The 251,660-nt window shown below is 32.7% G+C and overlaps 4 protein-coding genes and 3 long non-coding RNA genes across 14 annotated transcripts; 3 read left to right on the top strand and 4 right to left on the bottom strand.

Moving 5' to 3' along the window:
* Positions 1-34,089: 34,089 nt before the first annotated feature.
* LOC126737436 (proton-coupled folate transporter) lies at positions 34,090-66,527 on the top strand. Of its 4 annotated transcripts, none has more exons than XM_050442341.1 (9): positions 34,090-34,108; positions 57,926-58,192; positions 58,244-58,475; positions 58,532-58,679; positions 58,734-58,928; positions 65,300-65,610; positions 65,688-65,771; positions 65,840-65,996; positions 66,056-66,527. In XM_050442341.1, the coding sequence occupies exons 2-9, from the start codon at positions 57,926-57,928 to the stop codon at positions 66,147-66,149; spliced, it is 1,488 nt and encodes a 495-aa protein (XP_050298298.1). In that variant the 5' UTR covers positions 34,090-34,108; the 3' UTR covers positions 66,150-66,527. The 4 variants fall into 4 exon arrangements, with proteins under 4 accessions (XP_050298298.1, XP_050298297.1, XP_050298295.1 ...); XM_050442340.1 differs by lacking the exon at positions 34,090-34,108 and adding an exon at positions 38,817-38,949; XM_050442338.1 differs by lacking the exon at positions 34,090-34,108 and adding an exon at positions 38,954-39,088.
* LOC126737437 (uncharacterized) lies at positions 61,050-61,568 on the bottom strand. The gene is made up of 2 exons (XR_007661022.1): positions 61,405-61,568; positions 61,050-61,344 (listed from the first exon to the last, which is right to left on the bottom strand). It is a non-coding gene; the product is annotated as an uncharacterized LOC126737437 (long non-coding RNA).
* Positions 66,528-74,714: 8,187 nt separating the features above from the next.
* Positions 74,715-101,451, top strand: LOC126737379 (uncharacterized). 2 transcript variants are annotated; one of them, XM_050442260.1, is made up of 9 exons: positions 74,715-75,096; positions 82,050-82,112; positions 86,874-86,960; positions 87,018-87,178; positions 91,118-91,226; positions 91,288-91,431; positions 91,530-91,688; positions 100,953-101,089; positions 101,155-101,451. In XM_050442260.1, exons 1-9 carry the CDS (start codon positions 74,937-74,939, stop codon positions 101,359-101,361), a joined length of 1,227 nt encoding a protein of 408 aa, XP_050298217.1. In that variant the 5' UTR covers positions 74,715-74,936; the 3' UTR covers positions 101,362-101,451. The 2 variants fall into 2 exon arrangements, with proteins under 2 accessions (XP_050298217.1, XP_050298218.1); XM_050442261.1 differs by lacking the exon at positions 82,050-82,112.
* Positions 77,408-83,386, bottom strand: LOC126737380 (uncharacterized). The gene is made up of 4 exons (XR_007661010.1): positions 83,001-83,386; positions 82,722-82,945; positions 81,700-81,767; positions 77,408-77,733 (listed from the first exon to the last, which is right to left on the bottom strand). It is a non-coding gene; the product is annotated as an uncharacterized LOC126737380 (long non-coding RNA).
* Positions 101,452-108,681: 7,230 nt separating the features above from the next.
* LOC126737463 (uncharacterized) lies at positions 108,682-122,017 on the top strand. Its single transcript, XR_007661028.1, has 3 exons — positions 108,682-108,769; positions 108,841-108,929; positions 121,913-122,017. It is a non-coding gene; the product is annotated as an uncharacterized LOC126737463 (long non-coding RNA).
* On the bottom strand, positions 116,490-117,790 carry LOC126737462 (uncharacterized). Its single transcript, XM_050442373.1, has 3 exons — positions 117,732-117,790; positions 117,430-117,679; positions 116,490-117,370 (listed from the first exon to the last, which is right to left on the bottom strand). Exons 1-3 carry the CDS (start codon positions 117,747-117,749, stop codon positions 116,781-116,783), a joined length of 858 nt encoding a protein of 285 aa, XP_050298330.1. The 5' UTR covers positions 117,750-117,790; the 3' UTR covers positions 116,490-116,780.
* A 16,148-nt stretch (positions 122,018-138,165) lies between the features above and the next one.
* Positions 138,166-237,170, bottom strand: LOC126737745 (klaroid protein). Of its 4 annotated transcripts, none has more exons than XM_050442762.1 (6): positions 236,914-237,170; positions 218,160-218,356; positions 214,978-215,265; positions 186,648-186,920; positions 181,105-181,349; positions 138,166-141,007 (listed from the first exon to the last, which is right to left on the bottom strand). In XM_050442762.1, the coding sequence occupies exons 2-6, from the start codon at positions 218,303-218,305 to the stop codon at positions 139,569-139,571; spliced, it is 2,391 nt and encodes a 796-aa protein (XP_050298719.1). In that variant the 5' UTR covers positions 218,306-218,356; positions 236,914-237,170; the 3' UTR covers positions 138,166-139,568. The 4 variants fall into 4 exon arrangements, with proteins under 4 accessions (XP_050298719.1, XP_050298722.1, XP_050298720.1 ...); XM_050442765.1 differs by lacking the exon at positions 236,914-237,170 and adding an exon at positions 236,740-236,893; XM_050442763.1 differs by lacking the exon at positions 236,914-237,170 and adding an exon at positions 236,654-236,798.
* Between the last annotated feature and the right edge of the window lie 14,490 nt (positions 237,171-251,660).

Below are 251,660 nucleotides of genomic sequence, written 5' to 3' on the forward strand. Positions count from 1 at the left end.
GAGTTTATCATTAAGCTTAAGTATACACCTCTGGTGGGCTCATTTGTTGCGGAGACCTTTCTAACTTACCTTGTATTAAGCCTGGAAGGTTAACCGAAAGTAACCTTGACATTAATAAATGAAGAGTAAAATAATTTTCACATACATCGAATTTCAAATAGAATTGTTTATTACTGACATTTTTATGGTTTCAAGGCTTAATTGGGCCTGTTAAAAAATCAGGAAATCTATGTCTTTTGCTATCCACAGATTTAACACGACAACTTCTTCTCAGAATCCATTTCTCACTTTTGTTGTTTACATTTGCACTTTCTATTTTCAAGTTTATTGCAGTAACTATGCAAATGTAATATCGCCAATCTCTATATTCAATTGAATATTTTTACTGTATATTTCTCAGTTGTTTTACAACATTTGTACGAAATATGAGCACAGATAAATTTTATTAAGATTTTTCGCAAAATTTGATTAATGGACGTTAGTTTTTCAGTAGAAGTAAACTATGAAAAATGGTCGCATTTTATATGGCATATCAAATATTTGACAGACCATGTAGTCTCGAGGAGGTAGTTTCGCTCTCTTACCGCCATCTATATGTCGACGACTATTTATTTTTTCAGTGTTCGGTAAATCGCCCAAGCTTTCAAGGCCTTTCACGCCCTGTTGCTATCAAGGGTGAGGTGTGATTTGGATGATAATTGGATAATAAGCTGAAAATTAAGTAATACTGATCTAAAATAAATGGGACCAAAGTGTGTAAAAATCCCAAAGCTGGTGCATTTAAAAGTTGCTGACCTGAAAAGGGAGCTGAAGGAAAGGGACTGCAATATGACGGACAATAAAGCGGACTTGCAGAAGCAACCTCGGAACGCATTACTTAAGAAAAACGATGATCCGGACAACATTGTTTTTGATGGTATAATTGATATCGCTCAAATGTTGCAAGGTTTGACAAATGGTTTATCATCCAGGAAGGAGGCTATTAAACCTGCAAACAATGCAGGAGAGGAGGCTGATAAGATTATTGAGAGTTTGGCCAAGGATGGCGTCATCATCTAGCAATCTAATTGGTGGTACTGGCAAGAAAGAAAGACTGTTTGACCAGATTCTGCGTAGATTACCAGCAGCTTAATAACCTGACTAAAAAGGAGTGCTATCCTATTCCTTGCATCAATGACACTCTAGATCGAAGAACTATTTTATGCTAGACGTAAAAAATGAATACTTGCAAATTCAGTTAGCCCTTGAAGATTGGGAAAAGACGTTTGGGGACGATTGGGGAAAGAAGTTTTTACCGTGGATACTGGATTATGGCATTTAACCGCGATGCCATTTGGACTGTGCGATGCCCCTGCCACTTTTAGAAATGGCTGATGGAAATGATTTTAAGACTTGTCTCGTTTATCTTGATGACATTATTGTAGTAGGAAAGTAGTTTATAAACATGAAAAATCTAGAAGAAATATTCCTAATGCTACGAGGTTCTGGATTAAAGTTCAGCACAAAAAATGTCATCTGTTTCTGACATTATTTGGACCATGCCGTTACCAGTCAAGGAATTGCTGTTGATAAAGCAAAGGTTCAGACTGTCAAAGATTAGCTGGTTCCTAAAGAGAAGCATAACCTACGCAGCTTCTTGGGATTGCACTTCTTACCGACGCTATATGAAGGGATTTTTTAACATTAATTTTTTTACACAAAACATTGAACAGGCTGACAGAATGAGAACGAACATACCAATGGCTCCACGAAAATACCATTACTGTCAGGAAGCTTTCGATTACCTAAAAGAGGCTCTGACAGTTGTGTAGAACTACTATCGTCGATATTACTTGGCACAGTGGGGATCTTATAAGAGGGCAAGAGGAAAATACCGATATTCAGATAGTCCTAACCTGGATAAAAGAAAGGAAGAAGCCAACTTGGGAAGAACTTGTCAACATTGTCGGATTTCGGAGTTGCTAAAAGAAATCCATGCTGGTCAAGAGGATACATTGGAATAACAAATACCCCGGTCAAAGTAAGGGAGAGTCAGTAGCAAGGCAGAGGTAAGAGACTGGTACAGAAAGTAATGGCAAGTGATGGGCCGCAGAGAAACCAGATGAATTTGATACGTCAGTACAACGTGGATAGTCCTTTTGAAATAATTGCTATTGAGGTTTCTGGTACGTTTCGCGAATCAGAAGCAGGCAATAAGAACATCATGGTCGTGATAAACTGCTTTGGCAAATGGGTTGAGGCATACCCTCTACCAAATCTCTTTTATTGCTGACTTCTTAATAAAAAAAATGGATCTGCTTAAGTTAATTTTTTTAATATCCATGACTGGATATGCCAGCGATCGGATAAAGAGACGCATATTATGTCAATGCCAAAGACCAAAGGTACAACCACGGTGACTAAGTTCTAGCTAGTTCGGTTCCAGTTCCAATATTACTGGCAACTATATCTAAAATATATTGGAGGAGTCTGCATTCTAATGGATTTAAAAGGTGCTGCATAATCTAAGCCATTAGCCACAGCTTTTGAAACATTTTTATGGAGTGCACTTCTTAAAAATTTTCTCAGGGTTAGTATCGTATATCAAACTCAATAAAACAGTTTATAGAGAGTTGTTCTCTGTTGGGGTGGAAGGGGAGCCAGATTTACTAATCGAGCAACATCGACCTTAAACTGTTGTAGACCTTCATCAGGTTGTGGTCTCGTAGATAACAATTGGACCTGGTACACTTGTTGTAGATGAGCTTTACCGTATCTTATCTCTAAAGTACGTACCAGTATGTCAAAATTAAACTAATCCTGAGATGGCAGTATTCTTAGTACTTATGTTTCTTTAGCTTCTTTTCTGCCTTTTCTTTGTAATCTTAAGGGTTTGTTTCTCCTGGTAGCGACGTCGAACTGATGGTACTGATGTACCTTTTCAAATTATTTTTCAATTGGTACTTCAAAGTGGTAATTAACTCTTTTTCGTTTCGTCTCAAAACCTTTTTAGTGTAGGAATCTGGTTCTTCTCTGTATCGCTGATTACGTTCTTCTAGCTTCACGTTTTTAATATCTGTAAGTCTTCTTTCATGGCTTCTATCAGGTTTTCTTGTTCTCTATTTTGCTTTTCATTTTCATTCTAACGGTCATCTCTTATGATCTTGATTAGATCTTTGTATTTTTTATCTCGGTCCTCTTGTTCTTCTCTGTTTTCGATCCCGTTCCTCTTATTTTTCTCTTTGCTTACGGTCTTAGTCATCATGTTTCCTATACTGCTCCTTAAATCTCTTTATTATCAGCTCTAAAATTTTCTGTATCTTAGCCTGACTAGTTAAAGTCATGCACTAAATTTACTTCTTACGTCAATTGTAATGAAAATTCGGAACACACTTATGTGTGCCAAGAATAAAGTTTTAAATCAGAAACATGTCTCTTTTTATATATTTTTAATTGACACGCGTTAAATGTCTAATTTATAACTTTAATTATTTCCAAGATAAAGAATAAGATTGAATTAATAGTCACGAAACTTAATTCCTCGTGAAGCCTCATGGAATAATTTATAAATGCTTGGAACTATGGACACCAGAATTTACAATAAAATTACCTAAATGGGGTCCAAATAAGACACTTAAACAAGATGAAGTATTAAAAACTAAATACTGTAGGTGAAATTATTAAACTAATTTTAAGTAGAACCTTCAGTATACTACTACGAGTAGAAACTTAAATAACTAACGAATCTAAAGTACAACTTAAGAACAAATCTGCACAAAAACTCTCACTCTTAAGAAATGCGAAGACGCTTGATCTTATCCAAATTACCTGTATTCAGCAAAATTTCCTTTCGCTTAAAGTAGGAAAATCGAGCCGAAAAGCATGTCGAGAATATTATCTTATGAAAAAAAGGAATGACGGTTCGAATGTCAAATTTTATAAAAAATCTCGTTTAAAACTCATGTCGAACGATGTAATTTGGGATTCGTAGCAAACTCTACACTCGCCTTATTTGATTCCTCGGTACGTAATTTAAGCCTGCAATAAAGTTAAGCAATAAGCAAGGCAGATTTACTGCCAGCTAAATAGAGAATAGAACCCTCGGAGTGGAAGTCACCTTTTACTAGTTCGCTAAGTAATTAAAAATTCCAAGCTACTATCGGATTTAAAAAAGAAACTAGTGTAACCTACTATGAGCTCGAGGGTGAACTAAAGTAATAAGGGATATTTTTGAATTTTTAAATATTAACAGAACTAGAAATACACCACTTTAGGAAAATATAATTTTATTAATGTTTAATTAATTTTGTCCTTTTTTTCCTATTATTCAGATAGCTGTTATTGAAAACGTTTTAAAAACATTTTGGAAACTCTGCTTTAACTGCTACCTAGATCTGTTACACAACGAAAATAACATAAACTAATTAAACGCCATAATTTGCCCTAAAGGCAAGATAAACTAGAAGTTATAATAGACGATTTGTTAGAATCGTGGGTTTATCTAACTTAGTTATTTTCTGCTCGAAAATTCTTAGAAAAATATAGTCGTGTCAAACGACCAGTTTTATTGCTTTTTTTAGAAATTCGTATTTTTAACTTTTGACAATAATAGGAATACAAAGGGTTATCTTAAGCTGATAATCTAGTGGATATCCATGTTTGACACTTGGATTATTATTACATACATACTGGATAATAAATAAACATCCGGGGCTATTTTTGTATATCAAGTGTTTTAATTCACACCTAAATGAACAGTAAAAGACGCAACACTAAGTACAAGCACCAGTGTTGATACATTTTTAATAAATTAAGGAAAATAAAAAAAGATTATGTTTATCTGTATTGTAAAGTACTGCTTCTGACCACCACAAGTGTCTTTACTCTTTCAACCTTAATTACTCTTTTCTCCCAGTTTTGGATAAATGTATTTGAATCATTTTGATTAAGGCTATATTATATCTTAGCTGTTAATAAAGATAAAGACTGTCATGCATGACTGACTGTTTTACGCCATTCTTCTGGGCAACTTTCTACCGTGGATTTTTTTTTTGTCAATGGCAAAAATAATTAATCTAGTTTCGTTTGCTTCTAAATTAAATAATAATGTTTATTTCGCCTTTTTTAAATAATAACACTAATTAATTTTGAGCAGTGAGAACCACGCGAACCAGGACTTTGGAATTTATGCTGTGTCTGATGCCCCGAGGCATGTATATCAAGAAGGTCATCCTACTTTTAATGATACACTTCCGATCTATTGGAATGAATGTGAGAAAGCAAGCTGCAGAGTTCGTTTCCTGCAAGATGCAACAAATTCGCTTCCTATAGTGGAAGATCGAGTTGCCCTTGCTTCGCCAATCTTTGCTCAAAAAATCTTACAGGATCAAGATAAAGGGCATTGGTACCAATTGGATGGCGGTTATTACTAATATCTTTTCGAACAGTTCCAAAACTAAAACAGGTTGGGACTGTGGAGTATACTTAAAAATCCTCTAATTAAACACAACGCTAGCATTAAGTACAGAAAAACTGATCAGTAGAAACATTACTGATAGAACGGTAATTAGCCACACAGAAGCAGGCAGGCAGCTCTTGCGCTGTCAAGTCCACGCGTCACGTCGGAACTAGTGCAACAAACACCGACCTGGTAGTCTGACCTTAAGGAATATCAAAGAGGTAATAAAGTCATGCTTTTCAAAAAGTGGTGGGATGATACTCAAGGTTCAATTAAAATTAAACAATATCTTATAACAGGCATCGTAACTGGTCACTCTTAATTAAATGGCCACCTTTTCAAAATATAAAAAAGCTGAAGTTCATTATGTAGGGCATGCAACCACAATGGAGCACATACGTTCCCTACTCTTGTCAATAGCCGACATATACCACGTCTGCCAATCCACTTTTCTCGAAAATTTTCAGCAAGCCACTCTCGAACTACCAAAGTGTAGTGCGCGGGAGCTCCATCCTGCTGAAAATGTATATTATTTTCATTCAATAATATAGCACCATGTTGATCTACTTGATTTTCCATAGATTGGATGATGAAAGGGTATATTGCATTTTCTAAAAGGTTTAAATAAATGTCGCCAGTCAAATTTTCTTCCAAAAAAAATGGCCCGATTATTTCATTCTCATAAATTCCTGCCCAAACATTCATTTTTTGGGGATATTGGGTATGGCCTTCCCGAAAAACATGCGGATTTTCATTATCCCAGTATCTACAGTTATGTCTGTTCACCAGGATATTTAAAAAAAAGGTCGATTCGTCACTGAAGCAAATGTTCTTCAATAAATGGGGATCGTCGTCAATTCGCTGGCACATCACTTCACAAAATTTAATTCTCCTATCAAAATCATCTTCTCCGAGTTCATGAAGAATATGAATTTTATAAGGAGAGAACTTTTTTTTTTAAACTTGTACATGTACTATGTACATGACTAATGGAAATATTTGTTAGTTTTGCGGCCTTTGGTATAGACAAAGTTGGATCCATAGCAAATTGTCCTAGTACTTCAACTTGGCATGCTTCATCGACAACTCGATTTTCATATTTTTTCTTATTGCAAATCGATCCCGTCTCTTCAAATTTTCGTATCAATTCTAATACGTATTTATGGCTCACGTTTTTATCTTGATACCTTTCATTAAATGCTCTCGCGGTTCTGCGAGCACACCGATCTTGAGCTCCATAAAGGAAAATTATTTCTATTCTTTCGGCTAGCGTATACACCATCTTATTAACTCACTGTTTTAACTAAAATTGAAAAATTGCACGCGTCAAACTGACAGTTTTAACAATAATAAATCGCCTGCTTTTTAAGTGCCTTAAAAATGTAAGGTATTGCAGTGTTTATTTGTACCTATTAGGTAGGTTTCGCAAAAAATATAAGTGAAATAAATACACATACAAAGTTATAAGACTGCAAAGATTTTTGCAAAAAATTTGAAGACACTCTTTTTTCTCGCAAATAACGGTACACATTCTTTACTTAAAAAAATTAATAATTTGCTTGAACTAAATGTACTGTTTGTTACCACACATTTTAACTTCTAAATTGCTTGTATTTTTTTTTTATCTGGAGGTGAGGAGGTGATTGACAGGACTTCAGTAAATGCATAATTAAACGTCCCCCTGTATATCTAATTTGACGTGTTTTTTTTTTTTTTTTTTAAGAAAGTTATTAAGTGTTGATCGTTTTGAAATGAAAGCACTGTATATACTTATAGTATATTCCATGTATTACATAGCGTGTAACAAATGTATAAAGTATATATATCTGCTTATTTCATATCCATAGAATAAACAGAGCATTAAAAATAGATATTGTACGTATATATACATCTCAGTATATTATGAATATACATAACATTTGCATATAATATATGTTTGCTATATATGTCGGGTATTGACAGGAGTAGGGAACGTATGTGCTAATAGTATAGTATAGTGTATATCCAAGGGTTATATTCTATGGATTTCATAGGCATCTCACAAACGCCTTATATTCTATGCATGTATTTTATATATATTTATAAAATATACAAAAATATTTTTAATATTCCAGGTTGTGAAATATATATCCTTTAGGTAAATACGTACATTATATAAGATATACTATATACTATGTTCAATTTCTGATACATGCATTGAAATCTAAGTTAAGATAACCAGTAACCAGTAAAAAAAGAAAAGTGTTGAAATGGATTTTCATGTGTGATTTACGAAAAACTCTAGTGACGGAGAAAGTACAGTTTATGTGTCAAAATTACCCAGTGTATACATATACAGTGGTTTCATTTCAAAACGAAACACCCTTAATAACATCTTTAAGAAAAATCTAGTGGTGTTAAGTCTGGTAACCGTGCGAGCCATTCAATTACACTACGCCTGCTAATCCACATCCCTGAAAACTGTTCATTAAGCCAGTCTCGAACTATCAAACCATAGTGCGGAGAAGTTCCATCTTGTTGGAAATAAAAAAAATATTTAAATTTCTTTCGTTAGATAGGAGATTGTATGCCCTTTAAAATAATATATCACACTTAGGGTAGCGATTTGAAATGCAAAACTTTGAGGTTGATAAAATATCCATCATTCTCAGATATTTTTAGTCACTGTTTGTTGGTACGTCAACCGATTTAATTTTTTTGGCAATCTTAAATAGAGATTTTATTAATACTTACAATGATGTATCACAGGATGGGGGTTCCCATTCGACATATCAAAGTGAGGTTAGCTGGAGGTGAGAAGGTGATTGACAGAACTTTGTCAAATATAAACGTCCCCCTGTATATTTAAATTCACGTATTTTTTTTAAGAAGGTATTAAGGATAGTTCTTTTTGGAATAAAAGCACTGTATACATAAAACATACACAATATCTTTTATACCATGTTGGGAAAGGCGGGAAGACTTTTCTCCACAAATTTCTTTTCTGGAGATTCCCAACCTGCTATATTATAGCCAATCCACTTCAAGAATGGACTCCTATACTTACAAACACAATATCTTTTGTATTTTCTACACTCAATAGGTATAAGGTAAATTAAAAATCCTGCAGTCTCCATCCACTTATTTATTAAACATTTAGTTATTTAAAATTCCCTACATATTTCGGACACAGTGGTGTCCATCATCAGGGGGTAATAAAAGGAAATAGTTCCGAACAAAAGACAAACAGACAGAGAAATAGAAAAAACTTAAAAAATGAATATAAGGTACACTTACAAAGGTTTAAAATTAGTATTAGATGTACGCCCCAGGGTTTGATTCTATATCAAAAAAATTTCCTCTATTTATTATTATTGTTTTTTTTTTATTAAATTTGAATTATTTACCTTCTGTTGGTGGCAAGCACCGTAGGTGGCATCTATGAGAGAAGTGCTAAAAGTACCATGGTACCTGATGGTGTGTTACTACAATTTTTTTGGTAAAAGCAAGAGGAAAGCAGAAGGTTCATAGAGAACATATTAGATGGTGCGGTTAACACAATGATTCGTACGCTGTGAAGAAGGAAAGCAACGGATAAAAAAAATAGTAAAGGGTAAGACCGATTTATTAAGAGACTAGGAAGAGTTAAGACACAGTGAATTAAAAAAGTGAGTACAAGAATGATGTACTTGATCATTAACACAGTAATGGTGGTTGTTTTGTGTAGCTTTATTTATTTCGAGTATTTCCAACAGATCAAGTTTATTGCTTTTCCGGCAGAAATGTAAAAGCTTTAAGTCAGTAGCTGGATCAAAACTGTGGTTGTTAGTGTAAACAAGTCTTGCAAAGTTAGATTTGATGCTTGTAGGGCAAATATTTCGGTTCTTGCTCTTCTGAATCTCTTTACAATGTTCATTGACACGTGCAGAAAACCTTCAACCGGTCTTTCCAATGTAAAATGCATTGTAATTCTTACTCGAGCACCCCATCTGATAGACTCCTAATTTTTGTTCTGGCGGGTTTTTGTCCTTACAGTTGATAACAAAAGTTAGTTTGAAAGCTAGTATTGATGTTTTGGTTAACTTCACTATTATAATTAAAACCTTTACTTACCTTTTATCAACAACACAATGAATATTTTTCACTGTTATACGATTTATAACCTAAAATCGATAACGTGAATCGATATGTAAACACGAACTGTTGCACTGGCAAATTGAAAAGTCAACTTAGGTTGTAATTATTTAGTGGGAGATGTCGCTAGGAACTCAATGCATTTCCTATAAGTCCACCTCAATGGACTAATCGGTTTAACAACAAAAATAAATTGTGGGGTGTAATTAGGCTATAGGAAAAATCATGTCCACTGGAGTGGACGCTGCGTCTGAAAGGATTAAAGATCTCAAAGAAAACTTATTTTATTCGAGAAGAAATGCTGACATTTCGGTCTTTTTTTACCATCTTGGGAGCTGATAATGACACGAAAGAGTTTACAATTTTACAATGAAACAAAACAAATAAATAAAAAAAATATATAAACAAAATAAATGATTAAATAAAAAATAAAATAACAGGCAATCAATTTTTTATGACGTTCTCCTGAATATACAGGTTATTAATTAATTAAGTGCCAATAATACAGGATGTGAATATTCGGGTGATTTTAAGGAGGAAAAGTTTATGTCAAGATATGTCCTACATCTCTTAGTTTTTGGGCTGCGTGGGGTTAAAATTTTAAGAAAAAAGTTAATTTTTATCATAATTTTTTTTCACTTTTAGATGTTTTTATGAGGTGCATTTTTTGACGTAAATAATTTTTTTAAATCTTCACAGTGACTTCTGTCACGTACGGGCGGGGTTTGAACTGAAAAGGAGGAGAGACTTTTTTTTGAGGGAAAAACGTTGGCAACTGAGTTTTCTAAGAACGAAAACCTATTTTGAAATCTTAATTTATTTTGAAGCAAATTTAGTTCCTAAATTTATTTTCATATAATACACCATTTTCGTTAAGTGGTAAAATTTAATAAAAAATGGTAAATTTCACAACGGTGAATTAGCTGACATGCATTTTATTTATGCCCTTGCAGACGGAAATTTATAAAAAGCCAGGGCGCTATACCACGAACAGTAATCAAATGACGCAATACTCGATCCGAGATTTTCTAGGATTTAAAGACGTCCTTGTGAGACCGGCACTTCTACACACTAGGAAGTAGACCACAAAATACAGTGTTAAAGAAGTCCTTCAAATATTAAGAATCCCGAAACTAGAACGAGGATAACCGCAACATTATTTAATGATTTACATGTACTTGTTTGGAAAATTCTGATTAAACATTCATTATATACAATGTGGCATTAACTTTACAGTGCTACTATTTTGCCAAGAGTTTGCAGACGGTAGCTCAGAATTATTGGAGGCTTGGGATTCTTCGAAAGTTGACTTATGACTGGCTATTAAAGAATCTAAACTTGATTATAACTATTAAATAAGAGGGCGCCACTTAGTTTTTTGTTTCTTATAAATGAAAGAAAACTAAGAAAAAGACTTGGTATATAGGTTTCAATTAACAATTAAATGACCCTAGATAAAGTAGATTTAAAGAGGCAAAAAAAATATCTTAACAATACAACCAAATTATATTTACATCAAAGATATGTATACACCTTATGTTCTAATCTGTTAAATGTTAATAATTTATTATGAATTAAAATATGAATAATGTTGATATGATTAAAATAAGTTTGACAAAAGTAACATTTAAATTATGATTTCGCTACTAGGTAGATTTCAGGACTTGAAAAATAATTTGCAATTATTAAATTTTTTTTGTATTTATTTGTAGTACGCAGGGGAAAGTTCATGAACCTTTTTACCTAAGGCATATCAGCCTTAACCGTGTTATATCTACTTAACTACCAAAAAGGGTACTGAAAAATACTGAACAAAAAATAACTAATATTATAGATAAGAAATTGACGTATTAAATTATGGCATTGATTAAATATTTGTAACGTTAAATTGAAATAAAAGGTATATTAATAAAAATTTAAATGTGAGACAAATCTATGTTTAGTAATATTTAAATAAATGGAATAAACTGATCTGTATATTCCTCCAAGAAATGAAGGGCTAGCCTTCAAAACCGAGGCTGTGAATGTATGCCATTTGTAGCTCAGCTATCCGGACTGGGAATTTCTAATACTAGCTCTAACTCTGGCTCCAGCTCCACCGCTTTCAGCAATTTCCCGGGGAAATCAAAAGCCTGCAGCCATCAACAATTGAAGAAGAATAAAGAGGAAAACGGAAAAGTAAAACCCTAAAACAACGGTTGCCATTGTATTCACTGTCGATAAAAAATTAATGGCGTTAAAAATGTGACACACTCACCTTGCTAAATTTCATTATTCATCCATCAAAATCTTGGGTATCCTGCACCAGAATTATGAAATAAACGGTTTCCTAAAGGAACAAGATTAAGGACCATAAATTATAAACCATATTGGCCACTTCCTGCTTCACAAACTTCGGAAATAAAAAAAACTGGCCTTTTACGTGCGCTCCTACCTGCAATACGGGAACAAGTCGTTGAAAAATGGACGCAGTACCAACTAAATCGATAACGACCCCACTGTGACCTGAGCTATCCATATCAGCCAATCAGAGAAAATATTAATTATGACCAATCAGAGAAGTGACGGACCGTCAACAGAAAGCATGGATAATTAAACCAAGAGAGTGATGCGATACAGTAGTAATGTGTCATTGACAGTGTGAATTTAAAGAAATATGAATAAAAGAAGTTGACTGAAATTATTAATGTAATTATTGAAATTAATGAAATGCCAATGGAGCGTTAGTGAACATAAGGAATAGAAAAATAAAATGCTACAACATATTATATTCAAAGTCCAGGCATTATCCCGAGATTTCCCGTTGCGCATTAATTTATGTGAGTGTTTTCTTCAAAAGCAGCTGGAAAATGCTGTATTTCATAGGCATATTCGTTTTACTGATAAAGCCTATTTATGTCTAAACTCAATAAGACATTTCTATAATAACCATTTATGGGCGGATGAAAACCTTTACGCAATTGTTAAATTAAATCGCCAAGAACAGTTCTTCCTAAATGTTTGAGCTGGCATGATTACTTCATAGGCCCATTTTCCTCCCAAGATGGACAATCATATTTACAATTCCTTGGAGAAGATCTGCCATCAATATTTAAAGACCTTCCTATTTTATTTAGAAACCAGATGTGGATAATGCACGATGATGCGCCTCCACATTTTAGCTTACGAGTGCGTGCATTTTTAAATTGCTACTATCGAAATCCGTGGATAGGTCGCGGAGGAATGCAATGCCGGGCTGCCTGGATCTCCCAACTTAAGTAGTTTTAGACTACTTTTTCTAGAGGCATCTTAAAAGCTAAGTATACAGTGCACCCCAAAGGTTATGTCTAAATTCATTTAAAATTCAAGGGTGTGTTCGTAAAAAAAACGCTCGGACCCGTCGATTTTTATTTCAAGTTGCGCATTTTTTTACGTGAAGTTTCTATATACAGGCTTGCTTAAAAATAAATTACGACCATCAACTTAATTTTTTTAAATGAAAGCACCTTTTTTTATTTCATTTTTGAATTTCGCGTGAAATTCTACTTATGTTTCATGCATCATGTCCTATATCTAAAGTCAACAGTTATCGAAAAAAAGACGACCAAACATTATTATTGAAGTTCACCTTACGAGTCACCTTATCTCTGAGAATTTTTATACAGAGCAAAATTCCATTCATTCGTGGTTTTTTATTGTTGGCTGGGTCCCTTTTTCTTTGAACAGACTTTAACGGGACAAGTGTATCTCGATTTTCTCCAATTTGAATTACTTCCAGCATTACTAGCTTTATTTCCAAATCCATTGGACCCAGACTATCCTGACGAAGAACTAACTTTCCAGCAAGATGGCGCTCCTCCGCACTATGCTGCCACTGTGCGTACATTTTTGGATGAAACCTTTCCCAATCGGTGGATAGGAAGGAGAAGACATCGAATGGCCTGCTAGGTCGCCTGACCTAACACCAATGGCCTTTTTTTTGTGGGGATACCTCAAGTCGGAGGTATTTGTTAATAGGCCAAATAACCTAGACGACTTGAAAGAGAGAATTCATAGAGAAGTGCGCGCCATAACTCCGGAAATGATTGAAAATGTGCAACGAGACTTTATTGATCACCTTGGATATTGTCAAGCCGTGAATGGCAATCATTATGAACATTTAACTTAATTTTTCTTCTTTTTTTATTTGTTACATGAATCTTTTTTTTTTTCGATAACTGTTAACTTAAGACATAACTTTGGGGATGCACTGTATACGTAGTGCCAATTCAAACCGAATAAGAGAAGTACAGTTTTTTATTAAATCAAAACAGTCAATATCAAACCTACGTGATAATCATTGTTAAAAACCATTATTAATTATTGTCTCAAAAAAATAAGTTTTTACAAAGGGGGTGCCTACTAAATTTTAACAAAAAATAATCTCATTGAACTGAACAAAAAAAATGTTGGTTTTTATTTTTTTACGCAAAAATGGTACGTCGAACCGTGACCAAATTTACTCCCAAATAAATGAGGGTTTCAAAAATTATTTTGAGTTTTAGAAAAATCAGTGGCGTACCACTCCATGCGAATGTCACTGGTGAAACCTTTAAAAACTTTAAAAATTGCTCCTTATTGTTGAAAAGTTGTGTACAGAATTTCATAAGGAGATCTAAGAGTGGTAAAAAATTATGATAAGAAACTCTTTTTTCTTCTACTTGTAGCTCAAAAACTAAAAGGTTTAAAACATATGTTGATATAAGCTTTTCTCTTTAAAATCACTGGAGAATTCATAATCTGTATTATTGGCATTCATTTAATGCCCTGTATACAGAGAAAGTATAGTATAATGTAGATACATTTTTCTGTTTAAAAAACTAATTTATGTCCAATGGCAACAAACTCAAAACAAATGTTTGTTTTTAAAAATCAATTATCATAAAAATAATTCAATTAAAAACTTTGATTAAACCATTTTTATGGCTACAAGAAGTGTTTTTTGTTGGTCGGATGTTCTGGGCTTTATATAGACATGTATTTAATAAATATTTACAATCATTGTGAAAATTTTTAATTTTAATTTTTTCAGGATTTGTTTAATTAGTAGCCTAGGTAAATGGAAGAATTATTTAATTTAAACTGCAGCTGTTCATATGAAAATATATGATATTTAAGCTACTTATAATTAAATAACAAATTCCTTATTTGACATTTCTTGTTATATGTATAAGGATATACCATTTACCCTTGGAGATTTGTTAAAGCTAAATTGATAAATAATTTTTCTAATGTCTTACTCGTTATCTTGCTTAGAAAAACCGAAATACTTTTAGTTGACTCTTTAGTTTGTTCAGAGTTATTTTACGGGAATACGATTCGATACAGAGGACCTTTACTGTTGTTGAATTCATTATTTTTAAAGATACGAGAACAGTTATCAGAATTGATGCATATTTTCTGCTGGTTAATTTAAATCAGAAACTAAATAGAACATGGCACTTTTAGGTTTTTAATAAAATATAGTTTTTAAAAAAGAGGCGTGGTATATATTATTACAACGTTCAATAGTAAGTCTGTTGTCACAAAAAATGCTTCTCATCCCGAATTCAATTAACATTTATGCGAGTGATATCCATTAACCATAAGAATAACGCCGAATAATCATATAAATAGTATAAATAGACATATGAACTAATTACAGGTAAAAATATACTAATCATTCATTAATTAAAAGATTTTAATATAAGAATATCATGTGTATATTTTAGTAAATAATAAAAGTTTTTTAAAAGGAAGTTGTGTACATAATTTGCGCAGCCAGTGTCTTCTTTTAGAAAAATCGTATGATTGCCTTTGAGCAGGCACAGAGCGTTTTCGGGAAACATTTTTCAATATTTTAAAATGCTATCAACACCCTATTAAACCAAGTTTATTTTCTTACAAAGAACTATGATACACGTGACCAAAGATAACGCATCACATTTCCTAAGCCGTATCCAGTATCCATTTAAATATAAAAATTATGATAATGAAAAGGATTATATGGTGGACCGGGTAGGTCGTGTTTAGTACTTGTTATTAAAGGGTCTAGAGAGCTTTCAATATTTTAAAAATTTGTAGCCTCTACTGGCCAAGGGTTTCGGTTTAAAATTCTACTAAACTGCATTCATATTTAAATTATAATAATGAAAATAATTAAATGATACGTACCTCAGCGACATAAGTTGTATTTTTAATTGGTTTAAGATCTTAAACAAAATAGTAGAATAATAATAATATAATATAGTAGAAATCTTGGAGCATACTAATTTTGGGAATATAATATCGTGGTTTGTATAAAAAAGACATAATTTTTTACAAGACCAAAAACATACTACAAAATTATAAAAATAGATGTAAAAAAAATCTAAGCTCAACACAGCTGACATAGGAGCTTTTGAACTAGAAATATGTCCAAATATCAAATACCAATATTTAAGTAAAGGTAATAGAAACCATAAAGAGGCCCTAAGTTTAAAGAACACTCATATTGATAATAAGTTTTTTTCATCGCATGAGGCTATTTATCAGCATGTTTTATCAAGATGTGAAGGCAAAAGGTGTGTTACCTTTTGGACATTGTATGCTAAAGCTATCTAAAAATGAACCTCTAATACAAAATTTTTAATATTCATCAAAATCTTACAAAAATGGTTTTCTAAATTTTAGGAGTCAAACTAGTGGGAATTCTGATTTTTGTATAAAGCTTGCGGGACCACTTTATTTTCAATACCCAAAAACTAATAGCCTCACCGCCCATAAATTGTATACTATAAGTATTTTGACAGAAAATTATTAAACGCATAAATGAAACACACCACCGTTTCGTGGTTTCCATAATAAAGACCAAGTGGGTTATACCAAATGATTCGAGCTTTAGCCTTCGGCGACTTGGGTATTCTGTCAAAAACCTCGTTTATAACTTTCAGCACTTTGTATGGTTCATCCCAGGATGTTTGAAATTTTGGTGAGAGACCCTTCCATTTCTCAGGGCCATAGAGACATCATATGTCAATATTGACATCATATGTCATTATATAAAATACGCATGTTACGTTACGCTACGTTATACTGACGCATCAAAAGCTTCTGCCTTTTCTGCGGTCATTACTTGCCGCACATACAACGCATTTTCTGCACCAGCCCCTTACGTCTCCTTTGCTATTGACCCAGCTAAATCTTTCCCTAACTTTTCCCATGGTCTTTGTCACTCGAAGGTGTCCTCCTAACACACCGGCATAGATTTCCTCTAGCAACTCCAAAATACGATATTTAGCTATAACGATTTGCTTTTTTTCCTCTTTTCTATCGTGGTCAACCATTTTCCACCTCAAGAGTCCATCTTCCAAGATGATCACATATTGGGAGAATTCTTGCTGACTTCTGTCCTTTCTTCCCCTTCCTTTACCTAGGTTGGGACTACCTGTATATCAAGATCCTCCTCTTGGTCTTTTATATAATCCCCATTTTTCCAAGTCAATTACGATGGTGGTTCTTAATAACTTAATAATAGCATCTCTCTGCTCTGCCCTCTGATAAAGCTTAAACTCCCCTGGGTAGAATTTTATTGTTACGCCTCAATAAGGACAGTTCGGGGATTGCTTCTTTACATCGACCTTCCTTAGTTTGACGGGAGTGGAAGTAGCGCCTTCTAGAGTGTGTCTTTTTACGTGACCTGCTTTGTCACGTTTTCAACACTAACTTCTGGTCCTGGCGGCTACGTCCTCCAATTACCTCCCTAATCATGCGCTTAACGAATTTCTTAAAGTCGTCTCCTTCTGGAATCACTTACCAAACACAAGCCTGACTCTTGTTCGTGTTCTTGACAGCTACGAATTTCAGGCCCTCTGTTAATGCCTCTACTAGCAATAGGTGGATATGCTAGTAGTAAGTACTGGCTCATTTTATCATCGAGTCAGAGACCATCCAGGAGTGCTTGGACTGCCGAAAGTTTTATGATTCGTTCTAGGAAATCTGGATATGCCAGTCGAACCAAACGTGCAATGTCAGCCTCAAATTCTTGCAAGGATTTCCTTGGCTTTTGGCACTGATTTTTTAGATGCATATAGTAGACATGTTTCAGATGTAACTGGTCATAACGCATCTCGAAATGCCTCACTAGGTTGTCGTACACTTCTTGCTTTCCTAGGAACATTCTTTGCAGGATCTCCTCTCAAAGCCAATATAAGGGCAGTGGCCTTCTCCCTGGATGACCAACCGTTTGCTTTTGCAGTCTCCTCAAACTGATGCTGATAAATATTATTAATTATGTAGTCCCATCAAAGCCATCAAGCTATTTGAGGCGTTTGTTCTTATTGTTTTCCGCTGAATGTCTACAGGGCTGTTTATCGCAAAAAAAAAACGATGAAAAATATGTAGAATTCTATTGAAATTAACGACCTAATATTCTTACTACTTTTTGGGAGGATGTTTTTTCATAAATCTGTCCCTTTTTGTTGACCATTGCAACTATGCTTATTAATTAATAATAATAATTATAATTATTCCTACTACAAAAACTAACGCTAATATAAAAATAAATAATAACCTAAAAGCGTTGATTGAATATCAAATATTCAATCAATCTAAAGGTGTTAAAAACAATAATAAGTTCTGATTTTTAAGCTTTGCAAATTCAACGTCATTCCTATTTCATTTTTAAGATAATATAAAAAAAATTCGAAAATTGCTACTCCGAATTTTCTTGGCCTCTTTCCGGACTGTGTTCCTCTATTCCTCCAATAAGCAAAAGCCAAAGTGCGAGCCAAAAAAATGTTAGATGTCAAAGATTTATTGAGATTAGGAAAAAATAACAAGTAGTTGTAGTTTTCTTTATCAATGCTAGTTCCTGGTATTTCCCAACAGATAATTTTTTACATATGTCTCACTGTTTCGTCGCTGATATCGCTGCATCAGGTAACTGAATTGGCACCCAAAGCGAGCTACGATAGACCATAATGCCTACAAAAGCATTACCGAAGGCGCCATCTCTTAGCTGATTATTAAGGTAGGAAATAAAGAATATAAAGGTGTCTTTATAAAATGCATTCACCAAAGTTTGTATATTGCCAACACCACCGAAATAAAGATTAAGTGTTGATATTGCACGTATAAGGAATAATTTGTTTTCATAATACAGAATCTTGATAATTAAGTCGGTTTAAGCAATAAATAAAGCAAAATAAAATATAATAAATAAAGTTGGTGCCATTGACTTAAAGGAGCGGAGCTATATAAAAAAACTAACTTTTATTCTGTCGAGGAGTATTAGTTGCGCAAACTTAAAATTAAATTGGTCAATATTTACAATCCTGGCTGTTAATATATACTAACGATATTAATGAAGCTGATGTAATTGTTTCATAATAGAATCAAATAATCTTAGCATGCATGAAGATTTTATTTTAAGATAATTAAATATATTTTAAGCTAAAGTAAATCAATGGGTATAATTCAAGTGAAAAAAGTAAGAATTAGGAACTAAGTAAGAAATAAACGGTAGTTCTACTTAAAGGTTATTTATTTTTTATTGATACTCATACAAAGCCAATACATTATTGTAATTAAAAATAAGAAAATAACACAAAACAAAAAACATTTAATTGTCACTAAAGCTAAAACGCTATTTTTCTGCAACACTGTTCTGTTCATTTTTATATTGTATACGTAACTTAATCGTAGGAACTAAAAAAAGGTTGTTTATTAACTGATGATATTTTTAACAAGATACTCAAAAAAAAAACACTAAATTAATCTTCATTCTTGTAGTAAAATCATTTGAAAATCCTTGAACTTGACTCAAATATGATTTTTTTATAAACATAAACCTGAAAAACCTTGCGTCTTGCCTATCAGATTTATGTTGACTTCTGCTTGTTGTGACCACACAACCGAAGCATGCTCTAGATGGGGTCTCACAAGATGAATGTTTAATACAATTAGGTAGTTCATTGATGAATATTAAAAAAAAAGTCGATCCAAGTCATAATCCAACCTTAATCTGCTGATATCTATCATAAGATAGAAAACTATATACATAAGGTAAAATGTCATAAACTGCAGTCTCTGCCCCGAAAACTCAAGTATCTGCGGTAACAGATTACTATTAATCTTATCAAATATTTTTACAGGTAGAGAGTCATAACTTTAGGTGTTGTTTATTATTAACTGCAGTGGCAACTTACTCTAAAGATAAGAGAAGATAAGTATCTATTGATTAGGCAGAAAGCCACGTTGTTTTTCTGCAAAAAATCCTTTAATTAGGTATAAATATTACCTGAAATAATATTCCCGGCTACAGGATTTAAAATACCTCTTAGTTAATTATAGTTGTATAGTAAATCAAAATAAAATTGTTCTAATTGTTAAAGAAATCACAATTATATGAATTATAAGGATTACAGGACTTAAAAATTGAATTCGGCTAACCGTATTCAAGACAGTATTATAAAATTTTGTCGACATTGTTGCAATATGCAGGCAAAATATCTTGATGTGATTGTACCCAAGTAACAATTTGCAGTCACCTAAGTTGAGATTGCTCATATTTTCACTAGTTGCAACGTTGTTTTCAGTGCAAAATTTAGTTGGTTTGCAACGACGTTTATTTTCGACCAAACTTCGACGTACTGCACCTGTATCGCTACAGTTGTAAAACTCTGCTGTTTTTACAATGTATTTTTTTACTATAGATAAATTAAAAATCAAAAACCCTGGGAATCAAAAACCCAGTAAGAACAACGTTACCTCATCATTAGCGAATGGGTATTACATTGCCTGATCGTCTGTGTTAAGCATCTTTCGCTGTAGAGCGAGCTTTTTGATATGTTAAGAGTTTTAAGAAGAAGATGAAAAACAAAGGTAGAGGGAATAAGAGGAAGAAAAAATATTCAATTCAACAACGTAATCTATATTTTTATTTTTATAATTCATTTTTTGCTTGGAATTATTGGGATTTATTATTTTCGTTTTGCTTTAAAAAATGAAGAGATATAAAGACTTTAAATATTCTGCAACTTACTACAGACGCAAAAAAAAACCTTCCAATGGAAGCAAAAATGCCTACAACTAGCTTACCTAAAGTTGATATGGATTATGTAGAATCAATGTAAGTGGCGGAAGGTAGCAGTGAAAAGGTTTTTATTAAATTTTACATATTTAAAATTTAAAATACTGGGTTTACTTTTTGGAAATGGTTTCCTTCCTGGTTCCTATATCCTAGTTTATAGCCTTTTTTTACACAAGAGTCTAACCAGTTTGAAAATAATGGTAAATTTTATAAAGTTTAATTTTTTAGGATTTATATAGCAGCAGCAGCAATTCTGAGTTTATATTTTTCGAAGAGCTTATGAATTTTTTTTTAAGTTAAAGTTTTTGTTTATTAAAGTTTGTAAAAAAACGTGCTGCATAAAAAATTACTTATTATTGTTTTTTCGAAATCCGTTATAAATTCAAGGCGCGCATGTTATTTAGGGCGCGTGTTATGTTATTTATTAAAATAACATCTTTTTACAGTAAACTATGTTCCGTGTATAAATTAAGTGCTTGTCTTTCTTTTAAAACAAGTATTTTACCCGTATAATTCACTATATTAAACTACATACAAAACAAATGTTAATAAGGACTGTTCAAAAGATGGATTAAAAAGGTTGTATTTTTGGAGTAGCTGCCTACTAGAGTTATCTATTAGTTTATTATTAAAAAAGTAATTAATTTTTCTGTTGTTATGGCGTCCATCCGTCCAAAAATCAGTAACTCTAAAAATGTTGCAAAAGCGTTTAGAAAGTTAACGGGTAGTCACTGCGTAACGTTGAGACAACCAAAAAAATCTCTTTCAAATTGGTGTAAAACGGGGTTGTCTCTACGGTTAAGACAATGTAACAATGCAACGTTGCGTTGCCATTTGCAACGTTGTCGCGTCGAAAAATTGCTAATTGGGTAGTAACAGACACTTGGATGTATCATAATGGATGGTATCATAATTCATGGATACTTTTTATCGCCGTTATCGTTTTAAAATAAAAATCGTAGTATGGCAGTTTTTTTTATTATTATCAATATCAGGCTCTATTATCGGACATTGCAATCTGCAGCTACGGGGCATCAGTGACGAAAACGCCCTTGTAAATAAAACATGGCTGATTTCATCCATAAAATGCTCAGCGTCGTTTGCAATTTTATATAATCGGACCGAAACGGAAACCTCCGCCACTAAATACTTTTATATTAGCCAACTTTAAATTATATCCAGTATCGTAAAAAGTTGTTATTAAATACGAGAACAACTTTAAAAATCATTTCACAATCCCCAAATTTTTTCCCAAGTTGTTAATAATTGGTATACATTCAATTTTTGAAAGTTTTGTATCATACATTTACCCACAGAGGCATCGGACTTCCCCGACACTCAAGAACCATACTGTTTCGTGATGGATGTAATTTTATAGGCTAAGCCCGCTCACCCCGTCATCCCCTGATCCGAACCCTTTCGTCTATAGAAATATTACGTAAAATTCTAATAGTAAATTATTTTAAATCGTAAATATAGAAAGAATATCAAATTAATAAATTGTAAATGTACATATACTCGACTTACCCAGTAAGGCACAAAAAAAAGGTAAGAGAGGTTTTGCAGCTTTATGATATACAAGTGCGTTTAGTTGCACTGCTCCCTTCTCATCCGTAGTCGTACTGTGCGCACACATTTTGGCGGCGTTTTTTTCTTAATCTACCTTTGCATCTCTCTCGCACAAGTAAAGTATATTCTTTGCATATTTTCGAATAAGAATTAATACGGGAGAGGATTGATAAAAGGGAAGTAAAATAGGTATTGGAATACAAAGGCAGGTCGAGAAGAAAATGCAGGTAGTTCAATTTAAGTATCAAGTAAAAGTATCAGAAAATGTAGCAATAAAGAAACCTTAAGTGCAAGAAATACTTAAGTTAAATTAATATATATATATATATAAATTATGTAACAAATGAAATATGAACCTAACATTCTAACTTACTATAAGCTCAATATTAAATTTATTTATAATAGTAAGGACAAAAGATATACATTATATTTTGTAACTGATTGCTTAGAAAATATTTGGATGAACATTATTACCAATTTTAAGTTATCCTTTTTTATTAGCGTTACTCACCACCCAAAGAGCAAAATATGTTAAATTGTAATTCCAAATACAAGTACAAAAAGATTTTGTCAGTTTTATGATCAAATTTATTATTCTAATATTTTAAAAAGATTATTCCAGAAGTATGCGAGGCAATCAGCGATGGGTTAAAAAACACAATTATGGTAACGAAATAAAAAAATTATTCTGTTTATACTTTAGATAAATGTAAGTAACTAAATAAAAATTTATAATTTTTAACTATTAAAAAATTTTTAACTATTAAAAAATTTACTTAATATAAAATTACGAGACAGTTTTACCACTAACCAAAACTCTTTATTTTTAATCTTGACAAGTGTTTCGCTAACGATCCGATCGTTAGCATCTTCAGGAGAAGATTAACACTTTTTTGTCTAAAAGTAAGTTTTTTAAAAAGTGTGTATGCTTCTAATTCTAAAATACTACGTTTACTATATAAATGTTTGATTTCTAAATCTAGCCATTTTTGCTTAGTAAAAACTTCAGCCTTTTTGGCAAATTGAGATTTACTTTTCAAAGATACATCAATAACTTTGGAAAAACTGAAAGGCATTTGCACGATTTTAAAAACCAAACATCTGCATTAATTAATCTGATTTTAGTACTGATCTTAAAATACAAGTTCTGTTTCGTTGACCGTGAAGCCATCCTGATAGTCCTATGGTTGGAACCTTTGGTGTGATGCTCATATTACGAGACAGTTTTACCACTAACCAAAACTCTTTATTTTTAATCTCGACATGTGTTTCGCTTCTTCAGCATCTTCGGGAGAAGATGCTAACATCGTAAGCAGAAGATTAAAACTAAAAGAAGATAAAAAAAACTAAAAATAAAAGTGAAGAGGATTGATGGGTGTACTCTGGAATGTATTGTAAGCTTCAACGCAGAGAGGGAGATACGTAAGCATGTAAACTTAAGCTGTCAAGAGGAGAGGATATTGTTACAGTTTGGGAGGATGCAGTGGCACTCCGTTGGCCACTATTATAGCTTTGAATTAAATGTGATATTATGATAGAAAAATGGGTTTAGCTATATGGCCGATTTCGGCAAAATACCATATTGTTGTACAGAACCATAATACCCCTGTTCGAACAAACAATTATTTGTAATAGGTCTTGCTGTATCAAGTTTATTGCGTCTTTTTAGGCTTTTCAAAAATGAAATCACAAAACGCTTTTAATTCACATTATTCAATTCAATTTCTTATCGGGTTAGTGCTGTATTTACAGCAGAATATTTTGATATGTCAAAAAACCGGCATAGTGCCTAGAGTTACACAGTAGTAAGCGCCACATTTTTGAAAAATGACATTTTGAGATTGCTAAGTATAGTATGTGCCCATTTCCAGCTATCCTTGAAATAATAAAGTTGTATGTGGTTGTTTTAGGGGTATACAACCAACAATACATAAGTATATGTATTTAAATATTTAAAATAATAATGCCAAGTTGCATGTGCTCACATACAATTTTGTTATTTTTTGAAACCTTACGATGTAAGTTGCAAAGTTGTATGTGTATTTACATTTTTTGTACTCCAGACAGCTGTGTTGTTTACTATCTTATTTGAGCCCAGTAATCAGTTTTATTGGAGAATAGGTGTTTAAGTGATAAAAACGTTGTTGCGTTCGTTAGAAGTATATTAATAGTGCTTCAAATATGTATAGTTCTTCTGATAGTGAGGATGATCTAAAGACTATTATGATGCTAAGTTTGATTTTCAGTTAGGGAAAAATTTAGGTCGCTCAGTGGCGGCTCATGGGTCAATCTTCAGGGGGGTCATTTTGGTTTGAAAACTTATAGTTTACTCTAATAAAAAAAAACAAATCAAGCTATTGATTTTTTAAAGTATTTGAAAGATTGTTTTCTCGATGCTCAACATAGACAAGGCACTAAGTCTAGATTGTCTTATCGTATTACGCAGGAATGTTTTTACTCTTTTTAAAGTAGAAAAACATCTCTCACTTTCCACGGTTGTCATAGGGAATGTGCACAATATATTTAATAATTTCACTGCTTCAGAAAATGTTTCAGATAAATTCATGTTAATAAAAAGCTGAAGTATGGCTACTGCACCGGCACTATTGCGAAAATCCTCACGACAATATATGACTTCAAGTTCCGATTTTAATTTGGAAATATTTACTGTGGGATAATGATCCTTGACTGTATTTAAAATATTTTGCGGAAAGTTGGTAGTGTATGCTTCAAATTTCTCTATGTAGAATAACTGTAAAATCATGAGATGATTATTGAAATCAAACCTGTGATTTATTTCAGATATAATAATATCACAAATTTCCAGTGTAGTTCGTTGCTTTAGATCCTCTGTAGCTGTAGTACTTTTTCTTTTTTTTTGCTGTTCATGTGCTTGGTTCTTCTGATTCCAGTATTTCTAATTATTTGGATATTGTTGTTAAAAGACAGTATATAATTTTTAATAGATCTGACATCAATATCTCGAATTTGTAATTGTTTAAACAATATATCAACATGGGGCATTATTTTATGGAAAAAATTTAACCAAAATAAAAAAAGCTCATCTTCCAAATGTCTTTTTAAACCAGTTGCTTGATTTATATTGTTACCATCTTGCTCCTCATCAATAATTTCCTCTAAGCAAGATTTTAAATCATCTTTATAAGTGTATACAATTTCAACACATTTTGTATTGAAAGCCCATCGAGTGGGTGCAGCTTTAGGTAGCCTTACTTTAACCACTCTATCCAGAACCATCGTACGTTTTGGAGATCGGTCGAAAAAGGACGAAAATGCGTGTAAATTTGCAAAAAATATTTTTATACGTTTATGTTGACTCGCCGCTTTTTGCAGGATAAGATTAAGTTGATGGGCATAGCAGTGAATAAAGTGTGCATTTGGGTATATTTCTTTAATTTTTGTTTGTACTCCTCCCAGTTTACCGCTCATGACTGATGCACCATCGTAACTTTGGGCAATCAATTTTTCAGGTGCTTCATTAATTTTTAATAATTGAAGTTCTTCCAATATTACATTAGTTAAATGTTATACTGTGGTACCTGGTGGGTTAACAAATTTCCAAAATCTTTCATGTACAATACCAGTTAATACATATCGTAATATGACAATCATCTGCGTTTTATTGGAGCTGTCTGTGGTCTCATCTACTTGAATTGCCACAAAATTTGTCTGGCCAATCTCCTTAATTATATGAGTATGTACAATGGCTAACATTGATTCTAAAATATCGTTCTGTTCTCTGCTCTATAATTGTTTTTGATGTTGCTTTAAATACTGTACATTTTTCAATATATTCCTTAAACATTAAATCCAGTTCAGAAATAAAATCGATAAGGCCCAGAAAAATTCCAGGATTATTGGAGCTGTTACTTTCGTCATGACCGCGCAATGCAATTTCGAAAACTTCGCAAAATTTTACACAGGCGATTACTTTGTTTAAAGTACAGTAACTAACTAAAACAAAACATTCATCCAGTCGGGCCGTCGACTACGTTAGCGATATAGGACTGAAAGGTGACTCTCACTCCCGCTCACGAAATGCGAATCTGTCCTCTTTGTTCTATTTTACATGCATTTCTCCATAAGCCATAAGAACTGTATAGGGACAATTTAAAATACGGCCCAGCCACGGGCTTATGTGATGAGCGCGAGGCGCGACGTTAGTAATATATTTATTTGTTTTGCTATTATATTTGTTTTGCCAATGCAGACTTAGAGAATTTTATAATTTACAGTGAAGTTTTAGATAAAAGATATTTTTAATAAAATTGGTATATTTATGAGATTATTTTAGGGGGGTCATTGACCAATTGACCCTAAGAAGGAGCCGCCATTGAGGTCGCTATGCAATTTTTAGAATGAAAGAGGGCACACAAAATGCTAGATTGGACTGGTTATGATTCTGATGTTGACCGAGAATATTTTCCCGTTTCATTTGCAAAAACTAGCAGGTTTTTTATAAATATAAAAAAAATTGTTTTATATTTTTTGACTCGATTATGTATTTTTAGCTCAGAAGAGAAGACATTTTGGAAGTTGCGGATCATGTTACCGCAGAAAATGTTTAAATCGAAGTGAAAAAGATTTAAATCGAAACGAAAAAAATTAGTACGTGCAAAAAGCGTGAGAAACGAAAAAAATTATTTAAATAATTGTGTTCGTGGATGTCAAAAATTTATTACTGAGGAGGAAAAAAATTAAATATTTCAAGACAACTCTTAAACAAATAAAGAAACAAACATTTTTTTTTGATTTCCACTACCAAAAAATGTACTGTACAAAGACATAGAAAAGGAAAGAATGCACAAAACAGTCGCAGAAAATACAGTTTTAGTTACTTTTTTAATGTCCCTCAGCAGAGGATTGAAGTGTGCAAGCTATTTTACTTGGGGACATTATGTATAAGTCAAACGCCAATCTACAATGCACATTTAGGAAAACAAGTCGAATCGAATACACCTAAACAGAGTAAACAAGAAAGACATGTAAAACATAAAATTCACGACGATGATAAAAATCTGGTTAAAATACATATCGAAAGTTTTCCCAAAGTGGAATCCCACTACTGCCGGGAGACTAGTACTAGAGAGTACCTGGACTCAAACCTTAACATTTCAAAAATGTATTTGCTCTACGTAAATTTCTTCAAAAAACAAAAACCCGATTTAAGAGTTGTTCTACAGATAAATTTTTTGTAACGAATATAATCTTTTTTTTCATATGCCGAAAAGGACAGATGTGACTTGTGTAAGGAAGTGAAGTTATTAGCAAATGAGAGTAGATTAACAACTGAAAAAAATGAAGAGTGTTCAAGGCATACCACAGAAAAAACTGCCTGCAGAAATAAAAAAAAGAATGACAGGAAAAATGAAAACACTGTTTTTTTATGTTTTAACCTGCAAACTGTTTTTTCATGCCATCGAGCCAAAATCAGTAGTTTTTACTACAGAAGTAACTGTAAGCTTAATGTATACAATCTCACAACTATCCTTTCAACTACTAAGCAAGTATGTATATTGCGCTCTTTGGCATGAAATGTTTATGGGACGAACTGGCAATGATATTGCCAGTGTTGTGGTAACAATTTTGGAAAAGGTATTCATTGGCAATCCACATATCACAAACCTAGTCTTGTGAAATGAGTTGCGTTCCGCAAAGCAGGTACTCATTGATGTCCTATGCTATAGCATTTTTTTTTTAAAGAACACCCTAATTTGAGCACTGCTACAATGAAATTTTCAACACCTGGACATTCTTGTGTCCAAGAAATTGACAACGTGCATAATTGCATTGAACGAGTGCTTAAAAAAAGTAACTTTTTCTCTCCAGTATCTTTGCTACGACTTTTATTGAAAGTTAATCTCAAAAAACCTTAGTGTTTAATTCAGATGAAAGCTAAAAAAAGACTTCAAGGACTTTAAGACATGTGCAGGATTACTTAATTATAAGAATGTACCGTATTCCAAAGTAAAATGTTTAAAATTTTCGCAAGTATTTTTTGATTTGGAATATAAGACTTCTTTTACTGAAGAGACCTGGAAAAAAAGTTAATTTGAAATCTTCTATTATTAAAACAAGGACCACCTCTGCATCAATACCGCCAACCCCAAAGCTTGCAGATATAAAAACCTCTACTAAATATATCTGCAGAAAAAATATCTGCCCATATGCCCGAAGTTGATGGACAATATTACACCACTATTTTGAAGTAGTAAATTTTACTTTGCATAATAAGTGTATAACTAGTGTTGTATAATAATTTTTTATATTGATTTTTGCTTTCTCGCTTTGCTTATAATTATTTCTTAGACATTTGAATGTTAGTTAGCTTAAATAAGTTGTATGTGTCAAGAATAAAGCTTTTAAATCTTGTTTTGAGAAACAAAATTGTATGTTTTTTTGAAGGGTCATATTTTTATAATTAATGAATTTTTATTAATTATTTTCTATCAAATCCTTATTTAATTATGCTGGCTTAAGTACAAATTTCTCTAATTAATATTTTCAAACCATGTGAGTACGCACAACCAAAACTTCAAACCTCTCCTGAAAAACTTGCCTCGTTGTACTTACAACTTTGTAACTCTAGGCAAGCGATGTGTAATCTCTGGTCTGGTATTATTTTCTGGCGCCTTGATTGCAATATTGTATTTTTATTTATTGTGTTAGCGTCTTTTTTGTCTGTATTGTTCCCAAAAAATAATATAAGATTATTTTTCAGATGATACCATCTATTTCCGAGGAATGGGTGAAGATAATTTTAACTGTGGAATTTTTCTTATGCAATTGGAGGACGGAAAACATATTTTTTGCAGTGCCCTTTAAAAGGGGAACGGAATATTATAACTACAGGTCACCCTTCACCATTGCATTACCTCCTTTAGTAGACGCCAACAATAATGTTTTTAATGTTGATATTAACATTGGCACACAACGACAAATATCAGTCGATGGCGAAATGAGCAAAAATTGGAATTATCACTTTCTAACGAAGGGATATCGAGTATGCAAGATTATTTTTCTTTTCTTTTGCTTTTTTTCTTCTCTAGGACACCAATATAGTGATCATTTTTTTCTTGCAGATATTTCCAGTTGTGCCCATTACACAACCGGAATTTCAGCCTAAACAGGTTTTTTTGTAATATTATTTAAGGCCAAATCTTTTCTTCATTGTCTATTCCCAAAACGTTGTGCATGAACCAAGTCTTTGAGAATATCTCCCTACAGAATGTCTTTGTGATCGTCTTGACAGACAACTTTCAGTTCGCTGCAAATGAATCTACGTCTGCTCGCGAATTTTGTTTGAAACACGTCCACATTACTGAGTTTCGTTGCTGTAATAGTTCTAGTTCGTTAATGAGAAACCAACTTAGGCTGATTCGCATAATCGATTGGGGCAATTTTAAAATTGGGACAGTTTTGGATTTTTTAAAAATAGTTTTTTTAAACTTCATTTCTAACTAGTCGATTTTCTCAATGGCCGTTACGACGAATATTAGACACATATCCAGTTTCTTTCATTTATGTTATTAGCACAGCCACATACTTATCGTTTATATTTTTGTCTTGATAGTAGCTCTTGCAATGCTCCCATTTTGGTAATTCAGTTTTGTAATTTCTACCCCTTTTTCAATTTAATAAATTTTTAAGTAGGCAACTTAACAATTTTTAATAAAAAACGAAGTTTTTCAAATACACTGACTGATGCTAAATGTTTTTGCTGGAATCCATGGTTATCATTTTTGCAATTTATTAATATCAGTATTAAGTTAGTCAAATTTTACTAATCCAAATATCTGCACAATGATTAAAGATAGTCATACACACAGGTATTAAATAAAAGTTACTAAAAACTTCATGGAGAATCTAAAAATGTTAAAAATGGTGGTTTCCATTCAAAAATCTAAAGTGTAATGCAATATACGTCCTCCTAGAAATCAAAATTGACTTGTCCGAGCGTTTTTTGAAAACCTACCAGGAGAGGCAGAGGTGCGTCCTTTTCATTGGGCCTTCCAGTATATATTAAAATCCAAATCGCATCTCCTTTAAAAAGTTAAGTAATCTTGTAAGAAGCCCAAAAGATAAAATGAAGACCAGTGAAAAGTCTGGAGTTTATAAGACTAATTGTAACGATTGTTATAAGAAATAGGGCAAAAAAGAAGATCCATAAATGTTAATGTCAGATTTAAAGAGCACGTGAAATATGGAGGAGTTAAAAAGTAAAGTTTAACTGGCCATATTGTGGGAATAGATAATTAAAAATTACTGAAGCCAGTTAATAACAATCGAAAATTAGATGCATACGAAAGCAATATACAAAAATCAAAAAAAACATTCTTAATAGGGATAGAGGTTTAGCCCCTTCTAGTCAATTGTATAGTTTAGTTAGTGTCTAAACTTTGTTCAGTCAAGATTCATTTGACTTTTCGCTCTATTAGTTATATCTTTAGTATATACATATAAGGCCCCTTGTAAATAGTTTTAATTTAATTTTAATCTTCTCCTAAAGATGCTTTAGCGAACTTCTTTGGCGAAATACGTGTCAAGAACAAAATAAAGAAATTTGGTTAGTAGTAAAACTGATTTGTTATTTGAGTCTCACACCAAAGGTTCCAGCCATAGGACTACTTCCATTGATCATCATTGCAATTATATCATCAAATTATCAGTATCCGCTATTACTAATATACGAATTAATATTTTAATATTTATTATCAATTCTTATCATTGTTAGCATTTCTATATTATAATTTGAATTTGATACACATGCATCAGTAAGAAAACCACAGTGGCCTTTTGGTATGTGACGTTATTTGTTATTTCACCTTCATGCCGAGTTTTGGGGCGTAACAGATTGTTAAAACTTGCCATTGGGCCATATGAATAAAACTAAAGTAAATGCCAATAAGCATAAGGTAGAAGTTAAAGCAAATGCTTAGAGCAAACGATAAGAGTAAAAGCAATTGCTTCATTTGTGAGCCTGTTATTTATTGCGAGTTTTCCTACTGTCGTGACTAAAGTTGTAATTTGATTAGTAGGAGGAGTCATAAACAAAAAAGTTGAAACACCCGATTTTTTGAACCAAATTATTATTTTTGCAAAAATATACCTAATTTTAATAACTTTAATTTTAATGAACTTTTTCAAAAATTATTACAATTTTCTTAATTTTGGGTTTTCGGCTACGGATGGTTACTTTATTTAATTTTTGTGTCTTTTGTCGCTGTTAACAAATTGTAATAAGGCTATTGTTTGCTTTTATTATACAAGGTGTCAGAGAAATTAAGGAGTAATTTCAAAAACTTTGATATGAAAACTGGGCCATAAATTTACATGTTACGGACAATTCTAAGCAATAAATATGTGTAAATAATATTAAAGATATATATACAGGGTGGCTAAACGAAATCGAAGCCGCAGCCATGTCTGGCTAGTGAAGAATTTAAAAAGAAAACGCTGGGGCACGTCAATTTAGATTACCAGGGGGAAACGTTTTCAGAGTATAATACCACCCCCATATGTCATCCCTTAGCTAGGGTGGAACTAACCTCAAAATTTTAAATGAAATAGTGGGTCGAGTTATATCTTGTTTGAAACGTCTTTCAATTCGCTTTACGGTTTTCACAGTTTAAAGGATTTTAGTTCATTGGTTCTCAAACTATTGACTATTTTAACATTATAATACATTACATAATATTATATATAATAATTATTTATAACAATCGTACACAAACACTAGTCCAACTGGCAATAGAATGGACATCGTTAACTTCCATGCAATAATACAGATTTTGTTCAAACCGACGTCGCATATTTCGTAGCTTATCAGGATTTTCGCGCAATTCTTCTTTTGAAGCGGGTTGGGTAGCATACATTTTACTCTTTAGGTGACCCCACAGAAAAAAATCCAGAGGTGAAAGATCAGGCTACCGCGCGGCCCATTCAACAGAGCCTCTCCATCCAATCCAGCGACCAGGATAGTTCTCATTTAAAGAATTGTGGACAGCTATTGCGTAATGATGTGGCGCACCATCCTGCTGAAACATCACCTCGCCTTCAACGAATTGATTGTTATTGTAATTTTTAATAATGTTCGTTATTGTCGGATCGATAGCTTCTTGTGATAACCTAAGGTGCATATCCTCATCAAGATTACAGGGTATAAAAAAAGGTCCAATAATATGCCATAAATGCCACACCAAACGTTTAATTTTTGGGGATGTTGAGTTTGTGCTTCGTAATAAAAGTGTGGATTGTGGTCTGGCTAATAACAGAATTATGACGGTTTACAGTGCTGTTTAAGAAAAACGAAGATTCATCTGAGAAACAAATCTTAAAAACATAATTGGGATTATTTAATTCTCTTTTACTATTTACTTCAAAGAACTCCAAGCGCCGATTCTCATCGTCTTTATTTATTTCATGTACCAGCTTTTATTAATAGGGATGAAAAAGCTAACTGTCGAGTGCTTAGTGTAGGATCCATAATAACATGTCCCAAACCCGCAACCTCTACAACTTTGTTTCTTACCGGTTTCTTAACATTCCTTTTTTATTAGGCCACTGTTACCCTAAATGTTGTAATTAGTTCTATGAGATACTTTCTTTTCACGTTTCTGTTTTCTTCATGTTCATTGAAAAGTGCCGCTGTTTGAAATGGATTTTGATTGTTAGCAAAAAATAACTCCACTATCTCTACTCTCTCTTGTAGGATATTTACCATTTTGACTATTACTTTGTTTAACACGATAAACTAAAAATCAATAATCCGATTTCACTCTGACCAAGTTGAACTGACCTCTAAGTGACATTATTATTTATTGTTTATTTGTATTTTAACATTCTTATTTGGTTCCTTCCTATATTAACGATTTGAACAAAATCTGTATTATTGCATCATGCATTGGACTATGATTGTTATAAATTAATAGTTTAACAAAGAATTGCGATTAATACAGTTTTTCCAAAAACTCAACTTTCAATACAGGTTTTTCAAAAATATGTATTAAATGTTAAAATAGTCAATAGTTTGAGAACCGCTCAAGTAAAATCCTTTAACACTAGGTATAGCCGTAAAGAGAATCGAAAGACCTTTTAAACAAGGTATAACTCGACCCACTTGTTCCATTTAAAATTTTTGAGCTAAGTTCCACCCTGACTAAGGGATGACAGATGGGGGACGTATTATACTTTGAAAATGTTTCGCCCTGGTAATCTAAATTAACGTGTCCGAGCGTTTTCTTTTTAAAATCTTTACGAGCCGGACATGGCCGCCGTTTTGTTTTCGTTTAGTCACCCTGTATTATAATATACCTGTATTATAAGTTTTTTTTGCAAAAACACATCAACAGACACTATGCGTTATAATTTAGAATTATATTAGATTAAGCTTCAGGTATTCCTGAGCACGGATACGTCGTACATGATTTTCTTCTTTATCCCCATCAATAAATACGGCCTCTTCATCGTCCTTATTGCCTTCAAAACCTGAATCCTGAAAGACCATCTACCATCTTTACCTCTGTGTCAACAGGTTCTCGAAAAGGTGTCGTAAGCCAAGGCTCAATTCCATAATCCGGATCAGCGATAATAACGACATTCTCTGTATTTCGCATTAGCCCCCCACACACGAGGACTCCAGCGCGCGTGATTGGAGTGTGCCGTTCAAAAACCCCGCGAAAAAGTGTTAATTAGTGGTACCAACCATCACGCAGGTTTGGAGTGGCATTCCAGCCGACACGAAACGAGGCGTCTTAAATCATTTAAAGCCTCCACAAACGAAGACTTCATCGTGTGCGTTATCACGACGTTCCGGTGCAGTGTTGATCCGTTTTTATTTCTTTTTAAAAGGAACCGTTCCGTTGTAGTAAATCTTTGTTATTAAAAGTGAGTGATACTAGGTAAGTAATTACAAAATAATGCAATTTATAAAAAGAATATCGTAACCCAAAAATTGTTTTTTTCTAGCCTCAACATTTTGTTACTAATTTTCTGTTTGTATTAATGTTTCTTATTTTTTTTATTTTGTACGGACGATATATGCATATATTATTCCACAAGTTACTGCTCTGCGCCTACTTTTATTTTTTAACGTTAACATGATTTTAACTAGTATACTCTGTCGAACAAGCAAACACTACCAACGCCAATCCTTTTCAGATTTCTAAAATGCCACACGCCCCGCCAAGTCTACAGGACTCGACACACTTTTCTGCCACAAACGCGAGTCTTTGAATGTGAAACTCATAAGTGTCGGATTTACCCGCGCGATTATTTTGTACGTTTGTGGCTGGACACATTCTTGGCCCGCAACGTGCCAATCCAGCGGGTTGGAACGGCACACTCCAATCACGCGCGCTGGAGTCCTCGTGTGTGGGGGGCTATTACCTCCCTAGAACATATCCACGCTGGTGAATATGTAGCATTGCAAGTAGCTTGCACGTTCAAAGTTGCTTTTCTTTTGCGGTTTATGTATTCGTGTCCATATACTTTAGGTTTCTCTATTTTAACGTGTGAACAGTCTAGTGCTCCAATAGCAGTCGGAAATTGAAACCTTCTTACCCACAATTCTTTAGCTTTCATTACGGCATGGTGACATTTAGGAAACTAAATCCACCGTTTGGCTTGTTGTATTATTTGTTTTACCACTGTATTTGCACTGTGCCAGATACCGTGGACTGCTCTTTGCCAATTCCGCTTTGGAAACCTATAGATTTGCCAAATATCTTAAACAGATTTTTATTCTGTGGACAGCAGATAATGCGCCACCAGTTCTACAGTCTCACCTAGAAAGTTCTGAGCTAACCACTTCACATTTTCCTGTTCAAATTAAAATATGCTTTTAAAATCACTCGATCGGGGTGTACGCCGTTGTTTGTAGTATTTTACACTTCGAATATTTGTTATTTCAGCCATATTTACTTGCAGTCACCCAGTCGTGTAAAAAATGAAAATCGTTCCACATGGAATTCGCGGATCTACTAATGGGTTATAGGTCTGATACTACTAAACAGCAACATCACTTTTACGCAAGTAAATGCTCACACTTGTGAGCAAATGATTGGCTTTATTCATACCCTCAAAGCAAATCCTTTTATTTCGTGAGCATTTGCTTCATATTTTTAACCAAACCTTACAATTCTGTTCATACTCATTGGCCCGAATGAATAAAAAGAAGCATAACCTTATACTTGCAAAATATAGAACAAATCCTTCCCTCCATATGAATAATAATCAAAGTAAAACCTTTTTCTAACAAGTACGGAGCAAATGCTTATCAAAAGGAGGATTTGCTTACATCGAAAGTAAATGGTATGAATAAAAGTGAGTTTTTACTTTCAGTCGTGAGCATATCCTTCAAAATAGTTGCATCTAGTCAGACTTAGACTCACCTGCTGAGAATAGATAACGGATCGGTTAAATAAATTGTTCGTAGTGCCTAAAATATTCAGAATGGCCGAAGTAGTGAATTTGCGAAAGGTGAAATATTATAAACCTCGGTCGTCTTCACAAAATAGCGATTTCAAAAGTCTATTTCGATTTGAAAATCGTAATGTGGAATGGTTAGCTAATAATTTTCTGGGCCCTTCTACAGAAACGCGAGGTGGTGCTCTTTCTTCTTTACAGAAGATGAAAATATGTTTAAGGTATCTGGCTGATCCTGGATTCCAAAAAGGTATAGGTGAGCAGCTTGGTGTAGAGCAGTCAACAGTATCACGAACAGTGAATACCGTCGTTAATAGAATTGTTGTGCAAGCTAATCAGTGGATAAAATGTCCTACTTCTCATAATGCTATAATGGAAGCAAAGGACTTATGGCAAAATAAATATCGTTTCCCAACTGCAATTGGTGCCATAGACTGTACGCATATCGGTATAGAAAAACCCAGTTTTCATGGTGATGAGTATATCAACCGGAAAGAAAAAGCAACGCTTAACGTGCAAGCAACTTGTGACGCCAAATGTATGTTCACTAGTGTTGATGTAAGTTGGCCAGGATCGATCCACGACGGCAGAATTTGGAAAAATTCGGAAGTTCGGCAAATTATGGCAAGAACAAGGAACAGCGTACTTCTTGGAGACGAAGGTTATGGAATCGAGCCATGGCTCATGATTCCATTTCGCAATCCCGATAATCCAACTAAAAGGAGTTACAATAATCTTTTGAAACAAGAAGGAGTAATTATCGAGCGCTGCTTTGGGCAAATTAAACGTCGATTTCCAATCTTGAAGTATGTTTGTCGTGTTAAAAGTGAAAATATTCCAAATATTATTATATCATGTTTTATTTTACACAACATTGCAAAAACATTGAGAGATGAAGATTTTCAAGAAGATGAACTCTTTATTGATAATAATGAAAACAATTTTGTTGACTTAGAAGACGACCATGTTCGTATTCGAGGACAGGAAGTGAGACAAAATTTAGCTGATATAATCTACGATATGAATATCTAATAAATTGATCCATGTGTCACCTAGGTTAGTATTAATTATGTAATAGCTTATATTATTTCCGTTTAGAAAGAAACACTCATCTTTGTGTCACACAGTTTAGTAAAAAACATGTTACAAATTACCTAAATGATTCCGTTTGAAAAGAAGCGCTTATTTTTTTTTTATTGTTAGTAAATATGATAAAGGGTTCGATGAAATTACTATTTTCTTTTAATTCTGTCACATCAGTTAGTAAGGAATTTGTATGTAATAAATTATTTGTTTGAAAAAAAACTCAGATATGTTTTTTATTTTAAATTTATTGTTTACAAAATACTGGACAAAAAAATACCATTATATTATGGTTTCTAATATTTTAATTAATTCTAATGTAGTAATAACAAAAACGAATATAGTACAAAACAAAATGAAAAAATACTTCAACTATGCCCAAAAAAAAAGTATTTACAAGTCCAGATATGTCAAGGAACCTACAGTTGTAATTTTTTCAGTATTTCCACTTTTTCCATTATTTCTTGAAGTTTCACATTGTAGTATTCCCTCTGCACCCTGGTGGTTTTCAGTTGGTCTAATAATACCAAGCGTTGCAGCTCTGAAGTGGTCAAACTTCTTGTTTCGTCTGTTTCGTATGTCGCTAATGCATTTCTTTTTGAGGATTGTGTGGCAGAAACGCTGGAATATGCATAGTTTTGCTTGCCAGGATTGTTACTTTCTGTTACTGATGATGACGAACTCTCATTTTCAGCAGTTTTACTTTTTTCTTGTAACACGCCACAAGATTTGGCTCCTATAAAAATATTTTTATTTGCAGGGTGATAAAAGTTTTATTGTTGAAAAATTAGGTTAGAATTACAAACACACGAGTGATCCGACCGAGTTAGGGTAAATGACAAAAACGTCTATAAATTGGATGTACATAATACTTATAAAATTTCGTAATTACGAGGTCCCTGATATCGATTAATAAATTGTCCTTGCAAAAATTGTATTTGACCGTTATCATGTTATCAACTACTTTTTACCTAACTAAATTATCTCTGTTCATTTATCGAAAATCGGAGGTCGGAGTTTTAGGTGAAAACCCCTGTAAAGACGTCGAAATGGCACAAAAGAAAAAAAGTTAAGCACAGAAGATTAAATTGAGAAGTATTGTTGCCTTGAAAACTAGTGGCTAGAAATCAAATTACAATTGACTTTTGACATGGCATGACACTCAGTTTTAATAATCCGTCCTTCGTTTTCATAAAGAAGATCAATATACTGACTTTAGCTCAAAAATCGATTACGCAAACACAGTAGTTTTTCACATTTAAGAAAAAAAAATCAACAAAATTAAAACTCTTACCTGCAATTCTACTAACTGTCGGATTTGTATCACCTTCCATTGCTTTGAACAACAATTTTTCCCAGTTCAATAACTTTATTTTTCGATTTCCGGTCTTATTAATATCTGTTTTTTTCTTTAGTCTTGTTTTCATGTTATTAACTTTCTTCATTAACTTGGTGATTTCGATTTTCTTTTCAAAAAAAGCTTCATATTTAGCTGTAATTCTTTCGACAGCTAGGTCTTTCTTTTTCTTTGCGCTTGGAATTTGTGATTTTATCAAAATTTCAGGGCATGAGGATCTCCTTTGCAATAAAATTCAATTCACTAATATTACTCTGTGGTTCAACTTCCTCTTCACTAGAAGTCATTTTGCTTTTTTTTACTACTTGAGTAACAAGAAATATAGATGAAACCACAGACACAAAGGAACCAGCTTATTAGTCTGAGCCAAACGTAATCACATGAAATTAAACAAGTCTCGACCTGAGGTTTTCGCCACCTTTTGCTCAGAGCATTACCTTTTGCTTCTACCTTTTGCTTATAAGCAAAAGCTTCACTTTTATTCATACGGGCCATTGAAGCATTTACTTTAAATTTTGCAAGTATAAGCAAATGCTCCTTTTTATTCATAGGGCTCAATATCTACTATAAAGATGATATAATATGCCTTTGTGACATCATATAAAATATTGATAACGCGTCATCGAATAATTTACTTATCGCTTATAAAAATATTGATAAAATTATCTTAATGTTATAGCCTAGCACTTTAACAATGCAAAGACAATTTTCAATGCAATCAGCAAAACTCATTACGAGGCTTTTTTAAATTATTGTATAGACTGACAATAAACAGTTAATTAAATTGTTAAACGTAATAAAACTGAACAACTTAATTAAATCTTCCACTCGTGTGCTTTATACAGTCAGGATTAGCCAGATAAATCTTAAGTGGAGGTATAAAAACAATTTCATTTTAATTTTAATCCAGTATCATGATTTTTGCGAGTAATAATTAGCGAGAATAGCGGGGATATTTGAATTAAAATCGATGGCAAACAGTGACGTAACATATGACCGGAATACCCTGAAACATGTGCGTATAGTACGAATTCCAACCTCACATTCAGAATTGTGTAACAACAAAGATATTAGAATGTTTTTGTTGTACCCGGCCGGGGCTATTCTATATTAATTTTAATGTATATTTGAAGTAATGTGATTTGTTTATTCGTGTGTGTATGTGTGCGTGTTTCTGTTTGTGTATGTGTTTTATTATATTAAGTTAAGATAAGGTAATTTTTCTGGTCTGCTTGCTTATTTTAGCTAATGCCTACCAATTAAAAACTTACATCATAAACATTATATTATAGAAAAATAAATATTGTTTATTATTGCAGTATTATGGAAAAAATATGGCAACTTTTAATTTTTCTATTACAAATTATTCAATATGATTCATAATAGTAATACCGTTTATTTTTTGCAAAATAATCTATACAATATTTGAAATAAATGTATGAATTGCAAAAAAAAGTTGATGGGAGTAAAAAATAAAGTGTTCAGCACCTAAACAATTAAACATAAAATTATACTAATATTATTAAATCACATGAGTAATACATTTTAATAATAAAGAAAACAAATTAATCTTATGCCAATACATGTACATACGATAATTTTAAGTATGATGGCACAGAAAGATCTAAATAAAAAAATACGTAACAAAATGTAAATGAGTGGCACTGCATTTTAGCATTTGTTAGGAACATCAGCTGCCTTAATATTTTTTTAAAGATTGAAGGTTTTGTGAAAATATAAGACCCCTAAATCTTAGGATTAAGCTGTGAACATCTTTTCTACATTTAATTTTATTTGTCAAATATAGTAAATTGTTATTAAAAATAATATTGTGCAAATGTACCAATGAGTGTATTTTACATTTAGCCTGCATATTCAACATTTTGGCATCCTGTAACTTATGTGACACAGGATCATATTTTCTTATGCCGTAAATAAATGGCAAACAACTTTTTTGCACTTTATGAATTCTAGTTGTATCTACCTGATGTGTTGACACGGGAGATTTTATATATAATTTAACGATTTTATATACAGGGTGTTCCTTGAAGACGTGCTAATATTTAAGGGGGTGATTCCTGGACCCATTTTAAGAAAAAAAGTTCCTATGAACATATGTACTAAGCATCTTAACTTTTGAGATACAGGGTGTTAAAGGTTTCAAAAAAGATCAGTTTTTTATTAATAACTGAAACAATAATGTAGACATTTTTATGAAATTTGGTACATATATTCTTTGCATCAAGACGCATTTTTTGATGTACAAAAACAATATTTACGTATTTCCTTATACACTGGTGGCCAAAAGTCGATTGACAACTACTTATTTTTTTAAATTTGTTTATATCACGGTTTAGGAAATGATAAATTAGGTGGGACAGTACCTGATTAAAAAACAACGGAGCCTATTTGTAATATTTAATTATATTTAAACTATTTATTCGTAATACTCAATTTTATAAAAAAAAATTAAAAAACTAAACAATTTTTAAGTGGCCAAAATTAAATTGACAAATTCAAAGCTTACTAAAATAAAAATAAGTATAGAAAATTTAAAAGGTTTTATTCAATAATGCGTTGCGTAGCCTCTATTTCTTCTCACTTCCACCAACCTTTTGGGCATTGACCTAATTAAATTATCAATATAGGACGTGTCAATGGATATCCAGCATGCCTTCAAAGTTTCAAAAAGTTCTTGTTTATTTTTGGAATTTTTACATCGGATGTGACGATCAATGTAATCCCAAATGTTCTCGATCAGATTTAGGTCTGGTGACTGTGACGGCCATTTGATAACATTAATTTTTTCGTGGGTCAACCATTGCTTAACGACCTTGGATGCGTGTTTCGGATCGTTATCATGTCGAAAGTAGTGGTTGAGTGGCATAACTTCATCAGCGTAAGGTACCATAACATCCTGCAGTATGTCTTTATACATGAAACGATCCATCGTGCCTTCTATCAAGTGTAGTGGACCCATCCCATAGCCCGAAAAACACTTCCACACCATCACGGAACCACCTCCATGCTTGACTGTGGACACCGTATATTTGGGATCATACCTTTGGTTCACAGGACGCCTAACATATCTTTTGCCATCCGAATTAATTAAATTGAACTTTGATTCATCACTAAAAATAACCTTTTTCCATTCGGATACTGTCCAGTGACTATGCTCTCGAGCAAAGCTAAATCGCGCCCGTGCGTTGTTTAAACTTAGCAGTGGTTTCTTTGCAGGGCGTCTTTTTTTAAATCTCTATATTGGTCACTATATGGTACGACAACTAACTGAACCCAACCTTCTTCTTCCAAAAGCAGCTTGATTTCTTTTGAAATTGCGAATGGGTCAAGTTTTGCTTTTTTCAAAATTAATTTGTCAACACGACTAGTGGTCTTCTTTGGTCGGCCAGTTTTTTTCAGAGGAACAACACTTTCACGGAGATTAAAATTTTTTATTATGTGACTTACTGTTGCCCTCAAAATAGAAAATTTTCGAGCAATATCCGCCTGTTTAACCCCTTTCCGGTAATCGTCGATTATTCGCATCTTAATATCGATCGATAAAGTTATACCACGTGGCATTGTGAATATTTTTCAAAACTAATAGTAAGGAAAGTCAAATCAACAGAAACCAACCCATAAAACTCAGAGACTGAATAAATAATTACGTTGTTTGTCAATCCAATTTTGGCCACCTAGCAGTCAAACAAAATTATTGGAATTTGATAAAAAAAATATTGAGAAAAAGTGCAAGCAATAAAAATCTATGGAATTTGTTTCTTTAAACTATGTTGTTTACATTCCTGAACACTAATAAGCTCAACCGGTTTTTCCTTTGCTTCAGATAAAATATATCCATAAAAATGGAATTTGTCAATTTAATTTTTGACCACTAGTGTAGGTCTTCTATTGAATATTTTTAGTGAAAAAAATATTACGCCACTGCTTTTTCTTAAAATAAAAACTTTTTTTTTAAATCCTCAATCACTTTTTAGCAACTTTGATTTCTTGATTTTTTTGTCCGGCGCATAGTTTTCGCTTAAAAAAATAAAAACAATTTTACTTCCCTAAAAAGCCAGCTCATAGCAACGAGCAATAAGAAAAATGCATAGGAGATTTGCGTTAAATAAAGACGCGTTACGGCACTTTTTTACTTCCATTTACTTTTTAAACGCCTTAAAAACACGAAAATTTCTTAAATTATTTAAATTTTTTAACTTTTCATACTTCTTGTAGTCTGATGCCTTAATTTGCTTGCAATCGACGAACAAACATTTTTACACCGCATCAGATTTTTAGGAAAGTAAAATTGTTTTTATTTTTTTAAGCGAAAACTATTCGTTTTCTAAAAGCGAAAACTAAGCGTCCGACGTAAAAAACCAAGAGATCAAATTTGCTAAAAAGTGATTGAGGTTTTAAAAAAAAAATTATTTTAAAAAAAGCGGTGGCTTAGTATTTTTCCACTAAAAATATTCAATAGAAGACCTGTAGAGACGCCACTGGCAGAGAAAATATTTTTTGTTGCACATCAAAAAATGCGTCTTAATACATAGAATACATGTACCAAATATCATAAAAATATCTTAAATATTGTTTATGTTATTATTAAAAAACTTATTTTTTTCAAACTTTAACACCCTGTATCTCATATGTTCATAGGAACTTTTTTACTTAAATTGGGTCCAGAAATCACTCCCTTAAATATTAGCACGTCTTTAAGGAACACCCTGTATAATTTAAACTTATACTTTATCTCTGATTGTACCGGGTGACCATTTGAAAACGAACAGCAAATTAATATTGCTTCTGCCAATGAAAGTATAAAAATTAGGCAAAACACGTTAATTTATATATCAAGGGGGACAATTTTTAAAGCATTTGTTGTCGTATTACTTTCAGCCCCCTGACCGCCAGTGCACCTACCCCTAAAATTTTAAATGACAATCCCTATTTCTTAACCTCATAAATGAGTGAAAAGTATTTTATGTGCATTTAAATAATGCAACTCCTTAAAAAATTATGATAATAATAATGAAATACTGATTACCTTTACGACTTTATGAATTGTTTAAAATGGGTTCAATTCTTCTCCAAGCACAAGTACCGCCGGAATTCAAACTGGCCTGGGACGGTTTAAAGAGTTTCAGGAGACATACTTCTACACTCCTGTACAATTCTTTGTTGTAATGGTTGAATTGAATATGGTTGAGTTTTAAATACAGCGGATATCAAGTGACCCCTTAAGAAAGCTTAATAATCTCAAAATGTTTATGATGCTTTGCACATAATGAAAATTTTAAGAAAAATATAAATATGAACTCTGATAAAAGTAAATAAATGAAACACTATACAAAATAAAATGAAAACTCTTAAATAAACAACTTAACAAAAATTATTTAAATAAAAGACTCAGGCACACCTCCTTCTTTGGATAAACAATAAGTTAACCTATGATAAAAGCCATTACGTATTTCCATAAGGGTTATTAGTAAAATAAAATTGGCATTTTCAATCATTTTCTATCGCAATTCCTTTAAATTTGTTGGTTTCCTAAACTTATTTTTCTAAATGGTCTCCTTAAAGTAACCCCAACAATAAGAGTCCATTGGGGACAAATCTGGAGATCTAGATAAATGGCCTATATAGCCCCACTAATAAAATGATTAGAAAAAGTGTTTCTTAAAAATTCTTTTATCATAACCGCATTATGAGCCTTAACCATTACAACCCTCTTATTGAAAATAGTCCGCTCGCAGGTCTAAATCAGGGAGGATTTCAATAATACAGAACTTTGAGAACTTTGTTTTGCAGCAACTCAAGGTACCATCAATAAAAAATGATTAAATTTTACGACGTATAAGTAATAAATAATAATATAATCTTCTTTATTTAGCAAAATCTGCTACATAAAAATAAAATACATACCGTAAAGTAGGGCTACTTTGTGACACTACCGCCTACTTTATGACATTGCCACTTTTAACTAAAATTATTTTTTTTACCAGGTCGCTAAAAACGATAGAACGATTTAAATTTCATATAACAATAGTGTACCGGGAACGCCATCTAGGTCAATATGACAAAAGCCGGTAGCAAAACATTGCTCCTCATACCAGAGCAGAGTTGAAAATTAGGCAAACAGGTGTTTTTCGATTTGTGTGTAAACTTTCTATTGAGCGCAAAAAACCGTGAAAGATTTTTTAACTAAGGTAAGTTTATATTAAAGTATATGCTTGCTTGCTTTACTGTAAAAATTGTATACTTTCGAGTTTTTTTTTAATTTGTTTTTTCTATTTTTACGAATAAAGTACAAAACGAGGAGCGACTTTGTGACAAAAAAAATGTCACAAAGTAGCCCCTTGCCTGTTAAACAAAGACCAAAAAAATTCTTTTCTTTTAGATACAATGCCAAGAGCGTACAAAAAAAAAAATTGGCTGCCGCAGCTACAAAAACTATACAGAAGAAACGTTAGCTGAAGCTCTTAATGATATAAAAAATAAACGAATATCATTACGCGGTGCTGCGGAAAAATATGGTATACATCGAAATACTTTATGGCTGAAAATTAAAGAACGGCACAAAAACAGGCCTGGACAACCAAAAGTATTTACCGACCAAGAAGAAGATGTCTTTGCCGCCCATATTATCACTGTGTCAACTTTTGGTTTTCCCGTAAGCACATTTGATCTAAGATGTATAGTTAAATCGTATATAGAACGTCAAGGCAAAAAAGTTAAGCCTTTTAAAAACAATATGCCAGGACCTGATTGGGTCAAGTCCTTTTTGAAGCGACAACCGCAGCTTTCACAGAGAATCGCGCAGAATATTACACATGCTAGGACTGCTACTGATGAAGAAACTGTAAAAAATTTCTTTGATAATTTGAAGGCTGAGTTAGAAGAAATTCCTGCAGAAAATATATGGAATTATGACGAAACAAACTTTGTTGACGACCCAGGCCAGACAAAAATAATAACCAAAAGGGGAACAAAGTACCCTGAGCGAATCAGAAACACATCCAAAGCCTGTACTTCTCTAATGGTATGCGGAAATGCCGAGGGTCAATTAGCTCCACTTTATATAAATTATAAATCTCAAAAATTATGAAATACATGAATTGAAAATGGACCCGCAAACGCGTGATATAATAGAACGGCTTCGGGATGGTTTGACTACCAAGTTTTTGAGGATTGGTTTTTAAATCTTATGCTGCCAATATTAAAATGGCAAGAAGGACGAAAGGCCCTTATAGGAGATAATCTTAGCTCGCATTTAAATCAGCAGGTCATTCAAGCATGTGAAGCTAATAATATTCGCTTTATACATACCTTTACCTCCTAATACAACGCATCTACTCCAACCACTTGACGTGGCCTTTTTCCGCCCAATAAAGGAAAAATGGCGCAAAATTTTAAACGAGTGGAAGGCAAGCAACTACGGCAGCAGAGTCTCTTCCATACCAAAGGATGAATTTCCAAGCCTTTTAAAAAAGCTGATGAGTTAGTTAGAAGAAAGAGGACCTGATAGCCTAAGATCTGGTTTTAGAAAAACAGGCATTTATCCTTTAGATCGAAACGAGGTCATGGACCTTTTATGCACTCGTATTGTAACAACAGATACCGAAATAGCTGAGGTTGTGGGTAATAGTTTTATTCAACACCTTACCAACGTAAGGACTGATGCAACCAAAGGGAGGCAGATCAAAAGAAGAAAGCGCCTAAACGTTCCACCAGGTAAAAGCATAAGTAGTAGTGATTTTAACATCCCATCTGCTCCCATTTTTGCTGAGAATACGCAAAACAACGATGACCCTCAACCTGGACCCTCCAGCATCCAACAAAAGAAACGCCTAAAAAGCGGTCGAGATAATGAATCAACATCAGATAGTTCCAGTCAAAATCAGGACCTTTTAGGTCTTTCAGGCCTTTCAGGAAGTATTTTCCAGGTCAAGGTATACAGCATAGGAGCGACATGTGATGGAACGTGTTGGAAAGCAGTGGAAGTGGCCTCAAAAGAAAGACGAGATATTTTATAGAAATGAGGAAATTATTAAGTATGGGCATAAATGCCCCAATTCAATGTGGAAGATGAGCGGTATTTGACATTCCAGAGTTAAGTGATTTTGTTGTGTAATCACAGGTGTATCATATATTGTTTACCACCAGTTTTATTACTTAGTTTTCTTTTGTTTAAAGTTACCTACACATTAATAAACATTTTGTTAATATTTTGTATAAGAGCATTTAGACATGTAAAATAAAAGTTATTTTGTAATTATTTATGTGTTTTTATCTATCAAATATCCTTATTTAAAATTTTAATATTATATATTTTTTGTATATAAATAGAGCATGGGTGTTACTTTGTGCCAAAATTGTATTTCACGTTAAATATCAAACAAAATGATCCCTGTCCCAAAGTAACCCCGACCCATGGGGTGACTTTGTGACACTTTATTTTGTTTTTTTCTCAAATTCTACTTCACATGTTGAGTTATCGATTTGAATCAAGAAAGAACAAATATGAAACGATAAGTTGGTGTATCTAAAATAATATTATTTGCAAGTTTACATGATTTATTATCAAAAAAGCTAAAAAATTGTCACAAAGTAGCTCCACTTTACGGTAGTATGGCATTTAATATAATATTAGAAACTAATAAACTAAAATTAAAAACCAAAACAAAACCAAAAAATAAGGATAATATTACAATAATAGTGCTGGTATAAGGTACGAGTATTGTTGGCAAATAAATATGTTTAAGATTATGCATTTACATATGAGTGGGAATATAAAAAAAGGTAAGAAAAACAAACATATACAATGTAAAAATAAAATCATCATCATCTTAAGCTAAAGGTAAATAAATAATAAAACATGAGTTGTACACAATAAAATTAAAGTAAAATAATTAATAAATAAAAGTTAAAATGACATAAAATAATTTAAACCTATAAAATAAAAGGTATAATGATATAACACAAAATATAAAAGCCGACTAAGCTAACCGGTAACCTATTGAATTCTATTAAGCCCCTATATAATATTGACTTGAGCAACTGAGTTGTATTACGCTGGTCCTACACGGGTCACATTAACATCAAGGACCTGTATTGACCACATTTTCCTTAAAAAAAAATTTTTGGAAAACAAAAATAAACATCTTTCTTTTATTTTGGAAACTGACGTTACCGATCACTATCCTGTGTTGCTTAATTTTGCTAGAGACGAGGTTCGGGCAGGTAATGTTTCCAATAATATAAAAATTAAAACTATAAAAATATTAAACAATGAGAAGGCAAAAGATTTACTTATAAAACAAAATTGGGAAAACACTATCTTAAATATTAATGATGTCGAAATTGCAACCAACATTTTTTATAATGTTGTCGAACATATTATACAAAGCTGTGAAGAGACAAAAATATTAAAACAAAAAATAATTAAAAAAATAAAACCTTGGATAACTGCTGCTATTATATGTTCAATAAAAAATAGGGACAAAATGAAAAGAAAATTGAATAAAAAATTATAGTTTGGAAAAAGAACAACAATATAAAACATACAGAAACTCATTGGGTAAAATAATAAATAAATGTAAAAATGACTATTACAAAACAAAAATTGAGGAATCTAAGAATAATATGAGCAAAATGTATAAGGTTATAAATGAGGTTACAAATCAAATTACTACTAAAGGAAATGACATAATAAAAATAAAAAATAATAACAAAGAATTTTCAAATAACAAAGACATGGCAAACTTTTGTAATCAGTATTTTATAAAAGTAGGAGTAAATATGCAAAACCAAATAAAAAAACCAAAAAAACAATTCAAAATTAATCATAACAGTGTATCTTCAATGTTTCTAAAACCAACTAATAGGAATGAAATAATTAAACATATTTTTTCGTTAAAAAACAATTCAGCGCCTGGGATAGATACTATTAGCTCAAAATTTATAAAAAAATTTCATATTTACCTTATTGAACCATTGGTTCACATTATCAACCTAATATTTAAAACAGGAACAGTACCTACTCAATTTAAAGTATCAATAATCACTCCAATATATAAATCAGGTGATAAATGTGAAATAGGTAACTATCGTCCTATAAGTGTGATCAATAATTTTTCCAAGCTCTTCGAGAAATGTTTGAAAGATAGACTTATTGACTATTTACAAAAAAATAACATATTAACACAAAATCAGTTTGGTTTCATTGGGGGGCTCAGCGCATCCGATGCTGTCTGCGAATTAACAAAGCGAGTGAATCAGGCTTTTGATGGTGATAGAAAGTGTTTGGCAGTGTTTCTGGACCTAGCAAGGGCCTTTGACACTGTACCGCATGAGCTTTTGCTAGATACTTTAAGATCTTATGGTATTAGAGGTCCAGTGTCAAGGGTCTTTGAAAGTTACTTGGGGGACAGAAAACAGTCTTTAAAAATAAATAATGAGATTAGTGAACCATCTTATATAAAAATTGGAATTCCACAAGGAACAGTTATTGGACCTATACTCTTTATAACTTATATTAACGCTCTTACCAATCTTAAAATTCATGACGGGTCACTGATATCATATGCAGATGACACGGTTGCGGTGTTTCACGGAATTTCTTGGGGAGACACAAAAAAAACTGCAGAACTTGGTCTAGCAACAGTCAAGAACTGGCTGGATTCTTTTAAATTAAGTCTCAATAGTCAAAAAACAAACTATATTGCATTTTCTATAACAGCTGCTAATCGCCCCAGCTTTCAACAAATTAAACTTGAATTAATTGATATCAAGGAAGTTTCATTTACTAAATATCTGGGTATCATTGTGGATAAACATTTAAAATGGGACCAACACATTCTAAAATTAACACAAAACATCCGTAAACTTATTTATCGATTTCATATTTTGAGAAATATCTTAAATGAAAAACTACTAATTTTAATTTATAAATCCTTGGTTGAGTCCTTGTTAAGGTATGGGGTGATTGTCTGGGGAGGTCTATACAAGAATTGTTTAAAACAACTTAATGTAGTACAAAACTTTATTTTAAAAGTTATATACAAAAAACAAAAAAGATTTCCTACACAACAATTATATTCTGAAGAAATTTTTAATATACGCTCAATTTACATATTGTCAACATGCATTTATACACATAAATCAGAAAAAATCAAGAATTATGTTAGTCATTCCTACACAACCCGAAATAATATAAACAGACACCTAAAAATACCAAACATAAAAAAATCTATAGGGCAACGATTTTTAGGATACTTGTCCCCGAAATTTTATAACATCTTACCAAACAGCTTAAAAAATATAAATAATATTAAAAACTTTAGTAAGGTCTGTAGAAAATTTATTTATTCAAATATAGATAAATTTAATTTTTTTAAATAGTTTTGGGAAGGGAAATTTTATTGGAGAATTTTTGTTTAGTTGTAGATTATGGTTAGTTATATTTTATATTATTACTAAAATTTTGTGATTTCTCAGCATACACAAACAGATGTTACAACATCTAGGTGTATGTTAAAAACAATGACTGTTAACTATTATTATTGAATATAATTAAGTTAAAAATTGTTATAATATAACCAAAATGATTAATAAATTTGAATTTGAATTTGAATTTGAATTTGAATTACATCTGTCAACTAGAAAATCTGTTCGGTGGCGAGTATGATAATTGTGAACAATTGTGAATCACTAAAAATTGTCAATTTATCACAGATATAGTCTGGTAGCAGACAAGGTTTTAAATTAAAAATAAACAGATAAACATTAAACATAATCCTTTGGTTCACAGGCAACATACCTAGAACGTATAACATAGACACAACTGGGGTATAACAATTACATTTAAGAATAAGTCTCATAGCTCTATTTTGTATTATGTGAAACTGGTTTATTATATATTGGGGTAAATTAAATAATAATGTGGAACAAAATTGCAAATGGGGAAGGGCAATGGCATTATAAAGCATTACTTTTGTGTGCAATGATAGATTTTTCCTATGCGTGCTATAAATGCAACTTTCTTTGAAAACTTTTTCATGATGTAATTAGCATGCTCATGAAAGTTTAGGCTTGCGTCCAAAATAGTCCCTTAAAGTATTTTATTTCCTTTTCAAAAATAATTTTTTCTCCATCTACAATAATGTTCATAGCGTCAATGTCTACCCGGCTTAATCTTGATTTTCTGTTAAACACACAGAATTTTTATTTATTGGCATTTAAACCTAGTTTATTGTCGCAGAGCCAGCTAAGTAAGTTAGTAAGATCAGTGTATATTAGATTATTAAGATTTTTACCAACTGTGTAAATCATGGTATCATCTGCAAATAAAACGATTTTACATTTTTTGACTACTTTTATCATAACATTAATATATAGTGTAAACAATAATGGACCTAATACTGTGCCTTGCGGTACACCAAACATAACATCAAGAATACCAGACAGACAACTAACATACCCAACACGTTGGACTATGTTACATATATACATATAGACAATCATAGATTCACAAGAGTGATTCTCACGGAAACCTGATTGATTGGAATCGATTATTGAATTTTGGTTGCAAAAATTAAGAACTTGTTCTTTTACACAAACCTCAAGGAGCTTTTCATAGATAGGTACGGTGTTAATGGGTCTGAATACATTGTGATTAACGGTATTTTGTACTTTTGGAACAGGAATAACAGTAGACAGTTTCCAGGATTCTGGAAACATGCCGTTGCTTAAAGAACTGTTTATAATATTTAACAGACGGTCACCTACAGCATAAGATACATCAGACAGCACAGCCTTGAATATACCACTCTCCCCTCCTCCTACGTTTTTCAGGTTTTTTAAAATTTCTTTCATTCTTTTCATTGATTTTTTTTAAACTCGGAAAAGATTTTATTAGATTCAGGGGCCTGGTAAAATGAGTTAGCATATTTGGAGATTGTGGAATATTTTGAATGATACTGTCGACTGATACTATCTACAAAATATTTATTAAACTTTTGTACAATAACCATTTCTTGATTTACCAGTTCTCCTTGAAAGTTTATTTGATTGGGCACTGTTTGCCTTTTACCAGGTAGGTCTTAAGATTTTTCCATAATTCCTTAGGGTTGTTTTTATTTTTATCTATGCATTCTGCATAAAATTTTTCCTTCTCAACTCTAATTTTATTAACAATAATATTTCTTTTTGCCTTATACTTATCCCAGACACCCTCACTCCTATAAAGAACAGCCCTTTTGTATAAAATATTCCTTTCATGCATAAGGTTTTTAATGTCAGACGTTATCCATTTTTTATCCACATATTTTTGCTTTTGGATTATCTTGACTTTAGGGCACATTTGGTGTAAGATCGTCTCAATATCCCCATCATAATTGACTCTATCAGTGAATTTACACCAGAGCTATTCTTATTCCAGTCCAATAGCAAGCAGCTTTTTCGGTAGATAATTAGAATTATAATTTTTAAAAGATCTTTGGTAAATCACGGTATCAACAGATGGTTTTTCTTGCTGATTAAATAAAATAGATATAATTGAGTGGTCACTGATTTTAGGGGTCAGATGTACCTGATGTACCTGAATTGCTTATCATTTGTAACAATAAAATAAATTAGAGTTTGGCTTGTATGAACTATTCTGGTGGGCTCTTTCATTATTTGTGTAAATCCTTTTGAATATATAAGATTTTTCATTGTATTGCCATAAAATGTGTGTTTAAGCAGATCAAAATTAAAATCGCCAACAATAATGTTAGAACCACTGAAACTGCTTACTTAATCTAAATATTCTTCGAGGAAGTCTAAAAAATTGGCGTCATATTTGTTTGGTGAATGATACAACACTGAACACAAATACTTAACACTACACACAGACAATTCTAAGGACAATAACCAGATACAACATTTAACAAAAAGGACACTTTTTATTTTATATCTAATATCACATCTTATCAAAGCCATAACTCCCCCTGTTCTACTGTTATTACTGGTACGCTGTTCCAATGTGTACCCATCTATGTCCAGCTCGCATGGTTCGACATCAGGAGTTATGTGAGTTTCACTCAAAAGAACAACTTAAGGCCTCCAATCGTTAACCAGTAAAATAATATTATCCTTATTATTCAAATAATCCTGACAATTAAAATAAATAATGTTGGAGTTTAATACAATATTAGAGTCTAGTTGCTATTTTATGTACTTACTACGTTGATTTTTTTCTATTCTCTTGTAGGATTCACATTTATTCAATAAATAAATCATAAATGCCAATAATATTACGTAAGCAAAAAAATAGGCGTGCTATTTTCTTGATTTTCAGACCGAACAATAGAAAATAAAAGTAATAAAATTTAAGTGGCAAAGCTAAACTAACAAAAAAGTTGCTTTGGCAGCCTCTAAAAATCCATCATGATTTCACAAAATGGTATTCTTCGCTACTGATCTTCGAGAAATATCTCCGGAGTTAGAATATTTGAAACATTTGTTTTTATCTTTTTTTCAAATACTGGTAACAGTTTTATGTCCCATAAAACCATTTATTCATTTCAACTCCTTCCGAAGGATTATAAACAATCATAATAATAATAATAATAATAATAATAAATGTTTTTTTATTTACTCAGCTCAAGAATACATACAAAGTTTCATTTGTATAAAAATTACACGAGTAAATAAAAAGGCCGGCAGATTCAGATTTCTGCATATAGCAAATTCTGCTTTTTAACACTGCGGCCAAACATCAATTTGTATAAACCAACTCTTGAGTGTAACAATACTAAAATCTAAATTTATAAACATGCCTATGTAACATTAATTTGTAATCCTTTTTAATACAAATAAAACACATTTTTAAACTAAACCAAAAAGCTGAATCCATGCCGGACACAAGGTTCAGAAGGCTATTTACTGACCATCAAACAGCACTGTAAATATATGTTTAAACACATTGACTAAAATATGTACAGAGTGTAAGTCGATATTAAAAAAATATATTTGTCTACCATTATTGTAGAAAAGGTCGTTTAAAGAATCGTTTCGGAATTTAAAGCGTTTTTCTTCGAAGATTCAAATGATGAACATCAGTACTAAAAGAAATCTTCCGATAAAGGTATGGTGGGCTACGGTTTTTTAAAATGTTATAATAAAAACACAATGAATGCATCAATCTGTGATTAGATATATTTAGCCACTTTAGTTCATTCAACTTATGTGATACATGATTTCGTCTGCAAATACCAAAAATAAGTCGAATACATAAATTTTGTAGCTTTTGTATTTTCCTCTTATTCTCATAGTCCAAGCACCAACCATAGACAACATCAAAATAATTACATTGAGATAAAATTAGCGAGTCACAAAAGAGTTTTTTGATGTTATTGATATATCTAGATATTGCCTATGAATATAAATAATACTTAAGGGCCATGTAAGATGTAAGCCTTTCTAAGGATTCCAGATACATGGTTTTTAAATCAAAGGGTAGAATCTACCATTAATCCCAAACTTTTACATTTATCACCGATCTGTATTTGGTCATCATTTGTTTTAATTTTAATCTGATTCTGAAGGTCATTGACAATCGCTAAGTTGCCAATAAGAAGCATATTAGATTACAGGGGGTTGGTTAATCTTGAGCATATGTCTTAATGATATAAGAGACACTGCTTTTAGATCTTCGTTAATTTTATTTTCGGCATCTTTACTTTTGGCGGGCTAAAAATATAAAATAGAGTTGTTTATCATATGCGTATAGATGGTACTTACGATGTCGCAGTACTAAGTAAAATCGGCACGTGTATATTGTTAATAAAAGAGGGCCCAGAATACTGCCTTGTGGAACGCCGATTTTAAAAGATTCACTGCTACCTCACTGAACCCTACATAATGCAAAATTAATGTCAATGATAAACGACACAATCAAAGGCCTTACTATAGTCTAGTAATATCAAGGCCGTGACTTTGCCCTTCTCACGTTCAGCAATAATGTCATCAACTACGTCAGTCATAGCTTAAGCACAACTGTAACCCGCCGTAAAACCAGATTCCTTAGAAGGTAAAATTAAATTACTCTCTAAAAAGAGACGCATTTAATGTTCCAGAATTCGTTCTAGTACTTCGGAAAGGGTGGGTAAAATACTTATTGATCTAAAGTTGCCGAATTCAGAAGGGTGCCTTTACCTAAAATCTAGATTTTAGGTAAAGGCACTTATTACGCCTTTACCTAAAATGACTTTCCAAATGTTTCCACTCTCAATAACTATATGGGTTAGGTATTTTACAATAATGGAACAACAAAGCTGAATAAGAGAAATATTTAAATTGTCTACTCCAAAGGCCCTGGATTTAATTTTTAGTAAAATTGAACTTACTAGAGACTCTTCGACATTTTCAAAATTAAATATGTTCTCCGTAATACTGTTATTTGTGTAAAATGGAAAAGTTCATGATAGTTTGCATTTATTGGATTATTACCGCCACTAGCAAAATAGCGACTAAATTCATTAACCTTTTTCATATTATCAGGAATTTGTTGATTATTAATTGGTTTTAGTTTATTTGATTTTATTTACTTCTCCTTTATACTAGAACTTTGAAATTTTATTTTATAGTATGCTCGCTTTTCAGCTTTTATTGCAGAGTTTGTATAGTTACGTAGCTGTTTATAATAATCCCATTTATACGCTAATTTCGAAGTTTTAAATTCTTTTAAAGCTTTATTTCTTAATTTTTGTAAAAACTTTATATTATCGGTCATCCATGGTGAGTATTTCCTTTTTTGTAGACGACAGACAATTACTTAATAATAAATATACGCAGTGTATAATAAATAATTACTACAATTTATTGTAGACATTTTTAAAGGTGCATGTTTATCAAAAAGCGTAATTATACAATTATTTAAAAACAAAATTTTTTCATCAATATCCTAAATTTCCTGTATGTTGCCAAACGGAATTTTTTCAAGAGAGTAGATTCATTAAATTGACAGAAAATTCCAAAATGATCCGAAAGTTGACAAACAAAAACTCCCTTATTAATAATATTATTATAGTTTGTAAAAAACAAATCTATTAATGGGGATGAATTACCAGTTATTCGGGTAGGATCATTTATTAATTGAGTAAAATTAAAAGTATCATAATAATATTAACTTAGTATACATACCTTGATCATATAGTTTATATACGTTGGAATCATACCTTGAGTATACTTCAATAAGCTATTCCTCAAAAAATGCCAAAAAGTTTTCTTTACTTTCATTTGGTGGCCTATAGATGATACCCACAATATAACACTGATTTCCAATATACAGTGCATCCCAAAAGTTATGTCTAAATTCATTTAAAATTCAGAGGTGTGTTCGAAAAAAAAACGCTCGGACCTGTCGATTTTTATTTCAAGTTGCACATTTTTTTACGCGAAGTTTGTATATACAGGGTTGCTCAAAAATAAATTACGACCATCAACTTAATTTTTTCAAATGAAAGCACCTTTTTTTATTTCATCTTTGATTTTCGCGTGGAATTCTACATATGTTTCATGCATCATGTCCTATGCCTAAAGTCAACAACAACAACAACAGTTATCAAAAAAAAGGACGATTCATGTAACAAATAATAAAAGAACAAAAATTAAGTTAAATGTTCAAAATGGTTGCCATTCACGGCTTGACAATATCCAAGGCGATCAATAAAGTCTCGTTGCACATTTTCAATCATTTCCGGAGTTATGGCGCGCACTCTCTGCAAATTCTCTCTTTCAAGTTGTCTAGATTATTTGGCCTATTAACAAATACCTTCGACTTGAGGTATCCCCACAAAAAAAAGTCCATTGGTGTTAGGTCAGGCGACTAGCAGGCCATTCGATGGGTCCTCTCCTTCCTATCCACCGACTGGGAAAGGTTTCATGCAAAAATGTACGCACAGTGGCAGCATAGTGCGGAGGAGCGCCATCTTGCTGGAAAATTAGTTCTTCGTCAAGATAGTCGGGGTCCAATGGATTTGGAAATAAAGCTAGTAATGCTGGAACTAATTCAAATTGGAGAAAATCGAGATACACTTGTCCCGTTAAAGTCTGTTCAAAGAAAAAGGGACCTATTACTCTTCCGCGCACTATTCCACACCACACATTTAGTTTTTGAGGGTACTGGGTGTTTACCTCCATCATCCAATGCGGATTTTCTGTTGCCCAATATCGACAATTTTGTCTGTTTACACTACCATTCAAACAGAACGTGGCTTCATCTGAAAAAATAATATTTGTTACTAAATTAGTATTTAGATTGCACATGTTTTGTAAGCGTTCACAAAACTCATTTCGCCTATCGAAATCGTCATCAAATAACTCTTGCACAGGAATAACTTTGTACGGGTGATATTCGTGCTTTTTAACTATTCGGTGAACTATAGATTTCGCCATGTGTAAATTTGCCCCAATCTGCGACAGAGGAGTGCATGGATTTTCTTCCAAAGAAAGCAAAACGTCAAGTTGTTCATTTTTATCTCGAGCAAGACGACCAGATTTCGGCAGATCTCTAACATGACCGAATTCTCTAAATTTAGCCTCTATTCTACTCACCACCTTTTGACATATCGGAGGACGATCAGGATGGATTTCATTGAATAATTGAGCAGCTTCTCTTTGAGTACGTATTCCATCACCAAACCCAACCATGCACAGAATTTCTATTTTTTCTCGTTCCGTTAACTTTACCATTGTGAAAACCGCAACTTTGCTCGTACACTTCACACTTGACAATATCTGTTTGGCGTACAACTGTCATACAGTTTCTATGAAAATCACGGTCACCAGTCAACAATAAAAAAACACGAATGAATGGAATTTTGCTCTGTATAAAAATTCTCAGAGATAAGGTGACTCGTAAGATGAACTTCAATAATAAAGTTTGGTCGTCTTTTTTTCGATAACTATTGACTTTAGGTATAGGACATGATGCATGAAACATACGTAGAATTCCACGCAAAATTCAAAAATGAAATAAAAAAGGAGCTTTCATTTGAAAAAATTAAGTTGATGGTCGTAATTTATTTTTGAGCAACCCTGTATATACAAACTTCACGTACAAAAATGCGCAACTTGAAATAAAATCGACGAGTCCGAGCGTTTTTTTTCGAACACACTCCTAAATTTTAAATGAATTTAGACATAATTTTTGGGATGCACTGTATAACTTTAACCACATACTCTCCAAAAAATCCCAATTTCCAGTTAAAATATCATCAAATTTTAAATCTTCTCAAACATACGCTACGATTCCCCCGCCTCTACCCTGCTATCGATCATTTCGAGCAATATTATAGTAAGGGACATTGCGGACACGATCATCAATATTTTGATTTAACCAACACTTTGTAACACCAATAAGGTGGTGATTTTTATTTTGAATAGTCAACAAAGCCATTCAAATGTGCCAGCAAAGATCTTGTGTTAATATGAGATATTGTTATAGACATGTAGTTGAGAAATTGTTAGTAGAGTTGAGAAATAAGTTGAGAAAAAAATAATAGCGTTTTAAACTTCAACGGTGCAGCGTGCAGTCCCACAGCAAAATGAGGCATGCCGATTTTTGTTATTCTGTAAAAAATTAAAACAGCAAATCGTATCAGGCGACCGCTCACCGACAAGAGGAAACGGGATTGCCAATATTTTATGAGCGTAATCTTCAATTCCCTAACCTGTATATATTTTTATTTTATATTAAATATTTTTATATTTTATTTTTGGTTAGGTGAAGAATTATTTTAAAATATACGTATTTGCCTGTAAGATGGTTGATCCGTTTTTTTAAATAAATAAATATACATTTCAGATGGACGAGCCTCTCAGACAGTCCCTTCATCTATCTTCACCATATGATTCTAGCCCCAAGACCTTTTGTCACTATTTAATAAAATGGTTAAGTTATATAACGGTAGAGCCAACCATGGTGCTCTATATGATGGCCTTCATGATTACCTCAGTTGTAGAACAGTCATTTTTCGTTTATAAAGCTTGCACCGTGAATCATGGATATAATGATACTATCTGTAAGAATATTAACAACAAAACGTATGAGAATATTACAAAGGAAGTACAAGTAAGTAAATTTACATTTACTTAATTTTATGTTTAAATATAAATTATTTAGATTACAGTCTCAACATTTCACCAATGGAATGACATAGCGGGTCATGTCGGCCAAATTCTATTAGCTTTTTTTATGGGCGCATGGTCTGACCGTCGTGGGCGTAAATTGCCACTTCTTATGGGATTATTGGGAAAACTTTATTACTCTGTAATGATTGTAGTCAACTCTCTACAGCCCACTTGGCCAGTCGAATATATTGTTTACACTGCAACGTTGCCGATGGCTTTTACGGGTATAAACGAGTAAATTTTATTCGTTTCAAAGGTAACATTATATTCCTTTTATTAGGTGCTGATGTTGCCATTTTTGCTGCTGCCTTTACCTATTTAGTTGATATAACTGACAAAAAAAGAAGAACAATGAGAGTTACCATCCTAGAGGTATGTTATTTAGCAACGATGCCAATAGGTATTGCTTTGGGATCAATTATTTACAGGTAAATGTTTTTATCTTAAGGTTGTCTCACGGTTGCTGATTTTGAATTTTTCAGCAATATAAATCAGTCTTACACAAAAATGTTTATTATTAATGCCAGTTTGCTTGCAGCGTCTATTATTTATTCGCTTGTAAGACTAAAATGGAGAACGTCAGCCAATCAGAAGCCACTATCTGAGGCTAGGAATTTGCTCCTAGATTTCTTTGATTATAACCATGTTGTTAACACTGCTAAAACTTTGTGCAAATGGTAAGTATTATTTGGAGATTTTACCTAAGATAATCCTTAAAAATTATAGAGGAATACTCAAGAAGAAAAAGGTTTTTTCTTTTTAATAGGATTGACAAATATATAACGGCTTTGAATATGAGACTTTACATTTTTGTTTTTAGAAAGGCACATTTCATCATTCGTTGATTTCATCAATAATTTTTACAACAACCATTTTTGGGCAGAAGAAAATCGGCATTCGGTAGGCGAAAATAATTTCCATGAACAGTTTTCATTAAATATGTAGGCCGACATATTGGAAATCTTTTGATGGGACCGTTTTTTGCACAAATAAGGCGTAACACAGTTGGCATAGCTCCCGTAATGTTAATTTATACATTACGGGAGCATTACACGTTTGCTTCTTTAGTTTGATTTGTATTTGACCCCAAGTAGCTTGTGGTCAAACCCCGGTTTAGCTTTGATGTGTTTGATTGAACTTTGCCATCGATTTTTTAACAAAATATAATTGATTTGGTTCTTAGTTTCACCATCTGGGCTGTTCCAGGTCGAGAGGTACCCGTAATATTATTTTAAACAGCCAAGTTTAATGGTCTCTCTTCTCTCTCATTTCGATTTCTGAGTCCGTCTCTTCCTACATTAGGTATATTTCCAGATACAGTACTCCCAATTGTTGCATTGAAATCGCCCATAACAACCAGTTGGTCTTTATTTGATTTCGCGTTCCAAAATACTGTAAATCTCTTCAACTTCTTGATCTGGTGTTTCGGTTGTGGGCATATATACTTAAATTATTTGAAGTACAGTTAGAATTGCGTTCAGTGTAATTCTGATTATTCGATACAGATTATAACAGGATTGTACTCTATTACAGATTTAAAGATGCTTCTATATACAATCAGTTAGTCGAGAAGTGGCACATGCCCTTCCAGTGACTCTCAGAGATTCCACATATTTGTATGTTGTTCTGTTTAATTCCTCTTGTCAAGACAAACGTCCTTCTAATCTCCAGTAACCATTTGACATCTAGTCTGAAATTACTGATTAAAAAATCTTCTAAAAATTATTTTTACTGCCAAAGTGTTTAAACTAATTTTATCAAAAATAATATATAATAAAGTGAAAAATAGCATTTCCGTTTTTTAGCATGGCTTTGTTAGTCCATTTTAAGTAATTTAACTAATGCTACCTAAAAGATCTCTGATGCTTCAGCCATTTATTCCAACATCTGGTGTACCTCAGTTATCACTGCCTTTTTATTTTTATTATTTATAATTAGTATTACAAGAGCTTTTAAATAATCAACAGGTTTATTGTTTGCGGATGACTTAAAAATGTACAAAATAATAAAAAGCCTTACTCACTGTTCGGAATTACAAAAAGATTTGGATAGTGTCAGTCAGTAGTCAATCGAGAATAAAATATACTTTAATATAGATAAATGTGTGGTCCTTTCATATCATAGGAAAGAAAATGGTATCGTGTACCTGTACAAATTAAATAATGTGTTGCTTAAAGGCGTCAATAAGCTTACTGGGTTAGGAGTAGTCTTTGATCAAAAACTAAAATATATACCTCATTATAAATCCATTACAAATAAAGCATCTGAAATGTACGGGTTCATAGTAAGACATACTAAAGACCTCTGTAATCCAGCATGTTTGAGGCATCTTTACTAAGCCTACATAAGACGTTTAGTAGAATATGCCTGCATAATTTGGTACTCATATTACAAACAAAATGGCGTGGTACATGTTTTTTAGAGAAAACAAACTTTACAATAATGCCTCTTCAATTGAGTTAAGTAGTATTTACAATATGGAGTTACTTGAGGGACCTACGTCTCTTAGTGTAACTTTACTGTAGTGTATCAGTTCTTTTTAAATTGCTTAATGACCTTGTTGATGATCCTCTATTTTTAAGTAAACCTTCTCTTAATTTGCTAGCATACCATACCAGAAATGCTCGTTTTTACCTACTATATGTATCCAATAACAATAGACATTTAATATTACTTTACCCCAACTAAAAAGAATTTTAAGAGGAATGTAATTAGTTTACAGTTCGGTGAAATAATGTAATAATAAGGATTAGTTACCCAATGTAATTTAATCTGTAAAGTGCAAATAAATAAACATGGTCTGTGTATGATGTATTCTCTTTGTGATATGAAAGTTCTAATTTAGTTTTGCTGTGTAGTAACATAATAAAGTACTTGATTTCCAAAGCAAAACTTGTGTGTGTGAGTTCCTGAAAGTTGACGTGCCGGTAGAGATATATTTTTTTTATTTTCTAGTACATATCGACATCTCAGTCTTTTTGGGGCTACTGCATTAGGAGTATTCCGCACACTATTTCTGCATTATTTGAAGAGCTTCTTGCATGGTTGGCAAAGCGAGTGCTCGAATTTGCCCGTTTTCAGATATCAATATCGCTGATATAAAATGGATAGGTTTGTCGGGATATTCCGAAGGCAGTAAAATAAAGTACATACCTATCGATACGGGTTTTTTCTTCTTCTCGTCTTTTGAACTATCCAATAAACCTATCCTTTTTCTTTCTATATACAGTACCTACTTTTATTTGAAAACAAACCACCTTTAGTAATTCTTTAAAAAAAAACAAAAAAGAACACGTCGATTTAGATATGTAGGGGGACGTTTAATTTTATATTTGACAAACACTTCCTTACCTCCAACTAACCTCACTTTGATATGTCAAATGGGTACCCCGATCGTGTGACACATCATTGTAAGCAGCACTAAAATGTATAGTCAACAGTGCCAAAAAAATTAAATCGGTTGATGTACCAGTGAATAGTGACCAAAAATGACGGGCTATAATTGATATTTCATCTACCTTAAACTTTTGTATATTAAATGACTACCGTTTGTGTGATTCATCATTTTAAAGGGCATACAATCTACCACCCAACGGCGTATAAAAAAATGTAAGTTAAAATGTAATAGCAATCATTATTTAGTTGGAAAATAAGACTATTAAAAAACATATTCCTGGCAAATGATGGAATAGAAGTGATAGCATCCTTCCTGCGGACAGCCTCTGGTCATCATGTCCTTAGTTTTGACGTCCTGCTTACTACTATGTATAATTCTTTTAAAAATCATATTAAAAATCTACATAATCTATGTTTCTGAGTTATTTCTTCTGACGGTGCCTTGGAGATGTACCTTAAGTTCCGAGGTTAGGCTACGGTCCCAAGATAAAAGATCTCATAAAGATCTTTTCTCACCTGATGGGATCTTTAGATTTTAGGCATTAACTAACTATTCCAGGCTCCATTATTGCAGTACTAGATAGATGCCTTCAGTTCCCGGGGATTTAAATGGGAGAATATTATCTGATCGGCGAGTAGCCAATCCGCGTTTAAGGGAATGGTTTCTGCATCCGCTCTTCCGTAGTATCGAATGAGGGAAGTGTATGGCAAATAGTAGTATAGTTTCTTTAGTTAACTGTCATGATTATTAGCAGTAAATGTTCCATCCTCCTTGCATACTTTCCTATTTCTCTATATGAGTCTTTATTGAGAGCTTTTTGGAGTTTCGAATGGGAGTCTCTATTTCACTATATTACATTCTCCATGCTTATCTCTGCTTTTGTCTTACAACAGTTTTGTATTGATTGAGGTTGTAGGCTTAGGGTAGACATTGTTTTAGTACTCTTTGTTCTAATAAAGACTTTCGGTGGATATGGGGATACCTTCGAAACTAAGCAAATTATTTTCCCTGTAAAGATTTAGCTGAATCTTTTCTTTGATGTGCTTTAGTATTACATCAGGTAGTAAGAATTTTTTAATAATCGTTCTTCATTGGTTCGCAAATACGTTGTTCTATTATGTGTTGCAAATCGGGGCATTAGAATAATAATAGCAATAGAAACACATTATAAAATTATTTATTTCGTAAATCCATTTCGTAGTTTTTCAGTTTTGTTGGTCCGAGGCTGATTAACTTCCGTCACCTCAGAAGCATCACTGGTTATAAAAACTGGTTGTTAGGTTCGTCAATAGAAGTTATTGCATTAGCTACACTCGATGTTAGGCTGCTTTCTTGGCTAGCCGAGGGAGACTGTAAATCACTTAACACACAAAGCCCTTGACCTAAATCCAGAGCGCGACAATCCAGTAATTTGGAAATCTCGGACTGCTTTACAAATTTTAATATCTGCTCTAAACCCGCTTTTAACCCCTTACTGGATGATTTTTTATTTTAAGTTGAAAAAAATATATGTGATAGTTTATGTCGCAAGATTAAGTAGAAAAATATTTAAAAAAATTAATAATATTTTGTTTTTGAAAAAAAAAATGAAATTTTTGACATGTGCCAGATTTGGCACAAATTTTCCCATAGGAAAGAAAATAAAAAAAATTCCAGAAAACGTATTTATTCAAAAACATTATAAATACATCAAAAAATATTTGAACTAAATATAAACCTTAAGAATATTTAATTATTCCATGTGAAAAGGGCGAAAACAATTTCGATCTTTATTTAAACGCAACCTGACATTACACTTTTTACATATAATTTGAGTTTTACCCTTACACTCAGGAAATTTCTCTGGCGATCTCTGGCGATTTTCATACCACTCAGGAAAATGGCCCACATTATCGCGACGAATTTCTTGGGCTGGTATTTGCGCAAAAGGATATTTCCTTTTTTTTAAATTCTAGTTGTGGCTGTAGTGCGCAACTAGGTCTGCCCCGCTTTCTTGATATTACATTAGATCTTGTTAGAATTTCCGCCAATCTAAGTTTGAACTCAGCCAGTGGCAAATAACATTCGTCAGAATTCGTACTTATGACCTATCTTCTCCATAATATCCAACTGTTACAACATAACATGTCGAGGAAATGAAAAAAAAATTCTTAGGTAAATTTTTTTTGATCTTATTAGTACCCTATAATAGCCTAGCATGAAATCCGAAAAATCCACACCGCCCATATAATTATTATAATATACTTCTATATACTTTGGACGAGGGATCATAATGTGCTTTTTTTTCTTTCTACAAAATCTCTGCACTTCAGAAATAGGTTGACTGCCTACTGCCTACTGTTGATACTGTAGTAACATATACTGCGATAACTATTTTATTATCAAACCAGGAAACTACAGATACATTTGTATCCTCCACTCGAGTCACTTTTTCAACAACCGTGCCCCTTCCTTTTTTTTTCATTCCAAATTCCTTAGGAAAATCAAAATCTGGAATTTGATTTTTGCGAACAGTACCAAGAGGTAAAATGCCCTCTTTGCTGAGATAAACAAGTAGTGGAAGGCTCGTAAACCCATTATCAAAAAAAACTTTGTAATTTTGATTCCTTGGAACTGACTCTGTCAGTTTTACTACCACATTATTACATGCTCCAAGATCTGGTTGATGAGCCTGTAACTTAGTTGGTCCAGAAAAGAAATCAAAATCATAGTTGAAACCTGATACTCCACTTAGTACAAATACTTAGTAATACATACAGTAACTGGGTTATATTGCTTTAGGGTTGATCGAGCTTTTGTAGGAATAATTTGTTCGTCAGCTGCAAGATGTTCTTCTTTTGGAACAAGTAAGTATCTTTCTCGCATTTTTTCTACAAAGGGACGGATTTTGAAAAGCGGCATAAAACAACAATGCCTGTTTAAAAATTAGGTTTAAAAAACATGTTCCAAATTTGGCACAGTATGCGGTAAGGGCTTAAAAATTGGTTTTTGAAAGCTGAACTTCCACCAATCTGGGCAAGAAAAAATAATTGAAAGTAACTGGCTGAAGAAGGTTTTCAGTGGTACAATCGTTTTTTTTTAAAGAAAAACAAAATTTTGTCTGATTCATAGGTTAACTTATTCGGGGATCTTTAAACTTGCGCTACAATTTTAAGAGAAAAAAACAGAATAGCTGCACACATGGACCGATCTAACATATGAGAAATTCTCGAACATAATTATAGAAATGGTTTGAGTAATACCAGAAAAGAAGTTTGTTAAAATGTGTACAAAATGGTCTAGGTTTTTGTATTTTATGTATTTTGATATTAGTTACTTAGATTCTATAACAAATGATTTTGATGTTATTCTATGTTTATAGGTTGTAAACATTATAATTATTATACAGGAGATATACATAATAAATATAAAATTTTCGATGCTTTTCGTAGAAAATTTTCAAAAGAGAGAGATATTCAATATAAACAAACACGTTATTTATGAGGCCAGTATTTAAAGCTAATCACGTGCCTTTCTTTTGTTTACTTACATCTACATATCTAGTATTAACTACATCACCATAAGATCCCGAAGAGCGGCCCTAACATCATTTTACTATTCATATTCTATTAATATGATGATGACCTGATATATTTTTTTGTTTGTTTCTAGGCGTCCAAACAAAAAACGTACAATACTTATTACCTTAATCATTATGATGGCTCTCTACACTTTCCAAAGGGACGAACGCAATATGACTTACCTGTATTGTCAATTGGTATTTAACTGGTCTGTAACACAATATAGTACCTTCCGAACAGTTCAAAGTGCACTTCAGGATTTAGGATTATTAATTGCTATTCCGCTAATGAGCAGAATTCTAGGATGGAAGGATACGGTCATTATAATGGTGGGAGCTATGGCGCATACCATCGCTAGGATATTTTATAGTGGGGCAATCGCTACTTGGGTGTTCTATATGGGTATGTTTTTTATTTACTTTTTTTTTTACTTTCTACTTACGCAATAACATAAGTTTAAGATATTAATTTGTTTTAAGGTGGTATATTTGCGGCTTTTGGCCCAATAGTCGCACCAGTTATACGATCGATGGTTTCTAAAATTGTTGCGACTTCCGAAAAAGGTAAGTTTAAATGTTCTTTTTTTTTAAATAAGATAAGTTATATCTGCTTCAATAATCATTTTTTGCAGGTAAAGCATTTTCAGTCTTAGGTGTAGCAGACAACGCCATACCACTTATATCAGGTGTATTGTACAGTAAGTTATATAATGCCACAATAGACATTCATCCAGCAGCTATTTTTTATCTAACGATGGCTTCTCAATTAGGAGTGTTCTTACTAGTACTGTAAGTAATTCATAAATTTTAACTTGATATCTTAAAGACTTAATATCATATTTTTGTAGGTTAATTCATTTTATCTACAAAGAGGATAAAACTGAAGTAGATTCTGATGAAGTAACTGAAAGTTCTTTTCGACAGGATGATGACAGGTCGTAGTACTACTAATTTGCATATGTCCACTGTAGTGTTTAAGTTTAAAATTCACGATAAGAAAAGTTTGGGTATATTTAGTTAACTATTAGATGAGTAATATTCTTTTTAGATTAGGGTTGATTTTTAAAACCATTATAAGTATTTTAAGTTAAGTTTAGTTACTTAAGTTTATCAAAGGGTGTTTAACCTTAGGCAATAAGAGCATTCCTTTATTTTTTAAGAATTTTTAAATATTATGCCTCGAAACTAAAACGAAAAGACTTTAAATTAGACTTAGGTTTTTTAAATTAGACTCATACTTTTATTAAAGGCCAAAATTTATACGTATGAAATTTTAAATATACATATCATACTCAATAATTATATTTTAGTATATAAATATTATTGTTTTTTTGTCTTTTCCACCTTCGCAATCAAGTCAAGCCAATAGCTAATGGCAATAAAAATATCAGAAAACAGTCTCTATAGACTATGTTAGGAGTTTTTTTATTAGGAATTTTAGTCACAATAATTTTTCTTTTAAACGGATCCGTTTTCATTGACACAATTAGCATTAAAAGTGATTTATATATTTCTCCTTTTAAATAATTAAATTTTTAAGTTATGTAAGTTTTGCTATGAGAAAAGGGGTATTAAGAATTTCTTTTTAAAGTTATTAATAAAATTTAAATGACCTATTAACTATTTTTTTATCTATTTAAATATAAAATTAACTTTTAAGTAAGAATTATCTTATAACATTATAACAACTAAACTTTTTAATAGTAATTAATTTTAAAAATAATTTCTTAGAAAATGTTTGTCTCTTTAGTCTTCTTTTGTATTCTCTCTAAAATCTTAAATGAGGATATTAGACCTACTGATAAGTTAGTAAATGTAATGTGAAGAGTTATACAAATATGCCCAGCGGAAAATTCTTTAATATTATCAGGGAAAAGACTTGGATAGGACGCAACACTTGGAAAAGGCACTGGACTTATAGATCTTTTGATAGTTTGTTTTCGTAAAACCCAAGGTGTGGCTTTGATATTGAAATTGAAATTGTCAACACAGTGTGCTGCCAAGGCAGTTGTGCATATAGGTCTACTGATGGACCCGTCATGCCCCACCGGGGGTTACCAGAGCCCAACGGCCTTAGAAAAACCGATGAGGCTCTCTGGTCTGAAGGACCTAAAGTCACTCGGTGCACTGAAAGTGTTACCCAAGTATTTAAACCTGGCGCGCATGAGTGCTGGGCACTCCCCGGCCACATGGTCAACGGTTTCATCCTCCTCACAGCACCACCGGCATTCCGGGTTGTCTGCAATACCGATGGTATGGAGATGGCTTCTTAAGTGCCAGTGTCCTAGCTTAAATAATTAATATTTAATTAAAAGACGAGTAAATTAATGTCTCACTTTAATTAATATTTAATTAAAGTGAGGCAGAGGGCCCACCTATGTGCGCTTTGGTCTGTTTTGTCTAGCAGACCCTTCACTGACGCGACCGCTACGCATTTGACGATACCAATTATGGGTTCCGGTCCCATCGGCACATTCGCGGATCCCAGTCTGGCAAGAGAGTCCGCTTCCTCATTACCTGCATGGCCTGCGTGGCCAGGTACACAGACGAGCTGGATCCTGCAGCCAACCTGCACCAGTTTTTTCAGGACTCTTATACCCTCTGGTACAAGCTTCGAGCTTACCTTTACGGCCGTGATAGCCTTAATGGCAGCTCTGCTGTCCGAGCATATTAATACGGCTGTATTGCGGTTTCCGCAGCTTAGGATTTTCTGTCCGCATTTTAATACAGCGAATACTTCGGCCGGGAAGACAGTGGCGTGCTCCCCCAGCGAGAATGCCCTACTGGTATGTGGGATCCCACTACAAAGCCCTGATCCAGCTCTGTTATTCATTCTGGAGCCATCTATGTACCAGATGGTTCCCCTATTTAGCAATGCAGCTCTGTTAGAATGCTGCCATTCCTCTCTGCCTGCAATGTGCGTCACGAATCCCTCGCAGTCCACAGTCGCTGCAGCCATGCAGTCACTGCCCATCAGAAGGAGAGGACATTCCTGTATAGCCCGTGACCAATTTTTGCGTGACCTGTCTCGCCAGCACTGAGTTCGCCGAGGACGTATAGCCTGTACTTGCCTGGCTTTGATATATCGACAACACATTTGGGACAAAGGGATGGTCAGCACTGACAATGGACGCCTAAGGACATGAGTCTATCGCAAACCAACTCACACAGGATAAAACCTATACTAAAACTCCAATCACCCTGGTTCACAAAATCTGGGACACGATCATTAAAAAAAACCCTATATAGGAGCGCCACCATAATATGCAACAACAACTTTGACCTCAGCAGGAAAATAGAAAACATCGGTAAAGACACCGAGCGACTTTAAGTCCTTCAGACCAGAGAGCCTTATAGGTTTCTCTAAGGCCGTTGGGCTCTGGTAACCCCCGGTGGGGCATGACGGGTCGATCAGGAGACCTATATGCACAACTGCCTTGGCAGCCCACTGTTTCGTCAATTCGTCAATTCACATCGGTAAAGACTTACAGCAGAACGAGTATGCAAGCAAACTAATAACGACAGCCATTAGGAAAGCAGATGAGCTAACAAGGAAAGAGCCACAGCAACTGCAGGATCCTACATGATTTCTAACAATTCTGTACATCAAGGGAATTTTGAAGAAAATCAGGAAAATTAACAGCAAGACTATTTGCCGTTCTAGTGAATGCAGTTAAACTAGAAAGAATAGTCTTGGCAAAAAAAACAAAAACAATAGAGTGCTTAAAAACCAAAAGCTATAAGCCACTAGGGTCTACTTAGATGCATTAAACACTTTCAGCTCTCCAACATTTCCATGTATGTCATTGTAATTGAGTCTCGGCTTTCTGATGAGTTCTATGACTCGGATCTTCATTTTGTTAAGAGACCCTTCAGTCAAGACCACTATTCATACTCAGAATAAATGTTTACTCTATTTCCCAGATATTGAACAACTTTTTGTATATTTGGAATATGTTCATTGTCAGGTGCTGACTGGCCTCTGATATATGAAGTTAAAACTGCTGAAATTAAGGATAGTAACCTGATTGACAGTTGATGTCAGGCGTTCGAATATAGTAGCACCTTGCCGACTCTATCTTTCCCGAGGTATAGTATTGAAATCAAGCCAGAATGTCTACTAGACACCAAGAACTACTTATATTAAATGCCGCGTGAATATAGAGAGTCATACATAGGCAAGATAAAACCACCACTGGAAGTGCGAACAAAACAACAAAAAACGAAAACTGACCGAACAGGAGATTTATAAATGAGTTGTTTGATCTGAATCTTGTATTCAAACTTCTTTTATTTCAATGGCGCACAAATCTAAAATAAGAAATTATTAAGCCAATCCGACCATGACATGGACTTATCATCATTGTGACATGGGGTTTTTGCCCCATAAAGTTATACCAATGTATCAAATTAAAAAAAAAAATTGTGTGCAAAAATGAGCAGCTTTTGAGTTAATCAAGAAAAACGATTTTAAAATAATTGTCATTCCAGTGCCGTCTAGCGTTTAATATAAGCGACTTTCTATTAACGTAAGCTTATCTAAATCGGCTGATTTAATCGATGAAATTTTCGTCTGTGTGTGGTAGGTTTTTGAAAAAACTTTTTACAGACACCTTGCATTTAACTAAAGACTGACATAGGGTAATTCTTTTAATCGACACTTAAAGGTAGGTATTATCTACAAAATAATGGACAAAATTTTGAATATAATGAATTAATGTTTTTTCTAAATTTTTTTTTTAAAGTAAAATTATAAAAATATTTAAATTATTTTTAAAACAAGGTGTTACTCAATCCCTTTTCATATTTAAGATTTAACAAGTTGCTTCCCTAGATTTAATGTCAGTTGACTGAAAATAAGCACATACAATGTCCATCTGTCAAGCAAAGTTTACTCGTTTTTGTGTTTGTAATCTTTTTTGGTGTCCATATTTTGGATACTTATACCATTTTGGATACCACATATTTTGGATACTTTAATAATAGTACCGTTTATTTAATGATTCACTCACACTATACCAGGAGCAATGCCTCCTTGGTACCGCGGTATTAGAGGCTTTACAGATCCCGTATGCCACATCTTACTATGGACTATGATTTTCAATGTAATACTGATAAAAAAAAGATAATTTAGACACATATTTTTAAGTCATATGTTTTATTGTATTTTTAGATGCATATCTAAAAATGCATATCTAAATGTGCATTCACGGTGAAAGGGACAAAATCATTTAAAATGCAGGTTTTTTTTGTTCTTTTATTTTTCGGACACGTCGATTAGCATTGTGTCTTGCGCGTTTTTTTTTGGATAAAAAATTTTGTATAGCATACCATATGCCTAAAGTCAGCAGTTTGTCAAATTTGACGTAATAGACTAATGAAACATACGACATAATAAAAAAATAAAAAATGTATGCAATATTTATTGCAAGTGATGTTCAATGCATTTTGGAAGTCGGTAACTAACTTCCAATTGCAAATTTTCAATCACTTGCGGATCTATTAGTACAATTTCTTGTCAAATACGTTGTCTTATATCATCAATTTTTTTCATTAGTTGGTCTATGTTTAGAAATCTTTATTTTTTTAAATTTTTTCTTGGTAAGTGATTAGAGGCTATTGAATGGATAGAACATTGAAAATAAATGCATTTCAACCTTATAATAAATATAAATTTATAATATATTCAAAATAATAATGCAAATAATCTTACTTTTTTATCGCAACTAATATACAGTAACGCTCTGTATATTTTCTTTTAAATATACGCACAGATCGTCTTTTTTCGCATCGAGCATGCCCATAAGTGGCATAAAAATATCACGGTAGCGGATTGTTTCAACTAATTTGTTAAATTTGCATACAATCGAGATAGGTGGGTAGTTTTTAATAAAACTGAAATCACTCATCTTAAATACAGAGCATAACCTTACGGTATTCCACATTTCAGGAAATGTGCCAGTATGGATTATTATATTGAATACATCACTTAGTGGTCATGATAGTACCTGCACACAATTCTTCAACGACAAAGCTAGAGATCCCGCCGGGACCTGCAGTAATTTTATTTTTCGGGAATCTACCAGCACTAATAATGTGATGTAGTCAGAGTCACATGTTACATAAGTGTTCTGTTGATATAATGGTTTAGTGCCCCTGTACACGCTCTTAAAGGAACGGGCAAAGGCTGACACGATTTTCTTTTAGGTCATATGAACCAAATGAGTCCTTCATAGATGCTGGAATCTGTGACGTACGCTTTTTACTATGAATAAATTACGAAAAGATTGATGGATCAGAATGTATATTTTCCTCTGCTTGCCTAACATGATCTCGATAAGCTAAATCTACCTGGTACTTTATACCCTGATAGAAGGAGGTGTGGAGTCTGGAGTAACAAAAATAAGGGCGATGGGATTTAAAGTCTCTAAAGTCTTTTTCCTTTTTAATAATATTATGTATAAGTGTTATAACCTTGGTATACTAAGGAGGAAAACCTCATGGTCTTTGTTGCTTAACGGGTGTAGTTGAAACAAAAATGTCTTGAAACGTATCATAAAGGATACAGCAAGCATCTGAGACATTAGAAAAATCCAATATCGAAGACCAGTCACACTCCTGCAGTAAGCTATACATCCTTAGAAAGTCTGCTTTTCTAAAATTAAACTCAGGTCTGTCATCTTAAGGGATATGAAGATTAGAGGCACGACGAGTCCTAGCAGTAATATTGACCAATAATGCAGGGTGGTATAAGTCTTTATTAACGAACGGCAATTGTAAAAAGCCTATGCATATAATAGTGGACCGGTGGAGCCTCTCGAGGCTATGAGACTATATACAAGCTGGCCGTCTAGGAATATCCTTTATATTTAATGAAAAGTGATAGTGTACTACCTGCGATAGTATACTATAAGAGTTTTGATTACTGAATATCGGGACCATCTGGTAGAATGAACGACAGAGCTGGTGCAAGATTCAGCGGTGAAGCTGCACATACGGCAGGGTCTACTTGCTAGGGAAACACACCATTGGGTTCTAGGATGAAGTAATTGCTGTGTTAAAATGCAAATAACACAACAAAGACGTATCAATTTGCTCTAACAGCAGAGCCGCCATTTAAGGGTATTGCGGCTGAAAATGTGAGGTTCAAGCTGAAATGTATAAAGGTTGCTACAGAGTACAGGAACCGCTAAAGGAGGGCTTCAGTGTTTAGCTTGTCTGGGTATCCGGTTACTCGAGCAAAGCTGGTAATGAGGAAGCGGACTCTTTTTCTAGAATGGAGCTGCCGGTAGGTCCTAGATCTATAATCGGCATAGCGAAATGGGTAATTGCTGCATCAATGAAGAGCCTGCTTGATATAAAGATGGATGGCAGTACCTGGCATGAGACAGACTAAGAAACACATATATGGACCCTATGCATATCTCACTAAAAAACTACTGTTCTTAGAGAAACAAGAAGTTGGCAAGTGAGGCTCTTTTAACCGGACAAAGTCACTTAAGAGGTTTAGCACTAGGTTTAAATATATGAGGTATTTAAATAAATAAATAAATAATGTCTTTATTATACCAAAATGTACAAAGGCGAAGTCTAGCCTAGGGCTAATCGACTTAACCTCTAATTACATGAACAAAAATATATACCAAATTACATAGATAGCAGTTATAGAAAGAAGATAATAGAAAATCCGTAAAATCCATGAAATCTAACTTGAGTTAGAAAATAAGCAATGACATAAAACTAAAAAAGAAGAAAAAAAATTTATACATTTTCCCTTTAGATTATAAGGAGATCATCTGTAACGTGAGAAAATGCGATTTTGATATTACTTTAAAACCAGCAATGGACATGCACTTAAGTGAATTCGGAAGTTCTTTGTACACCGAAACCGCATTAAAAAGAAAACATCTGTAAAGTAAGGCAGATAAAAACGAGAAGCCGATAATTTACTTTAGATTGACGTCGTCCATATCTCTTGGAAAACTGAATTTTTCACGCAGGTAAGCAGGGAGGATGTACCAAGCAATCGATGCACAAAAACAACCAACTGATAAAGATAAAGGTTCTCTACACGCAACCCTCCAAGAGTACACATTTTTTCTGAAACTCACTCACTGTCATATTTTCTTAAGTTAAAAATGAATCTCCAGCACTGATATTGAAGCTTCTGCAAACGATACAAGGTGACTTTATCTAAAAAAGGAACATAAACAACGTTACAGTAGTTCGTAATAGGAAGTAGTAAGGACTCGCATAATTTCTTGCGTACTTTGTAGTTAATGATACTTCTATTAGCGTACAATGGTTTGAGCGCAAATTAGGATTTTTTAATTACGTCAGAAACGTGCATTTTGAATCTTAAGTCCTCCTCGAAAATTACACCAAGATTCTTAATGTTAATAACTATTTTTAATTGCGTTCCCCCCACAAATAGTTGTAAATTATTCAAGACAATTTTTTTCTTATTTTTTGAAGAGAAACATGTTACAGAACACTTGCTAGTATTTCATTTTAAACTTTTCCAAAACTTTCGAAATTACTGGAATAATGGATATAGGTCTAAGGTCGCAGTAGTCCTTTGTACTACTGATTTTAGCTAAAGGCATTGTAAGAGAAGTTTTCCAAACATCAGGAAAATAACCTCTTTCCAAACAGGAGTTTATAACATCAAGGAAGTCAAGTGAGGAGCAAGATGGTGAATACAATGTTAGAGCATATTCGCTGAGATGCAGTCAATACCAGGCAGTAGATCTGAGGTCTAAAACTATTTTTGAAATTTTTGCTACAGTGGCTAAGCGGAATGAGAACTGGAGATCAGGACTAAATGTATAATTAAGAAAATATTCGAGTGTCTTTGGGCAGTTATCTGAAGGACTATAAACTAATGAAAAATAATCATTTATTTTGTCAGGATTTTGAAGGTTTACAGGTATAGAACGGTTAGAAGAATTTCTGAGACTAACGTTTTTTATTGTTTTCCATAGTTTTTTACTATTGCTGCTTTTTTGATGAAGTTCCAAATGTGCTTTGTTTTAACGCTTTTATAGTTTATTTAGGGTCATAAAATGCATAAGAGCGGAGCGTCACGGTGTTGATTGAAGAGGCGAGAGAATTCCCTTTTCAATCAACGGTCACGGTTTTTCTGAAATATTTTGTGATTGCGAGATAATAGGATTAGTAAAATTTTCTCAAGAAACTACAAAGGCAATAATAACTTCACTTTTCAGGCTTAACTTAGGTAGGCTAATCAACATTTTATTAATTCTCAAGTATTGCTTTTGCTAAATCAACTATATTTAAATTCACTCCCCTAGCTGAAAACACATAATAAAAAAAGAATCATCTAACAATTTTTAATAATATTACCACAAACCATGCTTCCACAATATTCTAAGTTAAGAAAGGTCATTATTTAAATTAATAAATGGTACTTTCCTTATACATACTAAACAAATAACGGGTTTGGTACGTATCATCGACATTATCGACAAACAAGTTCCTGGGTTACATGGGTACACATACCCACCTTGCCGCAGGTGACTCTTAATCAAGATCAAGAATATCATCATTTAATGACCCAAAACCCGCTAACCCAGATTAAACTTGGTCTCAAAACAACTTCAGCAAAAAAATGCTTTTTCATTTCAATAAACGCAGAATCGGCGTACCTGACGGTAGTGAATTTAATTTCAGTGAACATGCCAAAATTTAGGTGAAAAAAATTGAGCGATGAAAGTGAGTGTGCTGCTGGTCTGCCTGATTTGGTTTAAAGTGAATTTTTCGGTTCCCGTGGAAGATTTGGATATCTTTGCCGAAGAGGTTGTACAAAATGAGGTTGAGAAGGGTAATTTTAGCAACATGCCTGATAATATTAGAAGAATACCGAGAGGTGAGTCTGAAATGTAGATGAAAAAACGTTTCCTTTTTAAATTTTCTGATATGAACGCCAATGACGAATATAAAAATGTTAATTGTATGGCGAAAAATGGGTCTAAATGTATAGAAAGTGCGTACTAATTTCCAGAAAAATATCGGCAGAGGTATTAACTTTATGGAAATAAATTAGTTTTATTCTAACTTCATCTTCCTGTAGGTCGAATAGATTTAGGACAGACGAACTTTTTCGCGTTTTTTGAGATTTTATCCAAAGAACAATTAAAAAACACTTTAAATTTTTTTGAAATGAGCTTACGTTTCCGTACCAAGAGAAAATTTTAAAATTATTATTCACTTTTTTAAATGGGAAAACTCAGTAAAAAAGAGCGCAATTGTATGCAAAAGGCATACAGGGTGACCCTTCAATAATGTAGTCACCTTGCATAGTTTGCGTTGCAAAATTAATTCTTTTTATAGAGTGCAAGTAGTGCTACCCGGGTTTGCCTGCGACTTTGTGGTTTATGAGCCTTTTCTATTGTTATCCATCGGATAAACACTGAAAATGGTACGACAAATGCGTGCAGGTAGGGCACTATTATATAAAATAAGTATTATGAAGGGTCAACCGACTAACCGATCAGGTTGTCCAGATCCCACATTTTCTCCTCCACTTTAATGACATGCTCGACTGCTTTTCGCCAGTTTTCTGAAGTCACTTTATTAAGGGCTTGGTCAAATAGTATTTTAAGGCCTTTTATTTCAAAAGTGGTATCTCGTCTTGCCTATTAAGTCTTTTCAGTTGCGCCCAAATTAATTAAATAGAATTTTATTCGCAATGATATGACGGTAAACACAGCACCGTAATTTTATGTTTTTTTCCCTATATCTTTCGCAACATATTTTTGATAGCGAGATTTGTGAATATTTGCTATGGCTACTAAGTAATTCTTTTTTTATTATATTGAGTTCAAACTCAATATTTTTGTCAGCTAACCAATCTACAATTTCTTATTTTCTCCAAGATGTAATAGGGATCTCCTCTATGCGTGTGAATGGTAGCTGGCCAATATGTGTGGCAGCTTTTCTCGGTGGCACTTCGTTAAACTAGGCTTCATCAAGATAAAAATTTTGTTTGCTCCCTACGCTACTACTTGATGGTTCTTAGGAATTTACTTCTCCAGCAAACAATTTCATCATTTTTTAGTACGACTGATTTACGATTATGCTTTTCCCATGCAAAATTCATATCTTTTAAACATTGTGTGATTCATAAGAATTTTTTACTCAGCAATACTATCGTCTTGGCCATGCTTCGTTAAAATTTTGTCCAAAATTGATATATCTTTTTTTAAATAAAAAGAATGAATTTTTATGCTAATTGCACGTTTAGTGTCTTCATCAAGGACACTGGCTGGTCTCCCCGTACTATGCTTTGGAGGTTTTATTTGTCCTGCCTTTCTTTCCCGCAATAGTCTATTTTCCTATTCCAGTCATTCGAGAATATTTCTGTATAACTTTAAGTACAACAAAACTAGGGAACTATTGTGTTTTAAACAATTATGCACATTTAAAACAACGGTACGAGTAGCAGATCTATTATTAGAACTTCTTTTCGTTGAAGTAAACGTCTCATTCATTTTTTATATACTGTGTTATATACAGGGTGATACGTTAATCATATTACAAACCTCTAGGGTAGACAGAAAACGTAAAAAAAAGAAAAGTTCATATGAACACAGGTCCGGAAATGCTTCCTCACGAAGCTAGGTCTTTGAATAGATAACGTTTAAAAACTAGTTTTCGTTTTATGGCTTCGGTATAAGTACTATAGCTACAACAACCAATTTTAAGACATAAATTATTGTTAATATATTTATTCTTTTGAACCTACTAAACAAAAATAATTTTAACAAGGATCGTGGGAACCAGGGGGACATTTGCTAAATTTAACTTTATTTCTCTAAGACTTCAATTTCTGCCCATTTGAGTATCACATTATAATTCTACTAAGCCTTTTGCATAGTAAAGGTGCTCTTAGTAAAAATTGCTAAATATCACAGTTTTTGTAAAAATTGAGTAAAAGTAAATTAAGGTACAGCACCAGAATTAATAATTTTATTAATAATGCGAAAGTTCATTACAATCAAACTACTTCCGACAAATTAATCCCCTAAAAACCTTTTTTTTTCAAATGGCACCACCATTATTTCTTTTAACGTTTGGAATGCTCGTAAAATTATTAATTCAATTTCATAAATAAAAATCATGTACTAATATCAACGTAATTTTTAAATGAAAATGTTTATTTTTATTAAATTAGCAAGTTTCTCTTTAAATTCAATTTATTTTTTATAAGATATTTTAACATCATATTAATGTATTTTACAAAATTTAAATCTATTATTTAATTAAATGTTTAAATTGAGCTTTATTAGCTTCCACACAAGCTTCATATCGCCGAAAGATTTCCCTTGTGCAAGCTGCAGTAATTGTTCGACGGGCTTCACAAATTCGATTCTTAACCTCTTCAGGATTATTGGATGGTCGTTGATAAACAATATCCTTATAATAATCCCAGACAAAAACATCCATTGGCTTCATAGATGGAAAGCGGGATGGCCACTTAATAGGACCCCTATTGCCAATTCACCTTTAAAAAAATCCATTGTCGAAATAATCTGTAATAATCTGGGCATTATGGGGTGGAGCACCATGTTGTTACCAAATCATTAAATTGAATCTCTAAAATAGGCACGTCTTCTAATAGTTCATACAATGAATTTTTAAGAAAATTTAAACTAAGCTATATTAGGAGAATATAATATACAGGGTGTCCGGAAAAAGGAGACCAACCCGCCGGCCACATATAAAGTGGACCAAAATAATGCGACTTTCGTTATGCCATTTTTTTATTGGGCGCTCAGTATTCAATATACAGGGCGTCAAAATGAGAAATATAAAATTGTTTTTCTGAAGTAAGTTGAGTGTTTCATAAGATATTAAATTAAAATTTGGTGTGAGCGGGTTTTATGGAACAAGAAATTGAAATCCGTTTACGGATTTGCTATATCTTGCAGAGGGCGGCACCTGTGGTATATTGCATGTGTTAAAAATACCAAAACTTTTTTGTACTATTGTGTAATAAAGTTCTAATAAAAAATTCAAATTATCCAATCTGTTCTTGTAAAAAAAGTATTCTTAGTAAATGTCGGCCTGAGAGTCCGTTTATTAGATATCTTAATTTTAAAATCTAGATACATTTTAACAAGTTAACAAAATAAACGTAAATTATTTTTCTAAATTAATGCTAAATTACTTATTATAATAAAAATCATAGAATAATGACCCTAAGTTATTTGTTCTACGTGATCTCCATTCATTTGTATACACATACGAGCCTTTTTTATTAAAAAAATCTAAGGCTTTAAAAAATATTTGCTTTTAAACTGAAATGATCCCCAGCTGCAATGATTCTTTCCCTTAAATGATCCTCATTTAAAATCGGAACCATATACACAAAGTCTTTCATACATCCCCAGACTAAAAAAAAATCCAAAGGTGTAAGGTCGGGCGAATGAGGTGACCACGGAACAGGAGCATCTCGACCCCGACCAATCCAGTGATCAAATAACCTGTTAAAATGACAGGTCCTAAAAGAAAGGTATCCACAACACCTGCACCCACACATTGACTTTAAAATTTATTAAAATGATGTGTCTTAACTATGGCCCTAGATTCTCTTTAACTCATATGTGTGCGTTATGGATAATTGTCATGCCGTTTTTTGTGAACGTGGCTTCATCAGTAAACAGAATCGCCCTTATAAAATCCACATTTTTATTATTCATTTCAAATAACCATCTACAAAAAGCAAGTCTTGCCTCGGGATCGTCTGGTAAAAGATCATGTACCTTTTGAAGATGCAATTGGTGAAGTTGTTGACTCCGTAAAATATTATGTGTCTCGGTTTACACAATATTTCTCATCAATGTTAATCAAATTAAAAAAATATTTTCTTTTGGAATGAAATCGGTTTGGGAATGTCTGGGCACAGCGTCATGCGGCTATATAGCTTATAAACTAGCATTGAAATCGCATTTTTCTAGTTGAGAGTTGAAAGGGAATTACTGTTTACAATAATATTTAAAACTTACCAAACATCAAAACCATATCCGCCATTTCGGAAAAGGGTTCATTTCTTGGTCATTATGGTTTACGTCGTAGAATAGAGGGCTGTATTGCAGTTAGGGGTTCACATTTTAAACAACTGTTATAACTTATGTTCTACCAAGTGGCTTTTTTAAAAGTAGATATTGGTCGTAAAAACTTTTGGTAATTTTTTTTTCACTAAATAAAAAATATTTTGTAACAAAAAAATATAAAATAAAACTTAATAAAATAATGACATTTATTTTAAAGTTTCAAAAGAGCATTGAATAGTGAATAAAAACTCCAGATTCCATATTTAAAACTGATGATATCTCGAGTCTAAAACGTCAATGTAATGCATTTATTATTTTAATTACAAAAATCTCGAAAACGCTGGCTCGTAGCGACTTTGACCAAGATATCTTTTTTTCGTGAAAATGAGAGATAAATTAATTTTTTTGTAAAAAAAATATTTAAGCAACCATAAGAAAATTATCACCCTTTAAAGTATAAAAAACCGTGTATGTAGCGAAAGAAAAAAAAAATGCAAAAATTTGACGTTAAAATATACAGGGTGTTCCATTTAAAAAATACCAAGTTTGTGCCCAATCTTAAAAACAGTGCATTAGAAAAAAAAATTAAATACGCCACTGACTTTTATGTAAAAATATCTATTATAAGCAGTTTTCATTTTTATTCTATCTTATACAGGGCCTGAGAAATAATAACATCTCCAAAAGTGAACATTTTCGTTTTCGCCCTGTATTTCAGGAACAAAAGTAGTTAGAATATTTCTGTTTGTGGCTTTAAAAGTTTTACAAAAAAGTGATACAGGGTCGCGAAAACCGCAAAGCTCTATCTTAAAAAATGACAGAGATACCCTGCAGTCTCATCCAAAATGGGACACAGTGTACAGTTATATTGTGTTGTTTTGCCATTTCGTCAATAACGTGTATTTTATATTTTCATTTATTTTCTGTTGTCTATTGTCAGAAGCTCTGCTTTTACCGCGTCATCTCCAAAAGGTATTTCTTTTTCGGTAAGCCAGTTTTTTATTTCCCCTTTTCGCCAGCAGGATGATGGTAATTTTTCTATTAATCTTGAATGGTAGCTGGCATTGTCCATAACAATAATTAAATTTTCGGGAATTGACTTAATCATTTCGGAAAAATAATCTTCAAAAACTTCAGCGTTCATTTCTTCGTGGTAATCCTTAGTTGACTTCGATTCGGATTCAAACAGACCGCCATTTAAAAATCCTTTATAGCTCCCAATATGTGTAATTATTAATCTGTGGCCCTTACCAGAAGGAGACTTCAAGCCAGTCGATAAACCTTCTAAAAAAGCCTGACGGGAGCTTTCAACATTTTTATCCTGCCAGCACTTGCTCACGGTGTGTCCTTCGTTAAGCCAGGTTTCATCCAAATAATAAATGTTTCTTCCTTCCTTTCGATACTCCTTAATTTGCCTTAAATACTTTCTTCTTCAACAGACTATTTCTTCTTTATCTATTAAAATAGATTTTTTATTTTGCTTTTGCCAAGAAAAATGTAATTCGTGTAAAATTTTCCATAATTTTTTTCTTCCCATTTCTGGTACATTTTCGTCTTCTTTTATAAGTGTCAAAATTTTGTCGATAGTTGGGATTTCATTCTTAAAATAAAATGAATGTACTATCCTCCTGATGATATGCTTTGCTGTCTCATCAACTGCTATCGGCTTCCTACCGGCAGTTTTCTTTACTCTCTTCTTAGGCAAGTTCTCACAGTTTTCACTTTTTCTGTCACTAAGAAGTCTGTAAATTGTTGCTTTACTTATGCCTGTCATATTGGCACATGTAGAAACTAGATTTCAAACAGTACTAAGAGGCATTTGATGCACAAGTGCATCATGTACGTTTAGTACTATAGTCCTTGCTTTAAAATCTAAAACACCTTTACGGGGCTAAACCTTGACATTCTTACAATAAATGCGCAACAATACTGAAAAATAAATTAAGTTTTTAGGATATATCTACATTATATACCATAAAATATAACTACCTGTGTGCATTTAAGATTGCACAATTTAGGTACCTATAATACTTATACCTCCATATTTACCTACCTAGACAATATCTACTTATAAGGGTTAAAAAGAACTTATTCATTAGGTACTTAAGTAATTCAAAGAATTTATGGCTAAAATTAGACTATTAATAACTAATGGACTATTTCTTGCACTATTAAATAAACTCAATAAATGAAAACATTCAGGTCTTAATGTACTTGAAAAGTGGGACGCCAATGGTTTACGACCGTTTTATGGCTATCGACCCTTTCGTGTGCTCCTACGGATTAAGAAATGGACTTTTTTTTTATAGCAATTTTTTATTAGTTTGCATAGTGTTGCTTGGTCGAAATTTATCGTGACTAATGATATTTTGACTTTAGACATATCGTGCATTTTTATGTAATGTATCCCTTACCTGCATTCATCTAGAAGCGGTGTCAAATCTGGTGATCTCGCAGGCTACTCTATTGTCTGATCCTCTGCCTAATAAAAAATAAAATATAAAACACATAGGTTCAGTTGGACCAAATCAACGAAAGATATTCAATGCCTTACTTTGAGATTAAAACATGATTTTTTTATGAAATTGAATTAATAATTTAACAAGCATTCCAACATTAGAAGAAATAATGGTAGTGCCGTTTGAAAAAAAAAGCTGGGTTGGTTTTTAGGGGATGAATTTGTTTGGGATACCCTATATATATATATATATATATATATATATATAAACATATATTATATATTTAATTTTGTATTTTGTTTTAGTTTTGAATTTTTTCCCAATACCATTTGTAGCAGAATGTAAAGCAAACGATGGCAGAAGAAGAGGTAAATTTAGTTTATTTATGACATTTTACGTTATTTTTTTATTATATACAGTGTATATATATATATATATATATATATATATATATATATATATATATATATATATATATATATATATATATTTATGAAATTGAATTAATAATTTAACAAGCATTCCAACATTAGAAGAAATAATGGTAGTGCCGTTTGAAAAAAAAAGCTGGGTTGGTTTTTAGGGGATGAATTTGTTTGGGATACCTATATATATATATATGCATCCATGCAAGTGATGTATAAATTAAAAAATAATTAAATATGTCTTAATTAAAAATACCAATGCCAGTCGGTTTTAGCATTGGCATTTTTAGTTAAACATTTTTACAAGAAAAATATTTAAGCAGGATATTCCAAAAACAATACTATTTTTTTAAAAGAAACGCCCTGTACATTTGGATTTTAAGGAAAATTTGAGGTATAATTTACATTCTGTATTCCATAATTATAATGCTATTATATTTTACCCTATCTTTAAAACGGTCACTATTAAAAACAAAAAGATACATTTGAAAAATTATAGTTACTCCTTTTGAGTTCATATAAAGATCAAATAGCTGGTATGTATTTTCCTACCTTAGCTTCGGTATAAGTTCTTATTTGATCCTATTTGCAATTCTATTCAACCATATCAAAGTAGGTATTTATTGTTATGTAGTTAACATTTCATTAACAACAAATATCTTGCTTGCTTGATGTATATTCAAGTCGGTGTTGTTTACAATAATAAGCTTGAAGTATATTCTCTCTGAATACGTCTGACCAATTCTTGTATATTATGTTACATACTGATTCCAGTCCTGAAATTAAAAACGTCACAAACGACACACAAATAACAGATTCGATTAAACATACCGCATATAAAACCGATCACAATATATTGAAGCGAGGCCTTGGTAAAAAGGAGATTTAAGGATATCTTGTATTGTATCCAAAAAAGATATACTGGCGATATTCTTGTTCATCAAGCCATTAAGTAGCCCATATAAACATTTTACCAAAAAAATATTTCATCTGAGATGTAACGTGGGGATATAGTTTGAAAAGGCACAGTAGTTGTCGATTATCAAATCCCTCAACGTAATACCCGGTAATTACCGTCTGTAAGCCACATACTTTGTAAACTTGCTGGGGGCAATAGATACCTCCTTTATTTTCTCTTATTGTGATGCTTAATAAAATAAGCCAGTACTTTGTGGACTGTATTTCTATATTTTTAAAGAGAGGACATTATTTATTTGTTGTTGACTGGCTGGCGGGCGTTGTGAGAGAGAGAGCTCGCTCTTGATTCTCGAGCGGCCTCTCATAAAATGCGGGGTTGCCAATATTCAAGAAAAATCTAACATTGTGAATTAGTACACTGCTACCCGACACTTGCGCTAAGCAGATTCAACCAGATATGTGACAAGTTTAAAATTGTTTCCAAACCATTCTCAATGCGCATGCGTACAACATTGCAACTTCTGATCAATTTGAAACTGTATGTGCGAACATCAAACACGGATTGAGTCCAATTTAAAAGAAGAAGAGCAAGAAAATAAACTAATTTTTTTTATACTACTGAGAATTGGAAAAATAAATAAAAAACAAACAAAAACAAATTTATAATACAACTAAATCAGGGCTTACTCTAAAATGATCGATTTCTATTAAATTGGGATACAATTTTAGATAAAAGATAAAAGCGATTTTAAATCAGGGATTATACAAAACGACAAATAACAATTTAGAGTTAATGTTCATATTCAGATCAGAAGATCGGCATTTATTGGCTACATGAATTTTCTGACACTTTTCTTGACATAAATCCGAACATAATCCAAACTATCAGATGACGATCAGAAATTTGTGTAAGAACATCATGCTTTTCATTTGAAACCGATCAGAGGTTTCTGTGCGAACTCATTTTACTCTATTGCGCATGCTTATTTATCGAACAGTTGTTTCTTACTGCTGTGAGAACAAAGCTAATGCGGATTCCACTTTCCATACTCCAATTTCTGAGATAATAACACCGTATGATAATAATTTAAGATAAGCTCTTTTGATACTTTAAGCAGGAAAAATGTTATCAAATAAATAAGTTATAAAAAACATGAAAAAATGTAATTTTCAATTCTTTACACATCAAAAAAAATGCGAATATTATACTTTTTCTTTTTCAATTCGTTAATTAAGTTTTCTAACCTACAATCTCAAAGGCTTTCTCATCAAAGTCTAAAAACACGGCTAAAAACATGATCACAATCAAAGGCCAAAACAAAATATTACATAAACGAACATCAACAGACTCATAATAAATATTATGGAAATTCGATTTAGTTGAGTTCTGTTTTATTTTATTACTAATGCAATATTTCAAAGTTGTTTCTATATACGTGATTCTAGCAACTTTTTATTAGTTTGCCTAGTGTTGCTTGGTCGAAATCCATCGTGACTTATGATATTTTGACTTTAAATATATCGTGCATCTTTATGTAATGTGTCTCTTAGCTGCATTCATCTACCAGCGGTGTCAAATCTGGAGATCTTGCAGGCTACTCTTTGATTTTCTGATCCTCTGCCTAATAAAGAATAAATACAAAACACATAGGTTCAGATGGACCAAATCAAAAGTAAATGGACCAGAAAAATGTAACTGCAAACACTTTTTAACTATAAAGGAAAAACAACAGAATTACTAATAGTTCACTGCAGACTCAATATAGAATATCTAGAAAATGACCAATTGACTGAATATGTCCTTTGTGACTTCACTTGAGAAACAAATGGCTAAATATGGCAAATATCAAGGAAACCAAAGCCAGTAAGATTCTTGGTTTCATCATGAAAATAGAGCTGCTGGATTGATAAGAACTTGATTTTGAGATACAATGGCATGCATAAGTGGCCTAAATACGTAGAACCACGCTTGTTATTATCCATATCTACATGGAATGAAAGGCCAACAGTCCTGCTAATTACTTCTAGAAAAAAATTATTTCAAGTATTGTTGGGTTATTTTGTACCTAATAAAGTTACAAAAATATAAATTACTTAAGGATTAGTTGATCAGGAGTCGGATTTTAAAATAAGTTTCTAATAATAAACCAGAAGATAAATTCAGAGTCAAAGGTTATGTTATTATCAAGCCTAATCAATATTTTATTGTAATGAAATAATTGTAGGCAATGAGAATATTCAATCTGGAATAATATACTACTCTTAGTAACACTTAGCAGCGTTTGGTCCCAGTCTGTTTTCAGCACACCAAAACCTCAGATAAAGTTCTGACAAGTCTGAAGAAATAAGCAATCCTCCAAAGACTATTTATATTATAATATAGATTTAAGTCATTCGCAAATGACAGTCTATGACATTTAAGTGAGGCTTTTAAGTTGTTAATAAATAGAAGAAATAATATTGGGCTCTGGCTGGAACCCTGTTATACACCTAATGCAGCAATAAAATATTTCGATTAAAAGCCTTTATGCTCGACAAACTGGAATTTATTAAGCAAATATCATCAACGAAACAAACCCATTAATCCAACTGAGAAATCATATTGACTCAATTTCAAATTCATCGGATCAAAATCTTTTTGAAAATCATTATAAAGGACATCAACCTGAGCATCAATTGAGTATAAGCATCAATTGATTCACAAATATAACCAGACAGACAATACAAATTTGTAACACATGATCGCTCACTAAAGAATTCATGTTGATCAGCGGAGATGAGAACTTAGATATGGTTAAACAGAAACTAACATTTTTGGAAAACTGCAAATCATTGAGATTAAGCTGTAATTGGTTAACCGATCAGAATCCCCGAAACTCAATATAAGTAATACTCTAGAAATCTTCAAATCGTCCGGAGCTTGCTCTGTAAACAGTATTAAGTTAAATATATAGGTTAGAGGATCAGCAAGCTCACTAATGTACTCTATGTTAGGTAGTCGGTGTACTTCTCTTCTGATACTTGGTTTCAAATCTTCAAAATTGGTAGGTCGGTTCGGGTTATATTGGATTTTTTTTGGAAAAAAGTCTTATAAATAAATTAGATGACGTAGGAGACTATTGTTATTCTATGACACTCTACCCTCCCATCAATGATAATTCAGCAATTGACAAGCTAGTGCTGAATAAGGGTAATATCGCAGGAATTATCTGAAACTAAGAAAACTCAAGATACACCTAGGCGGTTAATTTTCTTACGTTTTTAAGAGGAAGGATTCATTATTCCTGTTTTTTCACCACACATTTAATTTTATGGATACTGTGTTTATGGTCTAATGCGGGTTTGATTTGGCGCAGTACTTATAATACTTACAAGAGATCCAAAAGCTGATCCTTTTTCCTACAGGTTCTACAGGTTGATCATCTTCAGCAGATCCCTAAAATGCCCAAATGTAACTTTGTTTGACATGAGGACAGATAGGCCTATGATATGGTATAAGAAATATACCCAGGATTTCCCTTAAAACCCAAATATGACATGCTATGAGAAATTCTATTTTTATTGTATAAGTTATAACTTAGAAAAGATATTGATAAAATATGATTTATGTCCAATGTTTTCCAAGCTTCCTCTACTTCAATTTTCAGAAGTTTGTTTCCTTATTATACATAAATATATTTAATTAATTTTTTCCTTCGACGTTGGACTTTACCAATTAGAAGATAATATCTAGTTAGTTGGAAGTTAACAAATTAATTTCCAGTTGCTAATTAAAATAATTTTTAGGTATTTGTATGAATACTTATGAATGCAGAATAGAAGGAGGAAAATCCTATGGATTTTGTGCTTTAGGCTTTGGCGTTTGCTGTGTTTGTAAGTTCTTATACAATTTAATAACTTTAATAGCTGTCTTATAAGAAAATATTTCAGTCAGAGCCACGTGCAAACAAGAAGTGATAAACAATCTTACCTACTTTGTTAATCCGGATTTTCCAGATTTAACCAGGGGAATGTCCTCTTGCAGTTTAAAAGTTAAGAAAATCGAATCGGAAGTATCACAGATACGATTTGACTTTATTCATTTTAATTTGGTTCGTAACATGGCATATTTTTTGTAAATTAATAAGTTCTTATGTTAAGTACGAGTATATGAACAGGGTGGTCCAATGAAAAGGTCGCATCCCTATTTGTGACCCTTCTGGTATATTTTCAAAAAAACTCCCGGACATGTCAATTTTGTTTTCTAGTAACTTTTGTTTAATAAAATGTTCAACTTATTTAATTTTATAAAATATCTTCAACCGTTGAAGATATTTGGGTTAATAAAATACGACTTATTTTGCCAGAGCTAAAATTGCCAGAGTTACTTCCCGGTTGTTCAATACGTTAGATCGAGACAAATATTAAGGATAAGAAGTTAATAAGAAAATTAAAACAAACTGTATCTAACATAGCTACTCAATAAAAAGAAATGGGAGTACAAATCAATAGAGAATATATAAATACAATAAGATATGCCGACACTATCATTTTAAGTGACAAACTAGAAAAGCTGCAGCATCTACTAAACTATTCAAACGCAGAAGGACAAGAAATGGGGCTCAACATAAATATCAACGAGACAAAATGTATAGTCTAAAAAAGGAAAATATAAAGAGAGTAACCCAGTTTAAAAAAACTATATCACCCATCATTGGCGTTGAATAGAGACAGCTCAAACAACATTCCAAAAAATTATATCACTACAATGATAATCTGAACCTAAAATTATGGCAGAAAATGATAAAACTCTACATATCATCAGTGTTGCTGTACGGGGCAGAGATTTGGACAATTTAATAACGAAATGGTACTAATCAGGGCCGACGCAACACGTATGCTACTAAATACAATTAAGGGCAGAAACATGTTATATCATAGACAGATCTTCAGAGAAAAGTGATACAGAATCCTATAACTGATCATGATCAGACGAGGACCCATTGAGTGGCCGCCGAGATCTCCAGACTTAAATCCTTTAGCTAATTTTTTTGTGAGCCTTTGAAAAGTAAAGTTTTTAGTGCGAATCCAGCTTTAATTCAAGATCTTTGAGAGCGCATTACGGCTGAATATAGAAAAATAACTCAAGATATAAGAATGCAAGGAATAAATTGGAACAAAATATTTATTATTGCATGAAGGTAAATGTACCGGGTGTACAACTAAGAGAGGTCGCCGGCGATATCTCAGTAACTAGTCATCCCACAGCAGAGGGAAAAAAATATTTCTTATAAAAGCGGTAAAGAGAAATCGTTAGAAATTATTTATAAGTTCGTATGGTGACCGCTAGGGGGCGTAATACAACATTGAAATAGAAAAAATTGGTTTTATTGAAAATATTCAAAGTAAATCCTAGAAAAGAATGCTGCCATTTAAAAGTATTATAAATTCTCAACATTTTTTATTTTAAACTTTTTTTTCTAATCTGTCAAATAATAGGTGGGGGAAGGGTTGAATATTTATATCTAAAATTGTTGATAACTTTCGATTGGCCTAACCAATTTTAACGAGCTTACTTTTGTTTTCACGAATAATTATCAGGCGGTATAATTATATGCGGTATAATTACTTAGTTGACTTAGTTGTTTTGTTGAGCGCTAGAGGGCGGTTTGTGTTATTTTGGACTTCTTCAGCGATTTTCTGGCAAATATTAAATAAAACGATATAATTTTTTTACTTAAGCTGAAAGAGCCTGAAAAAAACATAAAAACTGGCGCAAACCGCAACTCGATGTCTTATTTTATTCCGAAATTATTAATTAAATTAAACTGTTTTTGAACAATAAAAATAAAACTCCAGAACTCAAATTTTTGTAATAAATGAATTGTTTTATATTTTTAATGGTGTCTTAGATGGTCAAACCGTTTTCCTTCATTTTCAATACACAGTCGAAGTCGTTGCGTCGTTGACAGAACCGCTGTCTGGATTTATGCTGTGGGTAAGGAATTTATTGCATTGCGTATTTGGTCCTGCATGTCGTTGTGTGTTTTGGGTGGGGTGACAAAAACTAAATCTTTAATCCTTCCCCATAGATAAAAATCTAGAACAGTCAGATCTGGGGATCGAGCAGGCCAAGGAAAAATACTTCCTCTTCCTATCCACAAACGATATTATCTAGTTAAGTATTGACGAACTTGAACGGCAAAATGTGCAGGGCAACCATCATGTTGGAAAATTATTTGCCCTCTTGTTTCCAAATCAACATCTTCCAGTAACCGGGAGATCATTTTGCAAATAAATTAAATACATATTTCCCGAAAATGTTTGGTTAAAAAAGAAAGGACCAATAATTTTTCCGCCAATAATTTCGCACCACACATTTACAGTCCATCTGCCTTGGTGTTGAGTCTCGCAAATCCGACAGGGATTTTGTTCTGCCCAATAATGCAAATTATGCAGGTTTACACCACCATCACTGCTAAATGATGCCTCGTCCGTCTATATTATCTTCGAGATAAATCGAGTATCTTCTCTTACCATGTTCAACAGCCAATAACAGAAATTGAGTCTGTTATCAGTCTTTTTCGAGAAGCGCCTGGTCCAGAACCACGATTTGGATGAAGTTTAAGTAAAAAATAATAAATATAAGATAATAGGATGCTTATTAGTGTTGTATCAAATAAAAATAAGTACCTGTGCTCTTTCAGAATATTTTCTACTGTGTCAAGGGACACTCCCAATTGCCTAGAAATATTTCAGATGCTTATGTGAGGGTTTATTTTAATATAATATTCCAAAATATTTATAACGTTTGCCACTATGCGCCCTCGCCTTCGTCTTCGATGAATATTGCCGCGAATAATTTCAGTATTTCTTAGCCTGGTAGCTAAACCGGTAAAGACTATATGATTATAGTGTCTTCTGTCAGGTTATCTTTGGGCATATATACGGGCTGCAATGCGTGCATTTTGCATTAACTCAAAATACACATTCTAGCTATGTTTGAGATTTTTAAAAACTTAAATGATTTCAAAATCTGTATTCGACGTTACATTTGACATCGATCATAAACGTTTTATCATGGCCCCGATAATATTTATCCAATTCATTTGTTTCCAAAGCTTACTATTGACTATGTGACGCAATAATGCCAGCGCGGCGACAGATTTCATTGTTCAAAAACATTTTAATTTATAATTTCGGAATAAAATAAGATATCGAGTTGCGGTTTGCACCAGTTCCTATGTTTTTTCATGCTCTTTTAGCCTAAATGAAAAAAATTACGTCGTTGTATTTAATATTTGCCAGAAAATCGCTAAAAAAGTATACATTAAAACAAACCGCCCTCTAGCGCTCAACAAAATAACTAAAACGGCTAAGTAATTATACCACATAAAAGCCTAATAATTATCCTTTAAAACAATAGTAAGCTCGTTAAAATTCGTTAGGCCAATCCAAAGTTATCAAGAATTTTAGATATAAATATTCAACCCTCCCCCACCTATTATTTGTCAGATGAGAAAAAAAAGTTTAAAATAAAAAATGTTAAGAATTTATAATACTTTTAAATGGCAGCATTCTTTTCTAGGATTTACTTTGAATATTTTCAATAAAACCATTTTTTTCTATTTCAATGTTGTATTACGCCCCTTAGGGGTCATCGTACGAACTTGTAAATAATTTCCAGCAATTTCTCTTTGCCGCTTTTATCAAAAATATTTTTTTCCCTACGCTGTGCGATGAGTAATTACTCAGATATGGCCGGCGACCTCTCTTAGTTGTACACCCGGTACACCACTTTCAGCACTTATTACCAATTTGATTTACAACTTTATACCAAATTAATTTTTACTTTAACTTTATTTACGTGTAAAACTTTAAGTCTCCTAGAAATAAAAAGTCCAGGCATTTTCCCAAAATATAATAGGAGAGTCTCAGAAAGAGGTGCGATCTTTTCGGTGGACCACTCAGTTCTGTGTATCGTTTATAGCATCTTTGTACTCTTTTTAGTTTTTTTGAACTATCTAAAATGTTACAACGAATAATTTTAGGGTCAACCAAACCGCAAAACAGGTATTTGCGAAGAAGATGTTTTTAAAATAACTGGGGAAAATACTACTAAAGACCTTATTATTTGTGGAATGAATAGTGGACAACATGGTAAGTATTAGTCGATTTTTAACAAATTATTGTTATCCAACAGTTTTTTTTTAAATTTTAGTATATGTGGATGTTGAAAATATAGACGAGTTGAACGTTGAAATGACTTTAAGCAAAAAAGCAGTATCCAGAATATGGGAAATTATAATAACACAAGTGTCCTTTTCAGAAGGATCTCCTCCGGGATGCTTACAATATTTTACTGGTAGAATTTGAAAATATTATTCTCTACTAAATGTTTGTTCTATTATTAATAATGCCAAATAATAATAATAAAGATATATTAAAAAAATATATTTTTAGGTAGGTATGGAACAGTTCAAACGATGAATTTTGCTGATAATGGTCGCCATCTCGCAAATCAAGACTACAATATCTGCATCAGGCAAGAAGAGAATATGTGTAGTATAACCTATGAGCCTTGTCATGAGAATGCTTTTAGAATATCTCCAAATTCGGAAGGTACATGATACTAGTATTACAACTGTTACTATAAATATTATTGCAAAAATATTATTTAAGAAGATTTATTTTTAATAATATTAAAGAATTCATAATTAATTATCTATTTTTAGGATATCACTATGTTGGAACTCTACGTTATTACGTTCCTAATTGAATTTTTTTAATGTTCAATCATTCAAAAAAAAAAAATATATTTATTCACGTATTTAAAAGAACTATGAACTTAAACCGTTAACAATACCTTTCTTTATATTTAATTCAATCTAAATACAATAATTAAGTATAACAGATTTTTTCATATAAGGTAAGGTCGGGCAAGTGCGAACGAAAAATTTCATAGTTTCGTACATACATATTAAGCACTTAAGTTACTGATCTAGGGCAACAGCAGTAATCTTATACATGCATTTTTTTCGTTATGTCTAATTTAAGCTTTTATTTTAAATATTCTACGAAATATTTTTTAGAAGGAATCCAAACTATTTTTAATATTTTCATTGAAAAAATATTTATTTAAAGTAAAAAATATAGCCAAATTTACCAAAATGAAAAAATGCCTTTTGCCTTAACGAAATTTAAAAAAGCATAAAAAATACTTATGCTATGCTTCAAACACTTCAGAAACTGTCTTAAAAAAATTCTCTTCGCAATCGTCCGTTATTGATATTTTTGGCAGTTTTTTTTTTATGTTCGACGATAGTATAGTACAGAGATCGTTGGTGATAAAATAACATACCCAATTTATCGAAGCAAGAAACAACTGCAAAAGAGTTATCGACTCGACCGTAGAATCGCACAATCATAAGATTAAAAGCAAGTTACTTGGCTGTCCGAGTAGCTCCAGATTCTTTTGGTCTCTTGCCAAATCTGTTAACTTCAATTTTCTTAAATCATCAATACCTCCACTAACAGATAAAAATGGACAATTGGCGACCACATCAAAAGAAAAAGCCAATATGCTAACCAGCTTGTTTTCTTCACATTCCAGCCTACAGGTTCCCGCCGGAAAAAACCACAAATAATAAAGCAGGTCAATCACAAAATGGCATTTGTTAAAGAAATTGGTCTTTCCGCGACAATTTGCTCCTGGTTTTTCAGTTTTCTAGGGAATACATCTATTTATGGATGGGCCTAGATTCAAATTAATGCAGCAGTTCCTCAGGGGCAATACTTTCGCCAACACTCTTCTTAATATACATTAATACACTATCGTATCTCTCATTATACCACCAAGATCCCTTTCATCAAGAGAGTTTCATAGCCAAAGAATTATACAAGTATCTCAACTTAACGAAGATTTAGAAAGCGTAAAGGACTGGGGAGTTTAAAACCTCGTACGTTTAATGCACGAAAGACGCAGGCAGCTGTTATAACCAAAAATACGACCACAGGTGGCCTGAACATTATGAAGTCTGGAAGAACAGTACCTTTAAAAACCAGTCTTAGTGTTCTAGGAGTTACCGCATAGACTAATCTGATGGTATAACCAGGTGTCAGATATTGCGAAGCATGCTTCTCAGAAACTGGGCGTTCTTTTTTGTATAATGCACCTATATTCATCTGAGCAATTACTTATTCTCTACAAGGCTCTGATTCGGCCGACCCTGCAATATTGCTCGCACATTTAGAGCACTGCTCCCAAGAACGTTTTAAAACTTCTGGACAGCATACAGAAACGCGCTGTACAACTTGTCAACAACTCTGAATATATCTGTAAACTTAGTAGTTTGAACCACCAAAAAACCGGAGATTTATCTCTTTTTTATAAATACTTCAATAGAAAGTGTTCCCAAGGAATAGCACAGATTATTCCACCACTTTTGACTCCTGTCCGACGATCATGACAGACAGTGAGAAATCTTGGATTTGTGGTCAACCTGGCGACTCTTAGAAGAGCTCTCTATCAGAATGCTTTTATTTGGAGTTCAGCAGTACTCTGGAACGAACTTCCCGCAGACGTGTTTCCCGAGAGCTACAATCTACAGCGATTTAAGACGAAAACCACCGACACATCCGTGCACTTGCCGCCCCTCGGACGCCATAGATTTTCCCTGCAAGTGTGTCCAACTATAAAAAAGGCCCATCAGTAGAAAAAATTGAAATTAAAACGTTAGATCGTCCTCGCCGGATTTACAACTAAAATCAATCGTAGTATGCAATTTTTTTCTTAAATGTTTGAAGATAATTATTAAAGAGATTAATGATAGAAAAATAATGTCATCCTCAAATAGACTTACACGTATTTTAAGTTCAGGTGATTTTAATTTGCTTTTAGAATATTAGGCGATATCATAATATAACTCCACAATTAGAAATATTTCTTAATCAAGTTTAGACAAAAAATGCAGATAGTATATATGTATATTCATAAGTGTATTTATTACATACATACTAAAAAACATTTGACCACAGAAAATTCTAAATCATAAAATTGATTTATTACTTCAACAAGCTAACAATGAAATTAATAAACAAATACATAAACGACAACGTATTCTAGTCTAACAGACTATAAATATATTTCACAAATAAAAGATAGATTCCAATTAACATGACAATTAGTTCTAGAGCTACAAGAAAACTTTTCTTAAAGTAACTAAAGTAATTCTTGATAAGACAATTAGCGTAGTAGCGCTTATCTATTTGTTAAAAATGGAAAATTAAAATTTGAAATTACGGTCATATACAGTTGAAAGGATATGTGTGGTATCCGAGACAGCAGTAGTATTCTTCTGTTTTTTATTTGTGTATCTAGTGTTTTTTAAGTAATACGATAGCTCAGGATAGTCTTCATGGTCTTGCTATGCTTTCAATAGAAAAAAACTTCTACAGAATATTTTAAATTTTGATAATAAAGTGATTGAAACATATTCCTCCCTAAAAAAATACAAAAGTAGATTTTAATAATAATACACAATCAATAACAAAAATTTAATAAACAATCTGATTTTGTTCCTACACTTTTGTTCTTAAAATACATTCCTTCTTCTATGCTATGAATGCTCAAAAAAAAATTTTTTATGACTTTCGGTGAAGAATTTAGCGAATCAACTCCAGCGGTCATCTACGCCGCTTCTTTTTTATCGCTAATGTTTTACTGCTATTTACTTGCACTACCCAAATAAAAAATGCACGAACCGCCACTGCTAGGAAGTCCAGTATTTTGCTCAGTGGTGAAGTTCTTATCCTCTCTGGTGAGGATTTGACTTTACCCAGGGCTGTCGCCCTGGTATAGTTGAATGAAGAGTGGCATAAAATGTGAATAGTGGTTTCTTACTCTCCCTCACAACCTCTATATAGGTATATACGGTGTATCTACTTTCCCGAGTCTGTGAAGGTATCTCCAGCAGGATGCATGGTCTCTGAGCAGCCCTGCCACTATTCACAGTTTTTGCCTGGAGTGGCCTACTATGTTCTTCCCCTTTCCTGAAGGGTGGGCTGTCCAAAACTTGTTTGGAAAGTTCTAGCTTTGGTAGTTATTCCCAGTAATTTTCATGTTCCAGTATGTACGTACTCCAGTACGTATGACAAAATATTACAAACAGTGTCTAATATCCCATTTCTAGATTTTATCGCTGAGACGGCATTTTGGTTCTAGGTTTATGAGTCTAATGGTGGTCTCTTCATTGCTTGAAGTTGGATTGTCTTTCTTGCAGCACCATAGTTGCCCATATTCTGGGATAGGATTATCTCTGGCCTATTTTGCTCTTTGACAAGGTCTTATGTTGCTGCCTGGTCTCGTGTAATGATTGGGAAGATACAGCCTCTTGGCGCCGTCTGCGACCCGCTTTCCAGGGCAAGTATTCGGTATAAATGGATTAATTTTTTTCCCGTGACCTTGTTTGAAAAGTTCCAAAACACATGTGACTCTAACTTAACAGCATAACTTTAGTGAAATAGGATAAATCAGCTGGCTGTTGCTTAAGATTGATGCCATAGATTTTAATAATATAATGAATCTTCTTGTTTCGTCATTAAGAGAGTACTCATAAATTGCAGGATAGGATATTAAATTTATTAAAATGGCACATTCACATTTCCTGATATTTAAATATCCGGCTTATCTTCAATACACCACACTTCAAGCCTATTTAAGATAAGTACAAGACATTTCCTTCTTTTTTGAATAAACAATATTTTTTTTGCTACAAGAAATGCTTCAATTGCTATTTTAAATAACAAAATGTGTGAAGAAAATTACTCACTTATTATGTAATTAATTTTACTAAAACTGTTTCTGAAAGTAGTACAAATAATTTGATGTACCTATTAAAGTATACTTTAAGCTTAAAATCAATAAATATGTAAAACTACTAAATTGAGGTACATGAATATTACATCCATTATAAAGCAAATTGAAAGACCTTTAAAATAAGCATGCCCCTTTCCATTTAAGATTTTAGGGGCACCTCCGCTACACATTTTAAAGTGATTGTGTCCCTCTCGAAAACAAAATCGACGGGTCTTAGCGTTTTTCCAAAGATAAAACTGACATGATAAAAAAATGCCAGTAATGCCTACGTTTTCTTTTCGAGGTGCCACCCTGTATATTTTATGCAAGGCATTCTTACGTATAATTAATCAACTGCTTTAGTTCAGGATATATTCATGAATACTGCAAACTGATATTTTTGCATCTAGATATCTGCATCTAAAAAGAACACCTTGGGAACCGAACCTTACAGACACAAATAATTGTTTCAGAAGTAGATCTTCTATATCTAGCATTATTTAAGGATATGGCTCACCGCGATCTTGACTATTCCACCTATTGTATTTTGACTTGTATTGATTGACTCTCACTATAGATAAATTTCATAGTCATGATGCTCGATTTCTTCATTTATGACGCCTTCGGTAAGCCATGTCTCTGTAAATAATAAGACATCATAGTTATCCACTAATATTAATTGTCGTAAATCATCTTGTTTTATTTCTTAATTAGTCTTTTTATATTCTGTTAGTATACTCTTAACCCGGAAACTTGTTTTTTAGTTTTCTGTGAAATTCTGTAGCCCATTGCTTTTAAATTTAGACTGTGGATTACTACTAGTTATACGGACATATTATTTTATTATTAAATGCACTTTCCTTGAATTTAGTAATTTTGAAATTGGCTTCTTTGCTAAAATGAAGTACACAGTCCAGTAACCAGTTTAATCTATCGTTCTTGTCAAAGGCATGTTGTTTAATTTTAAATATTTCAAAATCATTGTTCTTTATGTATATTTTATGTACATTTTTTTTTTGGTAACGGTCTACCGGTATCACCTTTGTAAGATTTATCACAACCTCAAAGAATTTTATATAATACATTTTTGGAAAATTGCTTTAAAGAGTCAGAGAATCCACGTATACAATCAAGTCAACCACTTATTTGATCACCTATCTTAATTTACTTTGAATTCCTGTTTTTTTCGGATGAAATTAAAACTATTATTAAATAAATATAAAAACTATTGGTAAATCGCAGTAATATATACATTATACAATATACATTACGATATCTATTACCAAAAAGAATGAATGAGCATAATACTTATATAAAATTCAATGATGTTCAAGAATTAACTATTATTATAGAATTATCAATATTATATATATTAAATTTTATATATATACGTGGTGGTCCATTTAACTTCAGATATCGCAATATCTCGAAAACTAAACATGTATCCAGAAAATGTTTCATGTGAGTTTGAATGGTCGTCCAGGGGCCATAAAATGACGTCATTGGTTTGACCTTAAGTGGACGTCTTCAAGGGTCTATGATATGAAGGTCAACTTTACTTTTTTGCATAGAAACCTCTATTTTTTTAATAGTATCTGATTTAGCGTTAAAAAAATAAGTAACTTTCATCTGACACTTTGTTACATGCGACCTCTCCTTTTCAAGATATTAATTCTTGATTCTTTTACAAATTTTTTCCTTGACAATGACATTAGAAACAGGAATAGCTTTGGTTCAGCAATTCTTAAATATTGTTGTGACAAGGCATTATTGATCAATGATCAATGCAAGTTGTTATGATGCGAAAATTTTTTATAGTGAACAGATCTCACGTGTTTATCCTAGGTATTTCAGGCGATTGTAAATAAATACTGATAAATAAAGTAAATGAGAGATTATTTTGGTTCACAGTATTCGTTCAGTTATCAAGTATTTAACTATTTTGTTGAGTGACTATGGAATGCCTAACAATAAATCAAAAAGTTCAAATGGTCCTTATCTATGGTGAATCTGGACGAAATATTAATAAAGTCATTGAACTGTAAACCATGCGACATCCTCATCGGCGACTTCCATCGCGAGCATCATTTTATCGTGTAGTGAACCCCTTTATAGAAGATGAAAGTGTGTGAGAACGATCAATCGATCACAAAAGGGAAGCATTACCAGTCAAAATAATGAAATTGCCGTCTTAGCTGCAGTTGCCCATAATCTTGGAGTTAGCTCACGGTCAATTTCTTCTGCTTCTGGAATCTCCAAAACAAGTATCCAGAGAATTTTGAAACGCCACAAGTTTCATCCGTATCACTTGTCGTTACATCAAGAGCTTCACGGGAATTATTTCCAAAATCGAGTGTTGTTTTATGAATGGGCCCAAAATCAGTTGTATGAAAATAACAATTTCTTTCTACGCGTCTTATTCACCGATCAAGCTTTATTTACAAACTATGGTGTAGTTAATCGTCATAACATACATTATTGGGCAGTTGAAAATCCCAGGTGGTTTCGAGCGATAGAACATCAGCGGCTATGGTTTGTGAATGTCTGGTGTGGCATCATCAATGATAAAGTCATACGACCTTATTTTATGGATGGTGTCCTTACAGGCCAAAAATACCGTAATTTTTTGCTGCAGATTCTACCAGTAATTTTGGAAGATGTGTGTTTTGAAGTGAGACTAATTATGTGGTACTAAGCATGATAGTTGTGCAGCACATTATTCATGCGTTGCTCGCCAAGTGTTGTCTCGTGACTTCAATGGACGTTGAATAGGTCGCGGTGGAGCAGTCCACTGGCCCCGCCAGGGTCACCTGATTTGACGCCCTCAGATTTGTTTCTATGGGGTTTTTTGAAGGAGATCCTATATCGCGATCCACCAACGACTCCCGAAAATATGAAGCTGCGAATCACGGAGGTTTGCGGGCAGATAACTCCACAGATACTACACTCTGTTTATCGATCGTCTAGAAAGCGAGTCGAAAAATGTATAGAAGTGGAAGATCAACACTTTGAACATTTATTGAAATAATTTTTTGACTTTTTTTGTTTCAATTTCTTTTATTTGAACTTGTACGTTTTATTATCAAGTTTTCGATTCTGTTGATAATAAAATTCTATCATAAGATACTTTCACTCCTTTTGATAGATCATCAGATACTACCTACAGGAGCAAATGTCATTGTCAAGGAAAAAATTCGTAAAAGGATCAAGAATTAATATCTTGAAAAGGAAAGTTTGCATGTAAAAAAGTGTCAGATGAAAGTTACTTATTTTTTAACGCTAAATCAGATACTATTAAAAGAATAGAGGTTTCCATGCAAAAAAGTGAAGTTGACCTTCATTTGACCTTGAAGACATCCATTTCACGTCCATTTCACTTGACGTTCCACGTCAAGGTCAAACTAATGAAGTCATTTTATGGCCCCCTGGAAACCATTCAGACTTCATATAAAACATTTTCTGGATACATGTTTAGTTTTCGTGATATTGCGATGTCTCAAGTTAAATTGACCACCTGTATATTATTTAATTTAATTTTAGCGGTAGTAGCTTTAACTCCCGAAAATTAACGGTTAAAATTAGAATTTTTTATTCAATAAAGTGAGTTTTGTTTATTTTCATTACAAAAAAAAAAGGTAGGATATTGAAAAGAAGAAACGAGCTCAGAGGTCGATAGATAAAACTTTAGCTCCTGTATATACAAAAAAAATCTATTATACCTCAAATAGGTAAATTAATACATTTGAGAATTATTTGACTTAGATTGAATTCAACTTAACGAAAGGTATCGTTAAAAGTCCAAGTTTATAATTCTTGTAAATATGTGAATAAGTCTATGTTCTTTTTTATTTAAATAGTTGAGCGTATGAGATAGTAATTTATTAATTGACATTGTTTAAATAATAACGTAATATCCAACAAAATAGGTAACTAAAATTATTGTTGCAAAAATATTATTCCAAAAATGCTATAGCAAATTAAAAAGAAGGGTTCATATTTATATCTCTAAGGTTTTCCACTTAATTTGGATCACCTCCTTTGACAACTTTGGCGTATTAAGCCTACAGTTTCGAAGCAATTATACTGTTCCCAACCTTATTACAACCTTTTTTTTATAAGCTTGTCTCGCTTAGCCGCGACTTTAGCTTTTGATTTATTTTTAATGTTGCATGCCGCTCAAGGAGTTGCAATAAGAAAAAAATTAAAATAAAAAGACTTCAACTTTTCCATCTATAGAATTATTATAAAAAATATTATCCAGTGGTAGTGAAATTAATAAAATGAATATTCTCAAAGCTTCTATATGTAACGATTTTAGAGTTCATGTTTTTTATTTTAGTGTTCAGAGATCAAATTGCCAGTCGATAATAAAGATATAACATCTAAATCCATCCCTTTAGAATCAATAACCACGGTCAGATCATAAATAAGTAAAGGATCTAGTAGTTCTCTCTAGAACAAGTTATTTCTCACGTTACAACTTTCTTTATGTTTTTTTTTCTTTTTGTTCTTTCAATGTAAGTTGAAGTCTAGTTAATAGAGTTCTTGTTGTTTTTGTTTTTTTGGATGGCTTTGCTGCAGGGCAATTGCTAGTAAAATAATAGAGTTCTCTTGTTAACTTATAATTTGAATGGTTATTGCAATATATAGAAATTTACAAAATTTAATATTATAGCTGTTCGTGACCCCATACTGATTGTGTAAAGGTGCGCTCATAGGTAAATAATACTTCATTCAAGATATTAGTTCTGATCACTTTACACAAAGAATTTTAATGAAGATGATGCGTCTTATAAACTACAACATATTTAAGTTATTTAAATTACTTCATCAGTGCCGGATATCTGTACGAAATTGTGGAAAGAGTCGTTAACACAAATAAAAACAAGCAAAACTGTTACAAAAAAGGTTTTTTTTTATAAGTTATGATGAAAATTTAATTTGTTTCACCTGATTTCTTTATTAAAAGTTTTATGCTTAATACATTTTTTTTAATAATATACATTTAACAATAAAATTTTTTGTGTCAGATACCACAATAAATACAAACCTTCTAGCTGAAGGGTCTGGGGATGGCGAAAGCGATGATTTAAGAGAATCTTTTAGAGCTATCGAAATGTGTAACGATAGAATTATTCTGCCATGTGATACTGAAGAACTAATAATGGTAAGTCTTACTTCGTAAAAGAAAACACTTTCAAACTGGTTAATTAAAATTTATTTTTTTATTAGCCAGGTATGTTTAACCTAGCTCCAGGATCTTGTAACCTCATACATTGCGGTCTCTCCCTTTGCCCCTCAGGAAATGACCCATGCAAAATTGAAAGTAGTGCAACTCCATTTAATATCGGTGTGCATTTTGGAAATAGTGCTAAACCTGTTTCACCTGAAGACAATTTGGGAATGTGTTTGAATTATGAGCAAATACCATGTGAATAAATTATTGTAATAGTTAAAACTAGTTAGAGACCAAATTAGTATTACTTATTATTTAAATATATAAAATATAAATGATCATTATATCTTTAAGATGAGTGTATTGAAATGTTATTCATGCCAAATGAATAGAAGGCTTTAAAGACTTAGTAGATTTTAGACTTTCTAGTATTATATTGTATGCATATTTAGATATAACTGAGTTCTAAATTAAAGTCAACTTAATTAAATGTATGTATTAGGCATGCTGTAGAAATGGTATTGTCATTTCTAAACTAAACCACTTTTTTATATACGCTTTACAGTTCGTATTATTTATAAAGTTACAAATTAGAATGGCAGAAAATATGGTCATTGGACCTGGCGTTAAAATTCGGGGCAATGGTGAGCTACGGGCTCATAAGACTTTTTAGCTCATAAAGCTTTTTAAGTGTAGTAGATTTCTGGTGAGAGAGGCAGAGACCGTGTATGTGTGCCTTAGTATGTCTCATGCCAGGTACTTCTACCCATATTCGGAGGGTTCCCTTGTCCAGCAGACTCTTAATCGAGGCAATAGCTACACATTTAGCTATACCGAGTATGGGTTCAGACTCCACCTGCCGTGTCGCAGATCCCAGTCTAGCAAGGAAAACCGCTTCCTTATCTCCAGCTCACCTTTACCAGTTTCTCGCAATCTAGTATGAGTTTGGCGCACACCTTTTCAGACCTAATAGCGTTAATGGCAGCCCTGCTGTTCAAGCAGATTGGTACGACTGTGTTGCGATGTTTGCAGTTTAGGATTTCAATGCAGCAAAAACTTCCGCTTGGAAGTCATTAGCGTGCTCCATTAGCGAGTATGCCCTTCTGGTATGTCGGACTCCATCACATCACAGAACTTTGGGCTGCAGCACGCTAAATGGAAGTAACTGAATTCTCGGCCACACTTTTTCTCATTACTACATCATGTTCAAAGAGCCTCTTATTTGCCAACGTCAATATTGTCTCAAAGTTTTTAATTAGACACAAACTATTGACCAATTTGGTAAAAACTCCAAAATGGGGCAAACAAAATGGCGGCAAATTGGAATCCGACACTCTTAGTGGTAGACACTGTTTGTGTAGAATATAATATTACTTATTATATTATTTAATAATTATATTTATCCACGGCGTGGCGATAAGCTAACGAACGCAATTGCTAATATTAAAAAGTCGAGCATATTTTCGTTTATGGCGGAATAATACAGCTTCGTTTAATTACTAGCGTTTTCTTCAGCCAGCAACACAGAGTTGTTTTTCGTCCTCGCATTTATAACCCTTTTCCAGGCAGTTTCTTTTTCCTTTCCTTTTTCCTAGCATTTACTAAACTGAGGCTATTCACGTGGGTAACTAGACATGTAATCAATATTTGTTTTTTCCAATATATCTTTTATTTATTTTTTAAGTCATTTCAAGTGGTCACCCAAGAAAGGCTCTTGATATTTATATAGATTTTTTTCTATGCTTACGACTGATTTTAATATACAAGATGTTTATTAATTTGTAGACCAAATTTTCAAATGTTTTTGTTTTAAAATGAAAGGCGCGTTGTCTAATATGCACAAAACATATTGTAGCATTTTTACCATTTATTGTGACTTAAAACACTTCATAGACAAAAATGTTAATTGACTTATTAAACACGTACATACTAAAAACACAATACCTTAAGACTACTAGAAGCATTTATTTACCCTGTATTTATTAACTACTATTAATTTCGATTTAAAAGTCGCGCTGATATTCTGAATTGAACGGGCTTCCTATAAGCGAAGGCTTTCTATAAACTAGCTAGACTATTATTCCAGAAGATTCGGTAATCTTCCACCTACCTTTAGAGACGTTTGTGCCACCGCGATGTCTCTTGAATACCGGACGATTATACTGCCCCTCCTCCTAAGCTCATTTCGTCCCGAAACAAATCTCTGATTGCTGTGCATATCGATTTTGGCCAAAGGTCCCTCTTGTGCAAAAGGGCTTCTTGTAAAATTAACAATCCACGCTTTGCAAATCCTGGAAATTCTTAAGTCCACCTGCTTGCTTGGGAATTGTCAGGCTTCTCAGGTCCTCGGCAAGCAACTCCTCCTTAAGATCCTTAAGAGAATACAAACCATCAATATTTTTATAGATGTGACGCTTCTTTGGTAACCAGGTAGAAAATCTTTCTACATGGACTAGTCTTTTCATTAGTTATCTTAAGTACTTGCTTGAACAGGGGTCAAATCTACCATCTTCTCCTCTATTCTATCCAGATTTCTCCTCTACCGGCTAACAATGCTTGCAGTGTCTTCTGATATGGCCTGCTTTGCCGCATTTCCAGCACTCTAACTTCCTGTTCTGGCGGCTGCGTTCCTTATTAACCTCCTTAATGATCCGCTTGACCGATTACTCAGAGTCGTCTTATCCTGGAATCACTTTCTATACATAAGCCTCGCATTTGTTCATATTCTTGGCAGCTTGAAATTTAATCTTGTTAGTGCATCTACTAGCATAAGTGGATGTACTAATTGTAAGGCCTGCTTCATTTCGCTTGAACTGCGAAATGTCCTTTGATACTTACCTGGAAATCAGCTTCAAATATTGGAGGAAAATAAGGATTTACCTGACTACGAGCACCGATTTTTTACTGCGTATGGACATAATGCAATGATGATATAATGCAAATGCGTCACCAGGTAGTTAAAGACTTGCTTTTCATTGGGGACATTCTTTGCAGGATGGCAGCAGAATCTCCTCTCAAGATCAATGTCGGAGCAGTCGCCTTCTTCCTGGGTGACCAATTTGCTCCTGCAGCTGCTTTACACTAAACACAAAACTTAAAACCACTAGAAATATTAATTTACAATGTATTTATTTTCTATTACTTCTTTCAATTTAAAAGCCTGAACTAAAAACAAGAACTGAACTCTTGAACTGAACGGTGAGGGGCCTTTATATATTAGGTGGATCTTTATTCCGGAACATTCGCTTTTCTATGCATGTCCCGATATGTCGCGAGATTTTCCCACCGCTCGTTTCATTCTTGTTGCATCTTTAGGTCTAAGCGATGAACGAGATGCTTCCCGAAAACCGCAGAATAGCTATTCGCTGTTAAGTACACTATACATTTTTGGTTTCATAAATTTATTGTACCACTTACAATTAAGTCAGAAAATTATTCAGATATTCAGAAAAGTTCATTAATTTATAAAAGACTTTATTATTTTCCTACAGACAGGTTAGATTTAGGAGTTTGATAATTTTGATTTCATTGACGAACACGGCATGCCTGGTTCTCTCTAGCGCCGGATATCTGCATAAGATGTGCTCTACATTCTCGTTCTCCTCCATACATAGTTTGAATTCGGCGATTTTCGCCAAACCAATCTAATTAATGTGGTGATGCATTTTGCAGTGGCCGGTATGCATTCATGTTTCAGTTCAGAGCCTTTAGGTACTCCCTTTTAAGGTCCCTTATGGTATCTGTTACCTTCCTTGTTGCGTCCGGCATGAAAGCCTTCACATGGTTGTGTCCTAGTAATCCCTCCCAGGAGTGCTTTATGCACCAGGATTGTGATTTTGTCTTTTGCCATTTTGCTGATACTGGACCTATCAGAGTGTCAGGTCCCAGTCCGCTCGGTCTGGTATGTTGATCGAGTATGAACTTATGTTTAATATTTTTCTTGGGACAAGATTTGATAGCATTTCAAGTGTGCCATGATTGTACTTCTCCACCAGTTCATAGTTGAATAGAAGTCCCTACTTTGTAGGAGAATGTGTATATAAAGAATACAAATAGGGGAAGTCTTTATCTCCAAGAAAAATGCATGTAGGTCACTTAGGTAAATGTATTATGCATTTCGGCTGTGTAAACAGCCATCATCAGATACTAAAATAAAATACAGGTAATTCAAGACAATTTTAAAAAAGAGCTTATTCGCTATAACAATATAGATTTAGAACTTACCAGGACATTACATATACGTTCACCAAATGAAACAAAAATTACCCGTTATCGGGAAAAAAACAACAATAAATAAAAGAATTAAAATTAAAAATATAGTACAATAAGGATATCTGCGATTTAAAATATAAAATTTATACTTAGGACGATACAGATTTCTACATATTAAAAGAAGATACTATAAGGAACTATTGTATATTAGTCTTGCGTTAAAGAAAAGATTTTAAATTTTGACTAATACAAATGTTATAAGATGAAAGAGTTAAAAACAATAAAGGTAAAAGTTATTTTCTAGGGCTAATTGAATGAAAAAAACGTAAACTGTTAAACTTAGTTTGATGCATTAATGCATGTACAGTCTGGGGAGTTTATGGCCCTATTTATTTCAAATGCTTCCAACAAGTCCAATTGTAACCCTTTCTCACAAACATGCAGAACCTCAGTGTTAGGTCCCGGATCAAAATTATGCTCAGACTCTAATATGTGGTTCGCAAAAGGAGAATTGGTATTGTTAATAAAAGTATTTTTATTTCGCGTGATAAGCCTTAAATGTTCGTTGACTCTGACTTCAATTTTCCTTCCGCTTTGGCCGACATAATAGATATCACATAATGGGTGGGAACAAGTTAACTTGTAAACTCCAGATCGGTGTGTTATCGGTATTTTATCTTTAGTGTTTACTAAATGTTTTGCCAAGTTGTTTTTGGTTTTAAAACAAATATTAGGTTTAGTGACAAACTCATTGGACTTAAACCAGTGTGCGACAGTAGAAGAGACGTTGCCAAATTAAGTAATAGATCGATAAGATCCGAGGGTGTTGGGTTTACTGAGTAATGGTTTATTAAGTTTTTTGAAAAAATGTTTGTTGTATAGCTTCTTAATAACATTTATAGGATATCCATTGTTTCGAGCGATTTGTAAAATTATATTATATTCTTTTTTGAAATTAATATCGTTTAGTGGAATATTGAACAATCTATGAAAAAAACAATTAAAAGCGGCAAATTTTTGGCTAAAGGGATGATTATAGGTAAAGGGTAAAGTCCAGTGCAACGATATATTAGAGTGGTCACCCGTCAAAACACTAGCATTTTACTTCTCAAACAATGTAAATAGAAGGTGGATGACATCGTTTGGCAGGTGGAATTCTGGTGTTTTGACGGGTGACCATTCTAATATATCGTTGCACTGGACTTTATTACTGTATCTGTGGCTGTAGATTTACGATATATTTGAAATTCAAAATGGGTATTGTGATTAGTGATTAAAAGGTCTAAAAATGGCAAACTTGATTCTTTCTCTAACTCATAGGTAAACTGTATGTTGGGATGAACAGAATTAATGAAATCAACAAAGTTTTCTAGGTCGTCTTTGGTTCCATTAAAAATAGTAAAAATGTCGTCTACGTAGCGAACCCATGTTTTTATATGTTTTTTAAATAAATGGTCTTCCGAAATTTGTTGTTCTAGTTTATACATAAACAGTTCGGCTAAAAAAGGTGACAAATTAGAGCCCATTGCTAATCCAGTTTTTTGTTCGAAAAAATTATTGTCAAATTGAAAAAAGTTTTGAAGGAGCACACAATTGACTAGAGAACACAAATCCAAAATGAAATGACTGGGTAAATTAGTATTAGTATAAAGTAATTCTCTAAGTATTGAAATGCAATCACTCGGAGGTATGCTCGGAAACAAGTTAGTAACATCAAAAGAAATAAGCCAGGATTGGGGTGGTATCGTATCTGGATAGGAAATAAATGTTCAGTTAATTCAAAAGAATTTTTTATAAAAAAGGATTGTTGAAGTTTAACGTAGAAGGTAAAATAGAAGATAACCAAGAAGAAAGTCTGGAAGCAGGAGAATTCATGAAGGCAACTACTGGACGAACAGGGTAGTTAGCTTTATGTATTTTCGGTAGGCAGTAAAGGAGAGGAGTAGAGGAATTCATGAGAATTTTCTTTCGGAGATGGAAAAATAATCAAGAGTCAACCGGCTTTGTTTAAGAGTAAACTTTAATAGGGCTATAAACTTGTTCATGGGGTTGTTAGTTAAGTTGCAAAAATTATTAGAATTTAGGAATTGAGAAACCTTAGATAAATAATCTGGTTTGTTCATTATAACAATACAGTTTCCCTTGTCGGCTTTTGTTAAAACTAAACTATCTTTGGCCATCTTATTTTTTTATTGTTTTAAAAGTATGTTATTTTTCTTATTATAAAGATGATCAATGTTGTTATCTTTCAATAATTTGTTGATTTTAAAAGATATTTGCCCTCTCACACACTCTGGTTTGTAAAGTTCATTGGTTTTTAGAATTCTTTCAGCTTCAATTATAAGTTGTTCAGAAACATAATTTGAATCAAAATGTGATAAGTTGAACTTTAGGCCCATATTTAAAAGATGTATTTCTTGGTTAGACAGAGCACTATTGGACAAGTTGAGAATACGAGGGTAAAATGTATGGGGTTCGGTACTGTTCTTATAGGAATTCGAAAAGTTGTTATTTTCTTTATGCTTTAAACTATGCAGTTTTTTGTTCAAAATTATAAAATGTTCCTTACCCTTTCTACGTACATGTTCAATTATATAAACCAACAAAATATCAAACTCAATGTTGTGTAACTGCTTAGAAATTAGAGAATATAAAAATTTAAGTTTCTAGTCTATGGAGTTTAAATTAGAGTAATGGTTGTGAATTTTTTGACGTATCCAGTTTTTTTTGGCAATATTTAGTGCTTTACTGGAGCTTCTTGATATAGAGTTGGTTCTAATATTTATATAGTTTGGTGTCAGGTTGTTTCTAAGGCATTCATTGTTAAGCCAAATCTTCTGGCGTGTCCTGTTTTTCGATATGTTCAAGCTTCTGTATTTACGGACTTGGTAAGCTAGACTGGCAGATTTAATAGTTGAATAGAAGTCCATACTTTGTACGAGAATGTGTATATAAAGATTACAAATAGGGGAAGTCTTTATCTCTAAGAAAAATGAATGTAGGTCACTTAGGTAAATGTATTATGCGTTTCGGCTGTGTAAACAGCCATCATCAGATACTATACTATACCAATTCTTTTTTCATTCCATTCAACTATGGGATGGATCGTAACACACCGAAGTGAGTATATATTTTTTATTTCATGTGTTACGGCTAATAATAATTTCTGCCACGTCGTCGAAATTTGTAATCTCTGGTCCGAGCAGTTTGATGTTAGATAGTTGTGAAAAAACCCTCCGTTCCTAGTATTAACTTGCTACGCGTTACGTACATGACAGATAAATTAATATCGACTTCATTACATGTAATTCTTTTTCTTTCCACAGTTGTCTAGTTTTTGTGAAATAATTTTTATTTTCTGTTGTAGGTGCTTCGTCTTCTATGAGATTGAGAGGGAATATTCTATTGTCGACTGTCACAATTGGTTTGGTAGCTGGGTATGGATTTGTTTTAAAATAAGTGCGTAATTAAGATTTATTAGACGTTTTTCTTCTGTCTAAAATAAATTCTGTAAATGTATCTGTTTCTAGATCAGCGGGACTTCATTTGAATATTCCAAAGTTATACGTGACTGCTGGCAGTACCCAGGTGTTACTACGATTTTTGTCCAAGACCACAGGTAGGTTTTAAATAGTAATTTAATGCCATTCTTTAGGGATTCCTCTACCAGGCTTTTTTCTTCCGTGTGATCTTTATTGACTTTATTTAAAGGTTTTCTTATTTCTCGATATTTATATTTTTCATTAGGTTGTAATGAGAGAGGAGAGAAAACGAAAAGAAAACCTTCCGAAAGAAACGAGGTCTAAATAAACTATATTATCACTTTCTTGAACTTTCCAACGCGAAACATTCTTAGAATCCGAAAAACTAACTTTAAGAGAAAAACACAGGAGGTGATTTATTTTGATACTTGGCCTTCTTGATATAAAATAGTCGTAGTTACTTTTCTCTAACATACTGCTTAATGAATTCAGGGCCAGACAATCAAATCGGGTTTAAATTATCTCCCTAGAATAGGCCTCTACGAACCTTTACACGTTCTGTTGTATAGTTTGTGTTTAGTGCATTTATGCTTAGTCAGGTTTCTTTATAAATTTTAGGCACTTCGAAAGACTATGAATAAAGGTACGGAGTCCAATGCTTTTACTACCGAAAAGTTCATTTTTGGTCTTCGCGTGGTTCTTTATTATTAAGTCTAAGATTATCCACTCTTTACTTCCGCGACTTCTAGACTTATGTACATTCAATTTGCTGCCGTTCATATACCGCGACAGTTTCTTACATAGTTTTCTTATATTACAGCTGAAAAAATGTTGTAGATTATCGGCATGTTATTGGTCTATAGTTTTAAGTTTTTTTTGGCAGAGGGTAAGTTATGCCCTTGAGAAAAAATGTAGAATCCCCTCTGGGTTTTAAATTGCTTCAATAAATTTTGAGGCAAGAACTATGTATGTTTCAGTTAAGTTTTTCCACCAATAAGTGTGAATTCGATCTAGGCCAAGAGCTTTCCAATTTGCTGTTCTTGCTAATGCTTTATGTAGTTTTTGTCCATAGTAACTTCCAACATCTCCTGTTTGTTTGCATGTTGCACTTTAGAAAGTGATTACTTTCTAAATCCAGTAGGCGTTTCTGTCATGATGTTCTTGATTCTCTCATATATTATCCCAATACCGTCGCATATATGCCGCTTTTGCTGATTCAGTGTTAAAGTTTGTATTCTTTGCACATAAGTTGCGGTAAAATACTTTCTCGTTCTGTACAAAAAATTTATTTTGTTGGTATCTTCTACCTACCTTTTGTTGGTATCTTGGTATCTTTCTAAGTTTTACCTTATATCTTTTCATTCTTTAACCCAACGCTGCTGTTTTTTGCTTTAGATCCTTGACGTGGTATTGCAGCTGTTTTCGAATATCAGGTAAGTTTTGTTTAAATGTTGAGCTTTTTACATATTGGCTCATCTGCCTTCTTTAATTTAATGGAGAGGTTTAACGCATTCAGAAAGGATTCAATTTGTTCTATGTCCCTTCTAATCTTATTGATTTTCTTTTGCAGCTTTGTTTTGCAAGGGAGATCACATTCCTTTTTCTTATCTTGTGGTTTACTTTGCGTAGCACTGAGTAATTTGAGTATAGCAACTGCTGCGCAGTATACAGTGTAACACATGTCTGAAAGTGTAGTATCTTCAGCTATTTTTTCTTTAATTACTTGATTCATTATTTCGATGGTCTTTTTCGCTGCGTTTTAGTAGAGTACCGAATCTTAGTTAATGATAGTCGTTGTATTTTAGTTGGTCTTCTGATAATGCTTTTTGTCTTAAAATAGATCTTAAATCTCGTGCCATAGGTCTAATGGTTGGCCATCATTCCAAAAAGTTGCTGCAGTAACCCATCAGAGCCAATCCGGTGTTAGTCACATAGAGGTAGGCGCGCATGAGCTCAATATTATCTTGTCTACTTCAGCACATACGTCGTCTTGGGACTTCTCGCAAGTGGGCGAAATTTCTTGTGGAATCATTTCGAAATTGTGCGCCTCTTGCTCGGCAACTTCCCGCTAGCAACTGTACAGTCCCGTAAGGTGTACAAGGCAGTTGAACCGCCTATGTAATCTGAGGCTTTTCTTCTAGTAATTACTGAAGCTTTTAAATTTTCATGCTACATAGGGGTGCTAACCCTTGCTTCCGGGTGCTTAGTTTTGCGGGTTTGGGACCCGAAGCTTCAATACCCGCTCATTACTATTAATAATATTATCATTATTATTCTTAATATATTTTATTTAGTTCGGTCTGCTTGACTTCTTCCCGTTTTACAGCTACCATGGCGCGTTATTACACAAAAAAGGAGATTAACTATTATTATTAGGGAACCAAGTAGATCTTCAGAGAGATCTAGAGAGCGAGAAAACTGATGTTTGCGGTCTAAGCATCTTGGAAGTGAAGACAATGGGATTCTAATTGGCCAAATCCACCAAATGCAGCTATCCATGGTTCCAGAAATGAAAATCGTGAAGCGAGCAGAGACTGCTAATATCTGTTTATGAGTAGGAATCCATCCAATCGTCTTTAAGAACACAGAAGTAAATTAGTCAAAACCATGCCGTTCTAAATGCAACGGTTTTTGAGGCCCGTATAATATAATAGAACATGGAATAAACAAGTCTACCAACTGTGTCGAAAGCAGTAAAAATTATTACCAGAAAACGTCTGCCGAAAAAAGACCGAATTGTGACAATGGCGTTAGCTGTTAAAGTAACTGGAACATCGATTTCATCCTTCATGATTTTTTCAAGAAAAAAAAATAAAGGCGTCATACTAGCATACGAATGCAGTCACCAATGGCATCGCGTGGATGACATCAAAAGTCTTCTAGAATAATTACAATGTTTTCATTTCTATCCTATTGCACGCATAGGATGCAACCACACGATATTAATATTATTTTTGACCTGCATTATGTTCCACTGATCCTCAAAAATTTTCTTGATGTTGCTGTTACGCCGAAGAACATTAAGGCGGATTTCAAGGCATCCAGTATTTTTCCATTTAATGTAAATGCTTTACCGATGCAGACCCCGTTGCTCAACTCAGCCGCGAAAATCAATCATCATTTCTTATCTTTTCTGTACAATTTCTTACGGAGATTTGCCGACTAAATTATTTTAAAAAGTTGAGCAAAATGCATTGAATGCAACTAAGAAGTTCATGCTAAATACGAAACTGTGTCCGGCAATGTTTTTACGTGCAAAAACTGCAAAAATGAGCAATATTTTTTAGATTATATGTCAAGACTCATTCCATAAAAATTTTTTAGCTCTAATTAAGTTTTTAGCTTTATAAAGGTACTTAAAAATAAAGTTTTAAGGGGCTAAGTTTTAATTCGACTTACGCGGTGTCTAATAATTCCCCGCTATTTTCCGAAATCATCGATTTCCAAGTGACCAAATCAATTTCCGAGTCATGGAAATCTCCAGAATAAAATATTTCCTGAATCGGTAAAAGCTAGAAATTTTGGACTTACATAAAATAAACGTCGTTTTAGGAATTGCCACTTATAAAAATTATACCGGGTGGTGCGTCGCCGAGCGGAACATAGGAAAACCCATGTAAATTTTAAGGGGGTCAATTATTGGCTTCCCTGTACATTTTATAGAAAAAATGTAAAATAATTTTTTGAAGAGACCAATATGGCAAACCCTTTTGCAAAGTTTCAACAAATGTTAATAAGCGAATCTTGAATTATTCAATTAAATGTAAACGGGCACCAGTAAAATAAATATTGTCACTGACGTGAGGAAAAGTGTCAATAAATCAGTGACAGTCGATATTTAAAAACAACTATAAATTATTCAATCGACGAAAAAATAGCCATAAATAAGTGGCATTATGCGGGAAACAGTTTAAGAGCAGTATCTGAAATGTTTTGAGTTTATTTCCCCACCAAGCCCATTCCGTCCATTTCAACTATTAAACGTATTGTCAATAAGTTCCAGTAGGTACTTCCAAAGGCACCGTAAAAAATAATAAATAATTGTAAATGTTCAACTCAGGATATCGAAAAAGAGCCGAAGAAAGATAGAACAGAGATCTTAATATTCTACTGAGGGTGAAGGAAAACAAGATGGTTAGTACGAGGGTTCTTGGGCAAGAGGTAAATAAACATCATACAACGGTATTGCGCACTTTAAAAAAACACAAATATAACTCGTATAAATTCGAAAAACATCAAGAGCTGCAGGAAGGAGATGAAGAGCGAAGAATGGCATTTTGTTTTGAAATGATGAAAAGAGCAAATGATGATAGGAATTTTTTAAGAAATATTTGTTTTACCGATGAATGTACATTTACCCTTAACAATGAACCAAATGTTCAGAATCGCCGGTATTGGAGCTAAGAAAATGATAATCGCTTTGTTCATACTCGGACACAATATCCCCAAAAAACAAATGTATTCGTGGGAATTATCGGACACCATATCATTAGACTCTTTTTTTATGGACTATAACCTAACAGCTTAACTAATAAGAATTATTATTATCAATTATTAAAAAAATAATGTTATCATACTTAGAATTTATTTAACCAATAGCAGTATCTAAAATATTTTCAATTTATTTTCCCATCAATGGTCTATTTCAACCATTAAACTCAGAAGATCGAAAATAGATCCGAAAAAAAGAGAACAGAACTCTTATTATTTTACTAAGTGTAGAAAAATAAAATAAAATACAATAACTTTTTTAAAAATTATAGAAAAATACATACAAACATCAATTAATCAAATGTTCAAACAACCCCCAATTAACATATAATAAGAATCAGCTATGTCAAATAATATGAATCACTAAAATATGATCAGCGTTTGCGAATCACCTGTTAGTTTCCACACATCACTTTTCTCCAGAGGTCGGAGCTGAAATACTTCATGAATGCCCTAAAGGGAAAAAGCTTGACCTTCTGCAGAGGATGGAAATTACTAAAGCCAAGAAGAGTCCTGTTCTTGTCTGTGTTAACGACGTATTTAATTTTGAACCCAACCTTATTTTTAATAATCTTATTTAATCAATTTTATATTTACATAATTTCTTCCAACTGAAATAAGTTTAATATTGTGTTAAAATGCCTTGGCTTAACAACAAATGTTTTGAACTTCTTCTCAGTGTTCCGGTAGCCTATAGGTTATAGTCTCTGGCTTGTAAGCTTTTTGTCGCGGGTTCGATTCCCAATAGGTGTGATATTATTTTGCAATTTTTTATTTTTTATTTTTTGGTTCGAAATAACTGTATAGTCATCCTAACTTTAAATGTATGTTTATTTACTGTTTTGCCAACGTTAGTGGCTTTTTAAGGTTTTAGTCTTTTTAATGTCCTCTTTTTTTTCTTTCAATACTAATTATTATTGTTTTAGGCCTGATGATGCTCTGAATAGAGCGAAACACGTGTAGCTTTAAGTAAATGTTGTGAGACCGTGACTTTGTGTTTTTCATTGTTTTTCGTCCCCAATTAACAGCTAAACAATATCCTAACCGACCATAAGATTCATTTCTAACGTTACTAAGTTGATATTGGGAAATTTTATTACATTCTAACGAAATAGCGTTATGTAACTGGTTTAGATTCTCAAATTTTACACTTTTTAAATGACCCCACAATAAGAAGTCATTCGGTGAAAGATCAGGTGACCTGGCTGGCCAAAGTATCCGGTACCGTGGATCAATAATATTGCCGTTAAAACATTTTCCAAGCACCCTCTAACCATACGGGCATTATGGGCCGGGCAACCATCTATTTGGTACCAGATCATTTGATCTTCCTGAACAACTTCTTCCAAGTCAGGTCCAATTTGATTTTGAAATAAGTCCAAATAGATTTCAGCTGTTAGGTTATAGTCCATAAAAAAGAGTCCAATGATATGGTGTCCGATAATTCCCACGAATACATTTATTTTTTGGGGATATTGTGTCCAAGTATGAACAAAGCGATGTTCATTTTCTTGGCTCCAATACCGGCAAGTCTGAACATTTGTTTCATTGCTGAGGGTAAATGTACATTCATCGGTAAAACAAATATTTCTTTAAAAATTCCTATCATTATTTGCTCTTTCCATCATTTCAAAACAAAATGCCATTCTTCGCTCTTCATCTCCTTCCTGCAGCTCTTGCTGTTTTTCGAATTTAGTCGAGTCATATTTGTGTTTTTTTAAAGTGCGCAATACCGTTGTATGATGTTTATTTACCTCTTGCCCAAGAACCCTTGTACTAACCATCTTGTTTTCCTCCACACTTACTAGAATATTAAGATCTCTGTTCTCTCTTTTTTCGGCTCTATTTTCGATATCCTGAGTTGAACATTTACAATTATTTATTATGGTACCTTTGGACTCGAACTTATTGACAATATGTTTAATAGTTGAAATGGACGGAATGGGCTTGGTGGGGAAATAAACTGAAAACATTTCAGATACTGCTCTAAAACTGTTTCCCGCATAATGCCACTTAATTATGGCTATTTTTTCGTCGATTGAATAATTCATACTTGTTTTCAAATATCGACTGTCACTGATTTATTGACACTTTTCCTCACGTCAGTGACAATATTCATTTTACTGGTGCCCGTTTGGTTTTACCTGAATCGAAAATTTGCTAATTTTACAATAACATTTAATTGAATAATTCAAGATTCGCTTATTAAAATTTTTTGAAACTTTGCACAAGGGTTTGCCAGATTGGTCTCTTCAAAAAGTTTTCATTTTTTTCATTATTTCATTACATTTTTCTTATAAATTGTAGAGGGAAGCCAATAATTGAACCCCTTAAAATTTACCTGGGTTTTTCTATGTTCCGCTTGGCGACGCACCACCCGGTATATCGTATATCGCCTTCTTAATAATAATAACTGTAATACCATAATCAATTTACAGTCTTTTTTGTGGTGTAGAATTAAAAACCAATGAATCCGAATTGATCATGGAATTAAAGTTATTATTAGTAACGAAGATGATCTACGATATGCAGTCCTGAGAATAATCTCATAGAGTTCAAACGTCGACAGAATATATAATTTATTGTCCGTAGTCCGTAGACACGTAGGTCACAAGAAATAATACACCTTAGTAAATTATTTAGGGTGTGCTGGTCTAGATGAAACTGAACAAAAATGAAGCTCAAATTGAACAGTTAGTTTTTCCCAACCACTGTTCTTTTTATTTTAGGTTACTGCGTCTGTTCTTTATTACTTTAATTATTTCCCTATATTTAGAAACTTTAACTCGCACAACAACAAAACATCTAATTTTGAAGCTGGTAGACATTGGTACACTAGTAATAATGAAATCTTCGAACTTCGAAACGTCGGGTTAGATTTAAAAATAAAGGCATTACAGGTTCGAAGATTTCCGCTTGATTGATCTTTGATTTTTGCTTGAGGACATGGGGGAAATTTATAATTTATGAATTTCACCCACAGCTCACAAAAACAGTTCAAACGACGATTAATAAACTTACTAGTAAGTTTACCGATTAGTTAAAATGTATGTACTTGCTTGAGAACAGAAGCCTCACCAACCGATTGATCTTGACAGCCTTTATAGGCCAAGTACCTTAATACAATCTCGCTTTTCCCTGATAGTTACATTATTGCACATCCCATTAATCATACAAATAAAAGGCATAATAAATATGAAAAAAAATCCTTAATATATCACATTTTATTAACAAAAATAGTCTTTATATATTATAACAGAAAAAGCTTCAAATAACGTATTTTACAAAAATCTGCTTCAAATTTATCTTATATGTTTACATCAAATTAAAAAAAAAACTGTTGTTCTCTACATATGCTAAGGGCAAACTTTAAGCTCAGAACTTATTATATCCATAAAAAGGAACACATTACTTAATAATCCATAAACACAAACATATTTACAATATTTACAAAACTAAAACAAAATATCTCACATGTTTCAATTCATATCTAGGCCTTAGAATCCATAACTGAATCCGGTAACGGGTCCACTAAATGCCACTCTTGACACAAACTGTGGTTGTGCCACAGCAGCAGCTTGTGGTCTAGAAATAATAGGCTGTTGCTGTGGATATTGCAATTGTGGTTGAGATGCATATGGCCCACTTGCAAAATATCCATTGCTTTGAGGTGTTTGGTAAGCTACTTGTGGACTGCTGAACTGTTGCTGCACCTGAGGGACCGTAAATTGTTGAGGAGCATAGCGTTGTTGAGGATTTACAAAGGATTGCTGGTTTATGTAAGGTTGCTGCGCTGCAAATTGTTGCTGTTGCACGTATTGTTGTGGAGAAGCGAAAACTTGCTGCTGATTATGCAGTGACGGTTGTTGAGAAGCAAATGGTTGTTGAGATGATATATATTGTTGTGGTGATTGCACATACTGCTGTTGCTGATTTGCTACATTAGAATTTTCTGATACAGGTTGTGCTCTTGCTGACAAATCCGGATCGTTTTGCTGTAGTTGTGGGTTAGCGGGGAATTGCTGGATGGATATGAATTGAGGTTGTCCAGATGAAAGTTGTGGTTGGTTTTGTTCTTCCTGGCCACCTAATAAATACACATGTTTTAAAAATTATTTCCAATTTTTTTGCTAATCATTAAGTTACCGAACATCCTGACAAGTGTCTGTCCTTCTTGCTTAGTTGTATCTTGTGAGGCTTCCCTAAGATTGGCAGGCCTTACCGGTGCAGCAGGTAATTGAATGGCGCTTAAAGAATCTCCATAGGTAACTAGGGGTGAGTTAAATGATATGTGGGAAACGTCAGTGGACTGAGAGTATTTTGTTCCTATTGGGGACGCCAAAGGTGTTGGTTGCTGTGCCCTGGCCTGACTGACAACTAAGATAGCGACAAGCGACTGAAAATTGAAAAATTATTTTATTTTATAAACGTTGCTATATTAATCTTACCCAAAATGTGGGTTCCATTTTCTGTGGTGTCTGAACAGTTTGTAATGACTTTCTTACACCTATTAACAACTTATATACCCCGACCAATAAAATTTGTTATTAACGATTCTATTAGGGGTATGAAAATTATTGCAGTCAAAACAAATCCTTGGTCTTCTTAACACTTTCGTTTTCACATATATTTCTCTCTGTCCTTTACATATAATAAAAAGAAATATCGTGATGTGGCGATATCGAATTGTAAGCACGTACTTTTTTGGGTTGTATGTGACTGACTGGTCAAAATTTTAGTACGAAACATTGTCCGAAATTAATAGGTATTTGTATGATGTAATTACTCGAAAATGGTGCGAATATGTACAGAGAATAATAATTTTATTAGATAACGGTATAATTAATGAGCAAGGTACATGTATAATTATTAAACGACTTTAAAATATGAAGCGAATAAGTAAATAGCTCCAATAGCTCCGTTTTCCAGCTTGAATGTTAGAAATTTATCTGATGCCCGATATAACGTTTTGATAACTTTTTTTTTAATGTTTAACATTAATTTTTGATAATTATGACCTTACAAATTCATGACTACATAAACTAAGACAAAAATCTGGTAAGTACAAATTTATATTTATAAAGGAGGTCCAGAAGTACCCGAAAAAATTTTAGAGCAACATTCATATTGAGTCTAAAATCATGAAAAATGTCTTGCAAAACAACTTGCTTGCAAGTTGCTTTACTTAAAATTGAGAGCTGCCTCTCTCAGAAATTCAGTTGGGACTTAGCAAGGGAAGAAATACAGTTATGCTTATATTGGATTTACTTTCTGGTAACCTGAAGGGTTTTAGCAAACTTGAATATAACTCGGTCACATCTTGCAACTTCTACAAAGTATTTGAGTGCATGGACTATAGGATTCTTATACAAAAACTGGAACTTTTAGAATCTTGTTTAAAAGATAGAGTTCAGTGCGTTAGATTGAGTAATATATCATCGACAAATAATATGTTAAATAAATATTAGCGTTATAAATCATTGATGCAAATTAAGAAAAGTATTATTCCCAGAATATATTCTTGAAGCACACCAATATAAATTTCTTTGTCCGCTAACAATAATCCATCAAGCCTGACTACCTGTTTACAGTTGATTAATTATAATTTAATGAGCGGCCTACTATTCTTAGATACAATATAAATATAACATTTCAGCATGCTCAGGAGGAAAAACATACAGAATAAAGAAGTAATCCAACCGATTGATGTAATTCACCAAACTAATGATAGCCTATGTAATATCCTTCTCAGCCCTAAAATTATATTGACACCTTGTATACAACTTATTTTAAAAGTATGAATTATTTTCAAAGTATTAAGTTATTTGGTTTGCCTACTTTACTTAAGACTTTCGATATTTTAGGTAAAATATGTTTTTTTTTTCATAGATTATTAATAATCTCACTTACTATAATGAATCCAGTTTAGAATGTTATGTAAGCGGTCTAAATTAACTTCATTTTCCCTCACAAGATTTGCGGCTATAGTAGAAAAGAACTCACTTGGATCTATGTATTTCAATCTTTCAAGGGGAAGTGCATACCATTGAAATCTGTGCAAGAATGCTTAACAAAATGGTACTTGAAAATAGAACCATCAAAATCTACAGCGATAGTCAGGCGACTAAAAAAGTGCTAGAATTCTTTACCTGCACTGCACTAGAGCTGCAAAACCGAGCTCATCCTGTTTGGGAAAGGAACAAAATGACCTTAACATGAAGTTCCGAGACATGCTATGCTTACAGGAAATGAGGTGGTAAGCATGAAGCTGATAAGCAGAATCCAACCTGATAAGTCCAGAATCAGCATAAGGTCCAAAATCAGCCTACAATACGGAAAAACCACCACAACCCTGGTGCATAACAAAGCAAAGGTTATGCACTAGGGGAGTGATTACCAGATTACCATCTGGGAGGGATTACCAGAACACAACTAGGTGAAATCTTTTATACCGAACGCAACAAGGAAGGTAGCAGATACCATAAGGGAACTTAAAACAATGTACCTAAAAGCCCTAATGGGAATGCATACCGGCAACTGCAGGCTGCGAATCATCACATGAATAGGATTGGTTTGTAGTAAATCGCCGAATGCAGACTATGCATAAAGGAGGAGGAGACTGCAGAGCACATCCTCTGCAGATGTTTGGTACTAGAGAGAGAACCAGTCAGCCAATCTTCGGCAATACCTAAGACGGAAGACATTAAGAATGCTTCTCCCAATCAAATTATCGAACTCCTAAAGAGGGTGGATTTGATTAAGGAAGTGTAAACATCTAGGCCTGAGCCACAATAGACCTAGATCGTAGTGGAGAGATCCCACTCACAACAAACCTAAGTTTTTAAAGTCCTGTCCATCACCGCCCAATTATACATTCGAAAACGTCAATCAGAAATAGACTTTTATAAAACCAGGGTATCAATCCTGGTCGATCCCACTTAACTTTATAAAATATGTCTCTTTGGGAAAAGACTGCAAAAAGGCATACTCCAACAAATTCATATAGTGTGTTTTTGTTGTATACCTGAATCTTGACAATTTAAAAAAGACCAGGACTGTTTTCAACGATATTATAGAAAGTGGAAAAGATATGGTCAAAAAAGACTACTTCAATCACTGTTGCTCTAGCATGATCATGACTAAAGTTTACAAAAATGTTGTCAAGACAAGGGCCTCGCAGTGTTGGCTCCTTAATTATCTGATTAAAACCATGAAAACCCAAAGTTTTGTTGTATGACTTTCATCAGAGTTAAAGTGCGCACTGAAATCACCTGCCAAAACAACATTAACACAACCAGTACTTTCCACTCTGCACTTTAGTGCAGATAAGAAAATATTTACAAAAAGTCCCCTAAGGTGCCCTATAGATTAAAAATACATAAAAAATAGGAGGTTTTAAAAGAATACGCAGGAAATGTATATAGTTTTAATTATGTTAAAGCAGTTAAACTTGTCAATGTTATTATGGTTTAAAGAGTCTTTTAGGAAAACCAGAGTCCCTGAGTGCCTTCCCCTCTGCATTCTCTACATATTGGAAAGTAGTTCTTCAATATTAACACACATAGCCTCCTTCTCGCAGAACCATGTTTCAGTGACGAATATGACATTAACTGACTTATCCTTCAAGAAGGTTACCAGCTCATGTTTTTTGTTTTGCACTGATTGTATATTACAATGCGGACACTTAGTTCTACTTTTGGTCTTTCTCGTGTCCTTAACTCCTCTAGGTATTCGGAAAATGGTTTAATGATATTCCGATAAGCCAAAGGGCTGCATCAGTGATTATATCTGTCTGGGCTGGATGTACTCCTAACCTGAAAAAGTTCCTATATTCATCTTTCTGGTTATCATTTTTTGGAAAATAGATCGTGTCTTCACTCTCTGACTTTCCAGATCATTTACCATAGCTCCTCCATCTACGGACGGATTAAACCCACTTTGCTAAGTGGATTTAATCCGTCTTCAGTTTAGTTTCCTGGCCGGTACCATTGGACGCCGAACTGGTTTTGTATGTGCAATTCGTTGCTCCTTGATTTGAATGTTGCTTTTACTCTCTGCATTTGCGTTTTTTTTTTCGTTTGTTTTGTTAAATTATCACAGTTTTCGATTTCAGTTTCTATTTCGCAGTATTTTATTCCGTCTTTTCTTATGCCGTTCTATCTTGGAAGGATTCCTAAATTTTTATATTTCAACGTAAAGTTGTGGGAATCATGATGTAACTGGATTATAGATAGGATTGTAGTAATTCTCACAATAGGCTCATTCGCATTCCATATACAGATATTTATCCCACGGTTTTAAAGAATGAATAAATTGGACGTTTTGGGATGTTTTGATATTGTCTTTCAATAATATGTATACCTGCAATTTTTAAGTTAAAATACAGCATCTGTAAGTACTATTAATTTAATGAATTTTAAAAGTATCAATCTTATAGATTTTTTTAAAAATTTACCGAGTATTATTAAAAAAAATCTTATCATTAGCCTTAGTTGTAGGTTAGTTGTAGTGTCATATTATTATGTTTTTATTATTATTTTAATTAATTTTACCATAAGTAAAACTTTTTTAAATTCTGACTTTGCGTGTAAATGTAAATACATTTTGATACTGACATTTATTATTACAGGTAAGAATACCTTACCATATGATGAGAAATTCAACAAATTTAACACACATGTGCTGCAAGTCCGTCTACGGAGAAGTCAAATCACCTACAACTCCTCAAAAAGTGTCTTCGCAAGAGCGTTTTTGATGAAAGCGTTTGATTAATACAGAGGGAAAAATTAGTTTTTTTTTTTTAATTTTAACACCCTGAATTTTAGAAACGATGCACTTCTGACCATCGGTGTCCTACCTATAGCTATTTTTCTATGGTTCCTGCGTGTACTCTGATATTTTTGACCACCTGAACGAAAACACCCTAAATACATGGCCAAGGTTAAAAAACAAAACAGCACTAAGGGCGGTTATACTAAACATGCAGATCATTATTATTTATTTTAAATACTATTTGTATCTGTTACTAATTCTTTAAGGTATGCATTAGCCTCTGCTCAACAACTTTAATTTCTTCTTCTTGTGGTAAGCAATATTTCGCGAAATTTTGCATAGTTCAACTTGGTACATAAATCTTAATATTTTTAATCCGAAACTCACCTGGGAATGGTAAGATTTAAATTTGCAAGGCGAACGAATAGCTCTCGGCCCTCGATTTTTTTGTCCGCTCCAATAATAAGCTCTTTAGAATGATCAAGATCTGGATCTTCCAGATTTACTCGCCCCATTATCTACAGTATAATATTTGTTTTTGTAAAATAAAAAGAATAGTTGAATGACTTTGTAGAATTCCATAACATATCCACTGATGCAAAAAACTCAATTTTGACAAAAATATCAATTAACTAGTTTTATGCTTTGGACAGCAGTTATCACCTACGCCGCCATCTCTTAAACAGACACTTCCCCCACCATATGTAGACTCTTAGCAGTCGAAAACCAGGCTCTTAAAATCATCTCAGGAGCACCATGATCGTCGCTTAGTGATCTTCAAACTACACCTTCGAAACCTCTGAAAGATCACCTGATGAAAGATGAGAAACAACTAACTACTTAAGCTATGTTTTGAAGTCCTGGAAAAAATTAGTTTGTTCTTTATGAGAAAAAATTAGTTCTTAATTTTTAAAATATGTCGGATTACTCAAACAACTTATACAAGATATCAAAATATTTATTTTGCTTGGAATGCAGATCTCCTGGATCTTATTTAAACATTTTATATTTACAGATAATTATCGTGAATATTTTAAACTAAAAATAGCTAATATGTTTACATAATACAAAATGTTCAATTATTAATTCTTCATTAAATGCATAAAAAATATACAAAGTGTTCCCTTTGAAAAAAGCGAGAAATTAAGCTTTGAAATGAGTAAAATTTGAATGATAACTACGAATACCCTGTATATGACATAAAGAAACCAATTAAGTCAAAGTAATCCTCTATTCTTCTAGAATTCGAATTTAAACTTTTAATTTAATATTGACATTAAAATTAACATTTATTATTGATCTTATCAAATAACAATCAATTAATTAACAAATTAAATGATGTAGTATTTTTTTACTTTTTTTTGTAAAATAATATTATTGCAGTCAAACTGCGCACGACAAAGTAGCCATATTTAGCGCAAATACTAAGCAGCCCAAGGTGTTCCCAAAAATGTAATAAAAAGAATGACACTCGATTTTAAAATGCCGCTTATAACGCCACACTTCTTTGAAGCACTCTGTAGATTTCAAAATATTTTCCAGACATGCGCTATCATGTTCAAAATTTAAGAGGTTAGAAAATGTTAACCCTTTGGCGATATACGGAACACTAAAAAGCTTGTACTCCTCCACATTTAGATGGCGCTAAGAATGCAAGAGTACTTCAACTATCGCTTTTACCGAGATTGCACGGACCGTCAAGCATCAAATTATGCCACAAAAAATGCGAGCGTTTTTCATAATTTTTTAGCATTCTTTACTTCTGCCAAAAAACTAACTTTCATTAATCAAATTTTCCGAAAAATCTTAATTTCTTCTTAAGATTGATCATATGTTTCGCACAAAATTTTTCAGTTTAGTTCAGTGTGTTGTGTGTCAGCTAGTGCTCATTTGGACGTGCTGACATATGGGATACAGGCAGTTTCTAAAAAAGTAGTTAATCATATTCTTGTAAAAGAACTGAGGTATACACATGAATATTGGCGACGTTTGATTTACATAAATAGTTATTGCAACTTTTTTTGTGAAAATAACAAGTACAAATGTAAACAACAAAAGTGAGAAATGAATTCTAAGAAAAAGCTGTTGTGTTAAATCTGTTGACAGCAAAAGACTCAGATTGTCTGGTTTTCTAAGGGGCCCAATAAGCTTAATACTTGATTTTAGATTCTTAATTAACCTTGGATTCTTATTAACCTTGGAACCATGAACATATTAGTAATAAACAATTCTATGCATGTGAGGATTATTTTACTCCAAATTCATTCAAGGAGGGGCCTTAATGAATGTCATACCTTCGGTTAACCTCGCAGGCTTAATACAAGCTAAGTTAGAATGGTAACAAGTGACTCCACGAGAGTTGTAAGCTTAAGCTTAATTTAATGATAAACTGCTTGGGTTAAACTAAGCTCTTTAATTAATAATCACTTTTAATCACATCCTAGAAAAACAATATTACAAAATGGGGTAAGATTTTTTTTGGAATGGTTCTAAAAATTAATACTTCAAGATATTCTGTATATTTCTAGACATTGAATTCCAAAATTAATTAGCCAGTGAAGCTCAATACAGAGCAGAATTCATCTTGTTTGTATATGGACTTTTTGACAGCCTCAATGTAAAAACTTACCCAAAATGTGACAAAAAATCTAAGAGAATTTCAGCAGTCCAATGCATAAGCAATTTTGAATCCTATACAAGGCAAATATAAATTTTACTTTTAACATATTTACTTATTGCCTCTTTCATTACTAATTTGTTAGTAGTTATTTAATTTATAATATTTACTACTACTGAATTGAATAGGCGTAATTCCTTGGTGAGTTTATAAAAATGTTATTGGCTTTGTATATTGACTATAATCTTTTGCCACACCCTGTAATAAAATTTCTAATTAAATTCAGTTAAAAGTTTATACATTATGGAATTTAGAAGAATTTTTATGTTTTAATAACGTGTACTCGTACAACTGTTAATTTTTATTGTATAAATTTTTATTGTATTGTATAACTAGAATTTTTTGCTATATTCTCTTCTTATACCATAGTAATACATTTTGTGAATATTTTTTGTTTAATTTCTGAAACCCAGACCTAGATATCTAGTAGGAAATATATGAGTCTTTCAGAAATTATAGTACGCAAATAGAACAAATAAGAAATCGAGGACTATTTAATATGGGGACAAAAAAAAGTCGAGATTTAACACTTTTACAATCTGCCTACTATAATTTCCGAAAGAACCACACATTTCCACCTAATCTTAAATGCACGGTACAATAACGCCAAATTTGAATTTCGCGCCATAATCAAATTTTAAAATACCCGCTATTATGACGTCAAAAACTCATTTTCACTTCCGGTTAGTACTACTCCTCGACATTCAGAGGACGCAACAGTCAATCGAAGTTCAATGTTCTATTGGCTCTCATGGGAGTGTCCTATCTAAGAAGTATTAATCTAAGGTTAGGCTTTATGGAAGACTGACGATCGACGTACTGTTGCAGGATCCTGTATAAGGTTCCCGTAAAAAAAGCTTCAATTTTCATCGCCAGCAACGGTGTTTTTTTATCCTTTAAGTCGAACGTATCGTAATTAATTTATTCTTTTACTGGAACAAAATAATTCTAGTTTTTTAAAATACGGCGGGGTACTCAAGTGACTTGTACTGTAAGTAAGAATAAATATTGATTAATTATCGCTAGGAAAAACTTAAAATTTCATCGGTCAGTGGCAGTTTGTGGTTTTTTAATTGGGGTGGGGGGTGCAAGTAAATCAATGGTAATATGAAATGAAGGATAAAAAAGGGGCAAGTAGGCGATTTTTTTAGACAGGAAATACTTCAATCACTTTATTATCATCAATATTCTGTAAAAGTTTTGTTTTATCTGTTGAAAGCATAGCAAGAGTATTAAGCCCATCCTGAGCCATCGTACTTCTTAAAAAACACTTAATTCTTTTTAGAGTTAAAAAATCAAAATGTCGCAGTATTTTTTTTTAATTAGTCTATTAGATTCAGGCTATTCAATACGTTGTCGTTTAGGCATTTTCATTATTAGACTTGCGTGTCCTAAACTGTAATATTATTTACCATAGTATTCTAACAGTTAACTTGTTGAAATAATAAATAAATTCTATGATTTCGAATTTCCTGTACGTGTTTTTCAAAATGTATTACATACTTATACAGTGCGGCTCTTAATTGTTCCCCGCCCCCTCTTATCTTTTGAATGCGTTTACATAAAAATTTGAAATTGGGCACACATCATTAGCAACCTAAATCTAATTTTTGGTCCCTAACTCATTTTGCAAAACGTAAAAAAATAAAATTAAATAGAACCCCTTTGGTCATGCGATACATAGTTTGAAAGCTTACGCTTAGTACTTTATGGTCCTAGAATATTAAGTCATTACTTCTACCCAGAGCAGGCAAAAAAATGGCAGCCTTTCATCATTTTATTATTCGCATTTTTATTTAAATTTAAAATAACTAAGCTTTAGGTAATACAGAAATGTAACTATTTCAGTATAAAAGATGTTGAAAATATGCACCATTAACTTTAATAAGTAAAATAATCTATTGGAGAACTCTTCATGAACATTTTGGAAAGTGGCAACATCAATATTGCGACATGCATCAATTATTATTTGACGTAGATCGAAGATAGACTCTCGCTAGCCATATTTTAGCGAGTAAGCGGCTATAAGCGTCTTTAAGACATCTCATTCGAGTCATGACATCACCGTATAAGGAAGGCGCTTTAAGCGTTTGTTAGCGGTCTCCCGAGACCGAATAAACTCGATATGTCCAAGTCAAAGAAAACCTATACAAACAATAATAAACAATAAATGTAGACCACAGGGGAAAAAGGATGAGGGTCCAAGAAACGAAAAATTGAGATAGACACGCCAAATCGCGGAAAAAATCCAGTATTTTACGTCTATTATACCGTACCGAGGAAAACAAATGAGATGACCATATAAAGTGCGTTTTGGTATATGCCATACATATACCAAAAGATGAGAGTCCAAAAATTCCCCACTCTTAAAAAATCTTGTATCCTAGTAAATTCGGGCGTCAACAGGAAGCAGTTTGCTTTTGCTTTTAAGTGCGGTAATGTGACTCGCGAGTTTTTGTCTGCTTCACGTATTTTTCACGGAATTTTTAAGATGGAGTGTGAATCTTCAAGCGTTACTAAAAAAAGGCCAAAATTAGGTCGCGTTTTTCACTCGTCAAAAAAACTAAGATTGCAAACACATGAAACTGGTAGCAGTTGTAATTGTTCAACGTTAAAATGTTTTGAAGTAATTGGTGTTCAAGACCGTTTGGCGATTATTAAAAACTTTAATGAAATAAAATCCTATAATGAGCAGACCTTATACTTGGCAGGTCTCATTTTGCATGAGCCAGTTAAAAGACGGCGCCAAAGAAAAGCTAACGATGAAGATGTAGTTTATCACTCATTCTCCTACAAATATAAGGTAAGTTGTATTATTGTTCTAGCTCATTACTTGTTTTATAATAGTACAATTTCTTTCAAGGTTCGAGTAATGCGAGATGGAGCCAAAGAGATTCCTGTTTGCTACAAGGCAATGCTGTCGTTACATGGAATATCAGTGAAGCGCATTCAAAACATCCAGCAAAAGCTTGTTAAAGACGGACATGTTGGTGAAGATAGTCGTGGTCGACATTCCAATCGACCAAACAAGTTACACCAAGAAACCACTAATGCTGTCTATGCTCATATTTGATCATTTAAAGGTAGACAGTCACACTATAGCCTTCACAAGTCGAAAAAAACCTACCTACCAGAGGAATTAAACGTTAAGAAAATGTTCCAAATGTTTAAGGAATTACATCCGACCAGATCAATTTCATATGAGTCATATCGTTCTATCTTTGTAAACAAATTTAATATTAGTTTCGGTTACCCGCGCAGTGACACGTGCAGCAGGTGCGATGAATATAAAGCAAAAATTGCAGATCCTTCACAGGCTTCAAACCTTGCTACATTACGTGTGACAAATCAACTTTACCTTAAGAAGGCAGAGGCTTTTTATCAAAGAAAACGATCCGATCGCAAAAGAGCTCAACAACACCGCCATATTGAAGCTACTGCTATGGATTATCAAAAAAACTTGCCACTGCCAAACATTAGCACTAATGACGTATACTACAAACGACAGTTATCGTTCTACTTATTTAATATTCACGTTTTAGTCAGTGGTGAGGCATTTTTTTATACGTACACAGAAACCGCCGCAAAAAAGGAGCAGACGAAGTTGCTTCTATGCTGTTTAATTACATACTCAATGAATTGAATCCGAAGTTCAAGAACTTGTGATTTTTTGTGATTCGTGTTGCGGACAGAATAAAAATTATACTTTGTTTCGAATGCTTCATTATGTTGTACATAAAGTAGGCCGACTTCAGTGTATAAAAATGGTTTTTCCAATTAGAGGACATAGCTACATGGAATGTGATCGTAATATGGGCTTAATCAATTCCAAAGCTTTTGTCGAACTTCCTTTCGGTTGGAATGATCACATTCGAAATGCCCGCGTTAAACCAAGTCCCTTTAAAGTAGCTAGCTGTGAAGATCAAGCGATTTTTCGAAGCTGGACTGATCATTTATTAGAACTATTATGTAACCAAATGTCCCTTTGAAACCCGCCCAATCAGAGAACTGCTCATAAAAAAAGAAGAGCCCAGAATGATCGATCATCGTGATTCGTACAATGGAGGCTTTATTTCAAGCGTCGTAGTGCCTACAAAAAAAAACTGGGAACTACCACAAAAGGAAAAGCGAGAGGAAAAGCAGCCAAAGGCAAATTAAAAAATGCAGACAATATAGTTGGTATATTAGATCTACCTTCAGGACAATTCGAACTTCCAAATTTCAAATATGAAAACAGGATTTCCATCAATGCTAAGAAATACCAAAACCTGCAGGATTTAAAACGTTTTTGTAGTGTCGAAGTTCATTTTTACTTTGAAAATTTAAATGTAACTGAATAAAAAATTTTTGGACCTTTTTTTTTTTTTTCCTGATTTTGTGTACATAACCATAATGAAATTTTTTTCTAGATGCTTATGTTAAAAAATTAGTAGTTTTAAACTCTTCAAATATTCAGTCTTCAAATATTGATATCAATTTTTTGATATTTTTCTAGAGTAGAAGCATTATATTTCTTAGTATTAGTTTTAATTTATTTAATATTAATGTCTCATATACATTAACAGTTAAGACATCCAAACCAAATAAAAATGCAGAAAATAATAAATTATCAAAAGAGCGAATAGATTTGCAAAAAAATACAGTGAAGAACGTAAAGGTGAGGTTGCGCGGATATTTTTTTTAAATTGATTTTTTATTAGTTTGTGTTTATTTCTGTGTGAAAGACAATATGAGTGAGGTTATGTTTACGCCAGTAACTTTTTTGTTTATTGTATTTCCTCTTGATCTGATCCTTAAAATGTATGGAATCGGATTTAGACTCAAAACGTTTTGAAAACTTAGCCAAATGGGTGTTTTCATGGTTTAGGTCAGTCTCCAAAGCGAATGCAATACCCATGAAAGGTATAGCTAATATTTACTAATATTTAGACTCTGACAGCTGTTAGACATGACGTCATTCAAGCGCAACCATATGATAACGTAACGCTTAAGACATTATAAGGCAACCGAGTAAAACGCTTACTCGCCAAAATATGGCTTGGTAACGTGACATTTTGTTTCAAGTAGCCGTATAAAAAAAATCCACAGGTGTCCAATTGTTAGGCCTTGGCGACGACCAATCCAGCGATTAGGGTAAGTATTAGCGTTGATTGAATATTTGGGAAGATACGCAATCCTGTGTTAAAAAATGTACCCGGTCGACTATCGGATTGCCGTTCAGTTTCGTGTACCGGAAAATCTAGGAATGATTTATTTAAGCTGCGTGACTTGGCTTTTGGCTTCTTTGAGTCAGTTTTTCAACAACGCTGGAATCTCCGGTTACGCATTTGAATTTTATACGGATGAAATTTATGTTTTTTAAGTAGCGTTTTCACCGTACAGAAGATACATCACACGTGTCACCAACTGTCGAAGTACACTGTTGTGGATCTCTTACCATAGGTGCTATAATATCCATCTGTCTTTGTTCTGGATAGCTGGGACGCCCTAAATTCTTCCTACTGGCAACACTAACCGTCTCAGATCGAAATCGAGTCTTAATTACATATTTAAATAATAATATTGATACAAAACATTTTTATTTTTCGATATTTATTTTTATTTGAAACACATTTTATAAATAAACCAAAACTAACTAATATCTTTTTTGACAATATAGAATAATAAATTATTAATACTTAGTAAGCGCGCCGTTGTTCTAATTACAGCTTGCAAACGTCGTGGCATACTTAAAATTAGGTTTCGGGTATATTCTTCGGTCATTTGGTCCCACGCGTCATCTATCTTTAGGCGTAATTCATTCTGATTTTTAAACCTAAAGTTATCTTTATACATATATTTAGCCATTTTATCCCAAACGTCTCCAATTAGGTTGATATCAGGGCTTTTCGAAGGCCACGGTAAAACTTGAATCCGTCTTTCGTCTAGATAGTTTTGAACTATACAGGCTGTATGTATAGGGGCATTATCATGTTAGAAGATAAAATCTTGCCTATAGACTATACCAACCGATGGCATCATAACATTGCTCAGAAAATGGAATATCCTAAGGCATTAAGTCTTCCCTGCACTATTTGACAAACGCCTGGTCCTCTAAAACTAATCCAGGCCCAAACGTTTATACTAAAACGTCCACTTTGATTAGTCTTATATCTTTCATCATATCTGGTATTAGAAGGCCTGTAAACGCGAATTTTGCCATTATTGCACGATTGAAAGGTTTTTTATCCGAAAATATTACCGTTTCCCATATGATGTTTTGGTGTGCATATTGATGGGCAAATTCTAATATTCTCTGTTTGTTTGCTTCAGTCAAACATATTTTATTTGTTGCACAACTTTTAATTTCCGAATTTATCCTACTATGAGCTGTATTAGCAGAACCAGGAAAATGCGTGTCTTCTTTCGCCTTTATTGCTGTTTCAAACGGATTGTTTCTTAGAAAGCCAACTAACTCTCTATCTTGAATGTCGTTTGAAATTTTTGGTCAACTAGAACCTGGATTTCTTACAATAGGTCCATATTCTGCAATTTAAGGCAAAATAAGCTAAGGAAACGGTATTTTTGCTAATGCCCAATTCTTCTGCGATTGTTATAAAAACTCCATCCATCAAACGAGTGGTATATTATCGCTCTTTGTTGAGAAGATAATGCAGGCAATTTGAAAGAACGATTTTGTTGACGCGACTGTCACAAAATTAAATTAACTTTTACTTTTTTTTTTACCCTCCCCATATTTGCATTGCAAAGTTTTATGGACTCTGGGCATGGGATATCTTTATAATTTTTAGGTGCCTTATCCTACCTCTTGCAAATATCTAATTTTCTTTCAGCAATAAAAGCGACCAATACCGCTTTGTTATCAAACCATTTTTTATAACCATTTTAGGGTTTTAATTTGTTATTACTTTTCAGTTTTACCCCAGCAAATCTGTTTACGCCAATTGTTCCTTCTGCAATTATAGATTAGCTGTATAAACATTGACAAAAATTGTAGTTTGCTAAAATAATTATCGAAATAAAAACCATGGACTTTACTTTTCATTCTTTTGGTTAACTGCATAACAGTCCCAGCTCCTTATCCAAATGGAGAATATATATCTTTTATTTAGTTCCCTTGGTATATGATAAAGTCGTAAATCACTTTGGCCTGCTAAAATCCATAGTTTAATCCCCTACTTTTTAGGCTTATTTGGAAAATATTGTTTGATATTTAGTTGCACTTTGAAAGGAATAACTTGTTCGTCCACAAAAAGATTTGTTTCTAATTCAAGTTCCAAACAACGGTTTCTAATCGCATTGTGAATATTCCTAACTTTCCGTTAACGATCTGGATTATCATCCTCTTGCTGTAATATCATCTAAATGTATTGTACTGCGCAATTTTGAGAATCCGTTAAAAGTTATGTTATCATGTAATTTGAGTCCAGTACATCCTTGATCTTGAAAATTTTAGATCACCCATGACAATATAAATCGCTTCATTTCTTCTTTGCATGTTGGGGAAAATTGAGCATGGTTTTTTTGGTTTGCATACAAATTGGTTTTTTTCTGACATTTGTTCAAACAAGAAATCTGGTATATATTTCATACAAAAACTTCTTGGAGCAGATAATTCATGTATACCCTCGGGTATAGAAGTAAACCATCTGATTGGTCGTGTTTGATAATGGACGCCGTTTTTTCATACGATATTCTTTTTGTCGGTAAAATTACGAAGTTTATAAAATTCCTTTCTCCTATTCGCAATCTCTTCCGCATCTATATTTTCGTTTTCTTCATGTTCTGTTTGGTCATAATTTTCGTTCTCTTCTGGTTATATTATAGACATACTAATTCAAAGGTCTAACTAAATAATTATTTTTTGAAAAATATTTTATGCGTTATTCATAAAAACCATGTAACTTATAATTTTTACTTACCACCAGTAATAAACAACACTTTATTTTATCTAAAATCATTCTTTATTATCAAATTTACGCGTGAATTTGTAAACAGTAGCGTTTGACTGCGCTAAAACTGAAATTAGAATGAAGTTTGCAAAGTCCGCCCTATCGGTAATGGATGGCGCCACATCTCTTTAATGCGTTTATTATGCATGTCCAAGCACATGCACAAGTTACTTGTTTGAAAAAAGAGGTTTTCAAATGTATAGTAAGAAATTGATGTCCATTGTAATAGACGCGGTGACTGAAAGCGTTAATAGACCAAGAGATTTAGGAGATTCTGCTATCCCAGTTTCTTTATCGGCACGATAGTACATTAGGATTTCCACCGTAAATGAAAATATACATTTCAATTTTTTCAGCAAGGGTACGTGGAGTACTCAACTAAATAAAGATCCAAATAAAATTGCACTGAACGAAATGGCAAAGGTGTTCTCTCCTTTCGATATTCTTTGCTGTTAAAGGTATTGGTAAACCAAATAAGTTTTTGTGTAAAACAGTAACTTTTATGATAATAATGTGACATTGGCATAAAATACAAACTCTATAAACAACACACCTACGCCTGTCATTTTGCTATGGGTAGAAGGCTGAATGTGACTATGACTATGACTTAATATTCTAAGGCCATAAAGTGGGAGCTTTCAAACGATGTTGTGTTGCATGACTCCCCTTTCTTTTTAATTTTATTTTTCAAAATTCAGCCTTCACCTGCCTCGTAGTCTAGACCAAACAGGGATGGGAGATCGAGGACAAGCCGGCCGCCACCACTTTTGAAATCTTCTGGATCATTTTCGTGCCTCTTTGGCATCACCGGAGCTCAAGTTAAATTCAGCGAGTTGGATGGAACCATCGGGTTTGGGATATTGGTGGCCGCGGTCTTGGTCCGGATGGTAGACGTCACCGTTCTCGTAGCGATCGGATGTGGCTACAACATGAAGGAAAAGGTGTTCATCGCATTCGCTTTGATGGCTAAAGCGACAGTCCAGGCCGCTCTTGGACCAGTTACTTTAGGCCTGATCTCGGACACCAGAAGCGAAGAGTATCAACACGCGACAAAAATTATGATGGTTTGCGTATTATCGATCATGGTTACGTTTTGATCACCATCAGTGGCCCGAGGCTACTAACGAAGACGAAAATGGCGACAATCCCGGAGGGTTGGAGGAGATGCCATAGACCCTGCATAAGAGACATCAGTATCATCGATGAGGAGGAGGAGGAGGAGCGGGATGTAACTGTTAGTGGTACCGTTACGCCAGTATCTGGTGGAGTAAGTCATAGAATGGAAGTGGAAATAAGAATAAAGTCGGTAACATGCCAAAATTAATGGCAAAATTTAGCATACTACCATTAATTTTATTTGTAAATCGGGCGTAGGACGACCTAACTTTTTAAATTCAACTTTTTCTTCAAAAGACAAAGGCCTATTTTTTAAGATATATATAATTCATTATTAATGTTATCTACATTAAACCCTAAAAAATTAAAACCAACGATGACAAGAGATCTGCAATAAAGTCAAATAATTTAGGTACTGAAACCCGAAAGGTTGCAAACACTTAATACATCAGCTGATACATAACGCTACCATTTGGCAGGGCAACCACAGATCTGCTCACTGATCTATTGCCTGACGTCTCTTCGCGTGACGTCACATCGGGTTGCATTCAATTCGAGACCCTGCGGAAGTAAAAGCCGATTTTCAGCGTGGAACGGTTCTTATTTGGTATTTACCAATGCGATTCTGGTTTTAAACAACATAGGGGAAAACGTGACGTCACGGATCAACTGTTTGGCGTTTGGTATTTACCAATTATTACCTGGTTTTGGATAAATAAATACCAATTAGTTTTAAATTATCAAGGAGAACAAGTAGTAGTTAAGGTTGAGGACCTGGAAACGACAAGCAATTTGCTTGATAGTACCTATTTTAGATAGTTTATATTATGTTATATTTGTTACGCATACATATTTTATATCCTTTTCAATTATTTCATAATAAAGTATTAATACGCTACTTAGTAAAAAACTACTTAGTTAAAGAAGAGATCATTTAAAATTAATTCCGGTAATAAGGTGTTTATGGTTTCACCCATGCACATTTACATGACCATTATACATAATTTATTTTAGATCCAATAAAAGCACAATAGTTTATTCGAGAGAAAAGACTGGCTAAGGCTCTGGAAAATCAAAATATTCGACTTCATTTTTTAATGAAACAGAAAAGAAAAAACAGAAACATAAACTCTTTGATTCCTCATTGAATTCATTTCAGCGACTGTTTCTTTAGATCAGCATTTTTAAGTGGTGGGAGAAACAATACATCATACTTACCTGTCAAAGTTGTCAACAAAAAAGAAACCGTGGTTCTTACCAATTCAACGCTGAAAATCGGATAAAGTTTAGCTACCACCAACGTCCATTCACCACACTATTTTCTCTCTGCACGCGGACCCGGCTGCCGGTTTAGCTTGGATGGGAGGTTTATAATTATGTAGTTTAACCTTTTTATTTTTAGCAAATTAAATATTTTTAATATTATTTTCAAAAAAATAGGTAGATTCGTGCCCCTGTGCCCCCTTGCAGCAGCCGCCACTGCTATCTATGCTGAACACTGCATGAATGTGCACAAATGAAACATGAACATGAAAATTTTGGAAATCAGACGGAAAAAAATTCAAAAAAAAAAACAGAGACAAGAAAGAAGTAAAATAGCTTGATGTTAAATGTTATGAGAAAATCTCCAGTACAACGCTCCACACAGCTTAATATTTATAAGACAGCTGAATTAAATATGAGGCACATAAGACAATTTCTCATTTAAAATAATTTTAGATGAGAAAGTTTACTCACAGTTTCTATACAGTGCTTTTCTTTAATGCCCCTCCCCCCTCTCTTTATTTTTTTGAAAAGGTCAATTCAAAATATTGAAACTTGAGGTAATTGATGAATGAATACTATGTTTTAAAGCAAAATTAACAGGTGAACATTTCAAGATGGCTGCTGGACGCCATCTTGGAAAAAAATGAAATGGAAAGGGTGGTTTTGTGGCACATCATTTTGAAGCTCCTGACGAGTACTACCTGATATATTTACCTGAACACCAAAACACTGACATGCATATCTCTACAAATAATTGTTATTCTCTGCCGTATCCACACCGACAGCGATAATTTCGATAAAAGTTTGTTTTGGTTTTTTTTTTGTTGACAGTGACAAAAATATCAGCACGAAAACAAATATCATCATGCAGTTAAAATATTCGCATTTAGTGGTAGTTTAAAATGGTCAATTTTCGTCCATTGGAAGAAAAAATCGAAGCGATTTTTATTTACGGTACGACGGGTAACTTTCACTAAACCCAAAGGATTTTCAACGATCGTTTCTCGAATCGCCCTATTTGTCAAAAATATTTACGGGAACTCGTATCTAAATTTACAACTACTGGTAGTGTAAACAACAAAAAGCCTCTAGGACGTTCGTCCATTTCGGAAGAGAAGCAAGTTCAAACAATTGTTTAGATGATAGTGAATCCCCAACAATCAACTTCCTCCGTCGCGAATGAACATGAGGTTTGTCCTTCTACTGTATGGAGACTTTTGAAAAGGAATAAGTATCATCCGTACAAAATCCAAATGGTACACTAGTTAACTGAAGATAACCCTGATCGAAGAATTCATCAGAATTCTGCGAAACTATAACGGAACCCATTGCTCGGCATCCTGCCTATCTCCATAATATTTGTTTTAGTGATGAATGTACATTTTTTCTCGACGGTAATGTTTATAGACATAATTGTCGTTATTAGAGTGTCCTCGCATCTTCTGGAAAACTCATACTCAATATCCAGAAAAAATAAACGGTTGGGCATGGATATTGGGAAACCATATTGTGGGGCCTCTATTCATCAAACAAAATTTAACAGGGGAACTGTATTTGGATATGCTGGAAAATACTATTGACCCTCTAATCACCCAAATTGTCGAAACGAATCCTAATCAATTCGATATGGATATTGTATTCCAGCAAAGTGGAGCTCCACCACACTACTCCAGACAAGTTCGGAACTGTTTAGGTAACAATTTCTCCGGTCGGGATTTAGTCGTCCACGACCTGTAGAATGGCCAGCTTGCTCGCCAGATTTGACACCTCTAGACTTTTATTTAAAGCAAAAGGTGTACGAAACTGAACCTACTTCAGTATTCGATTTACGATAGACAATAACGAATATTTGTAGAAATATCGATGTTAGTGTATTTGAAAATGTTCGGTATGAAATTTCGGACCAACTGTTCTTGTGTCAAGAAGTTCAAGGCAACCATTTCCAGCATCTTCTCAATTGAATTCAATGTATTTATTCGATATATCAAGTTAAATGTTAATGTATTCAGGTAATTAATAAATGTATCACCATTTTGTAGTAGGTAAATATATTGAAATCTAGAGTTTTAAAGTACTCGTTAGGAGCTTCAAAATGATGTTCCACAAGACCACCCTTTCCATTTAAGTTTTTTTCAAGACGGCACCCAGCAGCCATTTTGAAATTTTCATCTGTCAATTTTGCTTTAAAACATAGTATTTATTCATCAATTGCATTACCTCAAGTTTCAATATTTTGAACTGATCCGTTCAAAAAATAAAGAGGGGGGGACATTAAATAAAAGCACTGTAGGTCTTCTTAATTTAATACCTGTTGCAATTGAAACCTAGGAAATGACTTGAATTCCCTTTTGTTGTCATATTACACCAATATACAACGCGACTATTTATTATAAAGCACATAAATCTCCAAAGATTCTGATTCTGAACACTGAATTTGCATTGAACTGAATACGAGGTGTGAACTATTTGTGTTCTAGCAGAAAGGTTATTCTTTAGCTAATTTAAAACACTTTAGTAAACTCAAACACCTTGGAAGAATTGATATATAATATGAGCGCCTTATACCCATCCTCCATGGAATTAGTTAAAATCTGTAAATGTCATTTAATATCATCCTTGAATTTTTATTTGCAAAAAGCGGCATTTGGTTTAAAATTAGCAACTCGGAGAAAGATCTCAGAGGGAATGAAGTATAGATAATCAGGTATTACAGTACAAGCAGTTTGAACAGCCTCGTGCTACAGAAAAAAGCTATAGATATATTTTTTGAATGATTAGTAATTTAAATTCCTTCAATTAAAAACAGAATAAAATAGTTATCAGGTTGATCACACACAAAGCAATTTACAAACTAAATTACGGATACTGTTTCTACTTATTGGCTCTATCCGAACAAGTTAAGTGGAAATCAAAAGTCGTATGAAAGAAATAACATTGATTTATATAATCCAACTTTTCTAATTTGATGTTTGATCCTCACAGATCGATAATGTGTTATGGTAACTCGTCGTAACGTTTTATCTGCCTTAAATTTTGTTATGAAAAGGCCTATCCTTAAACCGCAATGTCAAGAGGGTTTTAGAATTAAAACATAACGCATAATTTAACAAAAAAATTACTTTATTTTGATAAATTATAACAACACTGAATTTTTCAAATTATAAAAGATTAGTCAAAAATATATAACAAAAAAAGATCGTTGCTCTAAAATACTCTAATACTATAAATTGCTCAGAGTTTATTGGATTTGAGCTGCATTTAACAACTTTGCCTGACTAGCTATTTTATCATTGTGCAAATGAGCACTTATGTCATGACCATAAAAAATAAGGCACGATATGTATTTATTAGTTATTTAAACGGTGAACTATAGTCAATTTTGTACGGTTAAAGGACCACTTATGCAATTTTAAGGCTTATATAATTATAGTTTGTTTGTACTAGCGTTCTGAACAAAATTACTAACATTATAATATACGTGAATACAAAAATAAACGCACTACCCAATAAATGTATTTTTGCAAATTTTTATACTAATAAGAAACTTTTTCAAAAAAGACAAATTTCTAAGTCTTCTAAGTAAAATCTTCTAAGATCGATCTAAAAGCGTTCCGCTATTAGCTTTAATACTCACTGGGTAATGAGCACTGGATCGTACAATGTATATTATTTAAACCTAAGAATATCTACAAGAAATTGGTGAGGGAAAAACATAATAACATTAAGTGTTATGTGCTACTTTTAGAGATATAGTCATATAAATTAAAGATTAGTAACAAGGACTAGGTTTCCACAAAAAAAAGAATAATGTTAGTGACATATAAACTTATATACAAACATGCGAAAAAATAAGTTATACCATACAAAAATATACAAAAAGTCGATAATTTACCACTTATTTAAGTACGTTAAAAACATTTTAGATCTATAATCTTATAATCTACTTTAAACAAAAGAAAATTATTTACACCAATATAACTATAATCAGAGCGTTTTAGCGTAATTTTTTGTTATAAGTTGAATTTTTAGTCCAAAAGTAAAAAGCAGCTACCTCCATATACTTCTACCTAACAATGTAATCTCTTTGGCAAAAAAATCTGCATACAAGCTATAAAGCACTCATTTAAACATTATAAAGCCATACATAAAAATAGTTTTCAATACTTCAATTGGATATAAATATAAAAATGTAAAAAGGCATAACTTTCTGTAACTCGCTCAAGAAATATGTATATCGTTAATATTACACTTAAAACGTTGATGTAATAAAACATGCAAAACTTCTTACGTTCATGGTAAACGGCTTAAATATCGTGATTTCAGATATAATAATACTTTAGTTTGAATTCAAAAAGCTATAACTCATAAAAATAGATTGATCATTTTTACTTAAAAAAACCAACAAATTCAAACCACACATTTACACTAAACAGATACAGTGGCCAAAATATATATTAAACACGATGAACAACAAGCACACCAAGACTTATGTAAGTCTAGAATCATCTCTCTTGCGCATGGTGTAGCTTTCCATGAACTCTAAACCTATACAAACAAGTATAATTGGGATTTCCATGATTTGAGACAATCCTTAGTTCCACCATATCAAACACCTGATTGGGTTGTTCTACGGGAAAGAATTGCAACGGTTCACCATCATAATCGAACTTATATTGCCCCAGAAGTACGGGTTCTTTATCATTTTCCTCTCTTAAGCCATAAACTTCAAACTCTTTGGGCGCCGAATCCATTTTCCCATCAGGTAGCAGTAACTTCGATATATGCTCAATGGAAAAGGCCTCGACGTTAATCATGCTACTTAACTTGATCACAACAAATCCAGGAAAATTTTGAAATGCCCAACAATCACCGGGAGCAATAGTAGGTGTAATTACCGTTCTTGGTGTATTAGAAACTTGCCACAATGGAATTCCAAACACTGAAACTACTGCTTTTCCATGATTATAAATCTCCGTACACCTGGTCGTCAGTATCTGTCCACCCATATTTTCCATGGCGTAATCCACCAGCCCAGTTTTATCCGCGTCGTATACCGCCAAAGATTCTTTGACAATTCTTTTAATATAAGCCTCATCACTTTTTCCAATAGGGTCATGAGAATTTTCACTCATAATTTTCATAGCTACCTTGTCTATGATAGTATGGCTGTTAGAGTCTACTAAGGCTGACATCTTTGAATCCATCTTGGCAGTTATGTTGGCCAAATGTAGCTCGAGTACTTCTTTTGCAATAAACATCGACTTCAACCAGTCATTTAGACCATGTTGATTATTTAAAAAGTCTGGATTATTTAGCAAATTTGTCACAATTTTTGTTACATAGCCCTCAACGTTGACCACTGGACGTTTTTCGCAACACTTTCTCATATTGAGTGATAATCTGGCATAATCGTCATGCCTTAATTTGTTGTTTAAAATAATTTCTTGCTTCATGTTTTCAATTTCTTTTAATAATTTTTCTATTAGCGTTTGATGCTCTTTTAATGTTGCCGTGTTATCAACTGTATCTTGCTGGTTGCTTATTTGTTGATAATTATTAATCACATTGGTAAAACTTGGATTATTAATAATTTTTTCTACAATTTCCTCTGTATTGACTGGCTCATGTTTAATACTTAAGGACTCTTTGACAGCCAAAGCAATAGCATCAATCTGCTCCTTGGTAAAGCTAGCTGCAATTTGTTCGGCTGTAGGAGGTTCTACATGTACTTTTTCAATAATTTTTACTATTTTCTCTTCAACTACGATATTTTTTATATTATGTGTGTTTTGTGTAGAATCTAGGCTTTCAGTTTTTATGTGATCTATATTTCTTTCCGGTCGATGTAGTAAATTATTATCAGTACCTATTATTTTAAATGTTGTAGAGTTGCTTAATAAGCCATAAATGACACCTCCCATGTTGGTAAGAAACCAAGCGCCTGAAAATATAAAATACAAACATTATTAAAAAGCTTAACGTATTATTGCTTAATATTTTTTAATTATTTATTCATTTTAGCTCTATTTTGTAGTGCTAACTAATAAAAAGACCCTTTTTTAAAAACAGCTAGTACTTTTTTTAAGCCTTTTTTTCCGATTTATTTTGTTCTTTTATCGCTGATTGTTATTTTAGTTTAACTAATTTCTGAAATTTTAAAATTAACCAATGAGGTGGAGAGTAGAAGAATAAAGGCAATTTTTTATTAGTGAAAATAAGCTCACAATGATAATAATATTAATAATAATAAAAATGTTTATTAGTCACTTAAAAAGCAAAAAAAAAGTACAAACAGAGGTACATAGACAGAGAAAAACAGTATGTTATTTCAATGTAAATAATAAAAACAAGATTACATATATTAATATAATTTTGTACATACATAGTAATTAAAGATCGTATGCAAGAAAATAAACAGGAACATGTACCTTAAAAAGGAATGGGATAGAAAGACAAGAAGGGGAAGGTTAAACTATAATATTAATTTAAAATTTCATCTTTGTATAAAATATTAACAAAAAAAAAATTAAATTTACTTTTTTAATTATAAAATATTAATTTTCATATTAATATTCATAGTTATTTTTAATTAGTTTAGAAAGAGAAAATTTATGCGTTAAACAAATGCCGCTTAAATTTCGCTTTAAATGCGTTCTCGGTCTAATATTTTAAATTTATTTACAAGATGCAATACTGCACCTACGAAAATGACTTTTTAAAAATTTCTTTGTTGTGAGAGGAAACAGTTAATAAATATTTTCTTCTTATATTTAAATGTTGTACATCCGTTCGATAGGCCACCTTTCTAATTAGATATGGTGGAGTTTCCCATTTAAGCACGTTATAAAAAAGACAAACAGAATGCGACAATCGCCGATATTTAGCCATGCTGCGTTCTTTAGCTTATGAGATATATGCTCTCTTCTTGTTATGCCAAATATAAGCATAAGGCAAGAATTTTGGAGTTTCTGTATTCTATATGAGTCATAATAATGAAGACAGGGCCCATAGATGGTATCACAGAAGTTTATTGGTAATAATATAAGAGAATCGCAAAGCAGTTTTTTATTGTTGACACTTAAAAAGTGTCTGTGGGAAGAAATAGAACTTAAAGCAAAATATCCAGTCTTTAATTTGAGCGTAATATGCTCTTTAAATGTTAAGTCATGATCCATTACTAGACCAAGATTCTTGGCACTGTTTTTAACAATAATTGTATCGTTATTAAGCTGAATTTTTATATTACTCAAAAGTGCAACTCTGTGGCTATCGCTGAAGAAAAGAATAGCTGTTGATTTAGTAGGCTTAATCTTTAAATGTACCTTTTGAATACCATTTTGAATTTAAGATCAGTATTAATTTTTTAATTGGCTTGAGCAACATCAATGTGTTTAAACGAAAAATAAATTTGAGTGTCATCACAATGGTGTTTACAATATTTTATTTATTTTGTAATCTGTGATGTATAAAGCGTATAGAGCAATGGGTCAAGAATACTACCTTGGACAACGCTAATGATCACATTTAAAACTTTCGAAATGTTGCCATTTAATGTTACCCTCTGTTTCCGATCAGACAGATAAGAACATAATAAAGCAACGGCCGACTCGAAAAAGCCTTGAAAAAATCTAAAAGAACCAATACGGTGGCTGGATTATTATCCAGAGCATTGAAAATATCGTCAGTTATTTAAGTTAGTGCAGTAGTACAGCTATAATTTTTTACAAAAACCACACTAGTATTCTGGTATCAAATTTAAAAAATTTAAGTAATTCAGAATTTGTTCTTCTATAACTTTTAAAAGAACAGGAAGAATACTTACAGAATGAAGATTATTAAATTCAATGAGTTTTTTTTTATTTTAGGCAAAGAAATGACGTTAACCTGCTTCCATAATTTAGGATTTTTTTTTCCAGGCAGACATTTATAATGTGGGTAGTAGTAGTAGTAAGGGTGGGGGAGCTAGAGCTCGGCAAGTAGGCCTAAACAGTCCCTTTTCGCCAACCTCAGAATCACTCACCCTAAAAAAACACGAAGAAAGGCTAAAAACACACGAGGCGGTTTGCGCCGCGACGGTTGTCGCGCCGTGGTCGAGCTCGACGCCTCGTTTATGGGACTTGTGAGCTTTGAAACAGACGGCGCCGCCTAATCCCATAAAACGCGGCGTCCGTCGCGCGTACCCTGCTCGATACCATGGGCCGCCGGCACGCCGCTTGGTTTTTATTGCTTTAGCGGCACTACCGCGGCACATCATTTACTTATCTTCTGTGTTGCAAACCACACGTAGGGCTTTTTGGTGTGTTTTTTTTTGTGCAGTGTTGAAATTGTTCATTTATTATGGAAACTAGGGAATTCAACATAGAAAAATTAATTACTGAGGTTCAATTGAGGCCAGCGATTTGGGATATGCGTGATGATAATTATTCAAACAGAATAAAAAAAAACAGGCATGGGAAGAAGTTACTACAGAATTTCTAAGAACAGCTGCTTCTGTTGAGGAAAAAAAATGATAAGTATGTACATGTTATATGCTATATATTATATGTATATTATATATTATATGCTATTATATTGATTCGTTATCAAAAGCTTTTCTTCCACTGATATGCTATCTCTCATAATGGTATTAGCTTTTGTACATGGCTCTTGGATCAATAAAAGTAACTCCTGGTATGATTCCTTTGACATTCTGGTGAAATTTAAAAAATTTTCCGGATCTTCACAAATCTCCTTATAGATGGTATTGAAATATCCCTTCTTGTTTCTTTCCATAACTATGAGATGTATCCATAGCTTACGTTTCGTTCTATTTTTTTTTGGTTTTTTGCGTAATGCCAGTGCCGATGCCGCCAACAAAAATAAAAAATCATCTTCACTGTCGGAGTCCATTTTGCTCACGATAAATAAAAAACTGTGAACTGTACGCAAAGCTTGGCAACATCAAACTGACCTTGTAATTTTTCATGCCGTTCGTAGTTGCGAAAGCCGTCGCGTGTGTTTTAAGTCGAGCGGCGGTCCACCGGCCGCCGTCGCGGCGCAAACCGCTTGCAAACCGCCTCGTGTGTTTTTACCCTTACGCCTCCACTCCCAATGCGCGGTCTTCACTGAGTCGGCCCATCCTTTTAATAAGGGCTTGCACGTTGTCCCAGGCCAGATCTTTATGATCTTCCCGTTGGAGTGTCGTTGCTCCCAAAGTTTTCCTTCTCAGGCGACTCCACCTATCACAGATACCTAGTATATGATATGAAGTTTCCTCCCCTGTACCGCAATTCGGACAGAGCGCGCTTTCTCTTATACCAAAAAGGTGTAGATGCCCGTTTAGGAGCCCACTCAGGATTCCCACCAAGTCTTTGATACTCTGTCAGGTCTTTGCTAGCAGTTGCCTTGTTTTAGAGCCGTCATGGTCTGGTATCATTTCCTTGGACAATCTACATCCTTCTGTTCTGCTCCAATTCTTCCTTGGTTTTTCCCAGGCCCAATTGAGGACCGTTTTTTTGTAACTCGATACCTACATTTTCATCAAATTTGAGTTTTGTACCGAATATTTATCGAAATTTAACCTCCAATCTACTAGTAAAGTCAGATATAACAAAACTCAAAAAAAAACACATGTTATAGCACTACCAATATGCCGCGGTTTTTTAAAACTCGACAACTACAATCGGTATTTTAAAACTCGAGTTCAGACATGATTTCATTGGTTATACGCCGCTGTGATTTTCGTTGTTTTATTCTGTCTCTCTGTCTGTAATAATATGTTTAGTTTAAGTTTAGCGAAATAGAAAGTTTCTACCAAATATTGTGTTAAAACTTCTAACGGAAACATTTCCATTTCGCACCCACTTTTCGAAAAGTTACTGGTATGTTTTTAAGAATTAAACTATTTTTTATTAGACATAAATACTAAGCACATTTTAGGAGCCAGTAAGGATCGATTGACTGGTATTTCAAAGAAGTTTTTATCGGGAGAGTTGTTAGTTGAAAAACGGGTCTCAAACATAAACAAATTGATAAAGATATTACTAATGCAATTAAAAAGCAGATAAGTAGCTATAAATGCCGAGAAAGTCATTATTCTCGCGCCAAATGTAAAAGGAGTGACTTACCTCCAGAACTAAATTTTGGCTGACATTTGCTGGACATTTGCTGGCACAAATTTTGAGTGTGAATAAGTGTTCTTTGTCAAAATATAAGAAAATCTTTTATAAAAACTTCAATCTCGGTTTTGGAAATCCACATTCTGACACATGCTTTATTTGCAAAGAATTTTTGGTGAAAATAAAAAAAACTAAGATATTGGAGCAAAAAAATTATTTACGTACAAGGTATAGACTCCAAAATGAGGGCAAAAACTTTTTTTAGATATTTAAATAATCACAAAGATAACACAATAAAAGTTTGCTTTGACTGTCAACAGAACCAGCCATTGCCGAAAATGTCTGTTGGGGAAGTTTTCAACTCACGACAAATTTGGCTATACAATGTAGGCATCGTACGTCACCAACGTCAAAAACAAACTCATGAGGACATCAGCTTCTTTGTTTGGCGAGAAACTCAGTCAATGAGATATCTTCTGGACTGCTGCAGTACCTTCTTCAACTAGAAGAAAAAATTGCAAGGCAAAAACGGGTTAAATTTGGAGCTATTTTCCGATTCATGCAGTTCCCAAAACAAAAACAGCATCCTTTTGACTGTTCTTACTAATTTTTTGCAAAAATCAAAGTTTTTTGTAACATTAAACACTTTTTTCCTATAAGAGGCCATAGTTTCATGCCTGCTGACAGAGTTTTTGGCAGGGTAGAAAACCAATATCGTAGAAAGGAAGAAATCATAGTACGACGAGAGTACTATGAGATCCTTAACAAACAAGGAAACGTTAATATTTTGGGCCAGGATTGGAAAATGTTTGATTATCTTAGTCACAAAAGAACTTAAGGAAAAAACTTCCTTTTAAATTTCAGAGGTTCCAGTATTAATATATGAAAAAATAAATAATAAAGTATTTTATAAAATACGTACTACATATTAGGGTAGTGACGTACAAGTCGATGTCTTCAAAAAAAATGTTAAAAGTGTTATAGCAACATCCGCTGAACTACCAGCGATCTGAAGAAAAACGATGTGACAAAGCTGCTGGAAGGTTTTGCGCTCACAGATGAAGCAAAACTGTTTTATGAGGATGTCCCTGGTGGTGGTATTGATAACAATGACATTCTTGAAGAGTCCATTGAAGAACATGACGATCCATGTGAGGATACAGAGATAGATATTTGAGAGCAGCTATATAATAAATATATGCATCTTTTATACATTTACCAGAATTTTGCTTACCTATTATTAATTAAAAGTTATTTTTGGTAAACTTGAGCTGTACTTCGAGTTTAAAAAAAAAACTGCATTTTTCATTTATTTTTTATTAATAAATACAAAATGTTATTAACTGTGTTTTTGCATGTATTTATTCTTGTTTATGCCTATTTACAATTTTTTATGTTAGTTTTATATTTTAGCAATAAACGTTTTTCTGAAACAGAAAAAATCAACTTTTGCAGATATCGAGTTTAAAAAAAAAGGTCCTTAATTATTAAGTGCCTAGAGAATTTGTTTTTTACTGAGACCGAGACGTGTCCTGGGACCTATTTCAGTCTCTATTCCCTGTGTGCTAGTCTTTCCAATGCGTCTCTGCATTCCTGGACTAGCGCTGAGCTGGCCCTGGGTTTCTATATCACCTTAGGGGCAGCCTGACTATCAGAGTAGATGCAAATACCCCCGTTACGTTCCAATGGTTCTCGTTTGTTTGCTACTTCAAGTATAGCAAACACTTCCGCTTGGAAAACTGTGGTGTGTTTCCCTAGCGGAAAGGATCCCCCCGTGTTCGTTTCCTGTACACTCCGGCTCCGACCGAATTAGTGCTTTTCATCCATGTGTACCAGGCCTGGAAACCATTTGGCTCTTTAATTTAGTTCGCCGACCATTCTTCCCTTATCAAGAGTTCGACTTGAAAGCCCGTCTTTAACCTTAGTTAGCCACTCGCTGTAGTGGATCTGGATATCAGAATTGGTATGTTCTTACACATCGTGAGAGTAATCGTCATATGGCCTTATCCTAAGTGAACATTGCGCCACTCTCCGCTATCCTTCATCCTTTTATGCGCCGCCATGGCCTCTCTCCCTCTCAATCCAGACTGGGAGGTCTGGTAGCCCAAGAACAATATTTAGTGGTGCCGTAGGTGTTATTCTCATGGCTCCAGTAATTCTCAAATAGACCAGTCTTTGCAGTCTAATCAGCTTTTGGGCATTGAGGACTTTCAATACGGCTAGCCACCATACAACGGATCCGTATGAGATCTTCGGTCGTATGACTGCAGTATAAAGCCACTGGAGAACATGGGGTTATAGACCCCATCTTGTACCTATTGTTCGCCGTAATTACCATATTAGGGCTGTTGCCTTATTTACTGCCTGCTCTACGTGAGTTTTAAACGTGAGCTTGCTGTCTAAAGTAACTCCCAAGTATTTCAACTACTCCCTCAAAGTAAGGCGAGTCAGACAGATAGTGGGAGGTTTGAAGCTTGTCAAATTCCGCCTTTTAGTTATTGATATCGATAAAAGGGTCGCCACATTTTAGAGAGTTAAAGTTATTAGCACAGATGTAAATAGCTCTGCACGGAGCTATATACCTGCGGAGCTATTTACATATGTGTTATTAGTCAAAAATCTTGCATTAATTTGCGAACATGAAAACATTTTTTTAATTTACAATAATACAAAGAATAGATTAAAAATAAGAAAAATAAATAGGGATAGTGGGAAAAGGAGTTGAGAGGAGAAAGGAGAAAAACTATAAAGTTCCTTAACCTGTAAAGCTTTTTAGAGAAGCAATAAGTTTAAGCCTAATCAATCGCTTACGCTTACTACTGGGTTACGTAATGATAAAGAAATAAAAAGAAAAAATAACTACAAAAATACATAGAATTTTTTCCCATAAGCATTACTTTTACAAAAAACTAAATAGTAAAAAAATAATAAAAAATAAACAAATGTCTTAAACCCAAAAAATATAAGTAAAAATATATACATAACTTAAAAAGCACTAAGATTTTTTTTCAGGTAAGTGTTTTTTATCATTTTGTAAGATACTACATTAGAAAACTTACATCATGTGTCATCATGTACACACATGATGCAAGTGTATAAACAGTTATTATAAAGAAAAACATAATATAAGAAAAAAACAAAATTAGTACCATTATAATTTTATGATGGTTAGCAGCAAATTAAAAGTTAAATACCTAACGGATAAGTAGCTGTATATGTACTTCAGGAGGTGATAAGGTGTCTCAGATAAAATAAAAAAATGTCTATAAACATATGTACAAAATTACAGATTAAAGTAATTAAAGATAATTTACTTTCTAATTCCTTATTGCTAGAGGCAATGTTCTTGAGGAGTTGAAGCCTTAAATTCCAATTAAATCATTGACTTGTCAATATTAGCATTGTTTTTTACATTTTACTGAAAAGTTAGTATGTGTTCCTTCGTCCTGGGGTGCCCCCGTATATAAAACTTATTTGGCTATAGGTTACGTTATATTGTACATTGTATTAAGTTTTACATTGGATTCCAAGGGGAATAAGCATTAAATTATAAAGTTTGGAGTTAAAATAAAATCCACATCATTGTGCCTGAATCAAAAACAAATATGCCCTTGGTACATTCTAATTATAGTCTAATGACAATTTTCCATAATGATATTAAAATCTATGATAGCTTTTCTGCCCTTTTGAAGGAAATACTAAGTTTTAAACGGAACAAAATTAAATTTTAAAAAATATTTTCTTCCTGAACAACCGTTATTATAGTTCAAAAATGGAGGTCATCATTTTAGTTATTTGGCAATATGTTTGTTAATTATATAAAAATATCTTAATTTTTTTGCTTAATAATATGTTTTCAATATAGTCAAAACTATCTGGGTGGTGCGATTTCGACTGTTTTAACAGAAAACTCGTATTTTCCGAACAGATAGAAAAAAATTGACTTATATGTCATGAGCTGAAATTTTGTAAAAAAAAAATTTAAGTTATCAAAATTTTACTATGTCAAACTGTTTGGCCGCTAGGGGGCGTTTCTTGAATTTGGTCGATTTCGGTAATTAGCCATAACTTTTTTGCTATTAAAGATAATTGACTTCTGAAAACACTTTGTCAAAGTACTTTTTTATGATAAATATTTTTATGTTATATATTTTTATACAGGGTGTTTCATAAAGTTATGATATTCCAAATTTTTTTTTTCTTATGGAACACATATTATTCTTTTATAAATTCTTAAAGCCCTTGAAATTCTCTTTTCAAAAATATATAACACCATATATCTCATTTCAGCTGTTTCCGATATTTCCGATATTACATTGTCATTTTTTCATTTTTCAAGTCTTTTAATTTTTATAGAAGTAGGCTTTGGTAAAAAACAGCACATGTCATATGTGACAGCCAGATAGAAAATTGATTATTTCTCCTGTCAGTAACATATTTGAATTTGCTGTATTTAGAGCTATATAGTGCTCAAATATTTAGAGAATTAAAAAAAAATGTATGAAAATTACGAAAAAGTTGACATGTTAAAGTGCTATTTTCTGTCTAATGAAAATTCCGAGGCAGCCAGTGAATTATATTTAAATACCTTTCCTGAACGTCGTCAACCAGATAAAAGAATATTTCCAGTGTTAAAATTAAATCTTGTGAAGCACGGAAGTTTTAAAAAGCCAAGGCCCAAAACTTATGCTGTTGATGTTGAAGCTGAAATTCAGGAACTTAATATAATAAGTGAGGTTTTAGATCATCCTCACAAGTCTCATCGAGCAGTAGTAGAGAAAATAGGTGTTGAGAAAACCAGAGTTTTAAAAACGCTTAAAAAGCACAAATTTAAACCCTACAGGGTTAGGAAAGTACATCACCTTCAGGATGGCGACTTTCAGAGAAGAATTGCATTTTGTGATTGGTATGTCAATAAGTGCAGATTGGACGAGAACTTCCATAATAACATTATTTGGACAGATGAAAGCCGAATAGACACTTCAGGAATATACAGGGTGTTCCGTTGATCATGTTACAAATTTCTAGGGCAGATAGAAAACGTCAAAAGAAAAACAAAAGTTCATATAAACATGGGTCCGGAAAAGCTTCCTCAGGGAGCTAAAGCTCTTTGAAAATAACCTTTAAAAACTAGTTTTTTTTTAATAGCTCCGGAACTACTTTAGCTACCGCAACCAATTTTGGGAAGTAAATTATTGTTAGTACGTTTAATCTTTTGAATCTACTAAATAAAAAAAATATTTACCAGGGGCTTCAGAATCAGGGGGGTATTTGGTAAATTTAGGCCCATTTCTTTAAGACTTTAATTTCTGCCCGTTTGGGCATTAGATTATGATGTTCCTATGCTTTTTACATAAAAAAGGTGCTCTTAGTAAAAGTCGGTAAATGGTAAATATCACCGTTTTTGTGAAAATTAACGAAAAGCAAGTTATGAGATTCAAAAATGAATTACCTATTAATAAACAATTAAAAAAAAAATCTGGCGTAAATAAAAAATAAATGTTTAAAAAAAGTTAAGGTAGCCACTTTATTAAATTGGTACTCAAATTAATTAACTGTCACTTTAATTACCTTGAGGCATAAAATGTTTAAATGATTTTAAGTGTAATAAAAAACCAACAAATTAAAAATTTTAGAAACGTAAACAAATTTTATTAAAGATTGGTATTACAAAAATAAACTTAACATATTAATTGCTCAAAATGCCGGCTGCCACGATCGATACATTTATTGTATCTACGCACCATATTAAGGTTGACGTGGTTAAAAATATCAGGCGTGGTTTGGATTACTTCAGCAGCAGCGGAAATTCTGGCCACCAGGTCTTCTTCTGACTCGACTGGAGTTTCATATACGAGACTTTTCATATGCCCCCAAAGAAAAAAATCTAGGGGTGTCAAATCTGGTGCTGGCCAGGTGACAGGGCCTCCGCGGCCAATCCAGCGCCTTCCAAAATTTTCATTTATAAACTCGCGGACAATAAGTGAAAAATGAGCTGGCGCTCCATCGTGTTGTAGCCATAAGTTCTGTCGTATATTTAGGGGCAGATCATCTAATAGTTCTGGCAGTACATTTCTTAAAAAATTTAAATAAATATTTCCCGTTAAACGAGGAGGCAACATAATTTTATTGGACCAATTAAGCGTTCTCCAACAATGCCGGCCCACATATTGACCGAAAACTTATGTTGATAGCTCCTAAAATGAATACCATAAGGGTTTTCCTCACTCCATACATGATTATTCTTAGAATTAAAAATGCCTTCTTTTGTAAATAAAGCCTCGTCAGTAAAAAGGACATATTTTGAAAATTGAGGTTCTTCTGCATACCGGTCAAGAAACCACTGGCAAAAATTCACGCGGGGCATAAAATCATTGGGTTTGCAGGTGGTAGGGCCAAAGAAGCTGTTCATTAACAACGTTCCATACCCTAACATGATTTACATGCATCGCATTAGCTACTGCTCGAGTACGTACTGATGGGTTATCTTCAAATCGCTGAAGCACTTCTTCCTCAAAATCCGGGATTCGGATGTTCCTTTACGCGCCATTATCTTGGCGTTTTATTTTAACGGAGCCAGTCTCCCTGAGCCGTTGATTGGCCCTTTCAAAAAGTGTGTGAGCTGGGATTCGCCTTTCGGAAAACCGCTCTTCATATAGTCGAGAAGCAGCTCTACCATTACATCGAACTTCGCCATAAATTAAAAGCATACCGGCGTATTCAGCAAAAGTGTAATCTTCCATTACTTAACCCTAATAAAAAGGGAATTAATATCATGTAAAAAATACAGATAGTGACAAATTTAAAAAATACTGACAGTGGCAATGAATTAGCATTATTATTATTATTAAAATAATTAATTCAGGTGCTGTATCTTAGTTTGGTTTTAGTCAATTTCCACAAAAACGGTGATATTTACCGACTTTTACTAAGAGCACTTTTTTATGTAAAAAGCATAGGAACATCATAATATAATGCCCAAACGGGCAGAAATTAATGTCTTAAAGAAATGGGTCTAAATTTACCAAATACCCCCCTGATTCTGAAGCCCCTGGTAAATATTTTTTTGATTTAGTAGGTTCAAAAGAATAAACGTACTAACAATAATTTACCTCCCAAAATTGGTTGCGGTAGCTAAAGTAGTTCCGGAGCTATTAAAAAAAAGGTTTTTCTAGTTTTTAAAGGTTATTTTCAAAGAGCTCTAGGAAGCTTTTCTAGCTCCCTGAGGAAGCTTTTCCGGACCCATGTTTATATGAACTTTTGTTTTTCTTTTGATGTTTTCTATCTGCCCTAGAAGTTTGTAACATGATCAACGGAACACCCTGTATAATAGGTATAATTCCTATTACTGGACTACAGAAAACCCTCATGTTGTAGTAAGCGCGAACAGACAGGGACGGCTGGGCTTTAATATTTGGGTTGGAATTTTTCGAGGTAGATTTTTGGGTCCTCATTTTTTTAATGAAATTTTAACTGCCCAAGATTATGTAAATATTTGACAAACATATGTTGCACTATTTTTGGAAAATTTACCATTAGCGAGAGTTCGAAACACGTATTATCAGCAAGACGGTTGTGCGAAGGACAACCGCACAATCCGCCGACGAATTACGACTGATTTTTTAAATCAGGAATTTCGGGATCATTGGATTGGTACTAGGGGACCTATATTGTGGCCTGCTAGGTCTTGCGACCTAACGCCGTTAGATTTTTTTTTATGGGGGAGATTGAAGGATTTAGTTTTTAAAGGAAGAACTATCGAAACACGGGAAGAGTTGCAAGTAGCGACTAGGCAAGCTTTTCGTGCTATTAGACCTCTTGAGCTTATAAACACTTGTAAATCAGTTAGAAAAAGGTGTTTATTATAACACCTACTTTGAAAAAAATGGTTCTAGTTTGTAATATTAGTTTATAATTATTATTAAACTCTGTAAATATGCCTAGAAATTATTGTTAATTGCTTTATTTTTTTATAATATGTCAATAAATATTAAGTTTATAATCTAAGTGAAGTAAATTTTTCCATAGCCTACTTCTATAAAAATTAAAGGACTTGGAAAATGGAAAAATGACAATGTAATATCGGAAACAGCTAAAATGAGATATATGGTGTTATATATTTTTGAAAAGAGGATTTCGGAAATAATATGTGTTCCATAAGAAAAAATTTTTTTTTTGGAATATCAACTTTATGAAACACCCTGATGTATAAAAATATATAACATAAAAATATTTATCATTAAAAAGTACTTGGAGAAAGTGTTTTCAGAAGTCAATTATCTTTAATAGCAAAAAAGTTATGGCTAATTACCGAAATCGACCAAATTCAAGAAACGCCCCCTAGCGGCCAAACAGTTTGACATAGTAAAATTTTGATAACTTTAATTTTTTTTTACAAAATTTGAGCTCATGACATCTATGTCAATTTTTTTCTATCTGTTCGAAAAATACGAGGTTTCTGTTAAAACAGTCGAAATCGCACCACCCTGTATATCGGGTGACACAGGAAAAAGGGAACACTTAATAACTTTTTTACTTCTCAAGATAAACACATGAAATTTGGTATATCGATAGAATAGTCATAAGAGCATCTTTTGACATATTCTGTTATTTTTTGTTACTTCCTGTTTAAAGGAAGTGACACTCATTTCTTATTTTAAATGGTATATTATTACGTATTTTGATAGAAAATAATATTCTGAGAATAATGATACCGCATTTGCTATTTTTTGTTTTATACTCATAGAAAAAAAAACATTTTTTTTAATGTTGAGATAAGGTGCCAAAAATGCATTGAAAATTTTAATTTTTAATGAAGTAATCAAGTAATAACGGAAAAACAATATTCATTGTGTTTTATTACTCAAATCCGTTTTTCAGAAATACAGTCAGTAAACTTTTCAATTAGTAAACACGGCAAGTTTATTTGAATGACAAATAATAATTAAACTTCATAAGATGTCATGTATTATGTCACCTGAAAAATAAATCAAGAATGCGTCAAAACACAGCCCCCTAGTCAAGAAATCCAAGACTTCTATGCTATTTCTTAATTAACTGCGTTTATTTATATGACTTAATTTTTTTCTCCTTATGAGCTTATTTATCCTCCGATCTAAACAATAATCATACCCAAATATTGGGGGAAAAAAATCTTATTTCAAAAGTGGTTGTTCCCAATAACGTGCTATTAAATGAAAATAAAGTAAATGCCAAAGTTACTGGTTTGGACTCTTTAAATAGGCGTGTAAAAGATATTATAAATCATACAATGCAATGAAAACTATTTTTCCGTGATTACTTTATTAAAAATTAAAACTTTCAACGCATTCATACCCTATTTTAAAATTTAAAAAAATTATTTTTTCTATAAGTATAAAACTAAAAGTAACAAATGCAGTATCATTGTTCTCAGAATATTATTTTCTATCAAAATACATAATAATATACCAAGTGTCTCATTTAAAATAAAAAAGTTAGTGTCACTTCCGGTTAAACGGGAAATAGTTACACACGGGAAGTTATTAAGTGTGTTCTTTTTCCTCTGTCACCCTATATAGCTATAAAGTGGTCCATCGAAAACTCCAGCAAGGTTTGTTGCCTTAAATGTGAAAATTAAAAAAAAAATCCTCAGACCAATATACTTTAGTCTTTCCAACTCTATAACATCAACCCTTTAGAGGGAGAGGCATTCATCCTTATTTTTTCAAACGGGGGATGTCGTGCTACATCTTTAAAAATGTCCGCCGCTCACCTCTATACAAGTACAGCAACTGTTCAAAGTAGTCTCGGGCAATATAGTAATGCTGTTCCGAAAATCTTCTAAGCAGATTTTCGATTTTAGATGTACCTATGAAAAAAACCAAAGTGAGACAAATCGGATGATCTCTGTCGGGCCATTCTCCCAATACATTCACCAGGAAATGTTTCATTCAGAAACTGCCGTAAAGTCTTAATGGAAAGGAGTCCTGTCTTGCTGAAATATCGGTTTTTCTTGATAGAACATTGGTCGAATCCATGATTTTGACCAGCTAGATTAACGATATTCTCCAGCAAATCTAGGAAAGTATCTGCATTTAAATTTCCGCTTTAGAAAAATGGTCCGTTAATGTGGTCAGCGATTAATTTCCGACAATGTATAACATGTATAACATTCATTGATAGTATGAATCTAATGGTAAATCCTTAGATGCGTGTCGAACCAATAACGACCTTTATAATAATTGGCAATACCATTGAGGAACAATGAACAGTCGGCTGAGAAGCAAACATGAACAAAAAGGTAGTAACGAAATAAACTTTAAGTCACAGGTCTTTTTTATTAAATTAAAGCCAAAGCATTAAACGTGGTTCGCCCATACATCAGACATCATCAGATCCACTTGTGTATTCACTAATAAAAAAAACGGAAAAAGAAGCAGAGAACAACACTACATGATACAAGTCAAGGGTAGAAATTAAAATTAAAAAAATGTTAACTTTGAATTTAATTTAATAAATTTGAGACCTGTGACTTAATGTAAATCGGTCTCTTTGAGAAAAGATGGACTGTTTCTTGGAGTTAACAAGGTAGTGGGGGTATTTGAAATTATTTTGGACATTATTTCACAAAATTGTAAATGGTGGTTCTTAACGTAATGAGTCAATTCTTAAAGAAATTATAGAAAAATTATTTGAATTTTATATGACTGCCATTTATAATTTATAATGATTTTATTTATTATTTTTTGGACATTGGTCGCCGAAACTTCCGTTACATCAGAACGTTAACCCATAACAGACACTTTTACTGCATCATTTCTCATTATATTTTCAATATTCCGCTTTTTATTTTTCACTGAACCAGTTTTTTTCTATGCAATTTTGCTATTAATTTTCGAAGGTATCTACAGGCCCACTGTTCATATGTAAGGCAAGGTTATAGGAGACACCTAGGTGTTCAAGAATTGAGCGCTTAAATTAGTGAATACGACTTTATTGCGAATATACAGTTTGTTATTTATGCATAAATAAAAAGCCCCTATCATTTTTTTTTATTTTCCTGGCATAATACGCTAGTACAACTAAAACCTGAAGTATATCCACAAAAATTTAATTTAACTTGTATTCATCGATATTGCTTTATCCATTTTTGACAAGTTGTCAAGTGAAGACTTAAATAATTGTATTCTTAATAATAATTACGATATCTTTGCAATTTCTGAAACTTCTGATGTAATTTGTGATGCGGTGGTAAACATAGATAAGGTGGTTAGATCAGACCGTCAGTCCCGGGGCGGAGGAGTCCATCTTTACATACGTAATCCAATAATTAAATTTGCAATTATTAACGATATGAATAGGGACTTCTCTGAGCAGCTTTATATTGAATTTAAAATTGGTAATATAAAGGTTATTATTGGAGTCTTTTACAGGGCACCAGGATTTGCTACTTGCACTCAATTTCTAAGTGAATTTGAGTTGAATATCTCTAGGTTTTTAGTTTCATGTTATTGTTTGGTATGCCTTGGAGATTTCAATGTAGACCTCCTAAAACTCGATTTCGCTTTTGCTGAAAGGTTTAACTCACTGTTGCGGATATATCACTTTTGGACGTTGTTATTGGTTCTAACTTGGATATTTTAACAAATAGTGGTATAGACCCTTCGATTGTGATTGCCGATCATTCTTTGATTTGGTGCGAGCTCAATTCATTTATTGGAAAGCCCAAACCATTTTTTGTGTGCTATAGAGATTTCGAAAACTATGACAATAATGCATTCTACCAAAGTCTTCTTAGTATTCCATTTGACAACATTATTTATTTACCTTCTGTTGATGAAGAGGTGAATATGTTTAACATGCTTATTATTAATTTATTTAATCTGCACGCACTTCTAAAAAATTCACTAGTAACAAAAAAAAGAACACCCTGGTTAATGCCGAATGTTAGATATGTAATGAAACTCCGTGATAAGGCATTGTCAAATCATAAAAGAAAAAAGTCGGATGCCTCCTGGGAATATTATCGGCAATTGAGAAATTATGCAACAACTGCTATTGCAAATGAAAAAAAGGTCTGTCTCCAAAATAGTTTTGTTAACAAAGACTTTAAGAAAACTTGGAGAATTTTGAGTTACCTAAATGTCCGCACAGGTGCTAATAAAGATATTCTTAAACAGCTTAGTAACGGAAAACTTATTAATGACTATGTTGTTAAGTCAGTAACTCATCTCACACCCAACTCTTTAGACTTTTATAAGTACCATAAAAAGCCTGGTGTTACTGATTTCGAGTATCAGCTAGCAACTATTGATGACATACGCGCTGCATTTCTGTCAAATAAATCCGAGGCTATTGGAACAGATGGGCTTGTCAATTTTATTAAGATGTTGCCCAACTATTTTGCCATATATAACACATATTATTAATATAGCATCGAAACACTCACGTTTGCTAAGCCCTGGAAGCGATAATTTCTGCTTCCTCTGCCTAAGGTCGCTTGTCCGGAAAACTTGAGTGATCTACGAGCTATCAGCATCCTGCCGACCCTGTCGAAGGTTTTTAAGAGTGTCTTGGAGGGACAAAAAAATCAACATGTACAGAAAAACAGTCTACTCCCTACCTTACAGTCTGGATTTAGAAAGGATCGCAGTTGCGAGACTGCCCCGTTGAAGGTAACCGATGATATTCTTAAAGCATCCGACCGCGGAAACTTACTGCTTTGATCCTCCTGGAATATTCCAAGGCCTTCGACAAAATAAAACACGAGTTGCTGCTGGCTATCTTGTCATATCTTGGTTTCAGTAGCAGTGCCTGTCGGCTTATCGGTAATTATCTGGCTGGTAGATGGCAGTCGGTTAAGGTAAATGGTACCCAGTCCAAATACTTAAAATTGAACATGGATCTATTTTGGGTCCCCTATTCTTTTGTCTGTACACATCCCAACTAACTTCAAAGCTCAAGTTTGTCAGAGTACATCAGTATGCAGACGATACACAAATTTATATTTCAATTACTCTTAATTATATTATACTCCAGTTACTATTTAACAATTCTCTAAACCATTGTCTGGAATTAAATCCAAAAAAATGTCAAGCCTTCCTGTTCGGACCGGAAACTATTAGGAAGAGATTCTCGTATCTCCTTAACTTGCAGATAAATAGCGAAATTTTATAATGCCGTGATACCTACAAAAAGTTGGGTATAAAGGCGGATACAATTAATACAAAATTGTTGTATTCGTTTAATTGGTGGAATAAGAAAATATGATAGAGGAGTAAATGCAAAACAAAGAGAGATAGGCCGGAAGAATATGTGTGAAAGAAGGTTACTTCATAGTTTGGTTCTGTATCACAAAATAATATTCAAGATTGCTTTATAACTCGGAAACTTCCTTTATATTTGTATCAAAAAGTCCGATTTAGATATGACACACATAACTTAGATCTAAGGCACAAAAATATTATTTCCCCACCTATACACCGGACTACTCTATTCGAACGCTCATTTTCTTATCAGATTTCTAAATATTATAACAAAGTTCCAGCCAAACTTTACGTGCGCCCTCTTTCAGAGCTAAAATTAAGAGAATAATTCAATATCAATAATATAACTTACTTGCGTTTTTGTGGTGTTTCACACAAATTTTTGTATATTCATTTTGTAAATATCATAAAGTCATATATATAAATTAATTACATAAACTTGTATCGTAAGGTTAAGATAGGAGGCTTGCCTCAATTTCGCCGTTTGTAAAAATTTGGTTTACATTTATTTGTAATATTTTTTTACAATAAAATATTTATTATTATAAATGCCACTATTTTCAAATGCTGCGTATGCATATATTATTTAAGCCAAAAAATACGAAATCACCAAACTTTTGCCACAGTTGTATTTGTATTGTATTGTATTGTATTTATTTAAGAGAAAACGGTCGGTTTCCCTCTACTGATATATTCACGTTGAGAGAACTCCAAATGAAGAACCTTTGGAAGACAACGTTTTGGACATTCCACATGAAAATCCTAAAAAAAGTGTTAAAAGAAGGTGCTCAATTAAGATTACTACTAACTCGTATATGGTGTGTGCTTCACAAAGAAAATTTATACCCGTATCATATCCAACAGTAGTTGCTTTTTCGCAATGGATACTGTAAAAATACACACAAATGACGCTTTCGTGAATTTTGTTCAGTGATAAGGCCCAATTTACACAAGGTGGTGTTTTTACTAGGCAAAGTTCCCATGTTTGAGTTGTAGAAAATCCACATTCCATTGAGCAAGGTCATTCCCAATAAAAATGTTGCATGTTTGGTCTAGCCTTATTAATAATTCTTGTGAATTAGCGACCAAAAATTGTGATTTAGAAGTGATGTTTTGTTAGTAAATTGGTCAATTTCTACAGAAAACTCTTTGTTTCTAAAATTAGAGTCAATTTTACGACTAATTAAAACTCTTTATTTTACTCTCGACGTGTGTTTCGCTAAGGATGTTATCATTTTCGGGAGAAGATTAAAATTAAACTAAAACTACTTACAAGTGGCCTCATATACTAAAGATGTTACTAACAGCAAATGTAACTAATAGAGTGAAAATACAATGAAGCATGTCCGAACAAATCTTAAACACCAACTAAACTATATCATTGACTATAATGGATTAGACTTCCTGCTAACAATGTTTTTTTGATTTTTGATTATTGTTAAAAATTCGTACGCATTTAATTTTCTATTGTTATTAACTGGTTTAAGTAATTTTAAGTCGTCCCTCCAAATTGACCAGTATTTAAAACATGATCAGGCAAACTTGACTTGGCCTAACTTTGATAACCCATTCTTAGACCTAAGTCTTTGAAAACCCTATCAAAGCCTGTCGTCAAGATAGGATATTTTCATCTTTTTGAAATGAGGTATAGTTTTTAAGATTAACTTTAAACCTTCTAAATGTCTTCTAATCAGCTTATCAATAATCTTATCGTCATAACCATTGACCCTAGCAAATGTTTCAGTTATTGCTGTTGCATTATTAAATATGTTATTACTTAGAGGAAATGAGACCAAATGCATGCTAGCCATTTTATGTTTAAAACAATGCTTTGAGTCACTAGTTATGTATCTAAAAGTATTTGTTTCTTTTCTATAAATATTAAATTGTAACAAATTCTAAATGATTATTATTTTTGATGACAAGTAGATTGGAAGTTGGTTATTTGTTTCTTGTTCGAAGGTACGTTGTTCTACGAAATTATCAATATTGTATTTGCTGTTTTTGAAGGTGGTAGACAATGGTACAGTGAAAACATCTTGTCGGACTTGCATTATCTTATTTATTTAATGTAACACGACGTTTCGGTTGGTCATACATAGGTGAAACGAAGCGCCCCCTAGAAATCAGAGCGAAGGAACATCGCAGCTGGACCCGAAGAGGAGAGGTTTCCAAATCCGGAATAGCAGAGCACGCGTGGCATATTCGACACAATATCCACTGGTCAGAAGCCAAGATTCTGCATAAGGAACAGCACTGGCGGAAGAGGAAGTTCGTAGAGGCAGCTTTTATTTCACAGAATCAGGGGATCTTCAGCCAGCCAAGCATCGATATACCCAACATCTGGAAGCCTCTACTCTCAGGACAGTGTAGGATCTAGAGAGAGACGTGTCCTCCCCCCCAACTCTTTTCACGGATGACTTTCCTTTCCACATCGCTGCACACATCTAGTATATAAGCCTATAGAATAGTAGTTTGCTGTCAGTTTACACTTGATAACGGTTGGAGATACTTACCAACCGAAACGTCGTGTTACATTAAATAAATAAGACAATGCAAGTCCGACAAGATGTTTTCATTGTATTTGCTTTTGTGTAACACGGCAAACACATCATCAATATAATATTAACCCAACTCGTGAAAAAAAAAACGTTTTTAACAGGAATAAAGGTCCAATCCCTTATAGTCAATTGTATAATTTAGTTAGTGTTTACATTTTGTTCGGCAATACTTCATTACATTTCCCGCTCTATTAGCTACATCTTTAGTATATAAGACCACTTGTTTGAGTTCAGTTTTAATCTTCTTCCGAAGATGCTAACATCGTTAGCCAAACACGTATCGTATAGTAAAATAAAAAGTTTTGGTTAGTGGTAAAACTGTTTTATAATTTGAATGTCACACCAAAGGTTGCAACTATAAGACTATTTGTTTCTTAAACATTTTCAAGCCCTAAAGATAAATTGAATATAATTAGAAACGCTGACTAAAAATATATAGTTTTCCTAAGAAATTAATAATAATAATAATAACAAATGTCTTTTATTATTCAAATTCATTACAAACTTGATACAAAAAAAAAACAAAGTACCTGAACCTCCTGGCGCAGTCTACCTTTAGATAGCTACTCCACTGAACCAGATCAGGGTGTATTCGAAGTATATGAACCAACATTATAACAACATGTTATATGTAAAGAAATATTCCCAATTATAATGTAACACAAAAAAAGTTTTCTTCTATAAAAAACAGCAAATTTGATACATATTAAACAGTAAGAGAATTATTTTCAATATTCATAAGAACAATTTTATATTTCCTCCTAAATTTATCTGCGCGAAGGTTAACAAATTCTGCAGGTATTTTATTGTAGCACTGAACAGCATTGTAAGAAAACGATCGCTGAAACATAGCACTCCTATGGACCGGCATGGTTAACCTATTTCTAGCTCTAACATTTACCCCGTGTACATTTGCTCTAAACAATCTATTCCTTAAAGTCGCAGGTGCCTTTGGGCTGCTAATGATTTTTATCAAAAAAGTGGAAAACTGAAGAATTCTACGATTGTCCATTTTAAGCCAGTTAATTGTTTTAAAATATTGCGAAATATTGATCATACTTACGTAAGCCATAACCCAATCTGATACAGGCATTTTGAATTTTTTGTATGCGCATTTTACAATCATTATCTAAGCAAAAACCATAAACATAATCACAGTAGTTAAAATAAGAGAGCACCATGGCCTCACATAGGCTGCGTTTAAGACTTAGATTAAGAAGATATCTATTACTATATAAGAGTTTTAAAGCTGCAAAGGATTTTTGAACAATTTTTTTAACATGCTCCCTGAATCTCAACTTTCTGTCCATCACAATGCCCAAATTTTTGGCAGTTTCAACAACCGAAAGCTTAGAGCCCTCCACATGAACATTTATTACACTTTTAATATTTGTAATTTTATTTGTATTTCCAAAAACCATAAAACAAGACTTTGAGGAATTTAATTTTAAATTATATTTTTTAGATAATTGATTTATTATATTTAAGTCATTGTTTATACCAATCTCCGCTTCTTTAAGATTATCAGGTTTGAAAGTTGTATATATCTGCGTATCATCAGCAAACGCTTGCACCTTACAAACTTTTAAGGACTTAAAAATGTCTGCTGTATATACAAGGAAAAGCAGAGGTCCCAGGACAGAACCCTGGGGCACTCCAGACAAAATCTGAGCCTGATTAGAATAGAATTATTTGTAAATATTGTCTGAAATATATTATTCAAATAAGACTCAATTAACTGTATAGACTCCATTGAAAAGTCATAATATTTAAGCTTAGCTAGTAAAAGGGCATGATTTATTGTATCGAACGCCTTAGAGAAATCTAAAAGCACCAGAACAGCAATCTGTTGCTTATCAATAGCGTCCAATATATCATCCAGTACGTTTAGTAGAGCTACAGAGGTACCAAAGTTCTCCCTAAAGCCACATTGCGAAGCCGGAATAATGTCATTATCAATAAAATAACAAACCGTCTGATGGTAAAGTACCTTTTCAAATATTTTTGAAAGTACTGGAAGTATACTTATAACGCGCAAGTCGTTATAATTTTCTGGGCTAGCAACTTTTGATAAGGGCTTACCAATCGAAATTTTCCATTGATCGGGGAAATAGTGAGCTTCTATACAACAAATTATTATCAATTTATTGGCATATGTACTTATTAATAAAGGGGCTACAATACCTTAACATTTTTGGTGAAATCTGATCCACACCAGTAGCATTAGACTTAATACTATTTAAAATTCTACTTTCATCTTCAACAGTTGCAAGATTAAGTGTGAAATGCAGGCTATTATCAAATACACCATTATTATAACACTGAATTTGTTCATCACAATTCGCAGAATTTTGAAGAAATTGAGAAAAAAATATGTTAATTTGATTTGGATCAGACAGGTGTTCCGGAATATTGGTATTATTTTTATCTCTACAATTAAAACTTTTTTAATGACGTCCAAAGCTGACGTTTATTTTTTTCGTTACACAACAGATTTAGGTGCTTCTTTTTTTCTCTTCTAGCACCTAAATCTGTTGTGTAACGAAAAAAATAAACGTCAGCTTTGGTCATCATTAAAAAAGTTTAACATTTGTAGAGATTTGACCAATTTAACAACAAAACTCCCCTACAGATTTGTTGTTAAATTGGTCAAATCTCTATTGATTTCTACATTTTACTCTATTCACTACACATTTTAGTGTTGATGTAAGGGAACATCTAGACTTTAATTTCTAAATCGTTGCATCGGGCCAGGTGGACCGGTTTCTTGCCCGCCAACATCGCCTGACTTAAACCCACTAGACTACTATTTGTTAGCTTGTTTAAAAGAAAAGCTTGATAGTGCTCTAATAGAAAAGAGGCAGCAATTAATTGACCTCGTTAATAGCTTTTGCGTTGAAGTTAACCTTAACACATTTGTTAGAAATTTCATTTTAAACTTGCATAAACGTGCTGAAAAGTGTATAAATGCTGGTGGAATGCATATTCAAAATTCACTATAACAAATTTTTGATGTTTTGATTACTGATATTGTATCCGTATTGTTTGTAAGACTTTATTAATAATTATTTGTTTGAATTTACTAAAGAGTTAAGTGTTTGGCGTTGAAAAAAATATTAAATTTTTTAAAAGAAAATTTAAATAATAATATTTTGAATTAATGTCAGTAACTTTATATGAATTACATAATAAATAATATACACAAATAAAATACTATAAAGTATAAAAAATAAAGTCTAAGCCTGATAAAATTAAGCCACTTTTTTTGTATTTCAACCATTTCTTTTACTGGAAAAATCCCTTGTATGCATGTAAAACATATTTTTACATGCATACATAAGAAGCATATGCAGTATGAATTCAAGGCGAAAAAGAAATTCGAGAGAAACAAATATTTAAATATACTAGTCCTGGAATTAGCTTTAACTAGCTTTAGTTGTACTAGTGGATTATGGAAGCAAAATTGAACAAAAAACTATTGACGAATCTACAGGGACTTTTTATTTATGCAAAAATAACAAAACATCGCATTCGTATTCCTTTTCAAAAGATATATCACAACACACTCCTTCCATTTTAAAAATTAAAGGGTGAAAACAAACCCATATCAGTATAGTATCAAAGGTTTTATGCAAAATTTCACATTCGCAACCTTGAGTGTTTTCGATGGTCCACCCCGTATAAGTAAAAGCATATTCATTTTCTTATTATACTTGGTAATTTGTCTGTTCAAAAATTATTAAATTTTATATTTAGTAGGTATTTAATTCGTAGTATAAAGTAAACGTGTAATTTTCATTAAAAATTTGTATTTATTAGGAACAAATATACTTTTGTACCTAAAAGGTGCTTTTAAACGATATTTTGTTGAGAAATTTGTATTCATAAACCGTAATGAACTATTGGCATATTTTATGCATTAAAGTTTATAACAGAACCAAAAAGGCTTGATGGCTGGGAAAAAATCAAACTTATATGTCACAATAAAAATATATTCCAAATTAACAATAACTTAGTCAAAATATCAGCTTTTTGTTGGGTAGACCCTTGCCTTTATCATTTCCTGCCTCCCCAGCCACCAAATCCGTTAGTGTAGAGGATGATAAAGAAAATCGTTAGTTAAATGTTTATTATAAATATATTTCACTCTAGCAATCACCTTAACACGAATATAATATTTAAAATAATAACGATTAGTAGATATATAAATAAATAAATAGATAAAACTTTGTTAGTACAATAATATTATGATGTTACTAATAATGTGTAAACATTACACAAGGAAGGAAAAGATTAATAACTTAAATCTAAATAGAGATCCTATAAATGCAAATATGTTGTGGTTATAATATGCCCTATAAAGCCTAGTCTTAAATTAAAAAAATAGAAACTTATTTTATAGTATTGTTAAAGCTGAACGTTCGATAAATTTGTTCTATAAAATTATGAAAATATTCGGTGGCCATTTTCCCGCAGTTGGGTTGGCAGGAGAGGGCAAGGGTCGAACCAATCATTAAGTATACGTGAATCCCTGAAATATAGACAGTTGTTGTCATTATGCAGATAAAATATCGATTGTGGGTTTATACAGGGTATCCCGTAATTAATTGGACATAGGTTAATGTAGGATACCTGACATGAAAATAAACCGTTTGAGCTCAATATCGCTTAGCAAAATGTTATTGGTTTTCGTTCTACAGGGTGTTAAAACTAATTTTTTACCAAACATTTATTGAAATATTTTGGAATCCACTGGACAGATTAACCTAAAATTTGGCGTACCCTTATTATTTGGGATGAGGAACACGAATATGATATCTATTTTCCCATTACCATTAGATGGCGCCACATACAACAACATTGAGTGATTAAAATGTTCATAACTTTTTTGACCTACCTGTAAGCACATTTGCGACTGAAAATAATAAAACAGCATTTAATTCTAGTCAAAAAAGGTATACTTCTTTGATCTCCAAAAAGTAGACCGTTTTCGAAATAAACGCATTTTTGTATTAGGTTGCGTATGAACAAATTATTATCGGAGTTTTACAAAGTAGGCTTTGCCTAGGATGAACACATCATAACTACGACCTGTCAAGGTGAAGTATTAATAAGTAAGTCTTTAATTTGGCTAAAGCTCGTGTTCTTGTTGTGTTATTTTCGCTTAAAAATGCCGCGCCACAATATGATTTTTCTAATGCTCAGATGCGGGATATGGTATGTGTATATGCTCAAGAAAATTTTTGTAGTCGAAGAGCAGCGCAGCGTTATTAAGATCTGTATCCGGATAGAAGGCAGCCAAATCATCAAACATTTAAAGCGTTGTACGATAGATTAGGCGAAACCGGCCCATTTCGTTCAAAAAACGTAAATGCGGGAAGACCAAGGATAATTGGAGGAGATATGGAAGATGAAATTTTGGTTCGTGTTATCGAAAATCCTGAAATCAGCACAAGACGTATTGAGGCAGCCACTGGTGTAAGGAAATCTTCGGTGTCCAAAATTATACGCCAAGAAATGTATCCGTATCATTTCACTCCAGTTCAAAATCTTCTTCCTCAAGACTTTCCTGCAAGACTCGAATTCAGTCAATTTTTAAGAGAGCGCCAATTGAATGATCCATTTTTTTGTAATAAAATTTTATTTACGGATGAAGCCACGTTCACAAGGAGAGGTGTTTTTAATTGGCGTAACAATCATATCTATTCGATGGAAAATCCTCATGCTTTTCAAGAACACCATTTTCAACATGAGTTTTCAATAAATATTTGGTGTGGTATCTTTGGAGATTGTATTGTGGGACCGTTTGAATTGCCAGCTAAGCTTAATGGAGAACGTTATCTAAATTTCTTGAGGAATGATCTACCCATTCTTCTAGAAGATGTGCCCCTAAATTTAAGATGTGACAGTTGGTATATGCACGATGGTGCACCGGCACATTATTCACTGCAAGTCAGAAATTACTTGGACGAAATTTATCCTCATAAATGGATTGATAGAGGTAGTGAATATCCGTGGCCTGCGCGTAGTCCCAAACTTAATTCCTTAGATTTGTATTTCTCGGGCTACTTGAAATCACTTGTGTATAAAAATAAAATAAATAACCGTCAGGAATTGTGGCGCTGGCAAAAGATTGTGGAAGGAGTCAATACCATCAGGGCCCAAGAAGAATCATTGTTTGAAGTCAGGGAAAATTTAAATATAAATAATAGAATTAGACAATGTGTCCTAGTGGATGGTGAACATTTTGAACAATTATTATAATCAACAGCCTTTTCTAATTTTATCGTTGTTAATTAAATTTTAGATTAAGTGTTCATACGCAACCTAATAAAAAACTGCGTTTATTTCGAAAACGGTCTACTTTTTGGAGATCAAAGAAGCATACCTTTTTTGACTAGAATTAAATGCTGTTTTATTATTTTCACTCGCAAATGTACAGGGTGTCCCATTAAGAATGTTCCTCGGCTGTATCTCATGCCCCAATAATCGTAGAGAGTTGAAAAAAAAAATTAGTATAAAAGTGGCCCAAGAAAAATAGCTGGAAAATACTTTGAAGTTCATTGGTCAACCACTAGAGAGCCTTCTAGATACTTAAAAACTTTATTTTTTCTAAGTCTATTTTTTCCAAAAAACCTTTAATAACTTGCATCCTAAAATATTATCGAAATAATCTACAAAGTATTCCTGACAAAAATGTTTTGACAACCATTTCTGTCAAATGTCAAATAAAGTGGTGGGGAGAGTTTCTATCTTAAATGAGAAAAATGGTAAGAAGTAGGCTTTGGCTGCACCGAATTTTTTTAAACAACTTTTATTTAAAAGCTCTTTTATTGCTTTATTTTTCTACCAAAAAGATATTATTGGAAAATTTTCCCAAAACCCGCTAGGGGGCGTCTACTTCTAACTTACGCTATTCGACTGATTATTTTAAGAAACTCAAATGCAACCATGTGTGTTTTTTTTACAGTATTAAGAGCGGAGAACAAAGCTTAATAATTTAGTAAAAACCGCATTTTGATATCACGTCTCTAACTAAAGTTACAAAAAAAATGTGTTCATTCGAAAGTGAAAACATCAAATATGGTCGTTAAGTTCTATTTACCAGTCGGGTTAAAAAAACTGGTATCTAAATGAATCTTTGTGTAGAGAAACAATCTTGGTATACCAGCTTTTTAGAACATATTAGTTGTGTTCATAAAGGAATTCAAAATTAAAGTTTATATAAGACTATCGGTTAGCAGTTTATTCGAGTATAAATAAATAGGTAATTAAATTATGCCAATTTTAATAATAAGTTGGCTTTGCATTTGTTTAAAAAACAAAAAGGCCGGTGACAACTCTGTGACAGCTGCTTAAAAGTTTTCGGTGGTCCTATAAATTTAGTTATTTATTTCGATCAGTTTATTCTTTGACTTTAATTTAAAATGTGTCTGTCTTTGCAAGAGTCGGTAAATGTTATCAAAATTTTTTATAAATGTTTTGAAAATGCTACTATAGCTGCAAGGCTGTATGCTCAACGTTTTCCTAAAAACCGGCGTCTGAGTAGAGGCATATTTCTTTGTTTGGCCGGTCGTTTTCGGACAACAGGTAGTGTAGTTCATTCAACCTACCGTAAACAAGGTCGCAGGAGAACGGAGGAAAACATAATAAATTGTTTGGCCTATGTAGAATTTGATCCGCACTTAAGCATCAGAACTATTTCAGGCGATTTAGGCATACCTGTGACCGTTTGTCCAGCATACCTGTGACCGATTTAGGCATGCCTGTGCGTGACCATTCTAATATATCGTTGCACTGGACTTTAACAGACATAATATGCACTATTGGTCTGAAACTAACCCTCGTTGGATGCGTGAGATCCAGCATCAGGGAAGGTGGGTGTTAATGTCTGGTGCGGTGTAATAGGATCTCAGGTTATAGATCCATTTTTATTTGATGAGAGCCTAACTGGAGAACGATATCTTGGATTTTTAAGAAATGAGGTCCCAGCATTATTAGAAGAGGTGCCTCTGGTTATAAGAGCCAATATGTTTTTACAACATGACGGATGCCCGGCTCATTTCGCGGTACAAGTGCGAACGTTCCTTAATCAGCGGTACCTTGATCGGTGGATTGGTAGAGATAGCTTTTTCCCTTGGCCGGCAAGGTAATTTTATCTTTATAGAAACATTATTAGATTACATTGCATATACTTGGATATCGCCAGATTTAACCTGCCTTGACTTTTATTTATGGGGTAGAATAAAAGCCATTGTATTTTCTTCGATTCCTACCAATAGAGAAAATATGAAACAGCGAATAAGGGGCGCTATTCGGAGTTTACCAGCCGCAGAAATAGAGGCAGCCGTGGAATCAACCCGACGAAGAGTTCAAAATTGTATAGAACAAGACGGACGACAATTCGAACACCTCGGCAGGCATTAGATTAGCGTAGGAATTAAAATAATATTATTTTTTATTCCATTTAAAATAAGCAAGATCTTTATCTTTTTTCAGTTTAATCGGTACCAAGTGCCAAACTATCAAAATATTTTTGTCGTGTTACAATGACGCGTCGACGTTGATAAATATTTAAAACGTTCCTATGCATAGTTTTCCTAGTTTTCCCATAAACATTGATTTATTACCAGATTTATTACCAATGTAACTTCCTGTATAAAGAAGTGTACAACTAAACGCCACCTTCCGGAATTTCTAAAAAGCTGGTATACCAAGATTGTTTCTCTACACAAAGATTCATTTAGACACCAGTTTTTTTAACCCGGCTGGTAAATAGAACTTAACGACCATATTTGATGTTTTCACTTTCGAATGAACACATTTTTTTTTGTAACTTTAGTTAGAGACTAGAAAAATAAGGCAATAAAAGAGCTTTTAAATAAAAGTTGTTTTAAAAAAAATCGGTGCAGCCAAAGCCTACTTCTTACCATTTTTCTCATTTAAGATAGAAACTCTCCCCACCACTTTATTTGACATTTGACAGAAATGGTTGTCAAAACATTTTTGTCAGGAATACTTTGTAGATTATTTCGATAATATTTTAGGATGCAAGTTATTAAAGGTTTTTTGGAAAAAATAGACATTAAAGTTTTTAAGTAGCTAGAACGCCCTCTAGCGGTTGACCAATGAACTTCAAAATATTTTCCAGCTATTTTTTTGGGCCACTTTTATACTAATTTTTTTTTTCAATGCTCTACGATTATTGGGGCCTGAGATACAGCCAAGGAACATTCTTAATGGGACACCCTGTACGTACAGGAAGGTCAAAAAAATTATGACCTTTTTAATCACTCAATGTTGTTGTATGTGGCGCCATCTAGTGGCAATGGCAAAATGGATATCATATTCGTGTTCCTCATCCCAAATAATAAGAGTACGCCAAATTTTAGGTTAATCTGTCCAGTGGATTCCAAAATATTTCAATAAATGTTTGGTAAAAAAATTAGTTTTAACACCCTGTAGAACGAAAATCAATAACATTTTGCTAAGCGATATTGAGCTCAAACGGTTTATTTTCTTGTCAGGTATCCTACATTAACCTATGTCTAATTAATTACGGGACACCCTGTATAACTTTACCGAATGGTTTTCAAATAAGTTTATAAATGGTTTTCAAAAGTTAGACCTTTTAGAAGAATAAATTATTTTTTTATTCTTCAACAGTCTTATTGTGGTATGTAATATTAATAGTTTCAAAAGAATTTGTAAATATATTTTGAATTAATACGGGTTAAAATGTCTTAAAAGTTATATTATTTTTCTTTTACTATAAATTATTTCATTAAAAAATAAATAATAAAAAGAACTAAAATGTTTACAATAATTACTTAAAAGTGTATTTTTTAAAATTCGAAGTTTTTATTCATGAGGTAATTGACAGATCTGCAAAGAACCCGAAAAAAAAAATACATTTTAAAGTTCAAGAAGTAGTCCTTTCTTGCAACGGAGTTCAATGGATAACTGAAAGTATTCCAGTCATCCTCCACTAAATTTATTTAAAAGCCATCAATTCAACATGTTTCGGACATAGAACATGTCCATCATCAGGGATACCATAGAAGAAGAACCAAGGGAACTTATAAGATATAGATTGAAACTAATTTTTAAGATGTTAAATTACGAAAGACATTAAAGTACTTACACGATTAATAGGTTCTGTCAAACTTATACGTCTAGTGCCTGAGACAAGCTTAAATGGTTAAAACGAATAAAAATAAACAAAAATGACATCTACAATAATGATAAAATGATTAATTAATTAACAAATAAATGGATGCTGAAGGAATAAAACTTACATTGAAATAAATGTGAATAGGACAAAACTTGGGTTTACTAAAACTTAAAACTACATTATTAAAACAATAGGTCCTTTAATGGCTTGCTTTTGTTTTGTAAACAGGAATCAAGAACAAAAGAACAATATAATATACAGAAATCTACCCAGCAAACGCAGTCATCCTTTCAAAATGATGGCGTGCGCCTTACCTGTTAGGTACCTGTAATTTGCAAAATCAGATTTTAATGTGTTGGCTACAGGTGGCGGTACCGGAAATGACACTAATAACTCTTTAATATGAGAGAATGAAAAGGCATTATAAATTAATATAAAAATTCAATGAATTAAAAAAATGTGTGCATGAATTATTTATTTGATCAATGACACAAGTAATACCATTACTCTATATAGCTTTATTTATCTCTAAAATTTCTAGTAAATCTAGCTTATTATTTTTATGGCAGAAATCTAAATAATTGGTGTCTAAAAGAGGATCGAAGTTATGGTTATTAAGAAGTATGTGTCTAGGGATATTGGATGTATTATTTGAAGAGCAAAGATTGCGTTTTCTAGCCTTTTCAATCTATTTACAATGTTCCGTAACACGAGTGGAGAATTTTCTACCTCTAACTTTAAAAAGGCTGGTCTGGCTACGTTAGTCCCAGATTATAAGAAGAACCTATCAACAAGGAAACTAATACAACTCTACATTTGGTTCAACCAAGAATATGTAAGGAATAATCTAAAACCTAATTTTGCCAATCTTAGCTATAAATTTAACTACAAAGGTATTGGGCTATTTTAATTTCACAATTTTTAAACTTTATTTACGCTCAAAAATATATTAAACTCCGCTTAAAAAACAAAATTCAAATTTTAAAATCCAGACAAGAGAAATCGACTTCAGTCAACCACAACCAGACCCCAGTCTATTTTCACCATCAGTCGGCTAAAAGAGAATGTTTTAATTTAACTTCCCATAAATTCGATAAAAATTAGAGACATGATTTTTTGAGAAAACGCTCGAACCCGTCGATTTTTATTTTAAGTTGCGCAATACTTCGCATAAATTTTTGTATACAGGGTGGAACAAAAAAAAAGATATGACGTCATCGATCATTTTTTAAACGGAATGCTATATTTTTTATTGCATTTATGAAATATAGGTGAAATTCCAAGCAAGTTTCGTATAACACACCTTATCTCAAAACTCAACTGTTTCCGAAATATTTACATTTAACCAACAAGAAAGCAAATAAGTACGTCTATTTACAAATTAAGATAAAATGGAGGATAAGATGTTATAAACTGTGAAAGCTCTTATTAATGTATCAAGTGTTTAAACTGATCCCCATTTACTTCTTGGCAGAAAGCAAGACCGTTTACAAACTCATGTAAAACACTATCAACTATTTCGGGTGATATACGTCTAATTTCATATGGAATTCTATTTTTCAAATCTTCTAAGTTGTTTGGCTTCTCAATATGGTCCTATTACTTTATTTTCCACGATATCAGCCCAAACATTAATAGATTTACGGTACTGTATGAGCCTCAGTTGCCCAGTGTGGATTTGACACTGACCAGTCCCGACAATTTTGCCGATTTACGACACCGTTTAACCAAAAAGTTGCTTCATCCGAAAACAAAACTCATAACACAAACTGACGGTTATTATTGCAAATGTTCATCATTTGCTCGCAAAAGTGGTTTCTTCGATCAGGATCGTCCTCATTTAATTTGGGTATTAGTCTAATTTTATAAGGGTGGTTTTCATTTGCTTTTAAGATGCGTCTTGCTGACGTTCCGGCTATATTATTATCAACTGAAATTTGTGAGCAGAACGTTTTTTTTTTTTAATTTAGTTTCTTCAGAAATTTTTGGACGACCTGATCTTGGCAAATCCCTAACATGATCTGAAGTTATGAATTTGGGTTCTATTCTACTAACTGTTGACTAAGAAATAGGATGGTTTAAGTATTTGGCATTAATAGCATCATCAAAATTTCAATTCGTTGGGTTTCCGTTAAATTAGCCATAATTTATTCTGATAAAAACTATTAATTTTCGAACTGACAGTGACATTCGAAAATGGAGATTCTTTACAAGTGCAACCATGGAAATAGAAACAATTGGCAGTATTTATAACATTATTTTTATCCTCGATTTTACGTTAATTTGTAAATAGACGTACTTATTTGTTTTCTTGTTATTTAAATGTAAATATTTCGGAAACAGTTGAGTTTTGAGATAAGGTGTGTTATACGAAACTTACTTGGAATTTTGCCTATATTTTATAAATGCAATAAAAAATATAGCATTCCATTTAAAAAAATGACCGATGACGTCATATCTTTTTTTTGTTCCACCCTGTATACAAAAATTTATGCGAAATAATGCGCAACTTAAAATAAAAATCGACGGGTCCGAGCGTTTTCTCAAAAAATCATGTCTCTAATTCTTATCGAATTTATGCGGAACTTTAGGCGGTCACTGTATATTCTCTTTTGTAAATAATCTACCTTTAAAAGAAACTCTTAAAGTAAATACACAAAGAAAGCAGGTCATCCAGCGCCTACTTTCGGCGCTCAATACCGGTGCCGGATTTCCAGCTGATACGTACATAAAGAAAGCTAGTTATCTGCCAACAGAAAGCAGACTTTGTGAAGGTAAGATATCCAGTTCATCCTTCGATGAAGAATTGTTGCTTCTGGAAAATATTTTTTACGAATGCGAAGACCAAGACAAGAAATACATCCGCTAAATAAAGAGTGTGTTGTTTATGGTAAATATCATCACCTATTTCTAACGCTAAAAATTCATGAAGATCGGTTTTTTAATTACATGAGAATGACATTAAATACACTACCGTTCAAAAGTATTTGCCCACCATGTATTCTTTTAAATTAGATACAAAAATCTTATATTTATACTTATATTTAGATTGTATCTATTTTGTAAATTGCATATATGCTTAAACAGCATACGTATCAATTATGGTTCGTTGAAAAACACTGAGTATTTAAAAATACTCTTGCAAATAACAAACAATGTAGTGATAATAAGCACTTCTTCTAAAAAACTAATCTGTTTACAGCTCGTTTCCGATGAAATTTGAAACATTTAAAGGTATTTAGTCTTCAAGAATTGATTTTGTGTAACATTGGTAAATAATTTCGCTTGCTTATTGACGATTGTCACCGTTTCTTTGCTGGTTTTTCAACATTCTTCAAAATGGTTAAAACAAAAGAGTTATCGGTAGAAACAAAAGGTATTATCCTTGGACTTCATAAGGCTGGAAAGACTAACCGTCAAATTTTGACGGATTTGGGAATTCCAAGGCGGACTGTTGATTATAATGTTATGAAATTCACCAGAAAAGGTGGACTATTAGCAACAAACCTCGATCGGGAAGGTCAAAGGCAACAAGTTCAAAGGAGGATTTAAATATTATAATTACAAGCAAACGCAATAGACGCCTTACCGCCTCTGAAATCACAGCAAAAATCAACAAGGAGCGTAAAAAAGCGGTCAGTGTTTCGACAGTAAAACGGAGACTTTATTATGCTGGTCTTAAAAGACGATTAGCTGTATCAAAACCGCTACTGAAGGAGGTTAATAAGAAGAAAGGACTTGAGTGGGCCCAATCACACAAAGAATGGACCATTGATGGCTGGAAGAAAGTTCTCTGGAATGACGAGTCGAAATTCGAGGTTTTTGGAACGAAGAGGCGAGTTTTTGTTCGCCGTTATGCCAATGAGAGGGTCGCTGAGAACTGTACGGTGGCCTCAGTTAAACACGGTGGTGGTTCGGTGATGGTGTGTTGTTGTTTCGGAGGATCTACAGTGATCGATCTAATTCTATATATTAAGCAACATCTTCTGAAGGTTATAGTATGGCCTCCACAATCACCGGACCTCAATCCTATTACTATATTATTATGGAATTAGTCTGGGATGAACTGGATAGACAAGTGCGAAAATCATGCCCCACATCAAAAGAAGACTTGTGGAGGATTATCCAAGAAGAGTGGCACAAGATACCTCAGGAAACTTTCGACAAATTAATTAGAAGACTACCAAAACCCAAAATTTGATTTTCTTAAATTTAATTAATTGAAAAATGTATTGTTTATATTCATTTTGTTATAAATAAACCGTTTCATAAGAATAACTGATGGGTTTATTATTTTTAATTATAGCTTTAAAACAGTCATATGTGGGCAAATACTTTTGAGCGGTAGTGTACATTTAATTATATTATGGAAAAAATTAAACAATGCATAACAAAAATATGGTGCAACTGGCACAAACAGCAGATTCTTCCCGAAGAAAGACTTGTGATTACTATTAGGTGAGTAAAATATTAATTTTTATGAACATACCATTTATTAAACCAACGCATAATTGTAACAAAACTTTCTAAAAAAAATATAGACAATCATTCAAGACATTCTATTATTCAAAGGTTAAGAAAATCGTTGGATTATGTTTGTCCTGCAGATTTATCATAGATTTTAGTTGAAAAGTTAGTATGTTGTGCAAAAGTTTTGCGCAACGTACTAACTACATAAGGCGTGTACGTGGATGAGGAAGAATATGAGCTTCCAGCGTACGGAGAAACTTGAGGAGTTGGTACAGAATATGAACCAACCATGTGTGTACGTATATTCTTCAACAAGCTGTTGCACACGCCCTCTAAATGACAGTACTTTGTTTTATTAATGGAGTTTATTTCCATTTCAGCTGCTATTTCATTCCACAAACTTACGAGTACATGAGATACATTTCTATAGAGCGAGACTTTAGCCGTTTATTCCACAGTGCAGGCCTTACAAAAACAGCAGAGATCAGACTTTTTACGTCCGTTATCCCAATTTATCAAAAGAATAGTATGCACTGAAAACGCACGCTCGGCTCCGAAAACAAGCGACCAGGAATTAAAAATTCATTGCGGTAAAAGAGTCGCCGCCGATTGACGTTTGCAACAAGTTCCGACCGGCTTTGTCTATGTGCGGGAACAATTAAAAGCGTACTAAATTATTGGCGTTTATAAGCGCAGACCACCAGTAAGCAGGAAACCTGCTTTCTTTGTGTGTGTACCTTTAGGTCCCAGCTGGCTTCTTGTTTAAGAAACTATTACATCAATTTAAACAATTTACCATCTAGATTTTACCCAAACTTTAAAATATTTGAAGAGTAAAATAAAAAGCAATAATGTGACACTGACTAAAGCAGACAAAGGTAATTGTCGAGACAGGACTCGATACGTTGAAAAAGTGGATTTATTCTTGTCTTCTGACAATTTTTCGCACATTACTTTTATCCCTTTTGTAATTTGTCATCAAGTTTAAAAATACACTGAAACAAGTATCAAACACTTTAGAAGTTTTCGGGACAAATAAGTTTAAGATCACGCCTTTTAACTCATCGGCTAACCTCTATTATATGGGCTTCCCAAAATCCATAAGCAAAACATTCCTATTCGTCCTGTAATGCCTTACTGTTCTTTTCCATGTGATAAACTAAGCTCTTCCCTCAATCATATTTTACTTTGACTTACTAACTTTAAAAGTTCCTTTTCAATAAAAAATTCTTCACAATTAGTGGATGAATTAAAAAACCTGACTTTACCACCCGCAACCTTTTCAGTCTCGTTTATCTCTAATCTATTCCCAAGTATCCACCCAGATGACTGTGAATCGTTGGTAAGAGATATTAAGAACTGCCAGTATTTCCCAAATTCATATTGATATTCTATGTCTTTTAGTTGAATTAGCTCTACAACAACGTTTTTTCAGTTCAATGGATTTTTACCAAAGGCGTAGCAATGGGTTCATTAACTTATCTTCTCTGCTGGCAGAAGTTGTTATGTCTAATTTGGAACACAAAATAAAGAACAGCCCTCTTTTTTACCACATCTTCTTACTCAAAATAAAAATCAGAGATTGGAGGGACACAAAGTCAATTATCTTAGATTACGTTTATTTAAAAAAAAAAGCTATTCGTTTAACACCACAAACGTTTTAGTTAAAACAAAAAATAAATATGTAAAAAAATATTGCTGACGTTCACATTAAATCCAGTTTCAAAACTAAATGAAATAAAAGTAAACAAAACAAGCAGAATGAGGTTAAGTTGAACGGGAGAACGGAAATAAAGCAAAAAATAAAAAGTGAAATGTGACTTGGTCGAGAATTGAACCAGGGACCATCGGGTTCGTAGGCCCGATGGTCGTGTGAATGGTAAAAACATCATTCACACGAGACAGTAAAGGACTCCTTTTTGCCCTTGTGATCTCTAACTTCTCTAATAAGTCAAACTTCTTTCCCTCGGGGCACTCATGAAGGATTTTTACATTTTACGGGATGGAAGGAAAGTGTTTTGAAGCCAATAAATGGCTTGCAAAAGCCGATTTAGTCTCGGTGCTTTCGGTATCTTTTTATTTGTTATATTGTCTTAAGTGTTCCTGCACTCTCGTTATTATTTTTTTCCAGACTGACCAATGTAAACGGCACTACAGTCCCCGCAGTTTAGTGAGAAAACTTCCGATTGGGTTAAGGGTTCGCTTTTACCTTTAATTTTTACGAGCTTGTTAAATAATGTGTTGAAAGTTTTGAATGTTATCTGTAAATTATAGTTTTTAAAAAATTTAGCCAATCGAAAGGAGATACTACCAAAATAAGTGAGGTAATGAAATCTAGAATTGTTAATGCTGGTGTTAAGGATTAAATTAAATAGACTTTGTGTCCCTCCAATCCCTGAATTTTTATTATTAAGAGATCTCTTTGAGAAAAATGGACTACTTTTTTTAATTATTATTCAAAAGATATGTGGATAATGTATTTGCCAATTTTCAAGCGGATAAAGATGAGTTAAACACTTTTATAATCTTTCGACCACACACCCGATTACATTTCGATTATACCCTTCGATAACGTTCACTTTTGAAATAGAGAAAAATTAATCATTACCTTTTTTTGTAAATTTTTAATTAATTTTAATGTAAGTTTTATGCCTTCAACGTCTATTTATTTGTTCATTAATTAAGCATTTTATCATTATTGCAGATGTAATTTTTGTTTATTTTTATTCGTTTTAACCATTTAACCTTTTCTGAAGCCTTAGACGTATAAGTTTGACAGAACGCCTAATCTTGTAAATAATTTTAATACCTTTCATAAGTTAACACCATAAAAATTAGCTTCAATCTATACAGTGCTTTCATTTCAAAACGATCCACCCTTAATAACTTTCTTAAAAAAAAAAAAAAAACAAAACACGTCAAATTAGATATACAGGGGGACGTTTAATTATGCATTTACTGAAGTTCTGTCAATCACCTCCTCACCTCCAGCTAACCTCACTTTAATATGTCAAATGGGAACCCCCATCGTGTGATACATCATAGTAAGCAGCGTAAAATTCTCTATTCAACGGTACCAAAAAAAATGAAATCGGTAAATGTGTAAGCAAATAGTTAGCGAAAATGTCTAGAAATAATGAATATTTTATTTACGCCAAACTTTGGTATTTTAAATGAATACTTTTAGTGTGGTACCTACATCATTTTAAAATTCTTAAATTTTTTATAATAGATCATCAAAAAAAAAAATACAAGCAATTTAGAAGTTAAAATGTGTGGTAACAAACAGTACATTTAGTTCAAGCAAATTATTTATTTTTTTAAGTAAAGAATGTGTACCGTTCTTTGCGAGAAAAAAGAGTGTCTTCAAATTTTTTGCAAAAATCTTTGCAGTCTTATAACTTTGTATGTGTATTTATTTCATTTATTTTTTTCGCGAAATCTACCTAAAAGATACAAAAAAACACTGCAATACCTTACATTTTTAAGGCGTTTAAAAAGCAGGCGATTTATTATAGTTAAAACTGTCAGTTTGACGCGTGCAATTTTTCAATTTTAGTTAAAACAGTGAGTTAATAAAATGGTGTATACGCTAGCCGAAAGAATAGAAATAATTTTCCTTTATGGAGCTCAAGATCGGTGTGCTCGCAGAACCGCGAGAGCATTTAATGAAAGGTATCAAGATAAAAACGTGAGCCATAAATACATATCAGAATTGATACGAAAATTTGAAGAGACGGGATCGATTTGCAATAAGAAAAAATATGAAAATAGAATTGTCGATGAAGTATGACAAGTTGAAGTACTAGGACAATTTGCTATGGATCCAACTTTGTCTATACTGTCTATAAGGCCGCAAAACTAACAAATATTTCCACTGGTTCCGTACATAAAGTTTAAAAAAAAAAAAAGTTCTTTCCTTATAAAATTCATATTCTTCATGAACTCGGAGAAGATGATTTTGATAGGAGAATTCAATTTTGTGTAATGATGTGCCAGCGAATTGACGACGATCCCCATTTATTGAAGACCATTTGCTTCAGTGACGAATCGACCTTTTTTTTAAATGGCCTGGTGAACAGATATAACTGTAGATACTGGGATAATGAAAATCCGCATGTTTTTCGGGAAGGCCCTACCCAATATCCCCAAAAAATTAATGTTTGGGCAGGAATTTATGGGAATGAAATAATCGGGCCATTTTTTTGGAAGAAAATTTGACTGGCGAAATGTATTTAAACCTTTTAGAAAATGCAATATACCCTTCCATCATCCAATCTATGGAAAATCAAGTAGATCAACATGGTGCTATATTATTGAATGAAAATAATATACATTTTCAGCAGGATGGAGCTCCCGCGCACTACACTTTGGTAGTTCGAGAGTGGCTTGATGAAAATTTTCGAGAAAAGTGGATTGGCAGACGTGATGCAATCGAATGGCCTGCGCGGTCTCCGGACCTAACCCCACTAGACTTTTTTCTTTGGGGCTACTTAAAAAGCAAAGTTTATAAAACCCCGCCTGAGAGTATTGAGAATTTAAAAAATAGAATATTTCAAGAATCCAGAGAAATTAGCAGGCAGACCCTTGCCAATGTTCGTAAGGAATTTGAAAATAGGCTTTTTTATTGTCTTGCTAATAACGGCGCGCATTTTAACATTTAATAAAATAAATTTGTTGAACTAATTAAATTTGTTTTTCTACCGTACCGATTTACACTTTAATTGCTTCTTGGTCAATCAATTTTATTTTTTTTTACAACCATTGATAGCATAATGAATGGCCTTTAAACTAATGTATCACACCATGGGGTAGCCATTTGACATACTAAAGTTTGGCGTAAATAAAATATTCATTATTTCTAAACATTTTCGCTATTTGCTTACACATTTACCGATTTCATTTTTTTTGGTACCGTTGAATAGAGAATTTTACGCTGCTTACTATGATGTATCACACGATGGGGGTTCCCATTTGACATATTAAAGTGAGGTTAGCTGGAGGTGAGGAGGTGATTGACAGAACTTCAGTAAATGCATAATTAAACGTCCCCCTGTATATCTAATTTGACGTGTTTTGTTTTTTTTTTTTTTTTAAGAAAGTTATTAAGGGTGGATCGTTTTGAAATGAAAGCACTGTATAAGTTCCTTTGGTTGTTTTATAGTATCCCTGATGATGGACATGTTCTATGTCCGAAACATGTTGGATTGATGGGTTTTAAATAAATTTAGTGGAGGATGACCGGCATACTTTCAGTTACCCATTTTAATAAATTTTGTTTGTGTATATTTTTTTAATTCAACGTTTTATTAAATTCCTTTAAACGGTTTTTTTAAAATATAGTATAAGTGTATTCGTACCACTGACAACAATCATATTTATTGTTGAGTACCTTCTAAAAAACTAGGCACCAAATATATTTACACTAGTAAATATCTTTAGTGCAAGGTCATTGCAGAAATTCGATGCAAATAGTAATCCTAACTTACCTCCTAATAACAGAAGTGGTAAAAGACATAAAAGTAACAGCCTAGTGGTTTTATCTCCAGGTTTTGCCTTCCATAACAGGTAAGTGTCCCAAAGCATGACTCTGCTCGCCATGTGATGAATATAAGAAAATATGCTGCGTTGTATCCGGAACGAATAGAAGAAAATTGTATAAATAGTAGTAAAAATAGTAGAAACTATTGTTGAAATAGTTTGTTTGAAAGAACCCCATTTAGTGTGGGTTCGCCTAAAAAATAAAATAAATATTTACATAAAAGGATATATTTATAAGGACGTTCATAAAAAAAGTCTCACTTCGATTATCTCGAAATCTGAAGATTTTTAAAAAACCACTGAAATACGGAAAATTTTTTTAAAAAAAATGAATTTTTATTTTGCAAATTCCTTAAAAATCTTAAATAGAAAGTTTCAAAGTTTTTTAAAATAGAATGTTTGGCGTTGTCATTTTTTGAAATCCCAAATTTCCGTTCGTTTTCATAAATTAGTATTTTTAGTTCGGATTTTTTTTCCAACAAAAGATTCCTACTATATTTAGTAAAGTATTTATGGTTAATATGGATATGAAATAATTCGATTCAATTACATTTATGATTACCTAAGAACATATTCAGAGTTTGTAGTAAGGCGAGATTTAGTCAATCTCATTTAGAAACCAATATTTCAAAAAATTAAAGAGGAAATAATAAAATACAGCTTAAAAAAACTTCAATATTTTAATTCAGTAGTATAGTTAAATGAAAACAAAGAAACAAACATATTTTTATGCTAAATAATTCTGAATAATCAACGAATAACAAATAAAGAAAAAAGTGTGATAGATTTGGAATCTCAACATGCTACTATACAGGGTGTTCATTTAATATCGCGGTGCTCGATTGCGGCTAAACTTTGAAACGAAAGAAACCTTAAATAGGGGAAATTATGTTAGAAGGGCTACTTTTTAAAACTAGTTTGGTTAATACAGGGTGTCCCAAAGAAGCGTGGTACATAATTTGAGTCTTATTTGACTTTCTCTTGAATCCTAAAACAGTTTTTCCCTAAAATGCGACGTTGCCTAGTTATTAACCATTTGAAGAAATTTTTACGAAAATTGATGTGTCACTTAAATTTTAATATTTACCACTGAAGTCTTTTATCTTTTTGAAAAATCTTTGTAGAGTCCTTGGCTAAGTTCATTTTATCTTTCGAAATTCCAAAATTAATTTTTTTGTATACAGGGTGATCAAAATCGTTACTCAAATAATGATAATTTGAATTCAATTTTGCGCTATTTTTTAAATGGAACACCCTGTATCTACGTGTTGTGATAGAGCATTCTTTTATCTTCAATTTGATACCAACAAGTTACCAACCTTTATTTCTAACCGCTTTCTCAACATTTGTTCTTAAAATGACATATTTTTTTCATAGGCATTACGACAGTTACGACGGAAAACATTTAATAGATATTTTATGAAATCAGAGTGACAAGCACTTTGTCACTCTGTTCAATTCTATTTCGAACACTTTTTGGTAAGAAAAAAGCCAATAGTTGTAATAACCGTAATAAAACAATAGTAGTAAAGAAAAGTAATATTAATCCCTGATGCTTATCTTATTTAAAAATAAGAAATTTTTTCTTACAAGTCAAAAGTTGGCCATGATTCATTTATTCATTGTTGTGTGACGTATGCTAATTATAATGTTTATTTATCGGACATGTTAAGTAAATTAGCCATCATGTTTAAGTAAATTTGTGTCAAAATGAATTAATAAATATTATTTACGTTATCAGTGAATGCCTTGGGAACTGTTTTTCAGGAAAATTTTCCTGAGTGTTGAAGAAATTAAAAGAACGATTCGATACTGGAAGCGTAAAAAGCGAGTACAAAAAGCAAACTAGAACGAAAACCTTTTTAAATGAAGAAAACCAACTGGCAATCAGCATGTCGGTTGTAGAAACACCGCAAATTAGTGTAAGACAAATAAGTAAGAACTGAGAAATATCAAAATCGTCCGTGGGAAAATGGTTGAAAAAACAAATATCATCCCTATCACGCTCAGTTACATCAAGAACAACACGACAGAAGATATGCCGAAAATGATCAAGCAACAGAAAACGAGTTTTTTTTTTTTAATTTGTGCTCTTCACTAATCAATGTCCGTTCTACAGAAATGATTTTGTGAACCGACATAACTTTCATTTTTACGATAGAGAAAATCCCCATCGAGTCTTTATCAATAATTTTCAACACAGATGGAGCATCAATGTTTGGGGTGGAATAAGACATGATTTTGTTATTGGTCCATACTTTTTTTGAAGATCGTGTAATAGGAGAAGTTTTTCTACATTTCTTAAGAGAGGATTTTCCATGCTTGACCCAAGATCTTCCCGACTTTGTAAGGCATCAGATGTGGCTGCAGTTGAACGATGCAGCAGCTCACTTTAGAGCAAATGTCAGGGAATAAATCCCACCCCAATTTGGTCATAGATGTATTGGAAGGCTAGGTTGGTTACTAAAATTAACTTTTGCATACATAGTTATTAAACTTTATACTGAATAGGGCCTACTAGATGGCCTCCTAGGTTACCGGAATTAACGCCTCTGGACTTCTTCTTGTGGAGAAGTGTTAGATCCGAAGTTTATCGCATTACACCCACAACTAGGGAAGATATGGTGGAGCGGATACAAGAGTCTTTTGAGACGACTGCTATGCTTAGTGCACTTAGATCTTTCGCACGTAGGGCTGATTTGTGTTTGTAGTAAAACGGTATGCATTTTGAGCAATTTTTATGATACAACTTTTTTCATAATGTTTTTAATTAACGTTGTTAATATTTTTGGTGATTTTTTGATGTAACTGAAGTTGATGAGAGTGATATTTATTTATGGACAATTTCGGATTTTCTACAAATGACTTGGTGAATGCCTATTTGATTTCTTCATTTAAACCAGTTTCTATTCTAGTTTGGTTTTTGTACTCGTAGTAAAAAACGTTGTAGTGCCTACGAAAAAATATGTGATTCTTCCTTTAAGAACAAATTTTGAGAAAACGGTTACAGATAAAGGCAAACTTGTCGGTATCAAACTGAAGATAAAAGAATGCTCTATTAAAACGCGTTACTAGTTATACGGTGTTCTATTTCAAAAAATAACGCAAAATTGAATTGAAAATATCATTATTTTAGTAACAATTTTGATCTCCGCGTATAAAAATATAAATTTTGGAATTTCGAAAGACAAAATAAACTTAGCCAAGAACTCTACATAGATTTTTCAAAAAGATAAAAAACGTCGGTGCTAAATATTAAAATTTATGGGAACATTGATTTTCGTAAAAATTTCTTTAAGTTGTTAATAACTAGGCAACAACGCGTTTTAGGGCAAAACAGTTTTAGGGTTAAAGAGAGTGAAATGAGACGTCCATTTCGAAAAAAAAATTAGGTAGTTCCATTAAAAAAAAATTAAATTATGTACCACGCTTTTTTGGGACACCCTGTATCAATCAAACTAATTTTAAAAAGTAGCTCCTCTAACTCAATTAACATTTCCCCTATTAAAGTTTTTTTCCGTTTCGAGATTTAGCCGCAATCGCGCACCGCGATATAAAATGGACACCCCATATAAATATAGTTAAAAGAAAGTCAAAATTGAAATAGAACATACAAATATTAAAAGCAAATAAATTAGGACAAAAAACCTAATTATTCTGACGGACAATAAAACATCATCAGGCCTTCAAAGGTTGATAATGGATCTTATAAGTGGTTTGCCCTTTTGAGATCGTGGCCAAAAATGCAAAAAGTATTGTGACGGTTATATGAGTCGTGCCTAGATTAAATAATTTTAATTTATGGAGGCGAGAATTAATGTAATAAATGTTGTTACATAACTGCGGCTAATTTACTCAAACTGGAGCCTATTTCAAATGCATAACAAAATCAAATAAGTTTAAAATGGAGTGCCTTTAACTCCATTGAAGTCACGAGTCAATTTGGCCTAATTGTCACGCAATACCGACTGGAGTGTCCTTGGATTTTGTATATAAAATTTCAAAACCTATAACCACATCAATTGCATACTTATAAAATGAAAATATGTCAATAACTTTTTGAAGATTTGAAGACAATTTTGTGAACTATCGATAGATAGACTTAATAGCCACAACGTACATGTCTGGTTGATTCACATTAATTTAAACTGATTTTTAAATACAAACAACTACAGATATGTAATATCCTATGGGAAACCTACCCATTATTATAAAGCAATAAATTTATTCGGATGCGTTGGATTGCTATCAATCATCTACTTACTGAAGCTATTCAAAAAAAGTCACTACTTGATGACGCCAGAAAAATAAAGCTCCTACTGACTATTGTTCTTCCAGTCTGGTATTGGTTAGACAATAAATTAGTTGATAGGATCAAGAGGGCCTATAGAGTGGTCAGCTATATCTCCTAATTTAATCGTATTAGACCTTTTTGTTTGGGGTTACTTAAAGAATGTTGATTGAATTCCTTAACCTCAAAATTTAGAGCTTCATAATTGGTGAGATCCTTTAGAAATTGTGAGTTTAAACGATGATTATTCCATTGTCTGTGTAATAGCGGACATTTTTAACATTTATTAGACTGATATTTTCGTTTTAATGTAGTACATTAAAATATATATTGTTTGAACATATTATAGCCTTAAAAAATGATTTATAGAACAAAAATATGTTTCCATGAAAATTAAAGGTCCGTTTTAAACAAAACTAAAAGCTACATGAAGACAATTACTTTTTAATCACTGGAATGCTCTTTGGAACTCCTGGAGATAGTACATACCATCTGTCACATTTTTGACGAAAAAATAACATGTAACATTTTTTTGCGGAAATCGTTAGCTTATTATTTAATTAAAAATTGCTAAACTATATATATTTAAAATCATAAAATTCGGCTCTTTTTAACAATGAGGTCATATATAGGATACTCTATAAGACAAAACTGGCCCTCTGTCAAAATTGGACATGACAGGTGGTAATATTTTTGTCAACTTTTCACCTAACCCTTGTAGGGGGCGGGTCTATGGGGGGTCTATGGAAAAAGACCCTGTACGCGCTATATCTGAGGAACCGTTTATCGCCCAAAAAAAGTTTTATTACTTTTGTAGGTTTTTTGAAATTTTTTCGAGTTTTCTCAGAGCGCCGGTACGGTTTGACCCCACATTTTTCAAGTTAAGCTTTTTGAATGATATTCTGACGATTTCCGCAGAAAAATGTTACAAGGTATTTTTCCGTCAAAACGGCCTTCTTTTTTGACAGATTGACTGTACTAAGGCAGAATTACCATTTGCCGACAAAACTATTTTTGCTCATAAAGTTGTTCCATAAACCCATCGATAATTGTTTGTTACGTCTTTCAGCAACTTTATTTCAATTTTCAGATTTTAAGATATACGAGATGGGAAGTATGTAAAATTTTTTTAAATCGCAAATCTCTAAAAATATATTAAACGCTAAAAAATTAGTTCTTCTATTACTAAAGAAACTTTACCTTTTGATATAAAAATCCTCAGAATTATTATTATATGCTCCGCTTCTCCTTGTGGCTTCCTCACTGTATCTCGCACTGGTAACGTAGGTGTTCTCAGTATTAATATTCTTATGCGAGACGTTCTCTGAATACATCGCAAAAGATTGAGAAGGGCTTTCGTCTAACGGATGAATAGTTTTCCGAGACATATTGGGCATAGCGACCACGCCTGGTGCTATTTCGCAACGGTCTTTGGAGTGATAGGAATATGTCCAATCCGTTTTAGGGTAAACGCTAAAAAAATATTTTTTTTGTAAAGCCTTATTGTCTTGTTAATTCTTTGTTTTATTTTTATGTACAAAAATATGAATTTATATACAGTGAGTTACAAAATTCAAATATTTAACAAATATATCCTTAAAGATGAAATTACACTTATTTATACTAAACATGTATCCTAAATTTCAAAAAAAGATAGGCTTCTAGTTTTTTGGATCAGCGCAAGGATATTTTTGTGTGCTCCGTTGATTACGGAATCTTAAAGAACATGAAGGTGAACAGCAGCGATATAAGAATTATCGAAAATTTATACTGGAAACAGAAAGCAGCGTTATGACTAAACGGAAACCTTACAGAAGAAAGCCAGATTCTACGAGGCATCAGACACAACTGCATACTGTCACCACTACTATTTACCATATCGACGGGTTTTTGACAAAACATCGTAAGCGACAAAAAGTCCATAAATTGCTTTTTTTGGACAAACTGTTGCTTACGATAAAATACACATTAGTAGTACTTTCCATGTCTTTAATATTCACTATTAACGGCCTAAAATGAATATTTACTTGATCGTAACCACCAATTATTTCCAGACGCTTTTTAAAATGTCACTATTTTTATCGTATGCGCCGTAAAATCGCGATGGTTACGATTTTGTTATTGTCGCTTACGATAATTTTTTTACCCCCACTCGTCGTCTAACGGCGATATAATCTTGTAAAGACACGTTTATTTTGTCATTCCACTAGTTTTCATGGTATGCAATGCAAGGTGCATTACCGTCCGTTTACGCAATACTTATCAGCAAATTATTATCAGTTTATTTACCCAATTTGCTCTGGTAATCCATTCCTATACTTACTTTTGCTGCATTTGAGTACAAGATGTAAATAGTGTCAATTTTAAGGCCATTTTTTCTTAAATTAGAAGATTTTTAACATTTTGCAGTATCTTTGTATCAAAAATTCGTGTTTAAGATTAAAAAGTTTGTTTTACATTTTATTCTATTATAAAACTTGTTTTTTTTTTTTAAATTTAGATGGCCCATTCAAGAGGCTACCTGCCATGATGGCTTTAAAAGATGTCGACGCGGCAACTCAAAATAATCCTACAAATCATGCAGAATCAGAGAATAATTTGCAAAATGAATATGCTCTTTTAAGTCCAGTACAATGCAGTAATAGCATTGAAGGAGAAGATCTAGATCCTAGCAGTATGGGTTTTGAACAAAATCAGGCAAATACATCTTTTTTTGATATTGATAATATTCCGATAATAATGGTGGATGATTTTTCTGCAGCAATTGACATCGCAACGGACAACGACATAGGAAACTACGTTCCACTTAACCCTGTAAATTTAAATGATCTGGGGGAAACTAATAACGAAACGGGGAAACGAATAAAAGAAGCTAATAATGCTTCTTTTATTCGTAATATTGAAAAACCAATCATGCCAAATAAATTGGTAGACTATTCATCCAGTTCAGAATCATAAAACGATGAAAATAAAACTCCTAAAAAAAATAGACGCGACTCTGACGAATATTCTTTTCATGAAGAAAAAGATTTCGATATGAGCTTTTCTGATTCAGAAATATCAGATCGCAGACATGATATCACCCCAGACATTGTAGGAAGCGCAGGCATAAAGAAAACTAAATAGATATCAAAAAAAAAATAGTGAAACAAACAGAAAGAGCATTAGGGGCTGGAAAAATGGTCCAAGAAAATCCTTGCAAAAATAAAAGGTGTCAAAATGGATGTGCAGCAAAACTAACGAAACAAGAGCAATATTCGAATATTATTGGGATTTAGGCAGTCGTTCCAAACAAAGGGTTTGGCTTCTATCATGCATAAAAGAACGGGAAGTAAAAAGAAGACGAGTAAATGACGTTAACCTTAGTAGAAGAAATAAAACCTTCATTTACACAATAAAATGGAACGAAAAGGAAATTAAGGTTTGCCAACAATTCATTCTAAAAACCCTTTGTATCTCACAGATGACTTTACGCTATACTAAGGAAAATGAAGTAACTGGAATATTTTACAAAGTCGATCAAAGAGGCAGACACAACCCACCTCATAAAACTTCAATTGAAGACAAAAATCTTCATGACTTTATTAAAAAGTTACCCGCAGTTGCATCACATTATTGCAGATCAAGCACAACTAAGAAATACTTCCCCAGCGAACTAAGAAATGTATCTTATTTATATCGGCTTTTCGCAAAAGAGCAATTACAGTCTCGCAAAGTAAAAACTAATGTATCACTAAGAGTATTCAGAAAAATTTCCAATAATGACTTTAATATTGGGTTTCACCTTCCCAAAAAGGATAAATGTGTTCTTTGCGAATCTAGAAAAGACAAAGACGACAAATTCAGTGAAGCATATAAAATGAAGTACCAATTTCATATCAAAGAAAAAGACGAGTGCAAACAAAACTTTTTAGCAGACCAACAGATCGCAAAAGAGGATGATAGTTTTCTGTGTGCAAGTTTCGACCTTCAAAAAGTTTTAAATACACCTCATGGCGATAACATGCTTCTATACTATTCACGAAAGTATTAATTTTAGAATAGAAAAGCTTATTGCTGTTTATTGGGTGAAGTAAATGGAAACCGAGGCACTAACGAAATTTGCCCCGTTCTTTATAAATATTTACTGGAAATGATCATGATAATGATAATGATCGCAAAAACGTAAAAACAATTGCACTATATTGCGATAGCTGCACTGGTCAGAATAAAATTAAGGCCATGCTTATAATACTGCATACATTTTTAAAAAAAGCCGCTAACATCCGTCATATTAAAATAACCTTCCTTTTACCTGGACATACTTATATGCCAGTAGATACAGTCCATGCCACAATAGAAAGATTTACTCGCAGGAGAGTTATCTGGGCACCCTCAGAATGGCCAACCATAATTGCAAATTCGAGAATTCACCCTGAACCTTTTAAGTTATAAGCATGAAACATTCTGATTTTCTGTCATGGAAATCAGTAAGTGAACATTATTTACAAAGTAATAGTAAATTTATCAATGGAAAAAAATTTCAAATCAGTCAAGTAAGAATCGTATTTATAAACAAAGGAGAAGACACACTAAAAAATAAGCATTCTTATTTCAATACCGCCGAAATTTGTGTTTTGCCTATTTCAAGTGGAGTTCCTAAAGGTTTGTTAAAATAATTCATACCTACAAACACATACTATTATTTTAAATATTATTTTTTCTCATTTCATAGGTAGAAGATCAAAAGTGTTACAGAAAAAACTGGAACCGGTTTACAAAAATCCATTAGAAATTTCCCTTCCAAAGTTTCAAAACCTAATGGAACTATGCAATAAGCACACTATACCAAAAAAATTTGCGGACGAGTATAAAAAATTTGAAGCCAAGGCCGAAGTTCCAGATATTTTAGCTGAAACAGACGACGAAGAGCAAAACGACGATCTTTAATATTTTTTTCATACAGTTTTTATATTAATACGTTTTTTGAATACATAATTTATGTTTAATAAAGAATTTGATATTACCCGTTTTAAAAATTTAAATCCCAAAAAACATCGTAAGCTCCATCATAACTCTATCGTAACCCACAAATAAATAATTGACAATTTAAAAAAGGTATTGACAAAATATTGTAAGCGACAAATATACCCGAAAAATTGTAAAATTTTACAAAAAATTAATTTTTAAAGTTATCTAAATTACTTTAGGAGTTCAGAAAAAAAAAACAACAAATGTTATTAAAAAATAAAAAATAGAAGAAAAAAACATTTCTTGTAAAATTCGAGGAAAGTCGCTTACGATGTTTTGTCAAAAACCCATCGATATGTTCAAAATCTTTAGACAAAATCTTTAAACAGGATACTCAAGAATAAGAAATGGGAGTACAAATCAATGAAGAATATATTATTTCGATTATTGAAATTCTTCGACAAACTAGAAGCTCTCTAACATTTACTAACACATTTACTAACATTTACAACCACATCCTTATGCTGCACTACAGATTGATACGAAAAATGCAGATCGAGTACCCCAGCTTAAGTACGTCTAAAACCGGATAGAGAAATTAAGTTTAGAATAAAGACATTCTGAACAACATTCCAAAAAATGAAACCACTATTATGCGATCATAATCTAAACCTAAAATTACAGCAGAGAATGGTAAAATCCTACATATAGTCAGTGTTACTGTAGGGGGGCAGAGATGGGGACAATTGAGGCCAGTACAGTTTAACTCTAATTTAAACGAAGTGAATGATTTTTTTTAACTCAATTACTCGGATTTTTTAAAACAAAATTTAAGCTGCCCTATTTTTGAGATAATTTTATACTTAATTGACGCGTCTTTTCGAGGACTATAACGATTTTTTTAAAATTTAATGTATACATTTTTTTTATCAAAGCAAAATAGTTTTCGGATGGATTCTCCTCTTTTTCTCCCCAAAAAGTCAACTTATTAACGAAAGCATTCACAAACGATTTTTTTTAATATTTATAGTATATTAATTATAATGTATATCTCTCAAGGGGTTGAAGTTAAGCACCAAATTAGGAAATTCGTAACGACAAAATCAACCTAAAAAAGCATATGGAAATCTTGTATACTAATTGGGATTCTTTTTCCTGTTTCAATGAACCATATACAGAATGCGCATTTTTACAGTCTCTATTTTTAAATTAATAAATTCACGTTTACAGTAAAAAAATAAAAGTAAACTCTTACCTCTACAATTGAACTGTTACATAAAATAAAATATGTTTCAATATTGCAGGTTATTTCTTGATGATGTGAATGTTCTCTTGAATCATATGACTAATATTGTACAAATAGCTAACAGAAATCGTGCATTTATTAACAGAATATATAAAAACATTGCATGTAATAGTTAAAAGGAATAGTATAAAATGTAGACATATACAAGTGGCGACTATAAGGAAAAAACAGATAATCAATGATATGGAAATGAAAAAAGAACGTAAAACGTAACCCTACAAAAAATTTCAGTCTTTTAGTTCATTAAGCTTCAATTTAAATGAATAACAGAGTTACCCCTCAAAGGGGTTAATATTAAGTTCATTAAATGCTTTCATCATTTTGGTGATTGGAGAAAAGACACTGTAATGAGCATGATGAAAAGATAAACGAAAGATTCTGACATTTATTATGCATATTGACATTGAATGGTGCATTTTCCAAAATACCAGAAGAATAAAAAATTCCATTTAATATTTTATAAAATGCGAATAAATCCGAACGAGTCCTCCTGACTTTAAGAATATTGATATTAAATACAGGGTGTCCGGAAGCTAGATGCAATCCTTTAAGGGGGTGATAGCTGACTTAATTTCAAACATTTTAAGCTAAATATGTGTAGGTCGAAATTTGTTTATAAATTTTTTATGGCAATTTTTCTCAAGAAATACTAAAATTTCACAGTTAAACGGTAATAGAGCGCAAGTTACAATTAGTATCGGAGTTTCAAAGTTTATTTTGTTTTGTCTAATGTGTATTAATAAAAATACGATTAATTTCAAGCTTCTGTGTAAACTTATTAGAAAAAATTGAGATATTGAAACGTAAAAAATAAATATGAAGTTAAAATAAAAATGCTTTGTTTTATGTTTAAATAATTGTTATGAAAATGCTTTCGTCGTTCAAACCTCTCTAAAAATATGCCTAGCTTCTGGCCTTTATTTTAAGATATCACTCATGCCGATGCCTGGCCAATTCTCAGAATTATGGCCTCTTTTGTGCGGCAGGTCATGTAAATAAAACTTACTGGATTGGTTTTCTATTATGGGACAGTTCAGGTAAATAAAAAGTAATAAAAACAAAATTAAGCAGAGGTACCTAATAGTAGATACTGTAGGGTAAGGGGTACCTAGTAGGTACTTTGAGGTGGGGGTTACAAGTTAGGTACCTGCTTAATAAATAAAAACGTGTGATTTTAGCCTCTCGCCTCTAATTTTGTAAGATTATCAACTTCGTATTGACTGCATCCATTGCACTGTTTTTTAAATCGAGTTTCTGCCCGTTTTATTAAACAGTATTGTAAAATAGAATTTACCAACCAAGAGTACGCTGACATTGTCTTCACATATGGACGCGCTAACATTAATGGAGCTTTGGCACAACGCTTGTACCAGAAACGTTATCCAGATCGGAGGTTACCAAACTTCAGGGTGTTTCAAAACACCTTTCGCCGTCTTACTGAAGTTGGCATTGGGAATAATCCGGCACGTGGAGTCAACCCTGGCCATAATAATGTAGAGATTGAGGAGCAAATACTGGAAGCTTTTACCGCAGACCCTACTGCAAGCGTCAGTAAAGTAGCTGAAGACCTTGGCCTTTCTAGATGGAAGGTGTGGACGACCATGAAGAAAGATGGACAGTATCCCTTTTATGGGGATGTACGGGGGTGAAGGGCTTACAAGAAGAAGACCCTGCAAGACGAATTCAGGTCTGCCGCTTTTTATTGAACATGGACATCGAGGACCCGTTATTCTTAAGAAGTATCTTGTGGACAGACGAGTCCAACTTTTCCAGGGAGGGTATGACCAACTTCCACAACCTCCACGAATGGGCTGCCAAAGAGGCAAATCCGCACTGGAAAAAACAAAAATCATTTCAGAACAGATTTTCGGTAAATGTGTGGGCCGGAGTAATAGGCAGGACTATTATTGGGCCACATTTTCTACCAGAGAATTTAAATGGTGCCAACTATTTAGATTTTCTATAAAATGATATCCCCGTTCTTCTAGACGAAGGTGGATTATTGGAACGAGAAAGACCAATAATCTTTCAGCAAGATGGTTGTCCAGCGCATTGGTCCTTGGCTGTCAGTGAATTACTTAGACGACTGTTTTCCGGACGTTGGATCGGTAGAGGCGGAACCTTTCCTTGACCTCGATCGCCTGACCTAACTCCGTTGGATTTTTTCATATGGGGCCGGGCAAAGGAGCTTGTATACACCACCGAAATAAAAACAAGAGAAGAGGTGATTCGCAAAATAAATGAAGCATTTGACAGGATGAAAGAAGATATGACCATAAGAGTAACCACCACCGAAGTAACAAAAAGGGCTCGTGCCTATATCAGAAATAATGGATTGCATTTTGAACATGAACAATAAATAGTTTAAACAAAATTGTGTTTTATTTAACATTAAAACCTAAAATAACCCCACAATCAAGGCTCTAATGCTTAGTAGGCTTATGAGAGGTCTCAGTCTAATAATTTTTGTTTACATGACCTGTCGCACAAAAGAGGCCATAATTCTGAGAATTGGCCAGGCATCGGCATGAGTGATATCTAAAAATAAAGGGCGTTTCAATGTCTCTATTTTTTCTATAAGTTTACACAAAAGTTTGGAATTGATCGTATTTTTATTAATACACATTAGACAAAATAAAATAAACTTTGAAACTCCGATACTAATCGTAACTTGCGCTCTATTACCGTTTAAGTGTGAAATTTTGGTATTTCTTGAGAAAAATGCAAAAATTGCCATAAAAAATTTATAAACAAATTTCGACCTACACATATTTAGCTTAAAATGTTTAAAATTAAGTCAGCTATCACCCCCTTAAAGGATTGCATCTAGCTTCCGGACACCCTGTATATCCTTTATTACCAATACAATTAATATAAAAATTCGGTAAATTTCAATGTCAACCTTGAAAGCTAGGGTAACGAAGAAATGCTTTTTAAATGGCTTCATTTATTTCCACATTGTTAGAATTAGTTACCGGATAGAGAATAGAGTTCTGCGAACTTGTCTTTTAAAAAACACAAAACTTTTGGTGATAAGCTAGTAAAAAAAATTAATCCTTGCAATCTTGCATGCAGAAAAATCCATTGTGATGCACTAATTGCCTTTAAATTAAATAATGTCTAACTACGTTGTAATCAGATTTTATCTTACAGAACCAGGGATTTGTTTAGTATTTGGTTTGATTTAAATATGATCTAAATATACATATGTAGGTCAGTAGCACATAGAAAAAATATCTTCAAAAATATCTTCTAGTACGGTGGACGTTTCTTTTGTTTTTAGAGGGTGGTTAAATAAAATTTAATGGTAATAAAATTTACATATCAATTACAATTTTATTTGTGTATCTTGAATTTTTTTATATATTTGAAAGGGAAATATTGATAATAAACATTATTATAAGGTTTGCGATGGATTGGTGTTGGGCATATTGTTCTTTTTATATTATTTTGTTACTTTCTTACCCACATAATGATGCAGATTGCATACATAAACCTACAATCAATTAACACCGGATTTAATAATTTTAAAATTTTAGTTACTGATAATAATAATTTTGATGCAATCTTTGTAGCCGAGACTTGGATAAATAATAACCAGGATGTTTGTTATGGTGTTTGAAATACCAGGCTACAGATTTTTTAACTCTAATAGGGAGTTTGGTAGAGGGGGTGGTGTAGGTGGTTATTTTAAAAACCATTTGAAGGTTGAAATGATTAAATTCAACTTTCCTATATCGCATTCTTTAGAGAATATATGTTTTAAACTTCAAGTGGGAACTAAAGCGATAGCTTTTGCAAATTTTTATAAGCCACCCCATATAAATATAAATACACATTCGCTTATCCCAGATTTTGATAACACTTTGTCGGAATTGGCTGTACAATATGACACTGTAATATGTCTGGGGGACTTTAACGTGAATTTTTTTAATTTGGATAAGTATTGCATTGCTTTGAATCATATAACTTATTTCAGATTTTGGATGAACCCACACATATTACAGCTCATGGTGGTAAATTATTAGATCCTATTTTTGTCTCAGATAGGCAGATTGTTCTAACTTGTGGTACACAATCGGCGGATGAGTTTTCTGACCATAGATTGGTGTATGAAATTTAAGGCTAAAGATAGAAAAAGCACAACCAAAATTTGTTACATATAGGTGCTATAAAAACTTTGATAATAACGCTTTTCTTTCTGACTTACAGTCATTACCGTGGCATAATATATTATACGAAAAGGTTATAGAGAAAAAGCTAGAATTATTTAATGAATTTTTATTAACAATATTTAATATTCATACACCAATAAGAACTGTAAGGGTAACTAAGCCTAGGGCTCCTTGACTGACGCCAAATTTAAAATACCTCATGATAGAAAGAGATAAAGCCCTGCAGAAATATAAGCTATCAAAATCACCTGTTGACTGGTCTCGATACAAAGAACTACGTAACTAGACACTTTCAATGGTCAGGGCTGAAAAGAGGCCATATATTAACTTCATTTCTAATAGGAAATCGGACAAGGATTTATGGACCGCACTAAAAGATTTAAGTGTCTATACTAGAAAAAAACAAAATATGGAGCTACCAAAGGAACTTTCAAATCCAGAAACAATTATTCAACACTTTGCACAGTATATAAAAAATGTTTCAAATTGTGATAATAAAATATTTTTTTATAATAATAATAAATTTAATTTTAGCGATTTTGCTTTCCAGTTATGCACAGTTGATGACATAAGTAAAGCACTTCAAAGCATTAAAACCAATGCCTGTGGGACTGATGGTGTAACAGCCAATATGATTAAACAAGTAAATTGTTGTATTGAACTGTAATTGTAATTGTAAGTGAGTTATTTTCCGACTTCTTGGAAAAATAGTGTAGATTTGCCTTTACCAAAAAATAAAAATCCTACTACATATAATGATTTAAGAATTATATCTATATTACCGGCTATGTCAAAAATTTTGGAAAAAATATTACATCAGCAAATGTATAATTACTTTAATTTAAATGCGATTATCCCAGACTTCCAAAATGGTTTTCGAAAAGCATACTCGACGGTTGGAGCTTTGGCAGTTGTTACACATGATATTATTAAAGCTTATGATGAAGGTTTAGAGAGCGTTCGAATACTTTTGGACTACTCAAAAGCCTTCGATACGATTAATCACGAACTTCTAATCGCCAAGCTAAAATATTATGGATTCAGTGCTGACGCTCTGGCTCTTATGACAGCATACATTTCAAACAGAAAACAGCGAGTTAAAGTGGGTGAAGAGTATCAGAGGAGTGTAGAGTGTCATCCGGAGTGCCACAGGGGTCAATATTGGGTCCATTTTTATTTATCATTTACACTGCTGACGTTTTAAGATCTTCTCAGTGTTGTAAAGTTCAAGCGTTCGCTGACGACACTCAGCTTTATTGTCATTTTAATATTAAAAATCATAACCAAACAATAGAAAACATAAACAGGGATCTTCAAATAATAACAAACATTTCACAGGAACACTCTTTAAAACATAATTCATCAAAGTCTAAGCTTATGTTTTTTGGCCGAAAAAAAAGTAAAAATATATTTCCAGTTGTTAGTAATACAGGGTGTCCAAGATAAGGATCCTAAGCATGGGGATCTCGGTACCTGTTGGAGATACAGCTTCGGTTAAATTAGGAAAAAGTTGTGCACTTATTTATTAAGCGTAACTTGCGTTAACTTACTATTAAGCGTATTTACATGCCGTTGAGAAACTTCAAAAATTTCCATGGCCTGCTGAGATATTTGGAAAAAACGGAAATTTGCCAATATCGATTTTATTTTTTCCTGGCTTTATTTTAAAAGATATCAAAAAACTATTGACACTTTCTCATTGACACTTTTGATGTAGTATGTGATGGCGCTTTTAAATTTTATATCCGACGTTTCGTTTTCGAGAAACCATCATCAACTTTATTTTTTTATATGGCGCGAAAAGAAAGTACACCCTGTATCTGATTCCATTTTTTATTACAAATTCAATGATGTATCACATGTCACATTTTTTTTTGTTAGTTGAAAGGAAAAATGCAAATTTTCTATTTTTTAGCATATTTTTTAAGTAAGCTTTGGAAACAAATGCATTGACGTATGTAAATACCTGTTACCGAGTCTGTCACATTTTTCTTAATATCTATTTAGAGAGTGATGAAGCTAAATGAAGCATTGATTTGCATTGTACATTGTACTACTTATAAATAAAAAAATGTAACCAGTAATAGACAAATGTTTTATGATTTTTCTACCGATATGCAACAAATAATGAATACATTTTAAAAATAACGAAAAAAGCAAATAAATTAACGCATTTTATAAATTTAATTTAAAACAGGTGTTCAAACAAGTTTCCGTTATTTTCTAGACATAAGTATGATCTTCTTACAGTAGCAGTTAAAACATCACGCCATCTCTGGCGTAATACTTTGAAAAGCGGCCGTCACACATTCTCGTAACTCCTGCTCAGTTCCAAAAGAATGTTGATAGACTCGGTTTTTAATAAATCCCCAAAGGAAGAAGTCCAAAGGGGTTAAGTCCGGGGATCGCGCTGGCCAAGACACTTCACTGGAGGTTCCAATCCACTTTTCAGGAAAACGCTGCGAAAGGTACTGTCGAACTTGCCCAGAATTATGTGCAGGAGCCCCGTCTTGTTGAAACCAACAGCTATTGACTTGTGCCAGAGGTAAATCATCTAAGCAGTCTTCTAAATCATTTTGCAATAAATTAAGATATCGTTCTGCTGTTAATGAATAATGGTAAATAAATGGACCTAGTATTTTGGTTCCTAAAATTCCACACCACATATTAAACCCAAAACGTTGTTGATGTCTAGATATTTTCTTAACACGCGGATTTTGTTGGACCCAGTAATGACTATTGCGGCGGTTAAAGATACCATTATTAGTGACCATACTTTCGTCGGACCATATTATTTTTGATGAAAAATTAAAATCCTCTTCACAGGCACGTGTATACCACTCACAAAAATGCCGACGTCGTTCGAAATCCCCAGGTTTAAGTCCTTGGCAAATTCTAAATTTGTAGGGGTGATATCTGTTTTTACGTAAAATAAACTGAGCTGTAGATTTTGCCACTCCTACATTTTTTTTAATTTGCCTGGTTGATATCTTGGGGTTTTCAATAACTGCTTGTAAAACATTATTTTGAGTTTCTTCAAGAGATTCCTTTTTTCGAGATAAAACAGGCTTTTTAAACCATATTCTTTTAAATTTCGAGCCAACTCTAAGAAAATGGATTTACATGGTTGCTTTCTATCTGGAAATTTATTAAGATACATTGCTGCTGTATTTACAGTATTTTTGTAGCACAAAATGTAGCACGACAGCATGTCAAACTTCTCTTCATGACTATAATGACCACCAGGCATATTTGAAGATAATAACACAATTTTAGCAATAATAACGACAACAGTAAATAATAATAACAATAATTACTCAACAAACAACACCCCGACAATCACCGGTAACAACAACGGCAATTAATATTTAATAAAAAATATGTGACAGGGTAAAAGGTATTTACGTCAAAGTGTCAAAGCATTTGTTTCCAAAGCCTACTTAATAATATGTTTAAAAAAAAATTGTATTTTTCCTTTTAACTAACAAAAAAAATGTAACATGTGATACATCGTTGAATTTGTTATAAAAAATGGAATCAGATACAGGGTGTACTTTCTTTTCGCGCCATATAAAAAAATAAAGTTGATGGTGGTTTCTCGGAAACGAACCGTCGGATATAAAATTTAAAAGCGCCATCACGTACTACATCAAAAGTGTCAATGAGAAAGTGTCAATAGTTTTTTGATATCTTTTAAAATAAAGCCAGGAAAAAATAAAATCCATATTGGCAAATTTCCGTTTTTTCCAAATATCTCAGCAGGCCATGGAAATTTTTGAAGTTTCTCAACGGCATGTAAATACGCTTCAAAGTGCACAACTTTTTCCTAATTTAACCGAAGCTGTATCTCTAACAGGTACCGAGATCCCCATGCTTGGGATTCTTATCTTGGACACCCTGTATAAAAATAAATGGTGAAAAGCTTGAATAAGCTTGGGAACGACTATTCGATTATTTTTTAGTAAAAAAGAGCAGGCTCCAACTTAAATTTAGCAATTTATTTCAGTTCTCTAGCATTTATAGTTACTTCACAATTAATTTTCAAAGTTCGAATAAATACGCCATGTTTAATTTTTTCCTTGTACCAGCGCGGCCGGGATGATACGTCACAGGCGCCCAAGTGGACGCGACGACCGACGCTAGCATGTCGACCGCGCACGCTGCTTTGTTAATATTATTATGCATGTTTTTGCTGTTGTTTGTGTTTTCAAAATGTCTGCTCCACATACCTGCTATAAATATTGTATTGTATTTAAATAAGTTCATATGTACATAATATGTTCTATGTCGAAAAACGCCTTAGACAAGAAAAACGGTTTGACCGGTATTAGCCTATATTTACAATGTTCACGAAGTGAGCCGAATTTTTCTCGCATTATGGTGACACGCTTACTTGTTTTTGAGTGTATTTTAAAAGATTCTTGGTTTTTTTTAAGTAAAATTTTTGGTTAAATCTATACTTTTTGGATATTACATCAAAGTGGGATGTTCAGTGTTTTGATTTAAATTTGGTAGGAAAAATAATTGCCAGATGACATTTTTGCAGATTTGGTGGCAAGCAGCTCGTTTCAGGTGCATGATTACAGGTCCACTCATTTTCCTTGTCTACGAAAAATCCTTAGTTTTTGAAAAACAGGGTGTCAAAGTAAAAGTTTATTTTTAATTATTTTTGAATAGAATTTATAGGTTTAAAATATTTACGTATATATAATGGGTAAGTTGTCTGACTGACCACGAACAAATCCCTGCTCCATTGTAATTAGTCAACAAGCAAAATACGTCAATAATAAAAGTTAAAAGTCAAAGTGTCAACAAACAAAACCACCCTGTCAAAATAACGCCTGGGCACTAGGCTGTGGCTGGCTGGCTAGCGGGCGCTCTATAATACACCATCGCGTCGCGTCGGCGTCTATGACGTAGCGCGTAATGGGCTTGGAAAATTAAAAAAAATATATATATATTTTCCCAAAAATAAATACAACAGAAGTTTACAAGAACAATGACATTTATTTCAAGTTGTTAGAGTAAGTATTTGCAAAGTTATAAGGCTGCTAGTCTGGGTTTTTTTATACCTCCCGAGATTCCGTCCCAATTACGCGCTACGTCATAGACGCCGACGCGACGCGACGGTGTATTATAGAGCGCTCGCTAGCCAGCCAGCCACAGCCTAGTGCCCGGGCGTTATTTTGACAAAGTGGTTTTGTTTGTTGACATTTTGACTTTTAACTTTTATTATTGACGTATTTTGCTTGTACAATGGAGCAGGGATTTGTTCGTGGTCAGTCAGACAACTTACCCATTATATAAACGTAAATATTTTAAAACTATAAATTCTATTCAAAAATAATTAAAAATAAACTTTTACTTTGACACCCTGTGTTTCAAAAACTAAGCATTTTTCTAAGACAAGGAAAATGAGTGGACCTGTAATCACGCACCTGAAACGAGCTGCTTGCCACCAAATCTGCAAAAATGTCATCTGGCAATTATTTTTCCTACGAAATTTAAATCAAAACACTGAACATCCCACTTTGATGTAATATCCAAAAAGTATAGATTTAACCAAAAATTTTACTTAAAAAAAACCAAGAATCTCTTAAAATACACTCAAAAACAAGTAAGCGTGTCCCATAATGCGAGAAAAATTCGGCTCACTTCGTTAACATTGTAAATATAGGCTATACTCTATTTCAGAAGTGTATAGAGCAATAAACTGGGGAATTCCGTTCTGTTTGGCTACATTTCGTGGTAGTTCATAGGCGCAGGTACTTATAATATTTATGAATTTAATTTTCACGGATTAAATGCCTTTATTTTGAAAGAGATTAAATACTAAATAAATACTTTTAATCCTTTTGTATAGGTACCTATCTTTTAACGCTTTGTAACATGCAAAAATGGGGTCAGGTAATATATACAGACTATAAATACTTTTAAATCATATTTTAAACGTTAGTAGTCACTGCTACGCTGTAGTGTAATCACAATATTATTATCCCAATATTTAAAAAATGGAAGTATTCAGTCCAACGAAAAGATGTACTAAAAATTCTCCACTATCGCTGAGTGAAAAAGTTATTATTTTAAATGTACATGATTGCATAAAACACGATTACCCTAGTTTTACTGTGCAAGAAATTGTTGAAAAATATTCTCGAATGAGTGGAATTGGAAAGTCCACCATTTTCAATTTCAATTCAAAGAAAAGTTCACTCTTTTTATTTTAAAAAGGAAATACCCACCCTAGACAAAATTTTAATGGAGCTTGGCCGAGATGACAGTATTCCGTTGATAAGTAGAAAACTTTTATGGAAAACTTTAAAAAATATGGATTTTGCCTGGGAAAAGCATAACCGCAAAGCACTTTTACTGGAGAGCGACGAAATTGTTTGTTGGAGATGACAATACTTGAGAAGTATCAAGCAGTACCGCAGGGAGCAAAAGAAAGTTTTTTATCTTGATGAGACGTGGATTAACGAAGGTTATATAGTCCAAAAAATGTGGCAAGACAAAAATATAACCAGTGCTCGCCAAGCTTTCATAGAAGGCCTGTCTACGGGTATTAAAGTACCTTCGGGAAAAGGAAAAAGACTTATAATCACACATATTGGAAGCGAAGAGGGATTTTTAAAAGAAGGTCTGCTAACCTTTGAGTCGACTCGCACAGGAGATTACCATGAAAACATGAACTCAGACGTTTTCGAGGACTATTTTGGTGAAATGATAAAATTTCTTCCGGCTAATTCGGTGGTGGTTATGGATAACGCAAGCTATCATTCACGGCGAATAGAGAAGACGCCAACTTCAAGTTGGAGAAAGCAAGAAATTATCGATTGGCTGACTGCAAAAGGTATAGCGTTTGAAGCAAATTTGATAAAAAAAGAACTGCTGGCAATAGCAAACTTACACAAAACTCGTTTCATGAAATACGCCGTGGAAGATATAGCCGAAAAATATAATATAACTGTACTGCGCTTACCGCCATATCATTGCGAACTAAATCCTATAGAACTGATATGGGCGCAGGTAAAAGGATTTGTAGCAAGACAAAACACGACTTTTAAAATGAAAGATGTTAAGCTACTGTTTGATCAAGCCATTACGGAAGCGACACCAGAGAATTGGCGAAAAGCAGTCCAGCATGTAATTAAGCAAGAGGACAAAATGTGGGATCTTGACAACCTCATCGATCAGACAGTCGATCCGAAGTTCGTCAGATAACGAAGAAGACTACAATCTATTATAATTTAAAATTGTTATACACTGTTCAAAAAGTGCCAGATCCAAAAGTGACATTTTCAACTGTTTTACTCTACATATTATGTTCAATAAATTTGTGAAAAAAATATATTATTCCATTTAAACAAAAGTAACTTTCTAAAATAAAAGAGCATTTAAGTACATTAATTATAAGGTAAAAAACAAGTCCCAGTTGCACGCCTTTGGCGAACCGTTTTTAATGTTTATCAGTGGGTAACAATGGGCAAAACTCATAAATTGACCCAAAACCGGGTGGCACTACCTGCAATCAACGAAAAGAAAGAATTTTACATTGAAACTAATACCCAACTAAGGTAGTGGCATAAAATATTGGTGGATCACCAGGTACCACTTTTGCATACCTAATGAGGTTTTATTGCTCTACACACTTCTGAAATAGAGTATAATACCGGTCCAACCATTTTCCTTGTCTAAGGCGTTTTTCGAAATGGAACATATGTATGTACATATGAACTTATTAAAATACAATACAATATTTATAGCAGGTATGTGGAGCAGACATTTTGAAAAATACAAACAACAGCAAAAACATGCATAATAATATTAACAAAGCAGCGTGCGCGGTCGACATGCTAGCGTCGGTCGTCGCGTCCACTTGGGCGCCTGTGACGTATCATCCCGGCCGCGCTGGTAAGGAAAAAATTAAACATGGCGTATTTATTCGAACTTTGAAAATTAATTGTGAAGTAACTATAAATGCTAGAGAACTGAAATAAATTGCTAAATTTAAGTTGGAGCCTGCTCTTTTTTACTAAAAAATAATCGAATTGTCGTTTCCAAGCTCATTGGGACGGAATCTCAGGAGGTATAAAAAACCCCAGACTAGCAGCCTTATAAAAATGCAAAAACTTACCCTAACAACTTGAAATAAACGTCATTGTTCTTATAAATTTATGTTGTATTTATTTTTGGGAAAATATATATATATTTTTTTTTAATTTTCCAAGCCCATTCTGCGAAGAAGCACGTAATTTAGGGGTAGTAATAGATACTGAATAAGTTTTGAAAGCCATATTAAAAACCTTATTCAAAAAGCATATATTTCATTAAAACAATTATATAATAGTCGTCAAATGTTAAGCGTCGAATTAAAAAAAAAGCTATGTGAAACCCTTGTTTTGTCTCACTTTAATTATGCAGACATAGTTTATGGCCCGTGCCTCAGACAGTGGGACAAGCTTCGAATATAACAAATCCAAAATATGTGTTGCCGTTTAATATTTAATATTGGAAAATATGATAGCATATCTTATAAAATTAATTAAACTAAATGGTTAAATATGACAAATCGAAGGCTATTACACCTTGGAATTTTTTTCATAAACTTATAAATAAACGCAAATATATTTCAACGTGCTTCATAGAAAAAATCAAGACCAATGACAGTGTACACTGTGTCCCATTTTGGATGAGACTGCAGGGTATCTCTGTCATTTTTTAAGATAGAGCTTTGCGGTTTTCGCGACCCTGTATCACTTTTTTGTAAAACTTTTAAAGCCACAAACAGAAATATTCTAACTACTTTTGTTCCTGAAATACAGGGCGAAAACGAAAATGTTCACTTTTGGAGATGTTATTATTTCTCAGGCCCTGTATAAGATAGAATAAAAATGAAAACTGCTTATAATAGATATTTTTACATAAAAGTCAGTGGCGTATTTAATTTTTTTTCCCAATGCACTGTTTTTAAGATTGGGCGCAAACTTGGTATTTTTTAAATGGAACACCCTGTATATTTTAACGTCAAATTTTTGCATTTTTTTTTCTGAATACATTGATGTATCACAACCTAATCTTTGATAAATTTTAGCTCAAAGAATTAGAAAAATCCATATTTATGTTAATTTTTTTAATAGTAGGCCATGAATTCTTTGACACATGCATAAAAAAATGTTTTGTTTATTGCATTCATGGAAACTAAGTCACAAACAGACTCAATACATATCAATAATGATGGCTGACGGTGAAAATATGGAATTCCAAAATTTTGAAAAGTATGATATTATAAAATGTTTAAACCTTTCTAACGAAAATGTCGAAGCGGCGCAGCAATTATATTTAAATAGGTAAAGCTCTAGCTTATTTTATTTTGTTACAAAATTCAAAAAATAAAAAAGATCTTATTAGGTTTCCAGAAAGACGTCAGCCATCTCGGGCTACGGTATTCCGGTTAAAATCTAATCTTTTAAATTATGGCTGCTATTCAAAACCTAGGCAACCCCATGTTGATAGAAATGAAGCTGGCGAAATTAATGTTTTAGCGTATGTAGAAGCAAGACCCCAAATTTCCTGTAGAAAGATAGAGGAAGAGATAGGAGTTTCCAAAACAAAAGTGGCAAAACAAAAAAGGCAACCCTTTATAATTTTAAATGCCTTAAGACGAATACAGACTGTATGTGGTTTTTGTATAAGACAAAATGGACAGCAGTTTGAACAGTTTTATTAAATTTATATTTGTTGTTTTTTTTTTGGTTTTTGTAATTAATTTTCTAATTTGATTCTTGTAATTACTAATTAGTTTTTAATGTTAAACCTGGTCCGATATATTTTTTTTGTTTTTTACATTTTTATGTTTATATTAATATTTTAAGTTAATGTTTAAAATATAGTTAAATAAACAGGTTTAAATCACATGGCGTTTTAAAAAAGTAATAATTAAATGCATGTGTGTAAGAATTCATGGCCTACTATTAAAAACAAAAATAAATATGGATTTTTCTGATATTGAAGCTAAAATTTACTAAAGAATAGGTTGTGATACATAAATGTATTCAGAAAAAAAAATGCAAAAATTTGACGTTAAAATATACAGGGTGTTCCATTTAAAAAATACCAAGTTTGTGCCCAATCTTAAAAACAGTGCATTAGAAAAGAAAATTAAATACGCCACTGACTTTTATGTAAAAATATCTATTATAAGCAGTTTTCATTTTTATTCTATCTTATACAGGGCCTGAGAAATAATAACATCTCCAAAAATGAACATTTTCGTTTTCACCCTGTATTTCAGGAACAAAAGTAGTTAGAATATTTCTGTTTGTGGCTTTAAAAGTTTTACAAAAAAGTGATACAGGGTCGCGAAAACCGCAAACCTCTATCTTAAAAAATGACAGAGATACCCTGCAGTCTCATCCAAAATGGGACACAGTGTACACTCTAAAAATACTAGAAATAAAGCAAAGTTCGTGATTCCTAAATATAAAACAGCATTTTTTCAAAAAAGTTCTTTGTATACCTCTGTTCATCTTTATAATTCTTTGCCCGATTATATGAAAGTATTTACAACAAAAAAATTTAAATCTGTGTTAAAGTCTATAATAATGAATAAGCAAGTACAGGACTATAATTTGACCCACCGCTAGTCTGTCGCCTGCTGCCCGGAGCGTGAAATTTTCTCAGTAAAGTGACTATTTATTTTTGATGTTATTGTTTATTTATTTATTTTTTGTTGGGTATTTTACGGAAAAATTTTCAGGTTCCTTTATATTTCCTTTTTTTGTACATTTTTTTTTCTTTAATTACTGTTAACTATAAATTAAGACTACATTATTTAAAGTGCGTTTCAAATGCATAATTTTTTGGCACATGTGTGTTATTTAGCATTTAATGAAATCTGTTAGAGGGTTGAGTTTGAATAGCCCTAGGCTAGAGTTCGCCAACTGAAGGTTAAGAAACATATTATAATACAAATATTATGTAATGAATTTTTGCAAATAAAAGTCGTTTATTATTATTATTATTATTTACTATAATGCCCTCGAATCATAGATACTACTTTATAGGTGTACAATAAATTGTTCTGTTAAAATTGGTTGTATATTATTTTTTTCTTTTTTAATCTTAAGTGTTTTTTATGTACAGACAGTGTTAATTTTTAGTCCAACTTATTATAGTAGTATTTTATATTTGCAAAATGGCTTGCGCGTTTATAATAATAAATAAAAATTTAAAATAAAATATGTTTCGCTTTGGCTTGTAATAACAAAATGTCGGAAATAACAGAAAAACTAAGATAATTCTTCGTATTTTAAATATCACATAAATGAATATTGTTTTTGTAATATTCTTATATATCTTTATTATTTGATTACCACACTTTATTTTTGATTAACCTTTCGGAAAGCCATTATTTGTCTTTGTGATATGCCTCATAATTTTAAATGTAATACGTGTTATTTACCATGTAAAATTAAACCTAACTTATCATTAAAATTTAATATTTTCAATTTATTTCAAAATAAAACAAAATTTAAAGTATTTATAGACTAATTAAATAATAATTAATTACCTTATTAATAATTTAATTAAATCAAAACCTCTTAACGACACAACTGCTTATAAAAATTCACCAGACGACTACAGATATGAATAAACAGGTCAGCTTGCATCTTTAAAAACAAGTTTTGATAAAAAAATGTTATTGTTAAGAAGAATGCAAGAATAAATAATGTGTGCGATACATATTCCACGAGTAGGAATTTCGTTAGTATAGAATAATGAAGTGGATTTAATGTTTTTGTATAGAGCCTTACTTTATTTTTCGTACTCAGAATTCATGTTATTTAACAGATTTGAAATTTTCTCGTTTAAAAAAAACTCTACTACTACATCAACGTGTAAAGAACTTTAATGAAATATTCTAAAATATAAATAAATAAATCTTTATTAAGTAACACTAAACATAATATTAAAAAACAAGGCTACTTTCTATATTACAACTTAGCCTTCAGGTTAACAAAGATGATCATATTAAGATTTATAGGGTGGCAACAAAAAGATGGCACATATTAAATTGCAAATAATTAATAATTTAAAAGACATAAATTGTAGTTTAAACTGCAGTAGACATAAACACACGTAATAGATAAAAGATAGTAGGCGATATTCATTACTTTTGCGATATGAATTAGTTAAATAAGACAAAATAAGACAACGTTTTGTATGTCAGTGGAATTTTTAATTATTATAATCCGCTAAGCGCTTTCGGTAGTGTCTTATTTCGTCTCTATGGTGTACAGGGTGGCCCAAATGCGACCCTCATCATTGGGATCTCGAAAACCGTAAAAAATACAAGGTCAGTTAAATTATGGCAAAGTTCCTTAATTTGATACTTAACAAAATGCCGTTTTAAAATTTAAAAAATTTCGAATGGTTCCGAAGGTATCCGGAAAAAATCGAAATCTGGAAACATCTTTTTTATTTTTTTATATATAATAAAATAAGTACCACTTTGTTAAGTCTCCTCTACTAGATGGCGTTTTCAGAATTAAAATGCAACGTTTCGTTTTTGAGATATCATCATCAACTTTTTTTTTTCAAATACGACCCTGGATTTATATTACCTTATTTTGTTGGCCTACATTTTTATAAAACCTATGACGAATCAAACTTTTTTATATTTTCAACCGATTTAATAGCAAAAACAGAGATTTTCCATAATTAAAAAAAAATTCTTAATACGGGCCTGCTTTTTCTTTTATAAATAATATAAAAAGACTTGTCCTGACTGATAATCAACGTACAGCCCAAACGGTAAAACCTAGAAATATGAAATTTGGTGAAAACATTCCTATGGTTATGTAGGCGTCCACTAAGAAGGGATTTTTTGATATTTCATTGGAAAGGGGTTGAAACCACCCCTTATGTATTATAGCTTCAAAACTATGTCCTTTTTTAAAAAACGGTGAAACACGTAATTTTTATTTTATTTTTTTACCTAATTTTCGGTGTTTTGTTTAAAGGGGTTAAAACAACCCTTTAAGATTTTAACATCTTTTTTTATTCTTAAATTCATTACTTTTCGGACAAAAACTGCAAAACACTTCAATTTAAATTCATTTTAGTGAAAACAACAGATTCTTGAAAATTTCGCCACCCTCAACGGGTGGAAACTTCAACGAAAATTCTTTCATTTTTAACTTAGAGCGTTGAAAATTGATATTTTTACATATTACAAGGCAAAACACAAAAATGTTGTTTACAAAGAAATCCTTTAGTAGAACTTTTCCTTTTTTTCAAATTCCACGCAGGCATTCAGCTAGTTATTAATAAAAACTAATGCAGCCCATATATTTTTGCAATTGGCAATTTCACCAAGAACTATCGATGAGCTGGCGAATGTAAGCAAATGTGGAGGAAATTCACCGCCGTTGATATTTTCTGATCGCCAATATTAAAACAGAATTAAAAAGGCGGCGTTGAAATAAACAAAAGATAGGCTTCGCTTGTCGTCAAAATATGACATTAGAGTTCAACGTTACGATTATTTGGTTTTGTTTTTTTAATTACCCTTAGCAAAAATGGTATTATTTTCAGATGCAGAAAAACGCGATATGATTTGTATCTATTATATTGCTAATTGAAACTCACAAATTTCATGTGAACGATATTTACAAGATAACCGCAGTATTCATTATTTAGCACGTTAGATAGAAATTTAAGTCTTTTTGGCAGTTTTAATAAACCCCGAAATGCATATGGCGGACGAGTAGATGCTCAAAATGATGAAGCTATTTTAAATGCCGTAAGTTTTTTGAAATAATAATATACCAAATTTTTTCATAAAAAAAAGCAATTAAGTTAAGAGCGCTCTCCACCTCGCGACTTTTCAACACAAAATACAATCCTAAAATTTTACCAAAATCGTTCGGACCGCCTAAAGGTCATAAATAGCTATTACGACTGCCTAATTCATATTAGACAATAGTAATGATACCAAACTTTTGCGGTCTTAGGGCCTGAAATAAATTTATAAACGGCATAACATCGCGTTTTTTTTAAATTTTAGCCTTGGTTTCGCAAAAAAAATGCGATGTTAGAAACAAGATGAAGACGAAATCGAAAATATAATATTTGTAAATATTATATTTTCGAATTTTGAACTCGCAACGAGTAATTTGGACTGAAAGTAGAGAGCAGCCTTCATATTTTAAAGCCACGTTTTGCAATAATATAATAAGTAAGACATTTCGTTAAAGGATTCTATATGGTCATAGAATGACCATGGAGCCAGCGCAAGACGGCTTGAGTTTTGCAACTGGCTTAATGCAAAGTTACATGAAGATCAGAATTTTTTGAATAAAATAATATGGAGGGATGAATGCAATTTCTTCACGATTGGTTTTTTTTAACAGAAATAATGAGCATTATTGCGCAATCGAAAATACGTATCAAAATCAACAAATTGGAAGACAGGGACAAGAATCGTTTAATGTTTGGATTGGGCTATATGGAAACAAAATTTTAGAGCCAGTTTTCTATAATGGAAATTTGAATTCCGAACGATACCTAAATTTGCTACAAAACGATATATTTGATGGATGGGGCACCACCACATAATGGTATTGCTGTGTCTCAGTTTCTTTCTCTTATTCACAAAATTCCCAAACTACCCTCTGACACTGGCCATTTGACTCGTCGTGTAAATGATGTTCCCCTACCTATTCCTACGTCTTCCCTTACCAAAAACTCATTAATTTACATAAGTAAAAAAATTTACAATCATGTTCCTCTGTGTGTTAGACATATATCGGATGTTAAGAAATTTAAAAGAGAATTAAAGTCGCTTTTATTGGCTAAGGCATATTATAACCTGGATGACTTTTTTAATGATAGGTTTTAACCTTGGACATGTTGGAAAGTTTTCTTTTTTTCCTTTTTTCTTCTCTAGTTTTGTCAACAAGTTTACCTTTATTTAGTAATTGATTGTTTTATTTAGTTATCTTTAATTTAAGTATGTTCAAAAAGTTTTGTCTTCTTGTGTTTAATTTTGTTCATTGTTTTGTCAATTTTTGAAATTGTATTTGTGTTTTGTTTTTTTTAGCTTGTAGGATGCTTGTACACAAGATTATTCTTACGTAATATAGCACATTTTCTTTCTTTCTTTCTTTCTTTCTAATCAAACTTTTCCCAATAAGTGGATTGGAAACCAAGGAGCAGTTCGCTGGCCTGCCAGAAGCCCCGATTGTCACCTGTTGATTATTTTTTACGGGGATATTTAAAATACCGTATATTTAAAGAAAGTCCTCAAACTATAAATGTTTTACGCCACAATTTTACTTTGGAAATCACCAATTTACGGACAAGAGGAAGAATGATCCAACGGGCAGTCACGAGTAATCTGCGCCGGCGGATTTAGAAATGCATCGAAGTTGAAGGAGGATTATTTGAGCATTTGATGTAGTTTTTTCTATTATAATCAAAATTTAATTAGTCTTAAAAGTTTAATTATTATTTGGCTTGTTGGGAGGCAGGATTCGACAAAAATAGGTCATATTTACTAATATATTTTGCACAAAATATATTTACTAATATATTTTGTTTGCTTTTTGTTACAGTACTTTTTTTAAAAGATGTTAAATGTTTGAAGTATAGTTTATTTAGTTATTTATATAATCGGTAATTTTAACTGTTTTGTAAAAAATTTGAGTTTTTAATTTTAAATTTGATGATAATATTGATGTTATGTCATGGGTATTTTATAAAATTAAATCATGGGGTGGATTAGTCTTTATTAATAAGTCGATGCTTATAGTTAAAAGGAAAAAAAATAAAACCAGGTCCGTATATTAAGATTTTTTTTAATTATGGAAAATCTCAGTTTTTGCTATTAAATCGGTTAAAAATAAAAAAGTTTGATACGTCATAGGTTTTATAAAAATTTAGTTCAACAAAATAAGGTAATAGAAATCCAGGACCGTATTGAAAAAAAAAACTTGATGGTATCTCAAAAATGAAACGTCGTATTTTAATTCTGAAAACGCCATCTTGTAGAGGAGAAAAAGTGCCCTTAACAAAGTGTTATTTATTTCATTATACGATTTTAAGTAACGTCATAAAAAAATAAAAAAGATTTTTCCAGATTTCGGTTTTTCCCGATATCTTCGGAACTATGCGACACTATACAACCTGTTCTTCAAGACATGAATTAGTTAGATTCAAGAGACGAAATGTGTTTAACTTATACTTAAACTTTAAAATATTTAAACGTATAAATTCTACTGGTAACTGATTCAAAAAAGAAATTGATGTAAAAGCAAAAGATCTTTGGAAAAGGTAACTTTTAAATTTAGGAACATTGTAAATTACTGATATTGACCTTGTAACAAAAATACTATCTAACTGCCTATTTTCGGCAAAAAAGTTCAATCACAAGACAATCTGAGCCAGAAAAGCACCTAAATAAAAGTTTCCAGCAGTTTTCCACTCTTAGCCACTAAAGTAGACCCAGTTTTTGAGATTTGTAGTCGCACCTGTTTGGACCGCAAATAAGTCTACAACATGCATTTTGTATTACTTGAACTTTATTTTGTTGGAACAAAATAAGGTAAGGAAAATATATAGTCACTTAAATATTTGAACCTTGATAGAACTAAAGACTCAGAAAATATCTGTCTTAAGTTCAAATTAAGATATTGACGATTACAATACAACTTTAATATATAAAATGCCCCCTTCCTAACTTCTGCAATGTAACGTTAAAATTTTAGTTATAAATCGGAATATGATAAATACAAATCTTTATAAATTGCTTCTCAAAAAATCAACATTACTCTTACTTGCAAATAACATCACATTAGATTTAGTGAAGTTAGTAGGGGCAAAAAGAAAAGGAAATAAAAAGTAGAGGTCCCAAAATCGAACCCTGCGGAACTCTAGATAAAATATTTACCTTTTCGGAAGAATTTTGTGTATTTGATAAGCTTTGTGTTTTTTAAGGTAAATAAGATCTAATTAATTCCTTAGCAAGTAAATCGAAGCCATAAAATTTTACCATAACTATCAAATGATAGTTAATCGTGTTGAATGCTTTTGAATAGTTAAGCATAATAAGCAATGTAGCAAATCATTTATCGTGGTTTTCAAAAATATCATTTATTACCTTTGATAACGAAGTTGCTGCACTAACGTCCTTAAAAACCCACACTGGTTTCCTGGGTTTATTTTATTTAAATTAAAATATTTAAGCATTTATTGATTGCAAAGTATTTTTTCAAATATCTTATTTTCTGATATTTATTTTTTTCTTTTATCGGATTTCTGGAATAGGCCCTCAAACGCCTTGAGGAAACTCAAGAATACTTAGAAAACTCGTACAGGCAGTCAAAGTGCCTTCTGTTCCTAAAATAGTCTCAGATTACCCTCAAATGACAGAAAGTAGAGTCCTAAGAGCACTTAGAAGAATCTTCCAGTCTAATACTTTTAGGAATTAAACTACACAACAATTTTTTTTGTAAGTTATTTTTGGTGCATTATTATTTTGCTATAATCTTATATGACAATAAATCCGAGTTCAAGTGCTTCCCATAAGAGTTTTAGTTTGATATTAAAGGACTTATAGATAATACTAATAGTATCATAATCGAAAATCCGAAAAATTATTACTGTACTTTTGACATTTTTTTAACTTGGGCAAAAATAATTTCTTCCAACAGGGTGTTTCAATTCGGTGCAAATATTTTAAAAGCGTGTTGTTGGAGTTAAAGTAAGACATTTTTTCTCACAGCAACAGCTCGCGCAAATTGCTTGAAGAAAATCGATTATTTGGAATCGTAACTACAATTATGCATCAATTCTTCTGAAAATTTGCATGCCATCGTTTTTTGAGAGCTATTCCTTCGAGGAAAATAAAAAGGAGAATTCCGGGGAGCTTACCCTTCTGATGGCCCGTATCTGACGTTTCCTATAAGAAATTTAAATCTAAATCTAATTAAATCTAGCACACCAACTAGTTGGCCGAGAAAAAATATAATTTTTTTGTCTCTTGCATTTTTTCGATATAATTAAGCGTTTTCTTTCGAGAAAATCGCTGATAAACCAAACGGAGTATTATTAATAATCTATTAAATTAGAAAAAACGAAATGGGCTGTGCATGTTTTATTTTTTGTCAAATCAAGTTAATTTTACCCAAAAATGCAAAAAACGATAATTTTAGATTTTTTCATGGCTAATTAGATGGTGTTCTATATTTTCCAATTTTTTATTGGAAACATAAGATATGGGCGAGCAAAAGGGTAAGCCTCCCTGAATCCTTTCCTAAAATTGGGTTTACACCATTTTTGGGACAAAAAAAAGGACCCAAAACAATTAGGAATTACAAATTTCCAGAAGATTTGACGTATAACTGTAGTCAGTGTTCCAAATAATCGATTTTCTTCAAGCAATTTGTGCGTAGCTCTGAGGGAGTGCATTTCAGTACACACGTTTATAGGAAAAAAAAGTCGTATTTTAACTCCAACAATGCGCTCTTAAAATATTTGCACCGAATTTTGTAACACCCTGTATAGAGCACTTGATTAAATGCAGAATAAATATATCGATTTCGGGACTACAGTGCTGCCTGAATATGAATTTTGAATCTGAGCCAGTTTCAAAGAAATATAATCAGACACAATTTATTCTAAAAGCAAACTAAATTTTATGAACCTCTTTCTCCGTGCACAAGTTAAACAATCAATTAGCGATGTCGTTAATAAAATTACCTTTGTAAAAGTCAATTTTCTTTTGCCAGTCGCCATTATTTGGATTTTGAAAAAAATTAGAAAAATAATTATTAATCAGATGATTTAGGGATAAATTAATGCTTTACAAAAAACATTTAGAATATTTAAGCCATCCCAAATTTTGGGAGGATTGTTTTAAGCTGAAATAAAACTTAAATATTGCTATTTTTTCCTCCTAATAGCTGCAACAGTCAAATTACTTTAAATTACGCAGTCATCATTATTTTTGGATGGTTTATACTTTTGTATAAACAATCTGTCTAGGTCTATCTTTATCATGCATAAGTATATAAGATTGTTTTAACCAGATACTCACTCCCAATATCTTCCGCTTTTTTTATAGAGCTCCAAAGCGGGGCTCTCGGTACCACCATTGGTAACCCTCCTAGCATCTTCCATCAATTGGTTCTGTTCGTTCTGACGGATTGTTCTGGAAGAGCTCACTTCGTTTTCTCCATCCTCTGAGGAATAATCTGAGGTCTTAATGACTCTACTCCTCAAAGATCTGGAAGCAGACTTTCGGGTGGTGGGTTTTGTCTGAATTGGAGACTCTCTTCTCATTGTGTTCAGTTCGTCTGTTGAGCTGGAGGCGATTTCGTCGGTCCTAAATAAAATTATATGCATCAGAAAAAAAATTGTTCTAAATAATATATGCAATAATAATTATTGAATTAAAATTCAAATATTTTTACTGAAATTTGTTTTTAATTTCATACATTATATGCAATAATGTATCTTATCTGCCTAGCACATAAAAACATACATATTTACACTTGTTTTTAATTTCATTTTAGTTTATCTAGAAAGAGTACCGTAACAAGAAATAATAACTTAATTTTTTATTCTAGAATATAGACATAATTCTAAAAAAAAATGAATCCTATACTGTTACCTAGAAATTTAAGCTCACTATGATTATTATTTAGTAGACTCTTTATCTGAGTTTTTGTATTTGATAATTTATAGCCTCCTTTATAACTGTCTTTAATTTTCTATTTTAATTAATCTCTTTAATTTAAGAAATATAATTAAATATTTAGCCATTTTAATATGTTTAGATATTGTATTTCTGTAGTCTTTGTAATAGTCTTACAATTTTTAATTTAAGTACCTGAGCAAAAAGATCTAATAATTCGATCAATAATATAAATCTAATAATTTCTGACCGCACTTATTCATTTTATAATCAAATACATAAATAAACATAAATACGCCGTGAAGCGGTAAAGCTTGTTAGGACAAGAAAAAAAAAACAAAATCCGTGAAAAGTCCATATAGATTATAAAGTCACATTCGGTTTAGCGTTCATATTTTTCACAACTTCTACATTTCGGGGTTGTACCCAAGTTAGGGGCAATTTACCTAATTAACTAGAGCAAGTAAGATTTTATCCTGGCACAGAACATGTAGTACATACATTACAAACACTTTTATACCCAATGGTTGTTAAAATTATTTTAAGCGTGTTTCTACTTACAAAGCATATGCAATGTTTGCCTATCTTTTTCAAAAATTCAGTCTTTTAATTTTTTTTAAGGATTTCTCATTACTTATTAAGAGTTTTAGAGTCTCTGAAAGACAATTATAAAATTTTGGTGCTAAGTAAGAGGCAGCTTTATGGAAAATTTCTTTTTTTGAATAAGGAACCATTACACAGTCAGTGTTGGTCTATTTTGTTGAACAGGTCAAAGAATTATTTTGTTTTTGACAATGCACATAACAATATTGAAGAAATATAATTGTCGCAAATTGAACACTCTGGATTGAGCAAAGATTTGGTTGCTCGGATAAGTTTTATTTTTATTGTAGAGGACTTTAAGAATCCATTTCTGAATTAAATCCAAGTTTTTAAGATAACAGTCTCTTGCACTTCCCCAACCAACTATTCTGTATTTTAACACAGATTGAACTAGAGCATAATAAATTGTTTTAAGCTTGTCAACTTTGAATATGGTTTTTAAATGAGCAAATCTGGTTACAAGGTACCTAGTGTTTGTAATTACATAGTTTATCTGTTGGTCCCATCTTAGGTGACTATCTATCATAATACCAAGATATTTGACAACAGCAATTTTGGAGATTGTGATGTTTCCATTTATTTCTAGGTTGGAAAAGTTTGGCAAAGTATAAGAAAAGAATGTAAATTGCAAAAATTTTGTTTTGTTCTCATTTAGTGTTAATTATATTTATTTGAAACCACTTACATATTTCTTTAAAATCTAATTCAATTAATTCTTTTTAAGACTGTCCTGTGAAACTGAACCTCTGACCAAATTTTATTAAAGTAGGAAATGCCCAAAAGATCTCTGGATTTTGGTAGAACCACCAAGCTACTTGTTGAAATGAGTCTTTATCTTTTTTGATAGTTTAGTTTTGCGAATATTGGAATATCGAACATTCATCCCAGTAGAACAGTGCCTGGGTAGCAATGATTGAAGGGGTTCAAAGGAGGTTTTTGAAGTGCCTGTATTTTAGGAAATTTGGTATATATTCCCATAGAGGTTGTGATAATAATTATTTAATAGGAATATTTGATCGACCGTCTGATTGATTAGAATTAAATAGATTGTAAGATAGAATATGTAAAATAGAATTTAAAGAGTGCACATTTTGCTCAGCTATCTTTTGTTTTAAACAGAATAAACACTCGCCATCCAAAAGTATTTTATCTGGCTTAATTATCCACGAACCAACTTTTATAAAAATTATACCATTTATAAACTTTAATATTTCAACATGTATGCTTTTGATATTGACATTGATTCAACTAGTCTTAATCAGTTTAGAACAAAAATAATAAATACACCAAAACAGAGCTGAATAAGACCACTCCCGTGTTAGGTATTTATTATTCTATTTTGTTAGTGTAGGTGATTTCTGTGAGAATGTGTATTATATATTTACTTGTTTTTGTATTTCTTTTACTATTTATTTCATAATTTATTTCACATTTTATGGATGGAATCTTAAGTTAGTAAGTAGCTTTGTATCTGTTGATATATGTAACAAATAAATGAATAAATAAATATTCAGAATATCCATATTGTTTTTATTTAATATGCATTTACTTCTATTGATTGATATGACATGGCCAGAAATAACCTGGAGATATTTTGCTAACCTTATTTTGCTATATTGTTTAAAAATTTAATAATGATGCAAATTACATAGGTATTTTTAAGTTTTTAATAGCTTCATTCACCATTCCACAAAAAAAAAAGATTTTTATTTAAAAATCTACATATTCAACTAGCAAGTCATATTTACATAGTGTACGCGTGGCTGAAATTAGCACACATACTTTTCTTATCAAAGCAAATAAAATAAGGTGAAGTGGAACTTTACTAGATAAAAAATAAACACCACAAATTTATTTAGTTTTTAGAATTTAAGTTTTTTTTGTTAAATTTGTGACGGAAACCTATATAATTTATTCAGACCATTATATTATATTGAATAAAACACAATAAGACCAAAAAAAATAATAATTTTACTTACTTAACAACAGTGCTTTTTCTGGTCACCCTAGTAACAAGTTTTTCCACATGATTTCCAGTCACAGTTGCTTCTTTTTCAATAAACTCTTGGCTCAAAAAGGGAGTTCTTGAACGAGATCTGCTTGATCTCAACTCCATTTGACTCATTTTACCCCAACTTTCAGCAAATTTTCTTCAAGAGTATGGCTTCCTTTGATGCTATAAATATATACACTTTCAGCCTTTTGGATAATACTAAAATAGATTTTAATAATATGACTCTTAACGCTGATTTATTTGTTCCTTTTTGTGTGTGCTTAAGAGGATATACCAACTATTTTTGTTTTGGTATAATTATTGTATTTTTTCGTATGAGTTATGTTATTATATGGGTACTTCTCAAGTAAGTTAAAAATCTACAATCGTTACAGTTTGTTTCAAGAAATTTGTTGGTTTTTAGGGTTTTTAAGGTTACTAAGGTAAATATTGGACCAAATATTTGAATTGACTTATTTTTTTTATTGAACAAAAGAGTCCTTGCATTACCATAAATAAGTAATCATGTTTCTATTACATTACCTTTATAACCATTACACAATCATTTGTTCCTACTATATGTATTAATGATAATAGAGACTGAAATGGTCACTACTTATACATATAGGTACATACATAGATTACAGAATTAAATCAAACAATCCTATACAATTGAATATGTATATTATCATTGACTTAAAAAAAAAACTAACATGTTTTGGAATTGGTTTAACAGGTCCTGGTCAAACATTATAAGAAGCTATTCTGTAAAACATATACATAAATATTCCATAATTATCGTTTTCTTTTTCTAAACCAACGTTTCTAAACCACAAAAATGTTTGGGATCCTTACATAATATTTCATTTTTTCTGTTGCTGTACCTTAAGGGATCCAGTAAGCAGAAACATCCAATAATATAAATTATGCAATATCCTAGTTATATAATTTATAATGTTGTTTTAAATTTATTTATATAAGTAAGGGTGTTTCTTCTGCTTCCCCACACGCGGAGTATCCTTCTGTAATTTTGTCATTGTATACCACATTATAAATTATATAACCAGGATTTTATGTTTGGGTGGGTTGAATCAATTGCTAGTCATTAATTGACTAGCTTTGACCTTAATTTCACCAACAAATTATAAACATGATAAATAGTTCTGGTTTAATTTGGGCTTTCTTTGTCATCAGATGCTCAAATAAATTACAAATTTATCTTAAGGAATAAACATGGCATGATATTTTAAGAATTATCATCCCATGTTTATTCCTTTGAGAAATTACGATTTTTAGTATTATAACCTGTATACAGTGCGAACGTAAAGGTTGGAATAAATTCATTTAAAATTCAGGGGTATGTTCAAAAAAAAACGCTCGGACATGTCGATTTTTATTTTTAACTGCGGGTTTTCTTACTATAATTTTATGTATACAGCGTGGCCCAAAAATAAGTTACGGTCATCAACGTAATTTTTTTAAACGTAAACACCTATTTTTTATTTTAGATTTAGGTTCTACATCAAATTCTAAGTACATTTCATGTACCATGTCCTATACCTAAACTCGACCGTTGACGATTGAACACAATAAAAGGCTATTTTTGGAAGAGTTATTTATATCAAGCAACCTATCAGTTATTGTTTGGTTATTTACATTTGTGGTTGGTGTTTTTGATTGTTAACTTGTCACAATTTGTTGACATCAAATAATTTTGAGTGAATTTAGTTTGATTTAGATGCCTAAGCAAAGTTTTGCTTGTGTTAAGTTTATCAAAAGATAAAATTAAAATTTCAAAAATGGTACGTCTTAGTGAGCGAGAGCGAATAGAGATTTTGATGATGATTGGTTATGGAAACAGGATGCGCACTCAGATGGAAGTCTGTGAAATTTATCATGCCAAGTATCCTGATAGGCCACGTATATCTCAAAGTACTGTCAGTAAAATAGAACAGAAATATCGGGATTTGGGTCATGTCAGGGATAATTATACGGAAGGTCGTTCAAGTATATCAGAAGAGAAGCAACTAAATGTTTTGCTGGCAGTTGAAGAAGATTGCCATAAAACGACTCTCAATATTGCGTTAGAAAATCAGATATCCCAGACATCCGTCGTTAAGTATTTAGGTATAAATAAATGGCACCCTTACAAAGTTCAATTGGTTCATGAACTAAATGAAGATGACCCAGATAGGCGTTTAGAATTTTGTGAGAGACTTATGGACTTGTGCTATGCTAATCCACAATTTTCAAAAAAAATTGTATTTTCTGATGAGGCAACGTTTTGTCTTCATGGTAGTGTAAACCGGCAAAACTGCCGATATTGGGCTACTGAAAATCCGCACTGGATGATGGAGTGCCACAGCCAAGTCCCTCAAAAAGTAAATGTTTGGGCGGGGGTGATTGAAAACAGGGTTATAGGGCCCTTTTTCTTTGAAGGATACTTGAATGGTAAGAGGTATTTAGAGTTTTTAGAAAATGACTTGGTTCCATGCCTTGCCACTTTATACCCCGATCCAGAAGACCCGGATATATTAGATAATTCCTTATGGTATCAGCAAGATGGAGCTCCAGCCCATTACACTCGTCCCGTGCGCCAGTACCTGGATACCGTTTTCCCTGGACGTTGGATTGGTCGGAGGGGTGCAATTGAATGGCCGGCCAGATCGCCGGATCTGACTCCTTTAGTTTTTTTTTTGTGGGGGTATCTTAAGTCCAAAGTTTATGTTAATCGGCCAAACAACATTGAAGACTTAAAAATTAGAATAACGGAAGAAATAAGATTGATAGAACCTTCTGTTATCGATAACGTTTTACAAGAATTTCAGCATCGACTGGGATATTGCCAAGAGGTTCGTGGCAGCCATTTTCAACACTTAATAAATTAATTAAAATTTTTATGTATTCTTGCTTGATATAAATAACTCTTCCAAAAATAGCCTTTTATTGTGTTCAATCGTCAACGGTCGAGTTTAGGTATAGGACATGGTACATGAAATGTACTTAGAATTTGATGTAGAACCTAAATCTAAAATAAAAAATAGGTGTTTACATTTAAAAAAATTACGTTGATGACCGTAACTTATTTTTGGGCCACCCTGTATACATAAAATTATAGTAAGAAAACCCGCAGTTAAAAATAAAAATCGACATGTCCGAGCGTTTTTTTTTTGAACATACCCCTGAATTTTAAATGAATTTATTCCAACCTTTACGTTCGCACTGTATATGCTATGATGTGTAAATGATTTAAGTAAAATAAAAAATCACTTAATGCATATTTAAAAACTACATAATTTAGTTGTTCAACTTTTTCTCTAATAATACCCTGTTTTATTTTACATGTAACAAAAACAAATTATTTTATAGTCGGTAAGTATCAAGTTATAAAACAGAATACTGCATATAGATTCTACTTAACAATGTATTTGTATTAATTTTTTTATCAAAATCATTATATTTTAAATTAACAGGTGTTAGACATGGCTAAAAAAATGAGTTATAAATAAATACCTAATTAGATCCAGAGATTAAGAAAATGATAAAAAAGATAGAGTGATCTCATTCTACTCTGATAATCATGTAAAATTTGTTAAAAAAGTATATGTTTACAGAAAAGCTATAAATGATGGGAAGAAAGGAAAAGTTTTTGGTGCCAAAAACCCTCTCATTTGTTAATTGAGTGTACCTTCTCAATTCAGTATATACTTGGATATAGAGGGGAGATTAGTAGGTATGTCAACTACCAGAATGAAATATGTCAGGTAGATTTTTCTAAAGCCTATTACTTATGGTTTTCACAGGGTTCTATCTTAGGGCCAATCCTCTTTCTAGTACTTTAAATACTGGTACCACTAAGAAGTTGTGACCAAAGAGGTCTTGATGGCAATTCAGCAACCTATAATTTTAAAACTAATTATGTCTTTTCATACTACAGTTTTTGTAGTCAAGGCTGGTCATTATTAGAAGCACATGTTAATGTAAATCAGGCTGTGAACGATTTTTATTTTAAAAAAATTATACTATTTTTTATATGCATATGTATTTTCAAAAGTGAAAGAAATTCCAAAAAGTACCATACTTGGTATCATAATCCAAAAATCTCATCCATTCTTCTCTAAGAGACCAACATACAAAATTGACGAAAAACAAATAAAAACACACGGTCACGGTCTCACAACATGTAATTTAACGGGCTACACGTGTTTCGCTCTAGTTAGAGCATCATCATTTGTTTATTTATGTACTGTGAAGGATGGCTTCCAAAGGCCTGATGATGCTCTAACTAGAGCGAAACACGTGTAGCCCGTTAAATTACATGTTGTGAGACCGTGACTTTGTGTTTTTATTTGTTTTTCGTCAATTTGGTATGATAAGTCAATTATTAATATGCCAAATTTAAAGATCCGACAATGTACATGAAAATCAATAAAGTGGGAGGATAATTATAAATTAAAATAAAAAAAGGCAGAAGTAGATTAAAAAAAAGATAATATGCTATTGACTCAAAATAATTTTAGACATTTATCAGCAGTAAAAAAGATTCCAACATATCTGAAATAAAATGACTTTAAATAGTACTGAATATATTTTTGGAATTCATAATATACAATGTATATATTTATTTTGTTTTTTGGACTTAACAAAATGACTACAATGAATAAATCCAATTACAGAGTATAAGAAAAAAGATTTACCCCCAAAAAAAAATACAAAAATGGAAAGCACTAAGCAATAAGGAGCCAGATAATCTGCTAAAGTAAGTATTTTACAATTGCTAAAAACTTACTGGATACTAACATATACAGAGGGGTGTTTAATTTTATATTTGAAAAAGTTTTATTAATCACCTCCTCCTCAGATTTGACATGTTTTTTTTGGTTAATTTTTTCAAAAGTTATTAAGGATCGTTTACTTGGAAATAAAAGCAATGTATATTATATAAAGGTGAACCATATCATTGACTCAATCAGCTTCTGATATTACTTTTCGGAAGTTAAAAAATATTCAGTCTAAAGGGCAGAGCCATGACATATTTTAAGATGATCTTTTTCCTATAGTCAAAAAGTTGTCTCCCATAATGTGAGAGTATGTAGAAGTCAGTGTGTCACATTGTCGTGTTCACATTAACTGTTGGTGAAGGTCTAACCCTCCAGGTTAATAATATTGTCTCTCCAGACAACATTATTGCCAGTCAAAGTCAAAGATAGCTTTATTATCATAACATAGTTGTTGACAAAGCCATTTGCCAAATTTAAATGTAGATATAAGATATATATTATAATAATTATAATAGGAACCAAGAAATATAAAAAACTTGAGAAAATGTGAAAAGAACAAAAACACTAAAAAATACAACATAACACAGATGTAACCTAGATGTAATAAAATTAAAATTTCGTCAATGGCGGTAAACAGAAACATTAAAAGAAGCATCAGATCAAATTATCTGCATAAAACTCCTCCAAACTATAAAATCAATTTTAAGCAATTTAAGCAATTTTCTACCTTCAAATACAAATGAATTCCTAACAAGACTAAAGTGAGGAATAGGCAACCCAAGCAAACAGACCTGGCGGGTCGCATACTGTTTTTCAAGCTGAAGGTCCCCTGTAAATTTCTCAAAAATAAGTTTTACCGTTTTACCGTTTCCAAAACAAAGAGGCAGCATAAAGTCAAAATTTTACATTTACAAATAAAGGACGACCGGACTGATTAGCAGACCTTACCCCGCATAAATAGCGAACTGCTCTCTTCTGAAATACAAACAAGCCATTAAAAAGATACTGTGAATAGAACCCCCAGAATGGGATGCCATACCGAAGATGCGGCTCAATTAGGGCATAATATGCATTTTTAGTTATTGGTTCATTGGTTTATCAATGGTTAAACCCATAAATATATTAAACTGTTGGGTTGCAACAAAACGAGAGTCCATAAGAATATTCTTAATGGAACCTTTAAAATTGACAATAATAATCTTTGAAACATTAAAACTCAACAAATTCGAGTCACACCAGGTTTTTACTTTGTGAAAACTTGCAGTTATTTTTTTGCTTAATTGAGATGGATCTGCATCATGCCATAAGATAGTTGTATCGTCTGCAAACCTAGTGAACTTCCCTTCAGTAAAAATTTGGGGAAGGTTATTAACATATAAAAGAAATAACAGTGGGCCCAAAACTGAACCCTGGGGAACACAAGCATTGACAGACAACTCCCTTGATATTTCATCATTGAAAAGTACTCCCCAGACTCGGCCAGACAGGTAGGACTTAAACCACTGAAACCTTATTTGTTTAACTTTCCCAGAAGTATTTCATGATTCACACAGTCAAAAGCTTTCGACAAATCACAAAACACTGCTACAGGAGCATCACCGGCATTTAACCTATCATAGAGCTCCCGAAGAAATGCGAAAATCGCGTCCCCCGTGCCAACATCCTGTCGAAATCCAAACTGCTCAATTCTCAAAATATCATGTTGCTTAAGAAATGAAACAACTCTCACCTTAACAAGTCTTTCAAGAACCTCTGTAGGAAGAGCCAGAAAAATACGCAAGGATATCTTATCCCAACTTAAACTAGTTTTATTTTTAATTCTAGAAAGAATCTCCCTCACTTTTAAAGCATCAGTGGGAGCAAGAAAAAAAGATTCAGGTACTCTTACATGTGACAAATATTTCAAGAGATTTCCAGTCTGTGTTATACTTTTTGAGAGGTTATCCGCTATAGTACAGTAAAACGAATTTAAATTGTCAGGTTTTAAAATGCTTGAAACCTGAGGAACATGACCAGCCTTACCCCTCAAGGCATTTACGATTCTCCATGACTCCTTAGCCCTATTACTTGATTTTTTTATACTTTCTTAAAAGTAAGTTTTTTTGCCATTAAAATTAAGGCTCTGTAAATTATTCGTAATTATTGAAATATTTTAAGTGTTGATTATGTGCCAGGAGTTGCCAAATGTGACTTTTCCTGTTCATGAGTTGAAGTTCTCTTTTTTTATTTATTTGAAAAGAACATGATTTACAATCATGAAGAAGCCAAGAAATCGGTCAAAAAATGAAAAACTACTGAAAAGTTGAAATCATGAAGCTTCCGTATAAAAACACATTGGGTTCTGATGGTATACCAAATGGTTTGTTAAACCATTGTGTTTGCACTTTGGTCGTACTTGCTTTGTAAGCTATCTTAGAGAACTGCAATATTTCCTAGTAAATGGAAACATTGTTTTATAATTCCTATATTTAAGAGCAGTGAAAGGCATGTTGCTACTAACTACAGAAGTCTTTCTATCCAATCATGAATCCCAGAACTATTTGACTTTTTAGTATGTGACCAGTTGTTTCTATTTTTTATGAACTATACAAGCTGTTTCGAGTATAAATAAGGAAGGCAGAGTTAAAATAGAATATTTTAGAAACAGATCACGGCAAACAGTATGAAATAGGACCCAACACAAAAAACGAAGTGCCTTTTTCTGCAAAACGAACATATAATTAAATAAATGCTGAGCACATGCTCCTCAAAACACAATACCATATCTAGGATATGATTCAATGAGAGCATGATAAGCATTCTTAGTCACCGCAAAGTCAAGAGAATTGGCATTCATTCTAATGGCGTAACCACTGGACGATTTTTTTTGCAAACTAGAGACATGGTCTTCAAATTTTAAATAAAAACCCAGAAATCTGGTTAAACTAGAAGGATAAATTATATTTCTATTGAAAGCTGATGCCTGAAGATTGCATTTGAAAGTAAGAATATTGGTTTTAGAGGTGTTTTAGGTTGTTACTATCACAGCACTGTTTTATAAAAGTCAAATCCTTATCAATGGTACTTTTCATTCATTTAGGGTCTGTATCATGCCAAAGAATAGTAGTGTCATCGGCAAAAATTGTGAATTTTCCAGAAATAGAGATGAGAGGAACATCATTGATATAAATTAAAAACAAGATGGAGCCAAGTACAGAACCCCGTGGCTCGCCAACGTCAATTGATAGCCTCTCAGACTTTTTGTTACCAAAAACCATTCTTTGTGTTTTACCTGAGAGGTAAGAGTGAAACCAATCAAGTGCAACTCCTCTGAAACCATAAGCCTCAAGCTTACGCAGCAGAATTTTGTGACTCACACAGTCGAAACTTTGGAAAAAACGGCCGCCACATACTCTCCTGGGTTTAAATTTTAAGTAGAAGGACTCCAGGAGGTTAAAAATTGCATCCAGCTGGAAACCAAATTGATAGATGTTAAGAAGATTATGCCTTTTAAGAAAACCCATCATATGAGCTTTTAGCAGTCTTTCAATCAGTTTGCCAAGGGTTGGAAGCAATGTTATTGGTCTAAGCTTCAAGGGACTGTTGAATTAACCTCCTTTGTGCAATGGGATTAGTAAGACATACAAATGATCAAGGAAACATACTAGAGGAAAAGGAAACATTGATTATTTCAGAAAGTGTCACAGTGTGGCCTCTGGGAGAGCTGCCAGACAACCCTCACAGACACATTATCCCACCAGACCAAAATGTTTCTTCTTTATATCACACAAAGATGCTTTAATTTTTCTAGGATCTGCAGGTCTAAGGAAAAATGATTCAGGAAACTGGACATTTGTCAGATAGAAGCTCTGATCCACAATAGACTGAGGCAATTTCTGAGAGAGGCAGGTGAAAATGCCCTGATAATAGGTGTTAAGGGACTCAGCAGTTAATGTTTCAGAAGTATTCCCACCAGCACTTCTCATGTTATTTAAAATTCTCTAACTTTCCCTCCTCAACAGCATAGAGAACCAAATATTTTTACAGGAAGATCTTGATAGATTAAATAAGAGTTTTCCCCAGTGTAATGTCGATCCAGTCTCTCACAAGCATTCAAGACCCTGATACATTTTTCCTTGGACCTATAGATCCAAATGAGAGTGAAGCTGTCCTGCATGACATAAAGAGTAAGAATTCTGGTGGATGGGATGGTGTGATCTAGAGGCAGTTACTTTGCATAATAATTCAATAAGTCCAATTGCCTATAAGCTTTTAAAATTTGAAGGCAACATATCTTACTTGCAATAAAAATTTTCATCTAACCTTTATGCTATTCGAGTAATTGCTAATTCCCTTAACTTTATTGTAGCCAAAAATGCTTACCATGCTCTCATTGAATCCCATCTTACGTATGGAATTGTCTTTGGGAGTTTGTTCCCAGTATCTGTTTAATTCTTTATTTGTTATGCAGAAGAAGGCAATTCGCTATATGTGCAGTGTCCCTTTTCTCACTTCTTGTCGGGATCTTTTCTTGAGGCATTCCATCCTAACCTTGCCCTCCTTATTTATAATGGAAACAGCTTGTATTGTTCATAAGAAATACAAACATGAGCTTAATTCGCCATCTGAGTACAATCTTCATAACACATTTTCTCTGCCTCTTCCTATTCCAAGAACTGAGAAGGTAAGGGCCTAATTTGTATACGGCGGCAGGAAGCTTTTTAATCATTTACATCTTAATTTGAGGAATACTGAATGTGACCTTAAATTTAGGAAAACATTAAAGACATTTTTATAAAGTGAAGGTTTTTACTCATTGGATGAATTTTATGCCAGACACTTTTAGATTGGAGACACTTTTAGTCATATTATTTTGTTTTATATGTTATCTTTATTATTGTTATTCACTGACTAGATTTGATACATGTATTTTATAAGCTTTAAAACCTTTACCTGTAATATTTCCTTATTTTGTTTTATAAATATTTCCACTATTTTCTTTTTTTTACAGCTTTGTTAACAACTTTTAGGTTTATAACAATAAAGGAATTTTTGAATTTGAATTTAAATGACTGCTGTCAGATAAACAAGGTCAAATTTAATATAACTAAATGATGTGAAATTAGATTTTTCAAAGGAAATAGAAAGTTCAATACTTCTTACTCATTGCAAGGGGTCAAAGTCAGAGTCAAAGTCAAAATATACTTTATTTGCTAAGTTTACAAACTTGTGCTAAAAGCTTCCTAATCCTAGAATTTATAATACTAGTATTTATTTGGTTATATAGGATACAGGACAAAAACAGAATACAGAATCAATTTTGATTGTACATAGAAGCATATTCATTATAATCAAAGAAAAAACCAAAAAACAAGAAAAGAAAAGGCAAGAACCAACATAAAACAAGAATAATAAAAAAAAATCTGATCAACAGATATATAATTAATTTTAAATATTAAAATGAGTCGTTAAAATACTCTTCAATGCTGTAGTAAGCTTTTGGTAGGATTAAATTAGTTAGTTCTCGCCTAAACTTTTTAAGGTCTGTAACAGTCCTAATCGAAAAAGGAACATGATTAAATATTTTACGACTAATAAATATAAGAGAGTTTCTTGTAAGTGAGGATTGGAAGAGATAAGTTGTTTACTTGACAAGTATTATGACTGGTGCAGGATGGTGGACTAACGGATTTATGTATGAGTGTTGCAGTTTCCAATATAAGGAGTGAGAAAACTGTTAAAATTCTTTCAGCTACAAAATGAGGTTTACAAAACTGGGTAACTCCAAAATATGTCTCCTGAATCGAGGTGTCGTTTTCAATGAAAACTTAGTAATAGTAAAACCATAAAAAATGCTAAAATAGTTAGGAGCTGCAAGAATTTTTTTGTATATTCAAATAAGAATATTTATTGTTCCTTAGTTAGGTCTAGTTTAGAGTATGCATCAGAGATTTGGTCTCCATATTACATTGAAAGAAAGCATTCAGCATAAATTCTTGTAAGTTTTCTCATAGAAATTTAACTTGATCAAAGTGGATCACAACTACTTTTCTCTTATTGAGTCCCATCTTCGTTATGGCTTGCCTTTTTGGGGTTTAAGCAACAAGGGATTATTAAACATAATTTTTGTAATTCAAAAAAAGGCAGTTAGATATCTATGTTCCCCTGGGTTAAGAGATTCTTGTAAGACTCTCTTTATATCTCAAAAAATCATAACTCTTTTTTCTCTTTTTATCTTAGAAACAGCTACTCTTATTCATAAATGTCCTAAACCTCCCTCTAACACTGGTCATATGACTCGCCAGGTTAACGATTTTCCCTTACCAATCCCTACATCCTCCCTCATGAAGAACTCACTTATATACCTTAGCAAAAAAATGTACAACCATGTTCCTCTATGTATCAGACAAATTTTAGTTAAGAGATCAAAAAGGAATTAAAATCACTTTTATTATCCAGGACATATTATAGCCTTGACGATTTTTTTAATGATACCTTTTAACCTGTGCTCTGACATCATTTTAGTGTTTTAGTTTTGTTTCCTGTTAAATAATGTAATTTACTTCTTCTAAATTCTGTTTTATTGACAGCTTTACTTATTTTTTAATGAAATTTATCAAAAAGATGCTTTTTTTTTCTCAATCTGTTTTGTTATGATTAATTTTGGTAATGTGTGTAAATTTTATGGTAAAGTGTTTTAGATGTTATGTTTGTTTGAAATTTGAAATTTAAAGTGAATTTGGAATTTTTTAGTTTTTACTGGCTGAACAGTCATCAAGATGTTGAACGCTGGTGCCGACAGTGTGAGCAGTGTTCGTCAAGCAAGGGCCCAAGAACCCGGACAAGAGGAAAGATGATGCAGTATCTTGTTGGTGCACCCTTTGAACGAATTGCCATAGACGTAGCAGGACCCTTTCCTACTAGTAGCTCCGGAAACCGATATGCTCTTGTTGCTATGGATTACTTTAGTAAGTGGCCCGAGGTATATCCGATTCCGAACCAAGAAGCAACGACAGTAGCTGAAGTGCTGTTCCAGAACTGGATTTGTCGATTTGGTGTACCCAGAGAGATACATTTAGACCAAGGAAGGAACTTTGAGTCACAAATATTCCAACAAGTATGCCAGTTGCTTATTTCTTATTTTCTTATTTGTTTCCTAGAAGAAACTTCTAGAAAATATATTTATTTCACAATATATCAGTGATTACAATAGAATGATATTATTTAATTATTTCAAAAATTAAACTATAGCTATATCTAATACAAGTCTTAGTACTCAACACCTAGATGTAAAAACATCTGTATGTGCGTAGTAAAGTTTTCTAATAATTTGTTACATTTATTTGTAATATAATTCTACACCGTGAAAACCAAAACAAAAACAATTCTACTATAACAATTTGCATATACAATTAAAAGATTAGTAATGTTAACATCATAGATCTCCTAAATCTACCCAAATAGACATAAAAGCACAAAAACTAGTTAAAAATCCTTACAAATTGATGGTGATTTTCAAATATTACATTCTTTGTTAGTAATTTAAATCTTTTCATTCTAGAACATATTTTTACCTCTCTTGGTAATAAGTTATAAAGTTTTGGGCCAAAGTAGTTTATATGCCTCAGATTAAGATTATTTAAACTTGTCGGAATTTTTATGTGCTCGTGATATCTAGCTCTTGCTTCATAGGAATGATCTATCAAAATCTTTAAGTTAGGTTGAGTGTGTATATAGGAACATGTTGTAAGTATATATAACGATCTAATATCTAGAATATCTTTATTAAAAAGCAAATGAGAAGGATATAAACGGTTTTTCTTAAGAATTATTTTTAAAATGTACTTCTGTATTATATTTAACTTATATAAGCTGTTATTATAAAGTCCTCCCCACACCAGTATTCCGTATTTTAAAATTGACTCTACAAATGCTTTATAAATGATAGTGAGTGTTTTTTTATTCAAAAATTCTCTTAGCAAGTAAAATTTATGAACAACTTTTCGGACTTTGTTGGAGACATGATCAATATGTGTTTTCCACTTTAAATTTTTGTCGATTATAATACCGAGATATTTTGTAGATGAGGTCTCCTTAATGCAATCATCATTAAATAAAATCGAGGTATACTCAGGTCTATTTACACTAGTCAAAGAAAAAGCTATGTAATTAGTTTTTGTTAAATTCAAAGTTAGTTTAGAAGTTTCTAGCCAGTTTTTTATTTCTACCAATATGTTCATGGATTTGTCCCTTATGCTTTCCCAAGAATCTCCCGAAACAACAATTGCCGTGTCATCAGCATAAGATACTGTTAACCCATCAATCTGTAATTTTAAAAGGGAGTTTAAATATGTTATAAATAATATCGGGCCTAAGACCGTTCCTTGAGGAATGCCAATTTTTATTTTTCGTTTTTCACTCAACACATTATTTAGCCTTACCATCTGATACCGCTCCAACAGATAACTAGAGAAGAGCTGAAGGGCTCTTCCCCTTATTCCATATCTTTCAAGTACATTGAGAAGATCCCTATGAGGGACGGTATCAAATGCCTTGGCAAGATCCAAAAATACCGCTAAACAACTTTTATTTGAGTTTAATTTATTTACAACCTCAGTTATTAACCTATGCATCGCATCTTCTGTACTACATGCCTCAACAAATCCAAATTGGTTTGTGGATAAAACATTGTTTAGTTTAAAAAAGTTTATTATTCTATGTTTTATGCATTTTTCACAAATTTTTGAAAAGTTACTAATGAGGCTGACAGGTCGATAATTATTTATTAAGGTTTTGGTACCTTTTTTGTGAATGGGAGTTACAATTGTAATTTTAAATTGTGAAGGTATTTCACCTGTTTCTAAAATTAAATTTAGTATATGTAAAAGTGGGTTTATAATTTCTAAATGGGTCTTTTTTATAAGATCGGCCTTATATCATCATGTCCAGGGGAGCTATTCGTTTTTAGTTCTGAGATGTATTTTATTAGTTCATTTTTTGTTATTGGGATTAGGTAAATGGAGTTTGTTATTGGAGGCTCCAATTGTTGAACATATTGTGGTGGTGGAATTGCTTTTTCCATGTCAACCCCTATATTAATGTAGTACTCATTACAATAATTAGATGCCTCAAGTGGACTACTGAAATTTGCATTATTTTTATTCTTTATATTTAGAAAAGTGTCTTTGTTATTACAATTTTCATGGTTTCAAAGTGGCATCTTTGATTATTTCGTAAAGTTTTTTCATGTTATTTTTGTTAATTTCTATTTGATTTTTGTAATATTGATTTTTTTGTTTATGTATAAGTTTGTTTAAATTATTTCTGTAGTCTTTATATGTTTTTTCTAGAATGGGACAATAATTTTTTGATAATTTTTTCTTCATTTTATTCCTTGTTCTGATTGAGGTAATAATACCATTAGTAATCCATGCTTTAATTTTTTTGTATTTTGGATTTTTTAGAATGTAAGTTTTTTTTTGCATCTGCTAACAACTGTTGGTATTTTTCTAAAAAAATGTTTGTAGCAATTTCAGAGTTATTTTCATTTAATACAATTGACCAATCAAAATTCTGTAGAAGCTGTTTAAATTTAGAGATATCAATTTTACTTCTTTTTTCTGTGTTGATGTTAAATTTTCCTTTGGTTCTTTTTGGCTTATATGAAGCATTATTGGGCTATGATCTGTGATGTCCTCTTCTATAATATAAGATTCAAAACATAATATATTGGACTTTAATTTTTGATTTATAAACAAATGATCAAGGCAACTTTTTGAAATAGTTAATAATTAATAAATTAATGTATGACTGAAAACCAAGAGCATTCATCATAGCATGACAACTTGCTACTTGGTTATCATCTTTTTCTAATAAATTTATATTAATGTCTCCCACAAAAATCTCTATGTTCGAAAATTTTATTGCTTCCAGAAAACAGTGTAAATCACTTATAAAATTAGACTTAGGAATAGGGGGTGGTTTATATGTTGCTGTTAGGCCAATAGAATAACCATTTATTTCAAAATTTATTCGGCTTACTGTTGCCATAGAATTCGGCAATAGAGTAAAAGAAAACTCCACATTGAAATGTTCTTTGACAAGTATAACCACACCATCATTTTTGTTGTAGTTTGCTTCATTATAAAAAACATTATACCCCGGAATGTTACAATGGTCTACTGTTGCGATTTGATAGGTTTCAGTTAGTACAATGACATCTATATTTTGCAATTTATAAGTTTCTAAAAAAGTAATTAGGTTGTCAATATTCTTATATAGGCTTCTAATATTAAAATGAATTAAACTTATTAAACATTTTTTATTTTTAAGACATTCTAACCTCTTTTCGTCCACCATTTCCCCTTGAATGTCACTTTCCATACTTAGTTCCTCTAAAATAGCATCTTGGTTGTTAAGTACCATTTATTTATGAATAGTCAATTTTACTTCTCAAAATTCCTATTTGATATTTCAAAGTTGGGCATTCCTGGTCGAGAGCTGAGTGATTCGTTTTGAGTTTAAGCTTGTATTTCTGGTTAGCAACCGTACAATTTATACATAGTTTTAACTGTTGGTTACATTCCCGTGTGCTATGGTTTCCAGCACATTTTCCACACACTTCGTTTGTGGTGCATTTGGTGCTTTTATGCTGAAAACCCTGGCACCTGTAGCAACGTGAAACGGTCAGATCTTCATATACTGGCTGACGCTGCCAATCCATGAATATTTTCCCATAATGTATCATTTTGTCCAACAATCCCCCTGAGCATTCCGCATAAATTACACTATCCTTTTCTTGATTGTTGTTCTGCCTCATGTATGTTACTTTTAAATGGTCCTTTGCGTCTATCCATTTATTTTGCTTCCGAATTTTGGCTTCCACTTGGTCCAGTACTTGTCCACCAGTGTATCCCACAATTTTTATCCTGGGTGAAATTTTTTTTGGAAGCTCAACAGTAAATTGTTCCTTGAGCTTTTCTTCCATCTCGTTTTTCAAACGTTCAATGTCTTTCTCTGTGTCGCATTTTACCACAATATTTCCGTGTTTGGCCTCTTTAATGTTTCTTATACCAACCCTTAACTTTGAAGGGTCTATTAAAGTTTGAATGTCCTTCCGGCTTTGTTCCGAACTTTGGTTTTTTTTGGGCTTCATAACAATTGCAGGTAAACCTGCTCTACTGCTGCTTTTAACTATGGGCTTGTGTTGTAAAATTGCTGCATATGATTCTGCTTTGGGTGATTCTATTTGCGATTTTATTGTTTCTATGTCTTTTCTCATTTCCTCTATTGTTTTAATCATAAAAGGCATTCTGGCAATAAATACCCTACAATCATCACATATTAGTAGTAAAACTCTTTTTTGGAGGGGCATGCATTTTACTTCCGATGGTGTAATATTTACGCATTTTTTATGGATTCGATTTAAACACGAATCACATTTATAATATTCTTCTGAACATTTCTGTTTGCATTTTATGCAATTTTCCTCCATAAGGTTATCCTCGGCTTCTGCCATACCGGAGTATTTATTTATTTCACTGTGACATTCCTCACAATAAAAACAAACACACAGAAAAAAAACTCACTTGCCGGCGTCATAGTATGGAATTTCGGAATTTTACCTATTGTCTCTGCTATTGTTTAGACATTTATGTCGTTTTAAATCAGTTATATTAGATTTAGTGATTTAATTTTTTCAAAGTTCTATAGAATAGTACACAACACTCAACTGTACCAAAAATTACAATTCTCCGTGCACAAAAACACTAAATATTTTGGTCTTCATCAGGAGCAAAAACAAATACGTGTTTACGAACTCGGTTTATTTTAAAGAGTCAAACAGTTGCTGGGAATCAATAAGACCCGTACAACCCCACTACACCCTCAGTCTGATGGAATGGTTGAAAGATTTAACCGCACTTTGAAACCTATTTGAGGATGGTGGTAAACTCTAAGCAAACCGACTGGGATACCTGTATACAACCATTCCTATTGGCATATCATTCTTCTATCCACAAGTCAACTGGAAAAAGCCTGGCAAAAGTTGTCTACGGTGATGAACTTCGTTTACCTTTGGACATTATTACTGAAAGACCCTATAAGTCTGAAACCCTTGAGGAGTACGTCGACCATTTACAAGAGCGTTTACAAATTGTTCACGAACAAGCACGGGATAAACTTCATAAAAGTCTGATAAAGTCTGGTTATACAATCCACAGAGGACGAAGGGCAAGTCACCAAAGCTCCAGAAGGATTGGGAAGGTCCATTCAATGTGGTCACCAGAATCAACGATGTGGTGTACCGTATCCAGCGACATCCTACAACGAAGATGAAAATTGTAAACATCGTCCGGCTAGAGCCCTATCATGACCCAGGTGGTCCCATGTTTGATCGGGACAATCAAACTTAAGAGGAGAGCAGTATTATGAAAATGTAAATACATTAATTATTCTCCTAGTTTTTGTACAATTTTGGTAGTATTCTGTAGTTAAAGTTAATTTGTAGGGTTTCTTTAGGGTTCTACTTACATTTGTTTTATTATTTTTATCTATAGTGTTTAGTTTTTAAGCAGTTCATCTTGTTCGAGAGCCCCATTTTGGCCCCAATTTAGGTTATATTATTGTAAATCCCTGTAGTTCTCATTTTCTAGAATTTGTATACTTGCTTGCTTTGACTGTCAGTATTCTCCTAAAATTATTGGTCTCTTTGGGCAAAAACAATGAAGATAATTCTAAATATTTCGAAACTGTTCCATCGGGTTTTAAAAAGGACGCGCTTCGTGACAATTTATTCAGTTTTAATTGTTTAGTCAGTTTTTACCTTAGAAACAATTAAACGATAGTCAAGGCGAGTTAGGTTAGTGTTTTTGACGTTGACAATAAAAGTGTGTTCCCGAATTTCATTACAATATAATAAAGGTTTGCTAATACTTTAAATGATAGCTCACTAGTGCAATGCACGCAAACACTAGCTCCAAAAACCCTTAATGGGTATATCTAGATCTTTGACTACATTACATGTTTTAAGGTAACATTGTTGTCAGGGATCTAGCTTGACAAGAAATTGTTACCATAAATCATAACTCATCTGTTCAATTTCAGGTCCAAGGTATTCATATAAATGTAACAAAGTATCATCTTTTAGAGGTTCCTAGCTCATTGAGCTCGTTTTTCACTCTATATACACCCATACACAACACAAAAACAAATTTTATTACATACCTTCTGATAAGACAACTTATTATTTTTACCCCCTGATAATTGATTGAAATTGTCCCTTCAATGGACACTTGGAAAACCCTTAACGTTTCTAGTGTGTGTCTACATAAGTTCAAAAAAACAATGAAAATTGTTATTTTAGGTAAGTTTAGTTTTATGGCTCAGTATACCTTTATTCTCAATAGGTTTCATCTCATGTAAGTTGAAAATTAATAAAAAAATATCTAAACTCAACTTTGCCTTTTTCAGGAAAACAGTGACTCAATTCAGATTTACCTTAATATGCTTGCCTGTCTAGAACCAATCAAATAACTTTGTGAAATAAGGCCTACAAGAAGGTCCCTAAGACTCCTTTCTTAATTTATTAAAAAATTTAAGAGAGGAATCTAAATTAAATAATTGCCGAAAGCAAATGTAACTAAGACTATCTACCTATGTTAGGACAGTGTAAGACTTATTGATTTAATATTAAATTGATAATGATGTTTGTTTAAGTTACCTTATGTAAATATAAAAAATAGTTTACTAGTAGGTATATCCTCTTAGGTCACCACTAAATAAGAATAACTACAATCACTGCATTACCCCCTTGAAGTGCTATTTTTAAATCGGCTTATTTTTAACCGACTCTTTTGGCCGTTATAATATCCACTTTAAAGAAATCCCGCCCAAACGAGATAATTACAAAATTAGTTATTTGTTTATAGTTTTGCCCAGGAATTAGTAATTTGCCAGACGCGCTGGTTATCTAAAACTTACCTAACCTGACCACTTTTCACCGTTTTTCACTTTAATCACTCAGACTTTATCAGTGTTTCTACCATTTTTAAAAACAAGACATACCTAAGCAATAGGTAAACAAATAAATACGAAAAACACGTTAGAAGCCCCAAAGAATCTCATTGAACATAAAAAATACATGAGAATACAGTGGTGACGTCACTTGTATTTTCGTTCATATTTTAAGCTTTTCGAGAAAATCGGAATAGTTCTGTACGCCACATGACCAGAAGGGTCAAAGTCGGTTGGCAACCTTGACAGAGGGTTTGGTATAAAACGAATCAACCTACAATTATAGGATCATCTGCGTTTAACACACTAATGCTAAGAGAGACAGAATATCGATATGGAAGATAAACGTAGAAATTGTGTTTTTTTTAAGTAGGCCAATCCTATACACTGCTCAGCTAAACAAAAAAGTCCACATGTATGAAGCTTATATGGATTATATCGGAATCGTATGTCCGCCATCTTGCTTGGCAAAATTGACAGAAATGACGTTGTTAACATTAACTGATGGAACATAATTTGTCATATTTGTGTTTGTTTTTCAATATATGCCTACCACCTATAACCTATAACCTTTCATATATGTTATTTATTCATGACTCTTTTTCCTTTTTGCAATACCAGGTTAATGTTTAATTGATTTGCAGCAATTCCAGGTTTCCGGTAAGAAAATGTGATTTTATTTATTACTGCTATCTTTCTACATTGTCAATTTTTAGTCTGAAAATCAAATTCAGTTGCTTTTAATCAAGACGTTTCACCTTTAAAAAATATTTGAGTTGATTATTGATTAGTTGATTATTATAAATACATATTACAAAATATCTGTCCCTCATTTTTTTTCAAAACCAAAAAGTAGATACAAATTTTCCTGTAAATATGCATCCTGTAAGAGTATGTACATTTTAAATGGTTCTGATAAACAGTAATAAAAGATTTTTTAAATTAACTTCAGACCCTATTAAAAGAAAAACATGGAGCAAGATATGTAATACAAATTTTATTAGGACTTGGAACTATAGAATTTGTTCTGATCACTTCTCTTCAACAAAGTTTAATAATGCTGATATTACTGGTACTGCTGGGCTTACACTACAATATATAGTTATTTAAACATTTGTTTTGTCGTTATTATTCATATGAATCATTTAGTGAATTAATTTGGAGGATTTGTATTGCCTAGTTTTTAATTTTATTTCATGCTCCTATTATACCACTTCCTGTGCTCACTGAGATGAGACAGAGTTTTAGAATCTAAGAGAGCTGATCTAGAATAGAGTCTAAGATCCGGAATGTTTAATTGAATATGTTATTAGTATTATGAGAGACCAACAAATATATATTATGTAAGTAATACTATATGAAAACAACTTATACTATACTATAAGTTGTTTTCATTTTAAAAAGTAAAGTAAGAAACAGAACAGAGTATATATTAAACAAAGAAAATTAATTTAGCAGTGAAAACTAGATGTTTTTTATAAAGAATATTATTAAACATTTTTATAGAATATTTAAGTTAGGTGTAGTTATATTTTATATACGTATTTATTTTTTGCTCTTGTGTCTAGGTCTGGCATGTTTGGTTTTTAAATTATTTTTAGTAATATATATAATGTATTCTTCTCTTGTGTAGGTCGAGTACATATCGTTAGTTTTAAGTATTATCTGAAAACATTACCTTAATTGTCTGTTGTTGAACTATATACTTTATAAAATGTTGTATACTTTTTGGTGGTGTGTTCACAATGTTGCAGACCAAAATCAGCACTATAGAAATCTTAATTTGTTAGCCTTTTATTTTCATATATGTATAGTTTTGTATTTTACTTATAAATATTTTATGTATTGTATTTTTGCAAATAAAAAACATTCTTATTAATATATTATTATCCCATATTTAATCTATATTTGTGCTAATACAATAGGAATATTATTAACCTAATTGTATGTTCTTTAGATGTATGATGAAAACAAAAATCTTCACAATATTTTCTAATTTGTTTGGGTTGCTGCAGTTCAGTGCTAACAAAATACTTTTAGAAATTTTTAGATTAACTCTAATTTATATAATACCTGTTATCTGTGAATTATTGTATATTATGTATATAATTTTAAATAATTATTTTTCAGGAAAATTAAGTAATAAATGTATTAAAGAAAAACATTGTTTTATTTCCCTTTTGCAATTGGAGATGTAGTACACTATTGTTATCTAATTATTGCAGTCATTTAGATAAGTAAAATAAAGCTGGAGAGTTTTATTTTATCCTGATCAATATCTGATGCTAACACCTAATCAAGAAGTAATCTTTTTGATTAGGTGTTTGCATTGGGTATTGTATTATTGAAATTCAAATTTTCCCGCCTTTTTTTGGCTATGCCTTTCTATCATTTTAATTGGTCCATGAGTAACATCAAACTGTCAACTTAGTTACAATAGTTTCCGTTGCGAAACAATAAGAAATGCGTATAAAAATTTCAAATTTACATTTTATCATTTATAGATACATTGGGTCTGATGAATAGAAATCTAGCAATTACTTCAAGCAATTGCTTTTGCTAAATAGCAAAACTTAACTAGCAAATGCTATAAGTAAAAGCAATTGCTACATCTTGATATGAATAAAATTTTGAAGCAAATGTTGCTTTTCCTATATGTATGTTGTTAATTCTCTTTTTTGCTGTCCTAATTGACGAACTATATTTGTTGGCATATCGTTATTTTGTGCGTCAATTTCATAATTGATTTCTTCAATAAAATTGAAATCTTCATCATGCAGATGTTTTGCGATATTATGAAGCACAACGCAGGCAATTATAATCGATGGTGTTTTTTCTAATTTATTTCTAATTTTGTATTGAAGGATAGGAAATCTTGCTTTTAACTGCCCAAAACATCGTTCAATTATTACACGTTCTCGACAGAAAACATTATTATAATTTTACTGCTGTTGGGTTGTCGGATTTCTCCAGAGGGTCATAACCCAAGGCGATATTGAGTAGCCATCGTCTCCTAATAGTACACATTTTTCTGCGCTGTTCTTAAGGATGTTGTCTATGTTAGAATTTTTTTAAATTCTGCTATCGTGCACAGAGCCTGGCCATTGGCAGTCCACTCTTGTGAATATTTCTTTTGCATTACAAGTCGCCTGCACGTTAATACTGTGATATCCTTTTCGGTTTATATATTCATCACCGAATTCTTGAAACTTTGGAATCCTTACGTGTGTGCAGTCTATTACTCCGATGGCATTGGGAAAACGGTATTTCTCTGACCACAACCGTTTGGCTTCCACAACAGCTTCAGCACTTCTAGGAAATTTAATAAAGATATTGGCCTTCTCCAAAACTGCATTCATTACCGAAGTGAATGTCTTACAGATAGTGGTTTGGTGAACACCGAGTTCTTCACCTACAGAATTTTGAAAGCCTGGATCTGCCAATACTCTCAGAACTATTTTTATCTTAGTTTGAGGTGATAATACAGCTCCTCGTCTTTCACCAGTACTATTTAAGAAGTAATTTGCTAACCAATCAACATTTTCAATCGATATAACTTTATAAAATCATCGTCTCTGCAATTTTTACGTACACTGTATATTTTAGTTTTACGCACAGTCGTATCTTCAGCCATGTTAACCGACAACAACACACTAAACTTAGGTTTCTAGCCACAAATGAACGAATTTACTGTTATCAAGCAAAATGATGATGCGGTTGACCTACCTTAAATTTTTTAAGCAATTGCTTTACTACAAAAAGCAATTCCTTAATTTATTCATAACATTTTCAGCAAGTGATAGCAATTGCTTCTAATATTTAAGAAAAAGCTTTGACTAGAATCATTTTCTGACCTTTTCAGCAATTGCTGGAGGCAAAAGCAATTACTTCAGGTTTTATTCATTGCTTTTCAAGCAAATACTTAGATTTTATAAGGAAAAGCAATTGCTGCAATTTTATTCATTAGGCTAATTGTTTGAAAGCTCCCACTGAATGCTTTATGGTCCTAGAATATTAAGTCATTACTTCTATCCATAGCAAAATGGCAGCCTTTTATTCAAAATCTTATTTTTCGCATTTTTATTTTCTTTTCTACACCTGTTCAGGTGTAATTTGTTTGTAGGTGTGTTGTTGTTTGAAGAGTTTTTTGATTTTTTCTGTTTTTTTTTTTGTTTTTTGACCTTGACAAATAATACAAACTCTACAAACAACAACCCACCTGCGAACAAATTACACCTGTATAGGTGTAGTAAAGAAAATAATAAATATAAATGCGAATTTCTGATTCAAAATCAAAAGTAAAAGTAGTTTAACATTCTAGGACCATAAAGCATTCAGTGGGAGTTTTCAAACGATGTATCGCATGACTCCCCTTTCTATTTAATTTTATTTTTGATAATGGGGTCCCGCCGCCATTTTGAAGTTTTGCAAAATAAGCTAGGGACCAAAAAGTAGTATTTAGGATGCTAATAATGTCTGCTAATGCACTAAAAATAATGCGCTAAAAATTTCAAATTTTTATATAAACGCATTCAAAAGATAAGAGAGGGAGGGAGACAATTAAGGGCCGCATTGTATATGATCAATAATAAAACTATGGGCACAGATGTAAATAGCTCCGCGGAGCTATTTACATCTGTGCTATGGGCATAGATAAAAGAGGTTTAAGGGTTTTTTGGCTATGGGTAAAAAGGAGATCCATGTGTTTAAAATTTGCATTACTTTAGGAGGGGGAATGAATCGAGAAATCCGTATCTCGGTTCGGACAAGTTCGGCCAATTCCCTTGGTTGTTTGTACATTCTCATGATCACATAAAAGTTTAAAAAAAAATATTTGTGTGATCTCGGTGGACAATGGTTCATATTTGATCCTTTTTAATTATTAACATTTTTGACAGGAAAAAACAAGTAGGTATAATATAATAAAACACCGGAACTGTAGTATAATCAATATACCATTTGAAAATTTAAAAAATGGTTCCTGGTCTCAAACGTTATTAGCGTAAAGTGGTTCATTACAAAAGCTTTATTTTACCGATGTATATCCTCCAACCGTTCTGTTTTTGAGAAACGCCAAAAAGTTTTTGGATTCAACTTTCTGACCAAACTGTAAGTCTGACAGAAATTTTTATGAGACAAGAATGAAAAAGAATTAAATTCTCTACAATTTTTGTACAATAAAGCTATAAAGCCTGCGGGAATAAAGTTAAAGGCCGCCAAAGTCGGCAAAACACAGCTTTTTGCAGTTTTCTTTTACTTTCCTGGGGGAAATAAATTATTTTTCAGCTTAAGTGTTTTTTAACTAAAAAAATATTGAAAAAACCTACTAAATTGAAGTAAAACTTGAGGACAGTCATATTTTGTACAATTCAATTTCACAGATGCACCGCTGTAACAATTACAGTGTCTAAGTTAGAGGGCGCTAAATTCATTCAAATTCAGCTTGTGAGAACTACTTATTGGAACGTTTTACTGGAATTTTCAATTAAAGAAAAATTTACTTAATTAATTCATGTTTGCAAAAACCAGATGACACTGAATGTTCGTATAATGAATGATTTTAATGTAGCTCAGGAAATAAAGAAAAAAAATTAAGGAAAAAATGAACAGTTGGAGGTATGAAAAATAGAAGGTGAGGAATTTTTAAGGGAAGTAATTTTGTGTAACTACTTACTTGAAGTAAACCTGCAATATTCGTCGAGATTCGATGTCCATGTGTTTGAAGGTAAATTGGTTAAATTAATTGAATGTAAATCATATGCTTCTTCAATAAGTGAATACTGTACTAGTTCCGAAATATATCAGTTACATATACTAGTTTGAGTTTTAAAAAATAAATGCAAACACAGGATTGCTGGAAAAAAAATCAGATTGGTTGCAAGACGAACTTCAAACAAATTCTATATATTGTTGTCACTAGAAGAGTGGTTAATAGGTTTATTTTAATAATGATAAAACGTTAATTATTATAAACAATTATTATTGCTACATTAACAATTTAAAAAATTGATGATTTTTCCATTTTTTCGTGGGTGGCTCCAGAACTGAATCATGCGAAGGTTGGATGACATATGTTCAGCTTACACTTTTTCAAGGTTCTGAATAGAGAGGCTTAGTGCAGTAATGCGACGAAATATTCTTTTATAAACTTGTGACGGAGGCTCATCAAAATCATCGTCGTCCATTATGACAACAGGCAGATATCTACAGTTTTCTCCTGTATAATATTTGTAAAATGCGATGCAGGAAAGTCCGGCTTTTCTGCATCCACAGTCATTCGTCTGACACTTGCAGGGAATGACGTTTAAAATTCTTTCAGGAGCCTTTTCTCCAGGATTCTTTTTATGGTGGTCATCACAGGTTGGATTCCTCTGGGCGCTTTTTTAATTAAGTTTTTCTAATGGACCACTTTCGACTCCCAAAGTATGAGACCATTTTTTCATTTTCAAAAGCTATACTAATACGTCAGCTGATCGACAAGGCATCAAATAGTGTTACAATGTGGACCAAAGGAATGGACACGACAATAGGCAGAACAGCAGCTGCTGTATTATGCTGTTGTATTCTCTGAACAGCATATATATCAGAAACAGCCTATTTCAATGTAATTTAGTACGTTTTTTCATGTTCTTTAGTTTAAATAACCTTGCGACAGTAAAAAAGACATTACTTCCTTCTGAAAATGTTAAAAAAACTCGGTTTTGGTGATATTGGCGCCCTCTAACTTTGTTTTTACAGCTTTTTTTACATGTGGTTACCTGAGACCAAAATTGTAGAGAATTTATTTCTGTGAGACTCACGGTTAGAAAATTTAATCAAAAAACTTTTTGGCGTTTCTCCTTAAAGGAACAGGGGGGAGAGATACACATCCGTAAAATTAAGCTTTTCTAATGGAACACAAACAACTTCCAAAATATGAGACCAGGGACCATTTTTTTTTCAATTTAGGGCTTTTTTGATGCTAGACTGACTATACTACTGGCCGAGCTTACCCGAACCGAAGTACGGATTCTTTGATTTATGCCCTCCTCATTACTTTTATAATAGTTTTGCGCTAATTTAAAAGATAACTCTTTGGTGGTGCATTTTACTGTCAAAAATGGGGCGTTAGAGTTAAGAATGCTTGGCAACACTTTTATTGTACCTTATCTCGGAATCAGGCCATTAGAAAAAATTAAGCGATAATCATTATAAAGAAAATTCACAAATTAGTACAAAAATTTTTAGTGGACCTAACCTAGGTATCACAAAATTTCTAAATAATTTAAATGATTAAGTATTTAAAAGGATAACTAATACAATGATAATAAAGGTAACAACAAGAAAAAATATACAATAACAATTAATGAAAGTTTAACCACAAATAAAACAAAAGAAGGTAATTAATAAATAAATTTTCTGTTCTGTTACAATTAGGAGAGATACAATAATATCATGGCATCAGCTTTTCATTTACATTCTTTAAGATGTTTTTTAAATATTTTATGATTTTGAAACCAATCGAATTGAGCTAAAAAGTTACTTGCAAATCTAGATGATCTTGTCAAAAATGACTTCTGGCCATAGTTGTACGATGTGAGTTGACTTGGAAGGAATGATTTAATCTAGTTTATCGAGAGAGAATATAAAGACCTAAACTGTATCGATTGCAGGAATATAAATGTTATAAGATGGAGACCATACAGCAGAACAGTAATCTAGGTGTGGCCTTACTAAGAAGAAATTCTGTGTTCAAATGTAGTATTTGATGGAACCGAACATTCGTAAAGATTTAAAGATAATTAGGTCTAGATGTAAAATAGGATAAATGGCTATCAAGCATCACGATCTTTCATTTGAGAATCTAATAAGGAAGAAAATTCTTTAATATTATAAGTATGAGTTAAAGCCTTACTAAAAATCATAAATTTACTCTTATTAATATTAAGATTCATTTTAATTTGGTCACACCACAGATTTAAAAGGTCTAAGTCTGATTGAAGTTTGTTGCAGTCATGTTGATTTTGAATTTAATACAAAATTTCCATACAGAACAAATTTAATAAAACAAGAAGCAATATCATTTAAGAAAATATTGAAGAGAGGAGGCCTTAAGTATGAATTTTATGGAACTCTAAAAGCTCAGCATAAATGCCTTTATCTTTTAGTTTTTTTATTAGAACTTTATGGTTTACTGTTTCAAAAGCCTTAGTGAAATCAGTGTATACAAGTTGTCAATTTAAAAATTACCTACCCTTAATATTTTTCTTGCAGTTTTTGTGAACACACTAACCTGAAAATCAAAATCTTAATGCTGGCAAGTTTAATTGTTTCTGCAACTTTGAAACGCGATTATTCAGAAACCTCTAAATAAAAAGCAACAAAATAGGATACCACTGAAAAGAGAGTTGAACTCCCTTTAAAACGATGTGCCACTTAACCCGCTTCTTATTTAAGTCTCTAAAGGTGACATCTACCCCGCAAGAAGTCTAAAAATATTCAATTATAGTGTTCTTATATGTGTGATTTTTTTATATTTTTAACTGTAAGAAAGATATTAAGGATGGGTAATTTTCAAATTGACACCAATATAGTATGCACATAGGATCCTGTTTGCAATGATTCTAAGAGGAAATCAGTAAAAGGTAGTAAATTTTGCTCAGCAGAATGAGGGGTAAAAATCCGAACGGTTGATTGATGAAGCAGTCCTTCAAACTTGCGGATAGATAGTTTAGGTTTTCAAAGACCTTAGGAATACAAATATTTATAGTTATGTAGTCACTGATTTGACATTTATCACTGGTTTTCAAAATAGGCGTAATAAAACTTGATTTTCAATTTTCGCGACATCTGGATATGCCAGACGAACCAATCATGCAATGTCAGCTTTAAATTCTTGCAAAGATTCTTATTACTTTTGGCACCAATTTTTCAACTGCGTGTGGTAGACATGTTCAAGGATAACTGGTCATAACGCATCTCGAAATGTCTCACTAGGTGATCGTACACTTTTTATTTGTCGGGAGACATTCTTTGTAAGACGGCAGTAGTATCTGCTCTCAACGGCCATATCTTTTCTCTCTGGATGACCAACCGTTTGCTCTGCAGCCACTTTAAACTTTTATTTCATGATGTAGTATTATAAAATTGGGGTGGTTTGAGGCGCATCAGCCCAATCGTTCCTATTGCCCACTGCTGATGGTCTACAACGCAGCTCATTAATAGCATTCATGTCCAATATTTCAATTTCGTTTTGAGCTTGCTGGATCTTGTCTTTCATTGATGAAAGAATTTCTTCTTTTAATTCCTTCTTGTTTTTTAAGATCTTTTCTTTCAAACCTTGCAGATTCTCTCTTAGCCTCTCCCCAAGCTCACTTTTTAAATTGGCATTATTTTCTGAAATCTATTTTTTTTCTACCTGGTATAGTTTTTTAAGTTTTCTCTAAGTCAATTTAGATATACAGGGGGACGTTTAATTTTATATTTGACAAAGTTCTGTCAATCACCTTCTCACCTCCAGCTAATCTCACTTTGATATGTCAAATGGGAACCCCTATCATGCAACAAATGATTGTAAGCAGCATTAAAATGTCAGGCGTGATTGATGGCAGCAGATTGAATGGGCCCGGTCGCCAGACTTAACACCACTAGATTTTTTCCTTTGGGGGTATTTAAAAAGCAAAATTTATAGTATAGTACCTGAAAATATTAATGATTTAAGTTATAAAGATTTAAGTTATAAGTGATTTAAGTACTTAATAAAATAAATGTTCTGAATTGTTTATTTTTTAAACACCTTTTTACACTCTTACTGTTTATAAGCTAATAAACTGAGTTTTTTATACACTGTTGGGTAGTAGATTGTATGCCCTTTAAAATGATGTATTACACTATAGGATAGCCACATATTTTGCAGAATTCTTACATCGAGAACTTCATTTCCTGGTTGGTTTACTTATGTTTTCTATGTACCATTGATTGATGTCCAATTTACACTCCACACCTGGACATCAATCAATGCACCGCGTTAACCGTTCGTTAATGTGTGAATTAAAATACTTGATGCACAATAATAGTTAACTGATTTATTTACAAACGTAGACTAGTGCAAACGATCACTTACAGCTACTAGCAGAGACAACCAAAGAGACGTGCAACTAAATAGAAATTTTTATCCTATTGTTGTTGCTCTCTTTAATCTGTATATATTGTATTTCGTTGTCTCTCTCTTCCCTTATAAAAGGTGAGCTAAGGTGGCGCCCCAATACTAATCTTTCGCAATGCTAAATGTATTTAATTATCAGTCAAGAGAAAACATTCTTCCATCTCCGTCTAAATGAATGCAAAAATACGGGATAGCTTGTGTCCAATTCTTTAATATTTCTAAAATTATAATTAAGTACCGCAACAGTGCAATCCCTGCTCAACTTAAACACGTGAATTTCAGTATGGCTGAATAGTTGTTGCTGATTAATTTTGTTTTGTTTTACATCATTAGTTGAGATTTTAGACGAGTGCTTAAATTTTACATATTTTATTACACACCGGATTTAGATGAAAATAATAACAGTAGTTAGTAGTTGTAGTTTTTGTAGGATACAGATTTTAGTGTTTTGACTTGTGTTAGGAACAGAGATATGTTCATGAAGGTAATTGTTAAGGCTGTAGTTAAAATAGGTATTCCATGGTGGTCCAAAAAGAAAAATTAAGAGATCTGCAAAAAAAAACATTTAAAAAAAATTAAAAAACTAACATAAATAGTCAAATGAATTTAATTTTAATAATATAACTTAATATAATTACAAGAATAACATTTGTTTGGACTATCTGTGCTGACTATATGCTGCTATTTTCAATTTAGCTATAATCTTTCTGTTTTATTCTTTTAATAAATTTTTATTGATTAAAAAAATCCTGTATCATAAATAATGAAACATGTGTGTATGTATTTCATACTCATACAAATTTAACAGTTTATTCATTGTTATAGAATAGAACAGACTTATCTATTCTTTACTAATTAGTAGAAAAACAGTTTTACCACTTTACCAAATCAAGTTCTGTTATTCTGGATACCTGTTCCGCTAACGATATTAGCATCTTCAGCAAAACATTAAACTTTTTTTTATTTTAAGTATTACACCAAAGGATATATTTTTTGGAATATTATTATAGTACCATGATAATTAAAATCTTCCTGAATTTTAATTGCATTTATGTATATGCATGTTACTGTTGCCGTCTTAATATATGCATATTATAGTTATACCATATACTAAAAATACAATACAATACGTTTCAGAATTATATTTAGTTTATTTAGTTCCCCAATTTAAATGTTATTAAATTGCATTGTTTTAATTAAAGTCTGCCATCGTTCTGAGCAATTAAACACATATCAATTACTTTTTATTTCTTTTAATTAAAATCAGCCGTTCTGTCTCAGAACATAATTATGATGTTCTGACTTCTGAGACATAACGGCTGATTTTAATTAAAATAAATCATTAAATGCTTAATAGCCGAGGTTTGAATTATGGCGGCAAACGCTATCTGCGCCATCTACGTTCACCTTTCGAAGAGAGACAAAGATGGAAAATAATCGGATATTTTATTAGCGTACAGTTGCGCGTCTCTTTGGTTGTCTCTGCTACTAGAATATTCATTTACTACTATTTATTTATGTCCAATTGTAATATCCTGCCAATATTCCGAAATGAAGTGTCAATGCACTGTCAACTACCTCCCAGCGGTGACGCCACTCCTTATATACTCGGCTGACTGATCCAATAAATTCGCTGACTTACCTTCCAAGAAGACCGGAGTTAGGAGAGATATCTCCTATGCCTGCCCCATTAATCGTGGTGGAGTCCGATCTTTGGGAACCAGCTTCTTTCTCGCAGGCAGCTCATCGTCTGTCTCTTTCCCTTCTTCGTTTCTCTGTCACTCCCGCTGCCACATGTTCTATACCCGCAGGTTTCGCACTTGTTTGTATGTTGATTTTTATTTATATTAGCCAGGCGGGCGTTGCGTACTACGCTACTGTGCAAACGCCAGTTGGTAAATAGCATTGTGGGGGTAGCAAACTTGCCATACAGGATTTGGCCCACCCAGTACAGGCAAAATATCTCTCCTCCCTCCAGTGTTCTTGCTTCACGCTTGAATAATACACGTTATAATTCACGTATCTTCTGAAATTCTTAAGTGATTTGAATAATTTTTGTCCAGATATTAACTATGAATAACTAAATCTATACAGGGTGTCCGGAAAGTCAACGATAATACTGAAGGGGCTAATGGAGCAACTCATAAGCACCCAGAAAAACATAAAATGACCTTAGTAAAAAATCGATGGTTTTCGAGATATTGGCACTTTAGTAGAAGTCACCAAAATCCTACTCTTGGATCAGATTTTCGATTGTCACGCCTCAAAAATAGATATTTTTTAGAATCTCTTTTTAGCTATGCAACACTGAATAGCCATTTTACTGATCAAAGACAAACATTAAACTAAACGGCCAAAAAATTTAATAAGAAATCTATTCTAAAATAAAGTATTATTTATTTTTATTTTTTAAACTTTGAATTTGACCGCTCATACTGGACCGAAAAATTGTACGGCAACCCGGCTAATACCTTAAAAAGTTTGCTTATTTAATTTAATTTTAAAATTACCCCATATGTTTTAAAAAAAGCTTTACTGTTATTGTGATAGAGTGAAAGATAAACCTAATCTACTTTATGAAAAAAATAAAACAAATTTATAATTATGTTATGTTCAAAAAATATTTTTATTTAACTTAAAAAAAAATTAAAAATCAAATAATATGTTCGGACTGTCTACCACCAACGCGAATGCAGGCGTGGCATCTTTTAATAAATTACCTATTGATCCATCTTGCATTCCTGGCAGCGTTAAGATCTTGGGCTGCATCATTTATTCGCTGCCGTAATTCAGCAATATTATTTATTGGTCTTGCTTAAAAAAATCGAGGGGGTTTAGGTCTGGAGACCTGGGAGGCCATAAAATTGGACCAAGTCGACCGATCCATCTGTTGGGGTATGTTTGGTTTAAATACCGACGAACTTCATGGGCATAATGTGCCAGGCAACCATCATTTTGGAACAACATTATTCGGCGACTGGCCAAAGGAACATCTTCTAAAAGAATTGGTAGATTGTTTCGACAAAAATCTAAATAAGCCTGCCAGTTCAAATTTTCTGGTAATTCGAATGGGCCAATTACATGTCCGTTCAAGATACCGGTCCACAAGTTTACTTTAAATCGGTACTGTGACCTTTCTTCTCGAATAGAGTGGGGATTTTCCAGCGCATAAGTGTGCAAATTGTGCAAGTTCATAAAACCATCCTGTTTGAATGTACTCTCATCCGACCACAGTATATTATTTAAAAAATTCGGATCCTCTTGATTTTTTTGCAACATTCTGCGGCAAAATTGTCGGCGGTTCGTAGTCTCGAGGCAGTAGGCTTTGCACTCGTTGAACATAATAAGGGTGATATTGAAATCGCCTAGTGATGTCGTTTACTACCAATTTCGGTATCCCTGTCCTTCTTTCGATTGCTCGTGCCGAAGTAGTCAGATCATTTTCAATTTCTTCTAAAACTTGATCAACATAATCAATACGAGGTCTTCCCTCTCGAACAGGAGCATTATGAGGCATTATGCCTTCGGAATATGAGCGGTGAACATTAATAAATACATGATAGTCAGGATATCGGGCCAAATTCGGATATCTTTCTTGATAAAGATTAGATGCTGCTAGAGCATTTCCTCTGCATTCACCATAAATGAGATGCATATTCTTGGGCGGTATACGGCAACGGCATAATAAATGATTGACCAATAAAACAAACAGCTCAAAGAACACAGTCCACAGGAAAATGAACTCAAAAACAAATCCAAGTTAGTTCACGGAATACTGTAAACAAACTAAATTCTAAAAATGTTTGTTGTTTATTGCTATGGTGATAAGAATTACCTTCGCTCTTGATTTTTTTAATTTTTAAGTTAAATAAAAACATTTTAAACATAACTTAAAAATTTGTTTAATTTTTTTACAATGATATCATAAGGTGAATTAGGGTTATTTTTTACTATAACACAATAATAGTAAACTGTTAAAAAAACATTTAGGTAATTTTAAAAAGTAGATTAAATGAGCAAACTCTTTACGGTATTCGCCGGGTTGCCGTACAATTTTTCGGTCCAGTATGAGCAGTCAAATTCAAAGTTTAAAAGATAAAAATAAGTAATACTTTATTTTAGAATAGATTTCTTATTAAATTTTTTGACCGTTTAGTTTAATGTTTGTCTTTTATCAATAAAATGGCTATTCAGTGTTGCATAGCTAAAAAGAGATTCTAAAAAATATCTATTTTTAAGGCGCGAAAATCGAAAATCTGATCCAAGAGTAGGATTTTGGTGACTTCCACTAAAGTGCCAATATCTCGAAAACCATCGATTTTTTACTAAGGTCATTTTATGTTTTTCTGGGTGCTTATGAGTTGCTCCATCAGCCCCTTCAGTATTATCGTTGACTTTTCGGACACCCTGTATATAAGGGTTATAAATCTCTACTCTAAGGGTTTTTGTGAGAATTAATTAAATATCTGAATTGATTTATAATGTTTCCAAACCTCTACAAACAAAAGCTTTTTTGTAAAAAATGATTAAATAGTGCCTTGTTAAAAAACTTAAGAAGCCTCTAACTCCT

Source organism: Anthonomus grandis, chromosome 6 (genome assembly GCF_022605725.1).
Source record: "Anthonomus grandis grandis chromosome 6, icAntGran1.3, whole genome shotgun sequence".
NCBI lineage: Eukaryota > Metazoa > Arthropoda > Insecta > Coleoptera > Curculionidae > Anthonomus > Anthonomus grandis.

What these genes read in the sequence shown, in the direction of transcription:
- LOC126737436 (XM_050442338.1), top strand. Translation starts at nt 39,044, where the DNA reads ATGGCAAACAGTGACGTAACATATGACCGGAATACCCTGAAACAT. An exon ending in ATATTACAAAGGAAGTACAA is followed by an intron (nt 58,193 to 58,243) that starts GTAAGTAAATTT and finishes TAAATTATTTAG; the next exon opens with ATTACAGTCTCAACATTTCA. An exon ending in TTGGGATCAATTATTTACAG is followed by an intron (nt 58,680 to 58,733) that starts GTAAATGTTTTT and finishes TGAATTTTTCAG; the next exon opens with CAATATAAATCAGTCTTACA.
- LOC126737379 (XM_050442260.1), top strand. Translation starts at nt 74,937, where the DNA reads ATGAAAGTGAGTGTGCTGCTGGTCTGCCTGATTTGGTTTAAAGTGAAT. An exon ending in AAACGATGGCAGAAGAAGAG is followed by an intron (nt 82,113 to 86,873) that starts GTAAATTTAGTT and finishes AATAATTTTTAG; the next exon opens with GTATTTGTATGAATACTTAT. An exon ending in ACTTTATTCATTTTAATTTG is followed by an intron (nt 87,179 to 91,117) that starts GTTCGTAACATG and finishes GAATAATTTTAG; the next exon opens with GGTCAACCAAACCGCAAAAC.
- LOC126737462 (XM_050442373.1), bottom strand. An exon ending in GACACTTGTCAGGATGTTCG is followed by an intron (nt 117,371 to 117,429) that starts GTAACTTAATGA and finishes TGTATTTATTAG; the next exon opens with GTGGCCAGGAAGAACAAAAC.
- LOC126737745 (XM_050442762.1), bottom strand. Translation starts at nt 218,305, where the DNA reads ATGAGTCAAATGGAGTTGAGATCAAGCAGATCTCGTTCAAGAACTCCC. An exon ending in AAAAGCGGAAGATATTGGGA is followed by an intron (nt 186,921 to 214,977) that starts GTGAGTATCTGG and finishes ATATTTTTTTAG; the next exon opens with CGTTTACCCTAAAACGGATT. An exon ending in GAGGATTTTTATATCAAAAG is followed by an intron (nt 181,350 to 186,647) that starts GTAAAGTTTCTT and finishes TTTATTTTTTAG; the next exon opens with GCGAACCCACACTAAATGGG.